The sequence below is a fragment of the Accipiter gentilis genome, chromosome 20 (assembly GCF_929443795.1).
Source record: "Accipiter gentilis chromosome 20, bAccGen1.1, whole genome shotgun sequence".
Lineage (NCBI taxonomy): Eukaryota > Metazoa > Chordata > Aves > Accipitriformes > Accipitridae > Astur > Astur gentilis.
The window spans coordinates 24,766,538-24,986,898 of record NC_064899.1 but is presented as its reverse complement, the minus strand read 5'-3'; the positions used below and the strand labels follow the sequence as shown (position 1 = coordinate 24,986,898).

The 220,361-nt window shown below is 41.4% G+C and overlaps 2 protein-coding genes across 2 annotated transcripts; both read right to left on the bottom strand.

Annotated features, from left to right (window-relative positions):
* Nucleotides 1-2,474: 2,474 nt before the first annotated feature.
* Nucleotides 2,475-63,577, bottom strand: KCNG2 (potassium voltage-gated channel modifier subfamily G member 2). Its single transcript, XM_049824206.1, has 3 exons — nt 63,490-63,577; nt 27,521-28,344; nt 2,475-4,821 (listed from the first exon to the last, which is right to left on the bottom strand). Exons 2-3 carry the CDS (start codon nt 28,274-28,276, stop codon nt 4,009-4,011), a joined length of 1,569 nt encoding a protein of 522 aa, XP_049680163.1. The 5' UTR covers nt 28,277-28,344; nt 63,490-63,577; the 3' UTR covers nt 2,475-4,008.
* Nucleotides 63,578-98,095: 34,518 nt separating this feature from the next.
* CTDP1 (CTD phosphatase subunit 1) lies at nt 98,096-211,674 on the bottom strand. The gene is made up of 13 exons (XM_049824205.1): nt 211,212-211,674; nt 195,075-195,158; nt 191,889-191,982; nt 190,294-190,422; nt 188,801-188,951; nt 182,475-182,565; nt 181,187-181,353; nt 178,488-179,576; nt 168,145-168,286; nt 165,556-165,786; nt 159,234-159,399; nt 135,569-135,756; nt 98,096-99,122 (listed from the first exon to the last, which is right to left on the bottom strand). Exons 1-13 carry the CDS (start codon nt 211,547-211,549, stop codon nt 98,981-98,983), a joined length of 3,012 nt encoding a protein of 1,003 aa, XP_049680162.1. The 5' UTR covers nt 211,550-211,674; the 3' UTR covers nt 98,096-98,980.
* Nucleotides 211,675-220,361: the final 8,687 nt, after the last annotated feature.

The following is a 220,361-nucleotide window of genomic DNA, read 5'->3' as shown; positions in this document are numbered from 1 at the left end:
AGAGACAAGGACTAGAACAAAATGTGAGGCACACCCTGGAGCAGGGGCAGATCTCCCTGTAAACAGCCTTGTAAAGCAGCCAGGTCCCAAGCAGACGTCAGCATCTGGAAACATCCCGGCAGCAAACACGGACTTAGGACTTCAGACCCCCATCCTGCCCCTTCCATGTCCCAGTTCATGCGGGTTTGGCTCTTGTAGGGGCTGGCTTAGCTGTGCTGCGAGACCAAGGGGCTTTGCTCAGCCTCAGCTGGGCTGGCAGAACCACGCTGGATTTCTCTGCCCCTCAGCCCTTCCGTCTGCCTTTCCTCTTCGGCCCCAAGGCTTCGTACTCCTCTAAGGCTGGAGCTTGTAGGTGCCAGACGCGTGAGAGCCAAGGATGCTTTGCCCCCGGGAAGCATCTGCTGTGAGGCTGCCGTAGACCGTGTCTGCTCTGGCCTCATCAGCCTGAGACAGCAACCTCTGTCCAGGTTCCTGCTGAGGGGGTGATACCAGGGTCGTCTTGTTCTTGCAATTAGTGCTTTTTCTTAATTGAGGTTGCTATGAGGTAGGAGATGGCTGTGCGCGTGTGCTGTATGAGCTGAAGCACTTGTGTTTGACTTTGTGCTGTTCCCTCTAACTGTCCCTTTACCAGTTACTGCATCCTTAGCTCTTGAACCGTTTTCAGATGATTATTGTTACCAACTGCCAGAATTTTTATGTCCACACGTGCTGCCACCGAGATGGCTGTGGAGAAGAGGCGGCGTTGCTCACATGCGTTGAGTGTCTGTGCCATAGGAGAGCGGAGGGTTTTGGTTTTTTTTTTTTCCCCTTGGGGCAAAACCAATGTGCTACGATCATGAAGCACTAGATTGTGTTTCAAAGAAACAGGTATAACAACCTGCTGGTACCAGCATGCATGCAGACAGAAGCGTAGCATTTATTATAGTTAAGAGATAAGTGGCCTTAAATCATGTGTGTGCTGTGTCAAAGGAAAAAACAACAACCACCGTACACGATAAAACCAACGCTTCTCCAGCAGCTGATCAAAAGTAATGAGCATCACCCATAACAACAGCTACGCTGGGTGAAACTTGCTCTCCTCTGAGTATCTTTTATGTCTGGCAATGTGTGCATCACAGCTTCCAAAAATAATTTGTTTAAAAGGTTCCTGGTTTATATTTGTTTCCTCATCTGTCATCTCAATAGATAAAATGAAACTTTATTAAAAGCCGGGCCTTGACTAACGGGCATAATGAGTGGGTTTTGTCACTTCATTAAAACTCTGTGCGTGCTGGAATTAATTACGTGCCTTTTGAAAAATATAAAGAACTCGCTATTGTAGGACAATAGGAACTTGATGGAGCACAGCAATAATACAGTGTGTGTCATCAGTCTGGTTTTCTGCACAGCTGCTGAGCTGCAGTTAGCTGTCCTGGTGCTGGGTTTTCATGCTGTGGGGCCAAAAGCGGCATTCATTCATGGTTATTTGCTAGCAGTGCCAGCGTGAAACTCTTCATTCTGCAAGGATGCCTACTCCAAAACGGCTCTTCTAAGAGTAAGTACTGCTGCTGATCACTCGTGGGCCTCGGCACCTTGAGGGGATGTATTCTGCACCCTCCGTGCACACGAGCTGTGATGACTGCATTCACCCCAGAGGTGTAGCGCTGAACAGCACCTGGTGTGCGTGAACCAAAAAGTACCACGAAAGGTGAGCTTGTGGGTTCACCTGGTGAATCTGTCAGGTCCCACCTGAAGGCTGAGCACCTGAATGCCACCATAAAATGTACCGCTGCCCCTCAGCACCATGCCACACTTTGCCCCCCACCCACGCTGCTGGCTTTGCTGGTTTGCATTTAGCCGGCTGCAAAGCTGCATCCCTGATGCCAAACCTTAATAAGCCTTAATGCAAGAAACGCCTGCATCGGGATAAAAAAAATAAATAAATAAAAAATAAATCTCTCATGACTCACAGCAACCCAGCACTGGTATTGCTCTGCCAGGAGTCTGAGTCAGCCCCAGCACCGTCCACCAGCCCTTGGCTCTCCTCGCCCGGCACAAGGAGCGGACGCACTCCCGGAGGCGGTGGGCGCATATGGCTGCGTTTGGTTTGCTTGTAGTTCGATACAGGTGGGGGTCTGCAGAGCCAGAGGCAGCCTGCGGGGTCGGGGCTCGGTTTTGCTGCCTCCATCTCTTGCAGCTCTCACCAGCGAGCCGTGCGCGTAACACGCCTGCTGCTGCGAGCTGTGCAACCCGGCCCAGTGACCCCGCTGCGCTGCTCGGGGCTGGCTGTGGCTGCAAAGGAGCAGTATTGGGGCTGCTACGGGCCACGGAGGGCCAGCGCCACGGGACCCTGGCTGGACCACCGGCACGTGTGGCTTCACATCAGCACGGTGAAATACCACCTCCTTCCCTGCACCCGAATCATCAGAGACGAGCATTCAGCAACAAAGCTCCTAATTTTTATTAAAATAAAGTGTAACCTTTTATTTTCCCTTGCTCCATTCCTATAAGGAATGGCTTTAATACAGGAGTTTGCTATTATCAGTGGTACAACATACGCTGAGGCAAAAAATACCACCCAAACCAGACAAATCCCATCTTCAATACATCAGCTTTTGTTCCCTTCCTCACAGGAGGCGAATATGGAGGGTGACACTGCTTTAATACAAACGGGGGGCATCGGTACAAGAGGCAGTTGTGCTCCATTTCCCTCCATTCCCGACAGTATCCTACCTGTACGAGCGCTGGAAGACCCACACAGCGCACTGACTTGGTCCAGCTACACAGCTCCTCCGGGGAGGGGGCTGGAGAGCTCACGGGGCCGGCATCAGTAAACAAACAGGCAGATACCACCATATGGTTCATTTTCCCTTTAAATTGACTTAAATCTTTTGAGAATTGGGAAGAAGAGCCAGAACAATAATTCTCATATTTAGATGACAGGATTGTCTTTTTCTTACTAGGAAAAAAAAAAAGACAAAAAAGACTACTGGTAATGTAGAGCACAGCTGCTACGCTGCAGCTTGGGCCAGAGCCCAGTGAAGGTACCTCATAGACTTCTCCAGGTTTGGACTACTCCTGTTTGCACGACTGCAGTCAGTGAAGCCACCACGGCTGAGGAAGAGTATGCAGAACTGGGAGTCGCTGCTGGTTTAACATCACCCTTCCCTTCTCGGGCTGCGTGTAGTTCAGGTTTAGTCATCCGTTAAACACATTTTTTGATACGTGAGGAATGGAAATAGTTAACAGAAAGTGGAGAAATGGCATGATTTGTAAAGATATTTGTTAAATTCAACTGTTAGCAAAGGGAAAAAAACAAGTTAACATTCAGTACCATAGTCAGGAAGATTGTCTATGTATATTTCTGTCAAGGGGCTAAGCTACAAAGCTTAGGGTGGTAAATATGCATATTTACTAAATAATGCATACCACGCTAGAGCACAAGTCAGAGCCGGCATCTGGCAGCCCAGGCTGCGCCGCCCCATCTCTAGAGCGGACAAAACCAAGCCCCTGCGAAAGCTGAAGGGATATTCCTGCCCTTCTCTTGCCCTCACACCTCGGCTTGTCCGAGGTTTGCGTTCCTTGGCGGAGCTGCCGAACCCCCCCTCGCCGTGCGCGGGGCATCGCAGCGCGGGGAGCCCCCTCGTTCAGCACCTCACGCGTGGAGTGTCGCCCAGTGGGGAGGAGGTGGCTCGCCGGCTGCTCCGCCGAATGGCACCCTGGCACAGGCTGTGCTTCACGTTACGTTCTCCTGGCTGGCTACGTTCAACGGCTTCTCCTCGGAGGTTGCCAAAATTACCTGCTCAATAGAAAAGAAAAGCCCTACGAAAAGCGATGGAGCAGAGCGGTACTTGGTAGTTTCTAGGGGCACTTTTCAGAGGGCCCTTAAGATCAGAAGTTGGTCTTTAGAGACAACCTCGTGTGTGTCTGCCCCTCAGTTACGCAGTTCAGGAGGTTCTTCTTGCAGAACGGATCTCCCCTTGTCCACTGCTTCTTGTGCTGCCGACGTAGGTCTTCAGCTGTTTCGAGTTAACAACTTCTCTTGGCTTCCCAGTCCGCCACAGGCTGACCCTCCTGCCCAGCAGCATCTGGTGGGAGTGTGACCCCGAGCCCCCGCGTGCCATCACCATCTGGGGGTTTGGTGCTCTCTTCTCCCTGGCGTACCTGCCTGCTTGCTGCTCGTTGCTGCTGCTCCTTCAGCTCACTGTAGGAACGGGAAAAGGTATGAAAGATGGACGTGACCGGGAAAGCCATCAGCAAAATCCCGCTCAAGATACTGCTCAGGGCTACCACCTGTCCAGGGATGCTACGAGGCACCATGTCCCCGTAGCCAACAGTTGTCATGGAGATCACAGCCCACCAGTAACTGCTGGGGACGCTTGTGAATTCTTGCTTGGCTCCCAGTTCGCTCTCAGCCAGGTACACCAGGGGCGAGAAGAGGGCCATGGCGACGCAAAGGAAGAGCAGGAGGAGCCCGAACTCCCTGGTGCAGCGGCGGACGGTGAGCCCCAGCGTCTGCAGCCCCAGCGAGTGCCGTGCCAACCTCATCACGTACAGGATGCGCAGAGCCCGCAAGAAGCGCAGCACCAGGCCCACTCGTTCCAGGTACTTGTTCCCGGCTCCCCCGCTGGGCTTGCTGCTGTTTTTCGTGGAGACCATATCCACCGTGAGAGAGATATAGAAAGGCAAGATGGCCAGGATGTCGATGATGTTGAGGGGGGTTTTCAGGAAAGCACACTTATTCTCTGCCTGGATGGATCGCAGGAGGAACTCAAATGAAAACCACGCCACGCACACCGTCTCCAGCACAAAGATGTCGTAGCACTTCTGCGAGCATTCACCCTGGGAAGAAGAGGAGCAGGGAACACAGAGAAGGGGGAAGAAAAAGATTTAGCCGGAGAGCGAACCGAAGAAACAAAGAGTGGCAGTTCTTAAAGGAAAGCACCGTGTGAAATCGATATGAATCACGAGGTACCGAAGTAAAATCATCGCTGCTAAGAGCAGCTGGAACGGATAACTGAAGCTAGAGCTACTAGCTACGTGTTTGGCTGCAGGACAGGTCAACGACGCTCAGGAGCATCCCGAGCCTGCCAAGAATTTGGTGCGATGGTATCAGCTGTCGGCCAGGGAGCCCGCTGCTGAAAGGCCAGTGGCTCACACCTCATTTCTAACCAAGCCTTTAACACCCTTTAGAAAGGATTAGTACAGGATTCACAGATTTTAATAAATGAGTGATCCCTCCCTCCCTTTCTGATCAATAATAAATTGCTTATAAATGGCTCATAAACACCTACAGCATTTTATGTTATGTGCTTGGAGTCATCTTTAATCTATTATTCAGAGAATGTAGATCATTTTTTTTTTTTTATATTGCAGTGAACATTTATTAACACACTAGCCCTATAGTCGAAAGCTTATATAAAGTATTGTTAAATGTAGGTATTTCTAAAAGAAAAAGTACCACAAGAGGGAGGGCCCGGAGAGATTAACCTTTTTAATTGCCTCACCTGTAACAACTAATGACCACGACGCCCTCCCCAAGCCTTCCAGGGCACTGGAAGAGGGGCTCTTCCCTGCAGGCTCACTTAGTGGAAAATATACAGAGAACTCTGGTTCTTCAGTTATGATGCCTGTAAACAAACCAGCCTTGGCACATTGGAACAGCAATAAACAATAATGCTGGTGATGACTGCTCTTTGATTCTTAATTCTACAGCACAAATACTGTGGCAATTCTCTGCTACATCACGGGTAGTAACACCAGCTGAATACTAATGAGCTTCTCTAAATAAACAGATTTTGATGTGGACAATTATAGGGCTAGTGCTGTTTCCTCTGTAAATGCTCATATAAAAGTGTTAATCCTCTGGGGGCTCTGAGCGGAAGGCAAGTGTATATTTATTTAAGGGAAGTGTATATTTATTCGGTGAGACAGTTTGATTTTGAACAGTTCATGAAAACGCTTGTAAGCATGTAGGAGTCCATCCATGCCAGTGGGGTGTGCGACTCCCGCTGCATGCCACTGGTATTAGGTACCAATGTAAAACCTCGTTTTGCTCGCCTATGCTAAATAATAGCAATAAAATATCACTTGAGTGGCGAGGCTGTGTCAAGCTGGTCCCCATTTCACCACTGGAGAAGCTGAGAACCTGGCACTTCTATAAACAGTTCTGCCCACATGCTCACCACAGGTGTCTTTTGCTTGGCAGAGCCAAGGAAATTTTTACTGCACAGCACCACTTCCTAACTTCACCCTCTCTATGCGTTTATGCACAGGTTTTTCCCTGTTGTGAAAGAAAACAGCAAAGGAGAGATGAGACTTTCGCCCTTTTTGCTAACCACAGCGTTCCCCAAAATGTCGGGGAGCGACTGGATACACGTTTCAAGGGCTGCTGTGCTGCTGGCAGCAAGAGCAGTTATCATCTCACTGAGTGAGTATAAAGCCTTGTGTTATCTCAATATGATAACCAAAATGCTGAGGCACCCTCTCCATTTCACACTTAAGAGATTGAGACAATGACTAAATGACTAAATAATAGGAAAAAAATTGTGACAAGGAATCCTGAGAGACGGTGTTTACAGTCCTTCTATTAAACACGATGAAAGGCCGTAGTGCCTTGTATTTATAGATTTTTTTTTTTTTTTTTTTGTATTGCACTTTTCAATTGACATATGATGTACCTCCCACTGTCTCCCAGTGGGTCATGCTGATACGGAGAGAAAACTTACTTGTCCCATTGAAATTGCTGTCAAGATTTTAAGCATATTGCAGGGAGGAAGGATAATCTTGTTTTACTCGTGTAGTAGTTCAGATAGCCTGTCTTTAACTTCCTAATTTTGATAGGTGTGAAGACGAGAAGGAGCTGAATTTATATCTGCCTCACCAAACTAATTTGGTCATAAACAAGTATTTTTGTCACAATCATAACACATAGGACAAAACATTTTGGTTTTAGGGGCTTCGCTCCTACCACAGCATAATTAAGCTCTCAGGCTCTCCCATCAGATACAACACCAATTGCTTTCACACCACCGCACAAATCTGGCTCTGTGGGCCAGAGCCAAAGCTCACAAGGTCCGTGGAAGGACTCTGCCCGTGCCACTGTAACTTCTCACCTTATTACCGAGAAACCAGCCATCAGACTGATACTGTCCCAGAGCCCTGCTGCCTGGGAACCGCTCATCAAGATATGCTTGATCTCACACCTACGGGCAATGGTTGCGGGCGATCTGCAGCTCCCGATACTATCCTTGCACATGCACAAAAGGATCAGGCTGAGATAGTAGGAAGACAACCCATACAAGAACAGCTATGGCTTCAGCAAAGCAGCAGCAATGGCAAGAAGGAAAAAACCCCCAATAGGCAAATTTGCTTTCTCTGAAAGGTACGTCGCTACTTGGGCCGCTGTGTATGGGAACTAAGATGTAGCTCGCCTTAAGAGACCTATCTGGCAGGAAGCGTTCTGGATTCTGATGTGCATATATATAATTTTAGTGTCACTTTACTACAAGTTTAAGGAGAGTTAGTGAAGCCTGTAGAGAATTTATCCTTGGAATAGACCTACAAAGACATTAAGGTGTTTAATAGCTAATTTGGCACCTAATTCCCCCAGCGCTCTCTATTTGGGGCATAAGGAAAGGGAACTCTCCAAAGTCCTTCTGTGGATGAGTTTTGGTGTGGGAGCAAACAGGAGTGAAAATTGCTCCTCTTAACGGACTACCAGTGGAGATGACTTTCGGAAGACTCCATCTGCCCTCCCACACTCTGACATGTTTATCCTGTGTAGGTTCACAAACCTACAGCTTTGCTATTTATGCCTCCAATCTTCCTGCAGAACTACATCAAAAAAGCAAGTGCGGGAGCAGCCTGGCAACCTTCGCTCAGCTGAGCACGAGAGGCTTGGCGATAGCTGAAGCTCGGGCCGTCCAACACGGCAGAACCAAGCTGGCATCTTCGCCCACCACTGTAACGAAGAGCTGACATGTACTCCATCCAGAGCTGATGCTGGGCTCTGGCTTTTCTCCGCTCTTCCCACTAGCCACAGCAGAGAGCTGACATTGTGAATGCCGAAATGTTTACTTTCAGTAGAGTGGGGCGATAATGCTCTGCTACTCAGCATTCATTTTAATGGGATGAAACAATCCCCTCTTTTAGCTAATGCATAATTATCTTCAGCAAAGTGCTAGTCTTTCCCCGTATCGTTATTAACCTATTGTAACCTGAACAAGCCAGGCTCTGTCCGAAGGCAGTCCTGAGAATAAGAGGGTCTGAACAGGCTTTTAGAAAACAGACCTGTGTGTCAATTAACCTGCCAAAGGTCTTTTTTTTGTCACTAATTAAATGTCTTCCTGTCCCCTGGACCATGTTTCAATATCATCTAGGTATGACCTATAATTATCCTCACATGAAATCAAAAACAGTAACAGCAAAAACGTGTTTCATGCTCTTTGTGCTTTGCTTCTTTCAGCTGCAGCTGCTTTTCCTTGCAGTTTTTTCCCCTTGATTACAGCATTGTAAAAAAAAACAAAAAAAAACAAAAAAAAGGGCAATTTTTCTCTTCCAAAACTTTCAACTTTGTATTCGAGTCCAAACGGATGCTGTAATTCTGCTTAGGGCTTTGAGGTTTTTTTCCATTCAAGAAAATAAAACAAAAATGCGCAGAAAGACACACACAGAAATGGAAAAAAGCAATCAAGAATTAATCAGCCATCAGAATAAGAGAAAACAAGTCCTAACAGAATAGGATAGCATCCTGCCCAAAATAGGTCTGTATGAAAAATGTCTGTTCTCAAAAAAGATCAAGCTATACCAACTCATGGCCATAAACATGTACATTAACACCTACATACTGCTTTTCACTTTTTGTAAGCAAAATAGCTAGCTCTCATAATAACTAATCAGATTTCTTCAGCTTGTAATCTAATGGATACGTTCTTATGATCACATTTTCCTATATAGCTTTATGAAAGTGGGCCACAGGAAAGCTTTTTTTAGGTTTCATAAGAATTTGATTTCTTTTTGTCTTTTAGAGGTCTAAACAAAAAATAGCATGAATGGCAGTCACAAAGGACACCCCCATTGCACTTTTCTAGTATGAAAAGACCAACATTCTTTTTTTTTTTAATGTGCATATAACCATGCCATTAAATAAACAATATCTTTGGCTTTTGATTGCAAAAAGCAGTGGTATAATAAAAACATGTGTTGTTCTTTACAAGATGTATATGTTTATTTAGGTGTGTACATGTGTTTCTTTCAAACAACAAGTAGATTTTTTTTTCCTGTGCAAAGATTACTGGAGTATGGGGAAATATCTGCAGTTACACAGGATTTTGGGGCCATATACTAATGTCAGCTCAGGGCACAAGAAAATAAAAGAAGGAAGGTCTCAGTGAGTAATTCTATGCAGTCAAATTAAAGTGAATCTCCTTCACTAGGATTTATAGAAATTTGCTGTCAAAAAGCCAACCGCAGTATCTTTCTTCCGGAGAAACATTTTCTTTGCCAAAGGTTCCTTTGGCAAAAGGAAAATTACAAAAAGAAAAGCTGGTGTCACTCGAGTTCAAATCCAGCTGTACTCATTGCTCTGTATAGTCTGTCTAAAAATTGCAGGCATCTTTCAGAACTGTTTTGGTTTGGCTTGCAGGGTCCCTTTCACTGGTACTTCCCTGCACTGCGCCTCAGAAAAATTCTCCACTGTGTGTTGTGTGACTTCTTGACCCTGCCTTTGTCCTCTGGTCTCCTGAGAAGAAAGTCTGACTCTCCTCTAGACCCTTGCAGGCTTTGACGCCATCTCCCCCCTCCGGCATTAGAAGATGTCAAAAGCCACATCACCTCTAACCGCCCCAGTTCTTGTCTTGCTTTGCACACAGATTTTTTTTATGGTCAGCAGCTCCACAGTACTTTCAAGGAAGATGTTTCAGTGCTGCCCACTTCCCCCCTATAGTGAAGATGTCACTCCCTGTCAAGCGTGTATGTTAAGAAAAAAAAACCCCCAAACATGAGAGGCATTGCATGCAAAAATGCTTACATAAGCTTTAAATCATGACATCTCTAAAATGATATTTTTGTTCTCTTCCACTTGTCCCTTGTCACTCGAGCCTTTTGAGTCATGGATTTCAAGTGTTTCTCCGTGCCCATCGGATCAATCTCTTTTCTAACAACAACAATGTGGAACTTGAAATTCTGACGTAACCTGCAGACAAAGTCCCTGAGGCTGCTGTACCCGCTCTGCCCGCCGCCTGGACGCGGGGCTGCGGCGAGCGAGACAGCCCCCAGTCCAGCGGCTCGGGCTGTTCCCCTCCGACTGGGGCGTGAGGCTGAGCTGCCTGTTTCAATGAACGTCTGCAGGGAGATTCAGAGGACAGACAGCCCACCGCACTTCCAATTATTCAGCAGCCCAACACTTGGAGCACTTGCCTGGCTCGGGACGGACCCAGCTCCTGCTCCTACGCCTGGCTCTGTCCCAGCCTGCGGGACCCCCTGGAGCACTGGGGGCTGGGTCGCCGCCTTCTCTCGTCCCAACCAGCGCTGTGAAATGAAGAAGCCTTCCCCGAAAAAAATTCCTGCAAAACAGCAACGTTCCCAGAAACGTGCCTCCCCAACAGAACCCAAAGATTTTGCTCACACTGGCGCTTTCTGATGAAAAGCAATTTTCTGATGAAAAGTGATTTTCTGGTGAAAGCATCCAGCTAATTTTCACAGTAAGGATGAGTGCGTGACTCTTGCGATGCAACCGGCTGCTGGAAGGGCTGCAACATAGCCTGCCCTTGGGCACAGGGATGCTCCCCTGACCACCTACAGACTTGGTGACTACAATTCCATACATCTGCTGTTAAAGCCAGGGTCAGGCTGAACTCGCAGCCAGCCTGCTCCGAGTATTTCTTGCGCTCCTGAGCAAAGATGATTCAGCTACTGCACGCTCTGTCCTCAAAGCTGGCTGGCTGTGAATTCAAAGTAACGGTTTCTCTTTTTAAAGTCACCAAGGGGCCATGAAAGAGCCCTCTGCTTCTGGCTGTACATACTTTGATCTGTAACTAGAGCTCAGTTCGTGCTTCATCTTCAGCCCAGCTGCTAGAAAAGGTAACCAGAGTCTTGCCTTCACTGGGAAGGTTGTCATTAACGGTTTGCAGTTATGTTACAGACACAAGACAGCTCTTGTACAATTGTTTCTGTACAACTTCTCTTTGTTGAAGAGACAGGGCAAGGAGGTGGGCAGGAGCTATACCTACTTTAGACTTATCTCTCTGGATTTCCTTTGATCCCGAGACAGCACAGCCCCAAATCACCACTTTTCAAAACCTCACAGCCTGTCATTTTTATTCTGCCAGTGAAGCTCCAAATAAACACGGAACACCGACAGGAACAAAAGAGATGCCGAAAGACTATGGTAACTTTGGGGTGTGCTAAAATCCATGGCCAGAGTCTAATCAGCTTGTAAAATTACATGCCCTACTATTCAGCTGCAGTCATATAGCCAAGGGGTTACTGAGATACAGCTACCTGCAGGTGCCTTGCATTTCTGTCTCAAATTGCTCTTCTGCCATGCAACTACAAAGCCAAATGGTTATTACGTTCATGGAAAGCTCAGAAAAGGGTCTGGGGGTCAACGGGAGGGAAGAGAAGACCACGTGCATGAGTTTACCCATGCACTGTGGCAGCTTATGACCACCCTTGCGGACTAAATAGGTGGGAGACACAGATGGCACTCGTGATGCAGGAGGCTGCACTGTGTTTCCTGGAGTTCCTCTGCCCAATCCACCAGCAGCCTGCTGCTTTGGGCCATCTCAGCCCCAAACCGCATGACCAAAATTGGATACTGTAGATAGGACTTGGGTTTCTAAGCCATAAATATTGAGCCTTGAGACCTGTTTAACTGTCACCTTTTTCCCTGCAAATGCCATAGATGTCTTAACAGCTGGACTCTGACTGCATGGATTTGGCATATACATCTGAATTGTGGAGAAAGATACAGACGCAGGGGATTCGATCACCTACCTACCAGGCAAGACTGTTGTGATCCTCCATCTCCCTGCCTCCTTCACTTACTGTCCCTGCCACATGGAGATTATGTTCCTCAGTCCACTGTCCCGCTTCTTTTTGCCCCAGTAGAGCTGCTGGGAAGAATGGAAAGCAGGTAAGAAGTACTACAGATGCACAAAATGCTCTCTCATTAGTATCTTCTTCTCAACCAGCTTTTCTCACAGCTGCATCCACTTCTAGCACACACTTCTTCAAAAGCAACAGTATTTGTTAGAGGGAAATGAATGTTATCTGGCTCTACTTTATGGAAAGCAACTGAGAACTAAAATCTGCAAGAAGCAAACATATAAAGAAGAAACCAGACCTTAAATACCTATGAAACAGAACACCATCAACTTGCCTGATTTTTCAGATGCCTATCAGGAACAGCACAGTACCTCTCCCAGAGATGCTGGAGGGGGTAAAGACATCTAACATCCGAGATGTTAAGACATCTAACATCTTAAAACTCCTCAAACTCTGTGACTATGGCTGGTATCAACTTGAGGGAACAGTATGTGCTCCAGCAGCCAGCTGCTACTATCTCCCCCTCTGATCATACAACACACCAGGAGAGAGGGGCTATACTGTAACTTAAGGAGGAGTGATGTACCCAGGATAACATTTTATTTGAGGATACTTCTTAAGACTCTGCTCCATTCTCACCGCCTAGTGACCTCCTCATCAGCTAGTATTCCCTTCGCTTTGTATGTCTTTGGTTTTCTCATGTTCGTAATCTGCTTCACTGCAATGAGTACACACAGCTTCTCACAACCTGCGGTTTTCACCCTTGAAACAAGCCTTGATGTCAGTTCCTTCTTGCTTACCAAATACACACATGCTAAACAACCAACACTTGCATTTGGAGCTCACTGATAGGTCCCAATATGTAAGTGAAGGATTCCATTCGTTCGAGACCCACCCATGTTCAACAAGGATGATTCAAACTGGAATGAGTTGGGAGAGTAACCCAAGCTTAGTTGGGTTGGCTAGTGGAATGGAAAACCTATCATCTTAAAAACAGACAATTAAAAGCATTTGACTTGTTTACCATCATCAAGTGAAGGCAGAGTAGAGCCATGTTTGCTGTCTCTAAATTTACCAAGGGGATGAAGAGAAGCACTGTTTAATGGTGTGGTCAAATGCTCTCATTCAGGTCTACCTGGACCCCCCAAAAGTACTGCTATCTCCATCTGCTACCTGTCTGTTTACAATCCACAGCTCAGCCCACGGAACGGGACATAGGGTCATTCCTTAATCCTCTTCAGTGCAAAGTCAAACACCAGCTGACTTCGTTCAGGAGTGGCTGGGAAGGGCAACACCATCACCTCTGTAATGGCCATCAGCAGGCGAGGTAGGAGTGGGAAGGAGAGGCGCCCAAGACGCTCAGTTTGCACTAGCTGTTTGCAAAGAGAGCCCGCCACTAATTGAAAGGACGGTGTTGGCAGGAGAAAAACCAGCTACACCAGCTTTCAGAATCTGTACTCTAGAAGACACATGAGGTTCCAAAAGAGCCCCCCTGCAAGAACAGGGAAGGCCAGAGACTTTTTAAGATGAAGCTTCTCAGTTTCTGAAAATGGTGGTGTGTCTCCATGAGAACAGGAGACTGCACTCCCCTCAGAGGTCCTCTCCAAGTCCTACCTGTCCATAATGTCCAAGTAGTAAACGAAACGATGTGCTCGATGCTGCTGGAGCTGGGCCTTGGGGGGGTTCTGACACCCCTACCTGGCTTGTCCACGGCTTTCGTCTGTGCCATGTGTGTAAGATGTAGGTAAGTAGGCTATTAATAATATTTAGAGAATTACAACCTATATGTGCAAGAACAGGTTTGCTGCCATTTGTTTGAACAAATATTCTGAGTCAAAACACTGGTTTTGTACCTGGCATCCGCTTTGGCAATTTTACAACCTCTCAGTCCCATTCGGAAATTGGCTGAAGATGAACAGCTACACAGGAAGACACGGGTCCATGAGAACAAAGTATTATATTTGAAACTCATCAACTCCTATGGCATTCGGGGCAGGATTTCACAGGCCACTGCCCATATTGGCTTGCTGTCTGGCACCTTTGCCATGCAGCAGCCCCCCCCTCTGTGGGAAACACACACGGGTGACACAGCCTGACCTCAGGGGGCTGCTCAGCACGGAGGAGTTATTTATCAGAGTCACTGCCACGGACAGAGGCAGGAACGCAGGAAAAAGAACGATGATTTCACCAAGCAATGGTGTCAAAGAACAGCTTCACTTTAGAAACACTGATGTTCTTAGTGTTTCTGAGTAAAAATTACCTTGGAATTTTCTAGTTCCAGATTCCCAGAATGTTTTTCTGGGTTTTGGCCCTCTTTTTTCGTTGAAACTGAAAGTAAAAAAAACCCAAGAGAATAGTGAGGCACTAGAAGCCTCCTTGCTGACAAGTGTCCCCCTCTCCCCCTGATTTCACATGAACTAGAAATCTTCCTCCTCAGCCCATTCTCTTTTCTAGCTCTGACAGTGGCATCATATCCCCTGAGGCTTGGAAACTACAATGCTTTTTGTAAAAATCCATTCTCTGCAAACCTAAGCAAATGCTTGATCCTGAGCTTTTACGTGAAGAAGCCCAGTTACCTTGCAAATTAGCAAATCTCCTGATTTCTGGAGAATAATCCTAGCTTGTATTTTCTATCCTAGTGCTCTGAAAATAAGACAGACTCGGTTCTTGCTTGAAAAAACTTGAGCAATGGCACTTGGCACTTACAGCACACCTGCTTCTCATAAACATGGCAGGACTGCAAAAATAAAGATGGGGGATATCTCCCGTAAGTGGCAGCATAAATCAAAACACTGCAGAAGCAGAGTGGGGCTGAGTCCTCGCCAAGGGCACTTATGTGCAGTTCAAACAGTTTTCCCAGGGAATGACAACACCTAGACCCAACACTTCCCTCTGAAAGGACCAGCCCAAGAGAGACAGGGCTGTCTTACAAAGCATTCCCAACGCTTTCACGCCTACACAACCCCTGGGAAAAGATGATGCTGTGGTGGTACCTGGCTGCGCTCACAGATAGATGCAGATAGACAGTGTCTAGAACTGTGGTCTTCCTAAACCCAATGCCCTCTTTTCATCTTCTCCTCAAGCTTGTCTCACACTAAAAAAGAATCTCAGCCTTGTTTTCTCTCTCTCTCTCTTACTAATTGTATTAAAAAGAACAACTGACTCCTAACAGCATTTAAAAGCGTATTTTCCCTCTTATTTCCCCCAGTTTCCTCCTTCTTTCAATCCCTGTTTTAGAAGCTGTTCTCCTCCTCCTGCCTCCCACTCATTGCTGGTTCTATTTTAATGACCCACATTAGTTTTACTGGTTCCTGCAACCCCATACCCTACTATAAAAGTTGGGGGTGTCTGTTTTTTCTCTTGGAGAAAAGGAGGGCAGAGTCCATCTTACTCTTCTCCTCTTTCATTTTTTCACAAACCTGTTTTTTCCTCCCTCTCTTTCCCTTTATCCTATTATCTGAAAGCAAGTAGAAGGATTTGCCTATGTTGCCTGTGGGCAGATTTGCTCTCCTGCTGGTAGTGGCTGTGTCGCAGCTGGCAGTCTGCTACCGCATTGCCCTTGCACTGAAATGCTGTAAGCTGTGCTCCTGCATTTGCAAAAAGTGGCTGAATTTTTGCAAGGTGGATCTGACCACTGCGAAACCCCGCACTCTCTCATATTCTTTCTGCTCAAGGCAACAGTAACAGTGTTTTCTGTGACAGTAGCGCCGAATATATGAACTGCATGACTCTACCTTAAATTAGCTAATATTTCTACCGCATACGAAACAGGGTAAAATATCCACAGCTTCTGCCCACAGACACTCAGTGTTTGAACCTTTCAGGAGGGTGCTGTGATTTCTTTTCTGCCGTCGTTTCTACCCAGTACAGCGTGTACCAAGTTTCCAACAGGGCTCAGGATGTATTGGATGGCTGGGACCTTCACACCACTCTCTGTATTTCCTCACTGTATCCAGGCTCAGAAAACGAGCTGGAGCAGAGGGAAAAGGAGTGTGTGCGTGTGCTTGCACGGTAAGATGAGCGTACGAGGGCCCTGCCAGTGAACGGCATCCTGCTCGTGAGTGACCCACAAGCTCAAGCCTGAACAGCAGCTATTACTGGGACTAAGCCCCACCGCTAACATGTCCCAGCCCCTGCATCACCCCCCGCGAACACAGTCAGCGCTGGACAAGATACCTTGGTCAGGATGCTGCCGTCACAGGGCCAGACTCATACCACATCAGTCCTCTTCAGAAACCTTCCAGGCTTCCGAGGTTTTCTGGCTGCCCTCGCCTTTAATCGCAATTATGAACCGCCACTGCTCATTTCATCTTACTGATGACTTCAGGTCTAAATAGACACGAGGGCCAAGGAAGCCCCAGACATACAGCATCCTCGCTGGCACCTCCTGCACGGGGGGGGACAGTGCTGCTGCAGGAGCGAGCCGGGGACGGGATGGCAATCGCTCACTGAGCTGTAGGGCCAGAAGGGGCTCTGGAGCTAATCCTCTGCGGAGCAGAGGGTCTCACCAAGTGGCTCATGGATCACACACGTGGTTTCAACAGAGCCGAGACACAATGTTTAGAAGGACAGACAGAATGTATTAAAAACTCTGAGATGTACTCAAGCATCCTTAGATAAATGGTTTCCATTGTTAATTACCCACACCGTAATACACTTTATTTAGAGCATGAGTTTGTCTAGCTGCAGGTTCCAGTTATTGTTCACTGCTGTCCACAGACATTCTGCTGCTTACTGCCCTAAAAACTCTTCTACTGTCTCGCTATAAAGCAGAATTTTCAGATTTTAAATAATTCTTTTAACTTTTTTCTTCCACCTACCTGCTTAATGGTTACCAGTCTGGACACAGTATCTCAAGCCTCATGCTTTGCCTCTTAACTAGTCAGATGGGAAATTGTGTGCAGCCAGTAGTTCACCAGGGTCTCTAAATCCTTTCTGAGTACTCACTTTCCCAAAGAGTCTTTTGTCCTGGGCTCTCCACGCTCTCTACACTTAGAGGTTGCACTCTCTGCTGATGAACACGCAGTTACCTCCCCATGTTTAAATCAGTTCAGCTAACTGTGCCAGATACTTCCAATCCCTGACTAGTGTGTCATTTCTGTACTACCTGTAAACTTCATTTGCAACTGTTTTGTATTTTCTCCCAAATCGCCAGCAAAACACCTAAGTAGCTCTGGGCCAACACCAGAGACACTTGCGTGCCTTTCTGCGTACACTGCCACCGGATGATGATTTCTCATGTTGGTTTTCTGCTACTTCAAAATCTAAGAGAAATTTTTTGAACATCTAACAAGGTAGGTAAGTTTTTGAAAAATGCCATTTTTATTAAGGAAGGATGTTATGTGGCACTAATTCAAATATCTTACAGAAGTACCTACATCAGAAGGTTGGGGGTTTTTTTCAGAACTTTGTAACCTCATAAAAATTATACTAAGTTTGACTAATGAGTGGTGTTCTACATAGACTAGAATTAATTATGCTGTTGTCCTCAAAAATGTTGCCGATTATACTCGGTATCATCTTTTTCATGGTTCTACTTGGAACTAATATCATGCTTACCTTTAGAAAAAACAACAACCTTATAGTTCTCTCCTGGTCCTTTCTTAAGTCTTTGTTAAAAACCTACTGCAAAAAATGCTTTAACCTTTTTTTTTTTCATTTGTATACCACTCTTCTAACTTAATTTGTCTTGAATCTAAATGTCTCCATGCACACTGCAAAAAGTCCCCAATTTAAAAAACTTATATATTTCATCTCAATCGCCACATTTTAAGCAACAAAAATGTAAGCATTTATAATGTTAAATGATTTAATGCAATTTTTCTAAGTGCTATACACATGAATCAGCTCATTACCTCAGCCTAGCTATATGAGGTCTAGCCAAACGTAAATCTGGTTGCGTTTTTCATTCCAAACCTCCAGAATTGATAGCAACATATCCTGGAGCTCTGAGATGAAATTTCCAGATGATATTTTTATTACAAATAAATGAAAGATTTCTCTCTTTCAGAACACTAGGACAGTACTCAATAACCCCATGGAGCACAAAGACTCTTGCAAAAGGCTGTGGAGCAATCTATGGAGTAAAGAAGCGATGCTGTACCCTCAGGATATTACAGAGCAGGCTATATATACTGAGTAGTGACAGTAATTTTACAAACATGACTGGAGGCCAAGCAACTCTTATCGTGACATTGCTTCAGAGACTCCCTGGATGATTTACCTGGAAGTTAGGAGAATAAACCCACTGGTAGGTATAGATAGTTATGGTGGTGGAACCAGAGAAATATTAAAAGAAATTAAATATAGAGCATATTTTGCCGGGTGAGCCACATTGCACCACATGTAAACCAGTTAACAACATGACAAAGTTACCACTGCTTTTATGGAAGAGTCTTAGCTGTTCCATTATTTATCGCTAATGTTATATTGCAGCATATTTATACAATATTTAAAAGAAGACCTGAGCCTGCTATTTATTCATAAGAAGACATCCTGTAGTCTGAAAGAGTTCATTAGCACAGCATAAAGTTATTAACAAGTCAACAGGAATTTTGTCTTACTCAACTCTTGCATCATCCCCAAGCTAACAGTGCAGAGAAATACTCTGTTTTTTTACTTCTAAGCCTAAAACACTGCAGAGTCTCAGTTGGTTCCCGAAGTCTATGGTGTAACCCACTGTCCTCAAAATCTTCCAGGGCAGCTCCTTGCCCCATCAGGATTTCCCTCTTTACTTGGGAAAAGCAACTTGGGAGAAGACGCTGCAGTGAGTCCCAGAGTTGGTGAGAGCTCAGGCGGTAACTTTGCCGAGATGGGGAATTCTGAGCCGAGAGTCTGCAGGCTCACTGTGGGACTCTGTGCAAACCTGTTCCACAGTGCCGTGTCCCCACCCCCCAATCTAAAGGCAACTCTAGTGGAAGAAAACACAACATTCCTCCTAACCCTCCTGATACAACACAGAAAGATTTTCTTACTGGGACCATGTTTCCTTTTTTTCCTCTTGAAGGAGCTGCCACAACAGAACAACTAGATATGTCTGTAAAGTTTAAATAGCTTCAATCAAGCAGGAAAGCTGTATTTTTATTTTTTTTTTCAGGAGAGGGAGGACTGCAGAAAGTAAATTTTTACCCCCCCAAGAGGAGCAAGCAAGCCAAGGAGAAGGAATGGCGAGAGCTCTCCAAAAGTATTCATGACTAAATACCACTAGTTGTTATCCAGCACCCTGTCCACACCACCCATATCAAGAATAACCAACTGCTCCTTCAAACATTTTCTATTCATTAGCAGCTTCAGGTAGCCTTGCAAAGGGCAAGGACCATCTCCAAAAAGAGGTAGCAAAGCTGGCACGCGGTGTACTATTTGACCAGGGGGTTTCCAGGCCGCTGGAGTCCTGGGCAGTGGCGGGCAGAGCGGATGCAGTGGGCGCTGTGTTGTGCAATTGTGATGCTGAGTAGTCACAGCACCAAATGTGTTTCCCTAGTGTGTGAATACAACAATCCTGAACTCGGTAAAATAAACTGATACCGAGATATGCTCTAATGCTAACAGCTGGATTTGGATGACCAGTAAAAGAAAGACTTAGATTCAGCTCGGCAAAGGAAAGACATGTATATATAATACATCTATTTCTTTTACATTAAGGACTGTATCATTCAGATGGTTCACAGACAAGCACACTTCCCAGAAAAAATGATCAAACGACATGATCACCACTTCTTGGTATTTGCAAAGAACATTTTGCCATTAGTCTTATATTTGCAAATTCCATGGGAGTCAGATAAAAGATGCACACCACCCAAAAACCCCACACAACTCAACATTTAAGGTTTAGATTGAGCAGTGCAGAGGTTCTCGACTCCTTGATTTTAAAGCTGTGTGATCCACAGAAGCAATGTCACTTTTATCTCTCAAACCTCAACACTTTCAACTGCTTTCAGACAAACCTGAGCCGTCTGAAAGGCAACATGCACAGCAAATTTCTCTGACCATCAGATAGGAGCTGGGAGACCACACTATGATGACTCAGACTTGCACTGCAGAACTTTGCAGTTACTCCTCAGTTTTGGACTCTAAGGATATCATACCAGTAATTGCATCTTGCATGAACTAGGTTGATCTCACTTATGAAAAGAAAAAAATGTCCTTGTTTACAAACCTAGCTCACAGCCCGAGGCATGAGGAATGTGCCATGTACCTGAACAGCAGTATAGATATAATTTTTATTTCTGTTATGATGATGGTCACAGACGTTATGTTTAAAAACTTCTGTCCCAAAGCATTCACAATCTAAGTGCAGGACTACACAGAACAGGCAATGAAATTACATGAGGCAGATCGAGCACATAAATAACAAAGCAAACTTTTGCTTATTGCTGATGACTAAAGCTGTGGGCAAAGGATGCTCTCAAAGCTTGTAATTTGGACTGTGTTACCATTTTGATTTACATATCATCTGAGCAGAAAACCTACTTTAAGCTTATGAAAGAAAAAAATAAGAAACACCTTACTTTTAGTTAAAATAACTGCTCTGCAGTGGTGCAAGTCTTACGTCCCTTAACCAAGGGCACGTGAATGGGAAAGTGAATATGAATCTCATGTGTCTACAGGAACTTCCTTGTGCACAATGTTAGAGAAAAGACAATTGTTACTGAGTCATTTGGTCCTTCCCTGGCCTCCAGCCAGCTGTGGCCTGAACTGCCCAGAGCAAACACAAAATGCAAACCAGCAACCTAGGGGATCAGTAGATCACTTCAGAGGGCATAACCGGTGATACTGGTACAGCTCATGGTTTTTGCATTTAACAGCAGAGCTGAGGGGATGGTATAACGAATTCTCAGATGATCCCCAGGGAAATTAGTTAGTCCAATTTCCCAAGATTCTTTTTATAAAAAGTCACCCTCGGTGCCTATATACTATAAATAGTTATCTCTAGTACCAGCAGGGAGATTTTTTTAAATACATGTTTTATGTTGATTGCGTTGTAATTTCTAGAACAGTTTATTCCACAAAGAAAGGGAAAACACAAGCTGCAATTTTAAGACTTTCATTCATGAAAACAGACCACCTATGCATCACATAAACATGTGGCTCTAAGTTAAAATCAAGAAGGTGTCAGTATCATATGCAGAAAACCAGCTGAACAGTCACAAAAGAGAGAAAGTGCTAAAAATGAGCTCTCCAGTAATGAAAAGCTTCATTCCAGAGTCTCAAGCAGAGTGCTATCTTAGGATAGAAAGCACCAACAATAACAACTGTTTTACTCCTTTACACTACTTTTTGCTGAAATAAGTAAATGATTTAGAGTAAAAATGACAGTTTTCCCCACCCAGAATTACCTGAAACTGCAAGAGTTTTGAGACAAGATGATATCATTCTTTCAACAAAATGTCTGGCATTTCTGACACACTGAGGCCCTGAATACTTATATTTCTTCCTGTTTAGCTACCTATTTAGGTTACAAACCTAAACAAATCAATAGTTATAACCACAGAATCAGAGAATGGTTGAGGTTGGACAGGAGGTCATCTGGTCCAGCCCCCTCCACCCGCTCAAACAGGGCTACCTGGTTGCCCACAACCGTGTCCGGACAGCTTTTGAGTATCCACAAGGATGGAGACACCACAACCACCCTGGGTAACCTGTGCCAGCGCTCGGCCACCCTCACAGTGAAAAAGTGTTTCCTCATGTTCAGAGGAAGCCTCCTGTGTTCCAGTTTGTGCCCATGGCCTCTGGTCCTGTCACTGGGCACCACTGGAAAGAGCCTGGCTCCGTCCTCTTTGCACCCTCCCTGCAGGTATTTACAGACATTGATAACATCACCCCTGAGCCTTCTCTTCTCCAGGATGAACAGTCCCAGCTCTCTCAGACTTTCCTCACAGGAGACATGCTCCAGTCCATCACCTTCACGGCCCTCTGTTGGACCTTCTCCAGTATGCCCATATCACTCTTGTACTGGGGAGCCCAGAACTGGACGCAGGACTCCGGGTGTGACCTCAGCAGTGCTGAGCAGAGGCGAAGGATCATCTTCCTCGACCTGCTGGCAATACTTTACCCAACACAGCCCAGGATACTGGTAGCCTTCTCTACCGCAAGGGGACATTGCTGGCTCATGGTAAACTCGGTGTCTACCAGGACCCCCTTTTCTGCCAAGCTCCTTTCCAGCTGGGTGGCCCCCAGCATATACTGGTGTGTGGGGTTGTTCCTTACCAGGTGCAGGACTCTGCATTTCTCTTTGCCAAACTTCCCGAGGCTACTGTCAGCCCATTTCTCTAGCCTGTTGAGGTCGTTTGGGATGGCAGCACAACTTTCTGGTCTGTCACTCGCTCATCTAAAGTTTGTGTCATCAGCAAACTTGCTGAGGGTGTGCTCTGCTCCATCCTCCGGATCACTAATGATGATGTTGAACAGGACTGGACCCAGCATGGACCCCTGGGGTACACCTCAAGTTACCGGCCTCCACCTGGACTTTGTGTCATGGCCATTCAGCCAGTTTTCAACCAACCTTACTGCTCATCCAGCCCCTGCATCAACAGCTTGTCTATGAAAAGCTGTTGAGAATCATTATACGAGCCCCTCTTAACCTTGTCTGAAATTTTGTGTGTACCTTTGTGAAATGAAATCTTTAGTCACAAGATTGTTTAAAAAGCACATTCGCAATTTATCTATTCCCCATCCTCACCAATATGAAAGTTGAAGCACAGTGTGTAAATTAAGCTTAGAAGGTTAAATAGTTTCAGGCTTCTTTATGAGCTATTATTAACTTCATTATTTATAAGTCTCTCTCTCTTTGTTGTAATGTTCTTCAGCTGAAGGTTATTGAACTGTAACTTCCTATCACAGCATCTTTAATTAGACTAGCTTTTCCCGGTACGTTAGAAAGCACGGTGAAGAAGGAAGTACTCTCTGATCTTCTTCTCCTGTTTTACACTGTGGTACTACAAATGATTGAGCTCAGTGGGACTCAGGCCTATAAATGCTTTTGTGAATCAGGACAAAATGCTTGATGTTAATCTCTGAGTTCACCACCTTTCTTCTGTGATGAGGAAGACTGTCTAACAAAAGAAAGAAGCTTTCTTCAGATAGAAATGGCTGACATTTCTGTTTTCACCCAGAAAAAAAAGAATAGTCTCGTATGATGACCATCTGGCTTTCAGTTGAATCTTTCAATGTCTTTTGGCTGTTCAGCTCTTACTGTGTTGTTAAAGCTTTTGCTGTAATGCATCTCCAACTGGTTTAAGACTCCTGTGATGTATTAGCTGCTTTTCTTGAGTCACTTGATCCCTGCCATTTGTTTAGAGAGTTGAGAAGCCCACTTAAAGGCATCATATGCCTAAAATGCCTCAAGGATACTCTATGCCTCTGGCTTTTTTTATGTCTTGGAGATCATTTTTGTGGTGGCCTTGGAAGAACTCATTGCCTGAGGGCTCCTACTATGATTTTTGTCTCAGCAGTATTTTGCCTTAAGAGGGGACTTTTCACCATTAAATCTACATCTTGCATAGAAATCTCCCATTTTGAAAATTCTGAAATTAAAAATCAATTATTGCTTTGTTACTTTACATGGAAGAACCTGACTCTCTTCACAGATTTGTTTTCTTTATACATCTGAAGTGTCCCTTTCCTGAAATTTCCAGAAGCAGCTATTATGCACATTACTGGATTGGTGGGGTTTATTTAATTTAAGCAGTAAATAAAAGCTAAATGAGAAAAAAAATTGTCAAAATAAAATATATGTCCTAGTTTGGTAAGTAAGAAGTAGTTTAGGATCTGATTCTGTTAGCTTGATTGATAATTGTGCAGCATCTGAAATACACCATAATACTTCCAAAAAAGAGCAACGCTCAAGATGAATCAGGGTGACCATTAGTAAGAACAAGACAGCTATGGTACACGGGAACACAATCCTTCCCACTCTTGCTAAACCACTAAGGATTGCCACTGTCATCAAGAACATCTGGAGCAGTTAATAAAGTTACCAAAATTGTATGATTGATTCATCTTCTGTATTTTAAAAGAGAGAAGCAGGCACCTAAAGTAATGTCCTCACAGACTTGGTGAGTACTTCTAACTTTCAAGGTCCCACACTTACATCTGTGTGTCGTCACTTACATCCCTGCAGGACATCTCTGGGTGTAACGGCTGGTCCATTCAGATGATATTAAAGGACCTGGGTACAAAAAATTGCTCTCCAGTATGTTTTTTTTTATGGTTGGTTCCTCTCCCTTTCCCTGAAGCAGTAACAGGACAGATAGGTGGCACAATAAGCTTTTGTTTTCTGGAAAACACCAGCTCAAGGAAAAGGCCACTGCTTGTTAGCCGGAGTACCCACGATAGCTCTGACATGGAACCGTAACAACAGTAGTGCCAGCCAGTGAGCCTGGAAAATGTACGCACCGAGTACGGTGCGTCCTTGAAATAATATTCCCTGTTTATTTGTTCCTTAGCCAGGAGGGATGCACATACATTTTCTGCTTGTTAGGAGACTGCACCACCAGACCGAAGAGCTATCCCTGGGCACGAATTTTAAACTAGGTCCTAGGGATACAGCTCAGGATGATTAACATGACTTTGAATTCACATGAGCTCTCTTCTCTCCACACCTGTTATTTGATGAGGTGCATCGGCTTGCTAAGCCATGTACAAATGACAGGCAAGGCGTTTGCAGCCTAGGTCTCTGATCCGACAAGCAATTCCATGTGGGCAGATGCCTGACTCCTTGGCCCAGCCTTACTGAGGCTGAAAAGATCTACATGGGTATTTACATCCCTTTGTGCAGGACCAAAATCAGACACTGTGTACGACTCCTGCCATGACTAATTACAGCTCAATTATGAGTGTTGACCTGCACTGATTCAGTAGCAGGCAAAGAACTTCAGGGATGAAATAAGCTATGTAAGAAGTGTACCCTGTGCTAGAGAACCACCTTTGTCTCAAACAAAATAACTATTTCCACTCTGTCCACAGACCTTCCCTGTGTAAAGGGCAGAACAAAGCCTATTTGCAGGAGCTCTGTGCTTTTAGAATTGAAGGGTACAGAAAAACACCAAATCATTTATTCTGATCTGTATTGCAAGCATTTCACCTTTGGAACCTGAACTGAAATCAGTAATTTACTTTTGACTCAAGTAGAGTGTGTTTAGCTGAAGGCTACCTTTCAGAAGGGCACTGAGCTTCCAACTGTATACATCAAAAAATACAAAATCCACTAATTTTCTTCCTAGTCTGCCCCAATAATTAATCACTGGGGTATTAAATATTGGCACCTAGTTTCCCATATGAATTTACCAGGATTCAGCTTTTAACCATGCATCCTTTCCCTGCTTAATTTAAAGGTCTTTCAGATGATACAGTTCTCCTCCCCCCATAAAACCCATTTATTTGCTTAATCCACTCACCTTCCTTTCAATAATCTAAACAAACTGAAATATTCAAGTTGCTTATTGTATGGCCTCTTCTCCAGGTGTCTAATATTTATAGGTTTTTTCACCCTCTCCAGTTTTTCAAAACACCATTTAAAAATATGAACGTGAGAACTGACTGCAGTATTCCAGTGTCAGTCTCACTGATGCCGCATACAAGCACAAAATCATCTTTCAGCTTCTAATCACTACTCGCCAGCTTAGATATTCAAGGATCACATTAACCCTTCTGACTTTAGGCTGCAATACTGCAATTACTTTCAGTTGCTTGTACCCTAAATCCTATTTAGTCTCATTTGGGGAATCAGGCTCTGCTTTTGCAAGAGCAAGCCTGCATTCATCTTTATTGTGCAATTTTGCATTTGGCTATGAAAATGTGCTCCTTTTAATGGCCCCAGTTTACCAAGAAATCCAGGCTTCTCTCATATGCTTGCTCTACCCTCACTATTACCCTGCTCCGCCCAACCAGTATTATTAGCCTATTATTATGAGTCCCTATTTATGTTCAGATTAGTAAAAATACAAGGTGCCTAAACCCTGGTAATTCTGAAAGCAACTGTTCAGCTCTCACTTAAATCCAGGAACATCCGAACACTAAATACATCTCAGTTTTCAACAGTAAAATGTCGCTTGTGCTTAAAATTCCAGCACACTGGAGCACTGTTAGTTAATTACAGTAAAAGGCACATGTTTTGGAAATTATCATTTTAAAAAATTATTAGGACAATATAGTTTTTAACTAGTACCCAGTACTACTATCCTCAAATTATAGATCATAAAAAGCCTTTAAAATAAAGACCTTATAATAAATCCAATCTCAAACAACATACCAAATGTTCTGTCTTTTTTCCTGCCTGCTACTGAATGAGCCTGATTCCACATGAAACAACTCAGCTGATATGTAGCCTGAGCATACCTCACAAGCGAAGGGTGGGTTTAACTGCACACAAGGTACTCAGTCAAATGCAGGGGTCTCTCTGGAGTCACTGGACCCATTTTCCATCAGAATGCTTTTTACTTTCGATGCTACAAAGCAGTAAATGCCTCCTGTCAGGTAACGACCACTCTTTTCTGCTAGTGGCAGTGAGCGATGAGCCATTCGGCACTTGGGCGACGGCACACGAGAAGGGTTCTGCTTTCAGGACAGCTCAGCCTTCAGCTGAGAGGCAGAACTCGACGGGGTGAAGTACTGTAGCTGAAGTTCACAGTCACCTTTAATGACCGTGGGGCTGGGAAATAAGCCCAAACGTTTAGTGTCAAGCTCAGATATGAGTAAAACTAAAGAGGCCATGAACTCTTCGAAAAGCCCCCACCTCCCAAACCCCTTAGATTGCATTTCAGCACATATTTAATGAAAATGTGAATGCCCTCCTCTATCGATCTTCAGATGAGCTCTCACTGGCCTACATACAGCTAATCCTAGGAAAGCAAACTACTTGCACAAATAAGGGACTAAACCCTTAGGAAATTTGTTGAACTAAAGAATAAACAAAATATCCATAAGACTTGATTTTCAAGGGCATGGAGCATCCACAGCTTCCACTTGAGAATAGTAAGCATATCTGAAAATTGGGACATTTGCTTTGTTTCTGCTGTTAAATTGCTGCCTCAGCTGCCCTGCCCTTTACCTCACCTATAGCATCAAAATATTTTCAGTGTGGTTTTAACAGTGGGGTACTGACAGTTCATTCAAAATGGTATGTTAAAGTACCTTTAAGGAAAACTGATCTCTTAGCTCATAACCTAACTTCAAAACATTAAGCCTCAAGCAAGGCTGATTTTTATACCCACAATAGCTAGTTTGTCATCTGGTTAGAGATGGCAGAAAACAAATCTGTTGGGTAAAGCTGCCTGCTGGTGTGAACTGGCAAAGCTATGCTGGCAAGGCAGACTTTGGCCCAATCTTCCCTCAAGAATAAGTGACATAATTCTTTCTGTGCTCTACCCCGCCAGCCCTCCACATCATAAAAACTGAATGCAATACCTGCCTGATTGCTGGAGTGACTTTGCCCATCACCTTCCCTGAATAGGCAACAATGCAAAACATGCTTTACTCTGAGAAAAGCTGCACTCACCCGATCTTCTTCTTCTCTGACATCTGGCATGGTGCTGATGCAGAGGCTGACTGCAGTGATGGCAACAAAAGAGACTGAAATACAAGCAAAGATCTTTCCTGGGATCCCTGAGTGGGGGTTCTCCACCATATCCCTGAGCTTTCGCATGCACAAACTCAATCGGCTATTGTCCTGGAAGGCACATTGCGTAGTTTCACTAAATACCATCTCCCCTTCATACAGCCTGGCCTCAGCTGCCTCCTCCTCTTTCTGTCGCAATCTCTTTTTACAGCACCACTCCAGGTGGTCCTCTTCTATCCCCCAGTACACAAGCTCCTCCTGAAAAGAAAGAGCGCACATCTCCCTGAGAAGCCTCAGCTTCCCAGCTGTCAGGAAAGTCATGATCGTCCTGAAGGCACTAGGATTACGGTCAAAAAAAAATTCATTGCAGCTAACATCATAATCATCGCAGATGTTCATGATCTCATCGTAATTGTTGCAAGATTTTAGCTTCCCGAGCCTGGTCAAGGGGCAGTTCTCCAAGGTGGTCCACGGAACTTTGTATTTAATACCACCTACGTTGATGATCACAAACCTGGTCCGGTCATCCAGGCGGGCTAAGCAGCACAAGTCTTCCCCGGGGTGCAGAAGTTTGGCCTTTTTGTAGAAGAATCCTTTCTCGGTTTGCACTTCACACAGGTTTTCCAAGTTATTGAAGGAGTAGGAGCTGAACTCAGGATCTGCATTCCCAGTGAGCAATGCCATTTCGTGATACATTTGTTGAGTCCATAGGGAGGTTGAGGCTACTCAAACGCACGCATCTGGAGTTTGACTGGAGAGTCAATCTGTAAAACAGAATTTTAAAATTACAATAAAATTAGGGCATTGCTCGATAAAAAACAATCCTATCCTCTCAATGCTAAGAAACTTTTTGCCATGGTATTATTTTTTCCCCTAATATTTTAGGACTATCTTTGCTTGACAGTCGCTTGGGGAAAGAACTTAAACTGCAATAAGGTCAGAAGCCATGTTGATACTTCTAAAGGGTTTAGTCAGTAAATGAATGGAAACAAAACCGGTGTATTATCATTTTCAGAAATTTTCTTTCTAGAGGTTCGAGCTATATCCTGGACATCAATGGATACTGGAAGGGAAAAGTGGGTCTTTTGGATAAATGGCAATTTACAATTTAGCAACTTAATAAACTTAGTTGAAAATGTTTTTTTGATTATTTTGGCCCATCTACATAATGTTTCTATTACAGAGTGTCTATAGTGTGAGGATAAAATGGATACCTACAGTACAGTCAGAAATGTGATTGCAGAAATGCTGGTAATTCCCGATGTAAATTCACCAAGCTTAGGTACCAACAGCAATGATGATGTGGGAGCTGAGAATCCAGCCTGCAGCCAGCACCCAAGCAGGTTTGGGTGCCTGAGCACAAAATGTGTGCTACCTAGATTCACTTGCCACTGGTACCCCAACTATACTATACTGGGCGTATCTACCTGAACAGCCCCCCTTCTAAAAGGCAGAAAAGCTTTAGTTCTCATGCTGGGGTGCCTGCCGTCCAGGCTAGTGACATCTCCTGCAGGGAGGTGCGCATCCTGGGTCTGAGCAGAGACCAGAGCTCACCCGGGACCCCGGAGCTGCTGGGGGCTCTGCTGCAGTTTTGCCTGTGGGAGGTGGACAGGGTGGCCAGCAGCCTGGCAGCAGCTCTGAAATGGGAGATCGAACCCAAGAATGAAGCAGAGCTGGAAGCGACCCACTTGGTGCTCTTACTTCTGGATAACACAGAACCCAACCGTTCATATTTAGCAGGAATTATGCACGTTCTGCGTAATTCCAGGATTTAATTTGTGCCTTTTGCTAACCCCTCCTTTATGACACCACAATCCACAGATCTCCTGAACACATTTTTTCACCTGCCACATTGCTTCCTCACTTTCTCTAGATCTCTCCACCCAGGTTCTCCAAAGCCGTCTCTTCAAAGCAGTACTAGGATGTCTTGAAATGCTACTATGTAATCCTATTAATGAATCACCCAAAACTTCCTGAATTGCTCAAATATGAAGTAGGAAACAAGAAATCAGCGTAGGACTGGTGGGACTCCACACAAAAGACCTGGACTGAAAATGGATGCAGCAATCGGGAACAATCTTAAGCAGGGGATGTAAAAACCTTATGAGTTGACAAAATACAGGAGAAAAAGCTGAGTTGTGAAGGATAGGCTGATGTTATTGATGACAGGTCAGTAACCACGAGGCAGTGACTCCATAATTTATAAGCAACATTCTCCAAATCCCTTTGAATCTTGTGCCTCAGCCTGGAGGGAATACGGAACAAGTGGGTGCCAGGAAAAACTGGAAAGCACACACATTCAAACACATTCCCAGAGTAGCATCTTCCTTTATCCATAATCAACTCACTAACTCATTAGACTTAGTCAAAACAATCTCCAGCAGAAAGTGGTGAATACTTGCTACTCCCAGCCCTGAGTGACCCTCTAAATATTCTTACCAACCACCCTCAAACAACCAAATCACAACAGCAGCAATGGTACTCCTGCTTCAACGTTTCTGTGAGGATCCAGCCACTAAATTTTAGAAATGCATTATGTTGGATATTTGTAAAAAGTCAGAGAAAGGCTAGTTTACATACAAAAACTCTAAAGTCACCTAAAGATACTTCTCGGCACTGTGAAAATATCAGAACTAAGGATGCCAAAATCTCCCCAATTTCACTTTGGGCAAAAAAATTGTTTAAACATCCGTTTATATGGGGCAACGTGAACAGTAGAGAAAAGCTTCTTCATCTGGCTAAGGGCCAGTAAAGGGTAAGAGGGAGCAACATGCGTTCTGAGAAATGGGTGCTTTTACAGCATAGGCTTGAGTGCAGCTGGGATTGCAAACACCATTACTGTCACAATGAGAGCGCACTCTCAGCACAGCATATGCTTTAAGGATTTAGTCTCTTGTTGCTTTTTGTTGGTAAGATAAAATATTCACTGCCACTACTCAGGGCACTGCACTTTTGTTTTCATGCCTCACTTGTTACACAAGTCAACATACAAAAAGTAGTTTACATTGTTTTGACATCAAGGCCAGGATTTGCTTTTCTCCTCTCCCCTGGGTAGCAGGTTGTTGCATAAAGGGGACAGATAGATTTCACAGAGTTATTTTGAATCTAATCTTACATGCGCTTCTTCCTTCTTCTAAGCAGCAGCTAACTCAATGTGAAAATCTGTAAGCATGTTGTTTATTACAAAACCTCTGAATTACAGAGGGTTAGTCTTTTATTTTGTGGATATAAAATGACGTTGATTAAATGTAAAGCTTAAGGAAGCAGCTGTTCATTTTCTTTGTATCATCAGTGGATAAACAGAAAGTGATAACAGAAGTAGTTACAGATGGTATTGCCTGTGCTTTAACAGGTTGATTCTGGACAGTACTGGTAGCATCAGATGCTGGAGTTCAGTTACTAAAGTGAATTTTCTGACCTCACACTTCAAGATCCCAGAAATGTCAGTGGAACAGCATGGAAAAGCTTGTTGTGCCACTTTAATTGTCCTACAGAAAAACAGAATACATCACTGTGGACTCCCAATTTGGTATCTATCCTGAGAAGTAAAATAAGCCTGGAAGGCCTGTTTCTGATCTTATGTGCATGGAATGTATCATGACCTTCACTGAATATTAAAGGATGTTTCAAAATTATGTGGGTCTTAAAATACTCTCTGCATGCCAAGGTTATCTAATGTATGCACATGCCTGCAGTAAAGCATTCCATTGAAGATTAACTTTAAAAGCCAATACTTCCAGAAATGATACTACATTATCATCCAGTTGGCATTTCTACCATTTAATCTGACACATGGGTGCAAGAAAGACTATTAAAACACAGCCTGTAATAAGCTGCCCATCGCAGGGACACAAGACAGAATTTGACTCTATATTTGTTGTTCATCATTTTAAAATGCTGTGGGAGAAATGCTGTATAAACGTTCCAGTCTGATGATCATACACAGGGTGGGTCATACATATTGTGGATTCTTTCCTTTTTTAAGTAGAGTCAATCAATTTTTATTCACTAAGAAGTACTTTCTTTGGCCATCTATGTATGCATATGTGTGTGTCTACACACACACAAGTTCAGCCAAATTCTGTCAACAGCAGACAGTTGACATCTTTAAAATACAGATATTTCTCACTGACAATTTAAAAAATTAAATAAATGTCAGAAGCATTCAACTGTTTCATATTCCCCTTTTTGTTAAATTATTTGCTCATCGGAGAGGGGGCTATTTCCCTATTTGCTGCCTTTTCACCTTGCCTGCTCCCATCACCGATCTTCATACAAACATTCTTCATCATCCTGTTTTATCGGTATTGTTGCATCTAAGTCCTATATGCTTTTGCACGTGGCTCCACTGGTCTCAAGTTGCCTTCAATAAGAATGAAAAATGGGGCAAAAGCGTCCCTGCCAACAGGCTGGCCAGCCTGGTGAGTAGAGCTTTCAGGTAGTGATGATGGGGAGGAAGCGGTGGAGCAAAGGGTGCAGGGTGACATAGCCAGGAGAGACCTCGTGATCAGTAGAGGACTGAAGGGTGACCACATCAAGTGTAGGCACATAAATGAGCATACACCTACAGGGAAGTGCCATGGGCTCATACCTTTCCTGGAAAATCATCATGACTAGGCGCCTCTGAAGTGCCTGTACGCTAATGCATGCAGCCAGGGGAGCAAACAGGAGGAATTCAGAGGTCTGTGTGCAGTTGCACAGAAGAAACTGGTACTATGAGAGTGGTCAAACACTGGAACACGATGCCAAGAGAGGTTGTGGGGTCTCTGTCCTTGGGGATATTCAAAAACCACCCGGACACAGCCCTGAGTAACTTGCTCTAGCTGATGCTGCTTTGAGCAGTGGGGGTTAAACTAGATGAACTTCAGAGGTCCCTTCCTACCTCAACTACTCCGTGATTTTGTGAACAGTCTCTTTTCAACTTCTGCCGTGACAAAGTACTGAAGGTTTACACTTGTACTACAGTAGCAAGAGGAGACCATGAGGCTTTTTTAGTAATTAATGTTTTAAGATTTTCCTTGTGAAATGAAACACACTTCAACAGAGAACAGGTTATTGCATCATTATTTAAAGCCACAGACATGAAACATAGATTAGGGTGACCACAAGTTTTCTCTCAAGTCCAGCGAGAGTTGAGCCGGTGAATCCATTCTGCAGTGCTCAGCTATTTCCAGTCAGAGATGTGCTGGAACCTGACATTGCTGCCTAGGACCAAAGCAATTCCCACTTCTTACTGCAACATGATTTATAATTTACGACACACGCAATTATTTTAATAGCAAAGCTTACACATACAATTGACCATACATTTGGTGGTATTACATCTAATGCTTTGGATTAAGAGATTCAGAAGATCCAGGTTAGTCTTGTACTTGCTACAGTTCGGTAGAACCTGCATCCCTGCCAGCCACTGCAGAAACATGAAGAGAAGAAAGCACCTGCCCATGAGGCTTACAAAATACAGAACAGATGGGGTGCAACCAATACACAGATTTTGAAAAAACAAAACAGGAAAATGAGATTGAGAGGATATGGAAACAATGAAACAGACACAGCTTAGCAAGAAGGCAGACTCTTCACCTGATTCGGTGGAATTAGCTTCTGAGTTTGTCCACACTGAGCATGAATATGGCTCCCTACATACTCTTATCATAGAATCATTTAGGTTGGAAAAGACCTTTAAGATCATCAAGTCTAACCATTAACCTAACACTTCCAAGTCCACCACTAAACCATGTCCCCAAGCACCACATCTACATGTCTTTTAAATACCCCCAGGGATGGTGACTCAACCACTGCCCTGGGCAGCCTGTTCCAATGCGTGACAACCTTTTCGGTGAAGAAATGTTTCCTAATATCCAATCTAAGCCTCCCCTGGCACAACTTGAGGAGGTTTTCTCTCGTCCTATCGGTTGTTACTTGGGAGAAGAGACCAGCACCCACCTCACTACATCCTCCTTTCAGGCAGTTGTAGAGAGCGATCAGGTCTCCCCTCAGCCTCCTTTTCTCCAGACGAAACAACCCCAGTTCCCTCAGCCGCTCCTCATAAGACTTGTGCTTCAGGCCCCTCACCAGCTTGGTTGCCCTTCTCTGGACACGCTCCAGCACCTCAAGGTCTTTCCTGTAGTGAGGGGCCCAAAACTGAACACAGGACTCGAGGTGCGGCCTCACCAGTGCTGAGTACAGGGGGACAATCACTGCTCTAGTCCTGCTGGCCACACAAAAAATCAGGCTGTGCTCATCCAGTTAGGGCACCACGCTGCCCAACTCTACTGCTTCTTGCCCTCAAGTTAACACGTTTAGACCTGACATGGGCATCTTTGCACAGCCTGATGCTTTTCCATGCAGACAGAGCACTCGTAACTTTAAAAGCTGCAGTACGCTACCTCTGGCAACCATGTCATGTCTATGTTCAAATTCTCTTGCTAAGGAAACCATTCAACACATGTCCAAGTAGAACCAAAGTATGCACCAAGACGTATGGAGTGAGGTTGACAGGAGACTACAACTTGGACACAAAATTGGGAAGAGATCAACCACAGCTATACAGATCCAAGACTTTCTACTTCAGCATTCCAATCTACGTTAAAGCGTCATTATACAAAGATATGGACAAAGATACCTCTCTCGCATTTTGCTTCAAATTTTTCTTTCAAGTTTTCCAAGCATCTTTGTACCCTACCAAGCACAACAGGGGTCTGAACTCTGCCTGTTGCTTTGCTACTTTTATGTCATGAAAGCGTTGTTTCATAAGCAATAGAAAGTGAGACTAAGTAACATCGGTTAAACCAGAAGCATCAGAGAATTCTTCTGCAAGCTTTCTAAAGTAATCAGTGCTGAATGAAATTTTGAAGAGTCTAGATTTTAAAAATCATGAAAACATGTAAATACGACTTGTTTGCTATATATGTTGCCAGATTCACTCTCAAAATGTTCAAGAAAAAAAAGAACAACAAGTGAAAATTAGAAGAGTAAAACTGCTATAATCTATAAAAGGATACACTGCAAAGGAGAAGGGGGAGTCAGGTTGATTTCACACAGAGTATTTTTTCTATGCAAGCCCCCAAAATTGAATTTTACATATTTCTGTATTTATTATCAATAAACTTTAATATCCCTAACCTCTTAAGCCACCATCATTCCCACTTAGAAAAAGCAATAGTCCAAGAAGTTGCAAAGGTACTAGAATTTTGAACAGTCCTTCATTTTGTCCATTTCTTCATCAGAGTTACAGGAGGCAGGGACGCAATCTTATGCACCTAGCTGAGATGTCCCCACCTAACACAGAAAGGTAGGCTACTCATGTAGTAGTGGAGAAGAACAGTTAAAATAGGCTTCTCCAGAGAGTAGTCTGGGGCTACGAGGAGGATGCTGCATTGGTCAGTCCAACAAGAAGCCCAGGAAGGGTCACACCATAATGGAGATTGCAAAATTCAGCATGTGAAGCTGGACATTGTTTGCATACTCTGAGTGTATATTTCCCTTATAGTTTCATTAATTTAGTGGAGGAAAAAAAGGAATAGTTTTCTTCTCTGAACATCCCTCATTGCATTTATGCCATGCTATATAATTAGCTGAAACAATTCAATTTGTTAAATGAACAAATCAAATTAACTTGACTCAACACTAATAATTCTGACATGCGTCCATAGCTATTTGTTTCCATTAGATTATGAGTTATCTAGTGCTACTGCACTTGCCAGAGCTGTATAATGAAAGTATTAACGCTGTAGTATCTTTAAGAAATCAGAGATTTGTCCAACTACTTACCTGAAGCTATGGGATCCTTACCTGTATCTTCATAGCACAAACCAACCTTTTTCTGCGCTTCCACAAGCATTCAGTGCCCATTTATCTTTGTACCCTAAACCAAATTTAACTGTTGTTTCTATGAAGCTACTTGCACCCTTCAGATGAACAGCAGATGAAGGCAGCTGTGGTAGATAAAGGACAGACAGAGGAAGCACCGCTTGCTTTTGCTTTCCCCCCAGAATTACAGAATTCTGTTCAGGCTAGCAAGCTTCAAGGTTTCACAAATATCCTAAAATACAGAGTGCTTTCACAGTGTATTTCACTAAATGGAACTATCTGTATCCTGAGAAATAAAAAAACTAGCAGAGTCTGCAAGGCTTAGGCAGATCCTACAAGGATTAGGCAGAACCCACAGAATTATTATTACTTACAATAAAACCAGAGCAATATGTTCAAACTATGCTTTATTTGTTTAGGTGTACTAACCCTCATTTGGTTACAAGAAAAACACACTTTTCTAAAATGTACTTTCATCCTCAGTTCCTATTTCCTGAATATCTGAACAGAGACACCAGGTGCGCACAAAGCGAGCGATGGGCTAAAGTGAACAGACTTTAGACCAGGAGCTATACTTCCCATAGTCTGAGGAGATTAGATTGCACGCGGAGATTTGTTTGATCCAGTTCCTGTTAACTGCAACCATGGATTAAGTATACAGTCTCCAGAGCCTAAAATTAAAACATGTTCTGTCTGCACTTGCTTGGTCAGTGATTGAACCCTGCTAACAGGGGACTTTTGACCCGACTGGCAGCCACTAGATGGTGAAGTTTCTACCCTTCCATGAATCATACACAACTTTATTTTAGGAGCCTTAATGATTAATCCTTTTGGTATCCTGTTTTAATCAACCAGTCTAAGAGACTCAGATGAGGTACTAAACTTTGCTACTCATGATGGTGTCAGTTGTCAGTCTGAAATATTTCTTTCCCTGTCCTTAGATTGCTATATTTCAGAATAACCAATCATCAAAATCCAGTTTTTAAAATATCTGCCCCAGTCATGATTATGCACCCACAGCTGGCCTAAGGTACAATGTGAATGGCACTATCAAATGCAAAAGTGACAGACTGTGTAGTATGTTAAAACAGCATTGTTTATTTCTCTCACCCAGGAAATCAAACAGATTGTCTCATTTCTGTTGCCAAAATTCTGGAAGCGTGAAAAACCAAACGAGTTATGGTGTCTTTGCAAATCACAGAATTATCATTCAGGTGTTCCAGTGGATCTGCAGATCACTGCAGGGGGAGAAAGCAGTTTTTAGCAAGAGATCTGCTCCCTCTCTAACACTGATACTAGTATTTTTTAGTTCTGATCGACCCTACTGATTTTTGCAATTCTATACTTAGCAGCTTTGCCCCCCACCCCCGTGTTGATTAATATGCTTGATTTAGTACAAAATGTAGCAACTAGATTTCTGACTGGAAATTAGAAAGTTTGACTGTGTGATGCCACTGTTGGCCCAGTTCCACATTCAGATGTTCATGATGATTTGCTGGGGTACTTTTCCTAATAAATGGATGGGTGTACCTGTCCTTATGTCTCTTTCAGGGTCATTCACAGGTTTGTATGAATGGTTGTTAGATATACATGTTCGAATATGATAGGATGAGAGGAAACAGCCTCAAGTTGCGCCAGGGGAGGTTTAGATTGGATATTGGGAAATATTTCTTCACCAAAAGGGTTGTCAGGCATTGGAACAGGCTGCCCAGGGCAGTGGTTGAGTCACCATCCCTGGAGGTATTTAAAAGACGTGTAGATGTGGTGCTTGGGGAAGTAGTTTAGTGGTGGACTTGGCAGTGTTAGGTTTGTGGTTGGACTCAATAATCTTAAAGGTCTTTTCCAACCTAAATGATTCTATGATTCTATGAATAAATGCTTTTATGAAGTGCTCATAGGTTTTAGATGTAGATCTAGGCTTTTTCATTTCTACATGAAATCCTTTGCAGAGAAGATAAATTGTATACAGATGCATCTTGCTCCTTTTGTTAGCTTTAATTAGTTAACACTGGATTTTGTGCATTTGTTTTTTTGCAGATGACATTCTTGTTCTCATGTGTTTCATAAGTCAATTGTGCAGTGCATTGACCTCAAAAATATTCCCATCTCTGTTTAAACACAAGTCTACCTTTGAATTCAACATGATTTTAGTTAATTATTAACATCATTGCATAGAATACCTTTTAATTTTAGACACTTAAGACTGTATACTTAATCGATGGTTGCATTTAACAGGAACTGGATCAAACAAATCTCCGCGTGCAATCTAATCTCCTCAGACTCTGGTTAAAATATAGCTCCTGGTCTAAAGTCTGTTCACCTTAGCCCATCGCTCGCTTTGTGCGCACCTGGTGTCTCTGTTCAGATATTCAGGAAACATGAACTGAGGATGAAAGCGCATTTTACAAAAATATGAGGGTTAATACAGCTAAACAAAGCATGGTTTGAATGTGGTACTCTGTTTTTTATTGTAAGTAATAATAATTCTGTGGGGAAAAACTTTTCTGCCTGATCTTTGCAAGCTCTGCTAGTTTTTTATTACTTAGGATACAGTCAGTTCCCTTCTCTGAAATACACTGTAAAAGCACTCCAAATTTTAAGACATTATGAACTCTTCAAATTCAGCCATTTGATTAGCGTGTCAAATCAGCACAGAGACAAAATGGCAAGATAGGGATGACACACAGCTGTTTCAAACTGAACCCACCCCACGATAATCCATCTCACAGTCTACTCTTTCTATTTTATCAAGCCTCCCTCCAACAAAGAGAAGAGGGAAGAGAAGTGGAGATTCATGAGGTAAATCCTACTGCTCTCATTTCTCTGACCACTATGAATTCAGAGGAGCACAGACAGAACACAGGCTAGAGAAAAGACAGTGAAAAGAGTGGGATGGAAGAGAAATAATTCAAGCATAGGTGAGATGGAAAAGAAACAGAGAAAGTAAAACAAAACCCAAGGCGATTATGATAAGTCTTCATTTTAACGTCAAGACATTACAATATACAAATGGCTTCTACTGTCACATGGAGGTACACACACCTTCTGATTTCAGACACATTATTTCAGTAGCCTAATATTAGAGTGATCAGTTTGTATGTAGTCTGTGAGAAGCAAACTCTCAGCTTATGTGTTCAGAAACTTGATTTTCAGGAAGTCACTGTCTGACTATTGCCTCTATGACTTGGCCTGCGTTCTAAATTGTGACTCCTGAATTGAATGCCTACAGCTATACAGCATAAGGATCCCACTGAGAACTCCTCCTATTAGCTTCAGCTTTTTATTCAAGCCCAGGTACACCTTGTATTATGGACACCACAAAAAGGTTTGTGATAAATCAAGCAGCAGAAATCATTCAGCCTCAGGGGACCAAAAGCTACCACCAAAATAGTTTCCATTCTTCCAGCTATAGGTGGTAGGTTCAAGAGAAGAGGTAGGCTCTGTCTGAGGGGAAGAGCAAGCACAAATGGGGGAGAAAAAAGATAACCTGAAGCCTTGGGAAGGCACCTGACATTTGACATATCTGCCACTGGGGTCCTACTAAAGCAGCCCGTTCACCTCAGTGCTCTGCTTTGCTGAATGACAACTCGCTACGGAAATGATCACGTCTGTCTGACAGGCACAGACCCCAGGGACTTTCCATCCACTCTTCTGTGCCAGCACTCCAGCACCTCTGATATAGACATCACGCATGCTTGGTCTCAGCACTTGCTCCAGTCTCTGTTTTGTGTATTTGGATGCATGCTTCCAAAATCCTGGGTCTCAATTCCCTATCCAGAACTACTAGGTTTGCACTGACTCATGCAGGGCTGGTAAGAAGGTTCCCAGACCCAAATGTGCTTAGGTAGAAGGATGAAATGCCATGAAGTGGTAAGCCTTTCCCTCCTCCAAACCCTGGGTGAAAGAGCAGGAAGCTTAGAAAACATTTTTAAAGAAGGCAGAGAAAGGAGCAGAAAAACTCCCCAGAAAGTAGATATGCTTGAAATCCTATGCTGCTTGGGGAGTTGGAAGGGAATTCAAACAGCTTCAGGTGGACAGGACCTGCCAGATCCCAGTGCCCAAGGAAAGGAGAAGCTGGAGCTGAAAAATGAGCTCTACCACTTGCTCTAACTCATCCATATGTAGACCCTGTCTTATATCCTTGACCTGAATGAAGCTTTCCCAGTTTTTCTACTCTGTCTTCCTCTTCATCCCATCTGTTTATGCGCTTCACTGCACCAATCCCTTTCTCCTTCTCTTCCCTCTCACACTTCTTTCCGACCAATCATTCTCAAGTGACTTGTGAGAATATGAGTATTTTCTACATTTTCTGCTATGCATAGTTTATACCTCCTCCCCCTCCAAGAAAAAGCAGCAACAAATGAAGACTGGAGTTAGATACTGTCCAACCACTCAACATCTGACAAAGTCAAACCCAACATCCACAGACTGCATGGCAGGTACAAGTTCTATTAAACACCACTTTAAGGAAGCCAGCTCAGAAGATAAAAATCTATGTGGAAGCCCTTGCAGCTTGGGAGGCTGTACATTCACCAGTTAAACCGCCTACGCTAGGCACATACCTCTAACAGGAGCAAACTTCTTTTTAAATGGCAGCACTGCCCTTCGAGGTAATGGATGCTATGTAGCAGGAAAGTAAAATTTCAAGCAGTTGAAACCATTGGTACACTACCAAATCATTATTTTAACCTTGAGACCTGCATGCTCATACGCTGCATGTGCACACTAGCTGAATCTTGTCAACATCAAAAAAATCTGGGATTAGACTCCTCGGTCTCCAGAGCTCGTTGCTAGTTCTGCCTTGTTTGTCCCAATAACCCTACCCGTGCTTGCAGGGACACACACATATTTTGGCATAACATAAATAAGGCTGCAGTTTCAGAGCCCTTGGATGAGATGACCTTTAAGCAGAGGGGGGGGTTCTTAACTCTATGGCATGATGCCACTCACTGAACATGGGGAATAATGACAAATGGCTAGTAACTGCTGCTTGGTGCAGTGAGCGTTGCCCATCCCACCCTCTGTGGGCAGAATTCAAGAATCCGGTCCTCCAGACATGTTTTTTAAATGAGGAGGAGCTCCAGGTCTTGCCCTGTACACATGTTGCATTTCCACAATGAACAAGCTTCCCTGCCTGGAGCGGGAAGCTCCTAGAGCCCCTCACTTCTATTCTGCACAGTCTTTACCCAGGAACATTTACATTTTGCAGCTTTGAGATGTGGTGAACTTGAAATACTGCAGTGGCTCGAAGTAAATTAAAAATTTAGGTTTTTTGCTGAATTAAATATGAAAATTAATAATATAACTAGCAAAGTACCCCTCATGTATTTATATTAATTTTAACGCAAAATTATGTTTTGAAACGTCAATTTCATGACATCTTCTATTCTGAATTCCTCCTAGACAGATGCCTGTGGTAGCAACATCAGCCTTCCCATCAAAAGCTGACAGGACAAAGCCAGAGCTTTGGGTGGGAGCATTGATGCTTTTGGCTCTTGGAAAGGCAGGGGATGGTTTGGATTTCATTCCCTCGAACACGTGATAGCAGAGGCCTTTCGCAGTTTGGGGTTACAGATGCATTTCCCCATTCTTGCCCTACTATTAAAGAGGATGAAAATGACCTAAAATGGTCTAAGGTATCTCTGTAATTTCTCTCACCAGCAACCCACTTCCCCTCCACTGAATTGCCATTGCCGTATTCAGTAGAGAAACAAATTCACTAAATGCACTTGCTCACTTAAAGGATCATCTGATAATGTTATCAGACTTCAGTTTTAATGTTTAATAATGAATCAAAAAGATTAGAAAACTTTGCACTTTCTCTAATGCAATTATTTCAGTTAGCTCACAGAGCTCACAGAGCAAGGGTGTTAGCATTTTTAAGACCTTGTTCTCTATAAATTTGTACTTTCAATGGACTTACCTACGCAATGCAGTGGGAATGAATGGATTCCACTGTGAAGATGATGGCTTTAAAAATCAAGTAAAATATGATTGTAGTGAAACATCTTCAACAATCATGCTGACTCCTTCAAAAACCACCTCCCCTTTCAAAAACACCGGGACAGACACAAGAGGTAGGCTGGCAGGCTAATTAATCGTGCAGTGGATGAAAACATTTCACTGACATCTTGCTGGAGAACATCAGCAGACCAGCAATCATGAACAGACACCCTGATACAAAGTTTCCAGAGAACTGCTTCAGTCACAGAAAAGTGAGAAGCTCAACTTCAACAACCCTCCCTCCTCTCCAGAGGTTTTTGACCCAATAGGTTTATATGATCCACTGAATGAGGTGAGCTCTTGGGGCAATGAAAGCAGGTAGGAAAATAACATCAACATTAAGAAAACAATCCAGATCTTTTGAGTGATGCTCAGGGTGGTTATTTATTTACTAATTGTTTTTGCAGTTGGGCTAGCAAATGAACAGTTCATGCTCCCCATGAGAAAGCTCTCCTCTGTTCAGAGCTCCTTCAGCTTCTGCCAGATTGCTTACTATTGTTCTACTTGCAATACCAGCAGATACACAGAAACATCGGGATAAAATACAGCTATGGAGTTCATTTTGCAGCATCACTACTATGGACAGGGGTTTGTTTCTGAGCAGTTATATTCGTGCTGCAAAAGGACATGTCATTACTCATAAAGCATACATTATTCTGCAAGTGCTACAGACAATAAATCACTCTGCCAGATCCCAGTATCTCTGGCACTCTCCAAGCCTGCTGGTTTCTTCCCCTATGTTGTCATGCTTTAAATCTTATCACCATCAGAAAGATCACGAGGAATCTCAAGCTACTTCTGTTCATTGCCACCCAGCCTTCCCCTCCCGTGAGGAAGTCTCCATGAGCCGCACTGTCTGTGGTGCTCATGAGTTAAAAATGGAAAATTAGGAGTTAATTAACCCAAGGACTTTGTGTGTAAGACTTCACTACAGCATCCAGGGCTCATTCAGGGTTGCCAGCGGAGCAGCTTTTTCACTTGGTTCTGACCTGCCACAGCAACTTTCGTACTGCATAGCTCTGTGGAGAGAGGCTAGTTGTGTGGTGCTCTGTGGACGCACCAACAGGCTCTACATCAGCACAAGCAGTATAACCACACAAACCACTTTATACCTGCACTAGGTATCCGTGCAGAACTGTCACTCCGAGCACCTGCCCTGATGACTTTGCTTACAACTAGATCTGCAAAAGGCAACAGGCCCGTGGCAACTCCATTACCAATGGAAAAGAGGAAGGTGACGGAGATGCTGATCTGGGCCAGTCGAGCTGAGGAAGTTGCTTCTCTAATTTCCATCTTCCCACTCTGCAACTCCAGGATGCTCGCTGCTGCTTTGTTCCACCTTTACCTGACAGGCCAGCGTAGTAGCTAGCCAGTTCATTATGAAGCTAAGAGGATATGCGTGACTATTTCACTTTCAGCAATGGAAAGCTGCTCTAATTTTCTTGTGTTGCCAGAAGCTCCAACAGGCTCTCAAAGAAGCTGGAGACTGCCAAGCGTAGGAATGATTTTGCACCTCTTTTTCTTTCAGATTACGCTTCCTGACTGCCAAAAGAGGCTACTTAGAAGGTGCTCTGCAGCTGAATGTGCTGGTCTAACTCATCAGGTCGTGGTTGCTGGAGCACTGCATTACCAGCACAGTCAGGGAAGAAAAACTTGATGTTTGGCTAAATGAGAAAAAGAGTGGAGTTTCATAGGTACTAACAAAAAGCTAGGCTCCAGCTCAGTTTTAAGTCTGTACTTCGGTAAATATTTGGCATGTCTTGTCCACTAAAGAACCTAGAGCCTGGTCTCATCAAAGACCCTTCCCTCTCCCTCCATACTGAGAGTACTGAGCAGAAGTGTTTCTAAGGCACTGTCCTGGTTTTGGCTGGGATAGAGTTAATTTTCTTTCTAGTAGCTGGTACAGCATTATGTCTTGGATTCAGTAGGAGAAGAACGTTGATAACACACTGATGTTCTCAGTGGTTACTAAGTCGTGTTTAGACCAAATCAAAGGTTTTTCAGCTTCTTGCGCCCAGCCAGCAAGAAGGCTGGAGGGACACAAGAAGTCAACAGGGGACACAGCCAGGACAGCTGACGCAAACTGGCCCAAGGGGTATTCCATACCATGTGATGTCATGCCCAGTATATAAACTGGGGGGAGTTGGTCTGGGGGGGTGAATCACTGCTCGAGAACTAACAGGGCATCAGTCAGCAAGCAGTGAGCAGTTGCATTGTGCATCACTTGTTTTGTATATTCCAATCCTTTTATTATTATTATTGTCATATTATTACTGTTCTTATTATCATTATTATTTTCTTCCTTTCTGTTCTATTAAACTGTTGTTATCTCAACCCACGAGTTTTACTTTTTTCCTTCCGATTCTCTCCCCCATGCCACTGGGTGGGGGGAAAGCGAGTGAGCGGCTGCGTGGTGCTTAGTTGCTGGCTGGGGTTAAACCCCGACAGGCACAAGGCTTACGTGCTCAACAACTCTGTGATAGCTGTATCATGCAATACAACAGAACACCCCAGATTTAGCTCCCTGAATTTTACTTGTCCTAGGATATTACTCCCAAACAAAACTTCATTATTTTGTTTTCTTGCTACCAACCAACCTCCACTGTTAACACAAAAGAGCCATTGAAGAAACATGCACAAAAATAACTTTCATTGTCTCTCCTCCTGAAAATTTTCAATAACTAACATCTCATAAAATGTGAATTCATATCCCATTTGCTTGCTCATCAAGTAAAAAGTAAACATGGATATAAGCATCTAAAAATCTGAACAAAGATCAGTAAATAAGTAGCTAACAGCTACTTAATGAGGATGCTTGAAAGGAAAGCATGTAATCTGATTTGTACTGCATAACTCTTTTTGTATTATTTATTTTACACTTTAAATGACCTCATTTTATTTAATGCATTCAGTTGTCTCAGTAGCTCACTCTGACACAGAGCCATTTAGCTTAAGCTCTGATCAAGCAGCTGCTCTGCAGTTCATTCAGTCGCTTTCCCAACACGAAAATTTGCTCTCCAAAGTCAATCCCATACAGCTACATGAAATAAGTATTTGGCTGCTGAATACTTCTATACCCTGATGGGAACTTGCAGCCCCATTTGGTCTCAGAAACCCTGTGCTGAAGCGTATCATCATATTCCACAAGCCCTAGCTTCAACTGAGTCAACAGGAATTGAAGGGGCTATGGAAGCCGGCTCCTGGAGAGGTCGATCCTCAGGCTTTTGAGGGGCTGGAGCAGAGGGGACCCCGGGGCAGGCTTGCCCGACAGAACTGGTCAGCAGGAAAAATACTACCAATGCTATATAGTGAGTCCCTTTCATAATATAAAATTCTGCATCTCTGTAGTCATTACAGCAATGTTTTTGTGGCTGTAAAGGATAGCTTCATGATCTAGAAGGGAAACAAAGTGTGAAATAAATATGAGACATGAGCAAACACAGATGGGTTTACAGAAAGAGAGTGGGAGACAGCAAGCACTTAGCTAAACCTCTTGTGGTCAACTAAGAAATGTAAATTGCACTGTTTTCAGATAAAATATGAGAATGAACTAAGATCACTTGGTGGTTTTATGCTTACAATAACTAATAAATCAAAAAGAAATATGTAATTTCCTGAAACACTGTGAAGGAAGAGGAGGAGTAAAGGATAAAAGGCTTTGAATAGAGACAAATATGGTATAAAGCAGATACTTCATTATTTTAGAGCCTAATCCAAGCATATGCTGAATCCCTGCACTTTTCATTTAAGTTAGCAAGTGCCAAGCAGCTTGTAAGAAGCTCTCTGCCTCTCTCAGAATCAGGACCCTAGTCTGCTATATCACCTAAGAAAACCATTACCACGTAAACATGTAACTGGTACTAAGACCATGCTTAAATATATATAAATATATGTGAACACTTCCCTATAAGTTTTTTCCCCCTATAGATATCCCATACATATATATATGTATATACATACATACATACATATATTCCCCTGAACAGGCAGGGAAATGACAGACATGAGATCTGAGACATTAAATGTGTGTGGGTCTCCAAGCACAGCCCTCAGGAGTGCAGGGCCAGAAAGCACTAAGGGTCAAATCAGCCACCAGTGCTCACTGGCTTCCAGTAGAAACACAGAGCTTGAATCTGGTGCCTGCACAGAGGCATCTAATACAATCTGAGATACCATGGGATCCCTGAGGATGGCAGATATGACAATGCCAACAGCTGGATGCCAAGCAAGATGTGCTAGTACATCTAAAAGAGCACTGGACACCCACCTTTGGGCAACCAAAACTGTCCTAGGTAAGCAGGGTCCTTTAGGTCCTTTAAAAATCTCTGCACACAGAGCCTTTGGGGATTTATTTTTAATTTCTTGGCAGCAACAAAAGATCCTCCATATTCATAACTTTTTAAAGAATGGCACTCTTACATCAAAAGTCAGCACTGCGTATCAACCGATCTCTCCATGGAGATAAGATACTCACTGAAAGAGCAGAAGTGCTGTTCAAAAAAAAAAAACCATATCAATGTAATTCTACCATGTCGTGGTGCATGTAAACCTGAAACGTTCTGTAATTAAAAGTTAAGCGCCATTCTGGAAGAAGCTTTCCATAAGATTCACATTAGGCAGCTATATTTATTACTAAATGCTTCCTGTTTTATCCAAGCTGAACATGTTCAACAATTTGTATTATGGAGCATAACTCCTTAATTCTCAAGTTAAATGCGATCACTGCAGTGGTTTCGCACGTACCCAGCCTGTGCATGCAAATTTCCGATGTCTGTAGCTTGATCAGGTGTCTGCTCGTACAAAGGTACTTTTGATGGGAACTAGCAGGATATACATACGTGCATATTTGTAACTATGAATGTGTATCTAAGTTGAAAAAGACCGCACGTTATTCCTTATTTTTGGAGGGGAGATACCTTGGTCACACAATGGCACTATGAAAAACCTGATGGTCCTTGCATAACAAAAGGGCCGTGATTTTCCTTTCAGAGTACTCAAGTGTCCCTTCTAAGGCACACACACATGCAGGAGAGCCAAACAGCAAAAGAGAAGCCAGTGAAAGGGTCAAACAATGTCAGTCGGTGTTACCTCTTCTTCTGGATAAACATCGTTGTCTAAAAATAGTAAATAGCCTTCCTGATCTTGCACTGGTAAAGTGAGGCAGAAAGATTTGAAACAAAACTGCATTCTTCAGGAATCATGACACAAAAATTGCTAGTTTCCTCCAAACCCTAGAAATCCTACTATTCATTATATTTATACAAAACCAAAGCCCAGCTATAAAAAAAATAAGTAAAGCTAATCACCTAGATATCCCTTTCTGTAATACACATGCTAGGATCTCATGCTTTTGGCCTCTTGCCTCTGTTTTATGTATACTCTGCATTCCCACTGACTTAAGACAACTGGGAATTTGCTACAGTGAAAGGAAAATCAGGGTCATTGAATCCACCAGCCCGTGACAGTAAAGCAAGCTACTTTTTCGTAATGTATGCACAGGCATCATATGAGCATTAATTGGCAGCTATTTCAGAATGCTTGGATATTGTGTGTTTGCCACAGTGTCATGAAATGTTATAAATACACAGCTAATAAAGATGCCCAAACTGTAGATGCAGTCTTGCAATATGGGCAGCCTACTTCCATCTAAATTAAGAAGGCTCATTTTAATTCTGGATACAGAACAGCGTAGAACGTCCTCACTCTTTTTGCATGTAAACCTGTTAAGATTTTCAGACTGATGGTTATTTTCCACACAGGGAACCAGCGCTTCCTCAGCTCCAGCAGACCTACTGGATCCTGTGTGGTTCTACCAAATGAAAGGAAGAAGAGAAAGCAAAGAATTAGAAACCACTGCAAAGAAGCGTTCCTGAACACCGAGTCCAAAATTGTAGGGACAAGATGGGGACAAGGTGAGAGAACAAACAAGATGGATCCTCATTTCCACCCTATCTACTGCTCCTAAACTCCTTTATTTCTACCTGAGAGAGACAGGAGCAGTGAAAGCTCCACTACCCCCAGCCAAGCCATCCCAGACAGAGAGCAGGGAGGAATTTTATAGATATTATGGACATTTTCATTCCAAATTCTCCTGGATGTGTCATAGCTGTTGCTGAGCACCTCCCTTACGGACACCCGCTCTTAACACCCCTGTCAGTGTTTAACGTTCGCTCCCCTCAACCAAATCTTGAGCTCCACCTTTACTAAAGCATGAATAAAACACCTTCATCTATTAGCCCCCTTTCTGCTACTTTCCTAATAAAGAAAAGGCAAAGGAGTTGCTTGTGGTATCTTTTCTTACTTCTCATAATTTGGCAAGTCTCTTCTCCTTTTAAGTAGATTCTTTACTCTCTCTCCAAGTTATTCTCCACTGGTACAACACACTTTTCCTCTTTTCATGGACCCTTTCACCCCAAATAAATGTCTCACAGCATCAACTCACCATGCATCAGTTCCAGCTCCTCATTACCAGGTCCATTTTCTCTTCCGCAGAGACATGCATAATTACATTTATGCGGTATAGCATATATAAATCACCTATCATGTGGTCATACGTTCTAAAAAACTGACCTGCAATTGTTATCCACCACAAGAATTTCAGCCCAATTACTTCCAGCCATCAAATCTAAGCCGCAAAGTCAAAAGTTGACTGAATATGGATTACTGAGGCTGGGTTTTGGAAACAGTAATTTGTCATTTATTTACCTAAGTCCTACTTTCAAAGCTACTGTGATCTCATCCCCACAGGCCTTGAAATTGATTTTTGAAACAATGCTTAAATCACCTTTTCATCTGGCAAACTTTTTCTTGGTACTTGGTTCAGAGGTTGAGGTTCACCCTGCCTTTTCACATACTGCTCTGTGCACTGATGTCATCTGTTCTGCATTCTCGCTTACTGCAACAGGGCTGGTGAGTTACTATTACCACTCAGGGAATACGTGGGCAACAACTGAAATTTTCCTGGCACTTTCAATAAGCAATGACTAATAGCTTTTTAAATTATCAAAACAGTGTCAAAAATAAATTATATTTAAGGTTACATTTTCGCCGCCTCCTTATTTGTATGTACAAAATATGCCCACATAATTGTATCAGCTAATTAGCTATGCAGCTATTCAAATGCATTTTCAAGTGCAGCTGTATATGCTCAAATGTAGATTTTTTTCATTTCTGAATGACTGTAAACACACAAACCAGAAGCCTGATGAAGATTTGGCTATTTAATCTAGAGGATATTGCATATTAATTAACACAGTCTCAGTTTTAATAATGTAAATCATTGTTATGGTATCCCTTTATACATTTGCAGTTTCTGCATGAAAAGAATCGCACTTAATTCATTGAAAAGAAATCTGGTCAGAGACTATTATAAAATTCAGAATGTGCAAAAGCTCCCACAAACAGAACAAGCAAACCTGTATAAATGGTCATTCACAATTTACTTCAGAGTCATTCTGTTTTATTGACTTATATTCCTATTATTCTTAAAACCTTTTCCTAAGAGTTATTTTATGTTCTAATAAATGTTATTTTAAATCCTCCCATTTCTTTTTATTCAATCCTGCAAATTTTATTGTGTGAAACTTCCAGTAAGTATCTGCAACAGTTACATTTAACCTTCCATATGCCCCTCTTTCTCATATAATCGTTTACCTTCTAGGACAAAGTCTGGTATCAAATTTCCTTTCTTTTTATTAGGCTTTTTTCTTACTGCTAGATGGCACGTGTAACCCTTAGGCTTACAGTTTTACTAAGTTAACTAACTGTCAGCACTTTTCATCTTCCTTCAACTTCTTTTCCCTCCGCAGATTTATCTCAATTGATTACCTCTGGCAGTTCTAAAAACTTTCAAAATTTGGTCTGCTGAAATTCAATAGCAATGCAAGATGACATAAGGACAGTCTATGACCTTGACAAGAGATAATGACAAATTCTGAGCACACACCTCTAGTCAGCCTTGACTAGTCTTGTTTGAGTTCCCATTCAATGCCTAGAAGTGTAACTGGGACATGCTATACAAACCATGAAACCAAAAGTGCATTCTTTTCCTAGAAAAATATATATTTCCTTCCCTTTCCCAGCCAATGAATAAACAAACATTTCTAAGTTTTCCTTCTCCTCATCACTTTTACAACACTCCAACTACTTTGACTGGAATCACACCATCTGACTGCTTTCCCTAAGGTAGATGGATACAGGTTATTTTATCATCTCTTTCTTTTTTTCCTTCAGGAGGTCGAGGCCAGCAAATTTTATACCTGACCACCAACATGCTGGAAAGTCAAAATTTAAACAAATACTCTATATGCCTCCTGCTCTAATTTTGGTCTGAAAATGAGTATTTCTTATGCTGATTTGAAACATGAGAAATAATCATGTGTGGCCATAAAATGGCCACACATATAGGAAAACAAAATCTGTTGGTTACACTGAGCTGTTTTTGTCACATTGGGCCTTCTGGCTCTACTCCAACCCCATCACTCTAGTTATGTCACTGACTTAGTACCATTTGCTCATCAACTCCTGGCAGTGCTCCATGACTTCTCCAAGGTGATTCACAGAACACGGGATGCAGCTTAAGGTAGCTTCAAATGACAATAAAATGTGCAACTTGCCAGACCAAACACAGCTTCTCTTCTCTTTCTACTAGCCCCAGTCTCCTCCTACCTGTGCTTCCCCTCCCAGCCTGCAGATCTTTCCGAGCAGGAGGAAGGACGTTATTTGAAGCATCAGCCTGCAGATGTTTCCAAGATGTGTCCACAGTTAAGTGAAGGTGTTCCTTTGATTTTGTCCAGCTCAAGAGTGGATGAAAGTAAATGGACTTTTTCTTTCGTGATTCTTTCTTCTGCATTTAGCTACTTCTGAAATGCTTTCCAAATGTTTTCTCAGGGTTTGGCCTAAAATCTTGGTATGCTGCCTCCTAAAATTCTCCTCCAGCATATGTTATTTGCCTTGAAGTTGATAGTGTCTTTCCACTTCAGAAAAAACTTCAGTCAGAGGAACCACGAGATTCTCTATTTCCAGACCAAATCCATTCAGTTATCAAGGAAAGAATTAGGTCTTCTACAAAATCGAGTTAGGGCATCCAGAGAGGAAGCTGATCTGCTAAATAAGGAGGTGCCATTTTGCACAGTGCCTTTTCAGAGCTGAACTGCCATATGCTGCTGTCTACCCCTCCGTCACTCGCATCCTCTCTGGAGGGAATCAGCTCTGTGCACTGCAGTCCACTAGCTCAGTCTTCCCCAAAATTGTGTGTACTTCACAACTGGTATCTAGTTGCAGGCTAATGTCTTCTCACCCCACCCCAAGGTGCTGAAATATGTTTTCAGCTCTTTAAGCACCCTTGAAAGGAGCAGATGCATCTTTTCCACACACATTGCACTGGGTGATGCAACAGGGACGCAGGCTCCTCGGAGGTCCCCTGGCAGGCTGAGTCACAGGCACGAAGCGGCTGATGGGGAGAAGTGACAGTCGCTCGCTCTGCGTGTGACACCGTCTTTTTGTCTCCGATTCCTCGCGTGTAGCACATGGGGTTGAGGAGGTGGAGGGAAGCCACAGTCTTGTTCTGATTCTCTTGCACCGCGCCAAGGAAGCAGGGGAGAGAGGCAGTGGGAGAAGAGCTAAAGCTCTGCTAGGCTCAACCTAAATCTATCCCTGTAACGTGTTAACAAAACAACAGCTTCACCACGTGCCGTTAAGGCTGAACAGTACCTTCTGTGTAAAGACACTCTTCAAAGTGCTCTACAACGCTAATGCCCATAAGGAGTCAGGACTGTCTACTGCACTAATACTCAAAGCTCTTACAGCTTGGTCCCTATCTTCTCTAGCCACACACGCACCCAACCAGTAGCTTCCCAGCCCTTCCCAGGTGGAATAAACCTATTGCCCTCAAAAAGCTTTGAACTGGAAGCTCCAGCCCAGACCTCCCTCTTGCAACCTCACCTAAGCCTTCTCTCCTGCCACGTCCTGCGTGCCAGCGCGCAGAAGGCACTCCTAACACCAGCACCCCGCCGGCCTGCCTTGCCCCCCCTCCAAAGGGACTTTGGCATCACTTTGTGCACATCGTGCCTCCGCAAAGCTCCAAGGCACTTGCTTCTCTCTCTCTCTCTCTCTCTCTCTCACACACCCATGCCTGCCTCTCCACTCAATAAAATAAATTAAAAAAAGGATGGTGGAAGTCAAGGGTCAGGTCTCATACTTCCTCCCCAGAGAGGCTGTCCCTTCAGGGAAAGGCAGGCACTGGCAGCAGCCAGAACCATATCAGCATCAGCAAGTGCAACTGCAAGGAAGAAAGCACCCAACCTGACACACAAACACACATTGCATTAATGACCTTTGTCTCATTTTCTGTTAAAAACATTTAGTTTCCTTCAGGAGCTATGGATTTGACAACCTCGACTGCTACCGTGTTGTTTGGTTCAGAGACACTTTAAGGCATCTCAGAACACTCAGTAAAAAATGCGGGTGGCAAATAAAAACTGATAAATGAAACTGCTTTTACATAATTACAAAAACCTAGCCATAACTGTACTAATATTGTACTTATTGCTGTGCTGTTGCGAACCCACTGGTGTAGCAGAAATGTAACATGGGTGAGTAAGCAACATAAAAATGTTTTTAAATCCCTCCTTGGATCTGTGGAAACCCACATGTTGTTTCCTGGCACTCCAATACTTACCAGTTGGCTTGGATGAAATTACGGAAGTGGCAGAGATACCCGTTTCATCATCACATTCATTCATCACCCTTTATCCTCACTCTGGCTGTATGAGAAGCAAGCTACATGCCACCATGAATACAGGGCACAGTATCATGGTCCCTCTCGCCTTTGCCTTCTCAATCCAGCCCCAAGAGTTTCTGCATGGGTGGCACAGCTTCAGTATGGGAGTTGAAGGGAATGCCCAGCCAAGAAGTCAGAGCACTGCCTCAGATGTTCAGAATCAGAGGTTTTCATTCCAGAGGGCAACTTAGTTCCCAGACCCATGGCTCCAGCTCAAGAGCACTGTTGTCCCACCTCACTGCCCTTCCAAACAAAACAGTGGGCTCAGCTCTGTCCTTTCAAAGGGATTGCAGGCAACTACCCCTGAAGACCATCCCATTTTAACGGGACTCAGGGAGGCACATGCTCACGGCTTTGTCTCGGCCTTGGCTATGCGGCAGGGGTTCAGAAACACTCCTGTGGAGAAAAAAAACCCAAATGATAATGATGATGTCTGGTCTGGAGAGCTTTCTGTCTTCTGCAAACAGGTACAAAACCTGGCCGTATCCTGAATCTATGCTAAATATATCTAGATGCCTATTTTCCTGCCTGTTCCCACACTTTCTAGTAGTCTGGTTTCCAGAGAACAGAAGCTCAGCTGTGCAGGCTGCAGAAAAGGTTTGGGTCACACTACACAGCTCTCCAGTTGAGTAACTGGGGAGCAGGACAGGAGGGTGCTACAGAACAGATCCGTTCAGGGACTCACCTGTAGCACACACTCACCGTGCGGGCAGCACAGAAACCAAACCTGGGGCTTAGGACTTCATTCAGAAACCTGAAGTCAGGCGCTGCTGAGCCTAGCTTGTAAGGACCTACACCTTTTTTCAGAGGCAGCCCAATGAATATGCAGGTGATGACTGAAGGCATCTCTTTGAGACATGCGTTGTCCCTGTGAACGGGTAAGTGAACGCACAAAATGAATGGAGACAAAACTCATGCTCATGACAACAGAGGACAGAAACTAATGGCAGGTGTATGGATAAACAGCCTGAACACTGTTGTTCTACTTTGACCTGGTACCATGTTAAGTCAAAACACCAATCTGTGCTATTTTACACTAACTTATTTTAAGTGAAAGTGGATCATTATGCTTATATTGTGACTATTTGAATACGTTTAATGGCCAGCTGAAATTCCAGCAATGAATGGCTCAAAGTCAGGCCACCTCTACTGGCTTTCATAAATGGAAATAGGATGGAAAAATCAGTAGCTCATACAACAGAATTCACCGGAAGGTTCAAGGAACCTCAAAATGCACAATCACGACATATCCCGCTCTTAGGAGCAGTTTGCTCCTAAACCCAAACACTGCATTTTTCTTTACATTTTGAAAATAAAGGATCTGATTTCTTTTATACCTTTCTGTGCTATTTAATACAACTGCAGCTGTGTCTCTTGCTTCATTATTTTGCACTGAAATCTCCAGTGATGCATAGAATAACTTAAAAATTGTAGAGTAGGATCTTTCTGTGGTACAATTACTTTTTCTTTTTTCTTTTTAATAATGGTCCACTTTTAAGAATGCCAAGAGTGGTATAAAATGACATACTCCAGTGGATTCTCGAACTCGTGGAAAAAGATAATTAAGAAAATATTGCTCTCTGTCAGGATTGCAAATTATTTCTGTGAATTCCTCTGAGATCTGTACTCTGTCTCCTCAACAGTTCTGTCTGCAACTGAGGTTGGCTGAGCTAAGGAAGGTACACAGGCCATAACTAGGTTATTGAGAAGGAAAGCACTATCAAAATCTTGTTAAGTAGGTCATTATGGGCCTCATCTAGCTCTTACGACAAAGTTCAAGGCAAGGACTACAGCATACGATGCCAGGACCCTGTAGAGATCTCTGAAGTGATGGTGGCGAAGAGTACCCGAAAGAAAGACGAAATCTATCGTGTCTAAGCTACTGCTAACACCACAAAGGCCATGACGGTGGTAATTGGCTTCTTTCTTCCAGGGAGATGCAATCTGAGTTTAAACAGGTATTCATCTGCATAGCTCACCAACTGCACACGCCACCATTGAGCCTACTGTTTATCTCGCTCCTTGTGCTTGTTAGCCTTCTACAATAAACAGTACCCCGAGCTTAGAGTTCTAACTGGTTAATTTACCCATACTTCCAGGGGTAAAAGAAGAACAAATAGACATTGTCCTTTTTGCAAGGATATTCAAGCATGAATAATCAGAACAAAGGATGCCAAGGAAAGCAAAAAGTGGGGGGAAGAAAATCATGTCGTCAACTCTCTTTGATCTTTATATCATGCTTGAAAAATCTTCTCAACCAAGGAGGAGGCAAGAAAAGCCCAGGGAAATGCTAACTCCAGAGGCTTCAGAAAAGAATCAGGCTGCTGCCATTATACATGACAAATCCTCATCTGACTTTGGTTTTTCACACTGATACATGCATACAGCAATGTGCCACGCCCTTGTAACACTTTTTTATAAGCAGCTCAATTAATCCAGTTCATTAAAACATACTGAAGTATGAGTCTTGGATCATACACTGGTCTTCTCTCATTTAAGCTAAAGGTGGATCCCTTCATTTGGGGAATAAATTAATTCTAGGCAATCTTAAAAAAGAAAAAAAAAATCCAGCATTTAGAATTGTAGTAGGTCATTGCATAAGGGGACATGTTTGATATGAAACAAAAAAGTGCGTTTCTGAGAAGCCCGCACATACACACGTACAGCATTTGAACAGGTGCTATTTGTCACAGTCTACCACAGAAGCTGACAGAGCTTACAGAGAAACACAACGGCTATTAAAAATGATTCACCATGCTTATTAACATGACAAAGCATAGGAACTGTGAGCTAGTAATTAGGATGTATGAGATTTTATAAATAAAAGGTTTTAAAATGTTCTGTAAGGACCCACTCTTAAAACTCCTTACGTACATGAGTCCATCAGCTTCAGGACACCAATGTATTCAGCAGGATTGTTTGTGTGAATAAGAATTACTCATTAAGGGTAAAGTCTGGCAGGATTAGGCACTGAATATAAGCTCTTTTCACAAACTTTTATTTTAAAGTTAGACAAGAAATAAAATCAGAAGTTTTACTCTTGCTTAGCCCAAGGGCAATAAATTATTAATCCATAACTCTGAGGGTTTTAACTCCAGACCACAGTACAAGTACAAAGAAATACAAGAACAAACATCTAGGACTGAGACATGCTCTCATTTATACCAAGGTAGATCTGGACAGGCTCCTTTGATTTACCTCAGCATAGCCAAGAACATTTCTCTGCCATCTAGCCAGGAACTGCTCCCATTGCAGAGCCCCTAACAGCAGTCTGTAGAACAAATTCAAGTCCTTCTGCAGCCAGAGGAAGCCTGCACAGCACGAAGCCTCATAAAACCACCAGCAGAAGCTGGACAGAGAGTAAGGGGTTTAGGGAAACACTAAATTTAATACTAATCCGAGAAATATTTTAGTGACATTTACATTGAAGAATATACACACAAAAGGAGACATTTGCAATCTACTATTATCAAATGCTGGGACACTCAAAAGTGTGGAGGATATGCTGCTTCTACCCTCAGCGGATAAAGAAAAGGTTGTGCATACCGTGCACTTCCAAGCCTCAAAGGACCCAACCTTTTGTTTCGAAATCAGTAGGTATAAAATGAAGCCTTATACCTGCTTCAAGACTACTTCAACTTGTCATGAAAAGACTTTTAAAATTTCTCTTATTTCTCTCTTTCATATGTAACCCTGAGGAACTTCCCTAATCCATATATATTTTCAAAGGTTTTCACAGGTTTTAGAGTCATACTCAAAAAAGTCCTTCCTGAAACACCTTTGATGACTTTACAGACATCTAATAACATTAAGAACTACAGCTCAAAGGGAAACCTGAACAAATGACCTTGAAAAACATGAGAGACAAGAACACAGCAAGAAAATTATTCTAGGTACAGAACTTACAGCAAATCAACTGTATCTGAACTAAAATTGGTATGACTGGAGTTGTTCCTGCCTTCTTGTAGGCTGAAGAGTGGGAGGTCCCTAAGGCACTGATGTGGTACCATGACTTTCCCTTAATCAACAAACACAAGTTCAACTGAATGACAAGCTGGAAAAGATACATAAAACTTAGCTGGGAACTAAGACTGAATATATTAATGTGAGTACTGCCACAGGAACTGTCTTCACAATTAAACACAACAGGGTCAAGATTTTACTGTGTGCTTCTGGGTATTCAAAGACATCATATAAACAATACTGTTCAAACTAAGCATACCCATACACATCAACAGAAATCACAAACAAGCCTCTTGCGGCTTCACTGATTGCTTAGGTCTGGGAGGTAAGACCGGTCATTATTCTGAGCATGGGGGTAAGCTCAGAACTAGGTCAACGTGCATTATTGTGAACAAATTTAACAGCTCAGCCGAACAATGTCTTGCAGCCTGAAAAGATGGCATAAGGTCCAGTAATGGTAACAAAGTGCTACTAGCCTGTCTGTGGAGACACACAGCAAGTCTCTGCCATCAAAACATAACTGCAAATTCATTACAAAAAAAAAAAAAAAAAAGAGGAGGGAAGGAAGCATGAAATAAGGAAAGATGGTATCAATCTTGATGGTCTATCATAATCTTAACTACAAGCACATTACAGTGATCTCCAAAAGCAATCACTTCTGATGTCAGAATTAGAAACTAAAATTTCTGAGGATGTGCTCCACATCCTGGGAAATATCTGCTTTTTAAAGTATTTCCTCCTTAACAGAATAAAATTATCAAAGGCAGTTTCTGAGGAAAGAGAATTCATTCTTGAGAACCAAGTAAAAATTTCATCCTGGCAGGTCAGAATAAAGTGGAATCCTAACCCATACAGACTTTAGCCTTGGAATAATATTTGAAAAGCTCTAAACCTGAAGAGACTTGGGTTTCACTCAGAGTTTTGCTGAATGAATTTATATTGTGATTGCAGAGTCTCCATGGAGGCTCTGGCTTCCTGGCTTTACCAGATGAAAAAACTGCACTGATAATCTGAAGGAAAACAACTATTTCTCCTGCTGTCCATCACAATCTATTCAGCACAGAGTACCTGGGATTCTTGCACTTCACTCTGAGGAGTTCAAAAACCCCTCATCTTCCCTCAAGCTCAGTCTATCCTTTATCCTATTATTTTGAGCCTTCAGTGATTTACAGTGTTGACGATGCACTTTCTCTAGCAATTGTTTCCATTGCATTTCCATAGCAGGATGTTCCTCTTTTTAAAAATATATATTAAAAAAAAAAACCAGAACATTTTTCTACATACTGAAAAATCCATCCATCAGTGTGATAACCAACTTCGGACAGTGGGCTAGGCTCCTGGCTGACATTGCTTCACATCACCCATGCAAGCCACCTGAACTTATTAACAGGAATCACATACTGTTTCCTTCATTAATCGACATCACTTGTGCACTTAAACCAGCATGTTCCCATTGTTGTTGATACTGAATATGGTGTTCTTATACTGTTGCTTACCCAATTCAGTGTCGCTTCAGCTGTAACCAAATTTTGAGTTTAGATGTGAATGAAATCATTCCATCTCAGGCCAGGAACAGCCCAGTAATCCCAAACTCACCTGAACCAGCAGTGCTATAAGGCACAGAAACCAGGGCTCGTGACCCATGTGCTGCTGAGCCCCATGGCAAGGGAGGGACTGAGGGGGAGGAGGAGGTGAAAGGGAGAGACTGGGAGATGATGCAAATTTTCACAACTTCAAAGTCACCATATTAGGCACATCTGCCCTAAGAGACAGCCATTTTCAGTTGAATGAGTAACCAAGCAGTATTTTCCTTGATTCAAAGCTGGTTTGATGTGACGAAGATTTAAAAGCAATCACTTAGGTCCAGTTCTAGCTGGAGAAATTAAAAAGTGGGTAGAAATGAGCTTCCCATTCAGGATCCAGTTCCTTTCAACACCCCGGATCGATAAAATCCCAGAGACTCAGAAATCAGCTACACTTGAAGTTAGCTATATTTTTCAGGGGTACAAGGCTTGGCACAAAAAATTATTCTCACAGCTGTGCCAAATCCCTGGAGGATGGTTTATCCTAAAACTGACTGGTTTACTTTTTCTCCTTTTTCCTTCATCTGTCCAGTCTCTCCTTAAACATTTTAAAATTAGAGATGTCTTGTAATTCAGACAGTGGGGTAAATATGCATAAAATGATGACACATGTGAGGAGTTTCTTTCACAGCCAACACACAATGCCTGCTTTACAGTACCTCTGAGAAACCTTGTTCTCAGCTCATTCCAGTAATATGTCTGACTAGAAACATTAAAAAAAAAACCCTAAAAAAACCCCAAACCCCACACAGGATGGCAAGAGATATACACATTCAGAATGGCTCTTCTCAGAAAATAAACACGTTTATCATTTTTCTCCAAAGTTCCCAGGGGACCACACTCAAATGTCAGGTGTACCACACAAAGCCAATGTAGTGGTGGACTTGGTAGTGTTAGGTTAACAGTTGGACTCAATGATTTTAAGGGCCTTTTCCAACCTAAATGATTCTATGATGTGTCAGCACCCCTTTCCACCTGGGGGGTGATGGAGTTCAGATGCAGAAGGGTATCACCAGCACTCCCACAGATGTTCCCACGGAGCTCCTATTCACTGCAGGATGAGCACTGAGCATCCTGGCACAAGATAACCCTGCACACACACAGTGCTGGATCTTAGCCATTATTCCCTGCTCAGCTGATATCAACCTATTTATTCTGCTAACAGAGCCATTTATAGAAGGCTGAGACAAATGGTTCCAACTCAGTTGTCAAAAAACCCCAACACCACTAATATTTACAAAGTGCTTCTTGTAGGTACCATCTCAGTCTAAACACTATTTGTTTCTTCAGGAAACACAAAGCTCTGAAAAAGAAGATGAGAATAATCTCCATAATCACCACTGTGTGTAATTCTTCACCTTTTGAAACAACATTGAAAGGATACATTTTTGATGTTTTATTTTTGTTTTGTCTCGGTTGCTTTAATATTCCTAGAATCTTGAGTACAACATTTTTCCTTTTAAATGCTCATGTTCTTTCCCATTTGTCTAATATTGATTTACCTCCTGCCAGTTGTGCAGAACTCTAATTTAACATGTTTTAGTCGGATCCCTTGTTTTCAACAAACTTCGTGAATGCTACCAAGAGAGCTCAGAAAATGAAAGACACTAGGTAACCAAGTAGCACAGAGCATGGAGAACCATTATTTGTGTAGATACCCTGTAAACATAGTGGCTTTATGTTTATTTTTACCAACAGCTGGCATCACAGTTAACAGTCTTAATAATTATCCTTATTTTTAATGTTATTATTTAGAATCCTGAAAGACAATGAGAAAGAGATCATTTGGGACCTTTTCTACTCAGGAGTAGGAACACATTAAAGTGACTTGATTCAATTACAGTAATTTAAACTCTTCCTTTAGTTTTCTGTCACTTGGAAAAAATACCACAAATCTCTGATTTGCTTTAAAGTTTTAGATTTTATCATCAAATGGCTGTCAAACAGCAAATTTGTTGGTATAACCTGAATGATTACCAGAGATGCCAGTTCACATTAAAAAGCTGAAAGACTGTATGCTTCTTATCTTTTTCCAGGGTGCAAAATCATAAAGAGATTTTAAATATTTAATAAGAAGAATAACGCTCCAGAAATTGCTCTTCAGTGGAATACATGCACCTGAGGTTAGTGGAAGCACTGAAAGTTTTAAAATGTGAAGCACTCATCCTAAAGCACATCAGCTTTTAGTAAGACATCACAGACGATTTCTGAGTTGGTAAGGGCAAAAGGACAATATTAAGAAAGCAGAGGGACTCTGGCCCCTCTCTCATCTTGAATAACATGGGGAGCATCTGCCCATTCTGCTGGAAGTCAGGGGAAAGCCACTTGTCTTCCATCAGCCAATATGACCAGCATCAGTCTTCAAAAAAATTGTTTTGTTTTTTTTTTTAATCATTCTGCTCGCCATTTAACCACACTGCACAGCATCTTGATTTGCCTTGGTATCTTAGTCTGACTGAAAACGAAAAAAGTGAGGAGCAAGGAAAAGGTCTTCTACAGGCAAGGCAAGACACTACACAAGAAGAACAGAAGCAACAGAATCTGACTTTCCATATGGCTAAACCGCCCCCTGAAATGGGACATACATTCAGCTGTGATGCAGAATAAGAATACACCAGGAAAGCAGTACAAAGTAACCTGAAGTTGTCAGGTTTAATTAATAAGTACTTAAAAATGCCTGATGCAAACAAAGCATTAAGGTCCATTGATTATAAAAGATGTCATAATCAATCTGATAAAGACATTAATCCGAGTACGGAAACATGCAAGTCACATAACTCAAAACTGATGTCTTAATTAAGCAAATAAGCTACTCGATGCGATGCAATGCAAAGCACACTGAATATTTAAAGAGGTACCTGGCCAGAGCTGATAGGGTTTCTTCATTTTTTCTTTAGTAGAGCTACAAAAAAATCGGTAAAGAACCAATCTCAATCCTTATCACTTACATACATTTGACAAAGTTTTTGAACCCCCTACTCTGGGCCTTGACTGCCTATGTCATCTTTAAAATAGGAGAAAGGCTACTCAATCACTTAGACCTTTAGAAAATGTTTAAGTGTTTTCACTATCGCTAGTTTTTTGTTTCTTCCCTTAATACCATTCAAACTGAACATTTATTTTTGTCATCTGTTCAGTCTTAAAATGCTGCCTTTCTTTCTGCCTTGCAAACACTCTGAGGACACACAGTGATCACATCCAGTTCAGTCTTTCCCCCAGTTGCTCAAAACAAGCAATCAGATAGCTGTCTAGATGCAAGTTCACAAGCTAAAAGCTCTGCTGAGCTTTCAGAAGACAATACTTTGGAATAATTCACCATCTGGGTACTCTTACCCTGTACCAAGAGCAGCCGTGCACAATATTAGCACAGGTTAGCTACAGCGTTGTCAGTTCCCACCAGCTTTCCTGGCTCTAGCTTCTCCAATTAGACAGGTCTTGTGCTACAGAAGTATGAGGGTTTCCAGAGTGTATAAAAATCCATCCAACACCAGCTTCATTACTGATCCTCTCTGATTGCAGACAGGACTGGGTTCAGCGCGAGGCACAATCCAATTACCTGGGAGCAATTTCTTAGATTGTCCTGAAATCGTAGTCAGGCACTTAAAAGCATTTTTCCCAGAATCAAACACAACAACGACAAAGAACAGGGAAAGATGAGAAACATCTGAAGACCATCACAATCCTGCCTAAGTATCCTGTTCAGCAAAGAAATGCAACTCTTCTCTTGTCTGTTTTATCAACGCAGAGCTGCTGAAGGGAAATAAAAAAAATGAACTCATACATTTTAGGGCTTCAAAGCCACATAAACAAAACAGGACTTTATTAATGGGGACACTGCTGATAGATCCAGGCACCACAACAGTTATTCATACAAAGGGCTGTATCACATTTAAGAGCTGGGCTGAAACTTTCCTTTGTGTGCTGTTCTAAAACCATTCCGTAATTAAGCCCAAAGAGATGACAGACATTTATTGACAGTTAATGCAATGCTCCCACGATGTATTATCAGGCACAAGACCAGAGGCGCAAAGCCAAGCGCTGTTAATCTCCTAGCGAGTGCAGTAGTGCCTCAGATACGTACTGCCTGAAAATATCTGGTGATATTGCTAGTATTTTTTAAAAGGCAAAAGTCTTGAGTCTTCACAGAAACTGATACACTGATTAACCCAGTAAAATAAAAGCGTCATGGAAAAAAACCTGACACAATTTTCCTAGTTTTTAACCCCCTTTCCCCACATAAGGCATGATGTATAAAAAAGGACTCCCCTCCTTTTCCTTACCTCATCTTTTACTTTAGCAGTGTCAAATCTGATCTTTCGTGCTTGGCTAGAAACCTTTCCAAAACAAGTGAGAACGTCTATCAGCTTTTACCCAAGGGAAAGGAAGTGCTGAATATTCAATCATAGGTTGCCTTCCAAATGCTCTGCTTGTTTGTTTTAGGGAAGCCTTAAGAAGAGCAAATAAGAGAGGTTTGAAATCCTCCCAGCAAAGCTGACTTCTTTCTCTGAAGGTCATCCTCAAGTCATTTCAGAACCACAGAAATAGCCGGGGGGGGGGGTGGGGGGGGGGGGTGGGGGGGAAGAAGCAGACTCAAAAGAGACCTTTCCTTCTGAAATAAGTTTGGTTCTGCTGGCTGAGCTACAAACATGCCCTCAGGTGGAGGTTTGCCACTTTTATGGACCCAGCCAACCTTCCCGTGGGGAGAAAGATGCAGCAAGAAGTTCTTGCAAAAGTAACTCCAGCACAAGCACCGCACAAAAAAGGAGAGCTCGCCTCTTCAGAAAGACTCCGCTAGAAGTCATCAGGGTTGCCAAGGGTCTTACGGGCGAGAACCTTCTTCCTCGGGACAAATCTTAATCCCTTTTTTTTCAGGGCTAGTGCTGAAGGTGGTATATTAAAACCGTACGGTGTGGTTCTGAATCAGACAGACCCTGGATATTTCTTCACAATTTACGGTCTGATCTTACTGAGAACATGCACTCAAATTTTTAGTAACGCATTTAGCAAACATTAACTATGACTGACATGCATATTCAGAGCAAATTTTGCTTAGGATCCAAACTGAAATTCATAATCACGTTAGCTATACATGTTATTTAGCAGATATTGCAACCTGACTAGAGACTTAATTTCGCGTAAACCTCGAGAAAGACCCGGGAACCCAGCGAGAGCTCTGCCTCCACAAAACCTGCAGGATTTGGGGCTCCTGTGCAGTTCCATGCCAGGGCACACCAGTGTCATTTCAGCGACGGCTCCAAGACACCCCGTTTCTGTAACCAAAACGAAATGCCCCCCCCCCCCCCCCCCCCCCGCAAAAAACCCCCAAGCAAGCCATCAAACAACAACAACAAAAGCACTGGCGGGCAGTTCAGGCACCAACCGAAGCTCTGCCTCCCCTCCGCAGCCCCCCGGCCCCGTTACCTTTCGGCTGCCACCGGCGGGAGGACGGGGTGTCCGGGCAAGGGACGCCCGGCGGTTCGGCAGCGGCCACCGGGCAGCGCCGTCGGGGCCCGGGCCGGGGCGGCGGAGCGGAGCGGGGGGGGGGGACGGGGAAGGACGGGGCGGAGCGGCCGCGCTTCGCCCCGGCTGTGGCTGCTCCCCTCAGCCGGCGCACGACTCGGGGCGAGGAGCCGGTAAGTTAACGGCCGGTGCCGGCTGCGGGCGGGAAAGTTGCCTCCAGTCAGGGCCGGGCGGGCGGGCACGGGTAGAGGCGCCGCCGTCCCTCACCTCACCGGCCGACCCTCCCCCCCCACCCCCCCGGCTCCCCTCACCTCAGGCGCTGCCTCCTCCTCCTCCTCCCCGCCGGGGTGAGGGAAGGCGCCGGTTGCTCCCCGCTCCATCGCGGACTAGCCGCCTCCCCAACTCCACCCGCCGCTCGCTTCGGATCGGCGCGGCCCCTCCACCGCCGCCGAAACACCCAGTGCCGGCCGCGGAGCGCCGCCTGCCGCCGGGGGCACGCAGCTGGGGGCGGCCCTGCCGGTACCGCCGGGAGGCGGCTCCCGCCCCGCCGTTAAAGCCGCCGGGGCGGGAGGGAAGCAGCGAGGCGTACCCCGACGAGGAGGTAACGGCGTTAATTCCGTTGTTAATGTATTAAACCGTCCCGGGGTTCGTAGCTCCCGCCCGCAAGCAGCTGATGTGAGTTGCTCCCCCCCTCCCCCCCCCCAAACCTAAGCCCTAGCCTTAATTTAACGCACTTCCAAAAAAAGTGAACGCGCTCTCCCGGTCGGTGGGCTTGTCCCAGTCGCGTTGGTGGTTTGGGGTGAGTTTACTCCTTCCAAATCCCCTCGTAGGCTTCAGCGCAGCTAGTCCCAGCCTGACTCCGGCAGGTAAGTCCTGTCAGGGAGCCCCGGGCTGGGTCCGAAATGGAGCCCCGGGCTGGGTCCGAAATGGAGCTCCGGGCTGGGTCCGAAACGCTCCCCGCGGCTGAGGAGACCTGTTTTTGCCCAGTTTGTGCCTAACTCCGGTGGGGTCGGTCGGCCCCGGGGGAGCCCGAGCGGGGAAGCGGCGCCCAACCGCCCCAGTCACGCAGGGCCCCGTTCCCTTCGTGGGATGGTTTGGGTTTTTTTTTTTTGCACGGCTCCCCCTTGCCAGAGCCCGTGGGGTTTTTGGGTCTGCCCGCGGAGGGGGGCTGCCAGGATCCTCTCGGTGGGTAAAGCGGGGAGCGAGGTTCACCGAGGCGCTGCCGTTTCCCTGCCCGAGGTCTGCGGTCTGGCACTGGGGAAGGTGTAAAGGCGCCCGATGCGAGCGTGTGGGGGGGTCTGCCCGCAGGTGGACCCCCGCAGGATGCTGCTGCACCGTGCAGAGAAGACATCAGAATTGATACTTTCATGGTTTTAATAACGAGGATGTCTTGCTGGGGTTATTTTTCCTCCGCCCCTCCTCCCCTCCCCCGGTGCTACATCAAGTCGCAACTTATTTGCAAAGATTGAAATAAATTTCCTGAGGTGCCTCCTTTATCTCTTGCCAGTTTCTCTGTGGCTAGTGTCTGGCTCCAGATTTTTGTCAGTCTTTACATCTTCTAATTTATGTACAGTGTATTCTGGCATTCATACAATTTTTTTTTTATATATATTCCCCCCCGGGGGGAGACTTCTGGCTAGTTCTGGCATCTGTCATGTTTTTTTGCCTCTCAAGACTGAAGCAAAGATTATGTATGTATTAATAGTGTCTTTTCTCAGGTAGCGGATCAGCTGCAAGAATATGTCAGGTCAAACTTGATAAAAACTGCCAATCCCAGGCAGTCCCTTGTTTCTGCAAGGAGCCAACTCTGCACGTCTCGGAGAAAGCTGCCTGTAGTTTTACTGATGCTATCTGTAGATATTAGGGAGGTTCTCTTTGTACGTACATAAGCATTTCATGCTTTTACTGACTGTTGCTTACATTCACTACAAAATCTATCAAGTTTCAAGGAAACACTTCATTGCTCTTGAACTATTTGATTTTCAAGGTAATGTTGGAGAAGTAATTGTCAATTTAAACATATTGTCCTCTAATTTCACTTAATATTCTGCGGTTCTTGCATTATGAGAGAACAAACAAACAGGACCACCCATTCAACCTTGCTTATGTCCTTCTCGGCTCCATCTTGGCACTGCTTCTTCCATGCTCTCCATGAATCACTCCCTTCAGCTCTCCCACTGAATTCTGTGGAAATGAGACAGGCATCGTAATATCTGACCTTGTTTTTACCAATACTGGAGAGCTATGTGAAACCACTTGCGTTTCTCATACAGCAAGATCTTTTGATTTGTTTGCTGCTTGACAGCACACATAGCCTGGGACGTATTTCCACTGGCATGAGATCTTCATGCATTTACTTTTCGGTGCCTGTTCTGTGTATTTATCCATTTAGCTTCACCTGCGTACAGCTTGTGCTTCCTCAAAATGCTCTGTGTTAAAATACACCAAGATATACTTTTATTATTTCTTTTTTTACTCTGTAATTCCTAACCAGTGATTTGACGAGGCTATGGACATTGGGAGCCCGATTCTGTTCACAAACTGAGGTGGCACCATTATCTTCAGTGATTACCTTTTGGCTTGCACTGGATCAAACCGTGCTGTGTGTGGTTAGTTGCGTGTCCCCAGAAGTGAATAGTGAGCATGACTGCACAGGTGTAATTCCACTTTTGAATCTGTCCAAAGTATTAACCAATATTCCCCCCCCCCCCCCCCCAAATCCCATTAAGTTGCAATTTCTTTCCTAGATGCAATAATTCTGATTATAGTGAAGAGTATCAGTGAAGATCAATAGCAGAATGCCATTTATGGGATACATGCCACTTACCCTCAAAAATAATCCAACTCCGCATTTTCGAACAGATAGAGAAAAGGTTGCATGGAGCAGTTAACTGCTTTAGACAGGATCATATTTGTACAGTCATGGCAGAGCTGATGTTGAAAGCTGGGTCGCTGGCCATTCCCCGCCTCGCGCAGCACCCACAGCTGCAGCAGTGAGGGTACAGACTCCTTTCCAATCCTTCTGAAGACCCTAGCAGCAAAAGTGGGCCGCAAAAGGAAAAATGGCAGCTTTGTTTTGTGCCCATGCCTGTGGAAGAGTGGGATAGCTACTGTTCCTTCTTACTCTTGTTCCCAGGCTTGCCTGGAGTAAATGCAACTGAGTTTGGTTTACAGTCAAGCCTTCCTACTGCAATTAAAAAGACATTTATATGTTTTTTCTTTGAGGAGCTCTCTTTACATGGGAGCGTGGGTGCAGCCACTTCCAGTTTAAAAATTCCAGTTTCTAGTTGGACCAGGTCCTGGTCCTGCTCCAAATGAAATCACCACCTGAAGTCCCAGTTATGTCAGAGGAAGTACAATTAAATGCTCTGCGGGTGTGTTTACCCATTTCTTCCTGATCCATCCCACTAGCGCTGCCACTGCTTCTGTTCCACAGACGGCAGCTACAATGGCAGTGACAGGGCAAACACAGAAGCCAGGGTGCACCTCAGCTTAACTTATCCAATTAGTTTAAAATTTCTTAAATATGTTTAAATATTTAACAATATTAAAAGCACTCACACTTCATATGCTTGCACTGCTCACCGAGAGCTGCTTTCATAAAGCAAAAAAGTAGCTTTAAGTGTGATACTTCAAGGTTTTTTTTATCTGAAAGCTGAGAAAAGCTGGACTGTTATCCCAGAGCTGTGAAGAGGAAAGGGTTACCTTTTCCTCTGGACTCACAATAGGATGACTCTTAGCATTGCTTTTTTGTCAATTTCTTTGGATTATGTTATTACCTCAGTTGTTACTACTGCCATGATGAATTTGGTTTAGGACTTGTATCATCTAATCCAGAAAGGATTTTACAGGTCAATAAGATGTTTCAGGTGAGGATCGAAAAGCACTCTTCAAATATATTCAGCTTCTCGGGACATTTTGGGGATAAGTAGTATTAGGGATTAGGGTTTATGTATGTGTTTGTTAGTACGTGTGTTTCACAGATGGAGGAACTGAGCCACTGTGGTTAAATTACTTCCCTGGTGACCGAAGAAACAGGACATGGCTGTAGGCAGTAAGAACCTGTCCTAAAGCTGTAATTTTGTAGTTTCACCCTGGTGTCCCAGTCAGCCAAGTTGTTTTAGCTGCACACTGGTATAAAAAGTTATCTCCATCTGGCTGGAAGGGACCGAGTGGTGAATTGGAAGCCTTTGCAGAGGATGTGCCTAGAAGCAGTGGCATCAGGCAGAAGCTGAGGTTTATGTGTCATTCCCGTGTAAAAAGAGGAATCACAAAAAGGGAGGGAAGGGGACGGTGACCGTGAATTTTGGGGACCTGGGATGTGTGTAGACGGACTATGGAGATGGGTATAGAAACTTGCTCTTCAGAATTGGTGGCAGGGATAAAAAGAAGCCCCTGGAAGCCTGACTCCCACTCCTCAGCCCTCATAGCAGACAGAAATCCCAGAGATGGGTAAGTGAATGTGTCTGTGAAGACTGTGTTGAAAACTATTATTGTAATATTTTTGATCGATTGTCACAAAGTATTGCTGAGCGTGCTTTTGAAGGGAGAGAGAGGCAGATAGCAAAATTTTGGTACCTGTCATGGAGATAATTATTTTTGTAGCTGTAGGGAGGGAAAAGGATGGGGGAAAAACAAGAAAGGGAAATGAAGCATCGCTTGCTTCAGGTAAGAGTGATTTTTTTCAAATGGGAAAATAACTAAGCTGAACTTCTGTTTACGTGACTGCAGCCGATTCCATTCAGGGCACCTGATGCGAACAAAGTTCTGAGAGCTAAGAAATTATACTGCAGATAGCAATGCAGTGGGGAAGGATAATATAATTGTATCAATGACAGCAGTGGAGAAAATACAGTAGTTTTTCCCCTCAAGTTATTTGTGAGTAAAGTGGTCAGTGCGTGTGCAAAATATTAATGATCTGTTTTAACAGTGGCCATGTGTATATATTACCTAAATATAACATTTTCTTTGTATTTATGTTCTTTTGTATAAGAAGAAGGAGAGTTTAGGGTTTTCGGCAAACTATATATAGAAATTATATAACCTGCTGGAAGCAGGATGTACTTTTTATATTAAAGCCAATTTTTTTAATTGTTTCAGGGAAAACTACTCAGGTTGGAAAACCACAAGAGTTAAATAAACAAAGGAAATTAAGAAAGTCACAGAAGACTTCATAGAGCTACTGCAGTGATGGCTTATAAACACTCCATATCCTTTTTGTGTGGAAATAATCTTGCTGTGAGTTACAGCTCTCGTTTTTCCTCTTTTATTAGACATCAGGCTATGTTACTGCAGCTTTGCTGAGAGTCACAGCAATGAATTCAGGTCTCTATAATCTCTTGTATCCAGTTGCAAGAGCACAGTCGTAACAAACAGCATACAAGCCACCTTCCAGTTAACGCTAAACTCAATTTTAAGGTAGTACATGCAAATCTACCCTGAAACAGAAACCTCATTAAACTCGTTATTTACAAAGGTGTTTATTTTCTCGTTGTGTTTATCTCCAGAGTCACAGGAGTGGTGGAGGGGAGAGTAACTCTGCCAAGCAAGAAACTGTTAGCTACCTGGCTCTTTGATTTGAAAATGAGACCCAGGTATACATATTAACAGCATTTATCAAAACAGGAACCTTATGAGAACAACACGTGTAGTTAGATTTCAGCTACTTTTTTCCAGAGCAGATGCCAACTTACACTCTAAACTGTCCCTGTGTAGAGATCTGACCAAGCTGCCAAACCCAGGTGGCTGGCAGCGTACCTCGCACCCAGGCAGCAATACTGTACTGATTGTAGACCACACCACATGTTCAGAAATTGCTTGTCTACAAAGGGCTTGGATGTAAAAATCAACATATGTCCGCCTCCGTGTTGGTATAACAAATCCCAGCAGCCATGCTCAGGCTGAAAAGATATTTTGCTAGTGTCGGGATTTGCCCACTCAAAATACCAAAGCAGAAAACATTCTATAAATGGGAAGAAATACAGAACATAAACTGCAAGCAATTTGGAAATCAGGTTTCGTCTCGCAAACCAAACATAAGAACCCGGGGCTCCGAGACGAAACCGTATTTACTGAATAAAGACATGGTCAGGCAGCCAAACAAATGCAAAAAGAATCCAGCAGTGTTAAGCTTGGTCCTGTCCTGCTTTGGGCAAAGTTTCAACCTCAAGGGTTAATGCTTCTTAAATACAATCCGTTGTGTAAATTCAACATTGCACCTAAAAGTATTGTATTTGCTGCATTACAGGCTTTGTGGTCTGAAGGGTTCTCCTAAGCCACTTGACTGAAAATCAAGGACAATGAGAGAAGAATCATATCAGGATGGTCTCTGTGGGGTTTATCTACACTACGGTTCTCAAAAAAAAATTAATCCAAATTGACTAGTTTCAGATTTTTAAAAGGGATCATTAAACCAAGCTAAGTTCCTGTGTTGACTCTCTTATTCAGAACTAAGGTTTTCACAATAAATTGTAGTTCATTTTGGAAGAGAAATGAAGTACATCCCCTTTAATTCTGAATGTCAATACACAGAAATTTAAATCAGTTTAACAAAACAACTCTGAAAGTTGATTCAGATTAATATTTAATCATACAGTGTTCATGTCGACTGGAGGCTTACGAGCACGGCAAACTTAATGTGCTGTAAAGTAGCTTTTAAATTTTCATTGAAGGAGTGAAGGAGAATACGCCATTTTCAGGGAAGAGTAAACTGGCACTAGGAGTGGTCCACAGAAAGAGTTAGGGTACAGCAAGTTTACAGTCCCGCTCACTAACTTCACAGTAACTTCCTCTATAGCTGTGCCTCCAGATAGATAGGTAGAGTTTATGTCTTGCTTTGCACACATTGCAGCATTTTGGGTACAAAATGGATCAGAGCACAAACAGTGAATGATGGCTATGTCTACATTCGGAGAAGAACGGTGCTGAGGGCCCAACATCTGCACTCTGAGTGTTTGAGGAGTTTTTCCTTCAGAGTAGCTGTAGCGTGCTCCCAGGGACTCGATGCCCATTAGTAGCCGAAGCCCATCTTTCAGTTTAGCTCCTGCAGAAGGACCCCGAGTCAGGCAGTGTGAACCTGAGCACAGTAAATGGGGAGAATCAAGAAACTATTTTCAAAAGCACGGTGCTAATCTGAACTGCAGTGCTAGCGTAGGCATACCCAAGCAGAGCATGCCTTCCACAGAAGGGCTAGTCTGATGGCAGCCTGGCTGCGCTGCGAGTCTGGGGTGACCGGTGTCCTAGAGACCTGCTGGAGAATGGCTGGGGGACTCCCTGAGTTAGCAGAGAGGTTGGTATTTTCCATTTTATGGAAAAAAAGGATGCAGAAAAGGACTCTTCATCTTGATGCCTATGGCACCATTCAGACTGTCACAGCACTTGATGCAGAAGTAAGAGAGACTTTGTTCAGAAGATGCACAGCACTCTGGTATGAAAACCACATTATAAAGGCTGCATTGAGAGCTGGCCCTGAAGCTTTTCTTCCCCCAGCCTGTTTGCCATGAGAAACAGTAAATTAAATAGCATCGGAAACGTCGGACTCCTATATGTAATGAGCATGCAGCCCACAGGATTCACTAAGCAAGAGGTCAGTGGGCTTAATGAATTTGACTGGGTCTTTTTAAAGACACTGTATTAAATCTAAATAACATTTTCAGCTTCTTTGTGCAAGCTGAAGTTACTGCAGAGCTTTTGAAACAAATTTCAGGGTTCGGGAAGGGAGGTGCTATTCCTGACTTAAAAGTGTTGCATTTGTTAACTATGTACATTGCTCTGAGTTTCATCTTCTGGCCTTGAATCCACTTATCACTGTACAGGAAAGAATCAGGTAAATGATTTGCTTATGTTGTGATTAATGTCGTGTTGCTGGTATATATGGCATCTTTTTCATAAGAAAACAACAGACCTACTGTTCCAGCAGCTTGCAACATTATTATTAGAATAATAATAATAATAATAATAATAACAACTTAGAGAAAACTGTGAGGTTCTGCAAGTGTGCTTTTGCTCTTTACACAGCAGTTAAGATTGAGAGGAAAACCGATGGTCACAGGTGGGTCCCGAGTAGCTGTACACAAACCTCAAATATCCACCTAAGGCACAGTCACCTTTTGGGATTCAGGTGGCTTTTGAACAACCAGTGGGCTGTTTGTAAATTATTCATGTGGATACTAGCCTATTCCTACACATGACAATAGCACATGAGAGAGGTGGGAATGGCTGCCGGAAAGGGAAGGTTAGGGTAGCAAGATGCACATTGTGTTGTCTGTGAACCCTGTCAGTTATGGATTTTAAAAAACACAGGGAGAGTTAGAATTTGCAGATGCTGGTGCAAATGCCAACATCGAGAGGAGGGTGGTTTGGAGGAGAGGGAGGGAATGTGCTTACCCCATTAATTCCAGCATGGCTCACATCAGCGGTGTGTCTTTAAAAATAAAATAGGATGCTGCTAAGAGTGTAAAGGAAGGTCTGACGTGTGCTACATCAGTTTTTAAGTTGAATGATGTTTAAATTATTTTTTTCACAAGTGCCAGTGGCTGAGCTATAGCATGAAGCAGAACAAAGCCACTGCAGTGAAGAACACGAGAAATTTCAGTGATGGTACCTGCAGAATAATTTAAGCAATTTTGTGTGATAACTGGGGCTTTTCTCACAGTGTTTAGTCTTGATGAGAACAAGACTGATGTCCTATATCTACACTGCTTATCACATTTACTGCTCAACAGCAACAGAGCTGCTGAAAACAAACAAACAAAAAATGGTCAGGAAAGTTGAGTGATTGCATTACCACGTAATGAATGCCCAGAGTCTCCAGCGGTACTTTTGGCAAAAAAAAGGAGAAAAAAACCCCAACAAAAAGGATTTTCAGGATTCGCAGGACTGAGGTGATCGCTTGGAAGTACCGGTGGGGGCTGCATCACAAAAGAGCCATTTGCTTTTGGCTTCTTCTCCCTCGTTGTGCTGAAGGAAACTTCACTTCCACAGTGGGGGAATGGTTGCAGAGCAGAAGGACAGACAAGCAAGGAGAGGGAGGGAGGCAGTTTGTTAAGGAGCAGCAGCCATCTCGGGTGCCTTCGGCTCGTTTTATGAAGTGCAGCCAGTTTCAGAGGAAGGTAGCTCAGGAAAAAGTAGGTGCTAGGCTGCGTGGGAGCTGGCAGGCTGTCCCTCCTCACCCAGTGGTTAACCTGAGCTAGAAGATGAGGCTGCTTCTTTGTGAAATGGTTATTGTCATATAATGGTCACGACGGAGACGAAACTGCTGGGGAGTGCAAAATTGACTCACTTATACAAGTTATAACCTGACTGACAGCATTCACAGCAGCCCGATCAAACCATGCTTCGTGCTGGGGCTTTCTTGAGCTGAATCGCTGCAGGCAGAAGATTTCACTCATTTTTCCATTGCCCTCTTTCAGATGCTTTGGAGGTGTGGTTTTACTAATTTCGACAGAGCCCAACAATCCTTTTCATAAAGTTTTTTGAGCCTTTTGTTTTAGAAGGATGCATCCCATAAACCTTTTTGTTAGATGGTGCACAATGAAAAGGCATTTTTTCTGAACTTGATCTTGCCAGGTTTTTTTTTATATTTTATTTTTTATTTTTAATAGGGAAGTGGCAGATCATTTAGAGCCCAAGAGCATGCCTGAAACATTCAAATGAGTTCCAGCTAAGACAGCTCTGGTTACAGTGTGAAAACAGGGAGTTTGCTTGCCTGAAGAAGGTCATCCTATAGCAGGACATCTCTCCTTCTCCTAGCTATCTGTCTTCAGTAAATGCAAGGTGACTGATTAAATGTCACCCATGACCTTTGCACTTTCCTTTTAATTAATGGCTCTCTGAGTGAATCAGCAGGCACTTAAAACTCATCTTTATTATGAGTAATTTGCTATTAAATCCTATTTCACTATTTTTAGTTCAATGGTACTGTGGCTTCCTTACAGCACACATTGCAAAACACCTTTCAAAGCCCAAACAGAAATTAAAATTGATTAAACACCCAGCACATTGCCAAAAGCTACATAAAAATTGAGCATGAGTAGCTTCAGAAGCTAGAATCGTTATCCTAAAAAATTTTCTTCTAATGCCAGGTTCTTTACCCATAGGAGATTCCAGAGGAGGATGTCCTTGTTTACAAAGATGCTGACTAGGAAGTCTAATCAGGCTTCACTCCCACATTATGCGTGAAACTGGATGATTAGATAGCTCAGGTCAAAGCCCTAGAGAGAATCAATGCCTAGCTGGTGGGCTGTAGGCTCCATTGGGGCGGCAGTCCTGACCCTGGTGATTTTTAGATAGTTCTGTTTCACTGCAGAATAGAAAGCCATCTAAAGTACTGAAAAATTTCTCTATGCTTCTAGGGTAGTCAGTACAGCGGGGTAAGGACAGTGTTTTTCTTTCTTCATCCATCCTCCAAATATTTGTAATTTCTGTGAGCACTCCCTGGGTCCATTCTTCATTAGCATTTTTGCAAGAAGTGTTAATCTAACAATAACATTTCAAAAAACCTGAACAATAATTCTGTTATTTTCTCAAGGCAGTACTAGTCAGACACCCTTATCTTATTCTCCATGAACCTTCTAAGCTGTAAGCAAAGCGGCTGTAGATTGATTAGATCCATCTTCTTTTTTCCTTCGCAGTTTCCTTTTATGCAGGCTTTTTTTTTTTTTTTAATAGCAAACAATTGCATTTTAACCTCTTGGTACGGGCTAACTTTGAAGCTGAAATACTGAGAAAACAAGGCATTTAAGTCTTACTATGAGAAAAAGCTACCCCAATGCAGCACAGAGAAAAAGACGCTCTTTGCTCATCATATGGCCTGCAGAGTCCTCGAGCTGCTGGGGAAGTGGAGGTGCTCGGGAAGTTACTACAAAGACCTGAAGTTCAGACCTTGTTGCTTGAAAGGGCTGGAAGTAGCTACAGTAGCTGGCCTTCGGGTGACAGCCTCAACGCAGTTGCCTTCCAGGGTGTGCTGGGTTGACCCTGGCTGGACACCAGGTGCCCACCAAAGCCTTTCTGTCACTGCCCTCCTCAGCTGGACAGGGGAGAGAAAATTTAACAAAGGGCTCGTGGGTCGAGATAAGGACAGGACAGATCACTCATCAGTTACTGTCATGGGCAAAACAGACTTGAATTGGGGAAAATTAATTTAATTTATTACCAGTCAAAATCAGAGTAGGGTAATGAGAAATAAAACAAAATCTGAAAACACCTTCCCTCCACCCCTCCCTTCCTGGGCACAACTTCACTTGTGGATTCTCTACCTACCCCCCCAGTGGCGCAGGGTGACAGGGAAGTTACGGGTTCCGTTCATCACACCTTGTCTCTGCTGCTCCTTTCTCCTCGGAGGGAGGACTCCTCACTCTTCCCCTGCTCCACCGTGGGGTCCCTCCCATGGGAGACAGTCCTCCACAAACTTCTCCAGCGTGGGTCCTTCCCACGGGCTGCAGTTCTTCACGAACTGCTCCAGCGTGGGTCCCTTCCCCGGGCTGCAGTCCTTCTGTCACAGCCCGCTCCAGCGTGGGTCCCCCACGGGGTCACAAGTCCTGCCAGAAAACCTGCTCCAGCGTGGGCTCCTCTCTCCACAGATCCACAGATCCTGCCAGGAGCCTGCTCCACTGCGGGCTTCCCACAGGGTCACAGCCTCCTTCGGGCATCCCCCTGCTCCACGTGGGGTCCTCCCCGGGCTGCAGGTGGAGATCTGCTCCCCCGTGGAGCTCCCTGGGCTGCAGGGGGACAGCCTGCCTCACTGTGGTCTTCATCACCATGGGCTGCAGGGGAATCTCTGCTCCGGCGCCTGGAGCATCTCCTCCCCCTCCTTCTGCACTGACCTGGGGGTCTGCAGGGCTGTTTCTCTTACACGTTCTCACTCCTCTCTCCGGCTGCCGTTTCTGTGCCACAGCAACTTTTTTTCCCTTCTTAAATCTGTTCTCCCAGAGGCGCTACCGCTGTCACTGATGGGCTCGGCCTTGGCCAGCAGCAGGTCCCTCTTAGAACCAGCTGATATCGGCTCTGTTGGACACAGGGGAAGCTTCCAGCAGCTTCTCACAGAAGCCACCCCTGTAACCTCCCCCACTACCAAAACCTTGCCACACAAACCCAATACACAGGGCTGCCATTTTTCCTCCTACCCGTCTTCCCTAGGCTTATTCCAAGAAGACCCACAGTTAATTATGATTTCTATTTAAGATAAATATGTTTACTTTGTTTTTCCATTTACGATATTACCAAAGATGCTATTCCTCATTTAATTTTCTGTTTTTGAGAAAAATACCGTGCTCTGCTATAATCCCGTTGAAGTCAATGGGTTTTTCTGAGTTTACACCAAGGAATTATACCAATTCTGTGAGCGTGTTTCTCTGTGCTACTCCCCTTGCTGCTAAAACCTTCCTATTTCTCTGCACAACTTTCAAACACCAAATTAATCAATTCCAAGTGACCAGCTCCCCCCCCCCCCCCAGTTAATTTACAGGTCATTCTGCCTGGGATAATACTGGGGGGAGAAAGAAGACCTCCCACAGCTGGGGCTGAGGGTCCCGGTTGTCTGACCGGGAATTTGTGCCACCGTCAGTCTGCTAGCGGTTAATCTGCTCCCTGACCCAAACGAAGCTCTACAGAGAAACCACCTTGGTAAATCAAAGGAACACCATGTACCAGAGCCCCATCTCTGGGCAGACTTAACCTTGCACTACTACAGCATCCAGTAACTAGCTTGTCGGTGGGAAAAAGAAACCATTCAGCTGGGATATCAGTTAAAAAAACGCAGCATAATAAAGCTTAAGATTGTTATATGTTCTGCACGTATAAGCAACATCCATCCAAATGTTTTTTTCATCCTACTACTTAATTCAATTTATAATAATATAGCAATTGCCCAGGAGCATGAACATGTTCATATGCGGGAAGCAAATTAACTCAGTAAATTACTGACAAAACCAAACAAACCAAATGTTCTTTTTTCCCCCAGAATAACATCCTCTCAACCATTATCAAGCAAAAGATACCTGTGTGAAAAGCTTATACTTAAGGCACCCTCCCCGGCACCGCACTATTCATGATATAAACCCATGCAGTTTATTACAGCATACAAGAAAATTATTTTTATCTGCAAAAATCTGCTCACATAGGTGGCATGTAGCCACCTTAAAAGGGACAGTGGAAGCACGTGCATAATGAAGTCACCCTGGGAAATTCACATAGAGTCAGGCAAGTTTATTGTTATTTATTAACAAGTTTACAGAAACAGGGACTGCAAGAAGATACTTCTCCATCACTTCTCAGGCTGTACAGATGGCACTCCAAACTGCTCCACTTTGCATTACAAAGTGTTTAATATGCAAGTTCAACCAATTCTATTCCAGGCTGAACATATTCAAGAACCTGGATCAAACTAGTCTCAGGGAAAGTGTCAAACAACACTTGCAGCTTAACTTTTCACCACAAGCCCTGGAAATTATCATCAGACCTGCTCCTTGCGGGAGGAGTTTCAGTAAGGGCTGAGTTGAGGATTAAAGCTGATGGATTTCATGCCAGGATTTAGACACCTAGACATATAGGTGTTTTATTTTCTTTATCATAAGTGACTTGCTTGTGGTGACACAAGATGCCTGTGCTCTAATAGGCACTGAGTCAAGCTCCAGCGTAGCCTAAACTATATTCAATCCATTGGATTAGCCATAGTAAGACAGTAGCGAGTCACCAACACATTGTCTCAAATGGCTGGATGTAGAAGGAATCAGCGGTCGATGTCCAGAGGCTAAAGGCAGGTACAAAAATAATAAAAATCACCAAAAGACGTGCCCTTAAGCAGCCACTTGGCTTGACCCCTCAGCACAATGTAAGCTGGAGAGAGGTAGGAGCAACAGCGGCTGGGAGAGTGCAAGAGAAGAGGAGAGCTTCGTCCCGAGGGAAAATGGTGTTGGCACATTCAAAGGTGCAGAATGAAAGAAAGGAGGTAAGTAAGTGCCAAGCTTTCAGTGGGGTATGGGAGAATGGGTTATTTCATCTCTGAAAATTGGAAACGACCATAAAATAGCATTCATCTGCAGAAGACTGAACACCAAGGTATTAGTTGAGCAGGAAACTACAGTTACAGACAGAAAAATGTATGATCTGAAACAATTAATCAAAAGAAAGAACAAATGTCCAAAGAGCTGGTTATTACAGAAAATGTCAGCCTGCTAGTGAAAAATCGGGAAAATATATTTATTTCTAAAATGGAAGGCACCATCTTCCAATGGAACCTAAACCACTGAGAGTTTCGTTATGCATCACACATTACTCACATTACTGATCCATGGGTGGAGAGGACATTAGGTGACCCAGGTGAAGGCTGAAGAAGAGCCACCACAGACCCTTAGACAGTGGTGAACTGAAAAAAAAATAAAAATTATAAAACACATCTGCAATTCAATTGTAACTCAGCTATAACCAAGTATGCACAAAGTAAAATGAGCTCTGGCTCAGTTTCTCAGAGAAAATTAGATAGTTCTGCTTAAAAAAAAAGTGGGAGAAAAATGTATTCTTCTGCAAATGCATTTTTCTACATTACGCTTTTAACTCCCAGCTCTTAAATTGTGCCTGAAGAGGCCTGGGAAAACACAGCAGCACCTCTCCACAAGTGCTGTGTTTGAACATGGTTGGCTTGGGGAGAGGGGAAAGAAAGATTTCCAGACTCAGTATAGACAAAGCCCGAAGGCTGTTGGCATAAGCACAAAGCCAGAGTAGTGATTCAAGAAAATGGAAAGAAAATACCTTTAAAGCGGAATTCACCAAAAAGACATTAAACGGCAAACAGGAGACAGGGCCTTCGAGAGCAGCATTTAATAATTAGGTCACTGCTCAGTTGCAGAGCTCTTCTGTGGACGACGACGATGTTCTGCAATAGGAGTCAGCAACCTGCCAAAAGCCAAATTGCCTGCCTGTTTCAAAAACCCTCCTGGATCTCCTGGGTCAGTTTTCACCATCTTACTTATAGGACTGCCAGGGCAACTGATGCAGCAAATTGTCTGTGAACTTCTAAAGCTGCTCACTGCTGATCTTAAAGAGTTCACAGTAACAGCGTTTGGGGCAATGATGGACCTACTAGCAATTTCTGTGTGTAGAGGGACACAGTGCAATGCAAAGTTACCGACTCCATTTAAAAAGTCTCGCTTTCTGTGAGCATTACTCTCCTTTCCCGGCCTCCAGGTCAGCAGGGCACTTGCACATGCACTGTATTTTAAAGCACAAGCTGAGGTCCTACGTACGTTTCTGCCTTGGCGTTTGTAGACCCTGGCAGCCAGCTCTGTCAGAAAATGCCATCCAAGTGAATATTAGCCGGTAGTTGTACCCTGTGCAATCCAAAAGAGGATTTCACATTTGAAAGAGAAAAGATGAGGCTGCTGCGTGCTACCAGAGAGCTACTGCAGTAGAGGTGAGCAGAGGAATGTCATCCGCTGATGTACAAGATGAAGCATGCCAGCCCCAGGAGTTTTAGTGAACACGTTTCCATTTCTTTTCTTCTAGCTTAAATATTTTATTATTTTCAAAAAGGAGAGCGTGTAAGCAATAAAAAAATTGCGTGCAAAGGAGAGCGCTTGCATTCCAGATGGGTGAGATGGCACCTCGGAGGCAGATGGGTACAGATTTCCCATCAAATCAGTCTTTAAGCAGTGTGGAGCTGGGAGTGAAGCTCAGCGCCTGTTTAGGCAGGTCCGCGTGCAGTGTGGCTGGTTTTCCAGCTCGTGCTTCAACTGACAACGTCATTTTGTTTCCCGAGCGATGTTTTAGCAGTCCAGGGGTACGGCGTGCCGGGCTGAGCAGGCTCGGGCTGTTCGTCGAGCCGCAGGCAGGAGCCAGCACGGACGGAGGTCTCTCCTTGCAGGGCTGCTCCGTGCCTGCTGCAAGAGTTTTAAGCCCTTAAACAAGCGGAGGCATGACGGCGAGGCTGCGGTCAGCTTTGGGTACCCCCAAGGGTGCGTCAGCCTCCTCGGGCGCATCCCCGTAGCCCTTGCCACGGAGTCGGAGCTCCAAGGCTGCGAAGAAGCAGAGCGCAGACCAAACTCTTTGCAATCCCCTCTGCGCTGCACGCTAAGGTGCTTTGGTCAAAGTCACATACAGGGCCGGGTTTTTTTTTCGGTCCGGTGGGAACAATGGTGTTCTCTGGTGTTCCTTCTTCAGTGCAATTAAAATTTTGCTTCTGTTTTACGGTAAGGGAAATCGAAGGTCTCAATAAACCTCAGCAACTCTTCTTAGGAAAATGTATTAGAGGTATAGGTGCTTGTGATTTTATAGCATGTATTTTCTTCCAGTTGCAATGTGGAAACAATTTTAAGGGTTCTGTGTTTTATATATATATATAAAATATAAATTTAAAATCAATTTTCAAGGCTAAGATGAAGCTTTCTTTTACATTTTTGCACTAGTGCTGTATAATCATTAGATTTAATTGTAAATTTAATTGATGGAGTAGTCTTCAGGTTTTGTTGTTTCGTCTCACCTTCCTGTGTAAGGTCTGCTTCAAACCATCTGAAATTACTGGATATGGAGCTTACTGAACAACAAAATTCAGTAAACTGTCATTGGTCTCTGTATGATTAATAGAGATTAAGAAAGTGCTGGCATATGTACTAGCATATGCCATCATTGTTCCTAAAAGGAACCATTACTCATCGGCTCAACATTTGAGATTAATTGGCTTTGCTTATTACCAGGGGGAAACGCGCAAAAAGTTCAAGTTCCACTAGCAAAATCATGCGCTATCACTCAGTAATCTCTCCTCAGCAGGAAATACTCACTGAACTGAGTGAGAACGGTTTGGGGCTTTTTTTGCCAGACTGATCCATTTAGTTTATGTAATTACAGGCTAAAACAAATGCATGTACACTGACAGCCACTCACTGCCTGTGAACCACTTTAGCTGTGTACTGCCAGTCATGTGCCACTATAACATTTTCTCAGTGTCATTGTTTATCTTAGGTTAATTCAAGGCACTTCTGACACTGTGTTTTTGCTGTGAGTTTGGTTTTGCAGAAACAAATCAGGACTGCTTTGGAAATATTTGATGCTGTTTTAGGGCCTGCGAGGGTACTGTTGGTCCAACTATCTCTACAGGCAGCAATTACTCAGTTGAGACCTTTGCATACTTTAAACCGTCTTTTTTACAGTGTTTATGTGAACAATTCTGCAATGCCATTTACAAATTACGAAGGATCTGAAATTAATGATAAATGGAGAATGGCAGAGGTGCTGAACAGCTGCGTAGAAACATCTTCTGTCACAAAGAAAAAAGGGCAAAGGAAAGGTGTGGTATTTGTACGCTGCTTACGCAAAACGCAGGTGTGATCTCTAAATAAGCAAACTATGGTAATGTGAGGTGCGTGGGCTACTTTAGGCTGTTTCTAAGTGAGCAGGGAGAAAAACATTATTAAAAGCAATGTTGATAAGGGATTGACTGGCAAAGACCTAGAGATTTTGCAGAAGTCCTTCAGTATTGGGGAGGGGGGAGTCTTAGGGGTCTGAGAGTGTCCCTCTTCTCCCACTGAGCAGCGAGAGTCAATGAAACCCAACTGGGTTTTGGCCACTAAACTCTCTATATCACTGATGGAAACATTACAAATTTGGCACAGCCCAAGACTTTCTAGAAGCTTAAAGATCAGTAAAATCTACAGGATTGTCAGAAGAGGTCTGATTTCCTACTCTGCCCCAGTTATGGTATGAACACCAAGAGAGGAAAAGCCCCTCTCGGTGCAAGCATGCAGGTCTTGAAAGCCTTGGAGAGCATTTCTGATAGCGTGAAGACTGGGATATCGTAAGCAGGGAGTGCCAGAAAAACACAAGGAGAGAAATGCGAGCTATGTAAGAGTAACTGCTTATCCCACCGCTTAGGAAAATACAAAGGTAAATGGGGAAACAGGGATTTTGTTCCTCTTGAAGCACTTGGATTTAATGACCCTTCTCTGCAGTTCTGGGACAATATGCTCACAGTATATTGCAAATTTTTTTTTTTTATTCTTGTGCATAAGATTTGAAACGGAAAAAATATAGAAGGAACCAATCATTCTCCAAGAAGAACTGAATTATGGTTCAAAAAACAGGACCCGGATTTATGCTGTAAAACCCAGGATTTTACCTTTCATGAGCGTTATTTCCATACGCAGTCAGCATTCAGCCAGATTTTTGACTAATTTCACTGGAAACACAAATAATGATGAAAAGGCTTTGCTGGGCTTATGAAGCCAGAAAAAGTAATTTCTAGTTTCCAGTAGTCTGGTGTAGTTTTGTCACAGAATGAAGTTCTATTTTTTCCTTTGAAAGGTAATGTCCTTTCAGAGCCACAGAATTTAATTGAAAAAAAGAGTCAGTAACGCAAAGCACAGAATTGTCATGTCTTTCTGAGCACCATTTTTTGTCAAGGTTAATAGGTAACAGCAAAATTACAAACCAAACAGCTCTGGGAAAACAACATACGTAATACAGACTGCAGACAAGAGACTGCAATGGTCATCTCATGTGACCTCCTCCTCCTGTTATATTTGGAGTTATTTGTAGACAATTTTATGAGAGTGTCCATTGAATCTTCATCTCAGCATCATTTACTAGGGCTAAGAGATGATCATGTCTTTTAAAAATAAAATTAAACATTATAAACAAATGGTTGTAGTAACGACATATAGGTCAGCAGGGACACTAGCTGAGACATTTGTTAAATAACTTGCATCTGTTCTTTTATGCTTTTACTAATTATCTAAAGTAGAGGATAAAGAACATATTAATGAAAGTCGCAGATATATTAAATTGAGGGAAATTACTAATACAAAAAAAAGACATGAAAAAAATAGGAAAGAACTCGCCCAGATGAAAAATACAGGGAGAAAGTGAGAAAATGAGAAACCATTTGTGGAATAAAACCCAATCAAAATGGAAAGCTGTTCTAATTCACAAGGGGAAAGAACAATCTAAGGCATGCACAATCAGATAAACTTGCAAAGAAATGACATGGAAAGAATCTTAGGGGACTGTATTTGCCAAGCAGGATAGCAAGGTAAAATAGCCAGAGCAACATATAATGAGGCTGGAATATATAGATATAATCTTTTCACAGTCACACCTGGAACAGCCTGCTCATTTCTTTATCCGATGAAGATGATCTGACAAACGGGAGAGAATTCAGATCAGTGCAGCAAAGAGATTCATCAAGGTGCAAACTCTGATTTACAAGGAAGAATGAAAAGACTTCAAAACGTATTAGATTAGTTAGATTAACAGACAAATACAGCCTGGGAACAAAGGAACAGTCTTGAAATACACAAACCCTATAAATAATGTAGATAAAGGGACTTAACTAGCGAATTCAAAGCAAACATAAATAAACGGGTGAAGCTAAGAAAGGAGGAGTTCAGACTGGGTGCCAGCAGTCCCTTTCCTAACAGCACGGCCTGTTAGCTTGCGCAGTGATCTTGCAAGGAGTCAGAAAGAAAGAAACGTCGCTTGGCCCATACCAAACCTGAGAAAAAAACGTGCAAGAGAAGACAGCCAGGAGCGGGCAGATTCGGCTGCCCGGCTAGGAGCGACTGATGCTCCCCTGCCCTCCCTCGACCCCCCCCAGGTCTCACCGGAGGGACGACACAAGGCAGTCCCGAGTCAGTTGGATGCGGAGACCCCGGTCGGTGCTACCCCCACGCCCCTGCCCTGCCCACGGCTGGTGAACTGCTTCCCACTCTCCGCGAGACGCTTTCAGGCGTGAAAACCTCCATCTCACCAGAAGTCGGCCTTCGCCGTCCGCGGTTCGAGCGTTTCTTGGTCACGCAATGAGTCTGTGCTGGAAGAACGACGCCGTTCTGCAAATCCAGCTGTGCCAAAACCAGCCTGTCTAGCAGATGCTCGTGGGATTTCTCAGCCGTGGCGGGTACAAGAGCGTCGGTGGGAAAGGGTGTCAACTGGGAATGAGAAGCCCTCACTGGGCAGCTGCAAGGCTGACCCTCTCTTTGGGAAGAAGCGCAGCTTTGTGTCCCGGTTCAGAAAGCAGAGGAGAGCAGCAGGTAAGATTTGAATGGCGAATTTAGGGAGCAAAGAGCGACGCCATGGCTCAGCAACCTGGCAGTGCTGAAGCTGGAAAAAATGCTGGTTAAATTTCTTGGCGCTAACGTCCTGCTGAGCAGTTAAGCCGTACAGCATAGAAAGCGAGTTGCTGGGAGGTAATGTCTGCTCCGTCCACCTCTCTGATCCAGGGGGATATTTCCCTCAAACTCAGTTTTCTCTCCAGGCTGGCGTTTCAGCACCAGCCCTGCAATAAAGGAGTATTTGCTTATTAGCACGGACAACCCTATTTCGTGTACAACGTGCCCCAACACACAGTTCCTGTTTCCCTAAAACAACTTTTCTGTAGCTATTGGTAAGGATATCATGTTATTAATTAAATCTTTTATTAGCATGCTGCTGGCTTTCATTGTCTACCAGCACCCACTGCGTTAATGATCATAGAGTGTAATGTTGAATATGTACGGTGGGAAATAATGCACATAATACAGGCAGGAGGGCAATTGATTGGACAGTTTAATCTACTGGTTTATTCCCCCGCTGCCATTAGGAAGTCAATATCATTGAGTGAAAATGCCAAGACATCACCTTGTGAGAAACCTTGCCTTCGGTGGGATTTAAAGAAGTGATGAAAAGTAAAGAGAACAGTAAAAGTAAAACAATACTTACATAAAACTCTTTCAGACCCAAATTAGTCACACTGTGTTTGCAGGTGGATATTGGTTTCAGGCAGTACATTCAGACAGCAGCACTGAACGGCTTTCAGCTTCATTTGCTGGATGAAGTAAAACGCAGTGACCTTTCAATGTTTTCTCTAGATAAGCCTGAATCAGAATCCCAAACCAGAACACCCCCAAACGTTGGGGACATTTGGATCTGACAGACAGATTAGCTAGGTAGTTGGGGATAAGTTTAGATATTTGTGGAGGAGGGAAAAGAAACCTTCCAGTGCGTTACAGCCTGCGTAATCCTAATATCTGCACGGAAAGAGCGTGCACGCGAAAAAGGGGAGCGTGACGAACTGAGACAGAGGAGAATGGAGGGGAATACACGGGAGAAGGGATAAAGTTTTCCAAGCACTGTGATGGGCACAAGCCGCCTGACCTGTGCGGTGCCTGCGCCCAGCCGAGGCGATGCCGCAGGAGGAAATCTCCTCGTGAGACGCAGCCCGACTGGATGCGGGGCCTGGATGATGACGTCCGCGGGAATTGGATGATGACGTCCACAGGGCTTGAATGACGTCCGCGGGGCCTGGATGATGTCCGCAGGGCCACAGCTCCCGCAGCGGGTCTGCTGCGTAATGAGATGCTAAAAAGCAACAGCTGAGGTTGGGCTGGAAACGTCGGCTTCTTCAGCAAGGGAAAGCGAAGCGTCGTCTCACTTAGCGATTTACATCATCCCCTTGCCAGTTCTGCCTCAGCAAATGGGTGGCTGAGCCACGTGAACTACGTGGAAGCGGAATTGTGGTAAGGGTGCTGCGTGAGCCCGGCAGCATCGCTGCTGGAGTCTGAGTCCCGCTTTCTCTTCTTGGCTCTATGCTGCCAGCGAGAGGCTGGAAACCTGGGAGCAGAACCCAAAAGGCGAGCGATTTAAAGGTGATTGCAGAGTTGTGTCTCCTACCAAAGCCTGAGAGCTGAAGAGCCACAAAAGATTGAAGGGTTTGGGGCTGTGACATTCGTGGCATTTGAGGAGGGCAAGCAGCAAGGTTAGAAAAGCTGGCAAAGCTGACCCCTGAAAACTGTCGTTCAGATATTGGGAGGAAAAGTTTCCTGGACATCAGTTTGCTGGAGGCCAAAACAGTACTCTAAGGAAACGGCTAATGTCGTTATTTTGGATTCTTTCCACTAACTCAACAAACCATTAAGAAATTTATGACAAGAGAATACTGTGCAGGAGAAGGAGTGGGTAAAAACTGTTACGTGCCTCGTAGCAACTATGTTTTTCCGAACATGCCTACAACGCTCCTGGCCTTTATGTGCTAAAGGACATGAACTCCGCCTGCGATTGCACATACGCAGTTTGGTATGGAAAAACACCAGGGCGGGCGTTTTTCTGTCTTGTGGCGTTTTGCAGGCAGCAGTGCAGGCAGGGTGCGTGCACCCCGAGGCTGACGCCTGCAGCAGGAGCTGCCGAGAGCTGAGGAGCAGCCGACTTTTCAAGGGAATGCCCTGCATCGCTCGGCGATGGGGGGTAACTTGTCTCCATCCCTGCCATGTCTGATGTGTTTGGAAATAGGATGCCAGGTTGCAGGCAGGCCCAGAACTCGGTGGCTCTCAGGGGACTGGATTTTAGAGCTTTATGTCGGGCAGCACTACTCCTTTTCACCAAAACAATAGGAAGGACGAAGGCCTGAACCCCTCAGTACCAACACGGCTTCTAGCGCTGTTGTTCCTTGGCACCAGAGCGGGAAGCGGTAACACAGCTGTATCCCTTTTCCTTCCCTTTCCTGCTTTGAGAGGGAATGATGGGATGTGATCATAGTGGCGCGCATGCTAGGAACCTGCCTAGTACCGGGCAGGTCTGTCTTTGAGGTGACCACTGCCCAAATGTCCCAGACAAGCCCCTTCCCACAGTAGAAAGGGCACACGCTGAGCATCTCTGCAAAATTCTGCAGTCAGCCGAGAGGAGCCAAAATGGCACTGGGAGCTCAGAGCTGCCCAGGAGGACGGGCTGCAGCCATGCTGCTCAGCCAGTGTTTCCATCATTATTCGACTTTGTAATTCAAAACGCAAACCTTTTTGTTCGCCAACAACCGGCGAAGATGCATGACAAAAAAAAAAAATAAATCAAAAGCAGATGTCGTACACGGAAAAAGAAAGCTTTGGGAGCGATCCGGGAAGCTCGTTTTGGGGATCCCTGATGAGGCGTGCTGCTTCAGGGACCTGCAGTGGCGTTCACAGGGCAATCAATCCCTGCCCCATACCTGTGTCCCGGAGACGGAGGGAATCAAAACCCGGTAAATTTTGACTTACTGCCAGTAACGGGGCTGCTCCTCGTGCCCGAGACGTCCCTGCCTAATGGTCCAAGAGCCGGGACTTGCGGTCCCCATCGTAAAAAGGCAATTTCAGTCACACCACGGCCACCCCGGCCCTGGGTCTCCCTTCCTCTGCAGCTTGTTTTCTCGTCTACAAGCAACAATAAACCCGACCCCTGCAGCGATGTCTGAGAAGCGAGTCGGTTCATGGTTTCTCTGGCACCCGAAGCCCTGGAAAGGGTGGCAGAAAGAAGGGGTGCGAAGCCCAGCGGGGACCCCTCCCCGGAGGTGGGGTGCACGGAGCAGTGGGTGACGGCACCCACTTCGCAAGGGGGGGCTCCCACTCATGAGGGCTTTGCCTGCAGAAGACTCGAGCCCACGCCTGGGCTCACAGGCCTTGCCACGTTGTAATTTTTAGTGAAAGAAGTGGCTGGAGAAAACAGAATAAAATTCAAATCAATTATGCTGTTCAAAGCCAGTCTCTAAATTAATCCAATTATGCTGCAGCAATCTTTGCTTAATGCCTAGAAGCTAGGAAACGATTGTTAAAGCAGTGGTTGGGGAAATTAGTTGATAATGACAATAACCAACAATGGAAGACGCTATTCTGAAAGTAAAGTCGCGGGGGGGAGGGGGCGGGGAGAGAAAACACTCCATTATTCATCCTTCAAGTGAAGTATATTGCTTAGCTATTAAAGGCTAATGCACCAGAGCTAACCAAACACAGTGCTGCCTCCAGGTCTCAGCGAGGAAGAAGCTGAAACTTGCTTATCATTCTTTACTAAGAAAACCTCCCAGCACTGTTATTATGGAAGTACAGCTCTTAATAACCATTGCACAGCCGTCTTCTGGAACAGCTTGCCCACACAATGTCTCTGCCTCTGTCAGGCAGGCTGCTAAAAGCCTATTTTTATATTTTCAAAATTTAGGATTCAAATCAACTTGGTGCAGCAGCTCAGCTTCAGGGTTGATGTTTTTCATAGAATCACAGAACCGTAGATTAGTTTGGGTTGGAAGGGGCCTTTAAAGGTCACCTAGTCCAACCCCCCTGCCATGAGCAGGGACACCCACAACTGGATCAGGTTGCTCAGAGCCCCGTCCAACCTGACCTGGAATGTTCCCAGCCATGGGGCATCGACCACCTCTCTGGGCAACCTCGGCCAGTGGTTCACCACCCTCAGCGGAAAAAAATTCTTCCTTGCAGCTAGTCTGAATCTCCTCTCTTTTAGTTTAAAACCATTACCTCCCATCCTACCACAACAGGCCCTGCTAAAAAGTTTGTCCCCATCTTTCTTCTAAGTACTGAAAGGCTGCAATAAGGTCTCCCTGGAGCCTTCTCTTCTCCAACTCTCCGACTTCTCCAACCCCAACTCTCCCAGCCTGCCCCCGTAGGAGAGCTGTTCCACCCCTCTGATCGTTTTTGCGGCCCCCCTCTGGACCCGCTCCAACAGGTCCACGTCTCTCCTGCGCTGAGGACCCCAGATCTGGACGCAGCACCGCCGGTGGGTCTCACCTGATCGGAGCAGAGGGGCAGAAAACCCTCCCTCGACCTGCTGGTCACACTAGTTGGGGTGCAGCCCAGGACACGGTTGGCTTTCTGGGCTGTGAGCGCCCATTGCCGGCTCATGCCCAGCTTTTCATCCACCAGCACCCCCAAGTCCTCCTCTGCTGGGCTGCTCTCAATCCCTTCACCCCCCAGCCTGTCTTGATACCAGGGATTGCCCCAACCCAGGTGCAGGACCGTGCACAATTTTTAACACAGTTGGCCACACTGGACTTCCAGTTTGGCGCCTGAAAGGCCAAGGAGCAGCAGGTACAAACAAGAATAAACCATTGCTTTAATGAGCCGGTTTGTGTGCACACAGCTAGCCAGCTGAACTTGGACCTCTTGAAAGCTCCAATGAAGAATTGCATATTGACAATTTCAAGACAGAACATTAAAAATATTTAAAAACATTTGGCCCAAAATGCCTGAGTAATGGATAGCAAATAGCAAGCGGAAAAATTCGGCTAATTGCCCTAGACGAATTTCACTCAGAACCTGCACCTCGGTGGTGCAGGTTCTTTATGGGTGCAGACTTTATGGGGGCAAAAACTGCCTGGAACATGAAGGATGCTCATGAGTTTTGTGAGGGACTCCTATTCATGCCGCTACATTGAAGTCATTGGTCTCTGGGGTGGTTTGCATGCCTCTCGCCCCAAATATCTCTGAATCTTGGTCTAGCTTTCTTGTTTTGTAGGGTACTTCATAGCAAGACATTATTTTTGAGCTCTAACTCCTCTCTTCGAACTACATCGTTCAGATCCTCTCTGCTGGAAAACAGATGCATCCTGCAGTGCCCGATCTCACATATCAGAACATAAAGAATATATTTATAAGATACTCTGCTCTGAAATTGCTTGGATGTAATTTCTGAGGCAGGATCCTTGCTCGTTAACACTGGAAGAACCTGTTCCCAATATTGCAGCCCACATGCTGCTCAGAAAATGTTTCTTTGAGCTGTGTTGAAGTTTCACAAAAGATTCGAAGGAGTCTCATTTCAACCCAGTGGGGAAATCTCACATTGTTTACACCTTTACACCTCATTACCTCAAGACCACTGTTATTATTCATAGCCCCTCACATTCAAAATTGCATGTAAATGTCACTAGAGCCGTGAGCTTAGCTTAAAAATCACCAGGTATGCTTGTTGGTGCTGTGCTTTTTCACAGTGCAGCCAAGACATACTTTCAAACTTTGCTTCATGACCTGAAGGAGTACAGAAAAAAATTTATATTTTCTTAAAGTGCATATTGATATTATTCTAGTTAGCAGACTCCAGAAAGGACAGTTTTAAATGGAAGGAGGGTTGTAACAGCCGGCTTTGTAGCAAAAGCGCATCACAAGAGTTGTGCGGCTACATTTACAGATCGAAATGTATTACATTCTACTGATTAGCTAAATGTCTTCCAAGAAAGCCAAGTGAACATCACAACATGAGAGCTACGAGCACTGAGCCTTCAACGTCACATCAGGAAACTAAGCAATGAAGGTGTTTTTCTCCTTTGTGCTCTCCAGGTTTCCAAATACCACACGCTTCCACAACGACACAGAAAAGGATCCTGAATTAGTTCTGAATTCTTACTTCTCATCCAGAAAGTAGTCCATAGCAGCTTCCAGAGATGCCAGAGAGTACCTCCTCAGCCAGCGAGAACTCCCTGGAGGGCTTTGGGCTTCACATTAAGGGAGCTACAGCAGCTTCCACCAGGCAGGAGCTGCCCCTTTGGGAGCCCCGTGGCGTCCCGCATCCCTTTGCGGCACTAAGGGCATGCACGAAGGCAACGAGCAATGGGGGGAATCTGGAAAAAAAAAAAAGCAACATATTGTGCCCATCATACCAAGACCTGGATTCCAGATGGGGGTTCGGGGTGATGAAGCGTGCGGCTCATGCTGACAGCGAGGTCCTGCTTCACCCTAATCCCAACAGAGACCAGAGCACGGGGGCTTTGACACATCCCTGCTCTGGGGTTGCTCCAGGGTAGCTACAGCCCGAGGGAACCGAGCTGCAGCTCGGTCGCAAGCCAGCCCTCTCCCGCACGGGCAGCATTTTTCGGTGTCTGCTCTCCGAAAGCGGCAGTTGCTTCCAGGGGTTTCTCTTCGGACGTCTTAAATTTTCAGCGCGCAGCCGCTGCATCCCAGTTACAGAGCGCTGGGGTTGTCTTCACGCTAACCCAGCGGCAGCAGACACGGGGGAAGTTATTTGGTGTGTCTACACGGAGAGCGAGTTTAGCTGAGAGAGGGAAGCGGCACAGAGGCATGTGAAATCTATTAACTCTGAGTAAGCAAAGAGCAGCTGCAGGCAGTACCATAATGAGGTAAATGATAGAAGCTGGGGATAAACCAGGAATTACTCATGGACTTACTCCTCGGGGCTTCCACTGCAGCTGTTAGTGCCTCAGCCTCACAGGTGTCAAATGCAGGCAATTAAAATAAGAGTTACCTGAGGCCGCAGCCGAAGTTAACCCCTGCCGTGCAGCAGTTCGGACCCCTTGGCAGGCGGAGGGCACGCAGATGAGCAGAGCTGTAATGAGGCAAATGAGGGGGCTCTGCTCGATGGCCTGGGCTGGGCTGATACCGTCTCGCCGAGCTGCAAGCAGCTCCGGGCACGCGCTGTAGAGGACAACGTCTAATCCGATGATCTGCTGTTTTGCCACCCTCCTTCCCCTTGTAGAGCGACGGCCCTCTCATGTAAGGAAACTGTCCAGCCTTTGTTCGCTTCCCCAGATTTTTCCTCCTCCTCCTGTCCTTAAAAGCCTCCCAGGTTTGTAACACGCAGACATCTGTGTTGTGGTGTCTTATAAACACGGGTGGGCACGGCGCGGAGGAGTGGGGCGCGTGTTCCGTATTTCCCCAGAAAAACCCAGTTTGTGCAGACAGGCTGCTTCAGATCGCAACCGTACAACCTTACAGAATAACACCAGCATCACAAAATTGCGGCGCTAAATCCAATGCACCACTCGGGGCCATCGGGAATAGTTGCAGATTGTACCATGAGCTGGAAAAAATGCCCGACTGATACCTTTCCTTGCCTGACGGGTACGTTCAGATTAAATGCACGCCAAGCATAGCCGCTGTCGTGAGAGATGAATTCTTCTGGCAACGCACAACTTTTAGACTGTTGAGTTTCCTTTCTTTTCCATCCCACAGCCCACCTGGGGCCTGCTTTCACCTCCTTAGCTGCCTTCTGAATTTTAAAAAGGAAAGAGAGATTTAAAGCACCATGCAAAAACAAAGTGCCAAAAAGCGGCTTGAATTACTGACAGGAGGAGCCAGCTGCCGCGGGGAGATGTGAGCGTTTCACGCAAGCAAGCCGAGACGCCATTTGCGCCAGCGAGGGAAAGGTGACGGTCAGTGAAGCAGACAGATGCTGGAAGACACGTAGCCGTCACTCTGAATGTGCTCAGAGGTGGCATCTCCTCCTCCGGCAGCCCCGGGAGGGAGAGCCAAGGAGGATTCCTGCCGATGCCCGCGTCCTCTGGAATTGGCACGGGGCTGCGGAGCACGTGGGTCCCGCGGTGGGGCTCCCCTCTCGTCTCAGGGGCTGGCTGAGAAGTTGGATCCAAGGACAGAAAGTGAAAAAACAGAGAAATAAAATGGAGCATTCTTCATTTGGAATTCAGTGGCAAGGAAAAGAAAGCTTTTCTGTGGGTTGCAGCTATAAGATTAGGAGAGACAAAGTTGAATTATTAAAACATTTATTCACCCAAGTACACGCTGAGCTCTCCAAGGACCAAACGCATCCGCTTAATTAAAACAGAGGACTTCCCAAGGACCATTTATATTGGCACTAAGTGACACATTTAATACTTATGTCCTGAAAGGGTCATCCATATCCATAGCGGTAGATCTGAAAAGATAAAAAGCTTTTCCAACTTCTTGCTGTACTCCCTGCCAAAAAGCACCAGCGCTTGGTCTGAAGGCAGCATGATGAGGAGGAGGCTGTTGCCTACGGGCTTTGCCGCTGACAGTTGATCAATAGCAACGGTAGGTTATGCTTTAGCGAGAACAGCTTGCCTGTTGTGAAAGTGACAACATCCAAAATCTGACAGACGAGGCAGGCAAACGTTCTTGGGGCCTTAGAGGTGTTGGTCTCCTGTAGAGAAGGGAAAGGGAGGAGGACACAGCCCCTCTGAGGGTCCTTGGCCGGGGTTTCACCCTTATGGTTCCTGTGAGCAGAGACCCGTCACCACGACTCGCTTTTTCAAGAATTCCTCTGGCAGATGTGGAAAGGCCAGAGGAGAAACATCTGCATCGCTCACGTTCCACAGCAGACTTAGAGAAGGACGGACCTTCTGTCATCACCTGTTAAACATACATGGCTTTGCAATACGGTTACTGTCTGCCAACTCTGGGGAGAGTTTGGCTCAGGAAGAGAGCAGTGGTGACTCAGGAGGAAGGTCTGGCTCTGTTCCTCTTCCCAGTCTCCTGGCAAGACACACCGACTCACAGCTCAGTGGAAGAGGGCAGCACGTAGCAAGCTGTGGACACAGCTGCCCATCCCACAGATACGGCGGCAAAATGCACTTTTCTTACCTCTGGTGTTACAGGTTAGCATCTGCTTGACCTTTAAAATGCCTCTTAACCTACCCAATGGCTAAATCAGCCTAGCTGCTTCTTGGGACGGAGGTATTTAGACGTGCCATACATGCTTTTATCTACCAGATGTGGCTCCTTGTCTTGTCAGGAAGCAGAATTAGGACGGCGGGTGGAAAGAACAAAGAGTTCGTCACAGGGGAAACATCCTCTGCCAAGAGAGCTCTGTCTCATGCTGTGGCTTGGCTTCATTAACGTGGCAGCACAGGCTCTGTGGGCATGAGACCTGCAGAGAACTCCAGGGAGGTTAAAAACTGCCAGTGCACGGCAGGAATGTAGAGTAATGCAAACGCATCAAACCTGTCCTCTGCTCAGCGCACGCTCTTACAGAATCTGTGTCAAAATCAGCCCCCATCTTGCCAAGTAGATGATCTTAGTGTTCTGGGGTTGGGGTATATGAGCAACCCCATCATGCCCAGGGATCAGACCACAGGTCATCTCTGCTCCTCCAGCAAAACAAGACTGACAAAGAACAAGAAGTGCAGAGGGATAATTGGCTTTACCAGAAACAGAAGTTGTGCAAAACAGGGCCTTGGCTTTAGCTCTTCTCTGTTTCTCCACAGTTCTAGCAACTCTGCATTCCAAGTGCTTGGCATCCTTCTCAAACCTTGTTCCCATATGAAAATCTCAAGCGGCTCAAAAAACCCATCACGTATATATTAAAATCCACACTCTCCTTAACATGTGGCAGGGAATTCTCCAGTACAGTGGCTAGTATTGGACTTGGAAGACAACAGGCTTCTGGCAATCGTTCATCCGAAAGTTTCAGCTCTTGGAGAAACCCAGGAGTGAGGACAACACCTACCTTATGCCTCCTCTGTCTTAGCCAGCATGGAATAGTTAAGGAGCTTGTATGACATACATAACAGCAAGCATGCTCCTTGTGCTCGTTCTTTTTCCCCTTGCACATCCCCTAAAAAAACCCAACAATCTTTTTACTGTGAGGGTGACGGACCACAGGCTGTGGAGCCTCCACGCTTGGAGACATCCAAAACCTGACTGGACATGGTCCTGGGCAACCAACTGTAGGTGGCCCTCCCTGCTTGAGCAGGGGGTTGCACTAGATGACCTCCAGAGGTTCCTTCCCACCTCAGCCATTCTGTGGTTCTGTGAATTTCTCTGTTTATATGCATATATTGGTGACAAAAGACTCATTTTTTCTTTTTCCTTGGAGGAGAAAGCTCACAGGGGTACCTGTGGGCCCCGTGGAGATCCAGGAAAGCAGCCGGCCTAGCTCTCCGGGAAAATGACCCTACAGCTGCTGGGAATGATCCAACCGAGAGATTTACGTGGGAGCCCAGACCAGAGGCAAAGGTGAGTTTCAACATTCGTGGCTATGAGCTGTATGACACCGAGGAATAAGATTTTCCTAGAAGAAACGTTCCTCCCTCCACATGGAAGCACTGACACCCAGCCTACAGAAAGGCGGTGGTTTCACTTGTCTGTACTATTTGTTACCGCTCTGTTACTATAGTTCATATACATAAAACAAAGCCAGTCGAAGACTCTTAAAACAACCGTGGTAGCTACTTTCCCACCTGGATGAAACTGAGACTCACCTAGATGGGTTTTGTGAAGCCTCCAGCTCCTCAGGCAACGACTGTGTGTGCAACAGGCGGAGCACCGGGTCCTTCATCCTCCTGCCGCTTCTCAGCGGGACTACCTTCCACTCCTTAAAGGGGGCCTGTAAGTAAGACGGGGACGGATTTTTAGCAGGGCCTGTTGCGATAGGACAAGGGGCAACGGTTTTAAACTAAAAGAAAGGAGATTCAGACTAGATATAAGGAAGACATTTTTTACGATGAAGGTGGTGAGGCACTGGCCCAGAGAGGTGGTCGATGCCCCACGGCTGGGAACATTCCGGGTCAGGTTGGACGGGGCTCTGAGCAACCTGATCCAGTTGTGGGTGTCCCTGCTCATGGCAGGGGGGTTGGACTAGGTGACCTTTAAAGGTCCCTTCCAACCCAAACCATTCTATGATTCTATACCTTACCTGTGTGGCCATGCCCAAGAGCTGCCTCTGTATCTGCTGGGTTCCCAGTTGGGGGACACAAGGCTTTTGCTGGGCCAGCAGCTGGGAGAGCAGCAGCACACCAGGATGAGGAGGAGCGTGTTGATGGAGCTGTGCCAGCAGAGGAAACCTTACCTCTAGTGCTGGGTTTGGAATTTTTATGGGGAGATCAGATAGGTGATGTGATTGCAAGAAGAGGCGCTGCCTAAGCTGCATGTTCTTTTGATGGGGAGGGGAAAGGCTGATATAATCAGAACCGTATGATAATATAACAACTATTAATGATGTGTGCGTAGGAAGGAAGGTCTCATTAGAAAGAAAGTGCAGAAAAAACGCAGCCAGGGCAACAGAAGAGCCTATGGTATGCAGCTGCGGCAAACCAGCCTGCTGTAGGTGATGCTGCCTGGGGGATGCGACACTGCTGCCTCCCGTTCCTCCGAGAGCGAGGGGAGAGGAGGCTGTACCAGGCGCCGGGCTCCAAACACCTCCGAAACGACAACAGAAGGTGGTATTGGATACAAAACCCAAATGTATAAAAAGCTTGAGTGCAGATAGTGAGAACTGGGACCTACTGACTAAAGACAGTGACGGGAAGATGTCACTTCAGTGACGGAACCGGGCGCATGATGGCTTGGGTTCACTGAAGAACACAAACAAAGGAGACGAGCCAAGACGAGGTGTGGAGTGGCCCACACGGTGTACATAAACTTGAACTGGACAAGGAAAAGAAAGAGGATTTGGAGGCTCTGCTGAGGAGAGAAGCAAAAGAAATAATGCTCAGCCTTCTTCCTGTTTTAACTTTTGTTTTGTCACGTAAACACACCTATTTTATTTGAGGTATCAATTTGGCTTGAAGGCTTAGCTAGCAGGGAACATTTCTACTTGAACAAAAATCTGTTTTTAAGAACTTCTATGTGCGCTTTTGTTTTTTAATTAAAAATGATTCACAAATGTTTTCCTTTTGGCTAAGCCTGATTTAATAATTTATGGGAGACTTCTCATGCTGAATTTTCAGCTACATGAAGAGATCCACTTCCTTAACAGGACCACTATATATTCGTTCTCCAGCTTGTCATCTACTGCAATGTTCACTGTAGTAAAATTAGGCAGAGCTGAGAAACCTTTAGGTACCGCTCCAGGTTTGTGTGCGTGGATTTTCACGCTTGTAAAGACAGTCACCTATTCTGCAAGCGGTCGTGCCAAGAAGGAAACTTGAGACTTTCCACCCTCCGCAGAGGATGTTACTATCTAACACTGAGAAGACACGAGGGCCCACACCACATATGCACAAAACCCAACACTGAAAAGTATTTGCATGCTCAGAGTTTTTCACATCTCGGCGCTAAGCGACACCGTTCCTTCGTCTTCCCCCCTCCCCAGCACACACACAAAGAGAAAAGCTTGGCCACTGCCCGATGCTTTTTGCTTCTGTCATGGGTGCCCCTACATCCCCTACGCAGAGCTGTGATGTCTTCCCGTCCTCTTAAGAGCTGCTGAGGGCAAATCGAGATGGAAAAAGTAGAACTGCTGGTCTTGAATTTGAAATGACTGCTCTTACCTGTTCTTAAACAACCATCAGACCTTAGGAGCCGTCTTTCCTGGACAGCAGCAATAGTCCAGGCTTAGAAAGCTTAACGAAGAAGGTGCACTGTATGCCCCTTTTGTGCACACTTCCACGCCTGGTACCCCTTCAGAAACCAGCGCTGCCCAGTAAGTTCAACAGCCTCAGTGGGAATCTGCTCTTTGCTTCTGCTCCGAGAGAGCCCCTCCTGGCAGCAGGTCCTTGCCACCCACCTAATGTACAGAAGTAGGGCAAGAAGATAGGATAAAACGACTAGTCGAGAGATGTGGGTCACTTTAAAGAGTTAAAAGCCGTTTCACAAAGCACGTTTGCTGCCTTTCCTAGGGTGCTCCTGCATCTTGAAAAAAGCAGAAGTTAGTGGGAGTGAGTGACAACTTCATGCATCAAAAGACTTCTTGCTAGCAGGTTAGCCAGGGCATTTAACTTACCATCTATTAAATTTTCAGTTTCCATTTCTCTCTCCTGTCCATGCAAAGAGACTGGTGACCAGTTTACTAGATACAGCTACCTGGAGGAGCAGGAGTCTACTTCTAGACGAAACGCAGGCTCAGTGCCCTCTGGGTTGCTCTGGCAGCGAGCGATGGGTTGGTGCCTCTCAACCCTCCGAGGCAGGTCCCTCCACCCCAAGGACAGGAGAGCAGGGGTTGCTAGAGCTACCCGAGTGATAAATATCAAAATGAGAATTGTCTGTGTCATAATGGTTGTTAGAGGACTGCTTGGCTTGAATTCTGCCAGCCCGCTGCCTGCTCCCGGGGCCTCTGTGTGCAGTACCCATCGCAGGTTTTTGCAGCACCCATAGAGGCAGAGGAGTCTTCGCTGGCACCAGACCCCTGGATAGACACAGCTCCCAGTCTGGTGGAGAGCCCTTGCTCGGTGTTTACACAAGGGTTCCAGAAGATATTGGGTCTGGCGGAGTGCTGATCGCTTTTAGGACTCCTGCCCAGACACACACAACACCGAAAGCGTCGGCTATAAAATAAAACTGGGAAGAGGATACAGCCTTTCGCACCAAAAAGCTTCTCAAACTTTACACGTATGGAATCGCTCCACGAGCACTACGAGACAGCTGCCGTGCCGGGGACGCGGCATCCAACAAGCAGCTTGAACCAAAGCAGAACACTGCTAAGCTAACGGCAACCTACCCAGTTTTGCTCGCTGGCTGTGTTTACATTGAGAGCTCGAATGCTGCCACAGAGCTGCCGTGACTGGCAGAGATCTTCAGCCAGAACGAGCCTCTGCTGAAATTCGTGCTGTCAAGTCATTTGCAGCATCATGGTGAGCCCAAAAGTTGGTATTATTTCAAATTATTTCAACTAGGTTTACTTAAAGAAGACACAAAACATACCCCCCCCAACCCCTGACATTTAAATATTTAATTGCCAGGAGTCATCCTCTGATAGCTGGGGAGGCTGCATTTCAGTTGCTGAAAAAAAAAGTATTTTGACTTCCCATTCTAGAAGCATTAGTCTTTTTCTTCTGTTATACAATGCAACTCACTTGGAGACATCCCGCTTGTTTTCATGGAGAGCTACAGCAGGCAGGTCACTGTAGACTTCAGCTACGTGGTACCTGTGTAAAAGCCCAGGAAGTTTAACATTTTCCCACAGAAAACACTATTTTTGTCTCGTGGATGCTGACCTTGCATTCTGAAGTGGAAAAGCAGTATTAATCTGAAAAGATTCTCCTATTTCTCAGTCTTCTTTTTATTGCCATTATGAAGCTTTGAAAACTACGCTGTTATTTGTAAACGAGCTGAGATTCTATTGAAATATTCTGTTTTACTGCAAAGTGGCAAAATTAAGTCTTTCTGCACCAGAAAGTACTTCCTTTTAATCGTGACATCTGAATTAATGAGTCTTCTTTTGCGAACATGTTTTAAAAGGGATTTGTCTCTCCCGTTGCTAACAATTGAGAATAAACAATGGTTCTAGTCTCAGAATTTCATTATCAGAGCAATAACTCTTACAGTACCTTCAGAGGCTAAAGAGACCTGAGAAAATGTCAGAATGTGAGAGTTCACATACCAAAGAAAAGGGAATCTTCTGAGCCAGTGTTTCTCTTCTCTGCCTCAGTTACTTGCCAAAATCTACAAATTTGCACTTGCTTTCAATGTTTTTCATTATTTTCATGCAGAGTAAAGGGAAGATAATATGGAAAAGTGCCTTGTATTTGATGGAAGCAAATGAACAGGAAAGGGAAACAAAGCGTACAAAATGAATTTTTATTAAATGAAAGAAAATCTGTTTTGTGGGTCAAATATGAAATAGAATATACAAAAACTTTACATCAGATCTCTTGTCAAAGAAATTAAATCCTATCTAGACTGAAGTAGCACTCGTTCTTTCCAAGACAACACGAATGGGTGAATATGCTTCTTATGGCAGTACAGGATCACACAGTATGCTGTGCTAAATTTCCGGTTACAGAGAAGAAAAGTTAAAAATCTAAACGATGTCCCTAAAGAACCCAACTATTCCACAAAGTAACTTAAAAACATGAGTTTTGATCATTATGTATTCTCTTAGAAGCAAATGACAGGTGGGTCAAGTGCAGAATTCACAAAGCTTGCATACCACATTCTCTGTTTCTATACAAATATAAATCGTTCTTTTTTATTTTAAAAATCCTTTTATAGCACTTATTTGTGGAAAAGGATGACCAGTTCATCAGGTTCCTGCTCTACTACCCAGACAATTCCATCTCCTTTATCTCCTCCTTTTTTTTGAAGACCGTTACCCATAAACCACAGACTGCAATATTTTTAAAAAGTTGCTGTGTGTTTAATCACAAATCTTTGTATCACTGTCCTGTATATGAAGGTTCTGCAGAGCTCCTAACATGTCTTTGGCATAGCACACCAAGTCCCATTTAATACTTTTTTTGTTTAAAAAAGTATATTTTCCTTTAGTAAAACACCTTAAAAACATCTATTTCCGATTTTGTAAAATAATGTGTCACCTCTTGTGTTGCTTTGCAAAATATACACACACATTTTGGAAAAACATTGAGTACTGACATAAGGGACTCATCTGAAGTCCGATCTGTTTATGAGAAGTAAAATATAATTACAAATTCCGTCTTCTGCGTGAATGTCACATGAAGTCATTCAATTCGGCTTCAAGCGCTGCTGCCATTTCATCTGCTTCAGAGCTGCTTCCTTCCTCATCTTCATTGCTAGATTCTTTACTGGATTCACTGGCAGCATCATCTTCATCCAGTTTGCGCTTATGACCCCTGGAAGGGTAGACAGAGATAACGCCCATGAATCAAGGCATCTCATTGCTTATTAACACAGAACACTATTTAACATGAGAAAAAAAAACGGGGGTAAAGGACTCAACCTTTTTTCAGGTCTAGACAAAAAGTACAGCACTTGCTTTTAAATGAATGAACAGTAGTTAGCTCACACAATTGAATTTTTAGTTGCTGTTATTTACTGTCAGCTGTAGGTGCAAAGAACAAAGTACTGTCAATTTTGTTTCTCCCACTCTTCCGGACAAGGAATGAAAACAAACTATAAGACTGTTTGAAAATAATGAGTTGAGTTACTTTCCTCTCGCATCCCAAAAGAAAGAAGAAATCCATCGTGTGAACGAAGAGATTATCAACATACATTATATGTTGCTATATGACTTTGAAATATTCAAGTTTCTGCTTTTTTATAAAAATAAAACCTTAACTGATTAACCAAATCTCACTGCACCAGCTTCTACACTTTCATGCTTCCAAACATAGGGGGCTCGTTCCTCCCTCTTATGTCTCGTTGGATTAGTACTGCCAGGCTGAACAACATATTTCTTAGCACCTCTGGAGAATTAACCAGTTTAAACAGGAAGCTGGTGTGCACCATACCCTGTTGGAAGAATCGTGTTCCTGGTCATAAAAGATCTCCGAGGAAAAATCTAACGTTTCAACTGGGACGTAGCCATGAGCAAAAGAATTTGGATTTGTGGAATCCTAAAATCTCTTTTCCTTGCCAAAAGGGAATTTTATATCAGACATATACTTCTGAGACAAAAATAAAGTTGAGACTTTGCATTGCACAGAATTCATAATGAGCTGTAGAAACACCTTCAAAATCTTTCCTCGATCAGTTGATCCAATTTCAAGCAGAAAAATACATGCGAAGGGGGTATCTCTTAAATAACCGTCCTTTTCATTGCTAGGTGGGGTTTCATTAAGAAGAGGATGCATCCACTTGCCACCATGAACAATTAATAAAATGATCTTTTATCTTTTAGCAAAAAGCAGTAATTTAACAATGGTCCCTTTACTTCTGAGAGTATAGAGATGTAGCATATAGCAAGAAATACCTTTGATAAATACTGACTTGAACTATGTACATCCAAAAGAAATAAATACAAAGATTGTCAAACCGGTGAGCTTGTAAGCAACACTGAAATACAAAGCAATTTTTCTTTATACGGACATCCTTATTGCCATGTTCCCCAGAAATATTAATTCTCAGGAGCCCAGACTGCTTGATTCGTAGGCTGGTTGAGTGACACCTGACCTTCCCTTTCTCAGCTTTTCAGGGAGATGGACAAGACGGGGCATGAAGGCAGGAGGGAAGTCTCAAAACGGGAAGGGAGCAGTACTACGTAACCCTCTTTTTTCCTTCCTGCTGCACCAGTGGGACCAAAACATCCACTGCTGCTGCTTAACCAGCGCTTCCCCCCGGCGATGTTGGGTGGGTTTTTCTGTTCGGTGTGGGGTGGTAGGAGTAGTACTCCAGGGAGGTACAGCTGAAGCCCTGGGATTCCCTAACAAGGAAAAAATGGGATGAAGCTAAAGCATTTCCTGAATATTTTGCGACTGAAACTCAAATGTGCCCTGCTGAGGGAGTTACAGGGTACTAAATGCAGCTCAATACACAATAAAAAGCAATTTCTTGGGCGTAACACTAATTTCCATGCAGCCTACATTAGCACACAGTTTGGACAAAGAGGCACTCGGACAAAATGTGCCCAGTTGGACAAAATCTTAGCACATTTCCATTACAAGCTATACAAACGCATGGAGCTTGAGTTTCACTTGCTCACTTCGTGATGATTTCAAGCCTTCAGAGATACAGCGCTATTTTAGGCATTAATGATACTATTAGCTAGAGAAAAGCTAATCAGGAATGAAAGAAAGCTGAAAGAGTCTTACTCAGCAGCAGAAGAAAAAAGTTGTGCATATTTAACAAGTAGTGGGTAAGAAGTATATACGTAATGCTAACCGAGAAATAAAGACAAGACATAAAGACAGACATGGAGGGATCTACAGCACAATGTTCACAGCTGAAAACATTCGCATTCACCTGTTTGTAACACTGCATCTATGGAAACTGATGGTATCTACCAATTGAAAAATAAAATTAACAGCCTGACAGCTATATGTTGCACATATGCAACATATGCACACTACCATTGCAGATGATGTATTAAAGAACATGGCAGGAAAAGCAGGTTTTTAGAGCCAGCCCAGATACTCTTGAGTTTGCTGGGACCTAAGTCAATAGCAAAGATCCTGTAGAAAAAAGGTCTGTGAAGAAACAGTATGTCACTGCCAGTTGATTATTTCTTAAAAGTGAGGAACAGCTCATTTACTAAATAATTAAGGCAAAGACTAGCAAAATGACTAATTTATGCAACAAAGCCACCTTTTTATTTAAATCTACTCCATAGCAACTAGATTTCAGTGAGGACAATCAACAAAATGCAGGGACCTGAAATACTCAGTGTAACTAGTTAAGTAAAAGAATGGAGATCCAGGCTACAAGAAGACTTTCGAGTAAACTTTAAGGACAGTCCTGACATATCTTCATCCCTCATTCAGTTGTTTTAACAGTACCTTTGGAAATGCAAACAACTGAACGTGATCTATTTTGTCAGCTCTTGTTCTTCTGGCAAGGCTATAACGACAGACAGCTCTATTCAATCTAGATATGAAAACTTCCTCACTCACAGGGAAGGAAAAAACCATCAAAACCAAAAAAAAGAAAACACAGCTAAGTATTAGTCCTCTGCTAGAAGAAAGAAAAAAATATCTCGAGAATGTGACTAGTGCTCCTATTAAGATACAAACACCTTTTGCTATTTGTGTACTGTAAACTGCAGCTTCATAGCTATTCCAAAACATTTAAATGAGTATTATGAAATCAAATGCAAAGCTAACTCTGATAGAAGTACGGAGGAGGAACATCAGTAACATAGCGCTGCATTTTCTATTTGCAAATTCAGAAAAGAGAGATAATATCCCATTAATAATTTCTATCTTCAGAGAAAAGCAGTATATCCCCATGGCAGCATATCTATTAACATATCAAACAATTTAAAATGTATATTTTCCTCATTATTTTGTGCCCACTCCTTGTCATTTCCAGTTTCAGAGCCATAGAGCATAACACTTTTGAGTAGAAAAGTTAAGCACATACAGGATTCCTTCTTAATATTTAGAGAAAATGATTCAGCAGTATGTTGCAGGCTTCCATTAGCCTGATTTGCATTTTAAAAAGGAATTTTGCTTGACTGCTATTAAAAAACAAACATATGGATAACAACTGGATATCTTTAACCTCATAAACGAACAATTAAACTTTCCAAAAGACTGAATGTAGAAATTTAAATATCTGACAGATCTGTGAAAAAACTTGTACAATTCATATTTCCTTTGCCGTTGCATTAAATATTTTTCCTTTGTAATACCCAGTACGAGAAGGCCCACCAGTTGATGTGATGGAGAAATCTTTTTAAAAGGGAACTACATTTTTTAAAAAACCACATATTTAAATGAATTATGAAGATATTTAAATAAACTACAAGTGTAATTCATAAGGATAGAAAAATGAAAAAGACCACTAGACATCTGTAAAAGTTATTTTTAGGAAAATTTAATCTACAGAATGCTAATGAGAAATATACTTCGTGATATTCCGAATGAAGAGACAGGAAGAGAAGACATTACAAAGCTGCAATAGAGCATCGTGTATGCATGTGAAAAATAGCACAGGAAAACTTATTGAAAATAAAAATTTATTCAGCTCTTGATCTGTTAAAATGATCACTAAAGTATGATTGCAAAGTACAACTGTAGGTTGAATGAAAACTTCATTCTTATATTTTCAATTTAAATTCAGTTCACTGAAAGAGCCATAGGGAACAAAGCAGTGAAAAACAAGTCCAGCATTTGTTGCTTCTATTATCTTAAGCCCTTAATTTATAGTCAGCGGAAAATAAATAATGCTGGAAAAACCATTTTTTTCTACTAATTGAAAAGCAGATTGTCTCTGGTCTGCTTTGCATCCCAATGGCACCCTTGTAAGAAATACAGTACCGCATTAAAATAGAAACAACTAATAAGCGAAGGAACTCAAAGGGCAACATAACCCTTGTTTTAAACAAAGCAAACCTAAACCTTTTCCAAACCTTGTTTTAAACCTGCAAAAGAAAACTACAGCAAGTGTTTAAATAAACGTTGACGTATACTTCAAACTCCAAATACCCACAATCCCCATCCCTACTCTGATAAGAAGTAAACTTCTCAATTATTGCAAATTGACCTGATTTTTTTCAATAGCTCCTCCAATTGGTACGGTAACAAAGTAGAGCCTGCAGACTAAATGCGTTTAGTCTTTTACAAGCAATCAGCTTACAGCATCCACATCATAAATCAGGACTTAAATTTGGTACCAAATACAGTCAAGTTACTCTCTAATGAGAACACTCACGCAGCAGCCGTAAGCAGTTTGGAAGGCAACGGTTTGAAAAGGGCATTCTGAAACAGCTTGCTGCCTTCCAACAGCATTACAGCCCTGCAAGACTGCCGACGCTGCCCCAGGCACACCTCCGAAGTCCGACGTGGAAGGTCTGTTCCAATTTCTGTACGCATCTAGCCCACAGCTTTTGTCAACTCCTTCCATCAGGGAGAGAAGGCGATGCTGAGTTTGGTAACGCAACAGGAATTTGACTCCCTTCCACAGGAATTTGACGACGAGAACAATTTGTTTAGATAAAGTACTTCTGTGGCAATATCCCTCAGTTATTATGAATTAGAGCTGGTAAACCAGGAAACCTGTTCGTCAACCAATTTTGAAGATGCCAGCCCAGTACGTGGCTAACAAGGCTAAAGGCCGTGAGATCTGAGAGAACGCATCGACTGAAAATCAACACTGTGGGCATTAACACATTACACAGGACAGACAAGATGATTAAATTTTCAGGGAGGTGTTCCAAGTTTTACAGTTATATTTTCTTAACATGGCATACATGGCAACATCTTTTACGTACGCTCAATACGACAGCGAGCAGTTGTCCACAGCAGGCCTGTAAAACTCAGGTGTCTACCCTCCGGCACCTTGTCCCATATGTCTGTGCAGGAACATGGAATTTTCTGTCCTGGTGCTCCTCTCCGGCCCCGGCATAGCACGCTGCCAAGCACACTGCCTTAAGAGCAACGAATAGCACTAGTCCCATATTGGCGAGCCGGAGCGTGTGTTTTTACTTTGTGCTCACGCGATGACAACCAGGACAATATTTAGTGTCGCAGGAACAAACGCCAGACACCTCACATATTTCCTCATGAACTCATCCAATGCTGTCTGCGGGATTACGGCATGATCCAGAAATCTAATATGCAGAAAAGTGCACAGGGAATGTTTATTGCACAGCCCCGGCGTGCAGAAAGAGATCCTGCAGTTGGATGAACAGCATGCTTTTAACGCTCTTCACAAAAACGTCTTCGCAGAAATCCACCAATTCCAACTGACAGCTCCAAAATGTATGTTAACTAACACAACGGTAAAGTGAGAATTCTGTACAGCTTCAGTGCCCCTCTGCTTTAAAATTTAGCGCACCTGCTGCACGCTATTCTAATGGTGAGAAACTATTCTGGAAACTTTGACAACTACTTTAACAGCAGCTTTATAATCCTCTGAAGTAAACACTCAATGTATATCTAAATTGAAAGAAAGTTTTTAAAGTCAGGAAGTCATAGAAAATTTAAAATAAATTCAGAAATTACTACAATGTGTCAGCAAGGATATTTTGTAAATTTTGCTTAAATCGTCCATGTGGCAAGGCTGCATTTTCCTGATATTTAGACCAACGGGAAAGTTTAATAACAAAAAACCCACCTCAACTCATTGAAAATGGTTATTTCTTAACAAGTAAACATTTGCTTGGGATATTTAAAAAACAAACAGTGTAGCACTAAAGCTTTAAAATGAAAGACTGTGCCCTAAACTAATTTTCTCTGCACTGAACTAATTAGATACAGATAATAATTAAATTGAAAAATGCAAACCTGAAAAATTGGATCTACAATTTTGCTTATTTAATTAAATCACAGATAAATAAACTATGCCTCTAAAATATCGTTATTTTATTAACTTCCGAGTTGTTTAAAAATAATCCACATAGTTGTTATAAAAAGACGTTTACGACACGCAACACTGATTGTTTCTTCAAAAGGCAAATGCGACAGCAGCAGTTTTATATCATGTAACAAATACTCTTGTCACTGACTTGTAGAAGACAACAGAAAATTAAATATCCTTTTCAATATGTGGAATGCCAGACTGTTACCTGACGCCTCCATAATGGAAAACGCACAGATGCATTCTGGCATATCATCTCTTAATCCTATTGTAAACAAGCAGAAACACAACGATCTATTCGCTTTTCCTGAACAACCTCACCCCCTTTCTAGATGACTGCATTTGAATAACCTCCCAAAAGGGGAACGAGCCAATATTCAGACAAAAAATACACGTCCATCAACATATCAATATTTTTAAAGCTCAACCAGGCCTCCATTGTTTGAATTGAGTTCTCTCTCCAGCTTCTTCTAGTTTACAAATATTGCCCGTTCTGACAAGAAATGGCGCACCATAGATTTATAGCCCTGTAGAGATTCGGGGTAGCTCTGGGAGGCCAGAACAGGGGATACGAAGGATCAGCAGTGAGCAAAGGAAGCTGCAAACCTTCCTCCACCAGTGCCTAATGGGTACGGTACTGAAGTCTACCTGGATTTGGTTTGAAAAAAAGTCCTTGGAAAATGGCGTCACTCCAATTAATTTCTGTTACAGGAAGCACTGCAGGAGATTGTCTCAGATAATGATGAAGAATAACATTCTTCACTAGATGTCGAAATATGAGCTATTGTTTTGAAAAATGGTAGCACGCAATAAAAAAATTAAGATGGAAAGTGAGCAAAAAATGCAAGATGTACGGACAATTTAGACAATTCAAAACCGTACATCAAAATAAGGAGTTGGAAAAGAAACAGCATCTGATTTCTCTAAGAAAAGTCAAATTGCCTTCATTTTTCTCACAGGAGCCTACTGTGCGTGTGGAGGTACCCCGGTGCCAACAGAGTACAACTACAACTTAAAGACCCAGTGCTGCAAAGTAATGCTTGGAATTCACCTGCCCCGTCATCCTGGTCGGATTTGGCAGCATCACCGAAACACTGAGAACATTCTTCATGATGCATCATGGGGCATCTTAACTAAAAATGGTGAACTTAAGTTTGCTAGAAATTTGGGCTAGAACTTGGTAGGTTTCCATGAGAAACAGAGGAAAGTGGTGTCAAGGCTTGATTTACAGTTAAGAAAAATTTGAATTAAAGTTGTAAGAGTACCTGACAGAACTATGTGACTTTTACATCAGTTTTATAAGGTTTGCGTAAATGATATATACAGCATACCAATACATGCAATACGTTCAAAACAGAATGCTATCCAACTTTCTTTAACTGTGCAATACTAACAAACTCCCTAAAAAGTGGGTCTACATTCATTAAATTTGGATCTCTAAAATACTGGGTCACTGAGCATCACAAATTCAATCTGGATCAAACTGGCATATGCCAGGCTATCTGCCAAATCAAATCACAGTACTTGATCCCATCTACAGTCTGCTCTACGTTTTTTTCTGTCAATATTTCTGGAAAAAATTTGAACCAACAAAGGGAGTTTATACTTCATCTGTACTTTCTGTTGTGCAGTTGCAAATGTTTTCGATGGTGCTGTCCAAAAACCAGATTCACTGTATTGTTCAGCTGCAGCCTCTCCCGCACCTCTAATGAAGAAGACATCTGAAGGACAAGATGCTTCATATCTATTATCAATCCACAGTAAGAGGCTGCTACTGAGCTTGGTCTTATCGATGCAGTGGTACCAGCCGTAGGATCATATAAAGTATGATTATCAAGGTACCTGGATATATGGATGCGTGCAAGAGGAATGTGTGAAAAGGTGTTTTCTGGACCCCAAATGACTACTGAGAGCGCCACAGGACTTCAAACATTTAACAAAAACTAAGACAAGTTGTTCTCTTTCTAGTTGCTATCTGAGAGCGAGCGAGCCGCACTAGTGCAGGGACAGGAGCAAGGTCTGACATGCCAGGCAGCGATCACTGCATGACTTCAGGAATAAAATTACTTTGCAGGCCCTCTCCAAACTGACTAAGTGTGCTCCACAGCTGAACTGTCGAGCAAGGACTCGCTCGGATATACCCCTGCTCCTTCCTAGCCTGCACAGCCAGGTTACCCTCCTGGGGGTAATGCATGGGTGCAGCCGTGGCAGAGAGGAGAAGCCCGGCCACGTACCAAGATTTTGCAGGCGGTTCTGGCCCCCCAGCTCAGGTGCAGTTTACTCAACCTTGTTAACACCTGGAACACTAAAGACCTTGTCAGGCTTTCAGGTATTATACCATTCCAGACACAGTGGTCTGAAGTGAACAGCAACGTCAGCTCAGAAACATGTCTTCTATATTTCTGTTGATTGCGTCTGCAAGCTCTACAGGTCCTCTGCCTAGTAGGAATGTATTTTGTATGCGCATTTAACATGATCGGCTTTGTCTGATGGGTTATTTCACTGTAACTGGCAAAACAAATACTGTCATGCATTCAGTTTAGTCTTCCAGTAAATATTTCCTGGGATAGCTAAGGGCACACTCAAGCCATGCTGGTAGTCTGAGAAACGGCATAACGAGGGTCTGAGCAGACGTTCCCTTGAGCGGAGAGGGAACAACACAGCGGCAATACGCTTGGGCCGGCCACGTGGCAAAGGACACCTTTGCTGCTGGGACATCTACCGCGGGGCAGCGAATTAAAACATCCATATTCTGCTTCTCACAGGCTTGGCTGGTAACGATGCAGGGACAGTTCTCCACAATCAGCTTGATACAACAGACTTCTGAAATAAGTTCAAGTTTTCTACAAAATCTGACTTTGTTTTTTGCAATGGAAGCACGTACTAGGAGTTCATATGATTAACAAATTACTCACAAATGGGAAGATCCACCTACTTTTAATTCCTGTTCCATACCTCCTCCCCCCATAAGAAGCAGCACTGCTTCTCTTCTAGCAAGATTTTTAGCACGTACTTCAAGCAGGCATTTTAATTGTTGATATACACTGCTGTTTAGCAGCCATTACAGACTGGCAGGGGTCAAGATTAATGCACATTAGTTATTATGTTTAAATTTAAAGTACTTTTAGAATTCATTAGGGAAACTAGAGGGTTGTAATATATCAGCTCTTTTTCCTGACTGGAACAATGTTGCCTTACAGCATTCCTGCTAACGTCCTAAGTCTCAACAGTGGCACAGAAGGAAGGACTAAAAACCTTTGCTAACAATTGTTAATGTACTTCTTTGTTTCCTTATCCTCAAGAGATATTTAGATATCTATACATCTTACTGAGGAAAAACCTAAATTGTTTAATAGCTTATAAATTGCACTAAAGCATTCAGCCTGACTAAAGGAAAAAATGCTGCCTAAATTACCTGAGGGCCAACCCTAGGCTATTCTTCAGAGTCTTCATGCCAGCTTTCTCACTGACATGTAAACTGAAGCAGTATGTTACTAATTTTCCTCACCCTGAACTCCTCCTTACGTCTTCCTTACCCCTGTCTGTTCCTTCAAAGCCACAGATGCAAACCAACATTAATACCTATGGACTGCTGAAACGGGGTAGTGGTGGTAATAACAAGTGCTTAAATATTCACCCAGTGCTGGGGGAAGTGTATCTCTTATGTGAGTGGGAGCAGGATACTGGAGCCTGGTATTGTTAATTGCTCCTGTGGAGAAACAGAAATAAACTCCAAAACAATCTGATGCTTGGAATTTCTTATCCGAACTCAGATCCCATCAGAGGGAACTGCCCCCTGTGTGTGGCTCAAGTGCTCTGAAGTTGAAGACAGAGTGAAATGTTTTCCTACTTCTCTCCTTGTGAGTGAACTCTAAGAGCTCAGGTTTTTCAAATGCATTCAGGTTTCTAGTTCTCCCCTTTTGCTGTGGCAATCATGGGAGCCAGGCTGGAGCTGCTGATTTGACAAGGTGGCAGAACCGGTAACAGACCCTGAAGCAGATCAAGCCAAGAACCCCCAACTTGTTTCCCATTATCCTCGTTTCTTGCAGCCTTCATTTCTTCAAATTTAAATTGTACTCTTGGCATTTTTTGGATCTAAGTAATACCTAAATAAAATGTTTCATGCAATAGCCCCTCTCCCAGCTGGGCTACAGAGCCAGCATCGGATAACTGCCCTTTGTGTGTTATGAAAACTCTCCACTCCTATCCGTGAGATTGTTTCAAACAGTCCCACAGCCAACAATCTCAGGGGGTAGCGTTACACATCAAGAGTTCTCCCTGCCTTGGAGTTTCTCGGATGGGGTCAACAGCCAGCTCCCAGTTCCCTGGGTTGGGGTTAGGCTGGGATTTCATCCGCATAGGCTCTCCTCCTCTTTCACCTCGTGCACCTCTGCTGTAGGCTCCTAGGACTTGCCCAGGGCTCTTCTGACTCCCGGGTAGCTTATGCATACTCCTTCCTCCAGCTCTGACCTCAGCAATGCTGATTTTACAGTTCACTTAACGGTGATACGCTAATTAAAGCAAACAAAACACCCATTCTTGATTCTGCGACAAACTCATCTTTACTGCAGAAGCACAAGAAAAACAGAGCTTGATAAAAAGGCAAACATGTTCACCTAATTTCTTCCTCTCACTAATCTGGATCACTCCTTAGGTTTCAGGTCAGGGTCCTCAAAGGGTGCCAGGATCCTCCCTGCCGCACATGGTCTCTTCTCCAAACTGAAGTGTGCTTTTCCAATGCTTTGCCTTGTCTCCTTCAGCTGGTCTCACAGTTAAACAAGAATCCTCTGCTAGAAAGCACACCTCTTCTCTGTTCTTCCTCTCTGATCATGGGAATGCCTCGCCACTTTTCAGCCCTCACTCTTTCTAAAGTGATAGTAACAAATACTTGATTTCTGTAGTCTGCTTCTACAAAATCTACCTGTTGTCGACTGGTGCTTCTTGCAGACATAGTACAGAAAATTATTTCCCTCAGGCTCTAGTCACTCCATTGTCCTGGGATGGAAGCTATTATTTAATGGCTCTGCAGTGATAAAAGGCAATGACTGCAGAAAGACTTCTGCTACAAATACATTGACACATTAGTGAGAAATCAATTTCATTACTTCACCCAGAACTGGAAGTTATACACAGATTCACTAAATCATTACAAATGGTAAGAGTTAGAGAAGAAAAATGTAAGAATAACAACAATTCCTGTATATACTTCAGCATTTATTAGCACATTTCAGGAGACAAGGAGAACAAGATAAATACTTTTATGCCTGACAACCTACATTACTGTTCCAAACTTTTGCTCCTGTATAAACTAGAGAAAAGTAGCATCTTAGATTCTCAGCTCATTTTGCAGATACCAGCACAATTCTTACGGAAAGTGCAAGGGAAGCCTATTTTGTGTTAAAGTAAATTGAGAAATTAGAGAGATATTTTAACAGCACTTCCCTAATTCTAGTAACATACAGACTTCTAATTGCCTGTCTATCCTTCCCCTGAAGGATTAGAACCATTAGACCTTAAATGTCATGTAGACTTACACAGTTAAGCCACATATTATTGAAGTAGGAAAACCCATTAAGAAAAAATGGTATTGACGACTTAGTATATAGAGAATTCATTAAAAATGAACTAAGACACACTAGGTTTCAAACCTGTTACTGAAAACACTTACTATAAGCAAAGTTTATGCTATTTTTCACTTTTCCAAAGACACTTCTCTTCCTGATCTCAATTGCATAATCACTATGTCAATTGACAGGTATAACCTCAATATCATGTGCAATTAAAGTTATGTTAACTGCACACACAGACACACCTGGACTAGATAATATTGTTTTATTGCATCTAAACACCTTCTAGGTATTTTCACAGCAGACAGTAAAAGAAGCTGAAGGCAGATGGTCACTCTAACTAGACTGTATTTTAAAGCATTTTCAAACTTCTCAACTGATGTGGTCTGACACGCACCCAGGTATTATAAACCACCACCTTGTGAGAAAAGCCGTCTTGTGCAGTTTACATGCCTTTTAGCAATTGGCAATGATGTGAAGCCTCCATATTGTGGAGGGAAATGTGAAGATATCACAGAATCATGTTAAAATATCTCACAGAAGTTCAAAGTACCACCATTCAGCTATTTATTGAACAATGACAAAAATATTTATAGAACTAAACCAACTTACATTATTCTTAATGTAAAATTTATTAGATTTAGGTGATAGTTAAAGTGGAGAATACCTCTCACTTCTTATACCACCAAATGCTAAAGAAACTTGGCAAAAAAGCAACATCATATCCATATGGAGAGAGACTTAGAAAAAAATCTCTTAGAAAAAGGAAAGAAGATTAAAAAAAAAAATTCAACTGCTGTTTATATTTGATAGGTTTGAGTTGAAAAAACCTCATGTTTTGTGGATATGAATGTAACCGAGAAATAATTTATTCAAGTTGTTTAGGAACACTGTACAAGAAAAGTAGTTCAAATATTCTCTCCAGAAAGAACCATCCCAGGAGAAAACAGCAAAACCCAGCCAGTCCCCTTGAACTTCAGCTATTGCACCTGCCATATAAGATTTATGGATATTATGAGTATTAGTGATAATATGGAATTTTATAAGGACAAGATCACCATCACCGACCATTCAACAACAGTCAGCAGCGTAGTTGCGTGCACTCCATTCTGCCGCTGCAGTCGTGAGCAGACCACAAGCAGCCCTTGGAGAGCAAGTAAGCATTGACCCTGCACACTAGAGAGCAGAGCCAGCTCTCTTAAGACAGGTGCCATGGATATAACAGGTGTAACTACAACTCTTTGTCATTTTAGGACGGTGGGAATGGCCCACCTACATCTTAAAGAGGTGCCTTGAGGTTAACCCAGGCTCCAGGGCAGTCCACAGTATAATGAAACTAGCTGCTTTTCGCATTAATTCTGCTTGGTTGGGCCAGAGAACTTTTAGACTGTACAGTTGGCTTTCTAAAAGGCTCTAGGACGATGAGCATCTCCATCTTAAGAGATGAAAAAAAAGCTGCAACGCAAACTTAGCAGCTTGAGACTTCCAGCAAACAGGCACAAGCTGTGCACTTGCTCCTTGTAGGAAACACAGAGAAATACAAGACCATTTCAGTCTCACGATCTAAATGCAAACCAGCACCTTGGTTAATTTTAGCTCTAGTTAATAGTCTAAATGTGTGAAAGTTTACACTCTCACTGGTCTCTCCTGTGACTTTTTTTTTCTTATCCAGCTAATGATCTGAAGCTTTCCAAAATGCATGTTCCTCTTTAATTAACAGATATTGTATTAGGCCTTGGCAATAAGTCATCCGTTGGCAGCTCAAAGTATTTCAGAATCTATAAGCAGCAGCTATGAAGTGAATGATGTCGTTCTGTGATTTCTCCTGAAGCAGACCCTGCATCTATCGCTTGTGCTACATATAGCAATGATATACATGTGCCTGGATTCTCAGAACAAGAACCTTCCTCTTCAACAGTTGAATAAGCATACCTTTGTTTCCCTACAGATTTATGCATCTCTGAACAAACAACAGACCTAGTTAGACCTGTTTTTTCTCAGTAATCTTTCAGTCATTTTGAGACTTTTGATTTTCCGTAAATGGTGATGGAACCAGTTTGAGTATCTCAACATCCCCCTGCACAGTGAAATCCCATTGTCCTTCCTTTGCACATTAGTAATTTTGACAGAGGAAAACTATTTTATCAAGGAGAAAGAAAAAATTCAGGATACAGCTCTGACAAATAGAAAGAAGAAAGAGAGACCTATAGAATTTAATGCAAGAATACAGCATGCACGTGAGAGATATATATAAAATAAAAATTGTTTCTCCATTTTGGCATGAATTGTAAGCCTACAGCAGTAACCGGAAAACTAGAATTTCAGAGAATTATATCATATTTGAAAAGCATCACTGAATAATTTTCCATGTTTTTCGATACAGAACTCCCATTCAAACACATCTTCATTGAACTTGAAGTTTAAAAAACAAAAGTGAGGGCCAGGTGTCAAAGATCGGCTCTAGAGTAATCTGTATTTCATGCAATCACTTTCATTGTGGAGCCGTAACTTATAGCATAAGAATAGGATGAAAGTGTTACTTCCCCTAAATATCTACCTACGACAACCCATTTGTCAGAATCCTTAGTCTCTTAAAAAACTGACTTTGTTACTGCAAACTCTGGATGGCAAAAGCAGCTGCTTTTCATCTGTTCATCATACTAAAGTACTTTCAAAACTAGGCTAGTACTTTAAATACTGCATGTTTTCCATGCCTTTATTCTGGAATTACTATTATCTAAGTCACATAACAGCAAGGATAAAAAGTTGGTGTTTTGTTTTGTTGTAAACAAAAGGGAACTTGAGAAAATTACTGTGTCATTCTAAGGTTTGTATCACTCCCTCAAAACTAGTTTACTCCGTGCTTACATCCTTCCCATTGCAGCATGGACAGTGACATATTAGAGGGCTAGTTGTGCACACACATCATTTCCATTCCTCCACTGATACTGTACCTTCTGGGTAATAACAAATCTACATTTAAAGAGTTTCCAGCTTTCCACAGGATTAAGAGTGTGCTTTATGTGAAGGAGAAAAGACATGTACAAATATGAGTAGCATCTAGCTCTGCATGAATTGTAGCTTTGCATCTGCAATGTTGTCTTCCTATTTTCATTTAAAAACATTCTATTTCTTTTTTGAAAACTAGTTGGAGAAACCTGAGACAGCTTAAGGGGAAAAAAATATACTCTATTTTGAATTGATTGTGCTTCCTCATACTGGTTCCTCTCTAGAGACCAGTATTCTTTTTGCTACTTTGCTTTTGAAGATCAGTGAAATCTACACAGTTTTCCCACTTGTCAAATACATGCTAAGTACCTTCATCTGAAACATGATGTAATACTTCAGTAGGCACAAATGTGCAGTAGGAAAAGGTGAAGTCATCTCCTCTAAGTATTCCGTAAGGAATCCATGAAGAATTTCTCACAGTTTTTACTTCCCTCACAGAAGAATCCTACCATAAATTTATAACACAAGTTATTAAGATACCTAAGGTTAACAGCTGTCAACGTTGTTGTTTAATCTCTTAATTTACCACATAAATAAAACATGTCACTATCAAGATCATACTAGAAGAAAACTGAAATAATGCATGCCTCCCAAATGAAGATGCAAGCACAAAGCTTGCTTAATCATGCAACATCCCTTTCTTAAATCCCCTGATTTTCATACTACTGATCCTTCCATTAGACCCAGGTTTATCCCTCAGAACTGATGCCTGGCTTTTGATGAGAGTTGCCCAGTTCCTTCCCCCCCCCCCCCCCCCCTTTTTTTTTAAATAAGTGGTTAAGATAAGAAGAAACTATGACTGTATATATTAAAAGCTGATCTCTTTATATTAATAACTGGTAGTTTCACTATAAAAACTATCTGCTTCAAAATGCTTTATTTTCACCACATAAGACAGCAATCACCTAAAATTTCTTCTTATAGACATTGTTATTTAAATTTTTTGTGCGTGGAACATAGCTTTATGTCCACGATGCCCAGCAAATCATGGGTTTCAAGTCCTCCCCTTCACATACCTTATGATGCCTAGATGGGAACGACAACCGAGACATCCATAAATATACACATATGCAGTAAGGCCTGTGATGTTTAAAAGCAAGCCATTTTGAGGGCATAATAGAGTTGACAGTCTCCTTTTAAAATCAAAGTAGGGTTTTATCAATTGTCCTTTCAAAAAAATCTTAAAATTACCACTCATGTAATGGAAACAGCTGACATCTTTCTGAAGCCTAAGGAAACAAGGAAGGTAACAGATGATATCGAAAGGAGAAAATAAGCCATCAGGAATACAGGGAGTATAAAAGCTTCAGCCAGCCCATGAGAACTCTTCCTTCACATTTTTATTTTTAGAAAGATGGTATAGCATTTTCATCTACAAGAGTGGCTTCAGATAATAGGAAGTCTGATCAATACAGGGCTTTGAAATACTACCAGTGGGACTGACAGAATATCTAAGACAGGCACTACAGTACTTGAACTTTTAAGACATCAAGAGTACGATTCAGAAACTTCTCTCCTTCAGCTTGGGAGCCACTGAAAGATGTATCTAATAGAAAATGCAGTCATCCCATTATCCCTGAAAGGGTTGTACCACTCATAGCAAGGGTGCACCACAGCAGGAAGGAACTCCAGTGATGACTCTGCCATGTGAGATATGTGATGCTTTACAGCCAAAGTACATGATTTTGATTTACAATAGCATATTTTTCTCTCCGTTGTCTTCAGGATTTGATTTTGCTGTGTTCTCTTTCCTTTGCTCCCCCCAGAACTATCTGGTTCCTTGCATCAAGCTACCATCCCTGGCACTTCACATCTTTTCTATTAGTTTCCCTAAAACTTGTACCTTCTTTTCTTCTTCTTGTACCTTTTCTTCTCTAATTGAAATTCTCTTTCATCATCACAAGAGAAACCCGCCGTTTTGCCTAGACATCCAGCCATGTAAAAATTGAGAAGTGATGAAATAGAGAAGGGATCCCAAGCTCAGAAAAAACACATTTATCTTTCAGTTGTTGGAAAGAAAAAGACATTCCTTGATAAGCAATACGGATGTCATAGGCATTACACCCTAATATTCACCTTATAAATTATACTTGTGCCCTCAGCTTCTGGAAAGAAAGCATCAAGTTAAAGCTTATGTATCTTCTTTTATGAACAGTGAAGAAGGTTAAATCCATATGAGGAGCTGGAAGGAGAACTTAATGAACACAGGAGATGGTAAGGGTTTGTGGTTTTTCTTTTTAGTATTAAAAACTTAGCAATGCTAAAACTCTGCAGAAGGTGACAGCAAATATCAAAGAAATTTTAATTGGTAGAGTGAAGGAAAACTTTCAAGGGTTGCAAGCATTTGTGTTACTGTCGTCAACCTCTTTTGGAAGATGAGCCTTTCTACTGAGCAGAATATGACATTTCCCTTCCTTTCTTCCATACTTTGATGAATTATGTGAATAGCACCTAGGGAAAGCTATTTTTATTGGGAACAGCTTTTAGTAACTGGCTGCTGTTGATCAAATATTTTTACAGAAAACTATCCTTCCAGAGAACATATACAACTGCAATGCTCCTTAGTTTTACAGATGTACAAACCAGGGGCAGCCAGACTCTGTGCTGAGGGTCATTTCCCTCCCCTTCCTTCCAGCAAGATATACAAAGATCAGATCAGTATCATGGGATAAGCTGCGTTATCCTTGACAATAGAAAACTCACGTAATTCAAGTATTATCGGGTGCAGTGGGAGCACGGTGCAAGAAACATCAAGCAAAATTTAGATCCACTGATAGAAGCTGGGGCACTGCAAGACCACAGATTTCTGTACTGCAACTCCAGAGAATGTTCTCAGATGGATGAAAAAACAGTGGAATAAAGAAAAGGAAAAAACCAAAACCCAAACCAAAACAAACCCTTCACAGAGACAGCACATAGGAAACATCCTCCTGGAAACATCTAAGTTGTACTGCACGGAGCCACCTCAGTTCTGGGGGGTTTATAAGCCATCTAAAAGCAGCTGCCCTGCTGGAAGTTGTGCTGCTTGGAGGACCTGTACCCAAATTACTACTGTACGAACTCGGCTTCAGCATTTTGTGTCCATGATTATGTGTCTAGCTCTTAGTTACATTGCTCAAATACTTACCCCATGTTCCCTACTCTTTCATTGCACAGTGTGGCCCCAAATGCCTACAACAGTACTGCACAGCACCGAACCCAAGCAACGGAGGAGCCAACGAGGAGAGGCGAGATGCTGATGTTATCAAAGATAAGAAAGTCTTGTACCATAAGTGTCAAATGGAGGACTAGGGAAAACATGAGCCTGATGCTCAATGGGGCAGGGGACCCAGTGACACAGGACACGGAAAAGGCTGAGGTACTAATGCCACCTTTGCCTTAGTCTTTATTAGCAAGACTGGCTTTCAGGAGTCCCAGGTCTCAGAGAGCAGGGGGAAAGGCTGGAGCAAGGAAGATGTACCCTTGGTGGTAGGGGATCAGGTCAGGGAACACTTAAGCAAACTGGATGTACATTAATTCCACGGGCCCTGATGGGATGCACATGCTGCTGTAACGCTACTCTCAATCTTTACGTGATCATGGTGATTGGAGAAGGTGCCTGATGACTGGAGGAATGCAAACGTCACTCCTATCTTTAAAAAGGGGAGGAAGGAGGACCCAGGGAACTACAGGCCAGTCAGCCTCACCTTGGTCCCTGGGAAGGTCATGGAGCAACTAATCCTGGAAACCATTTCCAGGCACATGAAGGACAAGGTGATCAGGAGCGGTGAGCATGGCTTCACCAAGGGGAAATTGTGCTTGACCAACCTGATAACCTTCTACAATGAAATGACTGGCTTGGTAGATGAGGAGAAAGCAGAGGATACTTCACTAAGGCCTTCAAAACTGTCTCTTGTAAAATCCTCATAGAGAAGCTGTTCGAGTATGGGCTAGATTAACAGTGAGGTGGATTGAAAACTGGCTGCGCCCCAAGGGTAGTGACCAGTGGTACAAAGTCTAGTTGGAGGCTGGTAACTAGCGGTGTACCCCAGGGGTCCATACTGGATCCAGTCCCGCTTAACATCTTTGTTAGTGATCTGGATGATGAGGCGGAGCATACCCTCAGCAAAGCTGCAGATGATACAAAACTGGGAGGAGTGGTGGATAGGCCTGGTGGCCACGCTGCCATCCAGAGGGACCTCAACAGGCTGGAGAAAATGGACCAACAGCAACCTCATGAAGTTGAGCAAAGGGAAGTGCAAAGTCCTGCACCCGGGAAGGAATAACCCCATGACCTGTACAAGGTGGGTGCTGACCAGCTAAAAAGTGGAAAAGGACCTGGGGTTCCTGGTGGACACCAAGTTGAATGCCTGGTTCATGAACCAACAACATGCCCTTGTGGCAAAGAGGGCTAGTGGCACCCTGGGCTGCAGCAGGAGTGGTGCCAGCAGGTCGATGGAGGGAGGTGGTCCTTCCCCTCTACACTCAGCACTGGTGAGGCTACACCTGCAGTACTGCGTCCAGTTCTGGGCTCCTCGGTACAAGAGAGACACTGACACACTGGAGAGAGTCCAACAAAGGGCCACAATGATGATTAAGGGACCGGAGCATCTCTCCTACGAGGAAAGGCTGAGAGAGCTGGGGTTGTTCAGTCTGGAGAAGAGAAGGCCTGGGGCGGGGTGTGCATCTCATTAACATGTACAAATTCCTGAAGGGATAGCGTAAAGACGACGGAGCCAGGCTCTCTTCAGTGGTGCCCAGTGAGTGGACAAGAGGCAGCAAGCACAAACACAGGAGGTGCCATCTGAACATCAGGAAACACCTTCTCCCTGTGATGGTGACTGAGCACTGGCAGAGATTACCCAGGAAGGTTGTTGAGGCTTCATCCTTGGAGATACTAAAAACTGCAGCACCACCACCTTGCCTCTCTAGCCCTTTTAACTCCTGACTTACACGTAAGTTTCTCAGGCATGAAACACTAGAAACTTTATGATCATGTGAAGGGACTGACGATAAATGCTAGATTAGACCTGCAGAGATATGAAATAATTCATCTCCCCTGTTATGGGAGGTGCTCCCAGTGCTGAGCACCTTGGCACCCATTTGAGGGCCAGGAGACTTTGAGGAGACAGTATTAACCTCTGGCACTCCGCTGCCCCTTCTTGCCTGTTCTCCCTGTCCTCCACCCAAACACATTCCAAATCTTTTGGAAAAAACAGCAGCATGCTGGTCCTGTCTCTACCACAACACTAGAGCACAGAGATGGGCAGACAGCTAGATGACTTGCTATAATGATATCTACTTTTTCCCATCATTTTCATCCTCCATTGCCTCAAATACCACTCAAACTCATCCATTACATACTTCCCAGATGTGGATATGCCAGTCATAATCAATCATTACATAGTCTCTAGTATTTTACAGACTGATGCATCAGCTCTCACAGGGAAGAAAAGGACTACAGCTAAACAAACCTGGGCTATACATTATAAAGACAAGATATTAACAGACCTATCTCTGCAAACCCACTGAAAATTTGAATCCCTTCTCCCCCAACAATTCATGATACCAGAAGACCACAGAAAAGACTGAAAACAGGAATGGCTTCCTGTGGCTGGAAAAGTTTCCAGACTATTATCTGTCCTCATTCTGAATTTGGAGGGGCGTTCCTTGCAAAGCTCTGAAAAAGAGAAAATTTTCTCAGGGGCTACTCAAAGTTTCTGGAACAACATCATACAGAATCCAAGGAGCTTGCTTTCCAAGTGAAACATTCCCTTTGTTCATCTGGACTTCTCTTGCAAATATCTAGTTTTGTGCCTACATTTCTGTATGTGGATAAAACACAATTTCAAGCAAGAACACACAACACTATACCATTGAAAACACTGAGTTTATGTTAATTCATGACTGAGACTCTCCAGTGAACAGAGTGAATAAATACAGCTTTCTGATTTTCTCAGTGCAGCAGCAGCTCACATACCTAGAACTGAGGACAATATAAACTGCCTCTTAGGTTCTTCCCTGACGTTATAACAAAATGTGTTTGTACACATTACAGATAATTAAGCTTTGTCCAAAAGTAAACTTAAAAAAAAAAAGCATAACTATAAAAATGTGCCATGTTATAGTAGTCTTTTTCCCATCTCAAGACACAGCCCAGCTGGTTTCTGATACAGAAGATGTCTGGTAACAGGAAGAGTGCAAGGCATTTATTTGAATGAATGAACAAAGTACTGATTCTCAATTTCTTTGCCATCTCAGACTTAGGTCCGGTTTCATGCCTTACCCAAATTCTAGGATCTTCTACAAGTTCAATGTACAAAAATCACTTATATGGCTACTATTTGTGACAGATATTTCTCTTCTGGAGCAATGCTGTCATCTGCTTAGAAGCCCATTTATGTACAGACAACATGAATTTGATTTCTAGTTTCTGTTGGGTACATCAAAATTCTGGTGGGTTGCTCACCTTCCTAGGTAAGCATCCTAATCAGGAACTAAGTTTATGGAGAACTGACTTTAATTATTGCAGCTTCTCACCCTTAAGTCTTCCTGCAGGCTGTAAATACAATTCATACACATAGCCAAGAGAAGACTTCCTAATATAAATTATAATTTTTCAGCGTAACTGGATGACAGTAGATTCTTACAGACAACACATTATAGAAGTAAAGCCAACTGTAAAATTGGAGAAAAAACTTTTTTAAAAAAAACCTGAGGTGAATTGCAACCACTTCTATCCTCAACTTACTGAATATTCAGATTCATTTTCTCAAGTATTTTTCTTACAGTTTTATTGACACCCATATGCACACTGTGTACCAACAAGACTAATCAGCAGCTGGAAACACAACTGTAATTTAATCTGCAACTTAACTGAAGTTGTAGTAGGTATATTTTTAGTAACAGCTTGAAAATTTAGGCCATTAAATTCATTAACGAGCTTGAAGATATGAATGTCTCATCTACTTAATTGAGTGCTTTTATAAAAAACTAAGCCATGCATTCATTTGGTTATATAGCTGATTTTGCCATTCATCAGTGCCACTCTTATAATTTAAGTAATTTACCACTTGAAATTTTAAAATACAAGCAGCGCAAAAAGCAGCGCACTGCCATGTCCCAACATATAAATGATCAAGAAGAAATAATACAAAATTGTGGTCACTGCCTAGATAGAAAAGACTATAAAATGTGATAAAAAAAGGAATGCAACCCTGAACTGAAAGCATGCAAAAGTTTAAACAGAATAATATTCCAGATGCCTTATTTACTATTGCCCTGTTGACACTGTATCTACCTAGAAAATACATTTGGCATTCATGCACATGGGCCATGCGGCTGATTAAAGACAGAAATAGAGTTTTACTTTGGACGAGCTCTAAGCTCAGCCTGTGAGTTGAAGGTGCGCTAGCGGCTGGAGCACAGCAGGAAAGCTCCCGGGAGTTAAATCCCAGCTTAGATTGACCTACAGCAAAGGGTGAACTCCAGGACCCCTCTGGGAGGCACACCAAAGCATTGCTGCAAAGGCACACTCCTGATCTGGTCTAAAACGCTAATGTAGACACGACCTCCGAGTACCGGAGCGCGTGCCTACTACCACCATTTGCTTCTCTGCCCAGAGTTGGGTACCTACTACATACGCAGAGACTGCTTCTTCATTTCTTACAACTTCTTTCAAACATTTACCACTACATGTGCTATAGCTTCTTCTCCGATTTATTTCTGAAGAAATTTTAAAGAAAACATACTTCCATTTATTTTATGCTTTTGCTAATTTTGTTTCCTGCACAGCTAGAGTAGTTCAAACTACGCTTTATGATTTATGAGTTTTTAGACTTGTCCACATTAATTTTTCCATATGAGATCATAAAGCTTATTTCCTTTAAATTAGGAATAGAATAAAAAACTCCTTTACCACAGCAGCAGAAGAAAACTAAACACAAAAGCTAAAAGTGAAGGACACAGACCAGCTCTGAAGGTTTAAGATACTAATAGAAAGATAACTTCTCTTTAAAAACCAAGCAAATTGGTATAGCTTATATCTCAAAAATCCCCCCGGGGAACAGTTCCCTCAATCAGATAGCATATAATAGCAAATGAAGAGGAAAAATATTTTTCACCGAGATTATAATTTTGAGGGTTTTTTTTACTTGTATTAGAGCATGCCATTCAGTCTTCCTAAAAAAAAAAAGTTCAGTGCCAACCTCCCTTTCTAACACTGTTGTCCTCTTTTGTGGCAGATCTCCCAGATACTTTTCATTTATGGAAATTAATTATTTTAGGGTTTTTTTTCTCCTTTCTCTTTGAAATAGAAGTGTAATATTCCTTAAACAATCAATTTAGTCAGGCATGCCTGACTTTTTTTTTTTAATGTACTATCAAATAAAATAGCTTATTGAAAATGTCACCACACATTTATGTTCCTTAGACCACATCTATGTACCAATAACTTTCAGCATCTTTCCATCAACTTGTGGGTTTACAAGGGTGTAGAAAACACACTCCTCTGCACCTTCACCTGCTATTGGCACAACAATGCTGCGAAACCCCAATAAAACTAACACATACCCATTTTCAACCCAACATGTCCATACGGTTTAAAGTTAGTCCCCCAGGCATAACATACCATAGCTACACCTCATAGCTTTGGAGAAGGAGGAACAAAAACCAACCCTTTAGTTTTACAGGGCACTCATTATAGCAGATTTGAGACCTAATTTAATTTAATATTGAAAAAAAAAAACCACCCTTGAAAATAAATTTTTTTGGCACAGAAAGACCTACAGAGACCTTTCAGTTAGTAAAAATTTTCTAGGAAGATTATACAGAACAAAGCAGAGCAAATTGGGTATAATCCTTTCACAGCAATGGAATTTTGAACCCTCTGTGAAAAGCAATCTATGCAACATTATAACTTCTCCTGTGCATCCGACAAAGAAAAAGACAAGTGAACAAGTTAGCTAAAAGGCATAATTCAGGCACAGCATATGAGTAGAATATGGTTGCTATTTTGCAAATACCATTATTTCAAATATTGTCTATGAAAGAGCTACATGATACAATCTTAAGGTCAAAAAGATTTCTCTAAATCTTAAGAAAAGACAACTCAATCAGTAAAGTAGCTTTGAAATAGCATGTTACATTAACACCTTAAACCTTTAACAAAAAACTATTTTCAAACTAAGTTCTCTATGCATGTATTTTGGCCAAATTCAGAAAGGTTCTGATTTTCTCAGCATATATATATATTTCAGATAGAAGAACAACATCAATGTACAGCTGTAAGATCCTTCAACATTTTCATGGAGGGGTGTGTGTGTCTATAAACCAGGCATAGAAATACATATTTAACTCCTTAAGTCACCTGAAATGTAGACCTAGAGAGAGAATCCCTTACTGACTTTTACCAAATCTGTGTTCCTTGTACTCCTTTAAAAGGAAGCAGTGTTTCTGCCCAGATAAGAAAAAACCTCCAGAACAAAAGGAGACTTCAAACAGAAGTGAACAGTACTCTAAAAAAGGCTGAATACTGGCTGAGGAGGTGGGAGGGATGGCCCAGGGACCGAAGGAGTTAGTGGGACCCTTCACACCATTAACCCTCTTCACTGAGCCCGACAAACCTTGCTGGAGAGCAAAAAGTTATGTTCCAGGTAAACTCTGTTTGGTAGCTTTTTTAGAAGGTAGACGTCTTCCCAGTAGAAAAACGACAGAATATTATGCTGAAAAAGAAAAATCGACTTCTGCAGTCCCTCCCCACAGGACGTACTCCCTTCCCCTCATTTAACGGAGTTGCCCATAACAATACTTCTCTTGAACACAAGAGAACCCTTAATTTTCCGATACGAGGAGACACTGAAGAGCAGCAAGGGGTCAGCATAGTAACTGGTTTTCCAAGCCACGAGAAACAAACAAGCCTCACCGTTTTGGTTGCTGCAGACGTGAGAAGTAGTTTTACTCTACCAAAATGATCTTGCATGGTGGGGGAAAAAAAAACCCCTCCAAACCAAACCCTCTGCCCTGCTCTGCCTTTGCCCTCTGAGAAAACACAGAGACAGGCACTGCCTGCAGCTGACAGCTTCCTCGGGGCAGAAGTCATGCTGGATCTTCCATTTTGCTCCAATAATCAGAAGGAAAAAAGCAAGCAGTTTCTCTGGCAAAACAGCTTAACAACTATATTCTGTAATAGCTTTACATTAACTGCAGAATAACTCAGCATTTTACAAGAAAAACCGATGATGCTTAACCTCATTAATGAGGAGACAGAACTCCCCATATTTCTGGTCACACTGTTACAGTACTTGCACTGTCAGGCACAGGCTGAAAGACAGCAGACCAATGACAACTAAAACAAAAAAAAAGCTTTAAATAATATAAATACAGTGGAAATTCCTCCTGATTTGTTAAGAAGCCTCCAGGGTTGCTTCTACAATGATTCAAGTCTACTGAGCAATATATGGAAAAATTTAAACATCAAATTCTTTCAGGCAGTTGTTTAAGATGATTGCTTTTCTCTGTTTTACACAGGTAAAATGTAATACTCCATATCATCAAAATGAAATTTTAGAGGCAATATTTTGGTGAAAATACGCATGCAAACTTACAGACATATGACATTCAAATAGTTATTTTCTTCTATTGTAGAAGTCTTTAAACAGTCCTTCAACAGAAAGACTGGCGTAGCAAACTGCAATGTTACTTACACTTGCAAATGAAGCACAACCCGTTATATATATTATTTGTGAGGCCATAGCATAAGAATGATTTTAGAAGTGTGTTTACAGTCTAATAATATGATTGGCATCTTTAAAAAGAAAAAAAGAACTCTAGTTTAAAGATAATCAGTGGGGCAATAAACAGAAGCATGCTGGCAAGTAGGTGTAATTTTACAAGTAAAATTTCCAGCTCTCTTGATCCTTCCTTCTGCGTTTTTTAATTCTCCACTGATAATTATAAAATGCTTCCAATATGGCATTATAACAGTTGAGTTTGTCAGTGACTTCTCTAGACATTTGTAATTACATTCTAATACCGTCGAACTTTTCTGCTTAAAAATCCACTTAAATTTTCAAATTTTAGTTAAAGCTCCACAGATCAACAAGTAAAGACACATTTAGAATAATTCACCAGTATACACTGAAGCTTTATCGTCAAGATTGCTATAGGGAAAGAATCACTTAAGAGCTTGGACAGTATTTCACTTCAATCAAATCTACTTTTCATGAAACAAAGCTACTCAAACAAAACAAAGCATAGGCTATAACTACATTTTTCAAGTATAGCTATCCTTTGCACGGTTTGCTCTTAAAAAAATTTTTTTATCCCTTAAACCAGACAAGAAGTACCAAACGTGAGATTTACCTTACTAGGTGTAGATATTCAAAGTTGGTGAAATAAACTATCTCCCCAAACTAACTATTTTTCTCTGAGGAGCGGGGGGGGATAGAATGACTGGTTCAGATACACATAAATTTGGAGAGGTCAATTTTACCAGGAACTTGAGAAAGACACAAAGATAAAAAGCTGAGAATCAACCGTAACAGTTTATTTGAAACAAAAGTATCAACTACCAGAAGAAATAATGTTACTACTTAAAGAATGTGGTTAAATGTTGATGAGATGCACTCCAGTTGCCTAAAGCAATCCTAATGAACCTCTGAAGGTGATCACTAATCAGATCCTAATCTGATCAGACAAAGATTACAGCTGAAGGACTCCTGTTTTTTAGGATACATCTTCACCTTTAGAATCCAAAGTATTCTGGATTACAGTACTTTTAGTTTCTCCAGCAGGAAATACTTGGTACAGAATACTTTACTAATCACATAAAATGTGAATAAGGATGGGTTAACATGTGCTTAAACTGTTGGGAGAAACACACATACTTGGAACTTTGCCCTATTTGGACAATTTTCAAGAGGGACTGAAAAAGGCACATCCTTGATACACACAGAACCTGTCACCTGAAATCCAGCACTCCAAAAAATCAAGGGTCACCAAGCCACGAACAGTTTTTCCAATACTGGAAAGTTAGAGTGGTATTTTTTTCTTTTTCTTTTTTTTTTTTTTTTTTCTTTTTCTTTTTTTTAACTTTCTCCCCCCAGCTTAAATGGCTGATTCTTTTTTTTACTTAATTTTTCCGAAAGCAACGAAGTGTGAAGCACAGATCACGTCTGAGAGTATTTTAGCTCTAGCAGTTTGTCTGGCAAAGTTACAAGCCCGTAAAAGGGAGTTATGCAAGAAGGAAGTGTCAGGCAACTTAATGCTACCGATCCCACCTATTAAAATGTTTACCTGAAGACCATTTCTGCAAAGACAAATGCCTTCCATCATAACAACTTATCACCTGCCAAAGCCTTTCTGCCCAATTTGCTTTTTAGCCCTTTTAAGCTAAGTAAGTCCCGAAGGACTTTGAATGTAACGGGCTCATAGGCACTACAGCAGTGTGATTTCTAGGTGGTACAACAGCAAAAAGTTTGGGTTGAATAAGTATTTTAGATATTTGCCCCACATGAAAAAATCTTTACCAGGCTGCAGTTTAATAATTGTGTGGTAACTTTGCAGCCTACCTCCTCACACAACTAGAATACATTTTCACAAGATAACTGTGTGCATATCAGCAGTTACTTTTATATCCATAAGCATTTCATTACAACACTAAATGAAGTTAATTAGGAATATGCTGGGAATATATTCTGATTCTAACATATTAGTCAAACAGTGTGAATAAGTGGGGTGTAGAGGCAGATAGATACAGTATAAATACTTCAATATCAAGTTTTTGTCATGACAAAATGTATATAAGCTCAAAAATATATCTGTGAGAAGAAAAAACCTATAGTATCAACAATCAAACACTCATTTCCTGTATGTTTTTGATTTTATTGTTTAATTTAAGGATCTATCAATGCCTTCTGCTTGTTTTGTTCGTTTGTTTCTATTTATTCAACCCTCTGGGAACAGGATCTCCAATTTTCTAGCTGGCAAACAGTTAAAACGAGTTGTTGCTTCAACACAGCACAGAGAGTAGAACATTTGGGACTAGAAACATTTAGGGGAAAAAAACCCTCCCCCAAAAACAAGGGGAAAAAATAAAAGTCACCTTTGGAAGAAACAAATTTATTTAATTAAAATGGCTTCAAAAAGCTGTTCTTGCCCCAGTATTGATTTTGTTGTGTAGAAATTTTAGATAACACGAGAGCTTTCAATTAAAAATATTCCTAAATGGAAACTTATCTTTAATGTTTACAGTGGACACTCATTCAATAATGATATTTAAGTACAGAAGCAAATTATGCTTTGCATGCCTAGAGCCCTCTTCCTTCTTAGAGCCTTCATCAAAATCACTTCCAAACAGAAGTGACATTAAAATTCTGCAGAACAGCTGGCCCATGTGAAAACAGCAAGATGTGCTGCCAACAGGAGCACTTGTCTTTAGAAGCTGATCCTGGATTTCAGTCTGGAGTGTTTCACCATTGCTTCTGGAAAAAAAACCTAACTGAAGCTGCAGTAATTTTTTAATTGCTTATGTGTACTACAAGCAAATAGTCTGTTTACTTCCAAACGGATAGAAATGCAAGGGAATTCAATCATTTAAACATACACTTAGCTTGTTGTAACTATGAGAACTATCATTATATCAGGAAAAATTTGTACCACCAGGAAACAACAAAAATGCCCACTTTGGAAGTTGAATTCAATCAACATTTTTGGGAAAAAGGAAGTTGGTAGAAGTTTCAGTTCTTAATGCCTCAAAATACCCCTCTTGAATAGCCACTTATTCACAAGAGTACTACTGTACAGACTTGAAACGTGCTAGCTAGTTCAGGTCTTGTATTACCCATGTGAGTTAAGTTTTAAACTCAAGAAAAAAGTACTTGTGGCAACCTTGCAAAATTTTAATCAGAATTTTCTGTTATATAAAACAAATATTAATCACATCCTCTTATTAACCTGAAGCATGTGTTCTTGTCCCAGATGTTGAATTTAGAATGTTGCATTAGACTGAATTTACAGGAAATTAGGCTAATTGTGGCAATAACTACAGAGACAAATTTGGGCTGTTCTCTGTGAATCAAACTCAAACTTTTCCCAACAACTTGAAACTTCAGAAGCGTAACAATCTATAAAATTGGAGCCATCACATCATCTATATTGAGCTTCCTTTACTTGCTCCGCCTTAAGAACAGGAATTTCCAGAGAAGTACCTTCAAGTTGACAAATGCCACCTAGCACTGCAATTCTTAAAACAAATCCGCTTTTCCCACAGCTAGGAGAGGAGGTGGCTGCCTGTCAAGGATCTTTAATTCTGCAGAGTTTAGGTCTGTTTTTTTTCCCCCTACTCAACAATTATTGTCTTCAAAGGCTGAGTGGGTTTCCTCCTTTGGTGAGGAGACATACTGGATCATACTAAAATGGAGGTGCTCATTAAAGTGTAGTATTCAAGTAGGAAAACTACATTTACTTACCAAATTACATCAAGGAACAATAATGAGCTGCTGCTCCTATCAAACATATTTTGTTTGATTGGGTATTCATTATCTCATTGCCAATATCAATAAATGGGCTGTATTTGCTTTCTGAAGTCTTCCAGCAATCTTAATTCCACGCAGAGATCTTAAACCACCCAAACAAGCTGCAAGATTTAACCTAATTCACTAATGCTTAACTGAAATGCTGTTTCTGCAACTTAAAGATAGATGCCCTAAGTTTTGAGGGAACACGGTCTTTAAGACAAGATGTTTTCCTCTGTATCCCACAGCCATTGACATGGCAGGCCCACAGTCAAAACTACAGCGCAATTTTAGAAGTGGGCTGATACTCCAGTTCAGGCCAATTCCAATAATTAACTCCTGTTCTTATAGAGGGAGATCTGAATGGGAGACTCACAAAAGGACCTAAGCATTATGCGGAACTAAATTCTACTGCTCCAGAAATTGAAGTAGTGCAGAATAACCACACATCACAGAGATTCAGATTAAATGTCTAAAGCAATTACTTGGGAAAAGATATATCAATGAGAGCAACATAAAGTTAAATTTTTCTTCAGGCAAACAAATTTTTCCGATTACCTACAATGGCAAGTAATTGTTTACTTTAGGATTTGTTCACTCTGGAATTAAGCATAATGTTTTCTTGAACATCCAAGTGTTGACCACATACAGAAATATTGATCCCCTTTTCATTTTGCAGGTAGCCATCACTGAGTGTCCCTTTAAATAATATCTACTTCAAGGGAAAGGAGCTAATGAAAGATTTAATTCTTAAAATTAACTTCATACAGTGTGTTCTGTCTGGGGTGACCTTACAGAGAAGCTCTGTACCAGACAGACTGCTTGATGATTAAGTGAGCTATGCTGATGCAGTAAGTGATCCAGAAGGCAGGGAAAGATGACTTTAAACCACCAATATTTCCAAATTTAGATCTTCAGCTTTTCTATATTGTAAAGATCAAATCAACAGTACATTTGCACCATTTAGAGAGGAATTCTGAAAGACTATAGAGTGCAATAACACTAAGGCTTCACTCAAGAAACAATGCATTGAGTTGCCTGGATAAGAAAACAGAGGACCACTATTCTTTGGCAAAATGCTTGAATTTCTACAATTGCTTTGTCAGCTATATTTGAGATGTGCTGTTGACTGTTAAGGGTACTTTCAACAAGACTTTTGACCATATACCAGTTAGTTCCTTAATACGTTTTGAATAGATTGTCACAAATTGTTTTTGAAAAAATTTCAGGTGACTGCGAATAACAAATGCAAGGCTGACAGCCTCGGAAACATTGAGCTGTAAAAACTTAGGTCCCAAGATTCTCAAAGCTGAGTGTCTCAAGACTGGGAACTGGAACAAAGTTATAGTGACAGTGAATACACTGGTTCAATTAGCGTAAAAGCTGTCAGCAACAAAATTTTGCACAGGAGTTTGCAGCAGTCTTTTCTGGCAGTAAGAAAGCAAGCAAAACTATCATTTCTGTCTTCTAGCAGAGTGGCTGTTGAAAGGAAGTGCTATTATATTTGAAAGAAAGTAAAACACTTAGACGAATTGAAATACCACTGTTCCTTTTAAAAGGCTAGTAAATGGGTACAGAAAAGACAATTGAGGGATTTCTGAGACTCTGAGCTCAGTTTTCCTTGATTATGAACTAGCAAGCCCTTTCTATAGATAGCTGAAGTTTTACCTTACATTGTGAATCACGTAACACAACCGCACTTTAAATTAAACCACTATTCTCATTTGTTAAGACAACAAAGAATAGACACATTGACAAAACCTGCTTTGGAAGAACTCTAAGGACAGCTTTAATATGCAGACTCTTTCTGATCAGACAGCCAAAAGGACAGCCAAAATAATTTCCTTTAGTTCAACCAGAGTTCAAAGATTTATTCTATGTAGAGTTTCAAAGACTGGAGGCTCCCTGAAAGACTTCAGATCAATACCACTCTGTGGCAAAATAACTTTAGAAGCTTCCTTCTTGAATTCAGTAAGAAATACGTATCAGAAACTCACAATGTGAATGTACAAAAGCAGAAGGCATTTCAGATGTTCTGAAAATAAGCTTAAGTCCAAGCATAAAGTACTATTTCATATATATCTTTTATAATTTACACATTTGTTCTTAAAATTACAGTTGCTTTATGAGTGAAAAATATAATCTACTTGGGATTGATGCAGAAATTATCAGTAAGAAGTTTTGCTAAAGAAAACATTTCACTGAGCTACACTTTTATAACGGAAGTTTAAATACTGCAAGAAAATTCTGTTGTTAATAGATTAGATATCACTTCTAGTTATTAGATTTCTTCTCACTAGCTATACAGAGGAGAATACTTCCTTTTTAAGCAGAAAAACATGTCTTAATACAAGAACTGAAATTTCCATTCCGAAGTAAAGAAATTCTCAGCAGAGCAACCATTAGCCCTTACACCCAATTTACACAAGCTGAAATTACCAAAACTGGAACTAAACACTGTAAAAGCACTGGCCTTGGCGCTATGAATTGAGAGCATTCAGAAAGAAGTTTATTAAAAAACCAAAACCAAACAACCCCCAAACCAACCAAAACCAAACCACAGCGTACTGGGAACCTGAACAAAACCTATGAAAATGAAATGAAAAATCCATACAGGTCTTCAGTGCTTCAGGGAGGCCTTGCACACGAGACCTGGAAGCTTTCACTAGTCCCAACACCCAAATAGTCTTTCCTGCAACCGAGCAGCACTCCTTTATTTCTCCACAACTTCCCACAGTGTAACAAGCCCTGAAGGTTATTAGAAGCTGGAGACCTCCGAGGAAGACTCTCCATATCACAGTTGACTATTAACAGCAGATAGAATACTGCTACAATAGTTCAGTTTCCTACTTAAAAGTTATTAAAAATTACAACATGTTGATTCTATGAAAACTAATATTATGGCATAGGTAAATGAACTGCACTGTTTTTTACTTCAGTGTCACTGCTGGGCTCATTTCCCCTTGTTTAAAGCACTGCTTGCGCTCTGCTTGGACGGCAATTCCTCAGGCACAAGTGAGGCACGTAAGAGGTACGGGATACTGGGGTGTTTGCAGCACGAGCTATCCTTCAAAAATCTGAGGATTCCCATCACGTCCTTTCCCTCAAGAATTAGAACCTGCAAAGCCTGTACTAGAACATACGAACACAGAAATGGAAGGGTTCATCTGGACTATCAGTTCAGCATCTCACATGAACATAAGTACTTGGAAACTAAATTAGTATTATGTGATTTTTTTTTTTTCCCTGCTAACTCCCACTCACCACTAAATACTTCCAATATCTTAAAAGAAATTTTAAGTGTATTATAGAAGACCACACGCCACAGCTATATGCCATGCCACTGGAAGACAGAGATAGAGAGAGCACATCTCAAATTTGTTTTGTTGCCCCAGTTCCTTCAACATTTCAATTTATTAAATGAAGTGCACTCAATTTCCTAGCTTCAGTAATACAACTGAAGGATTTCATTAACTATGTTCAAAGTCTGCTCTGCATCAGAAAATAGGTAAGTCAGTAGATGCATAGCACCCTTACACAGGGCTTCACATCTCCACTACAAATTTCCAGGATCTACAAACTGAAAGAGGCTAAACCCCAACCTTTGACATACTGCTTGACTGATTTTCTCAACAGCATTATTTGTTTCATGTGCCTGTCCATCCTTCTACCAAATATATTCTTTTGAATATTTGCCACAGCCTTTCACCTGATTTTTCCTCTTCCTACAAAGACCAGTATTAAAGCATACTAATATGGAATATATTTGTTCAATACATATTATTATGGGAACTACTTCACAATATGCATGTTTAAGATGATAAGGGGAAATGAGAACTGCAAATGTGTTCACTATCACTCAAGTCTCAGTGGAAACAGCAGAGTGAAATCAAAATACACTTGAAAAATAAAGCAAACTGTGCAGTGACAACTTAAGGCTTGAAATATCCCAACTAATGAGATACCTCTTGTTGCTAGGTATGTACCGTGCTATGGAAGCTAAACATGCAGTTTTCTCTTATGAACAAATTCTACTTGTACTAGTCTCAAAAGGTTTTTCATATTATGCACCATTAATTGTTACTAACACTTTAAAAACCACCTGTGCACCTTCATGATTTATAACTCCTTATTCATAACTTACAGCAATAAATTTCATGTGTGATATGTTTCAACTACGTTAAGTAGAATTTCACTCCAAGTAGAAAATTTTAGAAGAACTGTGACAGGGCTCAAGTCCAGCTTCTGCTGACGTCAGACTCCTGTTTGCTTCACCAAAGGCTGGATCAGAGCTCTAAACAGCAATTCTTTTATTTTAAAAAAAATTAGATAAGAAGCATCTCAGAAAAATAATAACTACACAAAGATCAAGATTATTTAAGAACTTGTTTACCTCCTTCAGATTTTTCTAAAGAAAAGTAAGCTGCAAATGTATTTTATTGTTATGCAGGTCATAATCACAAGAGGCTGATCAAATGTGAATAGTATAAACAACTATTTTTTTTAATTTACTAATTTCTATTTCATCTTTTTACACAGCATGAAACTTGCATTCATTGTTTGGTCTATGCAGTACCCTTTTAACATGACACTTGTGAGATAAAGGCAAGCATTTTATTAAGTTGCATAAGCGGCTAGGATTTTAAAACATCTTGTGGCTGTCCAATTGCAACCTACCTGCATGGTAGCTACCAAAAGTCATAAAAGTAAATGGATGTAGGAAAGATGCTGCATTTCCCCTCCCCTAGTAGCTGTCAGATTTCTCAAAGATTATTTTTTTTTCTCCATCCACGAGAATTTGAGAAGTGGCACCAACCAGAGAAATGATCACGGTATGCTGTAGATTTCAAGACTGAGGACTAACATTAAACAGAAGTGCTAGATTTCTAAGTGCTATGGTTCCAGTGTCAGTAACTACTGGAAAGGTGTAATGGAGCAATGGAGCATGGCTTACCAGAAAGCTACTGTCTCTGCTGGCCTCATCTCTGCTAAGAATGAGCTGAGCCAGAACATGCGAGTATTGGATTATATTTGGACTGCCTTCCTCTTGTTCATCTTTTCTTTTCCGGAAACACTAATAACTAAAATATGGACATCGGGGTGACCAGAACAAGTGGCAAAATAATGATTTAAACAGCTGGTCCAGGGTGGATTTACATAATGAATAGTTGCTGCTGGCCTTTAGAATACAAAGCGACTGTTTTCTTAATGTGCCAAGAGGTGATGGTGTTCATGGTAACAAATAACGTGTGACTTCAGGCTATATGAGGGAGCAGAAATAATTGAAAATTATTAAATACAATTTCAGCCTCATTATGCTCCCAACACCGCAAAGACTCCAATTTTCAGAACGGAAACTTCAGATCTTGTTGGGACATACATGCTTGTACAGCACTTAACTTTTAGAAACGTGGCCCTCAGAAACTGTAGCTAGTATTTGTGTTAGAGTGGATTAACCTCCTGGAGATTTTATTCCTGCTGTTTAACAATTGTTCTTGCATTACCCCTCTGGTACGGTATCTCTTTAGCGCATACAACACTGACTGACCACAAAAACATCGGTTTAAAACTTCAAACTTAAAATGGAATGAGGATGATGGGTGGAGGCTCCTTTCTATCTATCACGCAGAATTTCCTGCCTAGCAGACACTGGGTCAGCACTTTGTGAATATGTTTTCCAGCACTCCATTCAGGTTCAATCCTGGATGCAATTTAACAAACTGACAGGGAAACTCTCAAGAGGTAGAAAGGTCAAAAATAGAAAAGTTACTTAAGAAGCTGCTCAAAGACTTTATTCTAGCTACAACATGACTACCTCTACATGGCTTCTGAGAGCAGAAGTATTGCCAAGCTTACTTACGAACTTTCCTATATGGAGCAAAAGTTAATTACAAACGTACTTGCTCTATTGTAAACCATACACGGGGAATAGTATTTAGCAATAACCTTAAGCAATATTTCTTTATACAATTATTTTTGCCTTTCGTTTTTCAGATTTTGGTGCATTTTCTACACAACAAAACATCGCAGCATTAGGATGAATTAACAGCGACATGCCACCACCATGCCCTGCCGCTTCAAACGGTATTCTAAAAGTATTCATCACTGGCTTGCCCTTCCTCTTCCAAACTTTATTTAGGAGGGACTTTTTCTTCTAGCTATTAGAGAGATTAAATTCTCATACCTTTTAGACTAACATTTTTCTGAAGATGCTCACTGATTAGAGATACCCACAGTAAACTAAAAGGCCTGTGCAAGCTTCCCATGTAGCTTTTTCTCCAATAAACCCCTGACACACAGCAACCTTGCTACACCTGTCAAAATCTCCTCATGAATGTTTATATATTGCATTCTGTGGTGGTTTTTGCCACTTCTCTTATACATTCTCTGTGCACTAGAAGAAAAACCACGAAAGTTAAAATAATGTAAATAAGTCGCTTAAGTCCTACTACTTACATTGTCCTCCATTAAGGAAAAACTATTGGAGCTTAAATTCTTATGACTGAGAACAGAGTCCAGTTATGAGAGCAGAAAGAAGCTACAACGCACATCTGAGGCACGTTTGCACTTTTAGCACTTTGTGTTACAGGATGATGATTCCAGCAATTCTAAATTAAAACTGTTATAATCTCCATTTTATATTGTTCTCTTTATATTGTTCAGCTTAAAAGCTATTGAAAGGCTGCAGATTGAGAACCATTCCTTCACATATTTAAAATAAGCACTTAGTTTATCAAGTTCTAGTTTACTAGCAAATTGTTTCATAGTCATCCAATAGTCAATGCTGGGACACTAAAATAAATTTTGCAGAAGAGACTAGCAGGTTTAAATTTCTTTCTAAGCAGAAAACCATCTCAACAACCTCATTTTTATGAACGTCCCATATAAAAGCATCTCAAAAATTCAGGATGAAAAAACATAGCTTTCCAAAACCATGCTTTATTTTACTTTAAGTAACACTGCAGAGGACATTGTCGTGTATCTGGCTCAGGATCAAGACTACTTTAAAATAAACCCAGTTCAGCAGCCTTCAGTTCTTGCAAAACAGGCGATATCCTAGTTCTCAACAGAAATTTACTATGACCATTTCCTCTAATCAATCCCAAAACATCGCAGAGGTACCAAAAAAAAAAGTTACCTACATACAGAGGTTAACAATGACATGAATACTGCATTGACAAAAAGCATGCTGAATAGTGCACAAACACAATGAAACATCATTAATACTTCTTTTTACATTTAAAAACCTCATACCTGGGTACACTGCCCGTTAAGCTTCTTTCACTTGACGATGATGATGATGACGATGACGATCCAGGTCTTTGATCTGTTTTCATTCCTGGAGTCTCTGTTGCACTCATCTGAGGTTTTTCACCTTCCTCTTCTGGCTTTTTTTTTTCACTATCACTTTCATCACTGCCTTCTCCTAAGATGTCATCCACCTGCCAAAGAGTAGAGAGTCAGTGTACCCTCTAACAGACTATTCTATAATCAGTCTTTCATAATTATTGGATTGCTCTTAAATAATCATTAAGAATATGCTTCAACTTTCCTTGACCTTCTTTGTGAAAGTTCAGATTAACCCCAAATGTCTTCAATGCAGTTTCTGTAACAGCTCTCAAAATAGTCTATTCAAATTGTATATAATTAGTCTATGTTTAACTTAAGATAGATACACATACTTACAGACATCATAGTCACATTTGAAGGTGTTTGCTCTCTATTGTAACATGAACAGCTGTAAACGAGAAACTGAAAAAGTGCTGTCTTATGAAATTAAAGGGAGAGATGTTTCATACTATTGTAACATATAATAGCATATAGTTTATATTATACATACTTTATACTATTGTAACATATTGAATCACTTGGGCAAGGTATATTAAAAATTCTACCTAATAAGTATTCTTATATTTACAGGTATTCCTTGATAGATATGTAACTTTAAAGAAGTGTATTCCTAAATAATACAGTATGAATGGAGCAGAACACGCAGAACCCCACTCTAACCAGATTGTCTGCTTATGCTAATGAATAAAGGCAAATCTATCAAAATGTTTACACTTTTCATTAAATAGTTGCTTGGCCTTTGCTTCTGAAAAGTTAGCATGAGATTTGATACTCCTCTAAAAACATGCTAATTTTCTCTGACAGGTCTGGAGCTGCTGAAACCATCATTAAAAGCAAATCAAACTCATGAGCTACCCTGCTGAGCTTCAAAAGGTTATATTCTCTTTGAGTCGGCATTCAACCCTCAGAAAGAGATGAAAAACATAAGAAAACATAGGTGAAGATCCCATGGTCTCTCTATTTTTGTGAATGGCAGAGGACATGGAAAGAAGCCATGTGAGAGTATTTCTCTACTGTATTTAAGAATTTTTCCTAAAAGCAGCTTATCTCAGCCTAAGTTAAAATATGCTTTACAACTGCTCTCTGTTCTCACTAATGCCACATCTGCTTTATCAAGAAGAAAAACTCTGGATATGAACATGGACCAAAAGATTTTACACTGCTTATCCACTGCTTTTACACTGATAATCTGAAACACTAGAAGAAAGCTATAAGAAAGTCACTTATATCTGGTCCTTCATAAATTTCTTTGTTTATCTTGATATGCATGGAAGGAAAGTCAAAGCTGCCTCTGCTAAACAGATGGATTTGGGGGATTTATTATCTTTCTAGAAGCCTGTCTCAGCTATTCCTGTTTGAGGGTAGTAGCAAATATTTTTTCTTCCTAATCTTGTGCTACTTTCCATTCTACCAATCTATATTGTTGCAAAAGAACAATGAAGCAGAAGGAATAACAATAATAATATTGAAAAAAGAAAAAAAAGTATGAAGTACTTCAAAACATCCTAAAATAATAATTTTGAGGAGACTTGCCAGCACAAGGGAAAGCAAGGACATTTTGTTACAAAGTATACTTGTGAAAAACAATATATTTAAATATGAAATTGTTTCAGAGTTCTACAACTCAAGCTTTAAAACTGGATTTAAAAATCCAGGCTATACTATCCTTGGATGGAATGACTTGTATACAAAATGAAAAGTAACTTGAAAGTTTCTTAGATCTACAATTTAAGCTGTTTTTCCATTGGCCCTTGTCTTGGTCCATTTTTACTGCCTGAACCATTGCTGTCTAATGCCCAGCTCTTTCACTGTGAAAGCTGTAATGAAACCATAACAAAAAAGGAACCAGGTACCAGCTTAGTGCATCTAAACACAGATGACAGTTTCAGGTAGAAACTGTAGGAACTGCTGCATCAAATCAAATTACATTAGTCCAAAAATACTTTTCCCATGACCAGAAGTTTTCATACGTGTGGAAAATAAGAATCACAGAACGCAATCCAGGGTCAGGGAGACTGACAAGATGGCTAGAGATAAGCCAACAGTGAGCCTGGTAAAAGTGCGGAAAGTAGACATGGTAGGGATTTTTCGGTGTGTGCAGTGTATGGAGAAAGTGTCAGGTGTTTTAAGTATTACAGTTTGGGATGGGATGGCAGGAACACCACCCCTGTAACCGCTTCGTTAGAAGATACTCACTGTACCCAACGTGGCCAGCAATTGACAGCCAAGTGGTGGCACAGATCTACAGCTCTAACAACTCCCTTCCAGCAAGTCTTTAAAATTATTCTTTCATTCCAAAAGCAATGCTTTTCCAGAAAATCCTATGTTTAAAACTACATTCTCCCTACAAAATATGTTGAGGTTTTTCAAAGGACAAAGTTAGATTGATAAACATTCAGTGTTACAGATGTCTCTCACAAACTGAACTTTTATAGTCTTTTAAAATCTGCTTTGTGTGAACAGCTTTGACGGACTAGCAGTCTAGTTATTGCTATGTCTTTTTTTCTTTCATTCTGCACAAACATGATATTATTCTTTTGAGGTCTGGAATGCCGTTTAATGTTAGAATTACTAAGTTACTTGTACACGTACATGTCCCATTTCTGTGGAAAGGCATTTAAAATGCACGTATAAATCATAGAAATACAGCAGATTTTGAAAATCATTGCATGTGAAAACAATTAATATGGGATGGTCCTTACAAACCACTTTAACTAGAAAGGCACCCAAAATATGGATTCTTGCCTAACTATAGGCTAAATTGCAAATTGTGCTGAAAAAAACCAAAAAGATTGCCATATTAATCTTCCAGAATTCTCAGAAGAAATGGAAAACAAACTGTTTTCATTGAGGCAGTGAGATTTAAGCCCTTCACTTGAACAAATTAATAGGTAAAAAAAGCACATTAAAATTTAAGTCGCAGCTATCTATCTAGACACATCACTAACGTTAAATAAATAAAAAAGCTTAAAGAACAGTAGAATCTTTCAATCTGGTTCAGACCAAGACAGATACTGATGTACCAACTACAACTTCTGCTTATCACATTAGATATTATGTGATTAATACAAATGGACCACATAACACTTCAGAAGAAAATGCCAGCTAATAACAAATCTTACTGATAAGATACAGTGAGAGGATGTTTACTGCTTAAACACTACCATAGCAGCTATCTTTAAAATACTTAAAGACTGTTATAACACAGCAAGAATGATTAACATTGAAAAAGAAAAATGATTCATCCCTTGAAGACGACAAATTGTTCCATTTAACAAGAGAATGAAAAGTCTGACAATTCCTTTAAACACCCGATTATAAAAGCCAGAAAAAGTCCTCAGCTGACAAAGCTATTTTATTTCTCATTTAGGAGGAACACAGCATACACTCATGCAGACAAAGTATACAGACCAAAGAGCAATGAGATTTTCAGTCTCATATTCTCTGTTCATGAGCTGTAAATACCTAAAGCTTTGTTAAAAAGAAAGCCAAAACCTTCTGTAGTACTAACAAACCAGGTCAGCTGGAAAATGTTCTCACTCTAGAAGTTGAGTTCACACATTCAAAATTAATCAAGACTCTGAGAAAACACCAAAAAAGAAACTGTCAGCAGCAGCCCCAATTTGTTAGAAACACAGTTTAAAGGCAATGTTTTGGGACAGCATTATGGATGTGACAGAGACCTACCGTGATGCTTTACATTTTTGGAAGAAGCAATTATATATGCAGTAATGTAAACTACATATTAAAAAAATAAAAGAGCTATGAATAAACTTTAATTCTTGTTTTTAAACTAGCAAGTATTTAAAAATTCAAGTTTTAACAGAACCGAGAAACTACCTACCTCAGACAGCAACAGGACATCATGTGTAACTACATAAGTTATCTCTCCTAAAAGCAGTAGAATGCTCTGAATCAATTATTCACTGGAATTACAGAAAATTCTACAAAAAGAATAGGTTTGATGGACAGCTGCTCATTTTTTCTCCAGTTTTGCATGGAAGACACACACATTCCCCATCTGCCCTCTCCAGTCTTTCCCAAAAGACCGATTATACTTTTGCTCCAATTGATTGTAAAAGTTCTGGGAAAACCAAGTATTTACAAAGAGTTCCTTAGGTTTGTTTCCACTGCCACAAAAATGACTGTTCATTGTTAGCAATGGAAACAGTTGAACCGGTATTGACAGTAAGCACAGATAAAAATCAACTGCATTTTCAGCATAAAGCCGGTGTCTCCTAAGCACATATTTGAGATTGTGTTGAATACAGTGCATCTTAGGAAGAACTTGCAGATACCAACATAATCTGCCATCTGAATGTGCCAAAAGGTTTCAACATGTACCTTATATCCCCCCCATGGCATACTTTTCATAAAAAATAACACTGAAATGAAAATAAGATGGCCAAGTCTACCAGTAATTGCAGGTTATCTCCATGTAAAACATGGTATTACCTCAACCTACTCTTTACAAAGACTTTAAAATGCTCCCATGTCTGGTGCCAGGGACCATGATGCCCTCTTAGTAGTTATTAAACATAAAAGCTATCAGACCACCAGCTCTATCCAATTAGTGAGTAAATTGATGCTCTGCAAAGAAATACCAGACTAAAAAAGGCAAACAGATGTTTCACACGTCAATTCAAATTCCACTAGCTTTATCTGCACTGCATTTCTTTTAGTATTCTTTCAATTAGCTGAGTAAGTCTGACTCCGTGTTTCTTGTCAGGATGATATACCTACATTGTAAACACGATCAATAATGACTTCTTTTAATGCGTATCTCAAACTGTATGTGTACAATTACTTGAAACATAATAGGCTAGTAGTCTTGAAAAAATTAATCATGAAATGCATACCACACCTTTTTAAATATACTTAAATACATCGCTGACATCCTGAAATCCCAGTGTGCTCAAAACTGTTCCTAAGAACCAAAACAGTTCAGTGTTTGGGGCTGGTTTTGCTTGACATTTTCTGCTAAAACATATTTTGGGACTGACCTCCTACACATTTGCATGATGTAAATGAAAATTTATTATTAGTTATTAAAAAAGAAAAGTAAAAAGCTAGTGTTTTGGTCATACAGGTTACTTCTGAACTGCAGGACACAAACTGCTCAAGGTTGTAAATATACTGCATGTATTTTAAAAATTATCAAGTAAACGTGCATAAACAGGCGGAGAAGATGAAAGACAGTGCTTTTTAATTCTATCCTCAATTACTTCTAAAGTATCTTAAGCCACATCTACATTAGAAAGCTGTCCCTGAAACATGGGCACCTTCCAAATGCTGCTAACATCCAAATTCCTTTGCAGTGCCTTAGCAATACTGCCAAAAGATGCTTTTCCATGTAATTTATTGTTTCTCCAGCAGAACCGGTGGGCGTGCAGTTTGCAGAATATCGAACAGTTTCCCTAGAGGACAGAGAGCTTGTTTTCTTGCTTTTATAAGCTCCCATCATTCTGTATTTGATCCTATCATCTTTACCCCTGCCTCCACTTCCAACATTCCTTTCTGCTTTGTCCCAAACTAATGCTTTTTAGTAGATCAGGGGAGGTTTTACACATATTTTACATGAAATGTTAGAGAAATCAGCAGACTATTTCAGGAACTTTAACACAGCAGTAAAATGAGAAGTCAAAGAAAGAGTAGATGGGAAAAGTGACATTAAAAATTACAAATTAAAAAACACTTCTGAGCCTGTGAAATTAACAGTGAACAATGGTATTAAATTGCAAATCAAGTCAGAGAGAGTGGTGGCTCCATCTTCCTGGAGTTGTGCACTGAACTTCCTAACCTTCCAGCACAGAGGTAGGAAAACAAAACTGTTCTGGCAGTGGTAAAATAAATGGAAATAATATTGTAATAATGTGAAGTTAGTAAAGTTTTTAAGTAGCTAGCAGGAATTAATACAGTACTGGTTGGACTCGATGATCTTGAAGGTCTTTTCCAACCTAAGTGATTCTATGATTCCTCTAAAGAAGGTGCAGTTATCTTCCCATCACCCAGCTTACAAGAGGGCACCAATAGTGCTCTACCACCGTGCTGCAGTCCTGGAAGATGTGACACCAGCCGAAAGGCACGTGTGATTTGGAAGCAATGCTTCTGAACCTGCAAACAAGCCGCACGCTGTCCCGTGGCAGCGTAGGCCACTGAGAATATTTCACTGGCTAAGTACCACAGTCAAAGGAGGTAAGAATAAGAACTGTCTTTAAAAGCAGCAACGTTCTTCAACAGGTTCAAGCAAGGCTGCCCAGCTGCCGACACTGACAGAGCATATGATGACCTGACACGTTACTGTTACAGCACATTCACGAACGCTTCTCTTCTCTTTCCTCAGGCTCCTCAAATCATACACTAGGCATTTGGTAAAGCAAGGAAAGGTTTATCAAGAGCAGGGCAGGAGAAATGAGATTCATGCAACTGACCTGGAAGGTTTAACCCCTTGGCACACACAAAAAAGCACGTTTGCCAAGAAGAAGAGCGAGAGGCCGTGACGGGACTGATAAAGCACCTTCCTGAGCACACGGCAGAAAGTCAAGCACAGGGTCATTTAACTTTGGCAGGCAGTCGTCTTTAATTTCAAATCCTGCTTGGTTCTGTGCTAACCAGCATAGTACAGACTTTACCCGTATGCAGAACTTAAGCAAGATCAGGTGTTAGTTAAGCAACTTTGTATGTCAGATTAAAGTTTCTACCATGGCTGCCTATTTCAATGTTGTCTTCTACCAAATACAGTGATAATCTAGTTTTTAGGTATCTTTTAAAAAGGCACCTGATTTGTGTTACATTGTATCCCTGACAAAAGGGGCCGAGTTCAGGAATACACCTATAAAATCTTTTTCATTTCTAGTGAAGCCAAAGAGCAAAAAAGGAGTATCAACACCGCAGTGTAAAGAAAACATAGTTATATGTAAATACAGACTTCCACTGAAATTCCAAAAGCAAACAAACTTTTTATAGGAAGAGGAAAAAAATATACCTGAAGTCAAGTGAATTTATCTTAATGACTACAACCAACCAGTTATTCACGCTGTGAATAACAAGAAACCAAAGTAGAATCTGTTTTTAATGGTTTACAAATGGTTTTATCTCAAGCTTTCAGAACACCCAATTAGTTTCAAAATAAGGGAACTTACTTTTTCTTCATAATTTTTACCATCTACTGTATTTAATTATTCTTGTTCTTTGATTCAGAAACACACTTTTTTGTTTGTTTCTCTTTACCTTTCAGCAAAGACCCCCCCCCCAAAAAACCCCACAAACCCAAAACAACCCCCCCAACCAGTAGTTTCTTCATTAGCAAGTAAAGAATTGTTAAAACATTTTACTGTGTTTTTGTAAAACAACAGTATTAATGAAATAATCAAAGACATTACCGCTTTGTTCCTCAGCAGCAGAAGTTCCAGAATAACAGATCTTCATTCCCAGAATTTATTATTTAAAATACACCTTGCTTTTCTAAATATCTTATGGTATATTTTTGAGTGGGAGGGGATTGCTTTTTTCCCCTCTGTGAAGGGGCATTATTCATGGATAGCTTTTTTTAGTTCAGGCGGTGAACAAATTTCTGAGTTACATTAGAAGTCGGGCCTTTGAAATGAGAGCAAAACCAAACCTGTAATGCGTGCTTCCTGGCACTTGCGGTCTGGAATTCTGCTCATCTACTGTTATTGAATAGCACATAGAAATATTAGCAGCCTATGGTAAAAGACCTACAAGTTTTAGGACGAAAAGCAATTATGCGAGAAGAAAAACCTTTAAGCCTTCGCTCTATGCTGAGCACAGCTGCTATGCTCAGATTTGAAAAAGAGCAATTTAAAAACACCACGTGGGAGTTACTTACGGAGGTCCCACTGACAGTCCCTGGAGGCTGCGCTGGGACCTTGCCGGGGATCAAACAGTGGCAAACGCCAGTCCCGGTACCTGTAGCCCACAAAGCTGCTGCACAGCACCGCTATAAAGCCAGCATGCATTTTAACTGCAGCCTTGGACAACAGTGTGTGCTCCTAAAAGGCAGATACCGTGGGGAAGAAAACCAAACAAACCAAACAGGTTGCCTGTATTAACTTGACCACCTAACTTTTGCAATGAAAAGTTAAGGTAACTGACTGCAACTGTACAATTCACTACATTTGGGTTTTACTACCGCAGTTAATACTTGGACTAGGAATGAAATAAAGTGTCACTTAGAGATTACATACTGATATTGTTATTAAAATGCAACACCAATAACAATCCTGTATCCTTGCTTATGATCGAGAAAGACTGTTAATTCTTCAAAGAATGCCATTTAGAGGTTCTTAATATCTTTGATTTTCCCATCTAGAAAGCAATGCCTAGATTTGAGTAGAAACCTCATAAACATTCTTGAGATCTTTAGGACAAATACTTGAAAGAGCTAAAAGAAACATGAGGTCCAGTCTTTCCTTGGTAATTAGGGTGCCTTGAGTGCTGACTTACAGATTCTAGGCAGTCCCTCTAAAACATTAACACTGTTATTACTATAAGGAAAATTGCTTTCTTCAATTAAATTAGTAACACTTCTTGATGTTGGAAAGAGGAAAAAAAGCCTATTCCTAACTACCAATTTCTGAAATAGAAGATAAATTCACAGGGACTAAAAGTTGCTAATTGTAAAATTCACAATGATTTTTAATTCAGTCTCTAAAGAGAAAATGTCTCAACAGAGATAAAGGGATGACTTCTCCAAAGAATTCCTGAGTCACTGACATCGCTGCAGCCTGGAAGCTATGATTTTATCCAATTATAAACCCATCCATACCTCTAATCTTCCTTTCCTTTATTCTGTTTTCAAAAGAAACCCTCTGCCAAAAGATCGTTAAACAGTAATAGGCCTGTAAATCTACATTGTAATTTTATTTTTTTTTTAAAATGGTGAAGTCTGAGAATAAAATCAAAATTACCACAACACCTATGTCCAGAATACAGCTGTTCACCTAACCAGCAGGACAGACTCGATGAGAACCACTGAAAAACAAGAACAGCATTTCGACTCTGCGTAACACTGCCCAGCATCAAGCAGAACACGAATGAGTACACCTTCAACAAATAGGGGGTAGGTTTAAACTTAACTGCAGGGTTTCCTGGTCTTGCAAGATGAGCAGAAGCAAGAAGGAAGGAGGACTGCCACCTCCAGCATTCTGCTGCTAGATTGGTCTATGTGCAACAAAACTATCTCATTGCTCGATAAACAACATCTCAGTGACAGTAACAGCTTAATTATCTCCGACTACCTTTTTAAGCTGGGTTATTGTTTAGCTACACTAGTTCCCTGTCCCACTTCGTTTTATGGCTACACAAACACCCATGCTGTAACAGCACATGACAGCAGCAACAAACCACAGGGAATAGACTTTGGATAAGCGTCTCTCTTAAATGCGTAGCCACAACCTGAATAGTGGAAGTCTGCAACAGGAAACAGACCGATGACTTGGAAAAGTAATGTTAAAAGTATTAACATATGCTCTTTCATGGCCAATATAGCATTTCATAAACTGGTGAACTGAACCATCTGCTACTATTGCTGCTTACCAGCACTATCAGCAGATTCTCTTATGGATAGTAAAACTTGTGTCACTGGGCAATCTTTCAAGTTTTTCCACACCTGTAAATCTTAAATACAAAACCAAAATATCTGCAATGGAACAAAAACTCCAGCTGCATGCTCAAGTTTAAGTGCCACGCTTCACTAGGTGTCCTGATCTCACCTTAGACAAACCTTCATCTTAAAGGAACAAGCTAGTGAGTGAATGCACAGATAATAGTATGTTGTAGTCAATTTCTGTTACGGTCTTTTTGTGGAGATAAGCACTATCTAAATATCCAGACTGGAAAACCTAGAGAGTCTGTTGATGCTACACAAATGGAATACTAATGTACACAAACTCATAGAGGGAAGGGAAAGGCACAAGGAGAAAATTCTTATACAAATAGACCTTCAATGATCTTTAATCCATAGAAACTATCTTTCAGGTGTGTAAAATGAACAAAGACGAACATCAATGTGATTTTGTTCCAGCCAACAAAAAGGCCTGGTAAAGACTAGAAGTATCCATACCTGTTAAACAAAAAAAGGTAACACAGGTGGACACTCCAGGGATTTCAGCGTGCTGCAAACATGTATCAGGATAGCTCCCACCTTGTAAACCTTTATAGCAATAGGTTAAAAAGTTGTAACAGGTTATGGTAGCACTGCTCACCCTTGTTTTAACACAAGACAGTATCATGATACTGTTTGTTCTCAAAGCCATCCTCTCTACTTTAAAAAAAGTATATTTTGCCGATATGCAGCAAGAAGCAGCTGTTTTACAATTTTGTTAGTCTCTCCTAAGAGCTGTTAGTCTGGCTAGTAACTGAAGCACAGTTTTGCCAGAAGCCATCATAACTTTCTTCTTATTCCTAGAGATTTAGCAAGAAACATGCACAAACAGTCCAGTGATGAAGATTTTTTTTTTTTTTTAACATAAACTAATATAATTTGCTAATGAAAGAACACTTGCAAAAGGTGTTTAAATACTATCACAAAATACCACTGACATATTAAGTTTGAAATCTTAACATACTATTAAATATGACACATGGCAATTTTAGAGGGCACAGTGCCTAGGCTCTGAGTGATCTTTTCTGACACATTTCACTGCCAAGGGGAGACATCTGTAGCAAGATACTAATGAAGTGCTGAGGGCAGCACAGTATCAGTATGTTAGTATCAAGGAATTGTATAATTTCTGAGCTCCTAATCTGGTTTTATATTATTTATGTTATAAACAAAGAATAGATCTTTGGGTACAAATCACTTAGCATAAAAAAAAATATTTAGTCTACTCATATTGCTTCCAATCAGAGCAAGTTTTCTTTGGACATAAGATTCAGTTTACAACAATTCTTTTGATCATCAAAATATATTCAAGTGCCCTCTTGACAGCATCTGCTCTCGTGAAGTTCCACTCAAAAACAAAAAACAACAACAAAAGAAAGAAAAAATCCATAGATGCTGAACACATCTATTATGCTGTTTACCTTCACAAGTATTTTGTAAAGGATATTATATTGATGCCCAAACCTAAAAAGCAATATTATTCCTAGTCAACAAAGACTAGGATGAAGTGCTAAAACTCACTGCCACTTTGACCCCATTGATACCATTTTTCTTGACACGCAGAGGCAGCTTTGAACAGGTGTGGGCAGGTTTCCTCCATCAATCCAGCCTGTTGTCTGTTCAATTAGTTTTAAAAAGAGGATGGGACAGCTCTTTCCACATACTCACTATTTCATCTGGCAACATCTGCTGAACTGGTAGAAGAGGTTTAAAATAATCCTTCTCTTTTTTTTTTTTTTTTTTAAATATGAAAAGCGATACAGGTTTTTTGCAGCCTGCATTTCTAAACAGAAAATCTCAGCTTTTATGAAAAAAGCACCAGGATATAAATCTACATATTTTCTTTCAAGTCATCCCCAAAGGCTTTAGCTAATGCTGTAGCCAACCTGCAAGTACACTTAGCATATTATCCTTGAAAACTTCTGAGAAACATTTAGGGCTTAACCCATTTGGTAATGCCATTAACGTAAGAAATTCAAGAGTGGGAGGGAGCTTGATCTGAACTAATTTCCAATCACTTCAACCTCAGTTACAGATTATTTAGATTACATTTAAGGCTCTAATGTGCTTCAGCTGAGACAAACACCAAACTTCTGAAATGCTGCAACCAAACATGCAGTCTGTTATTTAACATTGTCATGATCAGAAAACATTGCCTTTGTACAATAACAGTCACAACTATGGACTTTACTCCAACAGCTATGAGAGCACAAATAATCCTCACCCTAAAAAGAAGACATATACAAGTATAAACAAAGAGTTTCTGGTACACACAATATGCACACAAAAAACCCCATCTTTTTTCCATCTCGACTGTTTCAAAGCTTTCTCACAATGAATGCTTGTTACCAGATGTTTTAACAACTCTATTAGCACAGTGCTAGGTTCTACCATCCCAAGGTTAACTGAAAGCATATCTTTCACTTAGACTGAATAAATATTCATTGCTACATACATATTTCGGAGAAAAATAAGGTTTTTTCCATTTCAAAGGCTGAACTCCTGAACTTGTTCAGCACCATATAAAGCTGTTCAAAAGTCATAGTCTACTAAGTGAAATTGAAAATACTAAGGTGAGAACAAAAGACGGGCAAAAAACTGCTTTCATTTATCTGCAAGTGCAGGCTTTCTGCAGGTATCACAGCTGCAAAGGAACTTAAACTACCACTGTGCAGAGCAATGGGGATATGGTAGGGCTTACTAGCTCAAAAGCACCACTCTATAAACACAGATATGCTGTGTTCAGTATAGATTTATCCACACTTACTATGAACAAGCTAGTAAACCCACCCTGATCCAAGCTAGCTATAAGCAGAGCCAGCTTGGATCTGCCATGACTTACTAATTTTAACCTAAGTTTAGCATTAGTATTGCCAGACAAAGCTTCATGAAGCATTGCTTGGTTGTCAACGAACTTCCCTCTTCAGTAAGCCTGATTAGTTTGGTCTCATCACAAGAGCCAAGAGAGATTTATCAATGTGCTCAAGCTGACAAAGCCACCTCAAATAATGAGCATTGGAGAAAACTATTTCTGTATTGGCTTTATTAGAAATTTAAAGATGACAGTGAAGACAGGCCAGTTTTGAAACTGTTTCTGCTGAACTGGGCAATGGGACTGCAAACAGACTCCGTACAATCAAGCATGCAGCTTTCAAGTGAAGTAGTGAAGAAATGAGCACTGTCTATGTGGAATAAGTTAAGGAAAAAAAAAAAGAAAGAAAGAAAAAATAAAAAAACCCCAAACAATCCCAAACACAGTGAAAGATAAGCCGGGCAGCTGAAGAGTGGTCAGTTTCTACAAGCTCAATATTAAGGTGATGAATACTATGCAGGTTCTGATATGATCTCTGTGTCGTGGTATGCCAGCTATATCCAGTCCTCAATACCTTTGTGATGAAGCAAGTTTGATGTTGGAGCACTAAAATATCTGAGATAGGCAGCTGTCTGTGTTCATCTCCGAGAAAGCAGTATCATCATATTTGCTGCGAGGAGTGACAGAGACACTAACGTCTACAGCTGTGACCCCTGGCAAAGAGAAAGTGCAAGCTCATATACAAAAACCGTAACAATATAGAGTAATAATGACATTCTCTCAGAATGTAAAATTAATACCACTGCTGTAGACTTGAAAAAGTTACAGCAGCATGGCCATTTGGGTAATTATGCATTTTGTGACTGCATTGCAGCAGGGAATTTTTTACATCAGTAGGGGGCTCTAGTTCGTAGCTTTTCATAATCTCTGTTGAAGCTGTACATGGAATGGAAATACTTCTTAGTGATGCTGACACAGGAGCTAGAACACTTGCAGCTGTAGGACTATCACACGGAGGCAGAGCTGAGTGGCTATATTCAGTGCTCCCTGAAGCTGGTGCCTGACAACAATGAAGACTACCAAAGCGAAAGGAAAGATATTTTATCTCGAAGTTGTCTTGAAAGCCAGCAATTACAATTATGCATAATTTAAATTTAAAAATAAGTCACCTTATGATAACTGATCAAGAGCAGCTGATTAAAGAGTAATGGTACAAACTGTCATTCAATGCTGTATTTAGAAATAACCTGGCCTTTATGTCACCAAAATGGACTTGCATTTTTATAACCCCAGAATTCCAAACACAAATTAAATCTGCTAGCAGACTAGCATTATGCAAGTGTTTGTAAAGATTCTCCATAGCGCTTAACATATATTATGCTATATGGCATAGCTGTATTTATTCTTATGTTGAAATACAAGTATCAGGGCATCTCAATAAAACAAAAAAAATACTTATGAAGAAACAGTTCAGACTTAGACCAGGACTCAAGCAGAGACTTTTAAATACCAATCACGGAGAATATCAGCTCGAATTTAAATGTAAAAAACATGTTAGACTTGTGATGAGGCTCAGTCAGGCCCTATGTGCAGCTGCTCAGAATTATGTTAGGGATCAGCTTGCAAATTGTTTAACATGGCCCAGACAACTCATTTTTAACTGTGGCCAATTAGTGTTGACAGCCTAGCTGCATTTGATTTCGCATATGGAGGTAGACATATATGTTAAAATGAGGTTATTGAACTCTATTTAAAGAACTTTTGCTGCATTTCCAGTGAGCAATCAAGCAGTTGAAAAGGGCTTACAGCTTCTCTTCACTAAGGCCAAGCAGAGAAGGCTGCAGATACCTAATGCACTACCAGTGCTGGTAGAAAAACCAAACAGAATGTATGGAAAAGCCTTCTTCCCTATAGAATAACCAACCTTCACTTTTTTACATTCTAGAGGTGGAAGCTTCATAGACCTACTCTCCATTTCATATGGAATAACATTAGAATAATGCATTTGCTATATAACCAGGCATACTTTAAAAGCCAAAGAAGTTGTTCATCATCTGCAGAAACAAGTACACAGAGCTTAGATTCAATCTTATTTGCGTAATAATTTTTACTCTATACTTGGCAGAATGATAGCAACACATAAAAAGAAGCTACTTTTCCAAAAACTCAAGATTACTTGCAATGCAACAATTTTGAGAACCACTTTGGAAGAATGGCAGAGGATCTGGATCAACTGTCGATTGCATCAGAAAAGGATGAAGAATATGTAAGATGGCAGAAGCACCTTTGTTGGCAAGTAAATAAAATCGATCTTTGATGGATTGTCAATAGAATAAACAGGGAAATCCAGACAAAATGCAGGCAGTCAATTTTATTACTATAAATTTTATCAGATTCCTCAAAAAGAGGTCAGCTCTGAAGTAAGCATGGCTGCTTCTTTTGTTGATGTCCTTTTGGCGCAGTCCATTAATAATCTATTGTAGCACAACCATTTGTACTTATCTCATGATAAATTACCTGTTAAAATATCTGGACGTAATAAAAGTTAATCAGTCTCAATCATACGTTTTCTTTTTTTTTTCTTCCTCCTAACAATAGCCTGACCAGCCAAGAATTTGATTGATTGTGTTCATTTGGCACAAAATTCTATATAATAATATCACCTTTTAATTAACAACTTGTCATGAGTGCCATCAAACTAATCCTTACATATATTGGTAGTTTCCTTTTTTATCTACAAAATGCAGATTTTTATGCAGTGTGCCATCTGAGTGTCAAAAGGTTCCAATATGTTTCCCATATTCCCTCATAGCATATAAATTCTTAAAAATAAACCTAAAATTAAAATAAGATGTCCAAGTACACCAGAAACTGTGCTTAAATAATGTTTTCTAAGCAACCAGTGTAGAAAAATAGAAGCGGTCCAAAACTGATTGCCTACTTAAAATATCAAATTAGATAAAAATCCTTTTTCTATTTTGGTAATCAGTTGTCTCCTTGTAAAGTGTGTTATTACATAAAAAACTCTTTCCAAACACTTTAAAAAAGCTGCTAGGGCAAGCTTGGACCATGATGCCCTCTTAATAAACAAAAACTAGCAGATAACCAGCTCTATGTTATTGAGGTAACAGATAAATGGTCTGCCGATAAATATCAATGATGATAAACCATTCCAATCTCACTAGCCTTATCTTCACTGCATTTCTTCTAGTGTTCTTTCCATTAGCTGAATTCAGACTGTCAGAGTTCAGTCAGAGCGTCAATGTTTCTGCTCACGACAATTTACCTACAACTTAAATGTGACCAATGTAAACATATTTAAAAAAAATCAATATCTCCTGTAATTAAAAACAAATAGAGATGTATTGATACTTTTTAGATTTGTTTCCATTTTTCAGTGGGAAATGAATTCTTCAAAGGAAAACAAAGAGAGGCAGAAGCAAACAACTGATATCCAGTTTCCTTTAAGTGCTTGTCTTTGCTCCCTCCATCCCACAGTACTGATATTGTAATTCTACGCTGCTGATTCTCATCACCAAACTATTGAAAATAGCACTGGACAACTTTACGCAGTTTTCTCTACTAATCAGATGAGAAATGGGCAAAATAATTGCTTTAACATTATAGTATTTTAATGTTCAATTACTTCTGTGATGAACGTTAGACGGATGAATGTCAAAATCTTAAACAGGGGAAAGCAGTAAAAAGTTTCCTTGCTTTACAACAGCTTTAAGCTATGTTCACTGCAAAACAAAGTACCATTTCTCGGTGCATCAGCCAGCCACCACACCACAGCAAGTGCCCCCTGAAGATAAACCAGCACCCTCACTCCCAGCACCACAGGCTCGCCGTTTCTCTCCGGAAAACTAATTTCCAAGTGGAAGAAAGCAAGCGACACGTTCAGCCTTGCTGGGTTACGCCATTCCGTAATAAGCACCCCACGCCGAAAATAAAAAGCCGACGGGCCGGTGAACTGGGAGTTTTTTCCAGCTTCCACGCTGCCCGCTGGTCCGTGTGGGAGAAGCCACCAGAGCACAGGGGCCGGCGGGGCCGGCGTGTGAGGGGAGGTGATAAGAGGGACGTAGATAAGGAACGAGGGACAGCGCCGAGGCCTGCAACGGACCCGGGCCGGCCAGTCCCAGCGTCCTCAGGTCTGCTTATGCCACAAGGTGTCCCGGCAAATTGTCTTCATACAGGCTCTTACCGCCTCGTGAGGAGCGCGTTTACCTTTGATGCTTCTCCACATGTGGACTTTCACCAATAGTTACCTCAAAAAAATTTTTTTTTGACGTTCAGTTCGAGTGGAAGCGGTGTAATAACCGTAAGGCGAACCTCATAACTTCCAAGGGCCAAGGTGCCTGGGTGATGATCACTGGCAACAGCAAGTGTACACACAGGCTCATTTTTTTAACTTCAAAAAAAGGCTACAATTTATAAGAAAAGGCTGCTAACCAAATCTAGTACCTGTACAATTTGTGACATGCTACATATTAAGGTGTCGCACAAGAAATCTTTAATGAGAAATGTAGTTGTGGAAATTCAAAGAACTGCTGAAGTGCAATGCAGTGTCCAAGTGAGCCCTAGGTAGCTATTACTTTGGACTACAGACCACATCCTCCGCATTAAATTAGTATTTTTAAACTAACCAAGAGGCTAACCACTTACTGAGACGATAGCTTTCACTAAATTGAAGGAGAAAAACACCACCTCTTAATTCACTGCACAGTATAGCCACTAACTCAAAATACAAAACAGAAATTAAGGGATAAATCTGCTTGATGAAAGCAAAATGCAGTGACAAAATGGCCTTATGTACAAGCAGAACGTTGTAATTTCAGTCTTTATGTATGTCACACAAATTCCAAATTAGTTAAAAGGAAAAGAATGTGCAGAATATATACCACATCAACAGAACCATTTTGATGCAAAAGTAGTTCATTAGGCAATTCCCACTCAAGAAAAATCTGTATACTTAAACGCAGTGATGCACAGAACATGCTTTGCAATCTGGTCACTTTGCAGCTGCTAAGTACGTATCCAGCCGGATGATAGGAATCTTTGCAGCTCCGCTAACTAAAATGAGAGCTAGGAAAGCTGGATGAAGGTCTGACTGGTATCAGATTCACTCCCACTCTTCCCCTCTCCCAAGTCCCAAACTGACAGGAATTTAAACCAGCAAAATATTTTACCTTAGATGGCAGAGATGATGATACTTGACAAGATACAGATGCTACTCTAAAATACCCTGACAAAAACACAGTAATAAACACAAAAGCATAGAATCTTACAACAAGCAGACTACGTGTGCACAGCTGTTCCAGGACATTAGTAATCCCAGGCCATCTTGGATGCAAAGGCACTGCAAAACGTAATTAGAAATTTTTCTGCCTTACTGAGCTTACCTAAACCTTACTGAAATCTTACTGCCTTCCTGGAAGTTCCTTTTTTGAGCTTCCCATCAGTGAAGCCCATATTGGGGATCTGCCCAAGACTGGTCCTGTGAGCGTTGACAGTGACGGATACGAGTACCTACGGCAGTCTGTCTTCCACTGTTACTGCCAGGCTACCATGGACGCGGCAGCAGCCTCTCTAAGGTAGAGAGCAGGATCTTGAGCTCGGCACAGGCTTATAATTTACAAAAAAGAGACAAGAGGGTAATGCCTTTTTCCTTTGTCACTGGCATTTTTATAAGGGAGCAGCTTGGAATCTTTCTATGCGTTTCTACAGTTTACACAGACTGGTGAATTAGAAAGCACCTGAAAAAATAAAAAAAAAGGAACTGTACTGCCAGCCACGGCTCTTAAAGGAACAGGTAAGATAATAATTTACAGCCAAAAGGAAGAGAGGAATGAAAAGTCTCGATCCTGCTGACTTCTCATGGACAAGTGATTTATCATACACAAGAATGTCAACCTAATTATGAAAGGGACACTGATTACAAAAGGGAAAATCTTTAAGATTATACAAAGCTGATTCAAGTAAACATTTTTAAAAGAAGTTAGCACAATGCACGGGGCTAAAAATCACCTTGTGGGTCTGCAACAGATATCCACAAAGAATAAATTTTACAGAAGAGCAAAGTCAGGGTCCATCAGGAAGCAATTAGTATGTAAAAATCAACACAGCTTATTTATAGCACACAGGACACGACAGCATTAAGATCAGATCAACTTGACTAGGTAACTGTACATGGCACTAGCCTAGTTGCATAAGGTTCTCTCCAAACATCATTTAGGAGTACAAATTCAGAAGAAACCCATCCTTAATAAAAAGGAATTAACAATAGCTTAAATGAAATAAAACTAATTTCTAAACCAGCAAGATGAACAGAATTTATTAAATATCGATCATAGGACATTTTTCGTGGCCTCCTTTAAACATATAAGTAATTGTATCCATGCAGAAAGGAATCAATACGCTAGAAGTTCACAGCAGCAGTTCTCAACGAGTTCTCAAGAAGTGTCCTCACAAGATGATCCATGAGTAACCTCTGGGAGGGAGAACTGCACGTCACCCTGTACTGAGATAATCAATTATGAATGGAAAGACATGTGTATGTCTTCACATGATTTGTATGCTATTACCTTCCTTTGCGCAACTTGCTTTAGCTAATAAATCTTACCTCTGGAAACAAACAGAGTCATCTGAATCCTGGATTCCACTTTCTGGTTTTTGTCAGTAAACTACAGCAGATCTGCACAACATTGTAGTGACTGGCAGGTCAGCAGCTTCCACCTAGCCCAGGGGAAGGACGATGATGCCCCACAATCGCACCAAAAGCACACAGTGAACAGTCCTGTACCTCTATGGCACGTGAGCAAGTGGATCCCTGCCGTCACGGGGGACGGGAATTGCTGCAGACAGCCCAGCTTGCTCTCCCTACAGGACAGGCTTCTGCAACTATCACTTTCCAACACAGTCAATGAAAGGAAAAGTAGATACCTTCCATGTAAGCGAGACTGTTGGTTTTGAGAAAACAGAAGTCATCTTAGAACAGGTATTACGGACAAGAGAGATTTCTAGTTAGTTATTATGGACTGTGTTTAATTGTTTGGAAACCTCCTCTTTAAAGATGGTTGTCAATCCTTGCCCTTTCGTGAAACCAGCAACATACCATGAAGATTACAGGATACTAGATACAATCCAGTATAAACAGCATTTTTATGGAGGAAGCTTTTGCAGGTTATATATCATATAACCAGTTATTTAGAAATAAAAGTTTATCCAGGCCTTTAAAAATTACTATAAACAAGCTAATTTAACTGGCAGCATTCAATTCTGCTTCTCTTTACCATACCATAGCAGAGAAACAGCAGCAACCAGTTGCAAAGCCTCTGTATCTGGCTTGTACAGAAAAGAAAGGAGGAAAACGTTCTCTCAACTGTGAGGCAGCGCATTAGCAAGCTTTGTATTTCCCAAGTAGGGATCCATTCCTTATGCACTTACTCTGATTTGGCAATTGCCCTTTGAACAGCAGTCCTATTACATTGAATACTCTTGCTCTTGCACTTCCCTAAAGTTCAAACAGTCCCTCATGTCAGAGGGAAAAGAAGCTACCATTGGATCTGGTCTCCCAGATCTTTGGCACTGAAAAAGATACAAAAGGCTAAGTGACCTTAAACTACAACCCAATAGCTGGGATGTTATTCAGTTCCTTTGACTTATTTGGTATCCATAGCACAGCTACAACTAAAATAATGAGAGAAGGTAAAAATCCATGCAAGATCAAATTTTAGTAGAGATGCCTATCCATGGCAGTTCTTTCTCATGGAATATTGGAACAGATACTGGGGTTTTTTACTAGGAAAAGCAACAAACAGATGGTTAAACAGGTTAAGGATGGAAAGGGATTTAATTTGGGAATAAAGCATAATTAAATTCTCTTTATTTGCTTCCATCTCAATTCTTCTAACAAAACTCTCCCATGTATAAACTACATGCAAATTCTGTATTGCTTGGGGCTGTGTGGCCTTTTCAGAGGTTTTTGCAAAGAAAAAGCAAGATTTCCTTTCAACGTTATGTGCAAAGGAGTTATTTATTGATTGTTATGTCCACAGAAACAGTATATATAACACTTGAATTTCCTGTTTCATTGTAAAAAAAAAAAAAATCACAGTGCCTAAAGCTAAAAGACTCCTTTTGATTAGTAAAAGTCCTTATCTGGATTTGCCAGAGAATTCAGCAGAAATACTGAGGATGCAGTTTTAAAGCTAGAGGGCTGCAGTTCTGCCTTCACTGCTCACTCCCAGCTCTTTGCATCTTCTGCCTGCTCCTGGCACTAGCACTCATGCAGCAGCAATGGCGAGTTATTTCAGGAAGCTGGTAATGATGAAGATTAACCTGGGAAGTGATCTTTTCTGACCAAACCAGCTCCCTGAATTTGCTTGCGGTACGATTATCAAGAGCAGCTTAGGGGCAGGAACACAGTAGTTGAGACTTGTAACTTGCTTTCATTCCCCTTGGACCAGGTACTCCTAACCTCAACAGTCTTAGCACTAGCCCTTGTAGTGCTAGTAGTAGTGTGGTAGTTGTGGAGCGAGACATCACCGTTGTGACTGAAACAGACTCCATCGCTCCACCAAGGTGGTCTGCAATCAGCTGTAGATCTTGTGGCTGGCATAGCCACTAGAACAGATGCAAATGAAGCAAAAGCATTTTTGTGGCAAAACGCAGAAATTTCACATCTCTTAGTGACATGACTGCAGAAAGATTCTTACCCTTTAACGTGTTTTGATAAAGAATGAGATACAGGCAAACACCTTTCTGTGGAAGTTAAACTAGTCACAGTGTCACCAGAGTGAAGTGAGCACCATCCAGCAATGCTTATCAAGCTTATTTTCACTTAATTTGATAATGTTCCTGACAGCAGAATCTCCTCTGTATGCTCCACTAAACTTTTATATTTTACAGGCTACGTTACCACACGTCCTCCCTCTGTTTCGTAAGTGTACTCCCACTCAACACCATATAATCCTCTTTTATTACTTACATTACTTGTACATGAATACATTATCTTTACCAAGGTGATGCCAGCAGTCCCAAGGCTAGTCCACAAAGGTTAGTCTCCCTTGACCGTCTCTATAGTCAGCTCCCAGGAGATGATGACCTGCCGGCACTACCGTGTCCAGTTCAACTTCCCCAATATATGTCCCGTGTACCCCCTTCTCCATGTCTCAGTGGTAATGTTTGATCCTTGATCAAACCATGTCGGGGAGCTATAATACCAGAAACTCCCAACCCCATTCCCCACGAATCCAATGCCCCCCCTCAAACCCCCAAACAAAAAACAACCCCAAAACAAACCCAAGTGAAGGGTTTCTACTGGTTCAGCTGCCCCACGATCAAAGAAATGTGAATTTAATAAAGACAAGGGTGGGAACAGAGGCTGATGGAAGAAAAGCTTTTGGCAGCAACTATAACCTCAAATCATACTCCTGGAACCAAAGTCAAGTCAACTATGAAAAAAAAATTCCATTGGAATTTGGGCTTCATTTGTTCTGAAGTTCATGTAGTCTCGTTTCCAAACATAAGATACAGCTTAAGAAAAAGCATAATTTAATCATCACAATGTAAGTTGTTTATATTTGTAGGATAGGTAGAAAAACTTTAATTTCTTTGGTCTAACTGTAGCAGCATAGAGAGCAATCAATCACAAAACGAACAGTGCCAGAATATTCAGACTTTTAACAAGGTCCCTAAATAGTATCTTTAAAAACAGAACAATAAATACTTTATGCAGTAATTCTGGAAAACATGCACACTTTCTTTTGGCTCAGTGCACACACTGCAACAGCAATTCATTAAATGTTTTCCAAAAGCCATACAATTAGAAAAATGTTAGTACACAAAAACAACCCATAACAACAATTTGCTTTAAGTACCACTGACAACACAGAAGGAAGAGACAGATGGATTCAGGGGCTGGCATCACAACTAGAAGAAATACTATTTCTTGTGAAAGTCTGAGATCAAATGGACAAAATACTTTGGAATGAAAAAGCAAAAGAAATCAAAAGTCATCAACTCCAAGAGTTACCGGGTACAGTTAGAAGCTTGCACTCATCTGAAATTCAGATTAGATCACCACAGCAGTTGAAAGTTATCGGACCTTTCCCTAGAATACCAGCTCAAACTTCCTCCAGGACCTCTCTAGCAACAGCATATCCCAAAATTATGCTATGCCGTATACATAAGCTCTTTCTATCCTTGGTGAAATATGCAGTTTCCTTCGCACACTTTTATTACATTTTCTGAAGATAACTCGAGGCCTCCTATAGCTAGAACCTTGTCATCAGCTTACTGCTAGGAAGTTCTACGCTCCTGTTCCCACCCCAGTGAACGATCTCAGCTCAAAGATGAATTCAAGCTCCAGGGTCGCTAGGTTTTACAGTAAAGTCACACACAGTGTAACAAATTCATGAAAACATGGTGTGCAATGATATGTATTTTTTCCTCCATGTATCATTTAATATTATGTAAAATGGTGGCTTCATTTGAAAAAAGCGCACACAAGGATAAGTGACAAATAGGCAGCTGCTAGAGGTTCACAATGAATTTCAAATAATGTGTTTTTGTATGAAAAAAGTACAGTTCACTCTCTAACAGAAAGCTCCCTTCAGCTGCAGAACCATGAGCACTATGATTTAACAGCACTGCAATTACATGTCTACAGATAATGAGGCCCCATGCTCCCTTTTGGCTCTCTGATCTTGTCTACAGCCTGTGCCTTTTACATCCACAGACCTCTCCCATCCCACCACTGATTTTGTCCAGATTATTTGAAGATTTACTTAAAAAAAAAAAAAAGTTTAAAGGGACACCTGGCAAAGTTAAACACACAGCAAATGTGATAACACGTTTCATGTGACAAAGCTATACATAAATGAAGTTCTACTTTAAAGGCCTATTTACACACAAGAGTACTCCCACTCCTTAATTCAAGTTTGCTTTGCCAAACATAACTGCTTTTTTAGCCTGAACTGTACTTCTTACTCTGCTATGGCTTTTATCAGAAGTTACTGTAGTGGTATACAAGGTCAGTTCACACACATGAATAATTTAACAGAAGTTAAACGATTATGCATAACTAACAATCATTATGTTAGAAACCTGTCAGAATTAGTTAAGCTCACCTCTTTATCCATACTCTCTAAATCCTCTTTACATAGGGTGTACAGGGGCATTGTCTCAGACATACTTGGCTGGCGTTTCCGCTTAGATGGACCAGGCTGCTCTTCATTTTCACTTGCTGGTAGGTCATCTTCTTCAAACATCTGCTGCTGATGTGGTTGAACAACTCTGAAAAATTTCAGGGGTCCCACATAAGAAAGATTTACTTGATTTACAGCTTCTCTAGAAATAAAATCCTATAAACAATTGATGACTGCTGAATATCTACGACTTTGCTTAATAGGGTTCTGTATTCATCAATGGAAGAAAGATCAAGTCTCCCAATGGTTGCTTTTATTTTCACCCTGATGGCTTCTTAAGTTCTTATTCTACCTTTAATAAGGTACTCGCTCTCCTGCCTTCCCACTGTTCTTGTAAGTAACCATCATGCCTTTCTTGAAGCCCAGAGCTTCAGTAGCTGCAGATGCATTGTCCTTAAAAAACTTTACAGTTTGTGCTCAGGTGGAATTCGTCCATCACTTGACACGTTTATCATTCAGGAAACAACCCTTACATGCCAATATATTTTTCCTGACCTACGTTAAGCTTGTATTCTTGAGTTTCAAAGTATACTTTCTATTTCTCAACCTTACAGACAAGATGTTTACAAGTAGAAAGCTCACTTCTGTGCCTCAATCTTCACACATTTCCCACATGCTAAGCCCGGACAAGACGCAGAACAGACTGTATTTCTTTTTGGCTACTGTATTCAAATATGGTAGCATTTTCTCTTTGTATTGTATTACCTTGTTAGCTACTGTATTTAATCAGAACATGCAGATACAAAAAGGAATGTCAAAATGTTCATAGAAATAGATAAAATAATCAAAACTTCATGGGAATTGCATTATAATAGTAATAAAAAGATAGACTATATCTATAACAACAGCAGGAGACCTCTACCTTTCTTGGGTAACTTTTTTTCTGGCAATATTACTTTACTAAAGGCTTGTAGATGCTAAAACTGCTACACAATACAGTTTAACTACAAATATTGGGCTGTCACACTAATCTCCTGGGAGACTTTATAGCAGCTCAGCACCATCCAGAATCCCATTCAAAGATCTCAGGTCATAAAGCTTAGGGGTCTCAAATTATTTATGTTAGCCATAAGATTGCGTGTGTGGGGAATGATTACCATAAGCAAGCATAAAAGTGACTGTATTTGAAATCACAAGCTGTTTAAAGCTGTAACCACCAGGTGAGATTACCATCAAGCTGTTTCTGTGGGTGGTGGCTATTCAGAAAGGGTGCAGTATGGTCTCTGCTGACAAGAGTTTCAGCGCAGGATGGCTGCTTCTCGTCAAGCCTGGATTTTCAAAAAACAGCTTTAGATCAGCAGCCCCACCCCAAAAAGCCATTACTGAATTATGTAATCCAGTCATAGGTAAGGTTCTACAAAACCATTTCTCCTCTCATGAACTTGACAGCTTCTTAAAAAGGTTATCTAAATATCAGGATTTTTTCCTACATCAGTACTTCAATCCCAGAATGTAAGGAATCTGAAAACCACATGAAGCTCATTTTGAGGGCTTACATTTTCCTAAATACACATCTCTTCTCTCGGATCCCATGGGTAGGTGCAAGAGATGTGAATTCATTTTTTGAATTGGGGAGGTGGGGGAAGAGAGCCAAGCCATTGCTGTGCTACCCAGAACTGCGCTATCTCCTGTGGAAGACCCCCATCAGCTCAGCACTACTCAGCAACACAGCAGAATTGTGCCCCTTCACAGTATGTCATTTCTGTACAGTGAAATTTCCCATGAAGCCGAAACAGCAATTTGAATGTTGTGCAGATGAACTAACCAAACTGCTTTTCTGTTAAAGTTTCTCATCACAGCTTAACAGTTTTTTGTTTTGTTGTTGTCATTCCACCCCCCCCCCCCCAATGTTTTCTATTTTACACAACCACACAGTTTTCTTTTGCTATTAAACTGCTCTCAGACAATAATTTTCATAGGTAAACGAGGAGAAAAAATACAGCATTCCACTATATTTTCCAAAAAGGTCTTTTAAAATATGATTTCCTTGCCTTTTTAATAGATACCCTAGCCAAGAGAAAGGTGGTAATGCTATTTGCATTCATAGTAAAACAGAGAATGACCAAACAAAAGGGATAAGCATCTTACACAACTGTATTAAAAATATGACAAGCTTGACCATGCTGAGAATTATACACAAGTTATATGTAGCAGGCAGCCAGCAGATTTTCTCAGACTAGAAATAAATCTAGTATATTTTTTAAGAACATTATCATATGGGTAACAGTGAGAACTCCTCCTTTTGCAGAATACAATACAGTATCATCCTTGACCACATTATTATACACAAATATTAACTGTAAAGTAACTGTATTAATAGCTTCCAAAGGCTTCTGACAGATTTTTTTTCTAGTATTTTCCAACTGCTACTAGATAAGAAACACTGGGACTTCTCACCAAAGCATTCCAAAAAGCAATATAAAACAAAGACTTCTTTAAGGTTTGTAAGAAACATTTTTATTTTATCAAAGACATTTTTCAGGCTTTACATTTTCAGCTGCTTGTTACGTTAATTAAAATTTAAAGACATACAAATGCAGGAATTTACATTTATTTCTAATTAGATGAGATTCATGAGTACTTTTTCAAAAATAACACCATATTCAACCCTGCACAGGTTGAATGCACAAGGACATGCACGTGCAGGGTGGGTTCGACATTTGTGGAAGTAACAAGCATCTTAACACTTTCTTTGATACAGCATCAGGGCAAAAGCTAAAATAGCATTATCATCATGAAAATGTTAAAAATACTTAAATTCCATTCATGACTTCAATTTGGTACTTCATATTTTTGCTGTCATAACACGACTGATAACATTAGGTAGGAAAAATTGTAACAATGAACATGTAAATTAAGACACAAAAATTTCATAAGTGAAATTAATTTATACAAATATTAAAGAATTGCTTCAGCCAACACCACCTGCTTGACACACCTTTTCAAACCAAACATTTGGTGCGTCTTAGCATTAGTTAAAACCAGAGTGCCACTTTTAACTTCTCATATGTAAATTATATCCATATTTTAAGCCTTGCCTCATCTGTTAGTGTATTGTTAGCGTTCACTAGAATTTAACTTGTAATACTGTTTTTTCTTTATTCTAGTCCAAGATGCCATAGCATTTGCATTTTTCTGGACAACACTACATTACACATCTCATGACCTGTTACAACTGTAGCGTTTACCATAATGTTTGTAGACTACTGTTTCCATATGAAAATGCAAATTGTTGAGATACGTACAGAGGGTCAAAGCTCTGCCGCGCAGGTTATTTTTAAAGAGGAATCCTTCCTGTTCTCAAGAGAAGAGCTCCTGCCTGCTGCCAGCAGCCACCAAAAGCAGCACTGCATTCCCTTCCCTTCCAGTACAGCCGCAAACTCGTTGCCACCCTCCTGCTGAGGCTGCAACAGCCATGACAAAAAGCAGGTATTCAAGTCTCACAGAGCCAAGCACAACAGCAAGATTCATGCCTGTCGCACGAAATGTTGACCAAATGAACTGAACCACCTGTAATTCACTGGTGACAGTTTCACTGTAAATTGCGGGTAGGTATTTAAACTAATCATATTCTATTTTAAATTATGTTTCCAGTTGAGTCCCAGAAAGAAACTAAAAATGTCGAACCTAAAATAAAAAAGTGAGAACTGAAACAGTTCTTGTGAGATGGTACTCAGACAACTTGAAGCCCTTTTTAGTAACCAGCCTTGCAAGAGGCTCTCTTCTAAAGCACAACAAGGTCTAGTCGTACAGTCAGAGACCGAGTACCACTGCTATGCCACGTGCTGCTACCATCTACCCAAGGGTTTCCTCTCGCAGCAGTGCAGTTTTGTTGCCTGCTGTCTGAAATTCAGGATCAGATGAAGTTTTTAGAAACTAATCAAAGAAGATTACTGGAGGCTTTGACTACACCTACCCACAACAGGAGCAGCTCTGAGTGTTAAAAGCTTTATCTAACTCCGCTTGAATTCAATGGCTTAGTTACAAACACTCTCATCTTTCCGGAGGAGCTGAACATATGAGCACATGAAGTCTGTCCTGCACTAAGGTAATTTTCTCTAAAGTCAAGTATCACATCAATTTTTAAATTGGATGTGAAGCTTTCTTTAAAAGCTATCATTGATGTATGCGTTAAGACAAAGCAAGGCAACGGTACAGTACTTCTGCCTCAGCTCTTGCTCAGTCAAAACACAGCAAAGCTGTTCCTATTTGGCTTTTTGTTACTTCTTTACAGCCTTCGTGCTCCGCCTGCACTGTACTTCCTATCCATTAAAAGTACTTAAAGTGGTATTTGATCACTGCGCTGCTTTACTCCTAGACTTTACCAAGACACTCCTCACCATCGTAATTGAAGATAATGGAACTGCTCTGAGGAATACAGACATGCCGCAATTAAGAGACCGGTGTTTACAGGTCATTGATTTTACCACTAGAACCAAATCAACAGGAAATGATGATGAAAATACTATTTTCTAGCATATATCTTATGCTAATCTCTTTTCTTACAGCTGCTTGCTTATGGGGTGAAGTTGCAGCACTGAGTAACTGGATTCACTTTCTTAGATTAAAGCATCTCAACCCTGAGCATTGACAGTCAAAAAAATGTTTAAGTGAAATAAACTAAGGGAGTAGAAAGGAGATAGTCTCACTCCACCCCCAAAACCTGCCTGGGGCTCTGAGAAACTCAACTAAGAGGACAACTGAAGCGTATTTCTTTCTTTATCTGCAAGATGTTCAAGTGAAGAAGCACCTCTACATCAAAGAAAAATAGGCTTAGGTATGGACAAAACTCTTCATTAAGTTGTTGACAAATGTAGAACAAACATCAAAACCTATTCTTTTTAAAGCACTGAATGATGCATTAATATCAACATAAACCATCATACTGAAGCATCTTAGAAGTGTCATGACAATTATATACATATAAAGCCTTCCCAGCACTTATTTCTAGACAAATTCCTATCCACAAAACCTGACAAAAAACCCAAAAGCTTTTCAGCTCCTCTGTGGATACATACTGTGTCTTGATAGTTTAAAGTTTTTCCTGTTCATTTAACATGTCATAGTAAAGTAACATACAGACTTTAAAGACACAGTTAAAAAGGAACTGAGAACAAGACGTCCTCACAAACAGAAGAGACTAAAAAACCCTGTGTTGACAGAAACAAGGAAGCTGAAATAAGAAAAAGGCTATAAAAAGATGACAACTGAAAAAAACATAGGTTGAAATAATTTAGCAACAGGAAGATAGAGTGGAAACATAACAAGCTACACTAAGATACAAAACCTTTACAAGTGACACACCGCAAAAGTGGCGGGGGAGGGAGAAGAATGGTAGAAAACTGTGTGCGTTTATAATTGTAGTTTTGTGGTTGTTTGGAAAACTGAATTGCTTTATAATAACTTCTATACTCTGATCACATTGTGCAAAGGAATTTTGATCACATTTTACAAAGAGAAAAGCTTTGCCTTCACGACTGAATACTTCTTTACCACTGGAGTCAACAAGCCTTGCTAAACTTGTTAGCATTCCAGAAAGTTAGATCTTTTATGCAGATACTTAGGGATGAATTGTAGATATTTAATGCATCCTTAAGAGACAAGTGTTGTCGTTGTAGCTAAACCAAATCCACAAATTTTGACAAAGTCCAGATGCTAGCCTTTGTACTTCAAAAAGCAGGCCGCCTCCTCCTCCTGCTGCTTTAGTGATCTAAGGATAATTAACTAGCACTCAGTCATATGGCCTTATTTAATAATACTCAGTGACCTACACCCCTCTTCCACCACTTCTGATATTCCTCAAAACAAAACACAAAGCTAATGCCCCATTTGAAGGAATTAGGTGAAGAGGAAAATTTTATAAACAAAAGCCAAATGCTATCAGATGTATTTTATAGACAAAAAAACCAATCCAGTATTCTAAGATTTGTTAAAAAACATTAGGCTGCCTTGCTTCAGAGATGAGTTATTTTAACATTCTTTAGAGTGCACAAACTACACGCTGCATTTATTTGTTTTGAGGTTTCTAGTCACACTTAGGTGAGGCACAAAAAGCATCTGGAATACTAATATCCTGATTTCGCTTCAGCTAACTACTCACTTTCACTCATTTCCTTGGCTTTTTAGAAAGCAAAGTAACTAAAGCAAAGACGACAATTTGATCAAATGCAAAGACAACAAGAGTTAAATTTACAACAGCATGTGAAAATATAGTTGAAGTGACTCTTAGCTATGCTTTAGGTACCTGAAGGACGAGTGTTCACCGTGGACTGGTAAGGTGATGGGAGGAGCTGGAGACTGGATGTACATCGACTGGCCAGAGGTCTGGGTGCCTTTCCTGATTAGCTTTCCAGTGTTAGGATCATAAAGTCGAACTTCAGGACCAGGTTGAGACTTTGGATGGATGGGTGTTGGGTGAAAGAGAGCTGTCTGAAATGTGCTGTGTGTGTCAGGAAACGTGGCAGGGCTATTCTCTCTGTTGGAAGAAGTTCAGAAAAAATTGCTTTAGAAATTTAAATGAGCTATCTAACCAGAACGTATAAAACAAGCATTCCTTTTTTCTAAAGGAGGAAGTGGGTGGGGCAAAAAAAAATAATGGTTTGGAAGATTTCCGAAGAAACATTTCTTCTCCTCCACCCCCATTAAAGCCTCACTGAATTTAAAACAGAAAAATGCAAAGACACGGATAATGTCATATTTCCATTATTAAAAAAATTATTCAATGTACCTTAAAAATTGTCTTAACTTAAAGTTACTGAAATTGCTTCCAGGTAGTAACAACTGCACAGCTAGAGTAGCATGATAATCTGCATATATGCAACAAAGAGAAAAGCACGCTATTGTATCAGATCTTAGTATCTGCTCTCCAAATTGGCTCTGAGAGAAAATAAACACACGGTATTAATTTGTAAGTCATCCAAACTAATTTGTTAAAATACTAAGCCACCTATGATCACCCTGCTGCATTTTAAAACATAATTTTAGAAGTGTCAGCAGAAACATTCAGAGATCAGTCTGCAGGAATCACCATTATGACATACTATCTAACTATGATGAAGTGCCACAAGAAAAAAAAAAAAAAAAAAATCAAATAGACCAGCATGTTATGCACCATGAAACCAATACTATAGAAAAAGCAATTTAACTATATTGTAACAGATATCAGAAATGCCACAAAACTAGAGTTTTTACCATACGCCTTTGTGGATGTTTCTGAAGTAGCCTTGCAGCATCAACACTTAAGGTCAACCAATTTCAAGTTTACTTATTCTTTTTTGCTATTCTTAAGTTCATTTTATATGCAAATATTTTCTCAGAGTTCATCCCTCCCCTAGTTCATAAGTACTTTGGGCCAGTAATCACTATATCAAGCGGCTTCATTAAGGAGAAAATATTTTTCCAAAGAAATTGCACATGTTGGGTTAATAAAGTAAAAGTATTTGCATTAAGACAGATGTCCTACTGACTGATGTTTGGGGGAGGGGTAAGGGAAAGTATGTAGTTAAGGTGTGTTGTTTTGAAACACAGAAGTAGGAAAAATTACCATTATGTTTCAATAAAATGGCAGAGTGAATTAAGATAGGTAGAAAGACTAACATTCATCTAGACAGCAAAAAATTATGCTTACAAGTCACTGTCCAGATTTCTACTGAGAATTTGGCACCATCAAGCCTCTGAGACAAATTAAACTTCCCGTAGAAATATTCCAAAGTTTGATTAAAAAAATCTGATAGCAGTTTTTAAAAACAAAGTATTCCAGTCAAGCCGTAAGTAGACTACACCTCTTTTCTAAGTTTTAGGGATCCTGGGTCTCTGCCTAGTCTCCCATTTGATAAGTGACCTCACTTCCAAACATTTCTACTTTCGGTGTCTTCGGAGTACCTGAGGATTTACACATGCACATTCTGCCCTCAAAGCGCTAGCGTCTTCTAAGCAGAAAACAAATCTCTAGCCTACTCAAGTCGATCACACCAGTATCAGTTTAATACAGAAAACCCGATATGCTCTGGCCCTCCCTGTCTAAACACAGAAGGGAAGGTCCTCTGTTAGGCTCGCAAGACACTTAGCGCGAGTCTGTCCAAACAGGTAACAAGCCAAGCAGCAGAAGCTGGCTCCGAAGTATCTTGTTTTGAGTTATTTTATCCGTGGCACTTTCCTAAAGGGGACTGTTCTTAATAGCCCTCTGACTTCCTCTGTGTTAATAAAGTTTTTGGCTGTCCTTTCTATCTGCTGGCATCCTAGCGCACTGATTATTTTTAACCCTTTGTCTTTCAACACTTTTTCTTATCCCCCCAAGACCTTCCCTCACTACCTTCTTTCTTCCAGTTTGTGCTTCTATCTTCCTGCCTCCCAACCCCTCTTAGATTTTTCTGCTCTATTTTTCTGTTTCTCCCTTCCTCCTCACTACCAAGTCTCAGAAAAAAAATGCCATACTTCACTAGTTTTTCATGTTGCGGGAGTACGTACATTTTTTTTCTTCATTTGGCAGCATGAACGATCCTGCGCCTTGGTGGCATTCCCTTTTGTGGACGAACTGACAAGGTCAACTGGTCCAGCTGAAAATGGCTAACAACAACAACTGCTAAAGTAACTACTAGTACCACAGGTTTCTCCCAATTCTGCTAGTTGCTGACCTGCCTCCCGATCCCTTAACAGTCTTCAGTTCAAGCAGCATAGACATGGATAAAAATGGAGGGTTCTTTCTTAAGATGTGTAAGCACTGCACACCATTCTGAATTTGTCAGAAACCAATTTTATAGCTGACTTCACAAATTAGCATAATTGTATGAATAACCTATTTTCATGGCCCCTACTCCCCCAAGTTCCCACTTACCTGTGTGTTTTGATGTAGTCATCCTTCAAGGGAAAGAGCTGTTCCTCAACCTTGTCCCAGCGCTCCAGGCAGCTCCACAGCCAGTCGGGGTTTACAACATGGAGGTCCTTGCAGTCCTGAGCTTGCCGTACTTTTTCTGTGCCTATTACAAAGTCAAACATAACATTACAGTGTTCCCAGAAACACAGAAGATAACTTGAAGTACACGCTGGTTTAAGAAGAACATTCTGTGATCAGTCTTACAGAAAAAACAAAACACTCCTCCCCAATCCAACAAAACAATCACAACTGATAAAAATGAGACTCTAAATAAGATGCAATAACCTCCATCTCAAGCTGGATGAAAGCGTTTGTAACATCTCAAAGCACTGGCACCGTGGAAGTAGCCCACTAAAATTGATCCAATACGGAAAACCTCCACATCTCCATGTTAACTGAACAAACAATACAAATGCACTTTTGTATTTAATTTCCTTCATTTCTACTTGTCAGGGTCTAAGCAGCAGCAACTCTTCAATGCCGTCAAAGCCTAACGCTAACTTACCATACTAACTTTCTTACGCAGTCCCCTGTACACACAGTATGCTACCATTTAACAGCCAGCCAGCCACCCACTCAACCTCCATTTGCCAGAAGCAGGGTCAAAGACGACAAATGGATTATTTTGTGCCAAAAGAGAACAACCAATATGAAGTTAAATGTGGCAGGCTAGCACAAAGTCCCCATGAAACCATCAACAATGCAGCATGCAAGTAACAGGTGATCTCAAATTCCACCCTCTGGAGAAGACAGAGCAAGAAAGAAACTCAGTAAAGTTGCTATAAAGTCTTTGCAAACAAGCATCAAAACCAGTAAGCAAAAAGAAACAAATGAAATAAAGGTTGAAACGAACTTTGAAGTAGTCTGTTCCCAGAAACAGCTGACTGTCCAAATGTTTCAAGAATGCATTTCTTCTCTTTGATTGGAAAAATTAGTATTACCAGTTGTGGTACTTGTTTCAGCATTTATCAGAGGCCTATGGAGCGACTGAACACTTGGAGACAACACCAAATTGTATAATCTGCCAATAAATCATTAAATATATAGAGAAAATGGAGAAAAACCTGACCTGATATATCTATGCTTGACACTTACACATGGTATTTTTTACACTGCACAAATACTGTTGTAGCTGGAACGTGATAAAGGAACTCTCCTCAACCTGACAGTCTGTCTCATAGCTGAAAGCCATCACTTTTCCCTTTTGTTATATCCTGTAATTTATAGCATTCCATCTTACTTACACATTATTTAAAATGCTTATCAAACCCAATCATTTGACCATATTCTGTCTTGGTGCAAAGACATTTAAATACACTTAATATTGCACCACATTTTTTATGTAGAAATGCAAATAAAAGGAGACCATCAAGAACTAAAGGCAGGAGTTCTATTAACAACTTAGTCCTCTCCTCTAGGTTAAGAGCAGAGCTCTCAGAGCTGAAGGTGAAGAATACATCACTGCAAACACTACCCACTCCTGTTGAAACCCTTCAATTCTGCACAAAGACCCTGGGGTTTCTTCCTGCAGATACTTATATAAAAAACATAATACTCCAGTCTAGTTTACCTTATTAACTCAAAAAAAGAAAAAAAATAATAAAAAACCCTACAAATTTTAAGTTTTTAACTTTTAAAAAATGTATTTAAAGTTAGAATTTATGAGCCCTTGTCTATTTTCACACATGTGCTCTAAGGAACGAAGACTCCAGAAAAAAAATAAATCAATTTTCAGAACAATTCTGACAAGGAGGCAAGGACAATAAATTTATCTGATGGTTTCAACATAGTTCCCTGGAGTTTTATCTACATGACTGTCATTTAACAACATGATTTTACTTGTTTCAATTAAGAAGAAAGTCTTGAAGTACCCATACTTCTCCACATCAATCATACTTCCCATCATCATGAAGATGAGAGGAATCAGTTAACAGCAAATACCTAAAGGCCCGTCTACAAAATGAACTAGAATCTACTGGGGTAGACAGATCAACTGAAATACAGTTGAGGATTGACCTAACTAGTTAGACAGTTCAGTTTCTAGACTTCTGTAAATTCAAAAGATTAAACCAGAAAGGGCAGAAGATCACTGTCCTTTACCAAAGCGCTGAAAGCTTCTCTTTCCCTACTTTTATTCCCCCAAACCCAAGAGAACACAGGAGTAGGACTACCTTTTCCTCCGTCTTTAGATACATTTTTTTCTTGGATTTAGATTATGATGTTCTGTGCACAAATATGTTTATTCTATTTTCAGCAGCAAATGCAAGCAATTCCACACAGTTCAGGATTTAAGAGTGTCGTGCTTTAACCCCAGCCAGCAACTCAGCACCACGCAGCCGCTTGCTCACTTCCCCCCTACCCAGTGGGATGGGGGAGAGAATCGGAAGGAAAAAGGTAAAACTCGTGAGTTAAGGACAGTCTAATAGAACAGAAAGGAAGAAAATAATAATTACAATAACAACAATAATAAAACAACAACAACAATAATAATAGGATTGGAATATACAAAACAAGTGATACACAATGCAGTTGCTCACCACTCGCCGACCAATGCCCAGTTAGTTCCTGAGCAACGACCCCCCCCGACCAACTCCCCCCCAGTTTATATACTGGGCATGACGTCCCATGGTATGGAATACCCCTTTGGCCAGTTTGGGTCAGCTGTCCTGGCCGTGTCCCCTCCCAACTTCTTGTGCCCCTTCAGCCTTCTTGCTGGCTGGGCAGGAGAAGCTGAAAGATCTTTGACTGGGTCTAAACACGACTCAGCAACCACTGAAAACATTGGTGTGTTATCAACATTCTTCTCATACTGAACCCAAAACATAACAATATACCAGCTACTAGGAAGAAAATTAACTCTATTCCAGCCGAAAGTAGGACAAAGAGCTGTACAGTGAATGTAAAGCTTTTCTCTACACTAGTATCTTTGCAATAGAAAAGCATTAATTTAAAAATCTAAGATAAACACAAGCACAAAAATGAGTATTTAAAGATAAAGCCCTTCCCAAATCACAAATTATTTAGAAATGCCATATTTTAAATTTTGCCATGAAATAAAAATAAAACCACTGTCCACCAAAGACTCAATGAAAACAATTTTAGAACTCCAACCGTGTTAATTCCAGCACACCTTTGCAGTTCAATAGGTTTTAAGCGGCTAAAAAGCAAAACTTTTTAAGAAGGGAGGTCAATGTACCCAGACCATTCATCCCCTGATACAAGAAATCTGTTTTCCAATTAATCATCAGTTACAAAAGTCATCAGCAACCCAGATTACTTTCATGCAACAGTTGCTGGAAGTGAGCCAGTTTACAGTGCCAGAGGGGGCTTCCACGGGAGGTATTATTATTATTTATATAATCTCAGTAGGAACTGTAGAAATATCTTTAGAAATAGCTAAGTATAAAGCTGTATTGAATTTATACACAGGGTATGTTTCAGAGGAAAGAAAGCAGAGGTTCTGAAGGAGATTGAGATTAAGAGATCGGGGGGAAAAAGGATTAAAAAAAAGTGAAAGACTTGGCTTGGAAAATGCTTTCTTTTGAGAATAAAAGAGAAAAGCAATGACAACATAGTAACAAAGAGGTAAGACGACAGCTGTTATAAAAGAGGATGCTGAAATCCGGTTCATAAGGGAAAAAGCAACAAAAAGCAAGAAGTCCAGTGGAAGTTTAGGTACTTGTGGCTGCTATTAGATACTGAATCAAATATCAGACATGACTAGCAGTACTGTCCTGCACATAACCACTCTGGAGCTGATTGAATACAACATACAATAGCATGTGATTTCATTAGTAAGCATACAGAACAGTTAACCAGAGTTGCATAGATGGACTGTGCTTATAATACCCTGAAGAAAAGCTTATCTGATACTACAGTACATCCATTCGCCCAACTAAAGATATTGCTGCTCCATTTGGTCTTCATCAGGGGAACCTGAACAAAACCATAAAACTGTACCTTCACGTCATGTTAAATCTGTGAAGTTGTACGAGAAGATGGCTTCCTCCAACTATTTTTAAAACGCGTATTTCTGCATTGATGATTTGTCGGGTGCTTCATCTTGCTGCCCGTTCTGCACACATACACATTCTGCATTCACGCGTATCTGATCCTTTCATACCGGAGGTATGCTGAGGAGCTAAGTAAATTCTCCTTCTAGTCAACAGGATTGCAACAGAAGCCTTTTAAACATGAAAGTCAAAATGGCACTATTTCGTATGAAACTGTTATGGTTCTGAAACAATAGCTCTGAAAGGTATAAGCCATTAACATAAAACTAAAGCCGGCGACATGAAGACCAGTGTGTAACCAAACCCACCTCCCCAGGGTCAAAAGCCTTACCTTTCTCACCTCTGCAGCACCAAGGCTTTCCGCCTCCTCCCCGTTTCTAAAGTGCAGCTGCCAATTGCTTGCTCCAGCATACCGAAAATCGCATGAGGTAATACAACCGTGTCACCTCAGGGGCTGCCTTCTATTTCTAGCTGACATCTTCACAAATCAAGATTTCACACGTATGATGTACTTAGAGCAAGATTTGGTGGAACACCAAATTTAGCTGGGTAGGAGAAATAGTACTGCAATACTTAATATCCTTGCCTTCTCTCCCTTTCTCCACTGTAATTTCCCCTTTTGGAAGTATGCTTATTAAGAAGAAACAGCAGAAAAATTTTAATCCATCCAAGCAATAGTACTTATGATGCAGTTAGGAACATCTGAATCATCCAGATTTTAGCTAGGCTAAGAATCACTTAGAAAAAACCTGTTTTTCTGGACTACTTTTTTGCATTATTCTCCTCTAACCACTTTTCCTTAATTCAAATGCTAGTCTAAAATCGTTCCAAAAGGTTAAAAAGGCACACAAGCCTTTCCACATGAAGCGGGTAGGGTCTAAATTCATCACATCTACCCTCTGATGGATACAGCCTAAACCACATAATATTAGGAAAAGGTTATTTTCAAACCTGGGTAAGGGACTCATTAATTCTACTTTTGAACTTGCAAACAAAGGTGGAAAACACAAAAAAGCGCCTCCTATTAATCTTGACAAGTCATTACTAAAAAAGTGACCAAAATCAGTAATGCAACAATAAACTTCTACAGCTGTTCTCCAGGACATACAATTTCACTACAGCAAGTTTATTTTGTCTTATCCAAAGTACGGAGCACACTAGGCGCTTAAGCAACATAGATAAATGAGACCTAAGCTGTATGTTTACAAAGACTAAGAAGATGTGTTACACCGCATATTGGCTAGGCTCACATTACCCAAGCAGTGCAGCCCAACAGGGAGATGTGCAGGGCAAAAGGAGGAGCTGGAGGGGTGATGCCCACCCCATGTGGATTTCAGGGAGTTTTGCTTTGGATCAGCTCTGCCCGGTCCTGTGGGCCGAACGCCCGTGAGCGCTCGGCTGACAGTGCCCTCCAACTCAATCTCACCCGTGAGGAACCCAGCGTGCGTGCTGGAGGCTGTGCTGGGACGATCCAAAGTACACGATGGGGAATCGCTCGCGAACACTCTCCCGATTCCAATGCACTAAAGTCAACATATCCTTACGGCAGTTCGTAGCCAGGTTGCCAGACGTTGCTTGGAAAATCTGATCTCTAAAAGTTGATTTCTCTTCGGATCATTTTTATATATAAATCTTGATTTATGATCAAATCCTGAAGCTCTTCTCCCAACAATGTTAGCCTAAGACAAGTTTTACAGACCTCAGTGCTTTGTCCTACAAGAACTGAGTGATCACAAAATGGTGATGGATGTGCTGTTCCGAGGCTATGGCCAGAGTTCAGCTTTAACGCTGCACTGTGCTTTACCAGCAAAAGCAACGAGCTTACCTACTCAGTGCCTGAGTTTAAAAAAATCCAATGAAGCACTGCTCTAAAGACATGGCCCTTGAAAATAATTCTTCGGAAAAAAACAACCTGTGGACACATCATAGCTATGCCTGGTGAAGACGTCCCAGCAAGTCGTGGGACAGACTAACAAGACATCATCAGCTAGCAGCTTTGTCTTCTCTCTCAGTACCTCAAAGCCAGACTCAGGAGTAAGCATTTTTTAAGTAGGTAGATGAGGATGAATAGAAGGAGCCATAGGTCATAATAAAAATCAGTATTTTAAGCAACCTGATATTTATGATATTAAGCAACCAAAGTCACCAAAACTAAGGAAATTATTCCCATATAGCTTTCAAAGTATAGCAAAAGACACAGAATTAAATATATTTTGAAAAAGAAAAGAAAAATTCAGGGCTTAAACTGACATATTTCCACTCCTACCCCACTAGAATAATTTTTAAGTGACCTGAACAGCTTTATTTGCTCCACCAGCAAAAACTCAATACAAAAATCAACAACAGTATCTTTCATCTGTTCAGGAAGGAACATAACAAGGTTTATGAAATAGTGTGGTAACTGCTTAGCCAAGTGTGTACACAGCTATAACAACTCATCATCCAGTGTGGTTTACTGTTGCTTAAAGCAAACGGCAGATGTTTCAAAAACTGAAGTAAGATTTATGCAGCCCATAGGTAAGCGGAAAGGACTGCAGGGTAGCCTTTTCTCAGCCACTCAGATTTTTGAGAGTCGATTTAGATGATACAAAGATCCTTGTGTTTTACAGTAATTCAGGTAGATAGTATTTTCCTCCCTATATAATGAAAAAAATCCTAATAACAAGGATTTATTTATTTTCAGAATTCAGAGTATCTGTGTCTACAGAGAAACAAGCTGCCTAACTGCAGAGACAAGTATATACAAAGAATAAAAGAAATTTAAATTCTTTACTGCAATAGGCTGGCAAGGATGCTATAAATAAAATCCAAAATGGTATTCACTAGCTGTTCATTTCATACACCAAGCTATGATGTGGTCACTTCACAGGGGGGAAACCCCATCACTCCAAGACCTAGGGGATACTCTGTTTCACACCGACTTCTTCCCTTTTTATTTCCTCTGACAAATTCCTCCTCTGTCATCAAAACTCAAAAGCTAACAGTACGTACCCCCACCTCTGCTGCAGATAAAATATATGCCTTTTACTACAGCTCAACTAATGCAAAGTAAACATGTAAGTTAACTTGCTTGTTTGAGTTCTAAGTCTGCCGTTGTTAGTGGGATCATCCAGAAACACTGAACTGACAGGTATGTTTTAAAAATCACCTTTTCAAAAGCACATTGGAGACAGACAGACAGACAGAAGGGAAAGACAGACAGACAGAAGGGAAAGACAGACAGACAGAAGGGAAAGACAGACAGACAGAAAGGGGTCTTAGGTCATAGACTTCTGAATAAAACTCAAGAAGGGACATGCCTTTGTTTCCCCCTTTCACCAGCAATTAGACATGAAACAGCGCTTCAGATGTTTGCCAAGGGAGCCAGAGACGCAGTATTTGTATGGCTTACTGGCAGTAATAGAGACTTGTAGAATTGGCTTTCTAACCACATGAGAATCAGTATGAAAATCACGTTGACAGCTGAATTATCACAAATCCAGCTGTGACAGGACACAATTTATATCCTTAATATCTCTGATTAAACTTCAGATTTTCCCTCATGAAATCAGGATGATACAGCATAACCACTCCCATCAAACCAGAGATGAGAAAGTATAGTCTTTGGCTGAAAAAAACAAAAACCCATCACAAAACCAGAACCACAAGCAATCCATGAGAATCTAACAAAAATGGTTACTGGAGAATATAGTTTTTTCATTCTAAATCTCCCTATTTCACTGCCAGTGTTACAGAAATAATTAACTAAGTGATGATGAAAGGTGACAATAGTCTTGCTCATTAGGCAGAAAAGACTTGCCAAGTTACCTCTTTTAGAATTAGTGCAATTCTTTTCTTAACAAAAGCATAGGTCAGCTTCTACATACTGACAATAAAGTTTTTTCACCCCAGCAATTCAGGAACAGTATTCTTCTTGTGATTTCTTGTTTTGTTTAGCGGGCAATATTTGAATATATTTTAAGTATCAAGAGCAAAACCAACATTACATGGCTATTTTGAAGGAGAGTCTAGGTCTTGACAAAAAGTCTGAAAAATAGGAACCACCCCTAGATTTATTTCTTTTTCAAAAGAATACTGAAAATGTGTTAATAAACTCAATTCAAATACTGTAAAAGCACATTAATGTAATGTAATCAAAACCTAAAGTTAAAATAGTTTTTCTAATTAAGATCACCCTAGTGGATGATTCACTAACTAAGAATGTGCAGAGAGTAAAGAATTTGCTTCTAAAAGTAGAACACAAGGATGTGTATATGTATCTATACAAACATACAACCCCCCTCAAACTGTACATTCCAAAAACAAGCACAAAAAAAAAGTCTCAACTGCTTCTCATTATCCCATGCTGTGTACCTTAACATAATGTTATTCAACATATGTTCCTCTAGAGAAATGCATGTGTTTGGGAGGGTCTCATTTACATTTATCCTACCAATTTTACCACATCACACAACAGTTGCATCCAATGTACAACCTCATTCGGAAGCCATCTAGTGCAAGTTAGACAAAGCAACTTTGAAATGAAGCATTTTAAGATTTGAAACTGGAAAAACATGAAAGTTATATTGACAGCTATTATGTCTCCAATGAAGTATGACAAACTTGTGTAATTCTTTGCTGATAACAGTATTGGTATTCCTGCAGTTTTAAAAGAGCTGTTCAGCAAGTGTCATAAAACGATAGAGTCCCAAACTGATGCATCCACTGATTTTAACACTTCCCATTCACTATTTCAACTATCAAACCTTCACAAATCAGAATCCCCATTAACGTCAACGAAACTCACTCCAGCCTCTTCTGGTTTTTGGGTTGTTTTTACTACTTAAATGTATATCTACATCAGGACAATTAATACAAACTTGCTACTTCACTGCAGGTCCGTTGGTACAGTTCTCATTCTGATTCCACTTGACAAGGTCAATACTGCAGCCCCTTCTTGCTACAGTTGGCCTTACCAACTGTTTAATAAACACTACCTGTGCTTTTTGTCACTAGAACTGTGCATTGAGATAACTGACAAGTGAGGTAAGTTTACACTAGCCTAGCAAATATACAGCCTTATTGTTATTTCGGCTAATAAATAAAAAAATAGCTTATTAGCATATCACAATATAGTGATAAATTGGCTGATTTTAATCCCTAGATTTTTAACGCTACTGATGTTCAAAGGGGTAGAAATTAAGGAACTGCAACATTCTTCTTTTAGTCACTTAACATTGGAGCGTTTTTTTATCACTCCCTTCTCAACAGGAAGAAACGATTCCTGGTCAGCTGTATAAGAAAGAGCTTGTTCCATTTCTTAAGTCACACACACTTTGAGAAAATTACTTGTCTATATAACAGCCAGTGAAAATATACTCCATCCTTTTATAATGCAAGCCAATGAAACAAAGCTGCTTCTTATGTACTAAAATCTTCCATGAACAGCAAGGAGTCAAGAAAAAAAATAATCCAACGGGTGGCAGATGTGCATTTCTTTGCTTAGGACATCTTTAGATGTCCTAAATCTACCTAGGAGTTTTAGATGATCTAAACCATACAGTTTTACTTTTGGTTTTCATGGGTTTGATTATCAGGTATTTAGATTCCATGCAACTGCAAAAGGCCAACAATGAGAGAACCAAGAGTCAGGGTGCACACAAAAAATTTGTACTAGAAGCTAGGGGTACCGTGTTAGCCCTTCTGTGGCAGCTACCCAATGGTACATTCCTATCCATTATAGCTATGTAAAAACAGGCAGCTTTGTGAAAGACATATCAAGTTAGGCTAAGCTCTCTTACATCTCTCAAGACAAAGATATACAGGCTACACACAGAGCAGTGACAGGGTATAATAAGATTCCAGTCTCTTAAGATAATTTGTTTGAATTCCATACAAAGTGAAACTGAACCACAAGAGGTGAAATCTGAGAAACCGAGAAAGCACCGATAACTTTATAGCAAGACCACTATAAACTTTTCTCTGACAAACGTTAAAGTTTCTATTCAACATCTTTAATAGTCAAAGACTCAGTATCACCAACTCTTAACCGAAAAGCGAGACATGACACATCATATCACAGGTTATTTAGCAGGTACTCTTTTTAATTTTTAAAAGCCGCACTGGATCAAAAAGCAGCAAAAAAAGCCTTTTAAAAAGGCTTCGAAATTGTTTTAGAAGAATCTTCCCTTTAATTTCAATTCTAATCTCAGTTACATTAAAGCCTGTAGGTTATACAAAAAACCAGCTCAAGGCATGAATGAACTGTAACAGGAAAAAAGCTGATGGAAAACTCAAATCTCATATACCTACCTGTTCTTGCTGCAATGAGATGTGTTGCTTTGTCAGGATCATCAGCGCTCAGTACTAGATTCTTCACAATTTTAGCTCCAAGTGCTGTGGCATGATAGTGTTCCCGTGTTTTCTCAATGGGGAAGTTTGTTGGGTAGAGTCCACTAAATATGATGGTTACATCTGCCAACACTTTACTTTTCAGTTCTGGTACTATTTTCCTGATGTCTGGAATTTCCTCAATCTCTTTTTTCAGGTATTTATCATACTTTGTGTAATAATCAGTGTGAACCCGCACAAGGATCTCTTCGAGGTATATTAAATGGTCATCATCATCTGTATCATCCTCCTCCTCTTCTTCCTCCATACTCTGGTCTAAGGACTCACCCATTGTAATTCCAGACTGTTCACTATTCTGAGACTCTGTTTCAGCTTCTTTCTTGTCAGCACAGCCATTTCCTAAATCACAAAGGCTTTCCTGTTCACTTTCTTCTTGTGCTTCAAGATCAGTTTTGTCATGAATATTTTCATGACTAGGTAGAGATTGTGTGTCCCCAGAATGGTTCAACAAACCATCCTTTTTCTCAGTCACATCAGTGCAACTGCCTTTCTGCAAATTTTCATCCTGAAGAGGTTGTTTGGACTTCTTCCAGCTTCTCTTTTCCTCATTCTCACTATCTGATACAGAAGTGGATGACTTTCTGGTATCCAATCCACCGTCACTTTCACTGTCACTAGACAGTTCAAAGTCCAAGTCATTTGTCGTCTTGTCTTGGGTTTGCTGCTTCTCTATCACTGTTCTATCAACTTGTTCTGAAAAAATCGGAGATTCTTTTGTATTTGTCAAATCATTAGCGACCTCACTGTCCATTCTGTGATCAGTGCTATCACTTAAAGAGTCCTGGGCATTAACTTTATCGCTAGAATTCACATCCCAGTCAGACGTTTCACTGCTTACAGAAGTACTTCCATTTGCAGTGCAAGTGTCCTTTGTTGCTTTCTTGAGGCCATTGCTTTGTTCTTCCACACATATAACATTCTTTATTTCTTCAGCATCTTTTGCTGATGTCACTGCTGAATCCAGTGCCTCTGGTTTTGTAGAGTGGTTTACTAAGACACAGGAAATAAATAAATAAATAAAATATATACATATTTTCTCAGGTTTTTTTTGTGGTTTTTTTTTTTTTTAAAGCTTAATCAAAATTTAAAATTTTCCTTAAACACACAGTTTACATATGCAGTTAGACGTCACTCTGTTCAGAAGTGACAACTAGGCTTTTCAAAGTTGTTAAGATACTTCAGGTGTCAATGATTACTATAAAGAACTGGCAAAGCTAAGAAACTTTACTTTTGTAAAGAAGCTGTGTAAACAGCTTTTTTTTTTTTTTTTCATTTTTAAAATCACACTGGTCATAAGTAATTATTTGTTAAGTACGCAAACATTAAAGGATTTGTTTTGTAGCACGAGTTTTACGATTACACCTCAGGGCAACGAAACTACGGCAGAAGAGGAAAAAAAGAAAAAAATAAAAATAGCGCTGAATTCACTTCAGAAGGTCCCAATCCAGAACTACAACTACAAAAACTTCCTTTATAAAACGCCATGGCTTTCATGTACTTCCTATTTTTCAGAGCCAAAATAACTGTATTTTAATAGTTGAAAAAATATACATTTTAGCAATACAAAGATGCTGCTTGAGCTTCATTTGAGACTCTGCTGGAATACAGGTAAAAGGTTAATAGACTCAAAGGCAGAAAAACAGTTTTAGGATGGTCTTCAGATGTCTGCAGAAGAAGAGAGAGACAAAGAAACCGTAGACATCCAGAAATTAGCACACAGACATTCATCAGGAACACTGGATGAAGTCACCCTACTTTGTCTCTCCCGTGTGTGTGCATGTGCCTGCCCTACAAGTAACAATACCAGTCAAGTGTAGAGGTCCCACATCATAGTGGCCTGAATCAGTTTGAGTACATTATTATTGTTTCCATATTGGGCATCTCTAGTTTGACAAGGGAAAAAAGAGTGATGTCACATTAATTTAAAAAAAATCCCTTGGCTAAACTGGAAAAAGCCCTACAATTCTTTGTTAGACATTTTCTTTTAAATATATTTTTCCCCCAATACTAGCACAGTGATGTATACCTTCCAAATCCACCATTTGCATTACACTGCTGAGACTGCTGAACATAAGGTTCTCGTGTCAAATGCCAGAGCACCACATTCAGTAGATGCTAAAAATCCCATGCTAATTTTATGAGCATGATTTAGGCAGGGAGGTAAGTAGAGATCAAAACATTCATTTTCAGCAGTATGTTGAGATCAGAGTTTATTAACTATTACTCCAAAGTGGGAAGGGGACTGAAGAGGGGAGAAAAAACTGCCTTGCTTTACATGGAGGAGGGGAAGACAGAAACTGGTCTCCTCTACACGTTCTTGAACAATTTGGTGTATTGCCAAATGGGATCTCCAGCCGTAACAGCCAAAACACTATTACCAGTACTCCACTTTTGCTGTGGTCACCCACCAAAAGGAAAGCTATCAACAAGAATAGTCCACTTTTACTAAGCTACTTGCATTTATGCTGCAGGAGCACAATAGTCTAGGATTGCTCATCTAAGCACAACAGCAATACTAGTAAGTCACTGTGGTGGTCTTACACAACCACATTTGAAAAGTGGAAAAGGCTGCAAAAGCAGTTTAAAAACTATATAATTACCTTTCTTCTTCATTTGAATTTCTCTTGATCCAGGAGGTGCATTAATATCTCCTATCCCCTGAAAGTATACATATTTCTTCACAGTTATCAAATTGGGTGCAAACTTCCAAACATCCTCTCTATCATCAATGATGCAAACCATGGAATCCCCACATGGGAAGAGATCTCTAAGAGACAAAACAGTTGATAAAATGAACCCAGTTTTAGAAATTAATACTATCAATGAAAGTAGTTTCTGTTGATGTTCTGGTTTATTATGAGCATGGCTGCAGGACATGCTTATATATGAACTTAAAAAAAAAAATCAGCAGTATTAAAATTACAGAATTCAAACTCCAATATTCAAATTAACTAAAGTTAATTAAAAAAGGCAAGTTATTTCTTTAAATCTCTATCCCAAAAGCTAGAAGTAGGAACTAACAAACCTCTGTAAGAACAAAACATTACAACTCTTTGGTCTAGTTTTCAGTTTATGTCAACAAAAAGCCCAAAGCCAGCTATCACATGGTCAATACATTTTTTATATATATATATACATACACACACACACACAGAAGAAAAAGACACAAGAACAGTTTTTGAAGAGTAGACTCATTCAATCCAAGACAAAGGAAGCAAAAAGTACCAATACTTGTATTACCTAGAAGGAGGAGGTACAGTACTTAAGATATACACATGCATGTGAAAACTGAGCAAGAGAAGAAAAAAGCTTCTCGTTTGCTGTGGTCAGATGGGGAGGGGCCAATCATTTTTAATCTAGCTTTATGAAATACTAAACATATCTGTCTTCTAGAAAAAAACCTTGGCTTTCCTCTCTGAAAAAGATCAGAACCTGAATTTAGACTAGAATATGAATTCAAGGCTCTAGATGGAAGCTGCTAGATGTATAGCACATTTGAAAGCCAGAATACTAGATATTATAATATTAATTAGCCTCAAACTGAGAATTTTGGTCTAATTAAAAAACACCACAACATACAAGTCATTATACAAGATCACAAGCCATAAAGTGGAAATATGGTTATTACAAGAATAAAAAAATGTAAGAGAAAACATGATGCCACTGCTTCCTATTCTTACTGTTCTAGTACCACAGAACATAAGTAGATGAAACGCTGCAATGCATAACTTGTCAGTTTTATTGAGATGGTGTTGATACTTAAGAGGCAGATAAAGAAGGCCTATGAACATGTTGAATACAGAGGGAGTAATTTTTATTATATTTAACATATTTTGTCTTTGTTGTCCTGTTTTGTTTAATGCATTAAAGCCATATATACATACATACCTAAGATTCCCAGTTTTAGAAAATGGATCAATACATTCATCCCTTGACAATATCCGGTGGGAAAAAAGCTTCTTTTCAGGGTCCAAAAATCCTTTTGAAAGAAGAAATTAAAAAGTTAATGTTCAAGATGTTTGTTCCTTATGTTCTATACAATTTAGCTGGTTTAATCTGTGCAAGAGCAGTTTAACTAACAGACCATTTTAAGATAAGAGATATTATATGGGGGAAAGGGTAAGTACAGTGGATCAAGTATTTGTAACTAATGCAGTGGGATTAATTTTAAAAATCCCATCACGTTTTCTTTCAACACAGCATCAAAATTGAAATTAAAATAACTAAATTTGTGACAGCTGAATAAATTAGGCTGAAAGAGATACAGCAAGCGATAGATACACATGATTTTTGCAACTTACATTTATCTCTCTATAGGTGGTTCTTTAAAGCTAAATGCTCTCCTTAGCTCATTATGCCTAGGGACTGCAGAGAAGTCTCACAAGAGTCGGCAATGTGCTGCAATACTTAAGCACAATGGGCAAGTTAAGGGACAGTTTCAGCCGGAGCTCTTGCATTTGTAGGTTTTAAGTTGAACCCCTAACAACTACTTTAATATATTTTCATATAATGAATATATCCTCCTGGGATTCCTAGAAGTATTTAGGCCCAGTTGCAGTAGCTTTTCTGACAGAACTCTAAAAAAAAAAAAAAAAAAGACAAAAAAAAAGACAAACCAAAAACAAAACAGGAGAAGCTGTGCTAGCTGATCTTAAATCAAGATAAAATGCCATTATTTAGGAAAATGGTAACTTGGGTGTACAAACACACATGCACATGCTTCTGAACCTAGCCTTCAATAATGAAGTTCATCTTCATGAGCAGATGACAGCCACGTAATCACTTAGAAAGAAACTGGCATTTTACATGCTAATCTGAAGTTTTCATTTTACTGAATTTGTGTTGAAGTTAGCATCAACTTCTCATTATTCTTATAAATAATACACGGCAGTCAATACTTATCTGGGAACAATTTTTTAAAGTTTTACTTTATTTCATTTTAAATGGTGGCCATCTTATAGCCAGAACCAGAGTTCAAAATGACTGCAGACTCTAAGGACCAACTTTAATTTTCTTTCAAGGACCTTTGAGATTTGCTTAGAACACATGTTCAACTCCTTTTAGAAGTCCAGCTCCCAGGAGCATGTTCAGTTGGGTCTTCAAAAAAGGGGTATAAATAAAAAATAATAATAATAAAAAAAATCAGTCATCCCTTCTGGAAAGTTGATCCTGTATGTATTTCATATTAATGTGTAATTGGAATAACTTAAAACCCATAAAAGCAAGAAAATTCCGAGTTAAGGACAGAGGTTCAACCTTAACTCACCCGACTATGCTTAAGAATTGCTGCAAACTCGTAGAATCATCCCCTGTAGTGAGACCCTTGCAGTACCTAGGCATAATGAATTGAGAGAATTAGCTACAAAGGTTTATTGCTGTACACACAGATATTTTGACAAACTACATAAGCTCTCATACAAGTTGCTGTTCTCCCCAACCAACTTCTCTTCTACTAATTAACTGAATACTCAGGGACTCTACACTAAATAGGACAGGAGTGCACTTATTAAATGGTAAAACCACAATGAGGCATTCAGCTGCAGAGTTGTCTAGCTAAAACTGTAAGAAAAGGGAAGTTCAACTAAGAAAGCCCAAACACAGAAACCCTGGCTGCCAGGGATTAGAGATGAAGTAGTGTTCTGGAGCTTTTGAATAATGCTTTGGAGAAGACTTAATAATTTTAATACTTTTTCCCCCTAGGTAATTCACTAAAAATACACTGAGGATACAGGTCACCAGAGATGCACCCTCAAAGATAAAAGCCCATCTTAAGAGATTTGGGTCTTTCAAAGCTAAGCTACTTGAATAGCAATACGGAAAACAGCACTAGTCTTTTAAAGAAAGAAGGTCTTTACATGATTTCAACTGTTTGGTTTCTTTTGGACATTGCCTAGCCAATTTAATCAATATAACAGACATAATCCTAATGTTTTCACATTTCAGGGAAATGGCAGATAACACTTCATTCACTTTCTTCAACAGTATGTTTATATAATCTCTACATCTTTGAAAAGGCTATATTGGCTATTCACTAACCTATTTAGTGATTCTACTCCATGCAAGAGCAAACAAGACGACAAGTGGCTAGATCACGTACTGTTAGTTAAAACATTAACTTTTAATTATGATTGCAAATAGAACATAAATCTGAATAAATAAAAACTTTACATTAAAAATAAGTAGATGCAGATACACCCTCCAAGATAAAACTAAGTAAAGGCTAATATTTAACTTCTATATTAAAAAAAATTAATCATTACATTGCTTTCAGTAACAAAAAGAAATGGGAAACCCTCATTATGAAAAATTCTACTACCTTCAAAGTAAAAATCTTTTCAGAACTTATCTATTGCAAGGTTTAGAATTTTATGATAGTACACTTTGGATATTAACCTTTAATAATGAAGCTGCAGGTTTCAAATTGATGATACCTTCCAAAGTATTGGTGGGTTTTTCTTTAAGAAAAGTCAAAACAGACCACCAAAAAAGCTTCTGTTTAGATGATGTCACTTTTCTGTAGGGGCATTTTGCTGCGAGTTTGTGTGACTTCAGAGCAATTAAAAGGTCTATGTATAAACTCATTGAGTAAACAGAAACATGAAAGTGTTCCCGAGATGTCCTCAACTCAACTTTATTTTATTTATTTATTTATCCCTATCCATTTCCCACATGAAATATTATCATGGTCACAGTTTGCTGCCTTAGTGTTGATAATGATTTTTTTCTTAACAGAACTTTTTCTATTGAAGCATCACTTTGCACAAATCATTCCAGCAGAAGGATAAATGTTGAATTTCTCATTTTGTAAGCATGTTTAAAAAAATAAAAGCCTTTTCTAGAAGTCAGATTGAAGACAAAGACTTGCTGTTTCAAAGCAAAACTGAGCTTCCATTTATTATCATAAATTAGACAGTGTGCTGAGTACACCTCTAAGTAGTTTCTTTAACAAACTGAAGACACTATCATTATCCTTTGACTGCCATCCTACAAGAGACTATTCAGCAGACTTACCTAGCAGAGACTATTCCCTCCAGTTGTTTGTTTTCCAGTATCTCAGACTGGGTCTTTGCACATACACTCTTATCAAGCTGTGTTACCTGATCTTACATAGACTCTCTTCAAAAAGCAAACTTGTAAATTAGACTTGTAAGGTTAAGTTAAAAAAAACCACCACAAAACATCATAAGATGCAATGCTTAAAAGTAACTAACTCATACTGGGGAAGTCTCAAATCTTAGAGACAGATTGAGTTTAAAAGCAATTCCTAGAAGTGATACAACAGTAGGATCCAATGTGAATTTGAAGAAGTCCTTTTAAAAATAAATCTAAACCTGAGTTTCTGAAGAATCAGGTCACCTCCAGTTCTACTTTAGGTCCTACTTTAGAACCTGGAAAGAGCTGTTGACCCCATCTTTCAAGAGCACTGGAGACCTTCACACAACAGCAATTCTGTATATGCACATATTCTGTCAATTATTTATTGAAATACATACTGTAATATACTTGCTGTAGCAAACCATACATATCAATGCCCTCAACTTAGCCCTCCTTTCTAAATTCCACTATAAATCTGAAGAGTGATTTCACATTGCATTAAAGTTGCCTAGTGGCCTCTGAACTCAAAATTCACAGTGGCATGGACTTTTACAACCAGCATTTAAGCTGTCTTCAGTATTAAATACACCAAATTTCTCTTATGCAGAGTAGGAAAAAAAAATAATTAAGTAACAATGGGTAAAATAATTACATAGAAGAGAAATACTATAGGAAGCTCTAGATTACAAAACCTAGAGCTCATCTTCATAAACATACTACAAGATACTACTTTGTAAATGTGTTAGAATAAGAAAGGGTTTAGGAAAAATGACTTCAGCAGACATAAATGGTGTTTACAGATATCAGCTAATCCCACTTAACAGCTGATAGGAGTCAGGTGGGAAGAGGGAAAAGGACTGACAAGACACCATCCGTTTGCAAAATGAGGAAAAAGCCTTCCAGGACATGGAAGGAGCAGCTCAGAGTTCAGATTTCACAAAGAAATATAGGATGTATACAGAGAGCCTAAGAAAACAACCTTTTTCTTATGAAAAAGATTCCCAGCATTTTATTACAAGTCCTTCCTTTATGTAACATAGGGATAATGGTAAAATACCAAACTGACAGCTCTCTTTGAGAAATCATTTAACCAACACTGCCATCAAGTGTTCTCTGTATGTATTAGCTATGTATTTCTCTGTTACTGCATCTTGGTCACACAGGTAAGTATGGGGACCAAAGGCTCTATCAACTGTTTCTCCATACCAATATATTTCAGCTGAAGCTATCATCATCACTGTACAAGTAATCCACTTGTAGTCTGAATGCTTTTGATGAGGTTAGATAGCTTCAGGCAAAAATCCAGCAGTCTGGGGATGTCAGGAAGCAGCAATACCCTAATTTGCTCATTTGGTGGTTATTTCCTCTACGGAACAGATGGAGCAGCTCAAGTATGATGCCCACAAAGAGGCTTGTCACATTATAAGTATCAGTCTGTGCCAGCATGAGGACTGCAGGGTAATCCAAATTTTAGCTTAGAGATTAAAATGAGCAAAGACAGGACCAAATCACATGTTGAGAGAAGATCAACCATTGGAAAGCACTTACACATCATGAGTTAACTACCTCTGCAACTCATTCTTCTCCCTGCCTCCAAAGCATATTTGCTATACGTCTTCTGACCTTAGGCTACATGCAGATTTTGGCACATAGGTCCAAGTGAGGAAGACTGCCCACCCCATTTGTTACTACCAGGTATTTAGACCTAGTGTATAAGAAAACCATTCCCCTTTTGCTACACAAGAAATAACCACACTCTTAAGGACAGCAGGGTAAAAGTGTTAATGCATTAGCAGTACACAACATCTAATCCAGCAGCGAGACTGACAAAGCTTTAGGAAGATTCTTCAAACAACTCAGCCAATAAATACTGAGTAATGTAGAAATGTTCACTTGGAGGGGCAGGACAGGACATGCTTCTCTTGAACTTTCTTTCAAGGAGATCAGTTGGAGCCCACAAATAGGTATCACTTTCTGATTACAGAAGCCTCTTGTATTTGCCATTACAAACATCTTCTGTGGCTTATTTAACATGCATAAAGAATTCTCTAATTACACAATTCTTTTCTAAACCGTTCTAGAGCTAACTAGGATAGTTAGCTCCCTAACTATTTTGGAATCTTCCTTTCTTGCCAAGAAGTGGGATTGCTGGCATAGCGTTGCTGGAGGCATGCATGGCAACATGACACAAAAAAAGCAGATGTGAAAGACAAAGTTAGGAGACATGGAACAGCAGCAACAACAGTTTGACATGCAGAGTCACAACCTAAAACACTGTTAATAAGATTGTCTTAGTCTGACAGGACTTAATAAAGGAAAGTCTGAGGTGAAAATGCTATTCTGTCAAGGAAGACTCAAGATGGGATGAAAGCCAATTTTACAGTTCAAACACATAGTCACACTCCTAACATGAATTTGACCCATATGCTTGCATAACAGGGTAGGTTTCTTTTATGCTTGTTGGAAAAAATAAAACATTTCAGCCAGTGACCCACACCATAGACTACTATTGCTATAGTTTAAATGCAAGTTTTCAGTTACTAGGAGAAAATATTTCTTAAGTTCATGAAAAGAATATGTGAAAATACTGCTAGATCTGTGCTCTTTCTCAAATAAGTGCATCTTGGCTCCAGGATACACACAGAACTGCTGTGAATTGATTTATAGCAGCCAAACTTCCTTTGGTGAAAGGAAACAGCAAGTGGTGGTGGTAGTGTTCCCCACAGGGGGAGATAATTTAATTTTGTTGATTTTTATGGAACTGTTGCTTTAGATTTCTAAGACAAGTGACGTTGGAAATCATTTTTAGAGCCCATCAGCATAATTTCTTACTTGATTCAATAGGAATGCACTAGTTGTCATGCCACAATCTGATTCTGCAACCATCAGGGAAGCAAAAAAAGCATGTCTGATGGGAAAAAATGGATTGTTTTTAAAATTACAGGCCATACAGGCACTGCCTTGCAAATGAGCCAAGAATTCTGCTTACAGTACTATTTAGGAAGTGTTTTTGCACAAAACAAAGAACAAATACTTGTAAACAATCACAGAAAGGAAACTAGTTATAGGAGTATGAAGGCTGATTATGTAAATATTGTTAAATGTAATCTACTACTCACCTGCAATTGTATGTGCATACAGTCTGCTGCCAAAAGTAAAAACATGTAATTCATACAGCTTGGCAATTTTTTCCAGGAATTCCTTACAGTGAGGACGCAACCGAGTATGCAACATAGGCTCACCTCGACCTAACTGGAAATGAAATATTCCCTAGAAGAAAAAGCATGTTTCATATTACCAAAATACCAAACAAAAATGCCAGCATTCCAGAAGTGTCCTCTTCCATCACTTCCACTACTTTTATTTCATCTGACTAGGCTAAAGCAAGTTTCAGCCACAAAGATTATGTGGATGAATAAAATTCAAAGCACATTCTTGCTCTGTGCCAGTCAGTCCAACACTAAGTTTTTGAAATGCAGGAAGCTACACTGTTGAAAAGTTTATGATCAAGGTAACTTTCATTCAAATCTTTACTTACAGCAAACCAATCTGAAAAAAGCAACTTGAGAAATTTCTTAGAAAGTTCAGGCTCTCACTCCAATCAGTACTACTCAGTCTACTTCACTCAGATAGCTTCAATACATATTGAGCTCAGATAAAGACTTTGTTGGATGAAAAAAATATTATGTCTGTGGAAGCACACCATCAGATAGCAAACCAGGAAGGAAGTTTGCATATAAAGGTCCCAGTTAAAAATCTCAAAGTCTTTTAAAAAAATGTTTTTCTTCAAACCATGCATTTATACAGATGAAGATGTAGCCTTTCAAATACACAAGATATTTTAATCTTTAAACTGAATATTCACTGTTCCCTTTCCTCTCAATTGCAAAGTACATTTACAGCTTGGTTTTTGCTAGCGGGTGTGAACACACGCTGAACATACTGGACATGCGAGAATGGCAAGTGGAAAAAAAGAGGAACTAAGCAACCGCAGTTTGCATGACACCGGAGTTTGAATTTGCATCCTCCTGTACAAGACACTGTAGACACATTCCAACGTGCTTCTCATTTTAAAGTTTCCAAATTGGAAATGTTACAAGCCAATAGTCCCTATCAGTTCAATGACAAGTGTTTAAGGAAGAAATTAAACAGCAACACCCAAACTCCCCCCAAAAAACAAAACTGAAGAGAAAAAAAAAATATCACTAGACATATTCATGGAATGACAGACGTAGTAACACACAGGATTATCCCAAAGGGGACTTTGAACACTAATTCACTATAACCACCTCAGACTTGGAGGGAAAAAAGTCTCATTACTGAGTGCTCAGCTTGTGAATCGTAGAGGAAGGAAAGCAGAGATTAAAAATAGCTACCTGAAACTTCTCGCTTAAAGTGACTGGAATGGAAAAGTGCAGGAAAGCATAAATGGAAGAAAACAAACCGTCAATTTAAATGTAGAGAAAAAAAGGAACATATTTCAGAAGACTTATTTCTCATTTTCTGTTATTCTTCAACTACAATTTTACCTAACCACAAAAGAACCATCACCTAAATAGTTAGAAATATTGCTGTCGTTACTTTGGCTTGAAAGTTAACACCAAATACTTACCTTATTAGACATTTGTTGGCAGTGCTGTTCTGTAGTATGGATCAATGTCTGGTCCAAATCTACCATGAGCACCAGTTTTCGATTTCGATGTAGTCGCTGTTGATCTTCTCTTCCTAGCTGCTCAGCTTGCTGTAACAAAATATTCACAACTAAGCTTAGCTTAGAAGAAATGAAATCAGGTTTACTGCCTTTTGTGTATTGTAAACTTGAGAAGTTCTGCTACAAACTAACTGCATAAGAAATGATGCTTCAACATAACTGTAGTGATGGCAGCTTTGTCAGCAACTTTTCTACAGGAAAAAAACAACGTATTCCCGAAGTCTACTCTCAGATCTTTGTGACGCTAGTAACTCTTAAAAATTATAAACTCAACACAACAACTTCCAAATTTAATAAATAAGTAATGACCGAACTAATTGAAGGCCAAGAGTCTTGAAACAAAATTGCAGTAGCTTTGGGGTACACAAAGGGCAAGTTCATCAGTAGGTCTGAAACCTTTGGCTTCTGTGTTCAGCAATTTTGTACCAATTAGGTACAATACGGCTGACAACACTAGGCTGCATATAAAACTGAAGTGCTAAAGACAGAAATAACTGTAACTGTCAACCTAAGATGAAAGAATACATGACTCCAGACATAAATAGTTAGACTATGTAGTTCTATGTGGGCACTGACATCAAAGACCTTATACTCCAGTAAATCTGAGCCGAAGTTTACTCCTCTTGTGCATATTTACAAACTTTCAAAGTACCACATTAAGGTCTGTGTTCACTTTAACCACTTCTGATAGCAAGCCGCAGTGTTACCCATGAGACAGGTAAACTTAAAGGCAAAGTTAAGTGGAGCATTACGAAGCAGCAGGAGTCAAGTGCAAACTGCCCTTTGAAACACTCTGTAATGGGGACACTTCTAGCTACTTATATTTTCACTTTTCTTCTCATTGGTGGTCTCGGAAGAGTTACAAAAAAAAAAAAAAGAACAGAACAAGCAGCAACATGAAAAGGTAAAAAAAAGATCAAGTTGGTAAGGAAGATAAATAAAATGTTTATCGTCAAAATAAACATACTTTTTCCTCTAAAGAAACTGAGGGATGAAAATCGTCTTTTGATAACTCAGCTGAATGGAATATTTGAAAAATCATGAAATAAGTTTAACATACAGATAAGTTGCAAACAAACTAGCTTTACTCTATCTAGTGGGACTAATTTCAAGGTGAAGGGCGAAGCTAGGGTTCAAAGACATTGCAAACTTTGAACACATTTCAGCTAGTGGAAACTGAATTTTCTACAAACTGCTCATTCTTGGAGACAAAACCATTAAAGTACTAAGTTTTTCAGGCTGCTGTCACAGAAGTGCCATCTTTTCAGTGCACAGCTCTAAAAAAACACTATAAAACCTAATTAGCAATCAATCTGCATTAGGGTGAACACACAAAAACCCTGGGCTACTGATGTTCAACACCAAGTTCCTCTTCAAAGGCAAGTCAAACTTTCTGTATGAAGTATATACAACATTGAAGAAACTCCTATAATTAAGCTTCTCAACTGTGAAGCTACAGTGAAACGTATAAATAAAGAAAGCATGATGGTACGTACCTCAGAGCTAACTTTCAGTTCTGGGACACTGTGAACCATAGACACAGTTGCTGTGGATAATGGCACATTCTGCTTTCCATTCTTGCTTCGTATCCTAACCATTCAGGGAAAAGAAGCATCAAAAGAGAGCAATAGTTCAGTGAAAAGTTGAATATGCTAAAATCTGTAGTATCAAACTAGTCACCACCAAAAAACTATAATTAAAAAGAGCTATTTTGACTAATACATTAATTCAAATTCTTGTTAATGCAAGTTACTGAACGAAACGGAGAAAGAGATCAAAGCAGCTCACCATAAAAACCTTGCAAGTCACTATAATTAGTTGTGCTTCCATATAATTATTTCAAGAAAAATGACACTAAGATGAAACAGACAGCTTATAAGTGTTTTCTAATGCCAATCAATGCATAGATAACTACTAAACCATTCAAATTTAAAAGTATTCCTTTCCTTTTTTGCAATCATTCAGCATGCAATTACCTACTTTTCTCCAAGCCAGACTAGGAAATAAATTTAAGCAAAGGACAGGCAAAGGTATTCTTTATGCATAACAGAGACTTACATGTGGCTGCCGCTTCAAGAAAAGCATCCAAAAAAATCCCCATACATGCTTTTCCCTTCAGCACAAACAGAATGAGGTACTACATGCGTGCCTGTATTTATTTTATTTATATGTATATGATACACACATACAGCCTTACTCATATACATACCCGTAAGATATACAGATGGAGGTATATACAGATAAACATTAATACATACAGAATAAGTACCATCCTCATAAATATATATATATGAGAGAATGTGTCTGTGTGTATGTACACACACAAATATGAAATTCATTGAAAACTGACCAAGTAACCCCACATAGCGTCAGTATCGCTAGCTTCCAGCTTACGTAGATCAATTTATTGTGAACTCTGATATCTAATTTTAAAGACATTATTTACAGTTCCCCAACATTAAAAATACTACTGTACAAATTTTGTCCTCTGTGACACATGCACATCTTTTAATTCTCCCAAGTACCTGTTCTACCAAGGACAAAATTTGGTATTAGATCTACAGACAGAGTTAAACTTCACCCAGTTTTCAATTCATGACAAGCAAGCTCCTGAGAAAAAAAACATTACTGAGCTGTGTTGAGGCAGACACAATCACAGACAGATATGCTTTTACTGTACCATAGTGTTTGGAAGCACTGATACCCAGAAACAAAAGACAGATTTCATTTGGTACAAAGTTTACATGCACATTTTAGCATCTTGCATCCTTTGCTTCAGAAATCAGAACACTTCTTTTATATAATACTGAATGGTACTTTAAATGGGCCTTTAAAAAAGATGATCTGCTTTCAGACCATTTGTTGAATGAGCGTAAGAACTGTTTAAAAGAAAGGATGTACCACTAACACCCAACAAGGTGGCAGTGAACTGGCTGTACTTGCTTTTGTTCAAGCAAGAAAAGCATTGATGGTTTTGAATTGTCTTCTGATATAGGCTCACCAGACCCAACACATTCTTGCAGATGTATAAGCCATTTTGTATAAATGAAGACATCTGAAGTAGAGGAGTATTAATTGATAAAACTGAAATAATAGCAGTATAGCAATATTTAGATGTGACTGTATTCAAACCTCAAATCAAGTATTCATTCAGGGCAGGCAAAGCCCTATTCAGTATTATCCTAGCTTTTTGTTAGTTTTTTTTTGTTTTGCCAAATAAGACTTGTTTACAAAAAATTAAGTCAACTTTTCATTAAAGGTTATATCCAACCATTAACTGGGCTACATATTGCATAACATTTTCGATATTAAGTCCACTTGTGCTGGTTTACGCAGTAATGTTCACAAAATAATTCTTAATAATGAGTGTAAATTAAAATGAAACCAAAGTACGTACTTCCAAATGAAATGAGCATGCAACATTCGTTTCTAAAATCCAGGCTACTATACAGTCCATTTTGGAAAACAGCTGTTGAATTAGTAATTTGATACGCCTAAGAAACATTCTCTTTACCAACTGTATTAGCAATGAAGCAGAGCAAAAAAGAAATACAGTCATCTTTTGCATTTGCCCTCTTTTTGGCCAGAGGCTTAAATTCCTTCAGTTCCATAGCAGAATATTTCACAAAAAAATTGAAAACAGTACTGAAGGCTTAAATTGAAAGCACTGAAGACAAGCTAGCTCCATTCAGACAGTAAAAATGAAGCAAGGTCACATAAATGAGACTGGTATTACCTCACAGCTATTTACACCTGCACAAATAAAACTCTTAGGTTTATTAAGTCACTGTTGACACACCTTACAACTCTCAACCTCAGTTATAAGTACATAGAAAGCAAAGTCAGATACACTGTGATGATAATTTATGTCTGTATGCATGCTCTTTACACTTTCTACTTAAGGTAGTAAGTTACCCTACATTTATCTCCACGGAAAGGGAGTGTGCACAGTTATTAAGTCATAAATTTGTAACACGAACTGTAATTCAAGTACCCTCATAGCATCTTATTCACCCATATTCCTAGTTATGAATCCCTGTAATGGCTAAAAGGAAATATAATTCTAAATAATATATCTGACTACAGTGACATATAAGGAGAAAGAGGACACATATCTGAAAATTTCAGGGTAACAAAACAAGTGCCTTGGGTAAATAGCAAAAGTAAATTAAGACACTTTGCAACAGCAGCACAGATCTTGCCTATTTCCTCTTCCTGTGTTGGTTTTATCCACAAAGAACACAGATTCCTGCCTACAAGCCACAATTATTCAATAGAGAAATACACTTTATTAAATGATTACACTATTAATAATGTGATCAAGAATTAATATATTCAGACCGCTTAACTTTAAACAATTTCATGAGTCAATCTCAATAGATATATAATTTTTTTTTAAAGCAAATGTGAGCCTTTATGCTGAAATTTAACTTCTAGAGGAAACTCCCTCTCAACTTTCCTTATAGTAGCACTCTGAGTAGACCTACTTATGTTAGGCGGTATGAATACCACTCTCCCTCCCTACTAGTATCTACAACTTCACAGACAGATATCGTTATAGGTATGATTCACAACTACCAAGACTGAGAACAGAGAAGCAGAGAAGTAAGTGACAGAAGGAAGAGCCTGGATCCCTAATGACAAGCAAGGAGAAGTTGGAAAAGAGAGCTGAGAATACTTACTGAGTCAAGTCCTGGCCACATTCTGCACACAAGCCTTTCATCACAACAGGATGGCTGCATCCTTCCAGTCTCACCAAGACACCCCTGAAAAAGAAGTAGGCATCCCATTTATTGCAGGCTGATTTCAGACACTTTGATTAATGACTGCAGATTGAAAAGAGTTCAAAGAATATTTTCCAGTTATGATTTGAGTGCCAGACCCCTAAGATACATTCCCACAACACGGGGAAAAAGACATTGACTAAGTATTCAAATTATTCAATTTCACACCTTTAAAAGTCACCAAAACATATATTAATGTCAGTTTCTAACCTTAGTGTAGCAAAGAAGTTCAGTGTATTAACAAAACAAGCATTGTTTGTTCAGGAACAGTTTATATTCAATTAGATACAACTCTCCATTAATATGCTACTGAGCTACACAGTAAGGAAACCTTAGAATCATAGAATCATACAGGTTGGAAAAGACCTTTAAGATCATCAAGTCCAACCACAAACCTAACACTGCCAGGTCCACCACTAAACCATGTCCCCAAGCACCACATCTACACGTCTTTTAAATACCCCCAGGGATGGCGACTCAACCACTGCCCTGGGCAGCCTGTTCCAATGCATGACAACCCTTTTGGTGAAGAAATGTTTCCTAATATCCAATCTAAACCTCCCCAGCACAACTTGAGGCCATTTCCTCTTGTCCTATTGCTTGTTACTTGGGAGAAGAGACCAGCACCCACCTCACTACACCCTCCTGTCAGGCAGTTGTAGAGAGCGATCAGGTGTCCCCTCAGCCTCCTTTTCTCCAGATCAAACAACCCCAGTTCCCTCAGCCGCTCCTCACAAGACTTGTGCTCCAGGCCCCTCACCAGCTTGGTTGCCCTTCTCTGGACACGCTCCAGCACCTCCATGTCTTTCCTGTAGTGAGGGGCCCAAAACTGAACACAGGACTCGAGGTGCGACCTCACCAGTGCCACATACAGAGGGACAAGTTCTATAGTGATTTAATCTTATTTTATTATTTTCTTGTGTCAGGGCAGAAACGTACGTTGCTTCAGTCTTCTCAGAAAAGTATTTCATTTTTTGATCCTTAAGCCTTGGATTGCCACATTATTTTAAAATAAAGATATGCAAAAGGATATTTTCTTCCAAACAATGGCCAAAACAAACCAGAAATTAGAGCTTGAAATGCAGAGAAGTGTGACATTTACTATTCCAAACCGCTTAGAAGACAAAGTCTGCTTTTCAGTTGAATCATCCAACTAAAGTGCTCCTTTGTTCAAATTCAGTTCTCAAAATCCGAGGCCTTGAAAGTATTGTCATTTATTTTCTCTCAATTACTTGAACAGTCATGACAAGACACCTCCATTTTCTTCAATACAGTTGAAGAAGTTGATCTTTCAGACTAAGCTTTTTTTTTTCTCCCTAAACTCTAATAAGTAGATATAGTTCAACCACTACAAAATTTCCCCAGCCCTGTGACCATGAGCTGCAGCATCTCTCTAATATTTTAGAAAAATAAAAAAGTCAATCAGCTAAAAAACCCCACAAAATCCAAGCTCTTTCATAAACTGGTTGTAGTGTTTCTCTTTGGCTTCAAGTCTGCATTGCAATAAGCAGACAGCACCACAAAGAAAACTGTTTCGCACACTCGAACCTCTCATCCACTTTCCAAATGACACCTGCAACTGCTTACTTCTAGCGTGTCATTTGTTTCTCAATGACCAGAAGACTGATGACTCTACTAACAAAACTGCAGTTGATGCCCATGCAGAAGGTTTTTTCCTCTTTGAGAGTAAAAACTAGATTCAGGTCAGGTTTAAAGAGAAGTCTCCACAAGCTATCATACTACCAGTATTCCCATTTACAAAAGTACAGATCTATTTCCTCCTGACTGGCAGTCATCATCTGCTTAGAAATTATACCTCCTCTTTTTGTGTAAGCATTTTAGATCTCCTTTTTAAAATGTGGTATGTATTTCACAGAAAACAAATAATAAGTAGTCAATCTTGGTTTTGTACAAGAACTGCACAAGAGACAAGCTATTTTTGTGGCCCTTCACTATTGGCAATTCGTTCTTTGGTTATTTAGTTCTCCTCTCATCCTGCTACATTTGTGTTATTTCATTTAACTCTTCTTCTCTTCTGTCCCTTTGACAATATGTTTGTCTTGCTGTCTTTTACCTTGATCCATCGCTAAGCTCCTTTTCAGGCTGCCAACTCACACTAAGGACCACGTCAGAATTGCTCATCTTCAACCTGTGTTCCGTGCATGAATCTGAAATTACAGACACCTAAAAGGCCAAAAACCCCCCATGATACAAGCTACAGAAATGTGCACAAGAGTTTACAATGACTGAGCTTTTACCCCAATTTAATTGTTTTTCAACAGTTCAGGAAAAAAGTCTTTCAATGCCAGCTTAGAAGCCAAAACATCTTCAGGCACTCTCTACTTTGGATCTGAGGTAACGTCACCCTCCAGGAATGTGACAGGAGGAGCTGGTATACTCCTGGGCTGAGGTAGGATTCAAATTAGGACATGCAAGAGTTTCCATTCATGTATAGGTACACATCATCTCATCCTTTTGATTTTAACAGAGCAGAGATTCTTACAAGAAAGTGGGAGTTCTAAATTATTCATCCATATTGTTCCTAAACAGCACCTCTATACCTTAGCACATACCAAACAGCACCGCTAAGTATCGGTCCTGCCCCTGTACATTTAAATATGACCAGAACACCTAATTTTATGATGCCTGCTGGAGATAAAGTACATGATACCAGGCCCTCTGTCATACCATTCTCTGTGACAATATCTAACCCAAAGGACAAGAAGAAGAACTCCAGAGCACCAGCGGACTTCTGAGCACCATACAACCAAGCTGGTCAAGTTTTAAGTACAACTGTTGGAATCTTAAGCAGACTTCTCCTAGGGGAAAAACCCAAGCAACTGACATACTACTTAATGCTGCAGAAAGGCATGAACTCTACTAAGGTTTAAGCATACTTAAATATTTTACTGACTTCAATTTTAGCACATATGCTTTAATTACTAAAAAGGAATATACTGTAGGAGAACAAGCATGGAACTCAAAGTAAAACAACTTTTGTACATTTCAGAACTGGAAACACTCCTTTTACTGTTGAAATGAGGGATTTTCAAAGTATAATGGCCAAGATCCAAGACAATTATCAGACAAGAGCAAGCTGAATCAAAGCGTGCATGTCTATTTTTAAATGGCTGCATATACCAAATAGGGGTTCAGGTGTCTGCTTGTACTCTTCTCTGGGTCATGAGTAAAACCCGCTTAAAGAGCAGAGCCACTCCCTACTCCATTTCTGGAGAGAAGAAACAGATTTCCCCCACCTCACCCCCGAATCTGAAGAATTACAATGCATTCTACTGCTGGCAGCATTAACAGCATCTACCTCTTTCCCCCCAAACTTCTCTAGGACCCACGTGGGTCATTAACAGAGTAGCAGAGCTCATCAGCTACTTCAACAATAATCTTCCAAGGAAAACTGGCACAAAAGATGCAAATCTTTTCCCAGTTTTACAAACTGTGACATCTGTGCAAGTGAGCCAGGCACTGGGGAAGAGCCGTCAGGCTGTGAAAGGGACACGTTTTTTGGGGGGTGGCCGTGGAGGGGGTAGGTCATCACAATACCCACCCTGATAGCCAAAGGACTGCAACGGGACAGCAAACTGCCCACACGGTTTCTTTAAAGTAACAAAATACAATCGGATTTAAGTGAAACTTGAACAAGTAAATAAGGAAACCCACTCCAAGATCTTATTCACATTCTTTCCAGATGTGCTTGTAAATAAGAAACAGAGACACTAGGTGTGCCACTATAGCAAAATTTAATTTTTGTTGCAATGATCATGGATAAGGACAGACATTTACCAACAGCCTCAGCATGCAGATGACCATAAGCCCATCACTGTTCTCCCAGCAATTCCACATTTTGACTGTTTTCAAAAACAAGTCTTTTAACAATATCTGCTTTTAATCAGCAGCATGGGAAAGGAAAAAAAAAAAAAGAAAAAGGAAAGCTTTCATGAAATCCAATATGAGCATTTTGCTTTTATTAACAGAGGAAGTCAATGCCTTTGCTAATTCTAAGGCCTGGTCATTAGTGCTGACTCCAAAAATAAGAACTTTGGATCAAGCACAACCAGGGCTGTGGTTCCCGGTAGGTTAATTACAGTGGGAAAGCCAGCACATAAAGTTCTCTTATCTATGCTACAATTTGGTACTCCTCAGCTGTAGCAACCAGTTAAATGGATCACCGGAGTCAACCCATGACGAACAAAAAGGTTTTATTATTTTTTAAATCTGGTTTTTCAGCATGATCTAACAGTTCCAGCACCAAAGAATGATGGCAGCAAGCACAGGAGTTAAAAGGAGTCACAGGAGCAAGAACTTCTTGAGCTAGCTGACCATGGAGGAGAACACCTACCTGCAGCTGGGGGGGTCAGCCAGCTGTGGCACACAAGTACAATGGCCATGAGATAGCTTTTCTGAAGAAAACTACAAAGAACCTTAAGGGTACCCAGCACACCGTGATAACAGATAGGTTATCTCTGTCATTCAAAAGTAGTCTACCTTGAGTGTACGTTAGCCATGGCCTTCTATTACAGCTTGGCTCCGCTTCCAGAGGCAACTGCTCCAACGGCTTGCTGCCAAAGAAAGGCAATGGCTTACTTTCTTTTTGCTCCCACCCTCATGTTTCCTCTGAAAGCCCAGCCCTTCCTTTGGCACCTCCAGAAAGGACTATTTCAGTACCTTGGGAGGTAGAAGAGCTGACCAGCGCCATCCAGGTTTGCTGCTGGGTTTATAGAGTCAAAGCAGCTGATAGAGGAGTCCAGCAAGGGTGACTGATGGACTGTCCTGGTTTCAGCTGGGATAGAGTTAATTTTCTTCCTAGTAGCTGGTATAGTGCTACGCTTTGGGTTCAGTATGAGAAGAATGTTGATAACACACCGATGCTTTCAGTTGTTGCTGAGTTGTGTTTAGACCAAGTCAAGGATTTTTCAGCTTCTCCTGCCCAGCCAGCAAGAAGGCTGGAGAGGCACAGGAAGCTGGGAGGGGACACAGCCAGGACAGCTGACCCAAACTGGCCAAAGGGGTATTCCATACCACCTGATGTCACGTCTAGTATATAAACTGGGGGAAGTGGAGGTGGAGAGGATCACTGCTCAGGGACTAACTGGGCATCGGTCAGCAGGCGGTGAGCAACTGCATTGTGCATCACTTGTTTTTTATATTCCAATCCTTTTATTAGTATTGTCAATTTATTATTGTTACTATTATCATTATTAGTTTCTTCCTGTCTGTTCTATTAGACTGTTCTTATCTCAACCCATGAGTTTTACTTCTCCCCCCGCAATTCTCTCCCCCATCCCACTGGGGGGGGGGGGGGGGGGGGTGTGTGTGGAGCGAGTGAGCAACTGCCAAAGTTACTGGCTGGGGTTAAACCATGACAGATGGGAAAAGATCAACGGTGCAGATGTTTTTACAAAGAGGGCTAAGACTGGGGGAGGACACAGGCAGTTTCAACAAGTCACATTTTCTCCCCACATTGTAACGAGGCCACTTTGTTAGCATTTATCTTATCTATGTGTTCCAGACTAGCTTGAACATCTCCATCCATGGATACATAAGTATCATTTATTATCTTAAAGTCTCTTTCAACCATGCACTGGCATAGAAAATACAGTACAATTTTCCAAATGTGTGAATGGGAAAGTAGACAAAAGTTACAAGACAAAGCTACTGCCCTGCACTTGTATCTCACGGGTATCTGTCAAAAGCCAAGAGACTGCTGGATTTCCTCAAATCCATTTGGGATAAAGAAAGATATCAAATACCACAGGAGTCACATACCCCAATTTGTCATTGTGATCACTTAAAGCCACTGTCCTCAATCTCATGCCATATGCCCCTGCAATTAGCATTAGAAAATATAAAACAATACTAATGCAGTAAAATGAGATTCTGGTGTACAGGTGAACAAAAGCCACCGCCCAGGTTCTGTAGCATGCTCAAGGGAGTGTTACTGGCAAATTGTCAAGGAGTAAAAATACCAGATGAACACATCTCAGATCAATGAATATTAATACCAACTATTTTTTAATCAACCAACTGATCTAGAACAAATACAAGTACACAATCTTTTAGCTGTCATAAGACTAGAATGGCAGACAGATTAAGTCCGATTCATCTTAAAGCCTGCTTCTACAGTTTAATTTACTCAAATTTGTGAAACACTTGACATTTTTGTTGCTTATACCAAAACAACATTTTGTGGTATGTGGCTGCAGCATTTAGAACCACTACAAAGAGCCCTCAAGCCCAATTTACATCAAACCACAACCTCTGTTACACAGGACTCCAGTTTCATAGCAAGGATTTTTCAAAGCCTTAATCACCTTGAAATCACCATGTAAGAGTAAGTAATTCCTTAGATATTTAACCATTGGAGTTATTTATTTATTTAACCCTCATCAATATCTGTGAAGAAGCAGGGAGAGTCCTTGAATAATTGATTAAAAATACCAAGGATGACAAGTACAGATGGCCCTTGCTGCTACAGGCAACCCGTGGCCTACAGCCTCTTCCAGATGTTGCAAGAAACTTGTCTCATCAGTCCTCTACAGAAGCCGCTTGACCTACACTCAAGGACAAGCAAGCAGAGAAGGCTGTATTTCAAATACGTGTAAGCCCCAAAGGCCTCACCCAGCCATTTTGATAAACCCCCCAAAACCAAACACAAAACCTCCAAAACCCACTCCCTGTCCTAGCATGATGCAGACATCAGGGTAAAGACGCATTTGTAATTACAACCATATAATAACAACTGATGCAGGCAGTAGGTCATAGAAAGCATAGTTCACACCTCAAGGCATCATTTCAACTCTCCAAAGCTAATGGGGAAATCACGGGCCTTGAGATTTTTTTTTCCTGTTAAGCACAAACTATTCACAATTATGAGTTAAAATGTGCGTGAACTTCAAAACATTTTAGAGAAGAAAAGCTGAAAAGTCATTGTTCTTCTACTCTTCAGGCAAGGTATCTGTTCAGGTTTAGATAGACGTGGGTTATGAATACCAAGAGAAACTTAGGCCCAGAGCTTCTGGATTTTATTTATAATCCAAAAGATATCTTAAGCACAAAGTAAGACTACTTCCATGATTTGCAAGCCTTTAAGAAGCATTTACGTTCATTTCTGGAGAAGAGTTTGGCATTACAAGGAAGGAGGTGACCCTCTCCCAACTTCCATGCACAACACTATGGGCAGCTTCTTACATGTTCCAAAAAGCCACTGTCAAAAGTTAACAATGTACAATAAAAAGGTCCAAAAAAAGCAGATGAGTTTGCAGTGCCTTTTACATAAAATCTAGTAAATCTTTTGAAGATGATTTAGAAGTTACTTTATTTAGAACATTTTTAACTAAAATCTTATTATTTGGGAGAACTCAAAACTACTTTTTTTTTTTAAAGGTAAAGATAAGAATATAGTTCTCCATACTTTTACAGAAAACCTCCTCAAAACAATGAAGTTCATACAGAATGAATTCAAAAGTACAGTTAAGAGCTCATGTCTTTCTAACCTGTTTCTTTAGTATTAAGTAGTACTTCTAAAAACAGCAGAAGAAAATAGGCTGTCACGTCTCAGTAAGTCACTGAGGCAGCAATGGTTCTGCAGTCTGTCCCCCCCAATCATTATTGTCAACTACTGACATTACTGTTTTATGCATTTGCGTTTCTATTGCCACCTCTCTCCGACTGCAGCGTTAGCAGTCACGCAGCACTTCCCAAATGCATGCAGTACAACTCCAGTTGAGAATTGAGGAACTGCATCTAACAGCGCACGGCCAGAAAAACTGGAAAATAACTTCTGTGTTCACACACAGGTTACATTTTCTTAACAGAAGAGATGACTATCACTTGAAGCACTAGCAATCAAAGTGAACACAAGTCCTTTGACTCCTCGACTACACTTAACATCAGAACTTTACACTAACTATAGAAGCATTATTGGAAGAGCCCCATGGGACTTCAAACTGCTGACAGCATCTCTAAGAGGTATTTAGAAATTCTACACACAAACATCACAGCAATAGTCTAATCAATGCCAGTTACAGCTGGAAACATAACACATATCATAGCCAGCTTCCTTCTACCACATAACGCATCTTAGAAAAGTAGGAATTATGCAGGGTATAAAAGATTAACTATTAAAATTTAAAAACAGTGAGCCATAACTGTGGTTTTAATACGAATACCCAGGATTTTCATTGTTACACTAAAGAAGGTAATTCATTTTTCATGATTTCTCCTCTCTTAGTATTTCATGAATCCCCTGCCATCAGCACCTGCTTGTATAAGAATCACGGGGCAAAAGCAGTTAAGTGAAATGGGTTTAAAAAAAAAGGAAACTACTTCACTCACAAAAAAAGCTGGCAAGGGAAGAATGAGGCATGGTACAGCTCCTAAGAAAATCCACTTGCAGCTTTCAAAGGAAACATATTTACAAGCATACTTTATTCCAGGTTCCATTTTCTAAACCACTAAGCATAGCTTTTCAGCGTGCGCGCATACACACACACTTCAAGATGAGTTCCTTGGTTCAGCAACATCCATCTGACAGCAGGATCAAAAATCCAAGTCATCCAAATCTATACATGGCATATATATATATGAGATGAACACTGCCAACCTAATTGGCATCTATCCAAAAAGTTAAAGTGGGAGAGTGGTAACTGTACATCCTTCTAATTGACAGAATAATTAACCTAAAACTGCAGTTTTCTCAAACCACACTTCTACTTTCACATCAGTTACTAAAGAACAGTAGTCACAGCTGAACTGCTGCAAGGGCAAGTGGCAACACTCTTGGTCTAATCCCATCTCTGACTCCTTTTTGTTCTTTTCAGGCATATACCTTCTCAAATCCCCCACCTCTCCTTCAGATAAAGGCACATAAGTTCCCCTTATCTCAGACCAACTTATCACTGCATTCCTCCTACCCCCAGCCAAGATCACCTGTGATTACCTGAACAAACTTGGTTGGCCTTCTGCATCTGCAGGCCCGCATCTAGAGAAACAGCTACAGATGAACACCAAAACAGTCCGGACACCAAAGCAGAGAAAGATGACTGAGAAAGAGACAGTCTGACATACACGCAGAGCTGGCAAAGCTACATATGCATTTCTGGCTTCTTCCTGTGTCTAAGAAATCTGGGAGGATCCTGTGATCTCTCCGCGTCTGCCTTAGAAAGCTACATCTTTTAAATAGAGAACATTAGACCTTCTCCAAACATTTCATCAACTTCTCCGTTAGAACAAGACACTTAAGCAATCACCGTCCCTTCGTCTGCTACTTCCAAACAACAAAAAATCGGAAGAGGTTTACCGCAGCATGTGGAATCCTCAAGTCTAACAGCTTCCTCCACTCTTTTCCCTATTTGGATACTGTGGCAAACAAAAAAATCCAAAAAACTTTTATCTTGACACTACCTCCTGCATATGTTTTCCTCTGGGACTTGCTGTTAAGCCAAACACACATACTTATACAGGAAAATTTAATAACTCTTAACACTCTTAAAAGCAATTAAGAACAAGACCATCATAAGTTACGCAGCAGCATTCAAACCAAGGAGCAGCGGCTCCATATTCAGCAACAGCCACGTAGCGTCGCATGCTGTCGGGACACCCAAGAGGGCCAAACGAGCCCAGAATCCCGACAAACGCTCTGAAAGCAAAGCACAACAGTTTAGAAGGCTGCTCAGCATATAAAGGGGAAGTATTATGAATAGCTGTAAAGTTACCTGGAAAGTTCAGAATTAAGAAGAATTAAGTTCCCTTCTTGTTCAGCAATGCCTTCTTTGGCTGCAACTGCTCACCTGCCCTCTCTCCTGTGAACAAGGATTCACGCAGTTCACTCCACTGAGCTTGGACCAAGACCTTTTGCCTTACACACCAGCTGAACGCTGCAAAGTTTTAGATGTAATTTTTAAACTAGGAAGCACTACAATGCAAAAGCACTACAAAGCAAACAAATGGGCATTATTCAGTTCTACTCTAAATGTCTAAATCTAAGTCTCTTCTGTTAGTGACGGTATCCATCCTTCCCCTACAGTCCAAGCGTGAGATTTCCAATTCCGTTAAGTCTAGGTTCAGCAAAACAATAGCTAGACAAAATGTATAATCAAGATCCTTGAACTGTAACTGGTAATGCAATACTACCTGCTTTCCAGGAAGTCATTTTACACTCCCCTATATATTTTAAAAGGGAACTGCTGCAAATTCAACTGTCCACATGTGCTAGGTGACCTTATATTAACTTTTAATTAACATTTAACAACACAAAACAGATATTCATAAGAATATTTTATAAGTGACAACTTGCAATGAATTGTCTATTATCATTCTCAAAAAGAGATCCCAAAATGAAAGGCTGGTAGCTCTTTACTGAACCTTCAGGCTAGAATGTCCCAACTATTTTGGGGACTATTTTTATATACTTTTGGTAATGTTTAAGAATTTGCAATACCATCGCCCCATATTCGTTTTTATTTAGCGAGTTCAAATGTTGGGTTATCAGATTACCTAAGGGGGGGGGGGGGTCTTCCACTGGGTAAGACTGACTTTGGAAATCTGAACGGCTGGGATCCCTACTAGGGTCAGCCCTTAAGTTAACACGGAAGACGTAGTCATCAAATCTGAAAGGTCTAGGGAGGCATGCAAGTTGCACTGCTAAGATTTCTCAAAGGAAAGAAGCCTCTTGGGTCAAGATAGAAACTTCTAAGACAATTCAAAGCAAAAGTCTTGCCTCTCTCTCCCTCCTTCAAACTGTTCCAATCCCTTCCAGTTCAAAGGGCTAGGTATCATGCAGCACAAAACTAAAGGTCTCATTCCAGTCCTCCAGTCAGAATTTTTGTCCATGCATTTTCTCTTCAGAAGGCTATTTTTTTTTACAATTAAGGAAAGCCATGTGGCAGTTTCAGAGAAGAAATAACATGCACGTGTGCCTTTGAAAAAGACCCGTGGTTTTCTAAACAACTCTAGTATTGAAGTAGAGCTCAAAAATACAGTAAAGTAACAAGACAGCAATTAAATAAAAATCCATTACAATTTGGGTAAAAGCAAAATCAATTTCCAGCACAGATATCTGCAAACATATACTTTTTTTTTTAAAGACAGCTATAACCAGCTTGTAGTTCTACAACAGGATGCATCAAATAGTTCCACGAGCTATCGCACTCTGTCTGCTGGCCCATGGGATTCTGCATACACTCACATACAGTGGCAAAGTCCTTGTGCTCAAGTAAGATGAGCAACTTATACTAAGAACTCCGACAGCAGAAAATCCCCTGGTTTGAGAGAAATTTTGTAAGGATAAAAGTAATGTGTTACTAAAGACTATCATACAAAATGCCATATGGGACATATACAGCCTCAATAATGTTATTTCCTGGTGTTAACATGTCATTTATCCCCCTAATGACCCTACTGGCATTTACACAACCACTTTGATCTGACCTAAATACAGGCTACTGCTGAAAGGATAAGTCACCCTCCCCTTCCCTGCACTACACTCCTGTTGGAGCAACATGAGGAAATTGATCAGTATGGACCATTTCACAGTGGGTGGGAAGGCTGGAAAGGGAAAAAACAAAAAAAAAAAAAAAAAAAGAGAGACCCCAAACCATCTTTAGCTACATGATTTCCAACACCCAGCTCAATGCAAGCTGGAGACACACCAAAGCGTGAGCATCCCTTCCAGCCAACTCCTGCATTGGCCCGAAGGAATCACAAAACCATGGCCTAAGGAAGCCGCACCGAGAACTGCAGGCACAAGGCTGCTACAACCACACTACTGGCAACTTCTGAGCCTGATGCCTGTTTCCAACCAAACCCAACTGAGCAGCTTGATTCTCTTAGATAAGGAAGTTCCTACCAGTTCTGTGAAAACAGATGGTCACATAAAGAAAGGAGATCTTGTACTCTACCATTCAGCACTATTAGCTATAGTGTGAGCTCCCAACTTGTTAGGTGCCGAGAACTAGGAAGAGGAGAAAAAGAAGGCAGTGAAGGACAGAAACTCCTCATCTAGAGCTTGGACCTTTTTCAATATCAAATTGAACCAAACGCAAGACAGATGCATTAAAAAGGAGGCTTCCTTAGTATCACAGTATATGATGGGAATAAGGCGGGGGTGGTGGTGGTGGAAAAAGACTCACAGGAAGCAGCTTGGAAAGATGCATACCAAAACTTAAGATAAAAAAATAATGGAGTAAATCCAAGGGTAAAAAGGAATTAGGCGAGAGGTGTAGTAAGCTGGGATCCTTAACTGTTATTCAACAATCCTCAGCATCTGGCAGTAAGGTTTTTTTGTAGACTCTAATAAGCTCATTAAATATTTGACAGGATATTATGAAACATTTGTGTCTAACCGAAACAGCAAATTGTTTTTCCTGTAGTTTATTACAAGTGTCATCACTTCAAAATAAATTGTAGTTCATCAGCATTTTATTTCCCTTGAAGACTGTAAGATGAAAGGTATTGGGGTCCAGGGTTAAGTGTCTTCATCTTGGGTGGTAAACTAGGCCCCGAGGCTCTGTGACATTATATAGCCAAAGGAAGATATGTTTTTTAAAGATACAATCAAGTTTCCGATACAAAAAAAATGCCAAGTAACATCACAAAAATTCCCACCTCTTTCCTGCTGTCTTCTCCAAAAAGAGAAAATACAAGTTTTGCTTCACTAGAATCCGGGTAGGTTTAAACAAGATTTTTATTACAACACTCATATACTTTGTGTTGTGTAGAAGAACACAAGTTTTAGCTATTAAAGCTATGTAGTAAAACACAAAGATACCCAGTTTAAATGTACAGCTAATAAATATTTTTGAAGACTCTACCAATGTGAACCAAACAAAAGACTTTCAGTAGTCCATCCCATCAGTAGGGCCTGAAAGGGGACAATCGTTTCATATTAGAAACACTCATGTAAATATTCACATGCAACAAAATACTGACCCAACCCAGAATCCTGACATATCTGTAGCAGCCTCAGAATGATTAACCTTGATGGGCAACTGGCATTAATAATACACAGAGCAGCGCAGCAGTTTTTGACATTTGTTGCTCCTGCCACCCATAGAAATTATGCTTCATTAACATCAAAGACCTTTCATTAACTGCTTACTGTCATCCCTGCTGTTTACAGTCCTAACAGGTCAAACACCTTCCTTTCTCGAGTCCTGGTTTGACATTTGGTACAAGCCTACCCCTGCTAGTCTAAGCAGAAGCCACCTCCTGCCTGCCTCGGGCTGTCACCCCCATCCCATCCCATCCTCTCCCCTGTGGGCCATTTACACCACTGCCAATACCAAAAAGTGGGTAATTGACCCACAAGAAAATTAAGCACTACTCGTACGTGGAAAATTACTTTCATGTACCAAAAGATTTGGTACAAAAGAAAAAATAACCCCAAGTTAGAATGTGTCTTCTTAAGAGGGAGAGACTTTTGCTGAAAGATGTCATTATTTTCAGAAATAATGACCACCAAATCGACATGGAAAAAAAAGTTAGCCAGTCACATTATTTATCCTCAAATAAAAAGGTTTCATCAACTTATGTTCTCATGTTCTAACAAAAAGGAAAAATATTTGGAATAGAAACAGTGTTTAAGTGCCTGACAAATATTTGCACATATCTTTGGTTTACAGAGAATTCGGGGCTAAACTGACCAAATCCACTTTTTTGAAGGCAGCAAACGGCACCTACCACCCTGGATAGTTTGGATTAAAAAAAAAAAAAAAAAGCCTATCTTCTGGAGATGCTGAATAAATTTCAGCTATGTCACCTACCTTTATCACACCTGTATTTTAATACTGCACAACCTTAACATATATTTAAATATTGCTGATAGGCAGCGAAATGTTATTATTTCCATTCCACAAAACGGAAAGCCACAGGCAAGAGATTAAATGCTGACCAAAAACCCCCCCACACACCTTTTAAGCGACCAAAGAAGATATGTCTCCAACTGCTGACCAGCTCTACCCTTAGGTCATGCTTCTTCCACCTCTTCGCTTGAACTTTTCTTTTACATTCACCCGGTAAATACCATTACAGCATGCAACAGAGAAGGCAGGCTGAAAAGTGAGAATTCCAGAAGCATAATGTCTAGCAACGGTCAGTATTAAGAACTTACTTCTAGCGGTATAAGACACAAATGTTTTAGAAGCCAAGAACAACAAAGAACAGTATTTATTTTCTAATTGTCTCAAAGCATGGATTTGCTAATTATAATCCGAGTGAATCAAGACCAGACAAATCTAATAAAAGCATTGTATAAAAATTGGTGCACTCAAGTCCTAAAGTTCATACTGAGCAAAGCTAAACCTAAAATGCTGCTACATCAGACCCAGCATATTTTAAATTGTTTACTTTTACAATTTAAAATCTTTTTTGTTTTCATTTTCTTCCCAAGTACTTAGCTAACATAATGAAAAGATAACTAGATAAAGTTATCTCCCCTTCTACTCAGCACTATCAAGATGAGTTTCATCACGCAAATGGTGTTTTAAAATTTTAGTCTGTATTTTTAAGATCATTTTAGTCTGACCTAGCATTTACGGTACCTTTGTTCTAAATCAGATATAAAAGATTGTCCATGTTGCACCAGATGCAATAGCAGAATGCTGATGTGGCACGAAAGGAAAGCCACAGTCTTATCTCAGAAAGAATAATACTCTCTGTAGGAAGAAACACACAGCTTCCATCTCCTCTGTAGCACCTTATATTACTGACTGATAAAAAAAGAATCAGATTGTTTTTTTCCTGAACCTTACAGAGCACGCCCATACACAGATGTTTTGCATGTACTGGTGATTTTCAATCAAGAAAGTTTAGGCCTGGCTGCCTAAACCCACCCCCGCCCCCCAAAGAAAAAAATCAAGAGAACTGCAATAAAAGAAAATAACTTGCTGTCATAAAACAGAGGAAGTAGAGTGTTTCAATGGTTTCCTGTTGAGAAAAAAAAAAAAATCTGCTTGAAGTCCAGGGTAGCAAGCTGTTAGCCCAATTTCACGTAGAAATCTGAGAGGCCCTACCTAACTATTAGCCACTTAAGAGTTTGAAAGTCGACAGACATCCAGTCTTATTGAGACAAAGCCATCGTTAAACTATGGAAAGCCTCTCTTATTTAATCGCTTGCTCTTCTGAAAGTGCAAACGACACCACCTCGTTTATATCTGCGAAGCCTTATACATTCAAATGTCTACGGTATTAATAGCGTTTAGGCTGCCAGTATTATACGTATGGTATCTAGTAATTTTAAAATGCCTTGCCGCAGTGCCGATTCCCATTAGAATCCCTCCTATCATGCAGGAAATGATCCCTCTGCTACCCGAGTTTTGCACCAACCTAACAGCGAACTGCCAAACTTAAAAAAAAAGTACTTCCCAGTGTTTTTTTGCCAGTAAGAGCAGTTTTCAGAGAACCCCGAAACACGCAAAGGGGAAAGTACTTCCCAGTGTTTTTTTGCCAGTGAGAACAGTTTTCAGAGAACCCCGAAACACGTGAAGGGGAAAGTACTTCCCAGTGTTTTTTTGCCAGTGAGAACAGTTTTCAGAGAACCCCGAAACACGCAAAGGGGAAAGCACTTCCCAGTGTTTTTTTGCCAGTAAGAGCAGCTTTCAGGGAACCCCGAAACACGCAAAGGGGATGCCCGGCTCTTGGAAGCAGAGCTCACAGCGAAGCGCGGGGGACTAGAGCGTGATCTCTACCTCCTCCTCGACGCCTCCCTTGATGCTCAGGCTTCATCCTCCTCCTCCTCCTCCTCCTCCTGGCAGGGCCCTTTCCCGCAGGCAGCCCAGCGCACAGCCCCGGAGGAAGGCCCTCTCCCTCCACGGCAGCGAGACGCAGACCCACCCACCCACCCCCCCCCAGGCACGGCCGCGGCTTTACCACCCGCGACGGGACGGCACAAGGGTCCCGGGGCAGAAACCGGCCCCACACCAGCCGCAAGCAGGCCCCGTAGGGTCGGCTGGGGGGGGGGGGGGGTGGGATCGGGACCCCCCCCCCCCCGAAGGAGAAGCGCCAGACCCGGCGCCCCGCACTCACCCGGGGGCGATGACCTGTCCGGGCCTCGCACACAGCTCCCTCACCACACCGGGCCGTTCGGCTTTCAGCTTGCGTTCGGGGCCGGCCCGTTGGGGCCGGGTGCTGGCGCCGCTGGCGGAGGGCGGCGGGGTGGCAGCGGCGGCGGAGGAGGAGGAGGAGGGACGAGGCGGGGGGGGCAGCGGGGCGCACAACGCCAGCACCGACCCGATCTGCACCGCCGTCCCCACCGACACCTTCCACTCCAGCAGCCGTAACGGCCGAGGGCCAGGCGCACGGATCTCCGTGATCACACCCGCCGGGCCCTCCGAGCCGGGCCCGCCGCCCGCCGGCCCCTCCATCGTCCCGGCCGGGGCAAAGGGGGGGGGGGGGGGGTCGCTATGGCAACGCCCGCCGCCCCGCGCTGCCGCCGAGGCGGGAGGGGGGGGGGGGAGGGGGGAACCCCGACAGTCACCGGCGGCACCGACAGGCAGCGAGGTCACGGCGTCTCTGCGCAAGCGCCGGTCACCGGGCGTCCGGCCGGGCTTAAAGGGACAGGCGCACCCCAACGGGCGGGAAGGGGAGGAGGCGGGAGCGGGGACGCGCGGGGCATGCTGGGAACGGTAGTTCTTCACTCCCCGCCGGGGAGCGGGAAAGGTGGCGGCGCGGCTGAGGCGGCCGAGACGCTTCCCTCACAGCGGGAACCGGCGGCGGCTACGTCGGTGTTCGCCGTTCATTTCCCCGGGGCGGGGAGAGGGGGAGGGCGGCCGAGGAGGGACGAGGTGCCGTGAGCAACCCCGGCCTCGGGATCGCCGGTGCCTGCACGGCGAGGGCGGCGGATCCTTGTTCTTCGTCGTTGAGGCTCCTGGGCCCCGGAGCTCAGAGCAGGGGGCCGAAGGGGCTTCAGGAGAGGGCCTTCCCTCAGCGCGTCTGACTGGCTTGCTAGCAGCCGGGGTTTTGACGGGAGAAACAGACAGAGTCTCTAAAAAAGCAGCCTCTCTGGGGTTTTTCCCTCCCAGCGTGTCAGTAGAGGTACCTTAAAACCTAGACCGGTTGGGAATTTGGCCTGCAAGATGCTGCTGTGAGCTTCACGACAAAGATTGGGTTGTCAGGCAGCCACCGTCACCCACAACCAGAGGGAGGGAAATTCTTGAACGAAAGTTGCCATGCATCGTTTATCAGCTCCTTGTGCGCTGGCGCAATGACACTTTGCACAAGCACGTATGCTTTCTAGATCCCTCTCTCGTACGGTGAACCGAAGGGAGCTGCTTTTTTGGGAAGCCTCAAGGCTACATAATAAAAGAGGCTCCTGACCATCTAGTTCTCCGCTCGTTTGCTACAGAGGTTGGAAGGTATGTTATGAGTTAGATTAAGGAACCACAAGAGGAATAGTTTGGTTTCGTGGTGAAGGCATTTGGACACTGCTTAGGAAAACGGTGTTTACTCTTTCTGCTCCAGAGTTCTTGTCCCAGGCAAGCCACAGTTTTTAAGAAAGTGTTTGTGTACATACACCCTCCTCACACGCTGCAGGACAGAGTAATAGCGCCTTGCCCTTATTGGTGGGATTTACTCATAAGAAATTTTGTTATTGTAGCAATTAACAGGGTTTGAAGAGTGGAAGATAAGTAGAGGCAACACACTGAACACTGGACTTAGACCTGAATACTGAACATTAGCTACGTGAGCCCCAGCTGTTCTTTGTATCTTGACTAGAAGCCTTAATTTTTATGTTCCCTAGCGTGTATCATTCTTAGTAATAGTCTCTTAATGTTGTTGTGTGCATGCAGTAAAGCTACATCATAAAAGGTGAGCCGTTTCCTTTTTGCATACTATTCCTTTATGAGGCTGCACGGTTCTTACTGGGGAGACTGGTTGTATCTCTCTACTACATATGTTGCTCTATTTACTCTTTCTTAATCTGAAATAATAATAATGATTGGCAGTGAAGAAACATGTCCACATCCTTTTGCACATGAAAACTGAAGTTTACATCACCAGTGACCACTGATGAGGCCACCGCGGAGTTCCACCAGGAAGTGCTGACTTGCGGCATTTCTCCTCAACTCTCATCTGACTGGTGGTTTTAGCTCGCACCCAGGCTTCTTTCTTTTGCGGGTTGGATTGAGAATGTTCCGCTCGGGGGCAGCAGGCTGAGGCCTGCCTCCAGAGTGCAAAGGAAAAGAGAGAGCCTGAAAGAGCAGGAGAATTCATCAGGGATATCCCCATTGTTAAAACTTTTATAGACTAACAAGTCTGGCAAAACTCAGTTCCATCAAAAGTGGTAGTCACAATAGGCAAGGAAAGCCTGAAACAATAGCTGAGGTGGGAAGGGACGACTGGAGATCATCTAGTCCCAGTCCCCCAGCTTAAAGCAGGGCAACTAGCTGGTTGCTCAGGGCCGTGTCCCGTTGGGTGTTGATTATCTCCAAGGATGGAGATTCTACAGCCTCTCTGAGCAACCTGTGCCGGTGTTCCGCCAACCTTGCAGTGAAAAAACCCTTTTTCTCCTGTTGAAGTGGAATTTCCTGTGTTTCAGTTTGTACCTGTTGCCTCTTGTCCTTTCACAGGGCACCACTGACAAGAGTCTGGCTCCGTCGTCTTTATCAACCCTCCCCTACCTCCATCAGATGTTTATACACATCAGTAAAATCCCTCTGGAGCCTTCTTTTCTCCAGGCTGATCAGTCCCAGCTCTCTCAGCCTCTTCTCATATGACAGATGCTCCAAGCCCTTTAATAATGTTTGTGGCCCTTTGCTGCACTTGCTCCAGTAGGCCCCTGCCTCTCTTGGACTGGACCCAGCACACCCCATGAGGTGTCACTAGCGCCGAGCACAGGGGAAGGAGCACCTCGCTCAAACCTTTTGGCAGTGCTCTTCCTAATGCAGCACCGGCTGCTGTTGCTTTCTTTGCTGCAAGGGCTACATTTGCTGGTTCATGGTGAGCTTGATGTCCATCAGCATCCCCAGGACATTTACTGCAGAGCTCCTTTCCAGACACTTGGTCCCCAGCCTGTCCTGGTGCGTGGGGTTGTTTCTCCCCAGGGGCAGGACTTGGCATTTCCTTTTCTTGGACTTCACGAGGTTCCTCTCTGCCCATTTCTCCAGGCTGCCAAAGTCCCTCTGGACGGCAGCACAACCATTTAGCCTGTCACCCACTCCTCCCAGCTATTGTATCTCCTGCAAACTAGCTGAACGTGCCCTCTGCCCCACCGTCAAGGTCATTAATGAAGATGTTAAACAGTATCGGCCCCTGGGCAAACCACTAGTGAGTGGGTAACTAGTGACAGGACACTCCTAGCGTAACACAAAGCACCAGGGACCGGCTTCATATTCATGCAATGTGTTTCTTTTCTGTTTCTGCCGTAGGGAGTAACCTCTTCAAGGAAACCAGAAAAGCCTGCAAATTTTCTCCAGAGTCCCCGAGTGTAATCTCGCCCTGTGTTTGAAGATTAGGTCAGTTAAGCAAACTGTATTTGTTGGTACTGAACGTCCCCTTATTGTATATGGAGACGATGGTCTTGGCAGCAGAGCGGAACCATGTCATAAAAACAATGAGGCTTTGTTTGCCCTACAAATACCTCAAGCCGATGGTTACTCTGTTTTCCTTTTTGTTGCTAATCCCCCTCACCCAAAGACGTACGTTTAAGGTCATGCCGCTTTCTGAACACCTGTGGTTTTCTTGATAGCTGGCCTACCACACAGCTTTAGTATATTTCAACATTGTATCTGTCCTACGAGACCTCCTTGGATGGATCAGGGTAGACAATATTTGATCCCTTACCGGCAGGTTTGATGCATGTAAGAATTGGGTAAGCAAAGTCTGACACTGCATGGCCACAGAGGGCTAGAACTGGTGATGTTACAAGTAAGGGGGATGAAGTAAGAAGAGCTCGCCTCACCTTACCAACCCTGATACCTTAACTCTTATCTCTGGAACAAACCAAGGGTGTGCTGCAGCTTCTACAGTACTGCTGATCTCAGAAAGCTTCTGCAGCCCCTCCTTCCACAGAAACTCTTTTGTGATTTTCCCTGCACCTGTAATTGTGCAGATGAAAAGCTCAGCCGAGAGGATAACAAGAGAAATCTACATAATAATTATTATTGTTTCTGGTTACTTTGATTGCACTGAGACAAAGCATTACAAAATAATTGCACCGATCAATCCTAGGTAGGTGCAAGGGAAAACCCCTGAGATGGTGTGTGATGAGAACATTAGGGGAAGAATCTGTAATTCTCTTAAGTAAGTATAATTCTAAGGAACACACTGCTTTAAAATGCTTGACTTCATGTCTGGTTATACCAGATGGCTTCCATCAAGAGGCAGATGTTTTCCCCAGCCTTCCCCTCAAAAAGGACATCAGAATTTAACCACGCCTTTGTATTTGAATACGTAGCATGAACAAAAGCATATGCTGTAGATATCAGCTTCATATAACTGTCGAGTGAAAGCACTGGGGTGGTAGATACAGCCTTGTGGGGAAGCGTTTCTTGAAAGTGATAGATTTTTAAAAATACATATATTCAGTATGGCTGACTTCCAAGAAGATAAAGGAGATAATCTGCAGTTTATTTACTTAAGGTTGAAACATGCTTAGCTAAAACTTCTTTTAAAATAAAATACACGTTACCCTGCTTTGGGTGTTCTAGCTTTAATGAAAATTCAAAATGCATTATACAACGCCTCTTAAAGGTGACTTGGCTGAGTAATTTCCTATTCAGCCTGATGACTGATGCTGTAAGCCTGTCACAGCATACTTAATCCACACTAATACCTGTTCCATAGTGATTTTCGGCAGGCTGTAGAGCACGAGGCGGCCAGCGTCCCCAAATCGACAAGCAGCTTACAGAAACCTGCAAACGGGCGACGTGACAGCAGCTCACCAGCGATGCAGGGACCCCGCTCCAGCCCAAAGCCTGGGCGTGCAGCTGCGGTGCCGGGTGGCTGGGCAAAGTCGCTCTCAGCTTTCCCCTGTGGCTGGGGATTTGAATGAACCAGCCGTTCTGGTGCTAGACAGCCCCATTGCCAATTACATGATGTAATGTTGTTGTGAGAGCTGTATCTGAACTACTCAGAAGTGATGCAAAAGTTGTTCAAGAGTCACAGATTGGCCAGTCCCTACAGCAGGGAGTTTATAGCTATTTATATATAACTCCTCAGTGCAAGAAGTCTGCAAGGCAGTATCACATTTAAATATTACAACAAAATATGGAGACATTCAAAAGCTCTCAGAGCTCTTCTGTGCCCAGACACCTCATTGGATCCCCTGGGATAACCAGTGACAGATTTCGCTTGGGAAAGTGAAAGAACCTCATCCCGTTTTTTGAGCGTTTCCAGTAGGAAGGGACGCTTTACCCCCTCCTCAAAAGCCAGCAGGACTTACCTTCAGAAACCAGACCAGCTTTTGCTGTACGTGAGGGCCCTGAGTAAAGGAGGTTTGGGTAGTTTCCATTGTGGCAATCCTTTCCTGTTTCTAGAGTCCTGACTTCTCAGCCAAGTACCTTCTGCCAGGGTTTCTGCTGGCTTTTACAGAAGCAACTCAGGGAATGACTTTAACACACAGAATACAATAAAACACATATCTGGGGCTTGATGCCACTTGCACTGAACTATCACAAATGTTGTCCATTGCCTTCAAAAGGAGACAATGCAAATTCTTAGCATCACAATAATCAATTAGCAGGCAGTTTCGATTGTGCTGTCACCAACTTTTACACCACCTGGCTCTTTGTGTTTGAAAATGCTCTGTTAGCAGTGGATCTCCCCCCCCCCCCCCCCCCTGCCAAATATCTTTGGCAAAGCTCTGTGCTCCTCAGTGGAAACATAGCAGAGACTAATTTAGCCTCTCAATTTTTGTTTTTCTTGGGCAACCTGAAAGAAAAGGATATAAAAAAGAAATAATTTGTGAAAGTTAGTTACTTTCTCCCCACAGCTCCTTCTTTATGAGTAGGGTTAGTTTTGCACTGGTGGATCTGCACAGGTGTATTTCAGCAGTGAAAATACTTTTGCATGGACTTTTTTCTGTATAGCAGTGTGCAAACTGGCTCGTGCCAGATCAGCTGCACAAGAGATTACCACGTGGACACCTTCATGCGTGTGGCTGGCTACCCATATGTACCCCAGCACAGAGGCATCCTTTTGGTCCTGCCCTTGAAAACCCTACAGGTAGTTGTCCTTACGCATAAAGTAAACCATTATTTACTTTGTTGGGGCTACTCCCACGGTGCCTTCACAGTCATGCTTCACATCTTGAAGCCCACGTAGTTTAGAAATGCATACTCCGAAGCATGAATCAACACTTCTCCCTTTCCTTAACAGGGATGCATATGACTTAACATCCCTTCCCTCCTCTGCATTCGGAGAACATGTCTAAATATTTTCATTTCAGGAGAGAAGCTGATGACAGAGATTCCTGTGCCATCACAACCGAAGTTCATTCAAGCTGTAGACCGGGCCATCAACCAGACAGGACGGGTGATTTTGATAGCCGAAGCTGTTTGCAACGGCAATACTTTAGAGTGGTGATTTCCAGCCTGTGGTCTGCAGGCTTTTGGGGCTGGTGAGTCCATGGATGGTGATTAAGACACTTTGCTGTCTAGTAATCTACAGATGGGAAAGTTTTTTCCCCTCACCTCCACTGGAAAACATATAGAGATGAAAACCAGCAAACAGCTGAAAAGTCCTGCCATAATGAAACACGTGCTTTTCTTATTGGACTTGTGTGAAAAGTTTCTTCAGACCAAAACTTTTTACCCTGCCCTTCCCTTTATGAAAGGTCAAAACTTTTTTTTCTTAAAACAAGTTTTTATCAGACCAAAACTTTTTACCCTTCCCTTCCCTTTTACCCTTCCCCTTCTCACTGCCATGAGTCTCCAGCCCAAGTTAAAAAAGGGGGTGTTAGACCCCACTTTGGCGACAGGCCAGCCGGCTGGGCAGTGCTACAAGCCCGACCGCTCTCCCCCAGCCTGGGGGGACTTGCTTGCTGCGGAGCAGTCCGTAAAGAGAAATGATGTTGAAAATACTAAGTATGGCAACTCTTATTTAAATGGGGGAAAAAATAAGCTATTTAAAGCAATGGGGAAAACCCCCACTCAACTGGGAAAAGAAAAGCGTGTTGTTTCATCTGCACAGGCACAGGTAAAATGTGACAGGTAAGATTCAAAGTTCAGAAGAGAATTTAAGGTAATACTTTCCTGCTCATGGTGGATCAGGAAAAGTTCAGAAAACCAAGCAGGAATGTAGGGAGGGAAAGGAAAAAGCTGTCGGCAGTGATTTTTAATCAAAGAGAAATTTCATAGCACTGCGAAGAAGATAAGCAGAATCAAAAGTGATCAGGAACAGAGCTGCTGATAGAAGTGACAACAAAAAAATCATTTTGTGTGGTGCCTTGCTGAGGAAAGATGTGCCTGGAGACAGAAGTCATTAGCAGGTGAGAACAGGGTGAGGCAAGCACATTTTTTTTTTTTTTTTTCCAAAGCAGGGACGAAAACAAGTACATCTGAGGCGGAAGGGGGAAGATGGTACAACCACACAAACGATCAAAGAAGACATACCATATACTGCGTTAGCATAAGAGACAAGCATGCTAGCTTCATAAGCTGATCTTACAAACCATAAATTATGGCAGTGGCGTTAGTCGTGAGCGTCTGAACTGGTGAAAGTGGCATTCCATACGCATTACTAAGAAACCCATAATCATACATTGAGACACACAGAAACAATGTGGGTGTCTGCACAAACTGAGAGCTAGATCCTTTTCCCCCTTTATCTGAAAACTTGCTGTATGGATGGTGCTGAGATTTTTCTTCTCCTTTATTTCAGGAATATTTTGGGGGAGAGATATTTTTGTATTCTGGTCTCACGAAGGCAAACTTTGGACTCACCTTGATCCTGCTGATGGGCAGTTCTAAAGCAAAGGAGTGGAGCTCTTAACAACGATCCATGAAGGAGCCTCAGTCAGCTTCCTTTCTGCTCCAGGTGCCAGCTTCTTATAGCTTTTGATGGGTCACACAGGTGGAGGGAGAGGCAGCTCTCAATTAGCACAGTCCTCCCATATGGAATCATTTACAAGAATAGTCCCCTGAAGGAGATATCATAAGAACTAAGAAGCCACTGTATACTGGGGTGCTTCATCGCTGGTTTTTAGACAAACATATGTGTTGTATGCACCTCAGTTTGACAAAAATGTTTCTGTCTTAGAAATACAAGTGAATAGGTTATGTGTCCGGGGGGCAACGTTCAGTATACTAAATACACATTTTTATAGTAGCAAAATCATAGTCTAGTAGAAAAACAAGCTTCAGGTGTGATAGCACAAGTCAGAACCATCCTCATGCAGAATTCAATTACAGTCGAGACTTTCTGGTAAACATTTTACTTTTCAGCTGCATATTTTGCACACTATTTGCATGACGTCTCCTTTTCTCTCTTTCCCTTGTTGGCTGACTTTGTGCCCTTTTGGCTTGTCCCTTTTTTTTTCTTTTTAAGCCTAGTGGTGATTCACTGGAAAAAAATCCATTTAGCCAGTGAGCAGGAATTTATGACCTATTTAGAAGTGAACTTCACTATACTTTTCCTAGGCCAAAGTCAACCCCCGAAGTACCCCCCAGACTGCCTTTAGAAACCCTGCCAAGTTCCCGGTGATTCCCGAGGACTCCCCTCCAGCCCATCTGTGCTTACCTCACCTGGCCTGCCCTGTCCTAGATGCTAGTCGCTATTTGCTCACCCAGAATATTTTCTCTTAAAAGAACCTATATACCTGAGGATGGACTGCGTGTCTTCCGCAGGGTCTCTAGAAGATGCTGCATTGCAGGAGGAATAATGAGGAATAATGGCACTTGAGCTTCTACTCTCTGCTGCCTGGAGGGTAACTCTTGCTCCTTGAGCTGTTGCAAAGTCTCCGCACTTCAGAGAGGATAAAACCCCGTCTCTATGAGCCGGACAACCTCCTGTTTTCCTAACATTTACCACAGGATGGCAGTGCAAGATTTTCATTTACAGCCTCTGTTTCTATTGTATGGGTACGTGCCTTGTGCGTGTGACAGCGTAGTTAGACAGAAAATTAAAACCAGTAGTGCTTTTTTTCCGTTTTGAAAACAAAGATATACTAGTTTCCTTTCGAATACAGCTGGATTATGAAAACACAGAACCAATAAGAAAACGATGCTGCTGCTGCAC

Bases quoted from the DNA above. Each gene is read 5' to 3' on its own strand.
- KCNG2 (XM_049824206.1), bottom strand. From the start codon at position 28,276: ATGTATCACGAAATGGCATTGCTCACTGGGAATGCAGATCCTGAGTTC. The intron at 4,822-27,520 runs GTGAGTGCAGCT...TCTTCTTCCCAG, and splicing joins TCAGAGAAGAAGAAGATCGG to GGTGAATGCTCGCAGAAGTG.
- CTDP1 (XM_049824205.1), bottom strand. From the start codon at position 211,549: ATGGAGGGGCCGGCGGGCGGCGGGCCCGGCTCGGAGGGCCCGGCGGGT. The intron at 179,577-181,186 runs GTAATTATATAG...CCTGTGTCTTAG, and splicing joins AATTCAAATGAAGAAGAAAG to TAAACCACTCTACAAAACCA. The intron at 135,757-159,233 runs GTGAGCTTAACT...ACTCTTTGGCAG, and splicing joins TAGAGAGTATGGATAAAGAG to GTGGATGACATCTTAGGAGA.